Genomic DNA, 288,358 nt, shown 5'->3' with positions numbered 1-288,358 from the left:
CCGGGGCACGGTGGCATTTTCCGAGGGGTCCCCTCGCCTGTCACCGCGCCTCCCTGACACCACTCTGTCCGTCTGGCCGCGATGCGCTCTGTCATTTTAAGGAGGGCCACTGTCAGCGGGCATCGGGCTGGTGTGTCTACATGCTCTGGCATTTTCAGCGGCGCTGCCTCTAACGGAGCATCGAGCCACCCTCCAGAGAGTCGGCGGTGTCGCAGCCAGTGATTAATAGTTGGAGATGGGCTATAAAACGTCCAGAGTGGCCAGATGCTAGCCAGGGCTTTGCAGAACTGATATAATGGATAAAGTCTGCCAATTTGGCTCCCGTACAAAGCCTGGAAGTTCCCCAAGATTGATTCTGTTTCTGAGCAGCCGAGCCCCGGGGGCCAGCGTGGAGGATGCACTCTTGTGAAAAATGCTTCGCTGTATTATCTCCAGTTCAGAAAAGCACCAAGTGATCATGGATGTAACAAAACGGCCAATGCACTCGCTGACATTTGCATGCAACAGTGAAAAGTGAAGCTGATTTTTTCATTTGGTAAGTCGAGGGACGGCTGCGTGGCTGAGGGTGAGGAGGAGATTAGGGAGGGGGCGCTGGGATCATTTGCAGCAGGAGCCTTCTGAGACTGTTTTGCAAAACAAAACGAAGCAACCAGACCCTTATTGAAAAATATAGTGCAGTGAGACGGAAATTTATTAACTGGCAGCAGTTAATGTGTGCATTATTCATTTCTGGCGAGCATGAAAAATGATCTAAAGAGGTTTGAAATTGCAGACGCGCAGGCTGACTGCACAGTGGCTGGGCTCGCTGGTTCGTTTCATCCCTCTTGCAGGGGCGTTTGGGGCAGAGGAGGAGAAGATGGAGGGCTGGAGGAGCAGAGGGATGGAGGGATGGAGGGGAGGAGTGCGAGGCCCTTTCTGGACAGTAGGGCTTTCCAGTAACAGCTGTGCTTCTCTCACGAGGGGGCGGCAGCAGCACTGGGAGAGAGGCTGCTTGGGACAGATGGAGCAGCCCGGCACCACCTCCCATCTCACCTCCCACCAAGGCTCCTCTTATTAAAAATACATCTCCACCTCCATCAGTGTGTGGCTGACTCTATCTGTAAGTGCATGCACGCTGTATCTGCATGGTTGCAGCGTGAAACTTTAACCGCTTTTCTGCAGAATCCAACTTTTCCAGGAGGTAGGATTCTTATTTCCTCCACCTTTCCTTTCTCAGACACTCCTCTTCCTCTCCTCCCTCCTCTTCTCCTCTCCTGAGCTGCTAAAGTAGGAAGTTGTGGGCAGGAGTCGGTGCCAGTGGCATATGGCTTTCCACTGCGCTCAACATCCATAGCAGAGACAGGCCCATCAGTCATGGCCGTGTCCGGATGAGGGGAGAGAGCAGGTCTCTGATGAATGGAGTTTAGGACCAACCTGCTGTTAAAACATTACCTCCCAAACACACCGGCTCCCCGAAGCACACGCAACATTAAGATCTGTAAAATAGCCTGAAATGCGGCCCTTGTGTGCACACATCATGTACGCCAGGTTATAGCAAATAATAAATATGCTTCTTGCACAGAAACCCCAGGTCAGGCCTTCGTAGACCAATTACTGCAGAGCATCTGCTGTACGGAGGGAGCGCGCTAAAGAACTTCCTATTTAACAAGAAGGAGTGCTGCTTCCTGCTTGCTCCAATAGCTCGCAGTGCTGCGCGGACGCACGGAAAGGGTCTCCTCGATTAGACCAAATTAATCCATTCTTCAGGGATTCTTTTTCTGGGTCTATGGTGGAACCGGCGCCTTTGTTCCTTCTCGAGCCCCGGTGTTTTTTCTGCCAAATTTAACAGAAGGCTCGGAGGGTAACAGGGGTCCAGCCCGGTATCACCTTCTGGAGCAGAGCAACTAGCAGAGAAAGACAATCAGGCTGAACCCTGCTGTCTGCAGCACAAAGTGAAAAGACTCTAATTGGGCTTTTTTACGCTGCATTTTACCGCAGGATTGCTGGATCATGAAAAAGCAATTAAAGCTCAGAGCTGCAATTCATTCATTCTCATTTTTATCCTTTCATTGGAAAGAGGCAAATTTGAAATCACTTATGTGAGTCGAGACTTGTGCTTTCTCTGATTCCTTTTTTTTCTTTCTTTTATGTTACTAATGCAGAGGGAGAGGGGGAGAGCAGCTGCCTGCCTCAGGGATCCTATCAGGGATTTAGACGAGTGGAAAAGTAGTCACATTAACAGCAAATGAAGGAACTTTACTAAATATCTTCAAAGATGCCAGTTAAAATGCAAATTAGATTGTTGAACAGCAATCAGTTTGATAGAAAAAAAAAATTACACACAGAAAAAATGTTTGAAGAAACCTGGGGGGCTGCAGTTCTCCATGTGACCTCTAGGGGCAGCGCTGCCCACAAAACCATGACCTCAGGTCTGTGGGGACTGAAGACAGAAACAGTGGAGAGGAATAAGATTCAGAAAAACATCCTCAGAGAATAAGTCAGAGAGGAGGTCAGAGAGGAGGTCAGAGGTCAAAGGTCAAACATCAGTTTAAGAGCAGCAGGAGTGAAAAACATTAAGTTCAATAACGCAAGGAAGTTTGAGGGTTTAAATTAATTTCTGTAAACAGTATCAGTGTGATCACAGACTTTCTCCATATAGATACATAGATAAATAAATAAATAAATAAATAGATAAATAGATAACTAAATAAATAAATAGACAGATAAAAAGATAAATAAACAAAAGATAGATAAATAAAAAGATAAATAAAATAATGAATTAATTAAAAGATAGATAGACAAATAAATAGATAAATAAAAAGATAAAAGTATAGAAAAATAAATAGATAAATGAATAAGTAATTAAATAAATAAATAAATTAATTAATTAATAAAAAGTTAAATAGATAAATAAATAAAAAGATAAATAAATAAATAGAAAAATAAATAAATAAATAGAAAAATAAATAAATAAATAGATGGATAAATAAATAAAGTAGAGAATAAAACGTACAAACGTGCAGAGAAAGAAAATATCCCTTAAATTATGACCTATTTTTTTCCTGCCTGAATATATTTGAGGAACATTTACATATTTTCTTTCCTAAAACCAATAATCCACAGGAGCTTAATTAGAGTTTGTCTTGCTGCGGTGTAATTGATAAAAATAATGATCATAATTATTAAAATAACAAAAAAAACACTAATCATATGTCATCAAGCTGAAAAGCAACATTTAATTTACAGGAAGTGATTAATATTTTTCCTGAGACTCAGCTCAGATTGTTTCCTGATGAATGACTCCTTCAGATTTTAAATAAAAAAAAAAAAAAATCCTGTGATTTAATAAATGAATGATTTAGTCAAACAGGTTGTTTCTGAAAGCGTGGTCGCTCTGACTCGTGGTTAAAGACACGATGTGCGCCGCAGCCTCTGCTTTGTTAACCAAGCGCTTAACTGTCTCATAACTCCAAATGTTCCAGTCTGCAGAGTCCATAGACTGTAAATGAGGTCTGTTAATGTACTCCACTCTGCTCCGACACACTGCGAGGGACAGTGGAGGGTGTAACCACACACACACACACACACACATTTACACACTCGTAGTCTTTGCACCAGGGCTGGCTCTGCACACACTTCTGTTTTTTCCCACCCTGCACAAAGTGATCAGCTCTCACACCCCAGACGGTGAGATGTCAACATGAAATACCTTCATTTGCATCGGCTTTTTAAAGCGGCCTGACTTCTTGTTCTGCCAGCGACCCGCCAGCGTCTCCATAAAATTCACTTTAGCCGCGGGGGTCCTGAGACCTCGCTAAATACTGGCCCAATGCTGCTGTCAACAGTCCGTCAATCACAGGGCAAATCCTTGTGATTAAACAGTGTCGCTGGCTGCTTCACAATGGACACAAAACTAGTGAGTTTACGCCTCTTCTTCACAGCGAAGAGTCTTTGTGTGATCCCTGAGCGTCTCTTTAAAGAGGGGGCACCTTTGGTTTGAAACTTTTAAACGTTCTTTAAAAGTCACATTTTACACCAGAGTTTGAGACTTAGACTGAAAGAAAATCAGGAGCTTTTTACACATTTTGAAAGTGACACTTTCACAAGTTTTAAAGATTGTTTTTCTCTTGTTTTGGTGGAAAACATGAGAGAAAATTCACCCAGACAGGCTGAACACAGAGCTGTGGTTAGGATAAGAGGCAGCGTCTAATCTGAGGCGGTTCGCTGATACAGTCCCGCCTCGACTAAATCCTGGAGGTTTGGTCTGAAGAGGAAGGATTTAACTTAAAGCCCCTTTCAACCTGCTAAATGTGTTTTTGTAATTAAACCCATACAATTAACGCTGACAAGCACAGGTCACAGAGAGCACGGCGAAGAAAAGAGGGACGGACGGAGAGACGGAGAGGGGAGCAGGCAGAAAGTTACAAAAGCAGAAAGAGGAAGGAGCAGCGAGGGGGTGAATGGAGGGAGAGGTGGAGGCTGCCGTATGGATTTCAGCGCTCGGGCTGTACGCTGCTCTGAGGGTTAACCTCCAGACCACAGTGTTGACTCTGGGACCGTGCAGCTGATCTGGGGGGATATCCAGTGTCCCCACTTCAAAGACGCCGAGCTGCTGGAGCAAAGCTTTTAGCTGCTCCTCAAAGCTCCACGTTAAGTGAATCAGAGCAGCTGAGGCAACGTGTGACAATATTTTTACTCTAAATACAGCTCCACACGGATCAGCAGCTGCAGGACGGAGCTGCAGACACACTGAATGTTTGTAATGGGACGACAACAGAGAGGGAAACGCATGAATTCATCCACAAAGAGGGGAGACAGACGATGAATGCATGAAGGAAACATGAGAGAAAATTAAAAACAAGGATAAATCATTTTATCTGAAACAAAAGATTTTTACATGATGGATTAAACAATTAATGCATTTTTTATTTATTATTTAAAGATTAAAAAAGACACAAAAGGATCACTGAAAGGCTTAAAAAATGAATTAAGAAATATAGTTTTACACCTTTGGAGAAAAAAGTCAAAAATGCATTCAATAATTTTTTATAAAATTTCACAGTTTATTTAATTTTTCTTTTTTTTTCTCAAGCTCTGTTTCTGTTTTCTAAAAAAATAAAAAATTAAATAAATAAAAAATTAAATAAATTTTAAAAAAGATGAATATATAGTTGAGTTTGATGCTTGAAATAAAATGAAGATAAAAATATTTACCAAACAAAAGGAGATAAAATGTGTTTTTTTAAGAAATATTTAAGATAAAAAAAATTCAATGTGTCTCTTGTGTTGTTTCTGACGTCTTTAATCTCTTTTAAGATGCACTAATTGTTTAGTAAAACCTTGCAGCGTCACCTTTCCTCCATTTCTTTTTTTTTCTGTGTATCATAAAACACATTTCTAAAAAGCAGGTACCTCTAAGTGGAGCTGACAACACCTTTTCAGCGAGCGTGCAGTCAAACCTCTGCCCAACCAGCCGTGAAATCATAATAGATCTCATTCAGAGGCTCTGCGATGGGCCACTCATTATTTCTCAACCATTCAAATCATCGGCCCTTCTGCCGCCACCGCCGCCGCCACCTCCTGATGAAAGGCTTTAATGGAGGAAGTGAGGCCTGCTCACAGAAACGCTCTCTGCTCTGTGTGCGCCATAACTTCACTGTCTCTGGATAATCAGAGCTAACTCCGCGTTTTCATCTGCAGGAAACACAAACTGTCGTTATGTGTGAAATAAAATCAGTCACATGGTGGAAACAGGAAATGCTCAGAGAAATGTATTTTTTTCTGTAGGTTTAAAGCTGCAGATCGATGTTAACTCTCTGTCAGAGGGTCAGGAGCCTCCGAGCGTCTCCTCCCTGTACAAACAACACGACGAGCCGTGATCTTAGTGGGCTCTTAGCGTGTGACCCATGTCACGGACCCCACGGCCTGATGGACACAGCTGTCTTGCCGCAGGCCAGAAAAGGGAGGAAGGAGGGATAGTGGGAAAAAACAGACAGGAAAAAGGAGAAAGAGTGTGTGTGTGTGTGTGTGTGTGTGTGTGTGTGTGTGTGTGTGTGTGTGTGTGTGTGTGTGTGTGTGTGTGTGTGTGTGTGTGTGTGTGTGTGTGTGTGTGTGTGTCTGATTGTCCTCTGGCACTTTCTGGGGCATGTGCCCACTCAGCGTGGCATCCCGCTTATTCAGCACCCCACGCCGACCCCACCAAACCGCTACACAACGCACGTCAGAGAGACTCACAAAGTGGAGTCTGAGGGACACAGCGGCGTCTCGTGTTGCTGGTCGTTGCATCACACGAAGACGGGATGTCAGGTAACACCGGGACCAGCTCAGCCTGGACTTCAGACGGGTACAGGACGAAAGAGAGGAGGAGGAGGAGTCTCTGAACGCCATCGACGGACGTAAAAAGAAAACTCCAACATGAAGGATGTGTGAGCATTTCAGGACTCAGCATTTACTGAGGTAAAGAAGCAGAAAACTATGTGAAAATGCTAAAAACTGCAGTTCCTGAAGTGTCCACTAGAGGCTGTGTGCAGAAACAGCAGAAACCACATACACACCCATTCAAAAAGCTGATCTTCACAGCAGAAACAAACATGTTTTAAACACAGTTTCACACTGAAAATTTTCCAGGACGCTTTAAAATTTATCTCCAGATCCAAAGGATGACATCAAAGAGATGACAACAAAACTTTTACTTGCACTTCTGAGGATAGAAATTAATTTCACTCTGGTTTTTTTCTGGACGAACTCTGAATAGGCTCAACTTTTGAAGAAGGAGAGAAAAATCATTACTTTCTGATTATTTCAAAGTATTTACGTCTAAATCCAAAACCTTAAAGGTCAAGAAGTCAGGTCCAACCACTGTCTGTTAGGTTTAGTTTTTAATGGGACAGATTTCTGCTTTTGGGATAAATTTTCTTTGATTTTCAATCAACAAAAACTCAAATATGTAGAGGAGAAGTTCAAGCTCCAAAAGTGTAAAAATGTAAAAGTCAGAGTCACATATGATGCCGTCCTGGGGACGATCAGTGACCTCAGCTCTGGTTTTACTCCCACAGACTCTGATCCCCTGAGTGAGACCGTGTCTGTGGTGAACAGGACCTAACAGAGCCGGTCTGGGCCGGTCTGGGCCGGTCTGGGCCGGTCTGGGCCGTGGAGGCTCAGCGCTCATGTCAGACACAGAGGAGAGGGCCACTCAGACCGGAGCAGAGCCACATGCACCGGGGCCTGGGAGGGACACGGCGACACCGCTCACGCTGTCAACATGCTGACATATACATACACAAACACGTTAGAGCGGCGTACGGACACACACCGGCGCACACGCACACTGCAGGGCCAAGCCAATTAACACCCTGCCACAGCGCAGATCATTCTCCGAGCAGGGCGGGAACAGGAGGGCATGTGTGGATGATCATACATGCAAATGAGACCAACAAGGAAGGCGTCTGAGTCCAGACCACGACTTAGAGACCAGGATGGAGTTAGAGGAAAACAAGTGGAAGAGAGGGCACAGACTCGTCCTGACGTGTTATTCAGAGTCAGAAAAAACAAGACTGAAAACAAAAAAGTGAGGGAAACACTTCCTGTGTCTTTAATTCTTAAACCCAGGAGTCTAAAGGTTAAACTTCCTGCTTTAACGTCTCTAAAGGGAAGTTAAACTGGACCTTTATCCAACCCGGGAAGGTCTGAGAGCAGATTTCTTTCCCTCCCTGAAGTTTGACTCCAAAACCAGAAGATGGCAACATACCTCTGGCTGAGAGCCGGCCTGCAGCCTCTCCTCGGCGCCGTTTACTTATTTATGCATTCACATGTTCACCTAGTGCTTCATTTATTTATTTATTTATTTATTTATTTATTTATTTATTTATTCATCTGCCTGAGCTGCAACACAAACATTATCAGGCCTGAAGTGAGGAGCAGGTAAATACAGTGAATTATTCACCGCCTCTCTGGACGTCTGGGCCGGTCTTTACAGAGCAGATAAAAGCCGGACACACACAGGTCGGTCTGGAGTGAGTGTGTGAGGTTATATCCAGTAGTAGTAAATTTGTCTCCTCTGATTTTACTCTACTCTTCCTCATCTTCCTCCTCCTCACTGTATGATTGTGGTTACATAAGCTCACACACCACGACGGGGCTCCACCACCAGCACCCAAAGGGAAGAAATCAGCGTCATGTCCTGACTAATGCAGAGTGGGTGCCTCTGAGAGTGTGTGTCTGAGTGTGTGTGTGTGTGTGTGTGTGTGTGACACAACAGAGTGAATGGTAAATGAGTGTCTCAGCTACAGTAGTAGGTCCCGGCTCCTCGACGCGAGGCTGATCCTCTTCACCAGGACTCTGAGCCAGGACTGTCACTTCAAACAGACGGAGCAGAGAGACGTTATTCAGCATCGTAAACACTTTAATATTTGATGTACAGTAGAGCAGCGAGCCCGCCCTCCCCGCTCTGCCTCCCCCCTGCCTCCCCTCTGCCTCCCCCTGCTCTGTTTGTTTAGCGCTGTGTGTTTGCAGAGTGTGTGTGAGTGTGTGTGTGTTCAGTGAGGCTACGTGAGGCAATGAGAGCAGTTGAGATCATGCATAATAATGTCACCGAGGGATGACGATGAGGAAAACACTCAGATGGTGATAAAGACACTCACACATGACCAGGAGCTGATCCTAACGCCTAACGTTTTTTTTTTTCCACTTTATCTTTAAAATTATTATTTTTACCCTAATATCAGAGAAAGAGTCTGTTTTTATCTTTAAAATAATCTCTGACAGAAAACACACAAAGCCAGATTCAGCATTAAATATATGAAACGTTGTTTCTCTGTAATTTGAAATTATTGTCTTAATTTTACAGCCGTATTTAACATAATAGATGCTCCTGTGAAAACCTCGTCAACATTTTTTTCATTCAATTTGATGAATTTCCAATCCATGGATCCATCTTTTCTTTCATTTTAAATTAACAGAAATCTAAGCATGAGTTTTATCTTATTTATGGTTAATATATTAAAAAAATATACTCATATAAAATATTTAATCCTAGGAAACTTCACAGATACATTTTTCTAACCCCTTTGATAAATACTTTTGATATTTACAAGCATCACAACCTTATTTTTTTGCTTCTAATATCTTTAAATGAGGGTTTAATTTTTGGATTATTGATATGAATGTGACTCATTAAAGTCAAATTATGAAATTGTTATTTTTTAAACCAGAAATTAGACGAACACACTCGCTCAGTTTGAGTTTTTGCTGCATTTTTAGTATAAAAATAATCTTTTGTACAGCTGCACGTCACAAACTGAAGTAATTTTAAATATTTTTTTCATCCAGCTCTTGTTTATTATGGGACGCATGGATTTTTTGTGAAAAAGAAACTAGTGATATTAAAAAAATAAAAACTAGTGATTTAAAAAAAAGTAACTAGTGATTTAAAACAAACAAAAAAAATTAGTGATTTTCAGAAAAAAATCAAAACTAGTGATTTAAAAAACAAAAAAATTAAAAACCAGTGATTTTTCAAAAAAAAAACTAGTGATTTAAAAAAACATGAAAAAAAGGAAAACTAGTGATATTTTTGAAATAGTGATTCAAAAAACAAAGCAACAGTGATTTTCCTAAAAACAAAAAAAAAAACAAAAACTAGTGATTAAAATAAATAATAATAATAAAAAAAAAAAAAAACTAGTGATTTTTGAACTTACTCTGAGAATAAAATTGACTCATGATCTATCCTTAACCTTTATGTAAATAGACCATATCTTTGTTTGTATCCACCTCTCAGAGCTGAGGGCTTTAGATTCAGCTCAGCTGTGTATCAGGAGGAGGAGGAGGAGTTAAACACATTCAAACATATTTTTACTGTGAATCAGAAAATACAGATTTCTTTTATTCAGCACATCCAGGCTCCAGGAGGAGCGTGATGTAAGAGCCACGACCGCTGGTCACTCATCTGAAAGAAATCCCACATCAACATCAATCTGTACGGCTGTATCAGATCTCTGAGTCGAGGCAGGAGAGGGGGGGGGGGGGTTTCAGGAGGGGGTGGGTGGGTGTGGGTGTGGGTTTGTGCCAAGACGGCCCACGAGGGCAATGTGGCACGACCAGGAGGAAGGAGCCAGTTGGTTGGCTGAAGTGTCGGCGCTGGGAGCGGAACAATTACAGCAGTCACTTACCATCACAGTGTCTGGTTGAGGCAATGGCACAGCGGGACGCCGCGGGGCACCGATGAAGCTTTCATCCAGCTGGTATCACAAGATCACGCTGGTCAGGCCAGAAATGACAAAACAATATGCTGAGCCAAGGAAACACTTCTCCTCCTCTCCGTCTCTTTCTCCCTCCCTGTTCCTGCGACTGTGCATCAGACTCCATCACGGCTCAGATTATAATCCGTTAACTCATCACTCCTCAAACGGATCTGGTGTTTTCCTCCTCCGTGTTGTCATGTGGCAGCTGTTCCAGTTTTTGGAAGGCCCAGCAGCCGACGTGACAAACATTAAGAGGGAAACACGGATATTTTGTCAGCTTTCAAACTAAATATTTAACATCCTACGGCTAATGAAATACTTTGGGTCCAGATGGAGAGTGTGACTGGTGTGGAAATGTGAAAAAAACCTCAGCGTGTGCCAGAATCACCACCCACAGACACAGCGTTCAAATGTACGCTCAGATATCTGCACACACACACACATGCACACGTAGACGGACACACACTCACACACACAGCCACAGCAGCTGACCGCGTCCGCCCTCGTCCTCAGGTTCAGCGATGGCCGCTCCTGCAGCCTCACCTCCCCCCGTCATGTCGGATCCTCCTGGTAGGATCCATCATCCGGTTGGCAGTCTGGGTGCCAGTCAGCTGCTTCCCGGGGGATTCACAGACGACGGGAGCCGCGAGGCGCTGGGCTGAAGCCTCCCCAGCCTCGGCAGCAGCTGCGTGGGAGACAGAGAGAGGTGCGGCACAGATGTGGGCGTCTGGAGCCAACAGAAGGTACGGCTGATTTCAGCGTCGGCCATGTTTGTTATTCCACCTTTTCCTGGGAGGAAGAAGCCGGCCCTTGATCTGGCTCACAGCTAAACACTTAGCTTTTGTTCCCCGAGATGAAAAACTGCGAGGGGGAACCAGAGAGGAAAAAAGACCCAGGGGCTGGAGCTGAGATCTGTTGACCCGGAGCAGAGTGAGGCCTGTCCAAAACCTGAGCCGCGTTTCAAAATAAGAGCGAATGATCTGAGACTCCACACAAAAAAGCAACTGTGCCCTTTTTGTCCCAGAGGAGAGTCTGTAAAACCTGTTTCTGTGGATATAATCTCCTTACATTCGATGAAAACATTTTTCAGGATGAAAGAGGTGTTGAAACAGGACGACAAAATGTGGCTCAAAGTTATTAAAATGAAAAATGAGAAAAGCCCGTTTCCACCAAGTGGTTCAGTTCAGTTTGTCTCAGCACGGCACGCATTTCACGACATTTTTACTGACTGATCCAGGGACAGATCCTCAAATAACCAAGACGATTTGTCTCACTTCACACCATTACCTAACTGATGCTGCTATTGGCATCCAGGTTACACATCGTCCACCACCACACCACCAGGGGGCGCGGTTGACTGTGGAAACACAAGCAGAATCAGGATTAACTGATCTAACCTTTACTAAACTGACTAATCTGGTGGAAACGGGGCTAAAGTCTCATCAGGAACTTCATAAAACCAGTTTCTGGGGTCCAGATGGCGTAGCTGTCTGGTTCAATGGAGGTCGCCCCTGGGTGCTTGAGGCCCCAGTGCAAAAAAAACTAAAATCTAATCAAATGTTTTTGTCTTATTTCCAGTTAAAAATGTCTTTTCAGACTTAATCTGAGCTAAGGCTGCACGATTAATCGATTTTAAATCGTAACGGACTTTCTGAATTAAGACGATGTTAAAAACTTTGAAATCATACATGAACGATTTCGGCTTTTCACATGATCGCGCCCTTTTTGGTGTCTCTAAGCCACTGTAGTTTCTCCGGCCCGTGTCACTTCCTCTCTTGACGGATGTACTACATGCCTGCCTTCGCTCAGCGTCTGGTAACAACAACAACAAGCATGGCTGCTGCCGGAGAAGTAACATCTGCTCAGGGAAGTGAAGTTTTAGTTCCTAAAGTGGGGTCAACTAAATCTGTACACGGCGGACACGGACCAAAATAATCCCCGATGCAAACTGTGCATGAAATCAGTTGCAACGAAAGATTCAAGCACAAGCGGGACTGACTTCCTCTCCTCAGGTTTGATTCGTTTCAAATGAGAGATATTTTCTCAAGATGTAAGGTATTTTTCTTGTACAAAAAGTGATGGTGTGCACTTTATTTTTTTGTTTTTAGTAAGCACAGGGACCTGAAGTGTGTTAAGATAAGGTGCTTTTAATCCCAAGGGATTCTTGTGTCTATTTGTAAGAGTTAAACTCACTGTCTGGCTCTAAAGATGCATGTTTGACATTGATTGTTCACTTTGGATTTTATAACTGACAGTTTTGCACTTTTCAATCACTTACGTGATCGTAACTTTTGGATTCGGGATTTGTTGAATCCAAACAGAGAAAATAAGGTTTAATAAAACACATTCAAACTACTTTTTTCATCTTTTTTTATTGTTTTTTTTTTTTTTTTTTAATCGTAACCGTAATCAAAAAATCAGGTTTGAAAGGAAATAATCAGGATTTTATTTTTAGGCTAAATTGAGCAGCCCTAATCTGAGCAACATTCACCTGACCGGTCCAGAACAGTGTCTGATTTGAAGTTATTTACAAGAGAAACAAACAAGAGAAAAGTTTTTTGTTTTAAGACGTTATTCTAGTTTTAAGCTAATTTTGTAGCAAATTTTTCTTGCTCCATTTGCACATTTCTTTTAAACTTTTTTACAATTTAGACCTCATTTTAGCCTTTCAATAATTTGAAAAAAGACATTTTACTGGAGTTTTAAATTGGATGTGGCTCAAATTGCGTCTAGTCAAACAGTTTTTACTCAAAATAAGATAAAAACACTTGATAAAATTTAAGTTTTTTGTTGTACAAGTTTGAATCCAGCGTGCTCGATCCTCTGTCCTCTCTTCTCTGATAAAAGACATGAAAACACCACAAAAATAACTTTAAAAAATAAGAAAATCAGCTGCTAACACTTAGAGCTACACATCTGCATAAAAAGAGCACATTGCTGGACTGCTTCTGTTCATGGTTTTAAAATGTCTGATCTGTTTTAAAGATGTATGTAAGAACCTAATCACCGTAATGCTGCAGCTTCCATCGCAGTAAAATGCAGGATTTGCGCCTTTAGCTCCTGTTATTGACAGTTTCCTCACACCGTCTCCTAAAGGTGGGAAGAGATTCATCCCACCATAAACAAACCTGCTCTGCTAACTCTCCCAGGACCCATGTGATGAATAGTACCAGTCAAAATCCCAGCTAACGCTCCTAACCAGATTTTCACAGGGAATTTTGCACAACTTCATTTTGTAGTAACACTATCCACCTTGTAAAAATGAACACCCTCTCCTAACAGCACAAGTGAGAAATGGGATAGTTTTCCCACTGAGTTCCCAGATGTAGGATTGCCATTGTATTCACACACCCGGTGTTAGCCCACGACGGCACCCTCAAATACAGCTCTGTCTTTGCTCTGCAGAAAAAACAAGGCTGTGATATGGAAGAGGTGGCGGTGTGAAGCCGGCGCTACAAAATGCTTGTTTATACTAGAATAACCCCGAAAGCAAGATTCCTCTTGAAATCTGACAGCCGCGGCTCGCATTGCATCGGAAACTGTTGTCCTAATAAATATTTGAGTTCCCATGATGTGCCTGAAAAACGCTGCACATGTGTGTGTGTGAATGTGTGTGTGTGTGTGTGTGTGTGTGCAGTACAGCGGAGCAGAGTACATCTGCAGTGCTAAGGAAACAGGCTGTTAGCATACAGCTTTGACAACTCCATCAGGCCAGTCTCAAGGTAGCTGTCAATCACAACCAATCATCTCATCCCTCAGCGCTGCGAGGACCTTCTCTCCACGACTACACACATGACAGGCCCCTACAGCTCTATTTACCCGTGCACACCCTCCCCGTGCCAACAGGCTCGTAATTAGAAAACAGGAAAGAGAGAAAGAGACGGGGGCAGGGTGGTAAAAGTGAGCCGGTAACAAGTTTGGATACAAAGCAAGTGAATGCTGCCTTTTCAGCAGCCATGTTGGCATTTGAGGAGTGGGTTGGCACTTGTGTGGTGGCATTGAAAAGCAAAGGCATTCAGTCTGCTATTTAGAGGGCAATTTGTGTGTGTGTGTGTGCGCGTGTGTGTGTGCTGAGGGGGAAGGGGTGTTACACACACTCCTGATTTGCAAGACTCATTTTCAGCTATCTATAATTAGATTAATGTGGCAAAGCCAAGCACAAAGCCAAACCACTCACTTCCTTTCCAGAGCAGATGAATTAGAGACTAAACACTTTATTTTCCAGACACAGAAAGTGTGTGTGAGTGTTTAGCATCCCCTTTATGACGGGGAGAGATGTTAATTGTGCCATTACCTCGGAAACTGTTTGCTTGTTGTATTAATCACTGTGCTAATTGATGCAGAAATGAAATTGTTGCCACAGGCGAGGAAAGGGAATGAACCAGAGTCAGGATGGCGGATAAAAGATTATCATTGTGAACATATGGAGATGGCACCGCTTTGAAAGCCTGCTCTATATGCCCACCAGCGCCACATGGGACGGCGCGTGGCGTGCCAGTGGAGGGAGCGTCTCCTAATGTAAGGTTTGTGCAGAATGAAACAAAGCATGTTGGAGGAGCCGTCTGCATATTTCTCAGCAGAGAACAAATAACTTTGGACAGAGCGGCTTTTAGAAAATGCTAATGTGGACCTGCTCTGTGCCGGATGAATAAAACATTTGCAGATCTTACATTAGACACCATATGATTCAGGAGGACTCTGCTCACTTTCAGTCACATTACAGGAGCCCGGCCAACGCGCGCTCAAACAGGAGACACAAAAACATGGAATTAGTATCCTGCTGGATTTCCTCTGGTCCACAGACAAAGTGATGTATAACTGGCACAAAGGGAGCAGGGTGGGCTGTGTTTGAGTGATAGGAAGCTGGGAACATGATGTACTCGGAGTTTAAGTGGCTCAAATTGGTGGAACAGACTCAGTCCCTGAGTGACAGGAAGAAACACCTCTTATTTTTCTCTTTTCAGGATGTTTCTGGGTTTGTTTTTGGTTTGTTGTCTTTCATTCTCTGTTTATCTTAAGTGAAATGATAAGAGAGTCAAAAGACGGTACAGATATTTTTTGTGTTTCCACAGCCAACCGTATCCTTCTTGGATGGCAGCGTGTAAAGGCTGATTTATGCTTGACACGTCTGCAGGATCCACGCAGCTTCACGTGGACAAATGGCGTCATTTTCACACCCACGCCCCCTTTGCTCGGTCCCTGTCATGCAGAAAATTTTCGTACACACTTGAAATTTTCTAACCTGCTGGACGAAGCCGGACAAGAAGGCGGTAGTACAGGATCTCCTAGTGGTTGAAGTGCAGAAATGCAGGCATGAAATTGCGGCCACCCTCGGCAGAGAAGAGGAAACGGTTAAAAGATCCTGGAAAAAATCTCTGGGACAGAAATGTAAACGAGTTATAAACAAAGACAAACTTCTTCAACTCTCGTTTAGCAATGACAATGTTTGTGATACATCGCCCCCTGCAGTTAAGGAGTGGACACCAATGGACACCGTGCTTAAAAAGCATAAAAGCCTCATGTATTGTCTCGCATGGAAAGGATAACACAGCCTTAAGTCAGATGCTGATAGCTGCGTCAGCTCGGTGGAACAAATACAAACACAAAAGTTGATTCTCAAATCAATACTTTGTTCATAAAAAGCAAATTTCATGTTAAAATAAATGTACACACGAACAAATGTAAAGAAACGACAAACAGACTAACCACTTTACCTGCTTACAACCAATGGGAGGGAGTTAGCATAAATGAAGAATCTGAAGCTCTGAACACAATAAAGACAAATTTTATTAATAAGGGCTACATTGTGCACAATCTTCTGCTTTTTAACATAATTTTCATTTAACTTCTCTATTTACTTCCTTGAAGCACGAATAACCCTCTTAATAAAACCCTTTGATTGCTTCTTGATGGAAAAACCAGAGGCTGCTGAAGTCTCAAGATAGAATCCAAACTCACAAAAGTCGCTAGAGCGCCACCAGAAAAGTGGTCATATGCTGTAACTACAACAAAAAGCCAACAGTTTTGTGTTCCAAATAAAGTGTATGGGTGCAGAGCAAACATAAAACAACCCCTTTAACTCATGAAAGCACCGTCCAACTTGTACACAAAAATACAGAACATGAAATGATCAAAGTTATTCTCTGCATTTGCAAAGCCATAGCAGCGCGACACAGTCTACCCCGCTAATAAAACCAACAAAGAAGAAAAAGGCGACACAGTAAACAAAGAGCAATGATGAAGACATTCAGTCAAGACATCTTTGTGATTAGCATGTGGCTCTTGTAGCTTTGTCTCTTTATTACCACTGTCGCACAGGAAGTGACGACTCTTTCCACCAATCACAGACTTCCCAGTCCCATCAAAACGGTCTACACGCACCCAGATCTGGGACGGTGGGTGGACACCTCAGGGTATGAATGAAACACAGCTGAGGATCATCACACATCTGCATTTTCAACAGAGCGGTGAAACCAAATCAAGCAGCAACCACACGTCCTAAAATGTGAAGATGCAGGAGTGTTAGAAACTGCAGTTCCTTAAGTGTCCACTTGAGGCAGGCTGCAGAAACCACATAAGCACCGTTTCCAACGAGTGGTCCGATACAGATCGGATCAGTAAAGCCTGATCCTGTTTGTGTTTCCACAGCCAACCGTGCCCTTCTTGGTAGACGGCGTATTAGCTGGATGCTGAAAGCGCTGTCACAGAGGAAGTGACCATTCTTTCCACCAATCAGCAGACAGCAGTGTTTCTAGCTCCACCTTCTGGGGTTGGATTAGTTTAGTCTCGCACCCCAACAGAAGGGAACCAAAAAGTGGTACAGGTCGGATATTTGGGGGAACGTTTGGTGGAAACAGCGCTCAGACTCCGGGTGCCAAGCACGAGTTAACGACTGAGCTTTGACGATTGTCAATAAAGTTTTCTGTAAAAACTCCTTCACATGAACACAGAAGTCCAAAGATAAGACTTGACCTGCAAAATCAGGACAAAGAGCCTGATAAGTGACATCAACCCAAAATGTAACAACCAACACATTTTTAGGGGAAAAAAATGTAATCAAACCCAAAATACAACAACACTTTTTACATTTTGAGTTTTATGATGTTTTTTTTTTTCCCCAGGTTGTTGTTATAAACGAAGCAGAGGAAAGCAGAGGGAGCAATCAGCTGACCAAAACATGCCAAACAATCACGACCGTGATCTGCTTCACAGCAAACGACATGTATCCGTGCTGAAATTCTTCCCGACAACAAAATCAGTCATGCAACAAAAAACTGTGTCAGAACTGGCCTCGATTGACTCAGTGTGAGCTCGGCCCAAAAGGTACAATTATATTTATTTGGTCTGAGAGGTCTGACGCCGAGGTCAAAGACTCAGAGATAATCTCATCATTAAGCTGGTTAAAGAAAAACCTGCTCCAAACACGGAGAGAGGAAAACGTGGATACAGAGATGAATCAGTGTGAGTAAGGAGAGCTCTGATGAATGAAGCTTCTTTGATTTTAGGAAAGTCCCACAGAGACGGCTGCTGCAGGTCTCTGAACAACACGGCTTCAATATAAAGATCTTAATAAGCATAAAGGAAGTCAGGGCCTGTGGTATTCACTGTCTGATATTCTTATATCAGCTCTGTAATGTGTTGGAGCATCATGAAGCTACGTATGGTGAGTTAAAGAGCAACAAAAAGCTGATCCCAGTCCCTGCAGCCTGAATCTGCTCTGTGAGGATTTTCTCTGACTGATGCCTCCACAGCAAAACGAGATTATCAGCAGCCAGACTTGTCATTTCTTCATGCTGAACGTTAGCGCCTGTGCTCGTGTTGAAAGTGGGTTTTCAGAGTCGATATTCAGCACGGGAAGTGTTTAGATCCCTGCTGCTAAAGTTTGACAGGAAGAAGTGAGTTATTAAGCAGGGGGAGGTTTTTTTTTTCTTCAGATAATTCTTATTTGCTTCATGTTTAGTCCTCATGGCTGATGGCAGAGCAGAATGAGACAGAGACAAAGAGATTTCTGTGAAGGGTTGGTCCAGACAGAGAAACTGAAACAAGGTTTGATGTTAAAGAGTTAAATTGTTAGCTTAGCTGCATTATTCTGGACATTTATTGTGATAATGGAGCTCACATCAAGACAGGAACTATGGAAATATTTAGGATTGGATCAGAACATCATCTAATTACTCTTTTTTTTTTTTTAGCAACACATCATTGATTAGGAAAGCAGTGCTAAAACAAAGATCTGTGTTTAATTTATTAGCATTAGCAATAGCCACATTACTACGGTGTGCATGGGTAATGTACACTGCAAAAACTGAAATCTTATCAAGTGTTTTTCTCTTATTTAAAGAGAAACTTGTCTAATTATACTTGATATGAGCCACATTCACCAGATCAGTCCAGAAAAATGTTTTGTTTAAAATTATTTAAAAACGAAATTAGGTCTGAATTGCTGTAACAAATTACAATAATAATAATAATAATAATAATAATAATAATAATAATAATAATAAAAATAATAATGAAAATAAAAATAATCCAATAGAAAAAAAAAACAAATTTTTCTTCATTGGCAATTTTTTTTTTTACTTGTTACAGTAATTCAGACCTAATTTTATCTCAAAATAACTTGTAATCAGACGTTTTTCTGGACTAATCTGGTGAATGTGGCTCAGATTAAGTCTAAAAAGACATTTTTTACTAAAAATTAGACAAAAAAATAGATAAGTTTTAATGTTTTGCAGTGTGGTCTTTATTAAGGGCGGGTGAAAAAAATCAAGTCACATAAGTATCAGGATTTTTTGTTTTAAGATTTTTCAAATGCGCTATTTTGGAAAAAAAAAAAGTAAAAATATTTATTAATTAATTCATTAATTAATTTATTTTTAGTTTTGTCTATAAAAAGTTTTTTTTTATGCTAATCATTCATTTTAAAAGTGAAGGAAAAATTTACCGCTTTTCTCCAGCAGAGGGCGAAATGTTTGTCTTTGACTATGTCTTAACGTGATGACATGACCCCCTGAGTAAATCCTAAAACCTGACTTACATGTGACTCACATTTATCCATGTAAAAGTATTGCTCCTGATTAGGATTGGGTACAGAGTGAGGTACTTTTATAGGTACTGACCGATTTCTGTCAAAGGTACCGGGTACTGATTCACGTAAAATCAAAAGGTACCATGTTTAGGTACCTAAATGCATCTTTGTGACTGTGACGGAGTGGAAGAGTGGAAGATTGCTGGACATGAACACAGCATTGAGAGATTATTTAGTGAAGAATAAATATGTTGAATTGAAAAAAAAGTAAACTTTATTATCAAACTAATTGGTATTTTTTACCACATAAACACAGAAAAGTACCAAAAACTGGTACCGTTGAGTACCGGTACTGATTGCCAGGTACTGCGTCTTGGTACCGTATCATTTCAAATGTGAAAGGTTTCCATCCCTACTCCTGATATAGTCTGTGGACATCATCATTCAACTTTTTAAAAATCAGAAAAATACTCAATAACAAAGAAGTGCAATTCAAACCAAATCGGCACCCCAATAACTGTAAAAAAAAAAAAAAAAAAGGGATACAAATTTTAAAAAAAGAGAGAGAGAGAGAAAAGCATATGGCTCCAGCTCTCGTCTTCAAACTGTAAAAATGATTTCAGGGCAAAGAGGTCAACAGAAGCTCTCTAAGACCAATGACCCCAAATATGTGTCCTTATTTATGGCTCTTATCAAAAAAGAGTCCTCAGAGGGATTTGGGGTTGGCGGGGTCACACTTATTTCTTCAGAAACTTTCCTTACAAAGCCTTCGACACGTAGCATCTAAATGACAGAGAGTATAAATCTTTCTCTTTCCACACTGAGGCCGTCTGGAGCATCTTTAGAGCTCGTGTCTGATTGGTTGGGTACAGCGTGTGCAGGTGCCGGGCGCTAACACAGAGGGTTTAATGTGCAGCGGTACGCCTCGCTGCCTCTCCAGCCTCCGACCTGAAAAGGGGAGAAACAGAGGCGGCCATTTAAAGACGCAGAGGTCCAGGAGGAGCAGGCCGTGAATGCAGAGATTGAGCGCGGGCTGCGGAGGCCTCGCTGGAGGAGCGGCGCTCGCTGCCTGACCTGCTGTGTTTTTGTATGCAGATTCCCCTTGTCAGAACTCATTTGATTCAGAGCGCGGTATCTGAGAGGGCGGGTTACGGGACCAAAATAGTCGCATTCACATTCATCCTGGAAGATTTGGAATGCTAATGCTATGAGACGATGCTGTTGATGTGCTGGTGTTTGCGTAAGAACCCGATCCGGCGCTGCCCGCCTCGCTGGCAGAGAGGCTCAGTTCAGGCGAACAGGAGAGCTCTGATACCGCTTACAGGGTTCAATAGTCTAAATCTGCTCTCAGGGAACACTTTCTGTGTTGCCAGGAACATTTGCCATTGGCGCGCTCTGTATGAAGCAGCTTGAGCCCAAAAAATCCATATTTTCTTGAAGGGTTATTAGATCATTCTGCTCACAGCCAATCGTCATACAATCGCATCTTTGTTTATCAAAATAGATGTCCTCGGTGATGATGACAAAATTGCTCCACCTAAACGAAGAAACGATAAATCTTCTGGCCTGAGCGCGGCCGTCCTCGTCTCTCTGTCTGTTTGTCTCTGTGTTCCTCCGGCTCCCCCGCTTTCTCCTGCTCGGCACAGGTGGTAGAAGCTTCCTGCCTGACTCTTTCTCATTCCTTTTTGTTCCCCTTCAATTGCTCTGATCGGGAGCTGTTGATGATGATGATAGTGCTAGCTGTCCATTGATTTGCTGTGGCCCCTGGTCGTGAGGTTCACAGCAGATGACACTCTTCCTTTGGCTTTAATTAGAGCTGTCCCCATCTTCTCTTTTCTGCTGCCCTGGATGTGGCTCCACACACGGACACAAAGAGCTTCTACACACACAGCTCCCCGCCTGGAAAGAGCCACGGCTGACGACTGCAGCTAGCATCCAGCTCCTCGGCTCTGAACCTGCTCAGGGAGACGTTTTTGTCTCTCGTACTCTGAATCAGACCAAACTGTGAGCAGAGGCGTGTCATTGTTTTCAGCCAGCGTCCTTTAAAATCCTTTTGTGTTTCTCTGACTGAAACCTGCAGAGCTGACGCTACAAACCATCACAGATCCTCCAGAACCTGCAGTTCCTCTGTCGGCCACTTGAGGCTGGCTCCAAAGGGATTGTCGGCTGTGACCTTAAATAGTCACACCGTGAAAAACAGAAATCTTATCAAGTGTTTTTGTCTTATTTTCAGTAGAAAATGTCTTTTTAGACTAAATATGAGCCACATTCAAATGACCATTCCAGAAAAATGTCTGATTTCAAGTTATTTAGAGACAAAATGAGCTCTGAATTACTGTAACAAGTTAAAAAAAAAAATCTGCAAATAGAATAAAAAACATTTGTTTGAAAATTTGCTTTAAGCTAGAATAATGTCTTAATAAAAGTATTTTTTTCAATTAATTTTAATTTTTTAAAATTGTTTTTATTATAATAATAATAATAATAATAATAATAATAATAATAATAATAATAATAATAATAATAATAATTTTTTTATTCATTTATCTATTTTTTAATTCAACAGATCAGTCCAGAAAAAAATTTTGTTTTAAATTATTTAAAGACAAAATGAAGTCTGAATTGTTTGTAAGGAGTAAAAAAAAAAAAAAAAAATCTGCTGATAAAACAAAAGAAAAGCTTTTTGTATTAAGACATTTTTCTAGTTTCAAGCAAATTTCCCAGCATTTTTTTCTTAATTTTTTTAATGTGCAACAACAAATCAGACCTCATTTGTCTTTAGGTAACTTTAAAATCAGACATTTTTCTGGACTGCTCAGGTGAATGTGGCACAGATTGAGTCTAAAAAAACATTTTCTATTAAAAATAAGACAAAAACACTTGATAAGGTTTCAGTTTTTTGCAGTGCAGACCTCATGAGGTCAACATCTTGAAAAGAAATGAGTTTTACATAAATTTACTTCCTGTTCATTGTGCACAGATAGGTTCAGGAAAATGAGCTAACGGCTAAGTTTGTGCTAAAGCTGTGAGAGAAACAGACTATTTTCCAATAAAAGACGGAAAAATAAATATAATTTTAAATTCTTATATCAGTAAAACTCTTTCTAAATCCAATCTCTGCCTGTTTTTAAATCCTTTTCTCCCTGGCCTTTGATGCACAGTAGCTGGCGATTGTTTTATTATTATTATTATTATTATTATTATTATTATTATTATTATTATTATTATTATTATTATTATTATTATTATTTATTTTTATTTTATTTTATTTTGATTGCTTCTTCATCATTTTTTGTTCATTTTAATTTGTTTTATGTCTTTTAAATTGTTCCTTGTTTTTGAAAAATCATTTTACTTGTGTTTTATGTCTTTTCTTTTATCTTGTATTTTATTTATTCTCCTGTACAGCACTTTGTCTCAACTATGGTTGTTTTTCAAATAAAGTTGGAAATGGAAATATTGATCTTGAATCTCCTCTAGAATAAGAAGCGGGATTATCTAGATCTCTCCACCTGAAGATCTGCGACCTCCTTCCTCTGTACACAGAAACCCCAGTCCCACAGTTAGCCTTTAACAGAGTAAAGATCCACTCTCATCTAAACCCTCTTCAGTGCTTTGTAAGCTGCAGCACTCACATGAATTTTATCTCTGAGTCTTTAAAACTGTTTGTTTGAACATCCCTCGTGAGGCGTCATCCTCCCCCTGCTCCACCAGGAGATCCAGGGGCCTCATCTCACCATCTGTCCCAGACAGGAGCCTCTCCAAACCTGGGCGGGAGAGGAGGAGAGTGGAGGAGAAAGGAGGAGAGTGGAGGAGAGTGGAGGAGAGTCCAGAGAGAGTCCACAGTCTGGGCAGAGACTATTATCTCCGTGGTCATGGGTGCTTGCACATATTTCATGGTTGCTCCGAGGGTGTCTGCTCTCAGCGTTTAACAGACTGAAGTCTTTTCAGACTCTTTCCCTCCTGGTTCCTGTGACACTTTTTTTACACTTAGAAAAAAAATAAATGATAGTTGTTCTAATGAAACATGACTTAAACACAAAGATCTTTGCTGATTTCTTCTTTCTTTGTTTAGATATTTTGATCCTTCTGCTTTACTTTTATTCATTTATTTTAAATACTTACGTCAGGTTGTCTAGTTTTGCTGAACATAAATTTAGTGACACACAGGAACTGGAATATCTGACACTTAATTTATCTATTTATTTAATTCTTTTATGAATAAAAAGCAATACAAAAAAATAAAATAAAATAAATAAAAGATCCAAAAACTGAATGAAAAGGAGCAGAAAGAAGAAAAACTCGTGTTGTATCTGCCCCTTCTTTCACAAGATACAAATCAAACAATCACACAACAGTGATATAAGAAAATAACAAAACTAATAAGATATTTCACACTGAGAATTAAACAATCAAAAGAAAAAGAACAGAGAAAAATCAGACATTTAGTAAAAGTCTGACCCTCCTCTATGGAGCGCTGCAGGTAAAATGTTGGATTTCTCAGGACACCGCTCTCTGAGTCGCCTTCCTGACCTTGTTTTAATGAAAATCAAAGATTTTCTTCTTAATTTTTGCTCAAACACTTATTTTTGACTCACACCAGCACCAAACAACGCGCTAACACACCTGAGCAGACCAAACAGAGCAAACGTTGCAGCTCGTGTTGCAACTTTTGAGCAGACTTGTCTTCATTTGTATTCAGGGCATGACGAGGCTGTTAATTAGGTTCACTGTAGCAGAAAAACACTCGGCTGGTAGCTTTTCTTTGTTTTCTCAGACAATATTTGGGTAAAAATATGTTTTAGTGGCTGATTACTCTCACACACGGTCACATCAGGGGTCAGCTGACTGTTCGCTGTTACAGGTTTTCATGAAGCCTCTGTGTGACGGCTGAAGATGATCCAAACTGGACATGAGACATGATGAAGATAATATTTGGCTCCAAGTTTTGGATAAATCTGATTTTTCACACAAAGGAAATCAAAAAATCAGGATGAAAATAAGAATATTGATGTGCACACACACACTGACACACACACACACACACACACACACACACACACACACACACACACACACACACACACACACACACACACACACAGAGCTGAGAAACATATGCCCACATAGAGTAAGAGCTGATGCTAAGAGGCGCATGCTTCACTGCAAGCTTGCAGACAAGCACATAATCAATGCAGCCGTACAGCAGGGCTGACCAGTGGGGGGGCATGACCTGCCAGGTGACCCATGTATGTCTCCACTAGTGCCAGTCCATGCCCTTGTGTGTGTGTGTGTGTGTGTGTGTGTGTGTGTGTGTGTGTGTGTGTGTGTGTGTGTGTGTGTGTGTGTGTGTGTGTGTGTGTGTGTGTGTGTCTACTGGAGTGAAAGTCAGCTGCTCATCCATGCGAGTGCTCTGCGTTTCAGTTTACAAGTTTAGAAGTCGACAAAACATGAAGCAGGAGTGCAAACACGATGCTGCAAACACGGCGCTGCAAACACGGCGCTGCAAACACGGCGCTGCAAACGCGGCGCTGCAAACATGGTGCTGCAAACACGACGCTGCACACACGACGCTGCACACACGACGCTGCACACACGACGCTGCACACACGACGCTGCAAACACGACGCTGCAAACACGACGCTGCAAACACGACGCTGCAAACACTGATACACACAACGCTGCAAACACGACGCTGCAAACACGACGCTGCAAACACGACGCTGCAAACACTGATACACACGACGCTGCAAACACGACGCTGCAAACACGACGCTGCAAACACGACGCTGCAAACACGACGCTGCAAACACGACGCTGCAAAAAGGATGCTGCAAACATGACGCTGCAAAAAGGATGCTGCAAACATGACGCTGCAAACACTGATCCACATGTCGCTTTAAACACAACGCTGCAAACACCACGCTGCAACCATCAACGCTGCAAACACGAAGCTGCAAACACCACGCTGCAAACACCACGCTGCAAACACGAAGCTGCAAACACGAAGCTGCAAACACCATACTGCAAACACTGATCAACATGGCGTTTACCATCCCCTCACCCCCAGCGTCTTTGAGCTTCATTATCTCTCGTATCACTCCGTACAGAGACGCCAAAGTCTTTAGTCCCTGATCGTCAGCGATGGTCCAGCCCAGACTGGAAGTCCTGTCATTAAGCCAATCAGAGTCCTAGTAAATCTCCCACATGGCAGGGTTACTGGGAGGTCTGGGAAGTGAAGGTTTCCCACTCATTATTCTCAGGAAACACCAGACAACCTCCCCATGAACTCCGGTCACGCAAGGTCACAACCTTGGGACGATCGTCATTGTTGTTTGGGTTGCTATGGTCACTGAGGGCCTGGGCGCTGAGAGAGTCGCAGATCTGCTTTCAACAGATCTAGATTTCACACACACTAAGTTTCTAACTCAAATAAAAGACGACCAGCTGATGAGGTGTTTCATTTTGATGCCCCTGATGTTTGTGACAGTTTGTACTTTGTTGATGTTAATCCCAATCCCACGACGTTGTGATGCTTCAGAAGTCTGATCTAGGATCAACCATTCTTACTTTGATAAATGGGTGATAAGGCTAATTAATTATGCTACTTGTGCAGCACATAGACCAATAGACAGAAATAAAAACCTACTTCTCAGTCTCATGAGTCGATACTGAACACCATGCATATCCGTCTGACACATCATCTCCATACGCTCCTCGTCATCAGGGTCAGAGCGATCTGGACTTCTGTCAGAGTCTCTGCCCCGTACCCGTCTCTCTGCCTGAGTGTCTGTGAACCAGAGTCTCAGACCCGTCTCCGTGCCAGCGTTCCTGCAGACACCTTAACAGGCATGAGACACATTTCCAGTGAGACATCGACCATCTCTCCCCGTCTCAGCGGAGAGCAGAGCTGTGGTGCCAGCGCAGTGCCATCAGCTCAGGGATAAGCTTCCTGGCAGAACATTGACAGGCTTTCAGAGTCTCCTGAGGCCAATCCAGACCCCAGAGGATCAGCAGGCTCCCAACAAGTGGTCTTCAGGGCAGTGCAGGCTTTCCCACTGAGAGGGTCTCTGACAAATGAACCTGAAGAGAGTAAGTGACAGGAGCTGGGGGCCGATTACAGACCGTATCACGGGGGCCATGAGTCTTTGTGTGCATGCAGCCCTGCAGTCTGTCCATGCATTTCTTTGATAATACACCAGTTAGGAAAAAACACACAGAGACAAAAACACCTTTCCTTTTTTTTTTCTTTGCACCTGCACGACGGAGGAGGGGGTGCTGCATAACCTCAACACCTCACGCTGAGCATCATGACCTGTTTTTCTACAATTAACAGGAGTTAAGGAGCAGAAGTGTCTCTCCTTTACCTGCAGCACTTAAAAAAGTTTCCCTTAAAAAATCAAAATGTCTTTTTATGACTTCTGTTCCACTTCCCGTCCCTGTAACAGCCATATAGGCCATGCCAAATGTGCCCAGAAATAAGCCGGGCCTCCCCACTGTCTCTGAGATTGCCCACCCAGGAGTCTGGCACACGCCACAGCGAGCAGGAGGCCCTCTGGATTACAGTAATACACACTATCTCATAATGGAAAGCTGCCTTGCACATTTCCCTCTCTCCGCCCTCATTGTCCACACTACCAACTGCACAATCAGGATATGAGGCTGTGATTGCACCGCTAGCATCTGGGAGTTTGTCGCTGCGCTGCTCCCCTGCCTCAATTTTCTTGGCTGGGCACTGCTTGGCTGCTAACAAGGTAAAAAAAAAAAAAACAGACTATTTCCCATTTACTGCTCAGAGAAATGTCAAAGCATGTTAATAAAAAACTGAAACTGGGTCCTTTTTGCTTGCGATGCAAAACAAACCACCATGTCAGTGAGCTTGGCTGCAACAAGGTCGAATGTGTTTGCAAAGAAAAGGCCCCATAGAAATTTAGATATATTACTATTACAGCTGTGACTTTAACGTGTTAATTGGATTAATTAATTACGCCGCAAATTAACGCGTTATTAAAATTAATGCAAGATTTAACTCATTGGCTGCCGGCCATTTTCAGAGCATCTTGAACGACCTTTAAGACCCAAATAATAATGTTTTCTCTGACTATATAAACACCAAAGTTACTTAAGAAGAGTGGACTCTCTTCTTTTATGTCTCCCTTCCTGTTTTTGATCCTCACGATGGCGCCGCTCTTTCTCTCTGAGCTACCGCGACACATCCTCAGTTGGAGCGTGAGCTGCCTGAACTTTTCTGACTTGCAGCGTCTCTCTATGTCTCTGTCATCTTACATCTTCTCCTCATATCCATGCTGAGCTCTCGTCTAAAGAGAGCACCGCTCTCACCCACAATAGTTTACGAGCAGGATTTTGATTGACAAGCTCCGTCAGACTCCGCCTCCCTCTGCTGAAAAATATATTTGACTTCTATAGACGCAGTAATCAAATGTCAATGGCAGGGAACACAGACATTTTAATTAATATTGTCCAGTTAAAAAAAAAAAAGGATTTACAAATCTTCTCTTTTGATTATTCGTGCACTATTAATTTGTAATGCCCTAAAATTCAAATTCTTTATGTGGGGACCTTAAGCAGATATAAGATTAAAATGTGATTAATTTGATCAATTAATTACAAATCCTGCAATTAATTTGATTATTTTTTTAATCTCCTGACAGCACTATTTACCACATAACGGCTGATGAATGTACTTAAAAGTAGTATCCACAAAAAACATCTTCTGAACAAAACAAACAGGATTTTGTTGTTTAAACTTGTGTATGAGAATATTCAATGATTTAGTCTTCTACCAAAATCTGTTTGAATTGAAAAGTGTTGCTTCTGATGTTGAATATTGATGTGATTAAAATGCGATTAATTACGATTGATTAATTACAAATGGCATGATTAATTTGATTAATTTTTTTAATCAAGTCCCACCACTAATTATTATATAACATTAAAATCAATGTGGGAACGTGACAATTAACCTCAACCAGCTGAGATCAATCAATCACTCATCTCTGATTGGCTGCAGCAAAATTAAAACTGAGTAAAAGAAAATGTACATTGAATTAGCATGCCGAGCTAATAAGCTAAGAAAGTTAGTTCTGAGATTAAAAAACAGGAGAGGGTTAAAATTGGGCTAAATGCAACCGTTAACTATGCTTTAAGCTTTGGAATATAACGGGATTAACAGATTAACAGTGAGCAAACTATGCAAAGACACTCTTTTCTCAGCAACGGTGAAAAACTTTCTGTAATCTCTGTATAATATAATTTATGACCTGTTTTATCATCCAAATGAACCATAAGCATCGATGGTATCTCCCTGAGAGAGGTGAGGAGCGTTATGATGTATTTCAGACAGCAGAGGTCAAAGGTCACAGGGAAACAATGGCCTAAATATGTAACCTGAGACACTAACAGGGTTAAATAAACAGTCAGAGCTGCCCCGTCTGGACCCGCCACACGCGAAGCTAACTCCGCCACTTTCCCTCTCACCCCGTAATCACCAGGCGCTGTAATTAACGGGGCGGCTGACCCCGGCTCAGGGCAGCGCAGAGGAAAGCCAAACAAAGTTGAAAGCCATTAAGAGCAGAAGAGGAAGAGAGGGACACAAACATGTGACCAGCCGTCCCTCGGTGGCTCAGACGGGGCCAGGTGGGCCAGGGGGGGGCAGGGGGGCAGAGTTTGGACCACCAGGTTACCACAGGCTGGATGTAATTACACCACAGAGGTCATTTACACCGCTAAGTGGCTTCTCTACCCACCCTACTGGTGAGAGCACGCTAATCAGGCTGCTGCCCCAAACAATGGAGCATGTGTGCCTGAGAGTGCAGTGGGCGGAGCAGAGGATACCTGCAAACCGCGGCGGATCAACACCGAGCGCCGCTTTCAAAAGGACACAAAAGCTTCAAGACGAGGGAGAGCGTGAGGCGAGGCCAGAGGCAGACAGACGGACGGGGACGGCCGCTGAAGTTGCAGACTGGCACGTCTTCAAACCGGTATTTATCCAGGAGGTCCTGGAGGATCAAGGCGGATACAGTGACACTTAGGACAGGCGTGCAGCAGATGCTGGCTCACTCAAGGACAAAGAGGATTTGGGGACATTAACAAAACACGAGGATCAGATTTCCTCTTTATTAAAACTGGTTATAGGTCTGTGCTGTCTCAGAAAGGTGTGCTGTGTGACAGAGACGTGTCCTAAACAATAAAACTTCAACATGTTCAAACTTCCGCATCAGGGGTCAAAGGGTTAAAACAAAGGAAGAGGTCAGAAACTCAAATATCTCACTTTCTTAATATTTCTATTAAGTAACATTTTCCAGAAAACGGTGCAACAAAAATCAGAACCAAGTACGACTAAAGGAGTTGACATGTAATAACAGAGAGGAAGTTTGCAGGAAGGGGAATTTTTTGTGATACCTGAGGTCAGATTCTGGACAGAGAACGACGGTGGCCTCCGAACACAAGAAGCTTGACACAGATCAACAAAAACACATCAACTCGTAGCTTTAAGATTTATTTATCAGTAGTAGCCCCCTGATTGTCTGTTTTTAAAACACGTCTTAAACCATTTTTGTTCCTTGGATTTTAACCCAGCTGAAGTCTCTGTTCCTGTTTTACTGTTTCATGGTTTGTTTTTGTTTTTACTGTTCTCAAATTGTTCACAAGAACAACGAAACTATTATTTTAGTGCCTGAACTTTTGTTTTTTATCTACTTATTTAATACTAATATTATTGATCCATAAAAGCTAAATATAGGATGACATATTTTTCTGGTAAAAACAAAAATATAAGTATTATGTAGGTTTAACAAGGTGAAATACTACAAAGCTTTATTTATCATAGAAGAAGTTAAACGAGAAAATCATTTTTTTACTTTTACAATTTTTCACAGCGTTTGCATTTGTGGTTTCACTCCTGCATTTGTGTAGAAGCTTTTGCATGTGTAGTTTTGCTCTTTCATTAATGTTTTAGCTTTTGCATACTTGTTTTTTGCTTTTCTTTTTGTTGTAGCTTTTGCGTTGGGGTTTTTGCTCTTTCATTTGTGCTGTTGCTGTTGCATTCGTTTTGTAGTTTTTGCATTGATGTTTTTGCTCTTTCATTTATGTTGAAGTTGTTACATTTGTGTTGTTAACATCAGGATTTTTTTGCTTTTATTTGTGTTGTAGCTTTTGCATTCATGTTTTTTGCTTTTTCATTTTAATTTTGTCTTTTATAATTTGTGTTGTTGCTTTTGAATTCGTGTTGTAGTTTTTGCATTGATGTTTTTGTTTTAACATTTATGTTGAAGTTGTTACATTCGTGTTGTTTACATCAGGATTTTTTTCTCTTTTATTTGTGTTGTAACTTTTGCATTCATGCTGTAGTTTTTGCATTCTCTTTTTTTGCTTTTGCATAAGGGTTTTTGTCTTTTATCATTTGTGTTGTTGCTTTTCATTTCATATTTTGTTTTTTGCATTTTTGTTTTTAGCTTTTGCATTTGAGTTGTTGCTTTTGCTTTTGGCTGTGGCTTTTGCAATTTGTCTGACCCCAACTGGCCACCGTATTTAATAAATTAAGATGAGTTTGTTGATTTGATGAGCAGCAGAAACAGGACGTCCTCTGTACAGGGAAACGGCTCCTATGCTGAAACAAACAGAGTGATTTTTACATACTGAGATGATTATTGACTAATTCAAACAAACTCATGAATATAATTTTCCATTTGTAGAAATCTGCTCTGTTAAACACACGTACTGCACCTTTAAAGGACTCATTAAAATGTAAATATGAATCCACATCACGCTGTTATTACGGCTCTGGCCTCTCTGATGGTGTGACTGTGAAACTCCGGCCATCATTAAATCTGATGCATCCTAACTATAAAGGTATGTGTCCTACTTAGCGCCGCTCTGACCCTGCTAAGCTAACCGAGCGCGGGCTTTGGCAGAATGATATATGTGTACGTTGCTAACAAGCCAATCAGGCCTGCCAGCAACAGCAGTGGAAGCACAGAGAAAGCACAGAGAGCCATTAAAGGCCTGGCTGCAGCTACAAAAACAAAACCTTTCCACCTGAGACCACAGAGGGACAGGATGCAGGCTACTTATAGCAGCCCAAAACCAGCCCACAAGAATAGCAGGAAAAACCAGCCGGTACGGGAGCCGCAGCGAGCCTTTTGAAGTGCGCCACCTCTAAACTATCCCGATAGGCCACCCCAGCATCTTTGAAGGCAGGTTATCCTCCGCGGCCGCGTGTCCTGTTGTGGACGAATTGTTTCCTGGTCCACTTTGTCTGGATTTCCCTGCAGAAACTGACACTGTTTTATTGTTCTCCTGGGCCAAACTGACCGGACCGCTCGCTGTTCTCCTGCCGGAGCCCGCGCGGGCCCGGCGAGGAGACGGACAGTACGCTGGCCACAGGTGACGCGGGAGTTCATCGCCCAAAGAATCAGCAGAAGGATGACCCCCTGCTTATCCAAACCATTTCCTCTATCCTCAAGGTTGTGACCCGACAATGCCCTCGCTCCGAGAAGGGGCCATCGCCGTCATTAATCAGTCAGCGGGGAGTGATGTCACCGCACAAACACGACACAAGAATAGGAGAGCGCTGACATATTCTGTTGTTTTTGGTGAGGTGCTGAAGGCTCTGCTCGTAAATATCAGCGATTTATGTCGAGGAGACGCGCACCTGCCACTTTGTAGAGAAAACAACAACAACAAAAAACACCAAAAACACCAAAAACACAAACACTCGAAGTCGGAAGCTGTCTGACAGTTTAGATCCTCGGCCTCAACCTCAAGGTACAAGAACGGATTTCCTGCAGACTCATTCCTGTATACTAACAGACATCTACGGTGGCCAGTAGGTGTCAGACGATTTGCAAACGCCACAACATGGAAGAAGCACAAGAGAGGTCGGTTTGACCAGTGGACACAGAAAAGTTTGGTTTAGTTTTTTATCTATGATCAGTGTGGTTTCAATGGGATCTCCTTCCTGTTTCTTATATTTCTATATTCACCAGTAATGAGTCATCTCGTTAGCATCACAGCTATATGTCTCACAGCCGAAGTTAAAAAAAACAATCATTTCCTTATTTTTTGTTTGCAAATCGTCTGACACCAAGCAGCCACCGTAGATACTCAAATGCACATACAACAACACGGATCGTTTTCACCCCGTCCTCATGTAAACGCGGTGGCTTTTTGAAACGCAAAGGAAGAATCTTTGCGGGAGTCTCTGTGTAAACGTGGCCTGAGACTCAGCTCTAAAACATCACTTTTTCTGCAGATTTAAAGAAATATTTTTGAAATATATTTGTCAAATATTATATATAAATGTTATAAATGAATGTCCTGATTCTAAATATTTAGCTACGTTTCCAAACAATTAGTTTCATTCTAATTTAGCTAAGAATAAATATTCATCAACAATTTATAACTCTTATGCAAAGATTTCAAGATATTTACCAAGATTTCTAAATATGAAGTGAAGATTTCTAAATCTTGTGGTACTATTTCTAAATATTTAGCTAACATGCAAATTAACACTCCCGCCCGCCAGGTCGGGCCAAAATAAAAGTTAGAGGAAGTGATTTTGAGAAAGTCCAGCTGGACTTGTACGATGTTGTCCACATGATCTTCAACAGCGCCATCACAGCTCTTGGTACGTTTTTTTTTTTTTCAAACGGCTGATTTAACTGTGTTTGACTTTCTCAACATCCACTTGTCTGGATCGCTTCCTCCAACTTTTATTTTGGTTCTTCCTGTGGGAGTGAGTGAGAATTAGCATGTTAGCTAAATATTTGGAAATCATACCTCAAGATTTATAAATACTAGCAAATATTTAGAAATCTTTGCTCAGGATTTATAAATCTTTGATAAATATTTAGTCTTAGCTAAATATTTAGAATGAAACTTTATGTTTAGAAACGTAGTTAAAGAATCAAGACATTCATTTAATAACAGTTATAAAAAAACATTTAAATAAAACATTCAACATTTATATATAAAATTTGACAAACAAATTTCACAAATATTTTTCTCTTAATCTGCTGAAAAAGTGATGTTTTAGAGCTAAATATGGAGAAATGTTATTTGCAGCGTGTGCAACTTTACAATCGGCGCCCAATACAAGGCGTGATGACCTTTACCTACAGATGCAAAATTTGCTTGAAGTTTGACATGAACAAACTTTTCTGAAGTTTCCATCAGGATTATTAACAAAAAATGGAAAAAAATAAACACTTTAAGTATTAGCTGCAGAAATCTTCACTCACAGAGCGTCTGGTCGTCAGCGATTGGACCCGTCAGACATCGTGTCGTCGTGAACCACTTCTCCTCAGATCGCTGCAGGATAATGGAGCTGGAGCTGGATGTTTAACAGAAATGCGTCTGTAAATATGAGAAAAACCTGAACCTGTGCTGCTGTAGCATTGTGTAACCGAGTATTATCTGTGTAATCTGAGACGGAGGAACAGAACATGTGCTTCCTCTGACCCCCGCAGAGACGGAGAGCTCTTTTTAACACTCGATATCAGGGAATCTAATTGCACTCGCGAAGCGTCGGCCGCGGCTCCTGTCTCTGGAATAAGTGTGCAGCAAATGGTGTCACATCACAGCCCGATCAGACTTATTACAGGCACATTTCAGAGGCTCAGGAATACATCATGGACTGTGTGATATGCAATCTGATAACCTGTGAAAGAGGTTAATTTGAGATGTCCTGGATGATCAGAAATAGAAGAATGAAGACGTGTTATTTGTTCAAGAAGAGAGACTGAAATTAAAGAAGTGAAATTACAATTTAATCAAGTTTTTCTTTCAATCCTGAAGTTGGTTATTTGTTTTTATTCTAATATTAACATCAGTATAATGTTTGTTAGCTGTTAGCATGCTGCTAATGTTTCTTCAGCATCAGCCCATGCACGATGGAGCCCAGTTGTTTTAAAGGCGTTGAACTACCAACCTGTAGCTGCTGTGACCCCGAGCTGCCCTCCTCTCTTTATTTTCTCAGTTTGTCGGACCGTGCACTATGACCAGAGAGTCTCTGGTATTTCCTACGAGCCGTCCTCTGAGCGTGAACGTGCAGATCAGCACCGGCCTTCTCCGTGAACAGGCACTGGACCAGAGTTCAGCCCGAGCGCCGGCTAAAGTTAGAAACACCTGGAGTCTGATCCAGGGGAAAGTTGGTGCGTCTCACCTCTGGCAGCCTCTTAGTTTACATTTTACCCTCGCTCTGATTGGTCGGTTTGATTAGTTTCCCTTTGCTTCTCTGTGAAGCCGCTTCCACTCAGCTACAATAATACAGGTTTCTCCATTGTTTGAGATGAAGAGCTGACAATCAGCTTCTATCATGTTCTCAATCTGTGTGAGCAAAAATATCAACGACATTAATCCCTGAGAAAATAATCCACGCTGGGATTTTTGAATCTGGGGACTGAATCTTTTCATGAGGAATAAAAATCTAACTGAGATGACGAGGCAATAAAATGTTTTTAAAATCTGAATGAGATGTAAAGTGATCTGGTGAATGAAGCTCTAATTTAAAGGAGTCAAACCTGCAGTTTATCTGATGAACGACAGCTCGGGTGATTCTTACCAGTCACTTTGACGCAACAGCAAAACAAAAAACTTTGAGATAGTGACGGTTTTGGCAAAATGATAAAGGTCATTGTTTAAGCTTTTCTTCCTTTAAATACAGTCCAAGAAAATAAAAAAAAAATAAAATAAAAAAAGAATTGGGCCGAGGAATGTGTCCTAGCAGTTACATCTTGTTAGCCATGACGTTAGCGCTCGAGAGGGTAGCCATGGCTCAAAGCTAGCTCTTTCCTGCATGTCACTCCAAACTATGGCCCTGTTTCCTGATCTTTCCACCATCTTTTTTGATGTAAAGCATAAAAAAAATAAATAAATAATTTTAAATTATAAAAAAAAAGTGTTAAGTTCACCTCTATCACACGTCTTGATTGGGGAAAAACAAATAGAGAGGACGCCTATGCTAACAAACTCATATATGTATTAAAAAACCCAAATGCTAACAAACTCAAAAAGCTAAAAAAAAAAATCCCAAAACAAAAAACAAAAACCACTGAAGCACAAGAAGAAGATGATATGAGGATCTGAAACAACACACTTCTGAAACACAGAGATTAAGGCCTCGTTCACACGTAGCTGGGTATTTAAAAAACAAATATCCGCCCTTACCTGGTAAATCCGTTGATAAGTGCTGCTCCAAGCACGCCAAACCCATACGTGTCACTGGTTTCCAGGTGTGAAATCCATGCCAGCCAATCACACATGAACTGTGAAACCAGACACAGGTGAAACTCATGAGAGCAATCAAAGAGGGAAACACAGGGACAAGAGGAGAATCTAAGGTGGGCTCTACACGAGTACGAATTTCTACGACTTCGGTAAAATAAACTATCGATCCGGTGATATTGACACACGGAGACGCGTATTTGTCCATGACTCTGCATCTTTTTTGAAAACAGGTCTGCAGGTGGATATCTGCGTATTTGTCTTCATGACGCATTTGGTATAAACAGATAAGTCCGCAAAAGACGGTGACCTCATAGCACCCCTCCTACTCCCCTCCCCCCAACCCACGTTGTCACACACAACAACAACAACAACAACAACAACAACAACTGGCAGCAGGTGGACTGATTCTGATATTGTTCCAGCAGCTACAAATATTGCTTCGACTTTTATACCAACATTTTCTCACAGAACAACACCAACAACACCAACCACAAGTGCTCATGCAGAGGCGCAGCATGTTACGCGTGCATGAGCACTTGTTGACGTGGAATCCACCTCGGAGCAGAACCGGACGGGCTTCAGCTCTCTCCGTGTTTTTGACAGATGCTCACTCCGCTATAAATCCGCTAAATCCGCTATAGAACCTATGCACCCCGATGTTAGGAAAGAGAGACGTAGTGAGCCATCTTCTCATTCAGCCTCTTTGGTCCAAAGAAAGGAGGAAAACAAACATGCACGTGTCAGTTTATCCAGGCTGGCAAACTTACCAAGGACGTTTTTATTTATCGTTCTGTTAATTGATTTATTGATTATCGTGTAAGACACATAGCCGGGAATTTTCATAAACGGATAACCCCACTTGTTTGTTTTTAAGAATACTTTTGGGGGCAAATCCACTGATTAATGGGGCTTGTCTCACGCTAATATTTATCAGTGTTTCCCAGATGTAAAACCCATACCAGCCAATCAGAATGAGCCTCCGTCATTCAGCTGTGAGACCTGAGAACTGAAAACTCTGATTACGCGTGTCTACATGAAACCATGAAACCAGTGTAGTTTTCCTAAATCCTCACTTTGGCCGAAGTTTTCAGAAAACATCATTTTTAGTGACGTAAAGCTGCAGTTTCATGTGGACGACAGACGTAAAGTTATAACAATACATGTGGTTTCCTAAATACCAGATACACATGGAGCAAGAACTACAACACAAAAGAGGAAACACCGAATACCTGCCATAGAAAGAAAACAGAGACAATAAAAGAGAAGATCACACAGAATTAAAAAGAAACATGAGGAAAACACACAACAAACGAGCAAGACAGGACAACATGTCTTTATATGACATGAAGAGGCATCATAATTATATTAACTGCTTCTATAACCACTAAAAAAATCTCTACCTGAGGCTTTAAAGAGGAGGATTTCCTGTTTATGGAGCAGAAACCGTCTGTTTTCAGAAATCTTTCTAAGGGACCAGGATTCATAACGTCTCCTTCACTGTTTCCTTTGTTTTAACACATGATTGAGTGATTTTATACGAGACGCTTTAAGAAAACATGATGATATTAAAGACGCTCTGACTCACAGGCTTTAAACAGTCTGTGTCAGCGCTCGCAGGACGACAATTTAGCATCATCTAAATGAAGAGAGCTAAACAAGAGCTGGGGACTGATGGGGAATTGCTCACAGTAATGACAAAAGATGAGAATAATGGATTGTTAGTTGGCTTCATAATGACGTTAGATATCCGGGGACGTGGAGATGGGCACATTAGAAGTCAATACTGTTCCAGAATAATAGGAAGGCTCAGAGATAATGTACTCGCACGAGGGGGCCTCGACATTAGCAACAGCCCAGCAGGACTCGGCTCGCACGTGTGCCAATGACGCATTAAATCCCTCAATGACAAAAGATAAAAGAAAGGTAAACGTGGCGGCACATTGTTTGGCCACTGTCGTACAGCAGACGCCACACTGTACACATGCTAGGGACACACGGGGACGCTGAGGGGGTCAGTAATCGATTGTAATTGCAGGAAAAAGAGAAGGAGGGAGGACGTAATTGGTGGAAATATGGAAATGAAGACGAGCAGCCTCAGGATCGCCAAAATTACAACGCGGCTCCTCGCTGTCTGAAAACCCAAACAGGAGCAGTGAAAGGAGCTCCCTGTCCTCCACTTTAGAGGAGTTACTTTAGAGACAGAGTCAGAAATCTTTAATCAGCACACACTGTGATGAAAGCGCCGCTCCAGCTTCACGCTCGCCAGATGAAAATAAAAATAAGACAAGAGAAGAAAAGTACAGAAGACATTAACTTCTGCTCAAATGAGCCCTGCAGGAGAGCAGGAGGAGCATTTAGCACCACTCTGTCTGCCTTTTGATGTTGTTTGTCAATTCCCAGCATCCAGCGCAGTATTTAGCGTCGTCAGCCTCCGTCTTCTCTGATGGCATGAGAGCGGGGTGAGTGGAGCCGCGGCCCTCTCCTTCATTAGATATTAATTTATTCATTACATGTTAACTCTGCGAGACCTTGGAAGGAGACGCCAGGTGACTCTTCTTCATTTGGTCCCCAGCGCTCTCCACTGGGCCCGGGAACGCCGCAGTAATGCCACGCAGTCGGGGGAGAGGAGAGCAAATTATTCAGCTCCATGGAGAGGGACTCTTTGTGGTAAACACACGGTGGGACGCTCGTGCTGTCATAATTAAATCTGCAAATCCATAAGAGCAGGGTGCTTCCATCTCTCAACACAAACACGTCGTGGGGTAAACACGGTGAATGAGACCAGCACATACATGTGTCATACAGCAGCACACGTCAGGAGCATGTGTGATATCAAGTTTACACACAGAAGATCCAGAAACACAGGTTTATAAAACATCAAGCAGCATCTTTATTCTTCCTCTCTCTTTGACAACTTTAGGTTAAAGCTACGGTCAGGAGCTCTGACTCTGCTCAGGATGAACTATTATCCTCTGATCCTAACAGATATTCAGTTTTATTTTAACAAACACATTTCCTTCAGTCTTCTGTGAACCATCTTGTCCAACAGTCTTTAAAAGAAATGTTCGGTCTGGCCGCTGATAGTTCATCAAGAAACATCAACATTTAATCTCCTCACAGGAGCTTTAATGTTAATTGGCAATAACAGCACTAATAATGTTATTTATTATCTTTAAAATTAATTTACTCTGATGAACCTGGACAAACTTTTAACTTGATGTTAGTTTAGAAACTATTGTTGAAACTTCACCTTAAAGTTTTCTAAAGTTTGGATGAACAGTGCTCACCTTTATACAGACTTTAGACTTTAATAAAATACAAAAAATGACAATTTAAGAGATTTTTTTTTGTTTGGATCAGTGCAGAGACAGGAAGTGACTTCAGGTACCAAATCAACATCATAAAATCAAACTGTGTGGACAATGATTTAGATTAAATCAAATCTAAAGATATCAGGGACCATTCTCTTAAAAATGTGTTTTTTCACTTTGGTTAAACTTTCTTTGGTTTAATTCTATGAATTCAATATTTAGGTCCTATTTGTTCTTTTCATAAATCCTTTCTTTTGTTGAGTTTTTCAGCACAGTTGAATATTTTACTTTAACTTTAATATAATCAAGTACACTGGCTTTTATTGCCAGGTAAGAAGGTGCATTGATGCTTTTAATGAATACTAAAGAAAATAACTAAATAAATAAAGAATAAAAAATAAATAAATCAAGGAATAAATTCATAAAAATGAAAATATTTATATAATAATAATAATAAATAAATAATAATAATAATAAATAAATAAATAAAGATAAATAAATATATTAAACAAATTTATAAATACATTAATAAAAATAAAATAAATATATAAATAAATAAAAATAAATAAATTTATAAATAGATTAAATAGATATTTAAATACACAAATAAAAAAATGAATACATAAAAAGTGAATAAATAAATAAATAAAAACTAAATAAATAAAAGAATATTTACATCCCAACCTTAACTTTTAACATTAAGCATGCAGGAATGTTTCCTGATAATAAAAATGATTTTAAATGTGTTATTTATTTATCTTTATTTATTTATTTATTTATTTATTTATTTATTTATTACCAGATCAGACCATTTTATGTGATGTTGTTGAACTCAAAAATACAAAAAATAAAAGAAAAAAAGGAAAAAAGACTTCTTACTAACAAAGCAACAAACATATTGCACAATCTTTCGCATTTATTAGAGTATAAATGATTACCCTGACGTCTATTTTTGCTTTTCTTGAAGTTGTTTCATCTCCCTGTGACTCAAAATCTGCTTATTTGAGACTTTAAATGACTTTCTTGGTCGTTAATGTTAGAAAAGCTAAAGAGACACACTGAGGAATGTGAGGAGGAGAGGTGAGGACTTAACGGGGGCTCAGTTACTTCCTCACACCAGCCCAAAAGAGTTTTCAATCTTTGCCCGGACCGTGTCAGATCAGAGAAAGACGCCAGAGAGCATCAATCCCTGCTTCTCTGAGTCGCCATCAATGGAGGGAAAATCCCCAGTGAACGGGCAGCCGGGCTAATCCGCGGCTAAATGACACCTCCAGACGCTAATGCCCAGACTGACCACAGAAGCAACCCTGGAAGACTCCTCCACACACACCACGTACCCGCTGACGCTCTCCAGCCGAGGGGGGGACATGAAAGGGAGCGGGGGCCGTCTCTGTCTCTCTGTGTGCCACCTGCTTAGCATCCCCGCGCTGCAAGCTGCTATAGAGAGACATCTCCGGCAGAGGAGAAAGGCCCATTGTGTCCAGACGCCTTTGAGGGCATTGTTCTGCTTCAGTGAGGCCGGGCCGACATCTGCACCATTCACACTGAAGGAAGTTGTAATCACTCCCCTGCTCTTAGCTCGCCGGCTCCAGCTCCATACCAGGACGGCCTGTGAAGCTGGGCCTGGGGTAAACAAGCAGGAGAAAGGGGGACAGGGTGGGCTGGGGGTCTGGGGGGCTGTTTTTGTTGAGAGGCATCAGTTTAAATAGAAACTCTTACACAGCCCCTCTCAGGCCCCTGATCCCCCCCACTCTCCTTTCAACCCCCGACTCTCCAAGTGCTCTCAGTCTGCAGCACAAAGCTGGCCGGCCTTTCCCAGAGTTACCTCTCCATCACAAGCACTCATTAATTGCTTGTCTTTGACGAGGAGGGTGCAGATTTCAAACGGGTCTGTGGAAAGTCTAAAAACGTCCGGAGGAGCTGCTGCGGCGCTCTCCTTTCATTCGTCCAAACGGAGGAGGAGAAAGGAGGGAGGCGCTGAAAGAAAGGGTTGTTTCAGTGGTCAACTCCAGAAGAGGTTTTTATGTAGTTTTCATTTACATATAATTACTCTTTAATGGAAGTCTGGCTGCTGTGGGGTAAGAGGTTGTGCGTGCAGGCTGCTGTGGAGACCCCCTCTGATACGGGATGACAGGCTGTAGCGCTAGCTCCATCTCCGGCTAATTAAACGAATCAATTAAGAGACTGTTGTCGTAGCTGTGTAACTGATGTTCTGCAGTGGCGAAAACGCTCCCTTGGGGAGGCCTTCCAACCATATTAAAAGCGCTATCCTCTACATCTCCATCTGATACCAATATAGACACTTATTTGCGCCGTGCTGTCATGTCATTGGAGGCGGGCGCATTATGGAAATTGAAATGGAGGGGTTGAGGGGAGCAGGGCTGCGCTCAGTGTGAAGCGGCGGGGTTCACTTCCCATCACCCTCCAAGGAGAACGCGCCTCAGCAAACTCCAAAGTCCCTCAAAGTTCCCCTAATAGCAGAGCCAGCGCCGGCACACCCAGCTGTGTGCATCCAGTCACTAGGTAAGGGTCGCGTAATTAGCATACTCCTCCCTGCCAGGCGAGTCGCGTTGATGCAGATAAATTATCATATTAGATTTACCCTCCTCAGTTCAACTGATTGGCTCCCAAATTGTTTTAGATGGCCGTCATTAATCCTTAGCATAGGCTAAGTGCTTTGGCTTCGGATCTGATTGCATAGAGGCGCCTTGGGTCAAATTAACAGAATACTAATGTCTGAACTCCATCTCATTTGCAGTGTCAGGATGCTGCTCCTATTATAGGAAACAGAAGAGAGTCAATTGCCATTTATCTAATGCAAGCTTTAGAAACTCTCAGGATGATAATTGAGGTCTAAGGTAAGAGCAGGCCGCGTTATCCAGACACCGTCTCTCAGTAAGTGTTTTTTAAATACGAGCGTATAGGAGGAGAAGTTTCTCTGAGTGTCTAGTGACGACGTGCAGACACCTTTCTCCTCTTTGGAAGACGAACTCTCGCCTGCTACGGACACAACGAGATTCCAGAGGATCCGTGTCACTGCTTTGTCTTTGTGAGCTGACCCTGTTTGTTCAAGGCCCGCGGTGCTGGCAGCACATGAGTGGACCTGGGGCCCGCCTCGGCGCCGCCGCCGGCCAAAGTCAGCATCGGCATGTCGCTGAGAGCTTCTGGTGGAGATGAAGGTATTATCCACAGCTCTCACACAGACTCAGGATGCTTCATACACGTATGTAAAGATACGTGCGTTAAAGAGGCATCAGATTCCCAAAGAGACACGGACAGACATGTAACATGACTCGGATATCAGATATCAGATATCAGAGCTGCAGACTGCAGACAAGACTACAGCTGGGTGAGGAGCTCTGTCGGATCATTAAAGGTCCCATATTCTGCAAAAATCTCTTTATTAAGTCTTCCAGTGAAATTTGTGGGTCTTTGTCTTTCCTCCCAGCCCACAAAATGTGATATTTAATGACCAAACCTGTTCTTAGTAGAGCTTGTTAATGTAAAATCCTGAATGCCAAAGTTGAAGAGCCATCACTGCTCTGTTTTTGGCTGTAAACAGCCACATAGCTCCATGCTCAAGCTTCCCATCTCAGAAGAAGACAGACTAAGTGTCTAGAGTTCATTTATCAGGAAATGTTCCAGCTACACTCAGTAAAACTGTGCATGTGTGTGCTAGTCACTTCACGGCCGACTGCTTTTCCAACTTTGGACAGTCCAACAGAGGGCTAGCCAATAGACTGGTCCTGAATCCAGGCGCATTACCAACCATCCTCCAACAAACCTGGGACCCTGGAAATGTGAGTATTTTAAATGCTGTGTGCTGTGGAGCAGATGGAAGAGCTTTTCCTCAGTGTCCCCCCTGTCTCTGTGTTAGCTTCAGGATGCTAACTTTAGCTGCAGTTAGCCTGTTGTTTTAGCCTGTAATGTTACGGTAAAGGAGCTTCTCTGTTTTCTAAACATTGTGCACTCGGAGCTCGTGGCGCCGCTCTCAGTGACGTGGAAGAGCGGGGCGGTATCAGCGGTGGCTCATTTACATATGAAGGCCACGCCCACTAAATCAGAGCGTTCTGAACAGAGGGGCTATGAGAGCCTGGAAACAATGCTGCTGTGCTTGATTTATTGGCTTTTTGGACCAAAACATGTTACTACCATTTCATGAAGACATCGATGATCCAGATTAAACTGCAGGAAAGGAGCAGAGTATGGGAGATTTAAGGGATCATATCATCGGCACCAGGACGGCTCGTGAGCGATGCAAGCAGATTAAAGTTATGAAATTGAGCATTAAAAATATCTCAGATTGCAGGATCAGAAACATTTGGGTCTGAAAAATTGTTTGAGGTCAAAGCCAGATCCTCATCCTGTCACAAAAACACCCGGACCCATTTCCTCCATGTCGCCCCCTAATGGAGAACATGTTCCTTGGTGAGATACAGAGTTTGCCAATGTCCACACAGCAGAAAACTGAGTACTGATGATCTGGGATCACCTGAGGGACAGGTGAAGTCCTGAAAACCAGGACTCTGGATGAAACTTTGTCCTCGTCAAACTCTTCCTCGTGTTGTTTCACACTTTGTCCACTGTTTTCTTTCCTCTGTGATTAAAACACTCCTCCCCCGAGGCTCTTTATTTCCAGCTGTGTAGCTGAGGTCTGGGACCCTCGTTGTCCTTCAGCTGGCCATGTGTGTGTGTGTGTGTGTGTGTGGTGTGTGTGTGTGTGTTTAGGTGTGTCGACGCGTCCAGCCCTGTGTTTCTTTCCTCTTACCTCCCGAGTCTCTCTCCCCGCCTCCCTCATACCTGTCATCTGGCAAGGCTAACCCCTGGTAGCTCCCCGCCAAACGCACACACGTACACACACATACACACATACACACACTTTGTATATCCCCGCCAAATGCCCGCCCTTCCAGCCCCCGCACACGCCAGCCGGTGTCAGCGAATCAGCTGAACCGTCTCCGCCCCGAGAATAACCCCATGACAGACAGCCCTAGTGGCCTCCCCTTGTCAACGCAGCCGGCCTGGAAAGCTGACAGCCGGGGCACAGGGTGGACAGGCTACTGTAGGCAGGAGTGTACGGCGGGCTGGGCCTGGAGAGGACGGGCCCGGGGCTGCACATCGACCAGGGAAAGGAGGAGAAGAGGAGAAGAGGAGAGCGGGCTTTGGATAGGGGTTACACGAGTACAAAGGCAGGACCAGGAGAGACCAGGGGCTTATTATAAAGCTGAGGATATGAGCAGGGAAGAGATGGGAGCAGGGAGCCAGGCCCGCTGCAGAAACTTGTTAAAGCTGGCTAACTTTCCACTCTTCACTGTGAAATAAGGTGGAAAAAAAGAGCAGCAATACATCAGAAAATAGGGATTATAATTGCAGAGGTCAGCTTCTGTCAAGGTGACTGCAGCATTCGGCGTAGAGCGCTTGGCTGGCAGAGCTGAGTGGTCAGTCCCTGCAGAGCAAAGATTGAAAGGTTGGGTTTGGCTCGCGGCCGGGAGACTGTCATTCTTCTATCCTCTCAACAACAATCCAGATCAGAGCGAGAGGAGCACGGAGACGTCTGAAACACCTTCACCAGGAAACCTCGCTAACACATCCACTGCAGTGATTACACGACTAACTCTGATTTTATTGTGTTTAAATGAAGCAGGAGTTAAAAAAGAAGAAGCTAAGAGGTAAAAGAAGCTGCAGGCTCTGAAGTCGCCACTGGAATACAGAGGGATTTGTTTTTATGCACTGTTATCTCATGATAACGACTTGTTAGCTTGTTAACTCAAAATAACTAAGATTTTTTAAATGAATTAATAAAAGGTAAACAAACTAAGGTAAAGTGCAACTTACCAGTAGGCTAAAGCCACAACCAGTGGTTTGAAGCCGTTTTCTCGTAGGTTGAAATCAGAAAAAATAAATAATGAAAAAAGCTGTGAACCCTGAACAAGACATGTGTTTGTTTTGGAAATGTATGCAGATCAGATCTTCTTTTAACTCTGCTTTTCTTTGTTTAAAACTTTCACCCAGATCCAGCTCCACCAGGTAAGGTATTTATCAACAGTTAGGTAGAGCTGCGCTTTGTCAGTTTGTACCGTAGTTAAGTAGCTGGCTATATTTAGCTCTACTCACAGCCTGGTGCTCCAAGCTCGTACTTAGCCTTTAGCATGAGTTTTAGCCTTAAGCTTATGTTGTGGCCTTTAGTCTGTATTTAAGCCATTAGCTCGTGTTCTACCCTTGAGCCTGAGCTTTAGCCTTTAGCTCGTGCACTGTCCTTTAGCTTGTGTTTTTGCCTTAAGCTTGTGTCTTAGCCGTCAGCCTGTGGTTTAGCCTTTAGCTCATGTTTTAGCCTTAAGCCTGCATCTAAGCCTTTAGCTTGTGTTCTAGTCTTCAGCCTGTGCTTCAGCTTGTGCTTTAGCCTTTCACCTGTGTTGTTGCTTTAAGCTCCCATTTTAGCCTTAAGATTGTGTTGTAGCCTTTAGCCTGTGTATTAGCCTTTAGCTTGTGCTCTGACCTTTAGCTCTTTTTTAAGCCTTCAGCTTGGGTTTTAGCCTTCAGTCTGTTTTTAAGCCTTTAGCTCGTGTTTTAGCCTTCAGCTTGTGCTTTTGCCTTTAGCTTGTGCTCTGTCCTTTAGCTCGTGTTTTAGTCTTCAGCCTGTGCTTTATCCTTTAGCCCATGTCATTTCCTTTAGCCTGTATTTTAGCCTTTAGCTTGTGCTTTAGCTTTAAGCTCCTGTTTTAGCCTTTTGCCCATGTTGTAGCCTTTAGCCCTGTGTATTAGCCTTTAGCCTGTGTTTTTTAGCCTTTAGCTTGTGCTCTATCTCTCTCCTGTTTCTCTTTCTTCTTCTCTTCTGTCCTTTTTCTGTCTGACAGTTAGGCTCCAGTGTCCACCATCACTACAACATTAATCACAGAAATCGTTTTCAGCAGAGAAAAACACAGATCTCTCTTCTCTCTGATAAACTTTATCAGCCGGTGTGGTGTTGTCAGGCAGATATCTAGAGGAGAGATCTTCAGAAAATGTATTAAAAAAGAAAACGTAAAAACATTATTGTGCAAAAATACAAAGAAACGACCACAGACTCCGTGCACGCCTCTCTGTGGTTTGCATCATGATTCCCCTTAAACTGTGTGCACTGAAACACATGCTCCAACATAAAGCTGATGAATCCTGGTTGCTGATTTCTCAGGTGAGCAAAGACTCCAGGTGATGAAGGGAAATAAAAGAGGATGATTCCTCTTTTTAAAAATATCTCACATGATAAACAGAGCAGGAAACCACGTGCAGCCCTGAGGTGACAGGAGCAGCTGTGGTCGACATATAGGAACATCTCTCCTCTATAAGATCAGTCAGTGCGCTGTTAAAGATCAGCCTCTATCTCAAGCTATCACTGCAAAGAAGCAACAATGATGAAACCACCTCGGTGCCCTTTGAGCTTCTCCTCTCACCGACTGTGCCAACAGCTGCACTTTGCATTTAGAAACCACTGATTCAAAGCCTCCTCTGCGATCAGGGCCCAGAGCTACGTTTCTCCACCAAGTCCTGTTTGTTGGGAGGTGTGAACGGTTTCTGAGAAACGTCAGAGAACACAAACACCTGCTCTGTCTCAGCCTAATCACAGCGTCAGAGCAGAAAAAGGGCAGGGGCGTAAATGAAAGAGCAGCCTGACGACGAGGAGCTTCAGATAGAGATGTAAAATCAAAGAGAAAATCAATTATTGAGGAGGCTGACATGGTTTTTAACCGCAGATTATGGGTACGCACGCTCGCACTAAGCTGAGAGCAAATGTACGAGCTGGGAAACACAAAGATGGATGAGAGCGGGAGGGATGGTTATTCAGGGCTTGATGTGAAGACACACACACACACACACACACACTTCCAAATGCTTACTCACACTCACACACACGCCACAGATAAAAAGAGATGTCACATGACACGTTCCCAGCAGATTGAACATGCAGAGATCTTAGGCCTGCGCCTTTTGACTTGAAGCGCATACAGAACGAGAGCAACCCTCAGAAATCACCAGCCGCAGCCTAAATAAGAATTCAGGATCAGGATTATGTGCTCAGTCGGACATTTCTCCATTTTCAAGGTGGAGAAATGAATATTTGAAGGATGATTTGAGTTATTTTTAAGCAGGGGGATCGGCTCAGAGGAAGTGTGGCTTTAATGAAGCTGTCAGAGATGGATTGATAGACAGAAAAAGGAAACAGAGTACAGTATGTGCATCTTCTAAGTCTGACACAAATCTTTTAATCCCTCAGAAGTTGATGTTGCATCACTGCCAAGGAAACGGTGCAGCAGCAGCAGCAGAGAGATCCAACGACTCTTTCTCTCCGTCTGTATCTGAGGAGTTTTCCTACAACGATAGCATTTACCTGGATGTTATCTCCACACACCTGAGTGACCCTCCAACCAGCCCGCAGAAAAATCCCAGCAGAGCGCTAACCTGTGACAGAAGCAACATTCAGGCATCAATCATGACTTTGTTGGTCTTTTCAGGAGCGTGCCCCGGGAAGGAGCTGGGCTAACTCACAAAGCGCTGATGATAGAGAGGAGCAGAAGGTTTGGGTGAGCCCGGCAGAGCGCAGAGCAGTGGGACTACACGGCTTAAGCCAAATACATATTTATGAGGAGCATCCACCCACAAGCCTGACTTTTCAAACCTAGCCAAGCTCAGGAAGGCATGCAGGCACACAAGCTGGGCCAAAACAGGGGCAGGCTGATTGGGCCAGAACCAGCAGGGGGTCGGGTCTCTCCTCAACTTTATTTATATACTATTGTGTCCTCTCCTTTTAACGCTGCTTTAAGAAACGCTACATTCGGAGAAACAGGCGTCTGGCTGCAGATTAAAGCAGAAATCTCGTGGCCTTTATGTAATTGCTGCAAGGTCAGAGGAGGAGGAGGAGGAAGGAGTCGGAGGAGAGGAGGTTCAGCATCCCCAGGAGTTTCAGAGGTGTACCAGAGAGTATCTTCCTCCTTCTGTTGATGCTCCTCTTCGCTTTGCTTCCTCCTGGAGGTCAGTGTGGGAGCCTGTGAGGGTCATTACGAGAAGAGGGAGGCAAAGTGTGCCTGGATAACTCATGGGAGAAGGGGTCAGGGGTCCACGGGGCAGATATGGACTGAACCATCCAGTGTTCAAACAATACTTTGGTGTGTGGAGTGAAAAAGGACAACCTGGGCTTTTGTTAGAGTGTCTGATAACACACAGTCTGACCATCTGTTCATCTATTAAAAAAAAAGAAAAAACGCACCAGATCTGAAATGATGAGGTCATCACTCAAGGATTTCCCAACTGGCCTCAATCACCAAGGTCTGCCCATAGCTCCGCCCCCAACAGGCCTCCAAAGAGCTGGTCAATAGGAGGGAAGGGGTTTGTGAAGTGGGGAGCCTTAAAGTGACAGCAGCAGATACGAGACTTTTCAAATAGTTTTCTAAAACACCTGAGAGTACAAAAAAACATTTGTTTTGAGGTTTGAATCATGTGAGGATATTACAGGAGCACCACAGGGACAGAATTAAGACTTAAAAAAGCACAATACCCCCTCTTTAAGTTAAGGTTAATTTTTTTTAAATTCTATTTAATTTTATAGATTTAATTTTTATAATTAATTTTTTTCCATTTATTTATTTAATTTTTATTATATTTTTTTATTCAAAAAAAACATTAAATACTATTTTCCATTTATTTATTTATGTATTTTTAACATAAATCTTATATTTTAAATTCATTTTATTTAGGTTTAATTGAGGTTCCTGGAGAGTTCCGTTTTACATTTGTTTGATTTTAATTTTATAAATTTGATTTTGGTATCTATTTTTTTTCTATTTATTTTTTTGTTTTTTTTTCCCATTTACTTTTCTATTTTTTTTACTTTTTTTAATGAAATGAGTCTTTAAAGAATTTTTTTTATATATATACACATATATACAATTTCATATTTTAAATTAATTTCATAAAGGTTTATTTGAGGTTTCTGGAGAGTTCCAGGGGTTTAGATACGTCCACTTCTTGTATAACGTCTCTCTAAAATACCACACCTTTCCGTCTCTCTTGCTTTTGCTCTCATGACCCGTTCCTCCTCAAGGTCGCAGCACAAGTCCATAAGCTCTGCAGCCTCTGGAAGGAGAAAAAGGAGCTGGGCGCTGGAAGAGGAGCTTCAGGAGGAGAAGTGCAGTGGGTCGACTATCGACTGGCCCAGCCAGCGTAGCTACAACCACCACAGTTTGGTCTCCTTCACCCACTTCTTCAAGGCTGCCTTTAATCTCTCCCTGTGCCTCCCAATCCATGCCTTTGATGTGGTGATGCCCTTCCTTCACTTACTCAATATTTGATCTATCTCACTTCATACGGCTAAATCCAGTTGAAGTGGATTCACAGAGTCGGGGTTCTCCCTCTTTTCCACCACTTCTCTCTGGTGTTGAGCAAAATGACCACCGCACCGACTACAGGAAATCACTTTCTCCTCGCCGTGTAACACTGCGCTGAAGTAAGTGTTAATTGATAGATCAGTCAATTTAGTCTGCGTCAGTGTTTGGAGCGTACACCACAGACGGATGTGGAAAAAGGCTTTTCTTGGGCTCACAAACACACACACACACTCCACAGCGTGTTGATGAAAGCCATCCAGCTGCCGTGCACCCACCCACCATGTCAAACCAGAGGTGTAAGTATCAAGTCCCCCACAGACGAGCCTACGGAGCTGAAACAGGATCCAGAATTACTGCCTCTTTGTTTCAGCTGGAGACGTGTTGTGTAGGAAGACGGACTCATCGTCAGCCTCGGCTGTTTCTCCATAAAGATAACAGATGTTTCTCCGTCGCGCCCTCAGATCAGTGTTGGGTGGTTCGTACGGTCTGCAGGCTTCTGCTGACTGCCTGTGTGTATATAATTGCTGTCTCTTTACGGTGCACGGTGCTCGGTGTCAGAGAGTGACCCTGCAGCCCGTTCCTGAGCCTCCTCTCCGTCAGGCTGGGCGAGGAGACAACCACCATATGGCCTGGCCTTCTGCATCCTTGTCCCTGCATAATCACAAGACCGATACAGTATGCAGGCGAACAGCTCAGCTGAAACCGCAGAAACAATAGGAGAAGAGACCCAGCGTGAGCAAGGTGAATGAAGCTCCACTCTGAGCTTAGAGCGCCGATTGTTGAGCCGTTAAGAGGACGAGGAGCCAAAACAAACTGACAACCTCAGAAAACAACAACAACAAACAAACAAAGCCTGTTTGTTCCAGTCACGACTCAGATCAGTGAAGCACTCTTCCTCCTTTACGCCTCTAAGAGCACAGGGTTTGTGTAACACTGAACTCAAACCCTCCACTATTCTGCCCCACATTAGTTCCACTTAGTTGGGCCTCAATGACCTATTCAATGTAAATGTACAGAGCAGTAATGAGTGGCGGACCGCAGCGACTCTTTAATGGGTGAGAGGGAAACGACAGGCCAGAGGAGGAGGAGGAGGAGGAGGAGGAGGAGGAGGAGGAGGAGGAGGAGGAGGAGAGGGTTCATGGCCCGACAGGGTGAGGGTGTTGAGGTGCAGATGAAAGTGAAGCCTTCATAAACATGTTGGATCAGAGTGAGGGATGACGTGGAGGAAACGGGGAGTTATGCAAATCCACATCCTGACAGGGTGAGCAGAGCCCAACACTCTAATCTGCACAACCACCTGTTCACTATGCACCACCCCACCTTTAGACTAAAGGCTCAAAAAAGGCTTTTGAAGGTGTTTTTGGAGGACATGCAGCAAATAATTGTGCCTGCACTGGAAAAATCGTAATCTTATAAAAGAAAAAGTTACTTTTATTGACATTTTTCTAGTTTGAAACATTTTTCTCTTGTTTTATTGGCAAATTTTCAAGCAATTCAGACCTCATTTTGTCTTTAAATAACTTAAAACAAGACATTTTTTCTGGACTGATCAGTTGAATGTGGCTTATACTGTGCATGAATATTGAGTTTAAGACAATTTTTACTTAAAATAAAACAAAAACATTTGAGATTTCTGATTTTTGCTGTGTGAAAGTCAAACCAGCAACCACCACGATGAGGACTACTGCCTCCATACATGGGGTGCATACTTGAACCCCAAGGCTAACACCTCTCAGACTTAAGCTGATGCAAAATATGAATTTATTAAACTTTAAAATGATTAATTAATACAGAAAACAAGTCCCTCTGATTGCATGGCCTCAGATTTTTCTGCATCCTTGCAGAAAATAAGTTAAGCGTTGAACAAGACGTCTGGATTTAGTTCAGTAAAAAGTTAGCCTGTTATTTGTGTTAATGTTAAACTGACATTAAACTGAACATTTCCAGTAAAGGCAAAAAAAAAAAGGTTTAACTCACTTTGCAGGGACCAGCAGCTTGGAGATGCTCTGCTGTCTGTGTCTGGATTGCAGGACGTTGTGGTGGATGTTGTTTGCCTGAAGGAGGGGCTAAAGAAGATGGTTTAAAGAAGAGTAGAGACACACTTCCAACTGTAAAATCTAAAACAATATGTATTATAGTAAAAGAAATAAAAAATACTGCCCTTATCTGTCCATCTTCCCCTCAGAAAAACCTGCTAACTGTGTTTTACTGCTTCATGATGAGCCGTGTTAATCTGGCAGTGAGAGTAAAAGCTCGTCTGATATTTTCAAACTCAGGTTTCATTGAAAAAAAAGACCAAAGAGGAAAAAAAGTGCATCTGTGATTCTGTAACGACGAGGAGATCTCCGAGGTAACAGACCTGCAAATCAGTCCGAGTCACACCTCAAAGCGTCTGTTTTGATCGGATTAGCGTTAAAGCTGGAGAGGACTCCCATTAACGAGGAGGTGAACAAATGAGCGCATCAGAGACACATTAATGACTTATGTGTTAAGAGGAGTGCGACAGCCTCGTCTCCTCTTTGGCAGGAGGAGGTGTTGAGGGAGGGAGGCTTTTGACACGGCGCCGTGACGGCAGCCAGAAGTGTTGGAGAACTTGACTCCGTCTGTCACGCTCGGGGACGCCGCGTTTAATTCTGCTTTGGCTTAACGACCTGAGGTGTTTGTGTGTGAGGAAGAGTGTGTGTGTTTCTCTCCCATGTTTGTGTGTGGCTGGTGATGGGGTGTACCTGGAGGTCCTCAGGGTGCTGTTTGATGCTAGCTCGCTCTCACAGATGCCAAGTTCAACTCATCGGACTCCTTTTTTTTTTTTTTTTCTCACTTCCTCTCATCTGCCTCCCGTCCCTCTCCCCGTCAGCTTCCCCCTCGGAGCGGCCGGGAGACAGGACAGTTACCTCTGAGACAGACACCGAGCAGCTCTCAGGTTGAGCTCCCTGTTACCATGCGGCAGCCATTGGAAACAGATGGTCTCCAAACAGCCTGTCATGTTTACTGCTGCTGCCATAAAAGACAAGAGTCCAACAACACGCTCCCTCAGGAGCCCCACGGGAGCGCACAGGGGCCTGCAAACAGCTGCCTGGGGGGCCCGTTGGCCCCGCACACTCACTCATACACACACACACACACACACACACACCTTGAACTGACTCCTACCTTAACTACTGTCCAAATACCTCTATTACCAATCACACACACAGTCACACACACTCCCGCTCCGTGCATACCGACAGAAAACGCTCCGGCACGCACTCCAAATGTCCTCCGCCAACCTGTCCGGACATGCTACATTTACTGCAATTAAACAAGCATGCCATTTGAATATCTGATGACACCTTGCAACCTGCTCCGTGGGCTCTGAATATAATGGCGTCCCCGCGGAGCCCAGGAGAAATTGTCCATGTCACAGTTAATGAAGGGAATTTGCATTGTTATCTCAATTAAGGGCGCAGGAATAATGAAGCTCACTTCTGAATTAGTTAATCGACAAAAACTTGTACAAATGTGTTTGCATGGCCCATAGGTACGGCCCCGCGGCTAATGTATATTCTTCGGGGTTAGCGGGGTTACGTCAGGCGGAGGGGGGGCGGACGGTAATGAGGCAGGTGCTCGTGGACACTTCCCTTCCTCTCCGAGGGAGTCGAGGTGCTGCTTTGACCTCCCAACGCCTCGTCCGCCGTCTCTTCCTCCCTGTCTCGCTCACGCCGTGTCTCCTCCCAGGTGCCCCACGTCTCACCTGCTCACAGACCCAAACCACAAACCCAGGTTCAACCCTCTGCGCCCCGTCAGGAGACGACGGCGGGCGATGAAAGCGAGGAAACAGAAATATCTATCTGCTGTCAGCCAAAAGCCCTGAGCTCTGCTTTAAAGGGATAATGCTAAGTTTTTCCTCCTATTGATCCGCTGTGACAGTTTAAGTGGCTGCTTTGCCGCTCTATGAGAGGAGTGTATTCTTGTTCAAGTGGCTGTTTTGTAAGAAGTGACTAAAGACCGTCACTAAAGGCTCGCACAAGTGCTCTTCTGCTCCGGGGGCCTCAAATGGCCGATGAATTATTTATAACAACCACGACATGAGTTGATGTTAGGGTAGAGGAGGGGTGGCACACACACACACTGACACTCATTCACAAACAAACACAGTTACACACACACACACACAATGTGGCCTCTTAAGGGGGTCAGTGTGCCAGACAGCCACAGGCGAAGCAGACAGAGAGCACGGTGGGACGGAGAGCCAACAGCAGCGGTCAGAGGGGAGATGGAGGGTTTCACCGCTGTTTTCTGCTCAATCTATTTATCAGTGAAGCTCGAGGAGAGCAGGAAAAGACACGCGAGGATGTTAAAAAGATACAGCACACTGAAGAAACCTGAAATCTTATCAAGTGTTTTTTTTTTTTAAACAGAAAATGTCTTTTTTAGATTCAATATGAGCCACATTCACCTGAGCAGTCCAGAAAAATGACTGATTTCAAGTTATTTGAAGACTAAATGAGGTCAGAATTGCTGCAACTAGCTAAAAAAAAATTCTGCAAATGGAACAAGAGAAAAGTTTCTTGTTTTTAAACATTAATCTAGTTTTTAGAAATGTTTTCTTGTTCAATTGTCAGATTTTATTTGACTTGTTACAACAATTCAGACCTCAATTTTTCGTCTTTAAATACCTGAAACAAGACATTTTTTTGGACTACTCAGTTTAATGTGTCTCAAACTACATATATCAAACTGTTTTTTTACTTAACATAAGACAAAAACACTTGATAAGATTTCAGGGTTTTTTTTTTTGAAGTGCAGGACTCGGCTCAACACTGCCCCCTATGGTCTCTGGTGGAAGTGCATCATTTGGTTCACAGACTCTGACAGTCTTGCAGAGTCCTGGTCTAACGCTGACTCACAGGCAGGGCTTGACATTAACACCCCACAATAGGAGCTGCGCGCGCAGCCAGGGGGCAAAACACTGCTTCGATATAAACTGAGATCTATTGTAGATGCTCTATTGATCGTAAGTTTCCCCTGACGCAATAAATGTCATTTCAATGAAATTCACGTTCTCTTTCATTGTAGCACAAAGTAGAAAAAACACGTTCTGAAAGGTCCATAAATATCACGAAATTTACCAGATTGTGATGGTTATTTTTGCTGGAAACATCAGTGACAGCTAACAAAGTTAACAGCTGATCAAAGTAAGATGTTTACGGCAATGCTTTACTTAACGGCCTGCCGAAAAAATAAAATTATTATTACTGTATTACTATTATGATTATGATGACTACGACAGTTATGTGTGTGAGTTTGTTAGCACGGCACATCTATGATTAGCACAGACATGGCTCAGGCAACTTACATCAATAGCTTAAACAGATCGGACTTTATAGATTATCATAAACTCTTTCTCAGTGATGGTGGGAAATTACCAGACCCTTATGGTATCCCCAGCGACGAGTGGATCTCTGATATGTCCAAACGGCTTGTTATTACTTGGCCCGACATATATAATTACTTTATAGAGAAACCCAGTGTGTACACTAAAGAAAATCTGCGTGCCTATAAATCTTTGGACGTGTATAATTATGTACTTTGTGGTCACGTACAAAACCTCAAGATTTATGACACTGGGTCCGGTTTTTGCACATTGAGAGCAGGTGTCCTGCCCAGCCAGAGGCTGGGACTAAAGGTAAAACCGTATGATGCCTGGGTGTACGTGCTCAGGGATCTAGGGTACATCCTAACCCTTTTTATGGCCTGAAGCCACAATCTCCTCCGGTTCTTCGCAAAAGGATGAGATCCTCTTGGAATATTGAACAACTTCCACCCATCCTTTTGCCGGTTGGTGCAGTTAACCGCGCAGCAACTCTTTGTCATTTTTGCTCCTCTAATGCTACTGTCAACGAAGTGCCTCACTTTCTGCCCCTGGCTGCGCGCGCACATCGGTGATGACGTTGCACAGAAACCTGTCTATACTAAAGCAATATGAGACTATGGCACTACAACTCCCATGAGCACTGCCTGCACACAGTGCTTGCTCATTGGTCCATTCGCCAAGTCTTTTGCTGACGTAACTGCTGAGATGCGCTCATTAATCCCCAGACTCCTGCTTGGACACCGTGACAGCTCCTGGTGTTTAGCTCCCTGTGTTTAGCGCCTGGTAACGTGATTTAAAACTTCACTCACGTCTTTTTTCACTCTCCATTCCAAACTGATTCCAGGCTCTGAGTCACAAACTAGCGCCAAAACTCCTGTAACTTTTTAAAAGTGAGGACGTCTATCAGATGGAGCTCATTTGAGGTCACACTGCACCAATCTCACCAGCAACACTCACCCAGAGCAGAGGAGGGGAGGAGGAGAGGAGAGGAGCGCATGGAGAGAAACTGGTCACAGATATGAGGAGCTGTAGGAACAATATTTTAAAGCTCCAAATGTGAAAATACTGTAAACAAACCAAATCATTCTAAATAAATAAGACTTATAGTCCAGTGTGACTTATATATGTTGTATATGTAAACATACATATTTAATCTCCAACGTTCTCAACTTTTATCAAATGCAACAATAAACTACTCCTTTCATGACTTTGTCTTAATGGACGGCATACTTTCACATTAAAGAAGCACAACCCTCCACACGACTGCTTCAAAAGTGGCATTAAACATTTCTGTAGTCTTTATCTGAGTGTAAACAGAGGTCATTTACATTTAAAAAGGTTGTAAATTTAGTTCAAGTAAACTTTAGCATTTCATTATTGGCTTTAATCACATTAAACATAATTATCCAACAACAAAATTGTGGCTAGTGAAAATGCTGAGTGGCTAATAATTTTGGGTAACCACTAGCCACAGTGGCTGGTGGGCAAAAAAGTAAATGTCAAGCCCTGCTCACAGGTATTTGGTCTGAATCATTGCTCATGTGACTAATAATGGATGTCTGTTGTTATGGTCTGGTAGACACTTTTCCACTAACTTAGCATAGCGTAGCATAGCATAGCATGCCACAGTATGTAATAGATTTAAAATGTGCAGACTTCCTCCCTCTGACACTTCCTACATGCAGCAGCTTTAACAGATCTGCATTATTAACAGGCTCTAAGCTCCACGCAGAAAGAGATAAAGACATGTGTGTGCATAATGAAGAGGAGGATGTGAGATGAAGAAAGACTTCCTCCAGAATTAGCACAGATTGAGATTTCCTCTTTATATTCCTGTTAGACTAAATCCCTGCGCCTCAGCTCAGGTCTGTAAAGTCTGAATATGACTGCAGGGATTAAACTGAACCTCTGCTCAGTCCAATAAAGGACACACACACACACACACACAGGTGACACACACACACACACACAGGTGACACACACATACATGCGCTGAATCATAATAGAAATCTTTGAAATCACATGATATTCCTCACACCTGGATTAGAGCTGTGAGTTATGACTTGTGCAAACAGAACGATGATTTTTTCCTTTGAGGAAATATTGATTTTGAAATCAAAGAGGCGTCGATATCCCGCGCGCACTCAAGGTCCACGCGCTGAGTGATGTCGGCCTCTGTCAGGTTTCTGTTTGATTCTGTATCAGCGTGGAGCGTTGCTGTTTTTCCCCTGTAGCTTTTTGGATCTCTGAATCAACGGTAAAGAGTTCCCTCTGCATGATTTCCTCATGACACTCACATGTTGGTGCTGTGATGGAGCTGACATGAGGAAACCTGCAGACATGAGAACATGCAAACTGAACATGGAGGACAGGAAGGATTTAAACCAGCAACCTTAGAGCTGTGAAGCCTTCATGCAGCTTACAAACATTTTTATTTCACAAGTTTAAAACTGAACATTGATGCTCTATTGTTAATCCTAATGGGCTTAAAGTAAAAGATGATAAAATAATAAAAATTATGAGCTGTTTATTTGTTTTTATCTAAGCTCTATCAGCTCTTTTAAATATGCTTCACACTGGAGAGTTCATCTCCCATTTACTGCTGCTACTCAGAACATGAGCATAGGACCAACATGCATTCATAACAGGAATTATAAACCAAGATTGGAAAGCAATTCTACTCTGAAATTACTCCTCTTATTTCTGGCCTTTTAGTGAAGGTTTATGGTCTCCAGGATGAGAGTACCAGTTTTTTTTTAATTTTGAAAATACATGTGTGATATATTAGTTGTTTGTTTTCAATAAATTGAAAAAAATAAATGAAATTGAAGTTTAAATGCCAAATAGTTTCAGACAAAGTAAGAGTTCCACCAGAGGAAAGAAAAAGTCCCAAAGAAATGAAAGTGAAATCAAGGGTGATACCTTAGTTTTTTTTTGTTTGTTTGTTTTTGTTTTTTGATAAATTGAAAAAAAACATTTGAAAAAAAAAATTGAGAAATTTAAGAAATGTAAAAAAAAAAAAAAAAAAATGTATTAAATTTGAAAAAAAAAAAACAATTAGAAAAATTCAAAGATAAATGATCTAAAATTTCAAATATTTCAAAAAACAAAACAAAACTTAAATTTAAAAAATTTTGATTAAAAAAATTGCTTAGTCCCAAGGAGGGTGTATTCAAAGGTGATTTCCTAGTTTTTTATTTTTTATAAATTGAAAGAAAAATGATATAAAAAAAGAAAATTTAATAAAATTGAAAACTTTAAAAAAATGAAATGAAATGTAATAAATTTTAAAAAAGGTATTTTAAAATTTTGCAAAAAAAAAAAAAAAACACATTAAAAAAATCTAAAATTTTGACAATTTTAAAAGAAAAATCTGGAATTTTGAACATTTGCTTAATAATTACTAGATAAGAAAATCTGAAAAACAAAATAAAAAAAATAGAACTTTAAAAATTCTAATTGAAAAATTGCTTAGTAAATATTAATGCAAATGTAAAACTTGAGATTAGCCACAGGTGCACGGAGAGTTGCTGGGCTGTGGGCAGCCAGACTCTCCTGGTTTGGATAAACAATACACTCTTCTATCTCCCACCACTCCTCACTATCCATCTACAGATCACATTTTCTCTACCTCAGAGGACTGTAAAGCTCAAACTCTGCACTCTGAGCTGTATTTGAGTTTTTTGCACATGTATTACGTGGAAAACACAATCGTCGTCCTTAATACTTTGTTTCCATGCAGAGAAAGATGAAGGAGGACAGACTGAGGTGAGGGAAGAGGGGAATAAGTCCTGGATTAGAGGACAGGAAGGAGTGAGAGGGCAGATGAGGGGGAATAACGTGGTCTCTGGGTTCAATGAGGATTAAGTTAAAAACCAAACAAAGAGAACGTGGATGTCAGTAATAAAAGCTTCATTAAAAGGTCAGAGGTAGCAGAGGTCACTCAGACAGATCCTCCCCACCTCTGAACTGTCTCCCTCATTCCCCCCAACACCACAGCCGCATCCCAGCAGCCTCTCTGCTCTGATGCAAGGTGGCATCTTAAAACAAGCACTTTACATTCAAAGGTCAGCTGGGGGAGGGCAGCGCGCTGACTCTGAGGCTGCAGACGAAGAGGGCATCCTCCAAACAGCAGCAGCAACACACACGGAGACAGAGACACTCCTGTCTGTCTGTCTCCTCGCTTTGTTTCATTGTCTCATGCTCCAAACACACACAAACCCACAAACCGCTCTCCGTCTCCCCCAACCACAAACCCAAACACGTGTCCAAATACCAGAGACGCGGCGACTCGCCTCGGAAAGGTTAGTGAATCCAAAAAATCAACAAGAGCAGAGTTTAAATGCCAAACAGTTTCAGAGAAAGTTAGATTTCCATCAGAGGAAAGAAAAAGTCCCAGAGAGGGTGAAATCAAAGGTGAGGATTAAAAAAACAGATTTTTAGTCTTTGATGAAAAGCACAACGACGCCTTTTACTAATCAGTGAAGTTTTAATGAATTTTATAATGAGATGTATAAAACAGACGCAGTTGCAAGGTTAAATATCTATATGTCTTTTAATTATGTGTGTGTGTGTGTGTGTGTGTTTGCAGGGTGCTAACTACTGCCGCCTCTGACACACGCAGCCCCAGTCAACGGCTGCTTGATTAATTCTGATCCACTTAATTAGAAAGCTGACGATTTCCCGCGTGAATACCGATAACGGGGAGAAAGTGCCGTCATTGACTGTTATTGACTGATGAGTTCATTAAGGCGCAGGAAGACGAGCGTCAAACTTTCAGGAGGGGAGGAAGAAGACAAACAACAAAAAGGTGAAAGTGACAAGTGTTTGGTGCCACGTGGAGCGCTTCACACACACGCCTTTAGATGCAACGTGATAAAACAATAAAGCTTTGACACGTTAACGCCGTGATGGAGGCTGTCACCTTCAGAGGTTACGCGATGGATCTGACGGGGTGCCAGAGTTCACCGCCAAAGCTGGAGGTGTGTGCACACACACACACATGCAGCACGCAGGGTGTTTAAGTGTGACTGTACGTTGTGTCTTATACTAATCACAGTGTATGTTTCTGAGCGTGCAGGTGTAACCTCTCTGTTCCCGTTAGCGCTGAGACGCTTTCTCCGCTAATGAGTGAGAAAAATGCCTCCAAATACTTTCGGGTGCTGCAAATTTGAAAGCAACATGCACAAACTGCGTGATCCCACGAGTTCAGAGCAAGAAACGTGAGTCCTGATTAGTTTTGTTCACTTTCAGGCTCATTTACACCTCACACTCAGAGTAGACGCAGAAACAGAGGCCGTGGAAAAGTTTCAGGAGACGTGGAGCTGCTCAGAGAGATGGACAGGCTAACAGTGAGAGTATGAGAGGAATGTGTGTGAGGAGGTGTGAGAGCTGAGGATGTGTAAGGGGTGTGTGTTGGGGGCAGAGGCCACTCTCTGCCCCCTGTGGAGATCTCTCCAGTGGGGCAGACAGTGATAGCATGGACCCCAGATCTCCATCCCTGCAAACAAGCTCTGCAGGTCCAGCTCCTGCTGCTGAGCGGCGACTCTGCTGAACAAAGCCAGAATTCACCGTGCACGCTCTGTCTCTGAGTGTCTGTCAGTCAGTCCTTTCCTACAGTAATGTTTTACTGCTCTTCAACCTGTGACGTGCTCATGCTTCTTTTCTCTGTAACATCAGAACTCTGCTCTGGGTAACTCGCCATGCAAACACGCTGCAAACAGAGCGAATTCAAAAAGTCCAAAACAGTTAGAGTGAGCAGCGAAAACAAAAACCTGCTCGAATGAAGCAATGCCGTTTGCATCATTTGAGCAGGGGCAACACCTTTCTTTAAAGATCATCTGTGCTTATCAGCTGCCGTAGAGAGCAATATGTCTCTCACGTCACTTAATGTCAACATTGGCATCAGGATGCCAAATAACATGAGTGAAAGTTCAGAAAACAGTCATAAAAAGGTTTGTTCCCACTGTGCCTGCATTTTACTGCACTATTCAGATGCATAAAGAGGCAAATTACATTCACGCTGATTGTTCAGTTTACCTGTAGAAAACCTTTGGCAGGACACAGGAAGTTGTTCCTGTTTAACAATCATACTTCACAAAGACGAGGAACAAAAGCTGAGGTCAGTGGGTTTATTTGCAGTTTTTCATTACGAGAATAATAAACATGTTGAGACAGATCCTCCATCCATCAAGGCCATTTCTGAGCTGCCGGATGATGGAGAAGACGACCGCCACATGTAGGATGGATCAATGCTGCAGGACTGCAGACACGGGTCGATCTGAATCAAAGAAATTTCTCATCAGCCATTTGAGGTTTGCTTTTTAAAAACCAAATCTCTCTAAAAATGAGATATTTTTGAAGTAAATTTTGCCAGGAATTCATCCATGTCATTTCTAAAGCTGTATCAATTTGACTTTTTGTGAGGAGGCCTAACTGCCGCAGCTCATGTGGAGCTGGATCCTCCTCTCCCATTCATTCTGATAGGGGGAGCTGAAAGGGCTTCTTTGGGGTTCACCGACTTTGAGGGCTCGTCATTCGAAAACTGTTTAAGAAACAACAAATTCACGCAGAGGTTTTGTAAAACATGGCCCACTCTGTCATCTGAGCAAATTTCAAGCTGACACCATTTATGGCCAAGGAGTTGATCATTTTTGAAGAGGGTCCAAAAACGTGGCCTAATTTTACTTTGAAGGCAAATTGCCGGCTTCCTGTTCGAGATAGGTCAGGGGTGTCTGTGTATGATTTCTGCGTCTCAGTGAGACGAACATTTTGACGTTGGTTTGATCTCTCTACAACATTCCTACTGCCATTGAGAGCCATTTTAGTGTTCCTAGGTGGCGCTAGAGAGCACATTTCAGTATGTTAGGGGTCAGTTTTGGGACAAAATCAAAGGTGTGTGCTGATTTTTGAGAGTTTTTGAGCATGTTGAGGTGGTCAAATTAGCTTGCCAGAAGGTTTCCTCTCCCTTGGTGCGAAAGCTAAAAAATCCTAATCGCACTGTCGACTGTGTGCCTATTTTTCTTTCCCTCAAAATAAATTCTTTAATTAGGGCTTTGTGTTTTTGTTGGTTGTGTGGTCTCCACCTGTGCGTCATGAATGTTCAGACTTCATTTTTTGTTTACAGCCACTCTGCTCTCCCAAACTCTCCATGGTGACGGCCGCAGCATGCCGTTTGCACCTGTTATCATTTGGGCATGCAGTTTTAGTAAATCACCCACAACACGCCCACTGATAACACATGATGCTTTAGTTTGCACATGCAATTTAGGGCTCATTATTTGGCATCTTAGCAGTTCAGGCCTTTTAAATTGAAGGTTGTTTAGGGAGAGTTACATCGGCTAAATCTGCACACTGCAGCTTCTTCCACATGCAACCTTGAGCATCCATCCCAGCACAGATCTCCACATGCTCATGCAGAGGCTGAAGTCCTTAAACCCAAACAGCATACAATGAGACGAGCGAATGATTGATAAGATTACTAAAACTTGCAGCTGAAGCTGAAAAAAGATAAATCCTGATCAGAAAAATCCATCAGTCTAATCTGAGGGCTGATCTGCTTCACTATAGGGGCCTTAATGCATACATACTCCCTAAGTGGATTGGTTACAGCCCTCTAGTCTCCTACACACCTCTCACACAAATCCACTTAGCCAATATTGAAAAATCCTGATTATGCCTAATTCTGATATATTGCTTTGGTTTATTAGCGAAAAAACAGAGAAACCAGAAATCTGATCTATTTCTGTGCTGCTCCCTTTGCCATTTTGGTGGCTCCCACTCGCGTCTACAAAAACCCATTAAAGAGGAATCGCTCATAAACACACACACACACACACACCTTCAAGTTAAACCACTTACACACATTTACACAAAAAATGAAGCATGCAAAAACTTTGGGGAGGTCCAGTTTGGCATCGGGTTCCCGGCTTGATGAGGTTTTTATTCGAGCCATATTTGGGTCACGAATCAATCTGAAGGAAAGCAAAAAGTGGGAACAAACTATCTCCACCAGAGACGAGCTGAGGGCTCCCTTCTGAGAGGTCGTTTGCGTTGTTGGACATTCACAGCGCCTCCCACAAGCCAACAGTGGAACGCCAGCCTCCTTTGAAGTCAGCTAGAATTACTCATGACACAATAAGCCGCAACAATGAAGCAAGAGACGAGAGGGGGATTTAAAGGGCATTCCACTTTACCAAACTCCACCCAAAACAAGACCAGAAAGGCTCCAGCACGCTCCGCTCACCGGGCCAGGCAGCGCTCCAAGCCTGCGCGCAGGTGGCCCATCCTCCACCGCCCAGACCTGCCTCCGTTTGGAAAGTGAAAGTATATGATTGTGATTTTAATATGCTCTCCGATGAGTTACATCTCGTTGTAATCCAGACTTGGCAGAGCGGCTTCACCAGAGCTTCCACGCTGGCCCCGAGCCAGGCTGGCGCTGAGGCTTGTCTTCCCACAGACAGAGGGATGAGCCTGGGACAGGATGGGAGATGCGGGGGCCTGGATGGACTCGCTGCAGACACAATACTGGCAACGTGACAACAGACGCCGATCATGACTAATCTCACACCACCAAACACAACACACACCCAGGCATACACACGTATGCACACGTACTCTTATAGTATCTGTACAGACTGTGCTAAATGCTAACAACCAAACTTCTCCAAGCTGAGGATCTGAAATCAACACGCTCAACATTGAAATCCAGTGATTGCTTAAACCAAACATTCATGATTGGATACGACACTGATGATATTTCAGACATATTCATGTGATACAGATATTGTATGATTTTTGTTTTTAAAATTAAAACATGACACAAAAAGATGACTTACAAGACAATTACTGCTCAATTAACAACTCAAATTTCCATGACCTTTGGTAGCCTTTTTTTCTTTCAAAATAACAAACAAAATTGTAGAAAAACACAAAAATAACATAAAATAAGCATGAATATTAATTAAAGTATAAAAATAAATCACAATGACGTAGCAATGCTGGCTGTTTTTGAAAGTTAGTGTTTTAGGTCGGCTTAAACGCTGTTTCCGTGTAAACAGAGGGGCCAAAATGCGATTCATCCTAAATTTGCTAGGCGCCGCCCTTTTGGCTATGGCTGCCTTTTGCAGCAGCTCTCTCTTTTTTGTCTGTTTCTTGTAAAATTTTTGTCTCTTTTATCGTCACCTTTGTATTTGGAGTGGATCATTACTTTGTTCAGCTCATTTGTTGGTCATGGACACCAAACTTTTTGTGTCTTCAGTGATATTTTTACTATTTTTTCTCCTGTGTTTGTCTGGAGATCCTACATGTAACCATGGCTGCATTGTTTACATGTGAACTCAGCTGTTAGCAGCCTGTAGCATGTCAATGCTAACTGGTGTAAGGCCAGATGTTTCCCACAAGGTGAGGAGAAGGAGGTGAGGACGACGTGCTGGTTCTCAGGTGTGAGCTAAGAAGTGACGACATGGACCTGTCCTTCCATCCATCGTTATTGGGAACGTAAGATCTATCTCCAATAAGATGGATGAGCTAGCTGTGCTAACCCAGCAACAGAGGGAATACCAGAGGGCAGAGTAGCATCATGCTATTTACAGACATGGCTAACAGAGCTAACAGCAGACACCAAGGCCACATGTGAAGAGCTTCACCTGCTGTGAGCAGACAGGATCCAGCAGCAAAGACAACGGATGGAGAGTTTCTGTACTTTCTAGCGATGCACATCTGTTTATTTGAATCTACGCTCTGCAGCTCTTATTTTGTAAACTTGAGGAATGAGACGTGAAAGGAAGACTTCCTGTAAACAGAAAGCAGAATTTAAGGAAGGAGAAACGCTGCGAGCACAGAGCGCCGTGTGAAATCTCCTCTGAATCCAGGCTCAGTCAGTCCTCCTTAAGAAACACTTGAACCCCCTGTAATCAGACTGTGCACTTCACTCCACAATTACCGCCATAATCAAACAGGCCCATGTATGTTTTACCAAAATCACGCCGGCCCAGATTCCCGGCTCCTTCTTTCTATATTTGACCGCTCGGTTAGGAGAAGGAGGGAGACATTTGGACATAAAACACTGTTAATAGTCCGAGCATCATTAAGGGATCTTTCCTCATAACTGGCTTCACGGGGGGCAGAGGAATGATCAAGAATAATGTGCGGTGCTTTGTAGCCACCCAGGTCACAGCCTGCATACAAATCCGCAATAAGGAGGAGAGGAGGGGAAGGAGGGGAAGGCCGGGGCCGAGGCGGGGGGTCTCCAGCACTGAATGGCTTGGAGAGGGAAAGAGGGAGAGACAGAGGGTGAGGATAAGCGATCTCAATAAGACGGGTCATTTCTGTGTAGCAGGTTCAGAGATTCTGCTCCTCGTGGGGAGGAGGTGGAGGGAGGAAGAGGGGGAGACGGAGAAAGAGGGAGGCTTCTCTTTTTTAGGATGGGGGGTAAAGATGGGGGAGTCTTGAGCGAGGCGGAGGCCCTGAGCTGTATTCAGTGGGGGTAGGCTGCTCCGGCTCCAGCTCCACTACAAAGCTGGACTCCTAGGGTTCATGAATAAGGCGAGGAAATGATCAGAAAAAAAGGGAAAGGACCCTGAGAGATGTTTAGACAGATGGCCCACTTGAAACGACGCGAGGACACAGAGTGAGAGGAAAGTGATTTTAATGAAACTTCAGATTCGGCAAATAATTGATCTTTATTCCCTCCTCCCCCCTCCCTCCTCCAAATCCCAGCAGAAAGGTGAGCGTAAATTCAGTGTGTTACAAGTGCCTTTCCAACAGACATGAAAAGATGGCGCCTGCTTTAAATGCTTTAGATTGAATTAAAGTGACATCATGAGAAGAGGCTGGAGGAGAGAGGCAGGGAATCAAATGGAAGACGTTCAGAAAGGAGCCGCGCAGCCAAAGAAAATAGATAGCAGGGGACTTCTCTGCTCCTCCAGCCGTTCTTACAGGGCCACTGAGCGCCTTTGAGGGGGAACATGCTACTCAGTATTTTTAGAAATCTCATTTGATGGGATCCTGGCAAACATCTCTGCTCTGGGCCTTAGATGTAATATCAAATGTTACTTGCTGGGGAATAGATGATGTTTTATGAATTTAGCAGCCATGAATTATTAATGTCCAAACTGGTATCAAATATCTCAAATCTGCAACTAATTATTTGATGGAGCGGGAAAAAAAAAAGGTAGCGTTGCTTTTGTGATTCGACCAAATTAATGCTGATTATCTGACCATGTCAAACCTTCACACTCCACTTCTCTCATAAGAGCAGGGAGAGCCAGAGGAGGTTTACAGGTTCAGGCTGCAGAGCCAGGCTTTATTGGAGCTCTGAATCACAACGATGATGAAATTATTTTGTTGAGGCTCCTTCTTTTCACGACGATATCGAGAGGCTGACGAGCTAAACACGGCTCCTTGATGACTGAAACGTGACGAGATGTTTGTGAGTTTTTGTTGATGAGCTGAAAAGTATCATCCTATCCTTGTCTGATCACACCCATCACCTGACATGCAGGGCACTCTGGGCCCTCTTTAACTTTTGTCATCGCAAATATGCATTTTAGCAACAGAAGCAGTGTTTAGCTCCATTCATTCAGACTATTATTGATCTTTAAACGGTAAATTAAAGCTGTAAGCAGCATAAAAGTGTCTGGTTGTTTTGTGGTCAGCTGTCAGAAATGCTACGACACCATGGAGTCTAACAAAAGCTCTGTTACAGAGCTACAGGTGTTATGGAGCAAAGAACGACCATGCTAACTGGTGACTCTCAGCTGAACGTGTCAGTCACGCTCCACACTGAAACACCAGCGACGTCTGCAGCTGTGTTATCACACGCGTCTTCTTTATCCAACCTCAGGTAACTAGGTTTGACTGTAAATAAGCAAAATTAAAAGCTGATTTTCTAAATCCAGTTTTTATTTTGTGTATTTAATGGAAAAGTTGGTTTGGGGCCGATGTTATGACCAAACATGGACTCGATATAGAGAGTAAACGAGAAGTGAACGTTCAAGTTATGACTGACAGAAACAGAATTTAAGTTTATCATAAAACTACAGTTTATTATCAAACTATTAGCTTGTTTTATTATCAATCTCAAAATAGAAAATCATTAATGTTCTGATCTATCTGATGATTCAAAAAAAAAAAATGTTGTAACCCTAGCCCTGGATTTTATTTATTTATTTATTTAATTATTTATTTATTCATTCATTCATTTATTTATTTATTTATTTATTTATTTATTTATTTATTTATTTATTCATATTTTTTATGTTTGTTTTTATTTTTTATATATGTTTATTTATTATTTTTATTATTTTATTTTATTTTATTTTAACAGGCTCAAGACCCATCTTTTTAGCTTACCTTATTTTATTTTCAGAAACTTAAGTTTCTCATTTCATATCTATTTTATATCTACTTTCATTATTTTATAGTCTGAGTCTAACTCATATTTCAGTTTTTAAATGTTTTATCCTTTTATCATTTTTATGACCCCAGAGTTTCCTCTAGGTGGTTGATTGTGGTTGCAGGGGCCCGTCACGTTGGTTGGTTTTGTATTAAAAGTGCTTTATAAATAAAGATTTGATTGACTGATTGATTGATAAAAGGTTTCTGCCAAACAGCTCTGACCTATAGCACTGTAGATGTTAGATAGACAGGTAGATGCTAGGCTAGAGCGATCAATCTGCTAATGGATTTGGTTGTTATGCTAAAGCGCTAAGGTTAACACTTGATAAAACCTCTCTGAGAGTTTGTTGACTAAAATTATCACACCAAGAAATGACTGAATGTGTTTTAAACTGATACAGCTGTCAGCACCTGCTCTGGGTGGAGGGGAATAAGGTGGAAGGTGTAGCGCTCAGAGCAGGTATCACAGTACAGGATGTACAGAGAATCGACATAAAGAAAGTCACCAAGCCTACAGCTCGGGCACAAAGGACCAGGAGGCCTCCTGCTGGGAGCTTCACCATATTAATTTGGCACAGCGTAGGTACACTGCCAACCCACTACCTATCCTTTATAATCATAATCCATTTCCACTGCTATTGTCCTCCATGGAAAGGCTCGCTCCATGAGCCCAGCAAATGAGAGCAGGAGAAAGAGCCGTGAGGAATATCAGTGTGTGTGTGTGTGTGTGTGTGTGTGTGTGTGTGTGTGTGTGTGTGTGTGTGTGTGTGTGTGTGTGTGTGAGTGTGTGTGTGTGTGTGAAGGGGGCAGCTCTCACTAACTGAACGCCTGTTAGAAAGTCCCACAGAAACCAGTCTGCCCAACCCTCCCACAGCCTCACCAAAAGCCGCCGAGGCCCTAATCATACGCTTGGATTTCTCTCAGATGACGGGACCATGGCATCGTGGCGGCAGCAGTTAACCACTCGGCTCCTCCAGTATGGAATTAGATTTAGGACGGCGATAAAACCCACAACAGTCTGATTTGGAGGCTGGTGTTGCAGTCGTCGCCCGACGTTTGAGCTGCTTTTATTAACCCCTCTTACCAACTCTCTGAGGTGGGAGCGTGCTGGCCCAAAGGCCCGTCTGCCCCGCTCAGGGTCTCATTACGGAGCCGGTGAGTGATAGCTGTTCTGCTTGGGCGGCGACGAGAGCAAAGAGGTACGCCTCAGAAAATGGGTTTTCTGGATTTTGATTAATCAGATTTTGTTTTTCTCGGTGAGAGGAATCAAATCAAGAGCGGAGGACGGACTTTAAACATTCAGAATATTTGGATTCAGACTCGCAACGTTTGTTTGTGTGGTCTCTGTCAGGAGATGGTCGACTCTGTGGCTATTTGGGAGATTTTTCCTGAATAGATTTCTCTTTCTCTTCAGTGAAATGTTAAACCCAGTCCAGCTTTGGGTCTGAATGTAGACGAACCGTGAATCAAACTACAAAATTAAGAAACAGAAAGAGATGCCGATGCTCTGACTTGTGTTGGTGTTGGAGTCGGGGATGTTGCTGATGTTGCTCACGGTGACCTCTGGAAGTGTCCTGTCATTATAGTGGCCTGTCATTACACACACAAACACACACACACACACACACTGTGGCCTCACACCTCACCAGCATTGATTTTCACTTAAGTCCTCCAGGTCCAGCACACACCTCTAACCCCGAGCATCCACAGCGTTCCCCTAGCTGCCGCTGACGGGGGCGTGCTGGGCCGGCGTGGTGACAGATAGGTGCGCCGAGCGGCTGAGAGGCCTCTCCTCTGACACCTGTGCTGGATCCATTCTTCCAGACTCCACGGGGGAGCCGGGTATGAGATGCCCTCTTCATTTGTTCCTTCCTGCTCCGTCTCCATCCACTTGTCCACCTAACTGCTCTATTTGTCCCGTCCTTGTTCTTCGTCCCCATTGTCCTCGTCTGCAGAGTGCGGTCTTTATGTTGGCAGTAATCGCTGCCTTTCATAATGAACTGAGGTCTGTTAGCGGCTGTGACCTCAGCGTCCACACACTGAATTACCATCATGAGGAGAACTGGGACAACACGTCTTATGGTGGAGTCTCTCAGATTGCTTCAGATGGAGACAGAATCCGGTTGGTGTTGGATGAAAAAGGCAGAAAAGATGAAAAACAGACGCACTTAGAGTTGGTTCAAGTCGTAAATGCATTCAGCCCTACTCTTTATGAAAAAATCTGCATGCTGCTCGCTAAAATATGACTTCAGTTTATTTTAAACAGAGGTCTATGTGGTTACAGGCGATTCTGCAACCAGCCCCAAGTGGACACTAGAGGAACTGCAGCGTAACTCCTCTGCTTCATTTCTCGTATCTAATCATTGATGCTTCGTGTGCATCTTTTCATTGAGATTAGATTTATGAGGAGGCTACACATCTGCATAAAAACTGCACATCGCGGCACTTCCGGTTGCAACATCACCATGATGGTTGCATAGGAGAAGAGCTCCCGACTGAACCAGAGTAATTAGAGCAATACTCTCATGTAAACAGAGAAGAATAATCTAGAAATAAGCTTCAGAGAGGGAGTGAAACATCTACCAAGACACAGAGTAGAAACAAGACGCAACAACCTAAGCTAAAAGTAGCTAGCTAACAGTACGAGGAGTTAAGCAAGCTACGTGGAGAAATGGCCGACATGGATCTGCTACTTATTTACTAACTTATTTACCAGTGAAGGTGGTAACACTTTATTTTAGAGGTATGCAAATTTCATCACCCTTAGGTAATGATTAGACAAAGTTTTTTCTTATTTTTTGAAATTTGCACATAAATTCTTTAAGATAATGTCCAAATTTATTGTCACAAGTCAAAGTTGGTAGTTTACTGTTTTTTTTCAGTTTCTTTGAAATTTACTCCAAATTACAAGGTAAGAAAGTGACGATTAGCAAATAATTTGTTAGAAATTAAATCCCAACCCACCACCAAATGTTTTTTTGAAGTATCCCAACGTTTCTGCTTTTTCCAGAGATCAGGTGATAAATAGCTGCTTAGTTCTTGAAAACAGAAGTTAGCTTCATTGTTTCCTCTGATTTCCCAATAAGCAGTTGATAGTTAGCTACTTGTTATTTCATTTCACCCACTTCTTTAGTACCCAGTTTGTTGATCTGCAGAATTGAGATCAGATGTAAAATGATAAACTTTATGATCAGGCCTTTAATGTTTGACATGATCCAACTGAGGCTTCAGATGTGATATTCACCAGAGTGGGGTTGGAAATCGTCCGTACCTGATTGTGATAGACACTGCGAGTACAGGCGCACTGCAAAACACAACCTGGACAGAAGTTATGAGCTCATTTTCTCCAGATTCTCCCGAAATTTCAAAGAAATAAGAAAAAACTTTGTCTGATTATTACCTAAGTGTGATGAAATTTGCGGACCTCTAAAGTAAAGTGTTGCCGTGAAGGTTTTTGTTCACTGAGTTGTTGTTTTTTTATTTATATCTATCATGTATGCACACTCACGCTGAAACTTTCATTTCTCCTTTCTTTTTAGGAAAATTTCAAGTTTTGTGGGGTTTTTTTTGCATCTGTCCAGCTTGTTTCCAGGGTAGTTTGACCATTCAGAGACACCGTAGGCTTGTGTGTGACTTGTGTGTGTGTGCATACCTCAAACATACTGACAGCTTGCTTGATGATTCCATTTTTGTCGTCCTGCAAATTTTCTGTAATTGATAGAAAAATAAACTCATCAGATTCAGTGTGTGAGGTGTCTTTGCACTTTGGATCCAAAAATAATCCAAAAATGTCTAAGAGGAGCGGCGCTGTATCACACACGCCATCATTAAAAGATCTGGACCGTGTGTTCGATGTGTTAAACATCAGGATCTGATTAAACCCGATGAACCGGGTGAAAATAATTCCACTTCCTTTTTGTTTTAACAGTTTCCACTGAAACCTTTTCTAGAAACACGTATGAAACATTTGATAACAGAGATTACTTACTAACACAGCTGTACAGTTTGCTCCTGGATGATGGATGCTGCTAGAAGCTAAATGAAGGCCTCTGATTGGTCCCTCTCCAGGAAGTCTACCATGAAGGAGCTCAGACCCCATGCTGGATTTCTGGGGTCAGATGTGAACCTGCAAGGATCAGGAAAGGTGATCTCAGACTTTAGGATCCTGCATGTCAAACTCAAACAGAGAGGTTTCAGAGTCTTCTCCTCCACCTGTGTGTGCAGGATGACTCACTTCTTTCTCCGTGTTGCAGCAGGTAATGTTCGATATTACAGCAAGCCCCGTACCTGAATATTTATGGATGGCACATTTCCAAGTCCAGCGGTGAAGGAGAAATACAGAGCAGATTAAAAGCACGAGTCAGAGTCCTGGGGAGGACGGTGGAGGGCTGTGCGGGGTGTGTAGATTTTAATGCATGGTCAGAAGCAGGCATCATTGATTTCAACACTAAGTGAAGGACAAGGAGTGCAGAGCTCGTTTCCAAATCAATGACACAGTCCGAAATGTCTGCCGTGCCGAGAGCTCGGCTCTAAGATCGCTGTGCATGACACAAATTCTGTCCTACACACATGACGAAGCCTGAGGACAGACGGACAGCGGGACAGACGGACAGACGCTCCCTCATGACGTATATGTTTGTTTTCCACCATCTCTCCAGAAGAAAAACACACTCCTTTATGGAAAGCACAGCATATGCAAAGGAGAAGCACTTACGGGATCCTATGGAGACCAAAGCAGTGGGTGTGATGGACTAATTAAGCAGGGCCTGTGTACCCAGACATCAATAGGTTCCATCAGACTGCACATAGCTTCCATAATGGCGAACGCACGCCCAATCATAGAGGGAATTCTGCTGATTACACACCTGCATATATGCACAAACACCGAGAAGACGCAGCAGCCAAACCCTTCCTCTTAATTCATGCAGTATTGAATGTCTCCTCATAGAGAGGCTGCTTTACTGCCTGTAAACTTAATTTAAATCAATAAACCTGCCAAAAAAGGGAACCCAAAGAGACAAATGTAAATCAATTTACCCTGACTGGTTAAAGAGTCGGACAAAAAGAGATGTTGGATGAAAGGGAGAAAAGAAACCTCCGACTGTTGTACGAGGGAAGGCGGGAGCAGAAATTAAAATGTTTCATATCGAGCTCTCTGAAATGAATTGGGCGAGGCTTGAGGACAGAGCAGGGAGAAAATCAATGGCTCTCTGGCTGCGGTGAAAGGGACGGCATCACGAATGGGATTTGCCAGTGGGGCACAGCAGCTGCCAAATAACCTGGAGCTACAGAATTACAATAATACTGATGAAGAGAGGGAGCTTCTCCAAGCAACGCTGGAAAATTGCTCTGATGGAGGCATAACAATGCTTTCTGATTCAGCTCCCCTCTCCGCGCCTCTGAAAGGCACAACAACAGACGCAACGCTACGTCTGCGAGCGCCACGTCCGCGTTGACACAGACAGGAAGGGTTTGATTAGTCTCATGTACGACGTATGGATGAAAGACTGGGAGCAAATCCAGACCAGCTTCAGGATTCGACCTGTTCCCCACCCTGAATCAAACAGCCCAAGATTACCCATCAGGCATTTCACAGACTGAGTATGGAGTCAGTATGGTTCATGACAAGCAACCGTAAACATGTGCAAGAAAGAGCACTGACTGACAGAGGTCGAGAAGATCATCATCGACACCCTCCACAAGGACGGTAAGCCAAGAGGGTCATTCCTCAAAGAGCTGCATCAATGCAGGTTAACAGGAAGTTGACTGGAAGAGAAGAGAAAATCACAACAACAGGAACGACTGCATCCTCGAGAAGCAGTCTGGACCGGACAGAGTCTCAGTGTTCCCAGGTACACATCATGCTGATTAAAGTAAAGTTGGCATTTCAATGGGAAAGCTAAGTCTTAGAGTCCAGAGGAGGAGAGGAGAGGCACGAAATCTGAGCTGTTTATGGGGTACCATGTCAACATGCTCGGTTTGTTCCCCCAGACTGTATAAGACATGGACGTAGCCTCAACAACATCACCCGTCTGTTCCTGAAACCGTAAAATGAAGCCAATCTGTGGACGTAGCCACAGTGGTTCTGAGTGGAGCTGGGTGACAAAAATAATTATTTCTTTCTTTAGAGGGTCTAATCACTTCCTGACTCTACCTCCTGACATATTTTTTCAATCCCCGAAAAAAATAAATGAGAACATCAGCTGTCAATCATCGTTAAACGTTACGTAAAGCCTCGTTTTTAACCTCGTATAACTAATGAAAACAAAACTTTTCAGAAAAAAGAGGACTTGGATACAAGACAGCCAAATGATATCTTCAAATCACCACAACAATCAGACGTGAGAAACATTTCTACCAGGTGGATTAATTTTTTAAAGTTTGACCACAGCCCATCTGGAATGACTGGGGAGATGGATTTTTTAACCTATACTGCAGCCAGCCACCAGGGGGAGCAGTTTTTGTGGCGACCTCACTTTGAGGTGAGCTAAATGAGGTCCATTTTCTTTACAGTCTATGTTTCCAGCTGCTAGGGCGCCCATCAGTCACATGAGCTGAGCTGTGTCTCCGATTGGACAATTAAATGATCCTAATAACTTATAAACCGCTGAGAAAAAATCTACACCCCGTTGAGTGTGTGCCCATTAAATCAGCGTTTTAGACCCGAACCGTTTCTTGAACCAGGCAGTAAATATGTTTTTAATGCCGTAGAAGTCCGTCTGTGTACGTGACAGCAACATAAAGCACTTCTTCATAAGCTACATTTTTACTAACCGGATGTTGCCCCTTGGTTGATCCACTGAGTTTTATCAAATTTTAACATCAACATGGCTGTTTACTGCTACAATCTGCAGACAAGCTTAGTTGTCATGTTTCCATTACACTTTGAATTGTTAAAAATTGAAATGTACCAATAGTAATCGTAAGAATAGTAACGGAAACATTAAAATAATAAAAAAAATAAAAAAAACGGATGAAAAGTTTTGACGTTCTCATGAGGTGGTTTTCAGGAGTTTCCATAATGAAGTTCATCTCAAAATGCAACATGTCACCAGCTCTGCTGTAAGTTCTGTGTTCAGTGAAGATGTTGGTGTTTCCGAGCATCAGTGAAAGCATCACGATTTTATCCAAACTTCCGAAACATGACTTTGATTTAGGAAAAAAAGTGTGATGGAAACACAGCTAGCTATGATAATGATTGATTCTTTTCTAATGCTAGGCTCCTGCCCACAGCGCCAAAACTTCTCCAAAACACTTCACCGACTACGATGATCCTTTGCTTTATCGACCAAACGACTTCTGACGTAATCCTGGAGAATCTGAGGGTGATGGGTCAAGAGGAAGATGATAAAAGAAACCAAGCGTTGAGTGGGTTTAAATGAACTTTACAAGAGTCCGACTTTTCTCTGAGTAAAATCCTTTTTTAACAATCAGAGAAATTTTCTTGCAAAATAAAAATCCAGGTTTTCCTGAGATTAAATCCACAAAAAGCAGCTCTAAACATTTCACTTCACAGTCAGTGGATATTATTTTTTTAACACGCGCCTGTTTGTAGGAGGAAGATAAACAGAGCAGTGAGTCTCTCCCTCGCTGCATTTCAAGCATCCAGAAAAAAAAGAAAGCGTGAATAAAAGAGAGTAAGACGAGATGAGGTGAATAAAAGGATGAGAGGAAACAAGCTCCCATCATCTATTTTTATGCTGCCTTTAATTTACATTTTCTTTTTGCTGCCGATAAAAGCGGACAGGGAACACAAGGACGGTGACACCCGGAGAGCTCGCGGGGTCAGAGGGCGGCAGTTAACCTGTCAGAAGCAGAGTACTGATTAGAATAAATCTACACACACACTAGAGGTCAGCTTCGGCCTCTGCTACCGCTCTGACCCACCGCTGTCTCAGTGTGTGTGTGTGAGTGTGTGTGTTGGGATGAGCTCACAGGCCTGATGGCGTTTAGTTTGTGTCTGAATCTGAATTAAATATCCCTTACACACACAGGAAATCATTTTTATTTCATTTGATTTCAGCATTTTTTTTTAAACAAACCAAGAAGAATCTGACTTTTATTGATTTTAATAATAAAACCTGTAAAAAGAGGAGCAATAATGGAGTCTGAGGTCTGTCTGCAGCTGTTTACTCTGGTCCTCGCCGCCTGCAGAACCTGACATCTCTAAAAATGTAAACCAGCGAGCTGTTGTCCACATCTTTTCTTTAATGTGCGCAGAGAGGGAGGGCCGCTCCGTGGGAGGGAAATCTAACGCACATAAACACTGGACTTCATCTCTGGGGCTCAGAGGCCAGGACCCTGCGGCCCTCTTACAGAGGATGAAAGAGCCATCCCTGAATAAAAGAGTGAGGCTGCCAGAGCACACACACACACACACACTCACACACACACTCAGAGCTCCTCGTATGTGAAGAGCTGGAGGCGATCGCAGTGTGAGCCACCGTGTGGGATGTTTCAGGGGCCCACACCTATGGAGGGCGTAAAGCTGCGTCTGAACGTGCAGGGTGAGCCGAGGTGAGCCGAGGTGACCCTCAGAGGCCCGACAGGCTGGATCTGAGCGTTTCACAAACACTTCCTGAACATCTCCTCGTCTCGTCCTCCTGAGAAGTTTCCGTTCATTGAGGGATTTCCAGCAACAATCGAAGAGGACGATTTTCCTTAATTACCAACGTTGCGAGCAACCAATGCTAATGAGAACAAGTCATCGTCTGCATCCAGGAACAAATGCCTCTGTGTGCTTTGAATTCTCATTCCTCAGAGCTCTAACGAGGCAGCCGCACAGATTTGCATGTCATCTGTTTGCAGAGACTCTACTGTACGTGGAGGGTCCTCTTCGGCCTGCATACTGACACTTTCATAACCTCTTAAGTATTAGTGAAGGGTGTGGACACTTCAACCCACATCCCTGAGACTGTAGAGACTCAGACCCAGCGCCCTGAGCTTACAGCGTCTGAGTCTGTCACTCGTCTCTCTGACGGCAGATGTCATTTCCGAACAACGAGTAACAACAAAAACTGAAAAGACCCAGAGCGGATCAGGGAGAGCAGTGAAGCAAACAATGAAGCCATCATCAATCATCTCTGCTGGTTTCCTGAAGGAAGCGACGTGTGGCGGTGTAAGAGACAAGGTAAACACACACTCGCACAGGTGGCTGTCACACACACCCCGGTGGATCCGTGTGGCGCTGTCTTTGATACCGTCAAACGTGCTATTGATCCCTTCAGTCATGTGTTTTCTTCCTCTGAAATCCATTTTAACAATATAAGAAAAGTTTTATATACCTGATTGAGACTAAACATTGATATTGTAAAACAGGGGTGGCCAACAAGTCAGCGACCAAGAGCTACAAAAATTTCTGTGGTACTACAAAGAGCCACATCAAAAACGCACTTCCTCTCACACGTAAACAAAATGACGTAAAATTCCAAAGCGAAATTTACTGTGTTTGTGTGTTTCAATTCGTACTCGGAGCCGTGTCAAAGACAAATTTCTGTTTTTACCACAGAAGACATAAAGTTCCATTTGTCTAGATAGCTATGAGCACATTAGCGAGTAGAGAAAAGAAACTGAAACTTAAGTATCAATCTCATCACCCAAGTATTGATCAATACTGACAACAACGTTAGCATCAATTTAACAATATTTTAGATTGATTGGCACACCACTGCTCATAACAATATAATATTTTTTTAATGAATGGATCAAAGAGGCGCATGTGGCTCGCAAGCCTCATGTTGGCAGCAGATTAGCTTCTGGTTTAGCTTTCTCCTGTGCTTGTTTCACACCGTGCAGTGTTTCTAGCTTGATGCTGCAAAGCTATCACAGATTGTGTCTGTATTTCTGTCTCATGGCGTGCAATTTAAAGCTCCCATGTTCTGCTCCTTTCCTGCAGTTTAATCTGGATCATTGGTGTCTTCATGAAATGGTAGTAACATGTTTTGGTCCAAAAAGCCAATAAATCCAGCACAGCAGCATTGTTTCCAGGCTCTCATAGCCCCTCTGTTCAGAACGCTCTGATTTAGTGGGCGTGGCCTTCATATGTAAATGAGCCACCGCTGATACCGCCCCGCTCTTCCACGTCACTGAGAGCGGCGCCACGAGCTCCGAGTGCACAATGTTTAGAAAACAGAGAAGCTCGTTTACCGTAACATTACAGGCTAAAACAACAGGCTAACTGCAGCTAAAGTTAGCATCCTGAAGCTAACACAGAGACAGGGGGGACACTGAGGAAAAGCTCTTCCATCTGCTCCACAGCACACAGCATTTAAAATACTCACATTTCCAGGGTCCCAGGTTTGTTGGAGGATGGTTGGTAATGCGCCTGGATTCAGGACCAGTCTATTGGCTAGCCCTCTGTTGGACTGTCCAAAGTTGGAAAAGCAGTCGGCCGTGAAGTGACTAGCACACACATGCTCAGTTTTACTGAGTGTAGCTGGAACATTTCCTGATAAATGAACTCTAGACACTTAGTCTGTCTTCTTCAGAGATGGGAAGCTTGAGCATGGAGCTATGTGGCTGTTTACAGACAAAAACAGAGCAGTGATGGCTCTTCAGCTTTGGTATTCTCCTCCCTGTGAGAGGAGTGGGCGGGGGTATCTGCTCTGGTGGACCAATCAGGTCAGACTTGCTCCTGATTGGTCAAAAAAGGGAATCACTGACGTCGGCAAATCCCCAAAATCCAAACAGCTGGTTTTAGGTCAGGATTTTACATTCACAAGCTCTACTAAGAACAGGTTTGGTCATTAAATATCACATTTTGTGGGCTGGGAGGAAAGACAAAGACCCACAAATTTCACTAAAATCTCATGCTAACATATCTACACTTGCTAGTGAGTGTGGTTAGCCGAGCTAAATCCTCTCTGTAGATCCTAAACTGCTTCCTCTTTGCTAAATAAAAACCAACTGTTTTGTATCTTCCCTCTCCAAACAGGAAATGAACGAACCCTTTCTCTTAGCGCCGTCTGGAAACCGTGCAGGACACGTGTTTTTCACTCAGGTAAATCATATTTGGCACCATTAAAAATGACGTTTTACTCCTTTAAACCCTCAAACCTCATTTTGCTTTAATTCTGTGATTGCTGTTGCTCTAATGTTTAACAATGACTGAGGTGAAACGTGTCATTACCCTGAATTATCATATCTGAAACCCTTGTGGATGAACATGAGCTACTGTACCTCTTTCATCTCTGTGGCGTTGAGTCTTAATAAGGGAAATTTGTGCTGAAATCCCTAAATGAGGCAGGTGCCCGTGCAGCAGCGGCCCACGGCGCCCACAGGTACGTGGAGCGCTCTCTTTGTGTGAGTCAGCCGCAGAGATCAGTGGTGTCAGAGCTATCAGGGCCCAGCCTCCACAGAAGGGGGGTCAGGTCAGGGGAACTCTTTCTTCCTCTGACCTATTGTTCTTCCTCGGTTTGAAAACACGCCGCGGCGCTTTCATCCGCGGCTCTGCGCCCAGAGAAACAGGAAGTGTCTGCATCACAGACTCCATCCATCATCTGCAGCAAAGGAGCTGTCACATTTATAGACTTTTGACTCTCATTGTTATCCGCTCCCAACATGACTGACTCACATCGTTACTCATGGCAGTATGAACATTGTCATGATAATCTCTCTCCTACGCGGCGCTCTGTCTCTCCAAAAGACCCAAACCTTTCCACTGATGCCAGAGTTTGAGATCCAAATGAAGGAAGAGTGTTTCTATCACCTGTTTATTTATGTAAAGTTAAGTCTGTGAGCAGATAATAAACCCAGTGACTCCTCAGACTCCAGTCCGACCCCTGTGTGCAGCTCACTGCAGATGAGTTAGCGTGTTAGCATTACCTTTAGCTGTGGAGCAGAGACGGGTCGTTCTCACCTGGAAGCAGAGAAAGGTAAACACAAGGAGCAAACTGAGCATCTTTATCAAACTGTGACATTAAGACAGAAATCTGACAGGTTTAACATAAAATAAGGTTTTAACTGATCAGTGCGAGTGGTTAAGTTTGGTTTACGCTTGACTGCAAGGTCTGCAAAGCTTCGTGCTGATGAATGATGCAATTTTAGCAACCCCTTGCACGGTCCTTTCCAAGCAGAAAATTTCTGAGTCATGCATCTCAGAAAATTTCAACTTCTGCACAAAGACACGTGGACGACAGGAGCTCTAAGTGCCCAAAGTACAAAAAATACAGATGAACAGTAAAAACCATGTGATGAATAATTCCTGGCATGAAATAGCGGCTAAACTCTGCAGAAGAACTGGCAAAAAAAAAGAAAAAAAAAATGTAAACAGTGGAAATAACTTCTTCTGCTCTAGTTAAGAACAGTAGTAGACATGTGTTTGCAACACAGCTCCCCCCGCAGTTTAGGAAGAGACACTGCATGTGTTGAGTTCGCTCAGCCTTAACGTACAGACTGGTGGTACTGAAGGACTTCAGACAGCTGGGGAAGCTAAAACATAAAGTCTAAGTTCACAGAAACAGTTCATTTATCGTCTTTAGCTACGTTACAGAGAGAAAAACTCAACCTGTAACGTGGAAACATGATCCATGTGCTCATTTTACAGCTCACTTCATTCTTGTTTCTTTTGGGATTCAGAGGAGAGTGAAACACACGGTGACTTGGTGAAACTGATCGATGTCCTTTGGTATGAACATGTTTCTCATAAAAATCTGATAGTGCTCAAAAAAAAAATATTTATTTGATTTTATCAGTCTTCTACACTGTAAAAAAATGACTTTTGAAAAGATTTTAAACCAACTTCTTCAGGACATCAAAACCATATCATCAAGTTTAGAAATGAATTCATTGGTACACTCTCATAACTTCCAGTGAGATTAATTATTATTACACATATTTTATTATTCAAAAACAACCTAAAACCTGGTTTGAATATGTATTTTTTGCTTGAAGACATATTTTGGGGGCAAAGTTCTACAAAATCTGAGCGCACTTTCAGAGCTTCTTTACATAAATCTCCTTTATCAGTGACTCACATTGTGCTCACATCGATACAGAAATGTTTGTGATAGTGATGGATCCATGGTCACTAGTGAGGAAATTAGAGAAAGGTAACAGCAACAGCTTTCTGGTTTCGGTCTTCTCTGGCTCCATGAGGCTTCAGTAGCTGAGCAGTTAGCTGACGTGAGAGGGGTAGTGGGGAAGGACGAGGTGGGACCATGGGCATGACGGTGCAAAGCGAGGGAGATGGATTGGATGGACTCACGTCATGCATGATTCGGATTGGCAGCTTTGCAGTGGATATACTGAATGGATTTTTTCGTTCTTTTTGGTCTTTATATTGTGTAGATTGGACCATAGGACCATAACAGCTCTATAAACGGTGTTATTAAGATGTACAAAGCTTCCAAATCATAGACCATAGCTTCAATCTGAGCCACATTCACCTGAACAGTCCAGAAAAAATGTCTGATTTCAAGTTATTAAAAGACAAAAATGAGGTCTGAATTATTGTAACAAGCAAATTTTCTTTTTCCATTGGCAGATTTTTTTGTTCTTGTTTCAAACAATTCAGACCTCTTTTTTTTTTTCCTTAAATAACTTGATATAAGACATTTTTCTGGACTGGTCAGGTGGATGTGGGTCATGTCGAGTATAATAAGACAATTTTTCTCAAAAGAAGACAAAAATACTTGATAAGATCTCAGTTTTTTGCTGGGGTGACAATTTTAAGTTTTACCGTCGCCGAAAAGAAATGTTTAAACTGACTTTTGACACCACTAACAGCATCCGGTTAGCAGTGAGTGTGTTGAAATGTTTAACTCCATGATTGCAGCAAAGGTTAAAGGGTCAGCTAGACGTGGCTGAATCCTCAGACCAGCAGTTAATTGGTCCAAGTTAAGTCCAGCTCCTCCAAGAGTCCAAGTGGAGCAGTCCACTCAGACCGGCTTAGCTCTCCCCGTCTCCCCCTCAGCCGGCTCCAGGCCAACTCTAATAGCAATCAATGAAGTCCCAGACACAATAGCTAATTCAATTTCCCTGGACCAGTTTTCTCATCAGGGCTCAAGGTCCTGTCCCCAGCTGATAGGGCCCCAGAACAGGTCTGGAAGAGGGAGGATTTACCCCGACCGTCAGCCGCCCTCCTGTAATAGACACAGATAACCGGATTGTTGGGGAGGAGGAGGAGCAGGCTGAGGAGAGGAGCAGCTCACCTGCCTGCGTGCCCAAAGTGAGGCCCTCACACCCAGCCGCGAGACACATCCCTCTGCCCTATCTGCCCCCCGCCTCCTCTGCCTCCCCATTAAAGGAGAAACTCAATCAGGAGACTCAGCGCTCAGTTTGCTCTCTCCGATGAGATTTCAGAGACTTAGGGCCAGAGGAGAAGCCAAGGGAGCGTCCTGAAAGAGGAGGAGGAGGAGCGCGGTGCGTGTCTGAGGGGGGCCGAGGGGAGATTAACATCTGTGTGGCTCCGGTTCACTTACCTGGGGTTCCCAAATGATCCCCTGGGCGCAAAAACGCATCTCAGCTGGCGCAAAAAGTGAGAGAAGAGAGGATAAGAGGAGAGGCGGCACCCTCCTCTGGCTGTCTGACAGCTGGTGACCCATGGGGGCAGAGGTTTGAGGAGCAGGGATCAAAGAGGAGCTCAGAGAGGAGCAGAACCAGAACAAATAAAAGGAGGGAAAGGTAAAGTCAATGATGTCTTTCTGTCTCCTTCGATCTCTGCCTCTTTTATTCATCGTCTGTCTGCCCGGCCCGGCGCTCTCCTGGACAGTAACCCGCCGTCCGCAGCAGTCAGAGCGAATAACACGAGGCTGGACTGAGGCCTGAGCGCGCAACAATCTCCTACATGCACTGGGACAACAGAGTAAACAATAGCAACATCAGAGACACAACAGCCCTCAGGCTCTGCATCCCGGCTCGCACACAGCCTGTGTGAAGTCTGCCAGTGTGTGTGTGTGTGTGTGTGTGTGTGTGTGTGTGTGTGTGTGTGTGAGCGTGCACGTGAGCAGCTCTCCCTTTTTTCTCTCACATGCACGTTCAAATGTCATGTTCAGCAGTGTGAAAGCAGAAATACTCCCGTCTCCAGCGCCATTCGGGATCCCCGGTGAGAAGACACCTGATGACAGATGCTGCCGTCTGATGGCAACTCCAAATCAGCCGAACACGCCAACCATTACCTCCACCTCGCTCTGCACATCCTTACCAAACATGTACAGGAACACGCGTGCTTCACCAACGAGGGTAGAAACCTGATTTCATCCCCGAAGCGTCGACGTGCAGAGGAGACGGGTTGTCATCTGGCTGCAGAACGTACAATGAGCTGGATGAGAGCCAAACGTCTCTCCTCTCCAAACATCACACACTCTGCAGACGCCTTTCAACTCGGGACGGATGGAGGGAAGGCCCAGCGCAGGAAGACAGGAGATAATTCAGCTCAGAGCATGAAATAAGAGACAGAGACGTGTCTGTGATTTCCAAAACGAGCTGAAATTAAGTGATAAATAAAAACGTGGGGCAACTGTTTTCCTCTCTGCGTTTCATCCATCCTGTTCCTCGTGCTGAAGCCTGAACCACAGAAGAAGAATTCATCAAATATGTAACGCAGCACTGACCTTTGGCAGAGTTCAGCAGGTCCCCATCTGTGTGCGAGGAGCCGCGCGAGAGGGAAGAATGATGACCCCTTTAACAGCTTGCCTGCGACTACCTGCTGATCCAAAAACACTGGCCAGACATGAAGCCCTGCATAGTCAAAGGATCAAACAGGGCCAGAGAATACTGCTTATTTCAGAGAAACAGGGAGAGGGGGCTCGGGTGGACGTGGAGGGGGCTCCAGCGGTACGTTTTGTGCTACTTTGGCCACCAGGGAAAGACGAGGAGGAGGAGGAGGAGGAGGAGAAGGGGTGGAAAAAAGGAGGATGTGAGAGATGAAGACAGTGAGGAGGACAGGAAAGACGGCGCTCAGGAAAATAACAGAAGAGAAGGATAATGGGCGACATTAGAGCTAACCCGTACCTCGACTGCTGGGCCAGAGACGGAAACGGGGAAAACTGTGCCGTTTGAAGCCTAATCCCCTTTTTACATTCTTAATTAGGAAACAACAAGCAATAAGCCTCTTTGTTGTGCTGACCCACACATGCTACACGCCTTTTGTGTGTGTGTGTGTGTGTGTGTGTGTGTGTGTGTGTGTGTGTGTGTGTGTGTGGGTGTGTTCACGTCTCTGCTGCAGGAAAACAGAAACACTTCATCGTATGAAGTCATGTTCCTCTTCAGCCAGTTTGGCTCTTTGACTGGCTGAGATGAATCTGTATTCTCTGATCAGTTAATTATTCAAATTAATCGACCGACTGACCGACTGGAAAGGAGACGTGAGCTGACGGATGTTTGTGTAAATTTAGCCGTACGTAGGTTTGCAGAAAGTGTGTATCAGTCTGCTGTTAAAGAGCCAATCAATGTACGAACACAGGAGATGATCACAGGCACAGGCAGAGGCCAGCCGTCACTCAGGCTGCTACACCCACAACAACGGGATGAAGTAAAACAGGTTAATACAGAAACAAAGTTTATGAATTTCTTTCTTTTTTTTTTCTTTTTTTGTCATGCTTTTAAGATTTGCAATTATACCAGGGGCAGCATTATGGGTGGGCCCAAGGGTCCCAGGCCCACACTTAACTTTATATATATATTTATAATATTATTTTTTATATTTATATTCATTTTATATCTATATTATATTATATATTATTCTATATTTTTATATTTTTTTCTTATAGTTTATTATTCACATTATATTTTATTAATTCATATTTATTTAAAATGTATTTTCTTTTATCATACTTATTTACATTTAATCTTCTTATATCATATTTATTTCCATTAATTTTCTTATAATATTTTTTCATATATATAGTTTTAAAAAAGCATGGTAAAATTTTGACACTTCATGTTTTTATTATTATTAGAATTAGATGCTCTGTCTTTGTAAAATAAGCCATAGTTTTTAACCGTAAAAAAATAAAATAAAATAAATAAAAATGAAACATTCAGCTTCATGTGGGCCGGATCAGAACATTATTCTGGGAAAGACTATGTTTTTATTTATTTTATTCAAGCGCAGTTAATGTCCTTGCTTTGATAGCTTATAATGCAAAAATGCCAAATAAAGTGAAAAAAAGCAACCAAATCTGCTTTAAAGTTAGTTTTTTAAATTAGTTAATAATCTTCAAACTTTCTGTCACGTAAGGCTCTGACAAAATTTGTCCGTCCCCCTCACAAAACTGAAACCCTGGCTCCGTCCCTGGAAAACTCAACAACAAACACACAGGTCAGGACTCAAACACACACAAACAAGATTCAGTGACATGTTAACAACAAATCAGAGCGTAGTCGCACTAAAATATTCAGTTCCTCATCAAAAAGTTCAAGTTAATCTCTTTAAGGATAAGTCTGGTTTCTCAAACAAGACAGAAACAAACACATTTTTTGTCATATAGACTGATTAAACAGTCCGTCAACTCAAATTCTCTTAGATTAATACAGCGCACGATGATATATGCATGTCCCATACCTGCTCCCAAATGGTTTGACCTTAACTCAGTGTCATTTAGTGTACCTGTTATTTACAACAGAGGATCAGGGCCACATTAGCAAAAAATAAGAAATAGAAAAATAAAAATAAAAAAGTTAATTTGTGAGATTAATTTCATAATTTCACGGGGAAAGTCACCAATTCAACTCTAAAGCTCTTCTCTATGACTCTCTATTTTGTGAAGTTATACTTTGGTAAAGGTTTCAATAATAAGGAATAATTTCATCCCTCGGCACATCAGCTTAATTATAGTAAGTAAAATTAAACTTATGGCATTGTTCTGCTGATGTGGTGAAACTGAGCCTTTGTTAAAAACTCAGGTAGAGATAAAAAGATATTCACAGATTCAGCTTTTCCTCATCACAAATCAACACCTCTCACCTAAATTTACCACATTTTCCTTGAAAATTTTCCTTTTTTTTCCTGAAACATTGACCTAGAGGATTAAAAGTCTGTGGTTTGTGAATTTCTTTGGTTGAACTAACCATCTTCCTTTGTTTTTGTGTTTTTAGTTGTACAGCCACAGGAGCAATAATTTGTGCATCCCGCTGCAACCCAATTTGCCCCCTGGGGACACTAATAAAATTGAATCTCGAATCGATTACTGATCACCAATATCAACTCACAAACTTCTGTCCAGAATAACTCGACTGCAGGGCAGAACCACAACATCCGAACTAAACGTCCGACTGCTCCACGTTCACGCCAACAAAGACTGGAAACACTCGGGTCCATTCTGTGAAGAAACTTCTGCTGTATCTTCACCTCTGACTGATTCGGAGGTTGTTTTAACCTCTCATCAAATGTTTTCCCACTCTCTATATTGAATATCTCTGATTCTGAGTTTGGGTGAAGATTTCACTGTGAACTCTTGGAAATAAAAATCCAGATCTGCTCCTGCTCCCAGCGTCAAACACGCTGACGTCATGACGGACCAGAAAAGCAGGAAGCATCCTCACATCACCTGATTTCTTCAGACATTAAATATTTACTTAATTTCCTCATTATTCTAATGTCACCGTGTTTCCACCGTGCACGTTTCCTCTCAGTGTGGGCCGTGCACATCACACACAGGCCACACACACACACACAGCCCCAAATTTACGTCCTCACACACCCACGTGCACACAGAAGCAGCTGGGGAGCACGGTGGCGGGTGACGTGAAATGCCCACGATTGCTCCAGAGGGATTAATTTCTTCCACTTTATTTGTTTATTACTGCGTGGAGAGCAACTGGGGCGGCAGCGGCACAACAACCGGCGATGTAATAGCGAGTGGCTTCCTCCTGCGGTTCCTGATGCCTCATGCTGATCCCTGTATTAAGATGACTCAATCTGCTGTGATGTACAGTGTGCTGCATTGTTCTTCTGCAACATACAGTACAGAGAGGGGGATGCTCCTTACCGAACACTTAGTGGGGTTAAGACGGCTCCCTGAACAGGTGGAGCAGTTATTCAAACAAAGAAACTGCATGCTTCATATTTAATACTCTGAAAATTCATCTTACAACATCAGCAGCTGCAAGAAAATTAAGAAAAAGAAAATTTAGAGCTGCAAACTAAAGATGGACTAATGCAACAGCTCAGAGTTTGTATTAAAGATGATTTATACCATCATTCAGACGTGGTGCATAAGTCAGCTGGACTTGTGCAAAACCTGGTTTTGTTGCAGCCCCTCCTCACTGCACTGTGTCAGTGTCACAGATCACAGCGATCCAAATCCCACCCCCCTTTGTTCTTCAAGAGTCGCACTTATGCAAAATAAAGCAAGAATATAAAGAAGCAACGATAAAATAAGGATCGAATAAAACAGGATGAGTCCAGAACAGACGGAATAATCTGGAACAAAAGTGCAGAGAAAGACAGTTATAAGGATAATAAAGCAGAAAAGATGTTGTGAAGGAGAGGTGTGATATTCAGACAAATTACTTTCTGTGGTGTTGATATAAATGTGTTAATCTAATCCTGTCTGAGGACATTTCCCGTGACCCTGACATGAGTCTCCATCAGAACTTCCTGTTTTACATAAAAGACAAAGTAGTTTGAGGACTTCAAAACTTTTTATGAAATGGGCTGTAAACATGTTTATTTCTGCTGTGAGGATCAGATTTTTGAATGGGTGTGTGTGTGGTTTCTGGCGTTTCTGCAGAGAGCCTCTGGTGGACACTTGAGGAACTGCAGTTTAAAACACTTTGGCACAGACTTCGTGTTTTAAGACCAGAGAAATCTGCTTGGTTTAACAATGGGGCTGAGGAATCAAGCCTTAATCAGAATAAAATGAATGAATGAATGAATGAATGAATAAATAAATAAATAAATAAATAGATAGATAAATAAAACATTGGTTAAAAAAAAGAACAAAAAAAAACAATATAAATACATTGAATAATTAAATTAAATGAAGAAAATAAATACACAAATAAATAAAAAAACATTGGTAAAAACTGACCAAATATTAATATATAAATAAATAAATAAATGAATAAAACACTGGTAAAAATGACCAAATATAAATAAATAAATAAACACATAAATAAATAAAATTAATTAAATTAATTAGTCATTAAAAAAACATTGGTAAAAGAATGACCAAATATAAATTAATAAATAAATAAATAAATTAATTAATTAATTAATTAAATGAATTTAATGAATGAATAAATTAATAAATAAATAAAATAATTTAAAAAAATAAGTAAATAATGAGGCTTCTTCATGTGAAACAAAATGTCCCGTTGGGGATGAAGAGTCTGAAATCAGTGGGACTTAATCTAGTTTCCAGTGTCACCCAGGATGAGCTTGACCTCCTTAAGAGAGATATTTTTATACCTTCTTAAGCCATATTCCTGCTCCTCACAGCCAGACACTCCACTGGATGTCTCATATGGGGTTTTAAAAGTCACACTAACACACACACTGCAGTACACACACACATGCACTTATACAACTCACCACAGACCCATGAGGCGATAAGGAATCAGATCAATCCATGGGTTTGCACAGACTCATGAAGAGGGGAGATGAAAAGTGATGATGAAAAACGAGCATCGAGTAATGAAAAGTGCTAATTATGCATAATGGAATAAAAATCAACCCTCATCATCAGACCATTAGCTTTTACAAGAAAAAGGCGTTCTTTCAAATCCATTTCATGATGTCCATTTAGCGCCGTGTTTGTCCGTGTTTTAATATCCAGCTAATTCCCAGCTAACTGGCAAAATGATATTCAATTAGTTAATTAAGTCTGATCCAGCTGCGTGCCATCCCTCCACACTGGGGGCTGTCTCCCTGTGGGCCGCTGGTTTAAGCCTCTCTGCACTAATTATCACACTGACATTATCAGGCTGTACCTGGCACTCTCACTTACCTCCAGCTCTGCAGCGGTACTGCGTCACATTAAAGGACGGTTAGCCAGTCATGGAAAGTCATGCTATATTAAAACATAATAAGCACCGAGGCTTTCCTGCAGCTGACGGGAGAAATGTCACTGTGTGTCACTCCTTCAGCTGAGCGTGGGTCAACACTCTGCAGAGGAAGGACTTACAGGTCCATGTAGTCCCATTAAAACGGTCTACGCACACCCAGATCTGAGACGGTGGGCGGAAACTTCAGGGTGAGGATCACTGCACATCTGCGTTTTCAACAGAGCGGTGAAACCAAACCAAGCAGCAACCTCACGTCTTACAATGAGAAGAAGATGCAGAAGTGTTAGAAACTGCAGTTCCTCATGTGTCCACTTGAGGCAGGCTGAAGAAACCTCATAAGCCCCGTTTTCAAAGAGTGGTCCCGTATGAGTCGGATCAGTAAAACCTGATCCTGTTTGTGTTTCCACAGCCAACCATGCCCTTCTTGGTAAACGGCTGGATGCTGATACCGCTGTCACACAGGAAGTGACGACTCTTTCCACCAATCAGCAGACTGCAGTGTTTCTAGCTCCACCTTCTGGGGTCATATCAGTTCAGTCTGTCACCCCAACAGAAGGGAACCAAAAAGTGGGACGGGACGAGTCGGTAATTTGGGGATCAGTCTCGGTTTTAGTCAAAGGAAACGCCACAAAATGCGTGACGTACTGAGACGAACTGAACTGGCTCCCATTCAAAAATCTGATCTTTACAGCCCGGGTAAAAACATGATTTTAATCTAAATAGATCATTCCTCTATTGGCACACACTGAACAGGTTTAACTGACAAGTTTTAACCATAGACTGTAAAAAAATGGACGTCGTCTTGCTCAGCTTGAAGTGAGGTCTCCACAAAAACTGCTCCCCCTGGTGGCTGGCTGCAGTATAGGTTAAAAAAATCCAGCTCCCCAGTCATTCCAGGTGGGCTGTGGTCAAAGTTTAAAAAATTAATCCACCTGGTAGAAATGTTTCTCTCGTCTGATTGTTGTGGTGATTTGAAGATATCATTTGGCTGTCTTGTATCCAAGTCCTCTTTTTTTCTGAAAAGTTTTGTTTTCATTATTTATACGAGGTTAAAAACAAGGCTTTACGTAACATTTAACGATGATTGACAGCTGACGTTCCCGTGTATTTTTTTCGGGGATTGTAAAATATGTCTGGAGGTAGAGTCAAGAAGTGATTAGACTCTTGAAAGAAGAAAATATTTGTTATTTTTGTCACCCAGCTCCACTCAGATTCTCCCAGAATCCCTCACAGTCTCTACTGCACAGACTCTGGCTGTCAATGGCGTAAAATGATAAATGGCGGAGCCACGCTGTCCACTCTGTATACAGACTATGGTTTTAACCCTTTAAAGAGCATGGCTGACTGGACTTAACCTTTATTTTGAAATTCAAGGCCCAAAACTTTAAGATCCTTCCTGTACAGAAGCTGCAAAAAGCTTCAGGATCCAACATGTTTGGATCCATCTCCATGTGTTTTTTACATGTTGTGTTGTTGTGGCTCATATACCTTGAAGCAGAAATTAAATATATCACTGACACGTCCAAACAAACAGACAGGAGCAGGACAATGACCGTGTTTGCTGTTACACTCAGAGACAAAGAGATGCTATAGATAACCACAAAGAGACTTCCTGTGAGCTGTAATAATAAGGCCTATGAATGAACAAATACACACGGTCCTCCTACGCTGGGCGTCTCTGAGCGCACGTAGGCGTCCCTGCGTCCCCGCGGCTCGGCTCGCTCGTGGCGTGTTTGTGTGTTTCCTCCATGCTTTGGAGCGTCGGCGCTTTGCATGAAAACAGCTAATTAAAAACACTTATGTGCCCAAGACAGTCGTCCGGCCCACCCGTGTCTACCTGACAACTGACAGCCCAATCTGATTAAACGCTGTCTGGAGGAGGGGCCTCCACCGGCCATCCACGGCGGGCCAAAAGTGATCACCATGGCGATGGGTAATTACAGCTGTCAACGCATCATCCGTCCTGCTGGCGCCGGTTTGATTGCACCCAGCAACAATGATGGACAAGCTTAGCGTGCTCTCTCTGAACCGCCAATCACATCGTCCCACTCTTTGCTCCATTTAACTGTCACGCAACGCTCACATGGCCGCAGAGCGCGCGCCCATCACGGCGGCGCAGCCATGTTTTTAATTGTTTCTCTCCTCTTCCTCCTCTCCTGAACTTCCTCCTCCTCCTCCTCCTCTGTGCTCCTGTCTGCCTCTCTTCTCCCGCTCTCATGCGGACAGCTCAGAAGTGCAAGTGTTATTACATGAAACTCCCGCTGTAGCATTAATTGAAGGGAGATATGGTGGGACAAAAGCGGCGGGGGGTAGAGCGTGCCCATTATCACTCCTCTTTTCAACAGGTCTCACATTTGGAAACTGCAAATTGCAAAAACTTGCAAGGGCAAAATGTTTGACATTATTTGATCTGCAACCATATGGTGTGAGCAGGAAGGGGGGGCGGGCGGGGTAAACACAAAAATAGATAAATAAAGTAAACAAGAGCAGAGAGAGGTGCAGGCAGCACAATGGGAACGCGAGCAGAGAGAGCCAACAAATCAAGAAATAATTATCTTTAAGGTCTAATTAATGTGGGGGGGGACGTCCGGGGCACCCCTCGGCCGTGCCCTTGCCTCCCATCCTATGGGCTGACAGTGACAATAGCCATACTGTGGATGCTAAACAGCCCACGGTGAAGGCAGGAGGCAGGACTACAAGTTCACATTGAGAAAAACACAGCCTTCCTGCTAGCACGCTGACGCTTGATCCAAGCTAGCTGCTTTAATGAAGTCAAGTGTAGCTGGACAGGGTCTGACTCCTGCGTCCAGATCCTCCCTTAATTACCTGGCTCTGTCTCCGCATGCTTGTCCTTAATCTGACCTAATGTGGCTAATAACCAAACTGGGAAACAATCAAAACAGCAATTAGCAACAGCAGCTCAGAAATGTTCAAATCTTAAACCAACGCAGCAGAATCTGTTTTGGTCTTCTCTGTCCGGAGGATTTAAAGCAGCTCCTGGTTTCTGAGCGAGGTCAGGAGGAGCAGAAAGGTTTTAAAGGAGCGGAGCAGTTGGAGGAGATGTGGAGCCGAGCAGGAAGCAGAAATATCACATCAAAGGTCATGTTTGAATACAGATCCTAATCTCCCTCCTTCTCTGAATATCATGGCAGCTCTTTAAAACTCTGACCCAGCCTCCCCCTTTCTTTTCTCCCTGTTTTACACAAATATGTCTTCAAGGAGGTCTGACTGGAGCTGTAAATTCCTTGAAAGTGGATGACTGATACAGTCCCGGCATGGTACTGACGAAAACAGATGAGTGTTTTTCCTGAGGGAGAGGATTGTGGGTATGGAAGGAGTTAGCGCTGCCTGTTGTTACAGCTGATCATAAAAGGCTGCGTGCATGGGAATTCCACCTTAAGACGAGGGAAATGTTTGTCTCTATAAAAACATGTTAATGCAGAACAGTTAGGAGAAAGAATAAACCTTAATACGAGCAGTAAGGTCTGAAAGCAGCAGCATTTTATCATTTACGGTGTGTTGATCTGGGAAATTAAACCCTGAACATGAGCAAACAGAGGATTGTTCACAGAGCCAGCTCAGACTGTGGGATTAAGACTTTGACACTTTGTTAAAATACTCTTTTTCAACTCTATCTTTGTTTTTCTTTTTTATTTTTCATTAAAGTAAACTAAATCTGAAATATCTGATCTGATATACAGAAACATAAACATTCATACAGGTTGTGAACAATTCAGAAAAGGTAGAAACAAGAAGCTTTTAGTAAATTAAAAACAGAGTCAGCAGCAAAAGTAACATCGAAAACACTGAAACAAAGGGGATAAATAGAATAGAATAGAATAGAATAGAATAGAACTTTATTTGTCATTGCAACAAGTACAACAAAATTGCAAAAGCCCTTCAGTCAGTGCAAAACAGTGTAAGGTGCAAACTAAGGTAAAGTGAGTGAAATATATATATATATATATTTTAAATTATAATAAGATATGAAATAAACTAAAAAATAAAATTATATATATATATATATATATATATATATATATATATATATATATATATATATATATATATATATATATATATATATATATAAATATCTTTATACACAAAAAATATATACAAAAAAGAACGAAGCAAAATAGCTGCCAAGTTCAGGTGCACTGATGACATGAGGTAATTGCTATATTGTGATTATTATGACGACAATGAGGTAGTGATTTTAACCTTTGTTCAGGAAATAGCACAGAGAGGTGGAAAAGAAAAATTAAATATTCTAAAAAAAAATCAACAAAACTTTAAAAACTACAGAAAGCACTCATACAAGTTAGTGTTTAGCTTTTCTAACATTAAATTTAGCTGTTTACAAACCAAAAATTTAAAGCTCAGCAAGTTTTTCTATCAAAGAAGTTTGAGAATAAATATGGTTTTAAGAAATTAAAAAAAAACTTTTTTGAAAAGTTTCCTTTGATTTTACTGAATAATTTGAAGTTCGGAGGATGCATTGATTGTTACCTGACCTGTTGTGTGGAACACTGATAAAACAAACTTTGTGAGTTTTAGTAGCAAAGGCAAAAATATGAACGCTATATTAAACATTCAAGATTTTGAAATTAGCAGAGTAAAAGAAATACATTTTCTTTGTGTTATTATAGATGGAAATTTGAACTGGAAACCACATATAAATGGAATAAAAACAAAGATAGCAAAAGTCATAGCAATGATACACAAAGTAAAGAGTTTTCTAAAACGTGTTGATTGGGCCGTACCTGACCTATTGTGTCCAAGTATGACCTATAACTGGAACTCCATACAGACATCCCTGAAATCCACTTTTTGTAAAACTACAGTTGTGAAAACTTAGTGACTCAATAGATTACCAAATGCTGCAAGTTATGTACAAAGCTCACAAAACTCTCCTACCTGCCAACATTCGGTGTCATTTTGTCAAAAGGAAAAGTAGTTACATTAAAAAAATATATTTTTCAAACCGAGATTTGGAACTTCACTGAAGGAAAGAAATATTAAAGTCAAAGGTAGATCTTTAAGGAACAACTTGGACAGACAGCTCAAAGAAGCTAAAGCTTTCATTATCTTCAAAAAACTTATCAAAACCAACACATTAGACAGATGCAGGGAATCACAGACATTTTAAACCCGGTCTGGATGTGGAGTTTTTGTTGCTTTTTTTTATTCGGGTGAAACCGAGTTTTATGTTGGTGAATCATTTTGCTTTAAGTTTTTCTCCAAGAATAATCTGATAGGAGGTTAATATGGCACACTGCGTTTCGACAAGTGTTCAGTTAACATTTTGTGAGAGTAAGTGCAGATACAATCAGATTTTTCTTTTTTCTGCTCCTTTATGAATGAAATAAAAATAAACTTTAAACTATCAGTTCATGAGTAAAACATCTTAAAACATTTTTAAAACAATATTTAAAAAACACTAATGCCTTACTTTCAGCTTTCAGTGTCTCTGATTAAATATATTTTAGTATGAAAAGATATTTGGAGGATAAACTCGATCCAGGTTTGTAGTTTTTGTGGTTTACATGTTTTTAAAGTTTGACTAAAGTTTTCAGAAAGTTTAAAAAGTGAACTTTGTGTTGGCACAGATCCTCACCACCGTCTGATTGAAGTCCCCTCTCTGTGGCCCCCGACGCGGCCCCCGTCCACCAATGGGGCGTGAGCAGGCGGATTAGCAGGAATCCTGAGAGGAAGTTTAGACAAGAGGAAACATTAAGTTTGAAATAAAACACAGGAAACAGGGCGAGCTGCTGCTCCTCCCAGTCGCTGCCAGTGGCTGGGCTATTTTTTGACCAATTATCCCTGGTTAACGGGATTAATTACTCTAACTTCTCCTTCTTTTCTTCCCCTCCGAGCAAACGGGCAATAAATCCTTCTGCCTGCAACTCAGCCTGAGAGGGCCGCGCTCATTAGCATAACAAGTTACAAAATCATTACGGCCTTAAAAGTGCTTACAGAGAAAACAACATGAGACGGCACAGGATGCAGGCTGGGTTTAGGAGGGCTATCCAACTGAATGTACATGTTAGAGGAGGTGGGAGGAGGGGGAGGACAGGGACTCCCACAGCAAACGAAGGGTTAAGGGCTGAGCAGGATTCACGACAGGAGCTACCGTCCATGTTTTCTGGATTTCTCGGGAAGCAGAGCCAGAAAAATCCTCAGCAGTTACGAAACTGTTTGCTCACCCTCCGCCGCGTCTGAGCGCAAAAACAGCCGTTTTCCAGCCAACCTGTTTAGCATGAGTCCCACCCAGCCGCCTGCTTTCACTAACCTGTCCTGACAAGTACCCAGATTAACGTAATCTTATATCAGTGCAGAGGAGCAGAAGAGAGCAGATGGACCCCCTGTGCACCCCCCTCTACCCGACACTGGCACACACACACACACACACACCGTACACACACAGAAATAAGCAAGAGCACAAGCAAACACAAACCCTCTCACACAGGCGTGTTACAGACGTGGCTGCAGAGAGTGCTTAGCATGCACAACCTGGGCCCCAGCCACAGCAATTAATGTTCACGCTGCAAACGGCCACAGCTTCAGATGATGCTGATCTGGGAACGAAACCTGCACCTTCATCTGCTCACCGAACACTGCCGTCCTACCTCTGAGTGTGTGAGCGTGTGTGTGTGAGAGAGGGAGCCAACTCTAAAAAATCATTTACAGATTTCTAAATAAAGAGAGCGTAATTGAAAAAAGAGTCTCAACCAGAGAGCGCAGCCTGGGGAATTGAATTTTGGGATTTCTAACACTTGTCATCTGCCGTGTGGAAGCGAGCTTGTCTTTTTACAGTTTCCGTGGTAAATCTCAACAACTTTGCTAAAGTGAACAGATGGGCTTGCTAATTAGCAGCGCTCAGGCTGTAAGTTTGTTTATAAAGAGAGAAAGGGTTCCAGACATCTTGACACATTTTATTAACATATCATACCTTAAAGCTACGTTTCCTCATACCCACCAGGCTCTTTAGCTAAATGCACACACACAGGGAGGAACACACACACACACACTTTCACACATGCACTAATGCTCTTATATAAACATGCTCATGTGCGTCAGTGCACACACACACACACACACACACACACTGTACACACCAGGGAAACAATAAAAGTCAGCCTTGCGAAACGGAACACCCTGTATGTATGCTCATGAATATGCACAATTAACTCCGTGTGTGTGTGAGTGTGTGTGTGTGTGTGAGGGAGCACATGTCTTCACAGAACTGTAGCACCACATTTTGCACCTTGAGTGTGTGTGCAGTGTAAGAATACGTGCGCATGTGAGCGGTGGCGTTTGTTTACGGGGGTGTCACGGCGTGTCACGGCGTGTCATGCGTCCCTGTCCTTGTGAGAGCGGTGGCATGCGTCCCTCTCGCCTCCTAAACGCGGCCCCCTGTGGTTTTGTCAGCTTTCACTATTGTGTGTCAGGACAGCGACACTCGATGATGTCCCGAGCAGACGGGGACGGCGAGCTCCCCGAGGGGCCCCAGAGTATCCAGAACGGCGGCTCCTCCAGGGCTGTTTGAGCCTCCTGCAGGGCCCCCGTCGAGGACAGGGGGCGCCACACTGAAGCAGCGAGATGTGGAAAAGCGAGAAACACACGTTCATGGCCGGACGCTGCAGCTGGTGTCATGCTCGCTCCTCTCTGGGCACGCTCAGACCGACCAGCACGCCGCTCTGCGTCTGCGGCAGCCACATTGCCATGGTGATCCTGGTTAAGAGGCTTACATTCGGCCCATGCTGATGGTTGCTGGGGGACACTCCCATTGCCATGGTGATGGCTACCAGGAGGACACTCACATTGCCATGGTGATGATGGCAGGAGCCAGGCATGCCAACCAATGAGATGATGGATGGATGCCATGCAGGAGGCGAGGGGGGAACGTGACTAGAATGCCCGCTTGTCATGTCTACCGTCAAGGAGACTTTTCATAAACGGCATCTTCACACACACACACACACACACACCCCTCACACACCTCACACACACACAGGTTTCTGCTTTTTGTGAGGAATAAAAAGTGATATTATGTTTTAATCAGGTTCAGGGGCTGCGGCTCAGATCAGCGCAGAAAACACGTCAGATTACACGTTTAAGACTCCAGATGACATGAATTATGGATAAGACACATGCAAAAGAGCAGCTTCACATTCAAAGCATGGAGGAATGCAAAATACATCAGAGCAAAACACAGATCCAGTCATTGATGCCTATTATGCTCGCTGTGTGTGTGTGTGTGTGTGTGTGTGTGTGTGTGTGTGTGTGTGTGTGTGTTTGTGTGTGAGAGTGTGTGAGAGATGTGCTAATTCCACATTCCATCAGTTATTGTAATAAAAACACAAACGCTGCTGATTTAGCTCCAGATAAAAGCCCCATAGCCGTCACTCCCGCCCCCCCCCAGGTCCAGGGAGGCTGGGACTGGGTTTCAGGACCAGCGGGACCAGACTGGGAACCAAGGGACTGGAGCTGCCTGAAGGCATGGCCCGGGTCCAGACCAGGCCCAGAGTAAACCACCAACCAAGAGATGCTGAACGTGTGTTTGTGAGAGGAGCAGAGGAGGCAGGGGCTGTGCTGGACTGGATCCACACACACACACACACACACACACACACACACACACACACACACACACACACACACACACAGAGCCGGTTTCACCTGCCTGTGCTCTCCCGCTGCGCCAGCTTTCTCCAAGATGGACGCCTAAAAATACTGATCCCCCACAAAGAAACAGGCCAACACCCTAAAGGTCAGAGAAACATCTCATCCAGCTTTGTGGCTAAGACTCTAAACCAGCTCAAAAACATACACACACACCCACACACACCCACACACCCACACACACTCACACACACCACATGTTGCTCGTCTTCTCTGTGTCATGAGCGGCTGTGAGTCTGTCAGCCAATCAGAATCAGCTCAGTCTTATCACTGACCCTCAGGCTACGGGACTTTAAAAACACACACTGACCAGACAAACCAAGAGTGTGTGTGTGTGTTAGTGTGTATTCATGTGTGTTTACTAATGCATGAGCAGCGTGTTTGCCAGGGGGAATGCACCTTTAACCGCCTTCATTTTGCTTGAGCTGACAGTTCAGTGCAGATAACAGATCCAGCGTTCCTCCTGACAGAGAGAAAACAATAAACCAGATAAAGGATGTGTGTATCACTCCTGCAGGTGTGTGTATGACTCCTGCAGGTGTGTGTATGACTCCTGCAGGTGTGTGTGCACGCTTCGCTCTGCGTGCACTGTTTCTGGGTTCAGAGACACATCCTGCACACCTGCACGCCGACGCACAGGAAGCAGAAACACGTCTACAGACGTTTCTAAAATGATCCGTGCATTCACTAAAACATCCGCTCGTGACTCCTCAGCAGCTCAAACTCTCTGCTCTGACTCTGCGTTTGGCGACCTGCGCTCCAGGTGGAGCCAGGTGCTCTATAACAAGGGTGTTCAACCTGCGGCTCTGGAGCCTCATGCGGCCCTTTGACTCCTTTGCAGTGGCCCCTTGTAGCTTGAAAAATATCATTAAAATAAAGAATTTTAATTTTTCTTATAGCAGGTATTTATGATTAAAGACTTAATAAATTTATACATCAACATTTTGTTGAACTTAATATTTATCACATATTGCATAAATACAGTAGGGTTTTTTTTTTCTTCAAATTTTTTTAAAAACTTTTTGGGTTTAAATTTTTAGGCATTTTTTCATATTTAAAAAAAATCAATTTTTAAAAGTGATTTGAAATTTTTGCACATTCTGTTTTTTTTTTCTTTTTTGAACATCCAAAAATAATTTAAAATCCTTTTTGGGAAATTTTTGCGTTTTTTTCTGATTTTTTTTTTTTTTTAATTTAGCACATTTTTAGACTTTTTCTTTTTTTTTTTTTTTTTTGCAAATCCATGAAATTTTGGTAAATTCTTAAAATTCTAAAATTTAATACGCAAAAATTATTTAAAATCCTTTTTGGGATAATTTTTGCCAATTTTTTTCACATTTTTCATTTAGCACATTTTTACATTACATAACATTTTTTTGCAAATTTATAAAATTTTGGTAAATTCTTGAAATTTCACAAACACACGTCTACCACAGCACTAAACCAGAGGAGAAGAAGTTGTTCAGACTGTTTACTTTTTTTTTTTTTTTTTGCCAATTCCTCTTCTCTGACGAGTTTGGCCATGACTTCACACCAGGAATTGCTCATCACACTGCATGTTTTGAACTTCTGTTCGGGATGATAGACCTACAGAAGAATTCCTCTTAGTGTTTTCAAACTTATATGAATTTCTTCTAAACAATAAATACTTTACAGACTAGTTTCTTAAGAGAAATAAAGTGTCTGGATAAGTGACATAGGAGAGTTGCTGTGTTGTCTTACGTCCTTGAATGCATCATTCCTGGAGCTCAGTTCCCTGAAAGACAAAATCTAGAAAAGTGGCTTCAGCCGTGACCTCCAAGACTCAGCAGACGACACACTTTGGATTGGTGGTGTGAAACCACTTGGAATATTTTTGGTTAAGACTCAACTATTTTTGATAAAATCTGAGTCTGCTTCTCTCAACGCCACCTGTCATCGGACTCTGGAGCCCAGGTGAGATTATCTTTGCTGTATTTCTTGTTTATGAGCTCACTCCTTAATACTGTACATGTTAGGGTTAGCTTCCCGGGTTTATGTGTTTCCTTAAACTTTATCAAACCCTAACACTTTGGACACGAGGAGCTCCTGATCATCTGTGTGTCTCCCTACGAGAGCCAGAAACTTTCCACTTGGAAAATACAGTTTGAGGAGGCAGGCTGCTCAGATGACGTTTGTTTTTTTTTTTGTTTTTTTGTTTAAAGCCGCGCAGAACCAAGTTTGATGTCTGCCAAAAAGGTCTTAATAGGTAACAAAGTTTGATTTTGTTTCATCATCAAAATGAACAAAGTTAGCTAGAAGCTAACTACAAAATGACCCCAGGTCAGATTCAAGAATACTTCAACAAAACCATCAAATTAAACTTTGGCTTCTGGAGCTGGAAAAAAAAGAACTGAAACTCTTTGAATATGAATTCAAACATGGAGGAAACCAAATGTGAAGGTAGTGTTTGTGAAGGTTTGGTCTCAAAGTGTGAGATGCTGCCGACTTGTGAGTGGATGAAAAGGTAAATTTAAGACTGCGAATAAACGTGTCTGTAATGTAGTGTAAGTTAAGGAGCTGAGAGTAATCTCACTTTGAGATAAATTCAGATGAATCCATCAGAGGAAATTCACTCATTGTGTGTGGCTGTGGTTTGAATATGATGGATAAACAGAGCGATGATGAAGAGACGGGTCTGAGTCTGTGCTGTGGGTACAAACATGTAAAAACAGGCCATAATGCAGGATTTGTAATTCTTTTGTGACTTTTAGTGTTTGTTTTAGATTTCCATATACAGAGCCTTAGGGAAGGGAATATGTGTGGATTACACCTTGAAAGACACCCCCAAAACCAGCCCAGCCCCTTAGGAGACCAATCGAGAGCCGAGTTACCAAAGTCCCCGCAGAGACAACAAACCATGTGAAGTGTGAAACCCCGCGCCAACCACAGCTTTAAGATTTCTGCAAAGGTACATCAGTAAGAGCGGGGAGAAAGAGGAGAAGCCAGGCAGGGGGAGAGAATGGACAGACTGCTGTTTGACAAATATTGTGAGACGTGGTCGAGGGCTGGTGGTGTTTTCATTGCTGACATCAACATAAATTTTCCTGGCGTGGCTCTCCTCGCCCAGCGTGGGCTCAGCACTGGGAAACTGGAGAGGAAATTCTCAGAGCCGCAAGGGAGAGGAATCAAAGAGCCGGGGCTGCGAGACCTCTGACACACTGAACTCCTCGCTGACCCCACAACTCTCACACACACACACACACACAAAGGCAGAGCCACAATCCCACACACACTCACACACACACACACTCTGAGATCGACAGTAAGACGTGCACAAACAAAACTCCACTTTCAAGAGCACCGGGGATCAATGCTCCTGGCTCTGCGCCTCCGGTGTGTGATCTGGAGAACAGTGCGTCTGTTTGTGCCATCTGATAAGCGGACCTGGTCCCTGTGTGGCTCCTGATGGGGGGCACACTCTGGTCCACATCAGAACTGTGAGGCGTTCCACGCTGGACCAAAGGGTTCAACGAGCCCTGTGTGAGGAGCCTCATTAAAACCTGACGGACACACGCAGCTTCGTGCATGTCACACTGAGCATGTATGCACACACGCACACACACACATGCGGCCTGAGTTAATGATGATGTAATTAGCCCTGATATCCTTGAAATGTCGGGAGCCAGGAAGTGAGGATACGCTTCATGACATCTGCAGGGTGAATGTGTGCATGTGTGAGCGCTCAGAGTTCCCTCAAACTGTACAATGACGACCACGGTCGCTCCATTCTGCGCCGCGGCGAGCAGGCTTTCCACCCCAGCTCCTCAGAAAAGAAACACACACACACACACACATACACACAATAACTGCCATAATGAGGGACTCTTCCACACCAGCGCACAAACGCACAATTTGACAATTTGAGCAGGTGTGTGAAAACCGCTGCAGATACTGACGGCGTTTTTCCAGGAGCGGATTGTTGTGAGTGGATCTTTGCTCTGACTCAGGAGCGGCTCCTGATTGGACGCCAGGTGAAAGAAGCTGCAGCTGGCTGACATGAATGGATGCTCTTCTCTCTGACCTCTCTGTGTATCTGTGTGTGTGTGTGTGTGTGTGTGGAGAGTCCGGGGCGTGGGAGGGCATGATGAGTGGACAAAGCGACTTTCAGATGCCACCACAAAAACACCTAATCAGACGGAGAGGAAGGGCCACGAGGTGAAGGGGAAGAGGGTTTACAACACTGCTCAAGCATGGCAACTTGTTCAGACCTCCTTTTATTTTGTAGGGAGCTGTCTCACCCCATCACCCTCTGTTTGTCACCCCAGCACGCTCACACTGCGCCCACTCCCCCCTGACATCATGCTCAGGGAGCGAGGCTGCGGCGCCGCTACCATGTGCTACAGACACTTCCTGAAAGCCTGAAATCATTCCTGGATATTTTTACAGAGAAACATTCTCAGGAGCTGGTTTAACTTTTAGCTACGTGACAGTAACGGAGCTGAAAAACAGCTGTTAGCTCAGGAACAGTTGAGAGCTACGCTAGCAGGTGGCTAACAGGAAGTAGTGAGTTACAGAAGATGTTGTTCAACATCTTTTTGTATTCTTCCTCCTCAAATGTTTGACCAATCAGTGTCAGATAAAAATGACCACGGTTCAGTTCAGTTCATTTCTGTACATCACACAGTTTGTGGCGTTTTACTTTGGCTAAAACTCGGACAGATCCCCAAATTACCGACACGTACCGTACCACTTTTTGGTCCTCTTCTGTTGGGGGCCAGACATAAGCCCCGTTCGTCTCGGTACGGCACGCTTCTTGCGGCGATTCCACTGACTTATCCCGGGACAGATCCCCAAAACTAAGACGAGCTGGCCTACTTTTTTGGGACCCCTTCGTATGGGTGCCAGACTGAACCGATCCGCTCTCAAAAGGCGGAGCTACAACACTGCAGACTGTGATTGATTGGTACAATCGTGTTGTTCCTTAGGGCCCACTCCGTCGAAGGACATCTCTACTCTGATTGGTTGCCACCGTTTGCCGCTGAACTGCGTCATAGCTAATTAGCATAAAGTTGACCGAGGCTCAACTCCTCAACTGGTGACGCTTTTGACGCTTTTGGTGTGAACGCACAGTTACATTTGTGCTCTGCTCATTGGTCGATTGTTTGTTGTGTTGTGTTGTTTGGTAACAAGTGCCACAGACGTAAACATAGCCTTTGGTTTGTCTGCTAGCAAGGTAGCTAATGCTAACTAGCAAGATGCTAGCTCCAGTTACCATACTGATCAACCCCAGAAGGTGGAGCTAGAAACACTGCAGTCTGTCGGTTGATTGGTGGAAAGAATTGTCACTTCCTGTGATGTCAAATTGGCGTGAAACTGCTTTAAAAATGAAACTATGTCGCGTTTTTCTTCTTCGTTGGATTTATTAGTGTGTCAGGCTGGTGTACTGTCACTACACCCACCAAGAAGGGCACGATTGGCAGTGGAAATGCAAACAAGATCAGGCTGAACTGATCCGATCCGTACCAGACCACTTGGCGGAAACGGGCTTATTTAACTTTGATGAAATGTTAATTAACAGGACGGAGCAGCAGAGGTGTTGGTGGTTTCTTTTTGTGCGTCACCAACCAGAGAAGCAACAAGGTCCTCAGTCTGAGCTGGGAGCAGACCCAGGGGCCCACCGAGGTCTGTCAGAGTGTGCAGGCTGTTTTAATCCACTCTGCTGGAAGTCTCCTCTGTAGGCGTGTGTGTGTGTGTGTGTGTGTGTGTGTGTGTGTGTGTGTGTGTGTGTGTGTGTGTGTGTGTGTGTGAATGTCTGGAACAGTGGGCATGATAAGCCACAACAAGATAAAAGCCGCCTCCAACAATGATGTCATAGATTGCAGAGATTTTCTGGGAGGTCGGTGGAGTCGGGCCCTGAATGAAGCTGAGGCCCCGTTATGCTCCAGCCTCCTTTCTCCCTGCGTCGTCGTAATAAGCGATAGCTGCAGGATTAGCCGGCGCGATGGCTCCGAAGCGTTCACTTATCCATCAATATCATACTCAGAGCTGCGAGTGCTCGCCGGCTCCCGCTCCCTCGGCGGATCTTTTTGATCCTGGGTTCTCGGTATCAGTAAACACTTGTTCTCCCCTTCCATCAAGGAGGAGAAAGGAGGGTGACTAGAGGACTCCAAATAATGCAATTAAACACTGACCGCAGGGTTCAGTGCTGCTTATCAATACACCCAGCAGGGGGGCAGAGACCAGCTCAAACCAGGGCTTCAGCTGTCTCCTCTGTGGAGCCTGGCTCTTTATTAGAGCGCCGCTCCATCCTCTCTGCTCGCCGTCTGGAAACGAGGCGGCTTGTAAAACGACAGCTCAAACGGTTTAAAGCAGACAGAGGAGGCGCTGAGAGCTGGCTGCACAAAGGTGTGCTTCAGGGGACGGACTCCCCGCTCGGAGAGGACAGGTGTGCCGTTCAACACGTTTCTTCCCTCTCTGCGTCGTCTCACTGTAGGCACAGCTGACCTCCACGGGAGGCTCGTCTGAAGCAGAGCCAGGCTGAGCGTTAGCAAGCTAGCCTGGGAGCCCACAGAGCGCATGAACCAGGCCTGAGCCGTGCTGGAGCCTCTGGCCACGCCCACCTCTGACACCCCTCTGTAAGCGCCAACAAACGCCGCTGAGCCTCCCCCAGCCTGGACACCGGGCACCCAGAGAATAAACCCACTCATACATAATAAACAGCGGCCCCGGGGCCCGGTGTGTGATCTCATCATGCATGTGTCCTCTGTAGACAGAAATGTGACAGACCGCAGAGAGGAAGTTTGTGTCGGGGAGGGTGGCGTGTGTGGAGAGCTGCGAGGGTGCCAAACGGAGAGGTACACAACAGCAGCAGCAGCAGCAGCAGCAGCAGCGTGCATCCAGGTGCACGCCCTGCCGCTCCTCTCATCTGCATCATGAAAACGTGCGCTGGTTAAAGTGACACGAAGCTTAATCAGGAGTAATGAGTCCGGGCCACCAGGATTCACTTTAGGAATGAGGCGTAGAGCCGAGGGAGGAAGACCAGGAGAGCTTCAGAGCTCTGTGAGGTGGTCTGACTGTTTCATGGCTCCACAGACGGAGAACCAGACTGACTCAGATCAACCTTTCTGTGATGCAGACTCTTCTCCTCGTGCTTTGAAAGGTCTTTGTGTGACAAAGCGTCCCAGGCTGCAGCAGGGTGGGCCTCTGAAGGGAAAATAAGCAGCAGTTTAACAGCAGACCTCTCCTGTCTGCAGCTGGAGGAGCGGGCTATTGAGACAGGTGGACGGGCTCTGACGCTGATGGAGTGACAGCCTAATCCAAACACCAGAGCACAGGGAGGACACAGATGTGGCTCAGCAGACTGCTCTAAGAGCGACCTTAAAGGGACAGTTCAGAGTTTCTTTACAGGGGTCTGAGTCACAAATCAAAGAGTCAGAAAGCTCTGCAGTGAGGAGATGTAAGCGTCTTCATTCTCTGCTGTGTAGATTTCTGCTGCACGCTCTCATCCTGACACCAACAGAAAGGATAAATATCAGTTTACACACTTCCTGTAGCACGTTAGCAAAGAGCAACTCATCCAGTGGGGGAGCAGCAGATCAGTTAAACCCTCATGATTAGTTTCTCGTCACCCTGAGATGGAAACGTGGTGATCACAAAAAGGTTTCATACCTCAAAGAAACCAGAGCTCGATTAGCGGTGACTCTCAGCAGAGGTTTGACGGTGGATGGCTGTTAGCAAGGATGTGTGTGGAGACACTTTGAGGAGTAGTGAAGTAAAATCTTGACTATTTAAGTCAGTGATGGAGCAAAATTCATCTATGAAACATTTTAAAAGAAAACACTATTAGCCTCTTGTAGTAGCAGCCTGTAGCAGCTCATTCGTTGGCCACAGACATCAAACTTGTGTTTGCTGAGGGGTTTTTGCTTTTTTATTCTCGTGTGTGCCTGAGTATCCTACATGGGAACGTGGTTGAATTGTTTGCAATCAAGAATTCATTTATTACGGCCTGTAGCATGTTGATGCTAATCGGTGCTAGGCCCAATGTTCCCTATGATCTGAGGATAAGGAGGTGAGGATGACATGATGGTGCTGCGGTGTGAGCTAAGAGGAGACAGCATCGACCATGTCCCTCTATGAATTGTTTACACACAAGATTTAATCTGTTTGCAGCCTATAGCATGTCAATGCTAACCAGTGCTAGGCCCAATGTTTCCTGTGAGCTGGGGATAATGATATAAGGATGATGTGCTAGTGCTGTGGTGTGATCTAAGAGGAGACGACATCGACAGTGTTCTTTTATGAATTGTTTATACACAAGGTTTCATCTGTTAGCAGCCTGAAGCATGTCGATGCTTACCAGTGCTAGACCCAATGTTCACTGTGAGCTGAGAAGAAGGAGGAGAGGACGACATGCCGGTGCTGAGGTGTGAGCTAAGAGGAGACAGCATCGACTATGTCCTTTCATGAATTGTTTACACATAAGATTTCATCTGTGAGCAGCTTGTAGCATGTCAATGCTAACCAGTGTTAGGTCCAATGTTCCGTGTGATCTGGGGATAAGGAGGTGAGGATGACGTACTGGTGCAGTGTGAGCTAAGAGGAGGTGGCATAGACAATGTCCTTCCATGAATTGTTTGCACACAAGATTTCATTTGTTAGCAGCTGGTAGTTTGTCGATGCTAACCAGTGCTAGACCCAATGTTCCCTATGAGCTTGGGATAAGGATGTGAGGATGACGTGCTGGCGCTGTAGTGTGAGCTTAGAGAGGACAACACTGACCTGTCCTTCCATCCATGGTTAAAGGGAATGTAAGAACTGTCTCCAGTAATGTGAACAAGCTTGCCGTGCTAAGCTAACAGCAGAGGGGATACCAGAGGTCAGACATTTTTTATGGTATTCAGTTTGTATATTCTTGAATTTTGGCACGATACACTTTGTTTGCTGCTGTATCTTTGAATTTCCTTTCAGAGATAAATGAAGTACATTCTGTTCTTTTCTGTTTTTAAGCATTTTTCTGTTGTTTGTCGCAGCAAACATCCCTCAGAGTTGGTCCAAGGGTCCAGTTTCACAAGTTTAACCGTTTCATTTAGCAGAGCATTATCCGCTGTCAGCAATGAACCAAATACTGGTTTAAAAAACAAACCCTCAGAGGATCTAACCCACAGGAATCCTACTTTAAGTTGAACGTAAACACTTTTTAACAAACCAAACACAAATGAAGCTTCTTCAGATCAGCTGAGCGCGTGGCCACACATGCTAATATCTGCTTTGTAAACCTTTCTACAGAGCGAGCGTACAGTAGAGGACAAAGTCCAGAATGTTCTGTATATGAGCCAAAGCAATTAGCCAAACAGGGGCTCAGTGAGGTGGCTTTGATCACAGACGGTGAAATATTTATGAAGAGATGAGGAAGATGAAATGAGCTCAGAGAATGAGGATCTGTGGGGGTCCATAGGAGCTCCACCTCAGAGGGACCTTCAGGGGAGGACGGCGGCTCGGACACAGAGGGGATTTCTCTGGGCCCCGTTCAAAATGAAGGCAGGAGGGACGGCGGGCGGACGGGCGGGCCTAAGATGGCGGCCTAGTTTCAGCAAGGAACACGGGGAGTTAATCCAGGGTTTGGAAAACAGAGCAGAGGGAGACGAGGAGCTGCTGGGACGTTGTGTGTGAGTGTGTGTGAGTGTGTGTGTGTGTGTGTGTGTTCTCGGCTGACGTGCTCAGTTCCACTTGGTTCCACTCAGACAGAGCGCAGGAGTTTTAACACACTCAAGCATGCACTAATTAAAAATCCACACTCTGCGTCAGCGCAGAGCGATCAATACGCCTGATGAACTCATCTTTACATCAACGCGGCTCCACACGGACGCTGAAATGATCTGATTCATCTTTAATCCACAAACTGAGCCCACGCTCAGATGTTTTCCTCCATCTCTGAACCAGGACTTCCTCCTCCGTCACACCCTGATCATTACAGCGACTGACGGTGTTGGAGCTGATGGTTCAGGCCATATTTCACCTGTGATTAATGTTAACCAGGTTTGGAGATAAGTGCAAGTCTCCCTGCTCGTCCTCCTAATTAATTCACCCTGAGAGGCTGGAGCAGGGGAACGGTTTCATCCTCCAGCTCTGCAATAATCAAACTGCCCCCTGGAATAATTTCACACTTCAGCGTGGGCGGGAACCTGGGATTCTTAATGCGGCCCCGCTTTCTTTAGGAAGTGCTAATTTGATAACGCTGGAGTATCAGAGGGGGAATAAAGCCCATTAATAAGTCCTGAGAGCCTTAAAACAAAGGGGAATTAAATCCACAGCCCAGACAGATATTTACACAGCCTCTCAGAGAGACGCTGCTTCAGCTCCGTTTGGGACCAAGATGCTCTGACGGGAGAGGACGAAACAAGAAAACACGAGTGACTTCAGCAGAATCCAACACTTCACAGGAGTTTTATAACTTAAATATGAGCTGAAGCCAAAACTTATTGTGTTATCAGTGAGTTAAAACCTCAACAAGTGTTCCTCAAACACAAAAATCACCCTCACACTGCACAAACAGAAATCTGACAAAGTGTTTTTGTCTTATCTTTAGTGAAAATGCTTTTCTTAGATTTAATCTGAGCCACATTCACCTGAACAGTCCAGAAAAATGTCTGATTTCAAGTTATTTAAAGACAAAAATGAGGAATGAAATGCTGTAAAAAGTAAATTTAAAAAAATCTTTCAATTGGGTAAAAGAAAAGTTTCAGCAAAGCAAATTTTTCTTACCTGACTAGCAGATTGTTTTTACAAGTTACAAACAATTCAGGCTTCATTTTTGTCTTGAAATATCAAAAAATTAGACGTTTTTCTGGACTTCTCAGTTGAATATGGCTCAAATCAATAATCATAACACATTTTTTAAATAAAATAAGACAAAAACAAGCTAAGATTTCAGTTTTTTGCAGTAAAGTTTCATCCATCTAACGTCACGTCACAGATCAGAAGATTAAAAAGTGTTTGAGCCCCAGAATGAGTCATTAAAGCATGTTTATGTGCTGAAGATGAACTTCCTCCTCCGTCGTTTTCTGGAGCAGGATCCAAACGTCTGATTTTAGAAATGCATCATAAATAAAGTTTAGTTTGTCTCCAGCCGATCACACAGAGAGCAGACAGAAACGACCTGATCTGGGACAAAAACTTGTGTTTTCCCTCCGTCCCTGCTCCTCCTCCTCCTCCTCCTCCTCCTCCTCCTCCTCCCTAATCTCTCCTTGAAGCCTGCAGCATTTCTCCGCTGCCTGTGAGCCGGAGCAGAGCGCAGGGCCTTGAACGTGACCCTCTGAAGGGCTTTTATTGTCAGTTCACGCAACACGGTCCACGTGAACCCCTCCTTTATGTCCCCTCTTTACTTAACCCTGACTATTTGCAGAGTTTCTGCTAAAAATCCAATTAGGTTAATGTGAAACAGGCCCGGTGTGAGAACTCTATCCTTTGGGCGCATAGATAAGTAACCTAATTAAGACGGGCCCTCTACCTCTGTCCTCTTTGAGCCGCAAATTAAGGAGAGAAAAGGAAAACTTGTCAGAGATTAGGCTGAGATTAGATTGCTTAGGTAAACACTGGAGGGGAGAGCACATCTGCAAATGGCTTCAAACTGTTTGGAGCTCTCAACACCAGGTTTCCACGGCCGCCGACGCCTCCCGGGGCAGATGAGACGAGCGGTTTGATGTGACGGAGAAGAAAAACAACGACAGATGCAGAGAAAGGGTTAAAAGACGAGCGGAGAGAGGAGAGGTGTGTTCACAGCACCTGAGAAAGTAAAAGTTGATGGATTGTGTTTTTACAGAGACCAGTCAGAGGTGCTGGGACATGTGATGTAATACACACACACACACACACACACACTCACACACACACACACACACTCAGAGTAAACACAAACAACAGGCCTGCTGAGCTGAGTTTACTCCTATCAGCTGGCTCAGACCGGCCCTGCAGACCACCCCGACTCCTCCACTCCTCCACTCCTCTCCTCCTCTGATCGGGACAGGAAGGGGGGGTTGGATGGATGGATGGATGGATGGATGGAGGAGGGATGGTTGGATGGAGGGGGGATGGGTGCAGCAGTTGAAGTGGGTCCTTCACCAAATTAAAACCCAATCAATGTGACTCTCTCAGTCCGGTCAAAGCCCCTTTCCAGCTAAAGCCCTCTTCCCCCAGTCCCCCTCCCTCATCATCATCACCCCCCCTTCCCAGTCAGCCTGTATGCACCCCCCTCCACCAACCCACACACAGCACATCCCACCCACCCCAAACCCTCCCCCTCTGTGACCCACACTCCCACAGTGAGCCCTGAGCACTGACGGTCTCTGCTCCAAACCGGGCACAGACTCCAGACCTGACCTGAGCAGGGGCAGGCTGAGGGAAGTCCAGAAAACAGACTAAAAGGAGATCATAATCCAAAGATTAGTTTGAGTATCCAAAGATCAGAGTGAGGGTGTGAGGGATGCTCCTCTGGAGTCGCTGCATCACGAGCGTTAAGATAAAATGTTCAATCTCTGAGTCAATGAGGATGAAAATCTGAGTTTTATCCTCAACGAAGAAACGAAAAACCACAAACAGAAAAAATGAGACACTAAAAAATGGAAGAAAGAAGAAAAGTTTCTTACACTGTGCTAACTTCAGTTTAAACAGGAGCTCTTTAATATTTCAGCTCTGTCAAAAAACAAACTGGAGAAAATGTTCAACACCCACAAACCTGTCACTGCAGGCAGAAAAAAACAGATAATCCATAATGATCCATTTTTAAAAAGCAGATTTTAAGCTACTTGAAAATAAAATAAATTCAAGTAGGCTAAGAAATATCAGCAGACTGATTCTGTAAAAGAGTTTTATGTGAAACAAGTCCTAAAATCCATTTTTATTCTTTAACTTTAACCTCAGTGAGAATCAGTTACTTTCTTTGATCATATTTGCTTTTTATTTATTTTTTAATATTTTTTCAATAAATGTGTCTGTTAATGAAGTCTGTTTAATGAAATGATTAATTGATTTATTTTTTATTTATTTTATTTATTCTATTTATTTATTTATTCTTATTTATTTAATTCATTTTATTCCTAATTTTTTTTTTTTACTTTCGCTATCTACACAGCACTTTGTTTCCAGCTGTGTTTGTGTTTGAGCGCTTTATAAATAAAGTTGTTTTGTTAGTTGGTGACAGTGAAGGGTCAGACTTTTAACCACTCATCAGTAAATGAATGTTTTTCACGGTGTCTACGTTCAGGTTTAGAGATGGTAACGACTCTCTGGGATTAAATAAAATAAGTCAAAACAGTTAATTAAAGCCAACATGATCAATTCAGATAGAAGTGTTGATTCGATTTATTACAAATTAAAATAAAACTGACTTTTTAGACTTAAATGATCGAGTCAAAACGCAAGAAATCAAATTATTTTAGTCATGGGAAGAAATACCTAAGCCATGGACTGCATTGATTTTTAAAAATAGAAGTGTTAAAAGCAGCAAAATTAAAATAAATATATTAAATTTTGATCTGGTAATATGGCTGGATCATAGAGTCTCTTAATACAACAAATATCTGTTTATTTATCCTGTTTCCTTCAATAATCTTACAAGTTATTTAAAATTCTTTGTTGTAATTTCTTGCAGCAGAATTGAAACCTGGATTTTCCCGCTCAGTGAGGCTTACATTAAGAGATTATTTGAGCAGGAAATATTTAGCTTTTTGCAGAATGCATGAAAAATAAAAACTCCATCTGCACAGCCTCAGTCTGACTCGTTGATAAAATCCTAAAAACAAAGATCAGAGTCGGTTTCTCCCACTTTAAAACAGAATATTTCTGTTTCCTGCTCCAGAGCCTGGAGACAAATCTCTGCCCTATTATCTGCAAAATGCATTTTATTCAAACAGCAACAAAGCTGCATGCACACATGACACACACACACACACACACACTCACACACACACACCACCTGCTGAAGCAGAGCTGCAGAGCCCTTCCTGGCTGAAGCCGAACAGTGGGGTACAATTAAACCAAAGAGGAGCCTTTGATCACTTGGTCATGTGAACATGACAGCTGACCATATGGCTGAAAAATGTAAATCCCAATCAGAGAGGAGAAACAGGAAGCTGATATTCTTCCTAACGACTTTTATAAAGCAGCATCCTCCTGCACGCTGGGTTCCCATGCCCTGAGTGTTCAATGAGCTCAGTTTATGTAGTGACAATGTCTGTTTGTGTTTCTCAGTCTGTTTTCTGCTTCCTTCTGTGGACAGTGGGAACCGTCCGAAAACACACACACTCCTGTAAAACCAGGAGAGACACGCAGGATGATTAGAGGTTTACAGCAGGAGAGGAAGGCAGGCAGAGTCACAGTCAGCAGCCACAAACAATCGCTTGCAGATGCCGGAGCTGTTGTTCCTCGGAGGAGCAGGGTGAGAGCATGGAAGGTGAGGTCAGCGGCATATTTGTGGCAGGATGCAGCAGAAAAGACCCACTGCGTGACGGGATGGGCTGCAGAGCCGTGCACGCCGGCTGCCACATGCATACGAGCACCCACAGTAACCTTCCTTTGCATGCACGGGCTCTCACATGCAGAGCCGAGGGAGGGATCCAGGCCCAGAGGCAGTTTCCCTCACGGGGCAGCAGGGGGAGCAGCTCCACTGTCGTTCTGACTGGATCCAGGCCCAGGGCTCAGGGCTGGGGGAGTGTGTGCACGAGAGTGTGCAGGTTTCTCTGCGTTTCCATGCAAGTTTACACTAAAGGAGAGTTACAGCAACACGTCCTCTCTGTGTTTGACTCTTTAAAACTGCTGCACTCTGCAGAGGAGCTGCACAGTCCACAGTCTGAGGAGGATAGCTTCCTGTTGGCTGAAGGAGAGCATGTTAGACTCACAGAGGAAGGAGCTGACATGGTAACAGACAAAAAGGAAAAAAGAGTTGCAGGGTTTCACCGCAATAAACCTGCAGACTCGTGAAGGAGTATATTCTGAATAAATGACAACCTGATGCTGAGAGGTGTCACTGAGCATGCTCCGAGCGTGCAGGAGTCTGCACACACTCAGAGTGAAGTGATGCAGAGAGTGGACGAGTCTGACTGTTTTTAATTTCTCTGCATGTTTGAAATCATTTCTACATGTTTGGAGCTGGACGTGAAAATTAAACAGATTCTGTTTTTCTTTCTTTTCCTTCACACTCAGTCGATTTCCTCAGTTTAGAGGATTTCTAGGAAACAATCCCTCTCTGCTTTGTTCGAACAGTTTATGAGATGAAATTAAACTGGCTCCATGAAAAGTTTTCTTTCATTCTCGATAAATAAATCCTCTTTCTGTTCCCCTCTGATTCAGTTTATCTGGGGCTTTAGAGAAAGTTGAATCTTGTTTTTACGTGTGTCTGTAAAGTCCAGGTCCTGTTGGTGTCTCTCAGCCTCTGGTCTGCTCCCTGTCTTTTGTCTCTCCTTCACAGTTGTGTGAGGACTCTCACCGTTAACGGCCGCTAACAGCACGAGTGTCGAAGCGTCAAAATGCGAACGATTAAAGAAAAGAGGGATGAGTGCTGTTGGTTCAGAGAGGAGCTGTTATTCAGCGGCTCACACCTTTCCTTTCTGAGGCAAAGTCCGGCTTTAACAGGCCACTTCACCCTGAGCACCGTCGTTCACACACACACACACACACACACTGTATGCACACACACACATTTACTGTTAGGGAAAACTCAATTTAAGGTTTGAAAAAGTCCTCTGTTATTTATTTTGACAGGAAATGTTCAAATTAAGCTTTATTTTCAACCCAACGCTTTTTTCTGTGCTTTGTTTCAAACATGGTCAAAAGGTCACGACCTTTCAAAATTAAATACATTTAATTGCTGTAGTTTAAAAGCATATGCACTATATTTCAAAATAAGACAATTAACAACACTTAAAAAAGAATCTTTAAAAGTTCTCAATTTTTTACAGACTCATTCAAATTTTCAAAATAAAACTTTGTAAAAAAAATTTCTAAAGGCAGTTGCAAAGAGTTTTAATATTCAATTAAAAGTCCATTGCTCTAATTTATTTATTTTTATTGAATACATTTTAAAAATTTATTCTGATGAGAATTTATTTATTTATTAAGAAAATAAAAATCGTTTTTTTTTTTACTTTTTTTGTATTCTGGCCTTTTTTTGGTGAAGATACTGAATCTGTTGCAGCAGGATTTTCAATATAAACTCATTTTATTGCACTAAATTAAAAGTTTGTATCATGTTTCCTGTTCTGTCTTTGTCAGATATGTTCACAGTTTTCATTCAGTTTTCAAATATTTTCTGCATTTTGAATATTTTTCTGAAATTTCATAGAGAACTTTAAGACGTCGTGCCTCTGAATTTTACAAACAGGGTTATTCACAGAGAGACGTCACAGTGGGTGATCTTCCTCTTTCAAAGCAGAGTGTGTAAGTGTGTGTGTGTGTGTGTGTGTGTGTGTGTGTGTGAGGAGGCTGGACATGAAGTAAAGAGGACTCTGCAGGAATCAGATTGTAATGTTTACATCATCTGACTCCACGATGTCCAGTTTGTGTCTTTAAAGCTCTGATCCATTTTTTTTTCATGGTGTAAAGAAATGATTCAAAGAGGACGTGAAGGCAACTTGCACCAAAATCACCCAGAGAGGTGTTGGATTTCCTGCACAGGTCACACACGAGTCCACTCTGAGCTCTGAGGATGTTTTCCCGGTTGTTTTCAGGAAAAGTCTTGACACCGTCAGGATGTTTACATCGTACGTGCAGCTCAGCTCGAGGTTTTCTGGAGCATGGAGCGTGTGTCCAGCTCCAGATCCTGACCGGTCTCATCCTTCACTTCCCATCCTCCCTGCTGTCCCACACACCTGAGTCATTTGGCCTTCTGTGCATGTGTGTGTGTTTACGTGTGTTTACGTGTGTGTGTCCCTTTGCCTCCAGCGGGACCCGTCACCTTGACCACAACAAACCTGAGCCACTCTGACCTTGTCTTTCCCATCGAGCATTTATTCTGGGTCTGTCTGTCCGTCTCCTCCTCTCAGCTTCGTCTCCTATGGTTTGAGTTGTGCATCTGCACAAACCTGTGTTTATACGTGTGTGTGTGTGTGTGTGGTCTCCCATGGTTAGGGGAGCGTGTGTGTGTCAGGTCGAGTGAAGGTGACACCTTATGCCTCGTGCCGAGATAATGAAGGCTTTAACTTTACAACTCAAGCATATCAGATTGCAGCAGCACAGTGGTGGAGACACGCGTCCACAACATGAGTGATCTGAACGGGTCGCCACCCTCCATTTCCTGTGCACCGAGGAGTGTGCGCTGTAAAATTCGCCAAAAGGCCTCATCATCATAAGCGTTGCTTATTTCCGAGTGGGTTTAGTGAGACATATCAGAGCACACGCGCTCCTGCAGAAACACACACCCTCAGAGGAGGAGACAGGGGGTTGCACACTGTTTACCAACTGTTACGGCAGCCGGAGGCGCCGAAAAAAAGCATCTCTGTGTGCATAACCTCTGAACATGTGAGAGTCAAGATGTCAGGAATCATCCACCGAGCTCACGACTGGCTACGCTGCAAACACATCCCTCCTCAGCTCCCCTTTCTCCTCCACTCACCTTTTCCTCCCCCTTTCATTCAGGAAGGGCTCTTTCCATAATAAAAGGAACCTGTGGAACTAATCCTTGCAAATCTCCTGTGCTTTCTGTCCTATACCTCCAGGCAACACAGCACACTGAAATCCTCCATTTGCATGCCTAAACTGCACTAACTGTGAATAAACCCTTTTAGCTGCTAATGTAATAACATCTCCATTTCAGGAAAAGGAGCAGGGGGTTAGCCAGCCCTCAGAGATTCAAGCAAACTCTCCCCCTTTCCCTCCTCTTTCTCTCTCTCACACACACACACACACACACACACACACACACACTCCCCTCCCCAGCCTGCTCCTCTGCAGCACAATAGGCCCGGCATACAGATGCATCCAGCGGCCCGCCTTATCTGCCCCCGTCTAGTTAGGGTTAGCTTTGGAGATGGAAGTGGAGTCCTGATTACAAGAAGATAAGCAGGAACACACACACACACACACTCACACTCACACACACACAGGCTGCCTGCTCCTCACCTTGGCTGAGGATTAAAAGTGAAGTTGAACATGATGTTTAATCAGATTTCCTCTTTTTATCAGGAGTTTGCACCTCAATCCAAACCTCACTTTCCTTCACTGAAACCTGAACTCTCCAAAAGCTAAAACATAAATATCTTATATCCTCATTTTAGAATTTTACCATAAATTATCCACCTTCTTTTTTTATTTTCAAAGAAAAACTGCACATTGACTCGTTTCCTGTTTATTTTTTGACCAGGGGTGCACCCAAGAGATTAAATCAAGGTGCCCCAGCACAAAAGAAACCAGGGGTGCCCCTTCAAATCTGCTTAAGAAAAAACTTACAATGTCAATAAATTGATCTAGGATCCAAATTGACTTAATATTGTTATTATTATCATTTCTCCTACGACTTCAATTCTATTTTTCTACTTTTTTATTTTAATTAAGTGTTTTTTCAGTGTTTTTTCAATCCACATTTGTACCGAGAGAATGCAGTTTAAACTGAAATTCCTTGTATTCTTGGAAATACTTGGGGAATAAAGCTGATTCTGATTCTGGTTTAACCCAAAGTCACTGCTCTTTAAAAACAAACATTTGAGTTCACCAGCTCCTCGTCAGGAGTCCTGGATTAACCCCGAAACCTTTAGTGCAACTCAAACTGGGAAACTTTGATATAAGTGGCGAAAAATGGAACAAAAAACAAAAAGGTAACACTTTATTTTGATAGTCCGTCTGTTGACATTCAAAAAGCTATCAGCTGTTGCAGTAAGTCATTGCATCCAAGGATATAAAGTATTTGGATTTGTCATTATAGTTTAGTTTAAGTTTGTTTTGACTTTTTTTTTTCCATCACAGTTTAGTTTTAATTCGTTTTAGAGCGGGCATTCTAGTTTTTATTTAGTTTTGATTTTTGCGACAAGGCTTAGTTTTAGTTTAGTTTTAGTTTTTTCATACCTTATTAACCAGGTGCAGGATTCAGAAAGGTCAGAGTAAATATTTTTTCATACTGTTTATTTTCCAGTCCAACATAGAGCTCACTGCTCAGTCAATGCTGATACTGAACTGTTGGCTGCTGCCTTAAACACAAGAAAATAATATAAACTTAATATAAAAATATAAACATGAACTTTAAATATTATTATAAAAATCACTTAAATTTAAATTATATAAAACAATATAAAATGAGCTTAAATAATGAGAAACTAGGACTCTGTAACATTAAAGTCAGACTCACATGAAATTAAACTATTACAGATGCTCTGAGTCGTTGCTCCTCTACGTTTGGTCGCAGCACAGCGCACAGCCAGTCAGTGCAGTAAACAAGCACGACCCAGTACGTCGCTATGATGGTGCCGTACGGCGCTGACAACTGCCGAAAACTGTCGTAAAATTGGTTGGGGAAATGTGTCGGATTAATTTAAATCCTAAAGGCGATTAATATTGTCAGAAACGATAACTAAGGACATTTTGTCTTTAATTTTGGTTATTTTCAGTTGGTTTTGTGAACACAAGATACAGTTTTAGTTTACTGATAATTTTTGTTTTCTTTTCTTGATTTTATTAGTTTGAGTTAACTGCAATGTATGTTAAATTTTAGTTTTCATTTTTAGCTTCGTTTTAGTTGACTATTATAACCTTGGTTGCATTTCGACTGATTGTCAGTTTCTATATCACAAGACGAGTCAACAGACGAGTAACACACACACATATGGTGCATTATCAGTAGATATGTAGTTTCATATCAACAGTTTATCAGTTTATATTTTACAGACTCATTAACCTGTTAGCTGAAATGCTAACCACAGATAGGACAAAGTCAAACAGCCTCTTGTTTCCCTCATGGGCTCTTTTTTTCAGAGAACAATTGTACAGCTGTTTTTGTGAAAAAATAAGTTTTAGTTCACTGAAATGTTACAGTAATTTTGTTTTGTAGTTCAGATAAATGATCTTTCCTTCTGCAAAGCTCTGTAAATAGTTTATAAAGTTTGAACTGTTGTCAACTGTTTTTCACTTTAACAGGAAAGTCTCAACCCCGGTCTATAAACGCTTAGTCGAGAAAGCCAAGTGACAGTCTGTTGATCGTTGTCTATATATATGTTGACAATCAACAGATAGTCAACTACTAATTAACTAATATATCATCTATTGATTGTCAGTTGATCTAATCAGTAGTTGACAACCAACAAAACATTAACAGTCGGTCATTTGATGGGTAAGAAATGTTCGACATGTTGACATTTTACTGTTGACTTTCCACCGACAGATCGAGTCAACGTAGTAGAGTCTGAACTTACAGATAATGGTATGTCAATTAATAGCCTGTTAAAAAAATAAGATTCAGGAGACAATTTATTTATCTTTTTATTTTTTTTCAACCTTAAAATGCACCTTACTGTCTACTCAAAGTGAGCTGAATGAATGTTACCTGTCTGCTGAAAAATTGTGCTGAACATCTTCTGATAGTTGTTGAGTGTCAACAGACTATCAAAGTAAAGTGTTACCCCAAAAAAATATTTAAATACTAAAATTTCGAACTATTCTTGGGCTGCCAGAGAAATATAAAAAAATAAGGAGCGCCAGGACAAGTAAGAAGAAACGGTGCGCCCATCTGAGGTTTTCAAAAGGAGATCAAACTTTTTCAGTCGTGAAGCTAAAGCCAAAGAGGAACGCCCTACAAGTAAAAAAAGAAAAAGAGAGAGATGCCACATTATCATAAATATGAGATAAAAACATTGAGCAGAGTCTGATCTCTGGGATGAAATGGGACTGTTTTGATCCAGGTCGTAAGGATCCACTTACACTGAGCCTGTTTCCCAAAGGGTGGCAAAAAAAGTGACTCCAAACTTTGTCAGATTTAGGTATGCTGGTGTATTTGGGGGAAAAAACCCTCTCAGAGTATTTTACTCGGTGTTGGAGCGTCTAATTGGACACTCTCCTGTTTCCTGCAGAAATAACCCAGCGAACCCTCCTCTGTCTTTCATCTGTAGCTGAATTTCATTAACACTGCCAGCGAACACGGGGGCCAAAAAACAAACCGGCTTCCTCCAACCACACACAGACAAACTCCACCAGACACGTAGAGTTACGTTGCATTATTTTTGTCAGTCATGTGAAGATGAGGGTCAGAATACATTATCCTCCCTCTTCCTCCGAGCGTTCAGCGAGAGATGCCAGGATAGCGCTCTAATTGTCCAATTACACGGGATGAAGCTGTTCCAGCACGCCCTGAACGAGCTGCTCCTCCCCAACTCGCTGTTTTTGGGAGATCCGAGCGGTTGTTGCAGTGATTTTTCTCCTCGTCTGTGAATTAGGGGATTGAACGGAGCAGATAACTGAGACATCTCTGGTGTTTCCCCCTGTGAGCGCGGCGTTCACCACCTCACAGAGTTCACAGGAATATTATTAACATCAAAGAGAATTTCTAGGAAAGCATCTGATCAAGCTGTATCATACAAGGCTGTGACACGCCGGGAACACATCCCCCCTCACACACACACACACACACACACACGTGTACTGTATGTGCCGACACGCCTCACATACATTGGTATTCTCCCAGAGTAAGAGGGAGATCCAGTTACTTCAAAGAACCCATTTCCACCACCACTACTACAACTACTACTACTAACTGATACAATAAGACGTGAAGTGGAGCTGCGGCGCTGCCCTCGGAGCCAAACGCGCTCCGCTGAAGGAAAGTGGAGAGCGATTACGTGTACGATGAAGCGTTTGTCACACAAATTGTTTGCAGCAGATGTTTTTCTGCTGACCCATTTTCTTTCCATTCATGCCTCTGAGTGTGTGTGTGCTGCGTCTTACTACCAGGCCCTGCACCCTGCACCCACACACACACACTACACACACACACACACACACACACACACCTGCTCCTGCAACAATTTCATTCGCAAACACGGATTGTGAAAATGCAGAACAGTTCAGCGAAACGGAGACGTGCTACTCTCGGCGTGTGACGACTAAATAAATCAACACAGGAGAAGAAGCTGCAGAGAGGAGGAACACAGAGAGGAGGAACACAGAGAGGAGGAACACAGAGAGGAGGAACACAGAGAGGAGGAACACAGAGAGGAGGAACACAGAGAGGAGGAACACAGAGAGGAGGAACACAGAGAGGAGGAACACAGAGAGGAGGAACAGCTTGCAGCTTCGCCACTCATCCAAACCAACCAACCAACCAACCAAATGCCAAGCGAGCCCCTCCGAAAACACACACACATGAAAAAGATGAACTTATTGAGGTCTCTATTTCCATGGCAACACAGAATAGTTTTGATGATGTTCCTTCCCAGTCGGCAGGCAGGGTTTGGCCGAATCACGGCACAGATTGGTGCTCCGTGGCTTGTTACTATGGGCGGGTTTAAAGCGGGAGACGGGGAGAGGGAGAGGCGCAGATGGTTGGAAGAATTGCCACTTTGAAGAAAAACCCCAACCCACACTCACAACTGGGTTCTGCAATATTGATTTGAATGGATAGAGGGGAAGAAAAACCTAGTGGCCTATGAATAAGTAAGTAATGGATAATATGGGCTAAATCAAAAGCCATTCAAACTGAATAGGATATGTGCTCTCAATGATGCAGAGGTCCAGTGCGTCTTTCTCTCTACATGAGGGCTCAGCAAAGTGCGGCGCTGAACCGCTCTGTCAAGCCTCCTCATGTCACGGCTCTGATTCACGCCACGCACAAAGCTCCCAATAAAGAGGAACCTTCGCCGGATTAATCTGCGCTCAAAGAGCCGGGGCCGTTTGCTGTCATATGTGAAGTATTCATGACTGTTTAACGTCAGAGGCGTCAGAGACGTGGCGCTGACGGGCGCGTCGACCGCGCAAAGCGAGTGTCTGAGTGATCGCGCCATCGCCGCAGAGACTCTGTTCCATGACTTTTAAAATCTTAATTGCACGTTTCCTCAGTTCTTTTTGAATAAACAACACAATCATCAGGGGTTTTAATTTACCCAGCAGGAGGAGTTGTGCTAAATACCATCTATTTGAAAGAAGAGCCCCCCTCCACACACACACACACACACACACTCACACACACACAAACTTCTCCTTGTTTCCTTTTTTCTGGATTCTCCTCCTCCTCCTCCTCTTCGTCCTCTGCAGGGAGCGGCTCTGGAGCGCGGGGCCCTGCCAGGCCGCAGCTCGCTGTGATGCGTGTTCAACACGACAACACTGCTGTTCAGACAGACACGGCTGAAGACGCCAGGTTGATATCGTGGCATCATTTACACACACACACACACACACACACACACACACACACTGTCCCTCTGTCGTCCCCCGTTCTGCACCTCCTCCTCTTTTCCACGGCGACCCCACAACCCTAAATCCCCGCAGCACGCGCAGACATGGCAGACAGGCCGCCACGCAGACAGGTGACCGTAAACAATTAATCAACATGGTGACACCTCTACATCTGCCAGGCCCAACACGGGGAGGGGAGCTGTCAGCCAGCAAAACAAAGCAGCCCCGTGACACACACACTCTAAACACACACCCCGACACGTACACACACTCCTGTTGGCTCACCGGCTCATAAGAAATGTCACTCACTGACTGCCGTAGCTCCTGGATATGAAATATTTACTCAACACGCTGGAGGGGCAGTGACACGACACGCAGCGTTTAACCACCGACTTCTTTCTTCGCCGCTTTGACGCCGGTTGTGGTGAAATGAGTCAGAATAAGACATGAACCTGCTCACGGCGCAGGAAACGTTATAGATTTTTACCGTTTCTCAGTTTTCTCCACGACGACGACGAGCGGCAGCTGAACTTTTCTTTTCCTGTGGAGTTTCCAGCTTCTCCAAACAGCTCCCACACAAAGCGCTCACTGTTCCTCTGCCATGATACTGCAACTGACAGGACGCCAACACAGGTGTTTTCAGCTGTTACCAGGTAACAGGAAGTCAGGAAAAAAAAAAACAGCAGCTTTAAAGCAGCTAACAGGAAAAAAAGGTGGTGATAATGTTGGAAATGTTTTAACTTGAGAGAAAGAAACACAAATTAATTTTACTCAGTCTCTGAATCAGACATCCAACACAGAGCCAGGACAGGAAGTCAGGCACTACAATGACTGCAAGACTTTCAAAATAAAATACACTGAGTCAAAGCCAGATGGTGTTTCACTTTACGGTAACATCAAACCAACAGAATCTGCAGAATCAGATCAGGATCCGACACGTTTGAGGTTTTCAGAGCACATTAGAGGCTACGTGAACAAGGAGAGGCTAACCATGGCGTGGAGGTGCAGGAAGCCTTTGGGGCTGAGCTGACAGAAAGGAGAACGGCGCCAAACTGCAGCAGGGCTTCGTATGCATGTGTGTTTATGTTTGGTTGACGAAGACCTTTAGCGTGTGATGCTCTTCGGAGTTGTTTCAACACAAGCTAATCCCTAACCTCGCTAACTACCAGCCAACCCTGGTCTGACACGTTCACTGCAGTGTTGAATGGAGGTGTTTCTAAAAATGAGAATTTAAAAAAAAGATATGTATATGAAATCTTGAAAACAGGACGCCTGAAATGTTCTTCAGTGGTTTGGCCGAGTCAGAACCAAACACGGAGAGGCAGCGTTCAGCTTCTATGCTCCAAATATCTGGATCAAACTGCCAGAAAGCATCAGGTCTGCTGAAACTCTGAGGCCGTGTTCACACGACAACGTTTCATCAGAAAACACTAAAACGCAGTGAAAAAAAATCTGTGTTTACTCGGAAACACTGAGGGACTGAAAAAGCTGTCGTAAGCATGCCAGGCCTGTAGGTGGAGCTATAACTGCCTTGTCCAGAAGCCGCTTTTGGCAGTAACAGATGCAGGACGATCGCAACAACTGTACTGCTGTCGTGTTGTATGCGCTTGCGCGAAGTGGAGTGTGACGTCAGCATTTCCACCAAAAACACCGGCTTACTGTTTACACAGCAACGGTGTCGGCAGCGTTTCAGAAAAATCTCACTCTGGAGGTCGTTTTCAAAAGTTTGCATTTAGGGTCGGCTAAAACGCTGTTTCCGTGTAAACGCGAGGCTGAAACACAAGAAAACTTTAAACCGTTGTCATGTAAACGGCCCCTGAACTCCTTTAAATCCAGGTTGAAGACTCACCTTTTTACAGCTGCCTTTATAAGAGTATTTAACAATTCATTTTAATCACTTTTCTTTAAAGGAATAAAAAAATTAAAAAAAAAAACAATTTTGCAACTCTGCACTGTGGCTCTTGTCTTAAAATCTATTTCAACTCTTTTTCTTTTCTTTTTTAAATCTAATTATTTTACTGCACATGATTCATTTTAATCTGCTTTTTAACCCGTTAAGACCCAGTGTCCACATATGTGGACATCACATTTCTGCCTCTCAGACCCATGAAACTAGGGCTGGGCGATTATGTAAAAAATAAGAATCCCAATTATTTTAAGTGATACTGAAATCACGATTAATATACACAATGATTTATTTGTTCAAAAACTTCAGTACTGATTTAAACACAACTTTAAAGAACCAGCAAGTGGCACATACAGTATTATTGATACACATAAGTCACACTCACTCGCTGTGGCTGCACATGAAACACAGAAGAGCTATGAAGCACAGGAACTTGCATACATCTACACTGTGTGGCATATTCATTGTTTTTCTTCGATTATATTGTTTTTATGATTGTCAGATGGCAAAATTGAAATCACGATTAAAATCCAATTAATTGTCCAGCCCTACATGATACTATATTTTTTTAAACTTTGACTGATGAGCCACATTTAGGGTCACTGCCCACATCATCTTTTGGTGAAATTACAACATTACACCAATTTTAGTGGAAAAACAATGTATTTAAGTACAATAACACTACTAACAAACACCTAATAGAGAAGTCATAACACAAATAATCAAACTTCTCGTACAAAGACCAAGTTTAGTTATCGCACTTATTAGGGCTTACTTACTCAGAATAGGAAGGTGAACAAAAAAATGTACATCAGACAAAAGTTTGGGTCTTAAGAGGTTAATTGAATTTTAATTGTTTTCTTTTAATTTGTACAGTCTGAATCGCCTTGCTAAAATGTGCTTTATACATAAACTTGCCTTGGTTAAAGCTTGTTAAGTGGATGGAAACAAACAGGAACTGATTGATAGTAGCTCTGTGTTAATGGAGCTAATAAGGAGTCAGTTAACTGAGCTTTCCAAAAACATGCTTCTGCTGGATTTGGTGCAATGCATGTCAAGATTTTTGCTGCTAACGCCTCTTTTTTATTTATTTTTGCAAACAACTTTTCATGCAACAAGATATGCATTTCCAAATACAGTTTATAATCGCTTGATGAGCCGTATTCAGAGAGCGATGTGTGCAGCAGGAGTTATCGCATCAAACCCTCCACTTCAGGTTGAGTAAAGATAAATTTCTGAGCCTCTTCAGTTGATGTGAAATGTGGATATTGTCCGTTAGCTTCCCCGCGTTAAGGATGTTTTTCTTAATTCGCCTCCTTTGTTTGAACCCCCCATGCCCTGAAACCCTCCTGCAGGCCGGAGAACGGCGCTCAGAGCTAGATTCATATGGATGACTGTCGCTAACAGGTGATGAATGTCAGAGCCGCTGGGGGCCCATTGTCACGGAGGACGGGGACAATACGGGGGGAGATGGAGAGGTCACTGTTGGGATTTCTGCGGACAAAGTTTAACCAGAGCTGGCTGCTGTCGTCCGTCAAAGCAGACACTTTAAAACAGAGCAGCAGCTCCCCAGGCTAGGATAAACGTACTCACTCCTGCATGTCAAAGTCGCTCCTCTGAGCCACCACATATTCTGCTGAGGCTGTAAATCACTGAACCACCATCAGACTTTAAGTAAAGAAGCTGCAGGAACACGGCTTCAAAGAAATCAGCTCAATGGAAACAGGTCGTTGTAGATTTGGCTGCAGAGGGACGCAGGACGGACTGTGAATAGTTAATCCATCAGTCGTATTCAGGGCTAATAAGTCGCCTCTCTTTGAAACAGATGTCACATTTCTAACCCTGGATCACAGGAAATTTGAAGAAATATTTCATCTTGGCGCTTGGACACAGATCAGGCTGCAGGATTAAAACATGTTGGACCATTTGAAGATAAAACAGTTCAAAGATATTCTGTAAAACCAGAACTAGGAGCACACTAATTGCTCATATCTTCACAGAGAGACGACGGTTTACAACATAAATCGCTCTGTTCTCACCAAGTTTACAGATTTAAAGCACAAAAGATGGAGTTAGGAAACATTTGCTGTCGTGTTGCTCTTGTTCTGCTGAATTAAAAAGATGGGGATGATTTTTACTTTAGAGGATTTCTGTTTCCACGTCTTTCAAGCCTGTTTGTGCAGAAAATAAGGTGTTTGCATGAAGCAATAATCCACTCTGGTTGTTATCAGTGACAGATGATTGCGTTGCATTCGTTTCTTGTTGACATAAAGATGTGAAAAGGCAGAGTGTGTCGCTGCACACACACTCCTGGGGAATCTAATAACAATGCCGCAGTCCCGGGGAGTCACGGAGCAGCTCGAGCTGTCAGAGCTTTTGTTTCAAAGAGGCCACTCATTACATTACAATCCCACAGATAAGGCTCCTTTAGGGGGTGCAGAGGGCCACAGAGGAGGAGCCATTGTTCCTCTCTACATGCTCACATCTCGCCTTTTTCACACCTACAGGAAACGGTCCTGTGAGAAGAAGCCTTCACAAAGGACGGATGCTGACAAAGAGGAGATGGAGGGGAAAGGCGCAGCTCACCTGATGTTTTGGAGGAGAAAAGAAGAGGAGGGGAATCAAACTTGGGTTTAGATTAACCTGCCATTTTCATGAAGGTGATCATTAAGCTGTCAGTGGGGCGACCTGTGGGACGGGAACAACACGCCGCTCTCCTCGGGTTTGGAGGGTCGGGTGCAGAGCGGCGAGCGCTTTGAGGAGGAGGTGGATGGTTCGGTTTGTGGGGGAGATGTTTACGCTGCTTTTGGCTTTTTTAGGAGCGAGGTGGAGCAGGGGGGCAGGGTGTGTGTGTGTGTGTGTGTGTTCAGGTTTGACTACAGCTCACACATCAAACTGAAGCAAAGTAAAATGTGAATGTTGTGACAAATGAGACGCACGCGACAGAGAGCTGGAGGAGGTGAAGGGAAGGCTCCCCTGGGGAATACATGTGTGTGTGTGAGAGTGTGTGTGTGTGTGCTTCTAAATCATATATGTATAAATGAAAGTGTGCAACATGTGTAAATCCTGCACATATGTATGTTGACGGATGTCAGCTGTAAAGACTTCTGAAAGCAGCCTGACTCCTGAGGAAGCATTTCAATCCTGATTTTTAAAATGTTTTATACCTCAACTAAATCCCTGGTTTAAGAAAATTCAAGGTTTGTATTTTTAAAACAATAAAAACATTTTTATAAACCTCAAGAGAAATACCACCATCTTGTAAGATAGCCACTGTGACGCCCGTTTTTAAATCAGGGGATAAAACATCAGTCGGCAACTATCGTCCAATCAGTATTCTCCCGGTGTTTTCCAAAGGGCTTGAAAAATGGGTTTTGAAACTACTAATCGAGCATTTAGATAAGGGATTTAACCCACTCCACCCGATGCATTTTGGTTTTTGTCCCCATCATTCCACTGAGTCAGCTAACTGTGTGTTTTTAGAAAAGGTAAAATGTATGCTGGATAAGACATCGCATGTGGGCGCTGTGTTCCTAGACCTCAGAAAGGCCTTTGACACAGTAGACCACCAAGTCCTCCTGAGAAAGCTCACATATTTCAACTTTTCAGCTGAAACATTGGAATGGTTTCACTCATATTTTGTCGAACAGGGAACAGTGTGTCTTGGTAAATGATGTAAAATCCGTTGGTGTCCCACAAGGATCGATCCTTGGACCGTTGTTATTCTCACTGTATATTAATGATTTGCCTGATGTATGCACTGATTTTAATGCACATACGCAGACGACGTGGTCATTTTTACTCATGGAAATGATGCAAAGACATCTCTCTAAGGCTCACGGATGCGCTGCACAATATACAACCTTGGCTGGAAAACACCTGCCTGCTCTTAAACACCAAAGAAAACAGTTTGCATGATGTTCAACAAACGCCCTGCTGACATCAAAAGGTCTGATGTGTTTCTTGACGGTGAGGAATTAGAGCTGGTTTCCCACTTCACATAACTCGGAGTCATCCTGGACTCAAACCTGACTTTCAAGAAACACATTAAAAAAGTCAGAAACACAGTAAACTTTAATTTATCAAATTTCAGACAAATTCGGCCCTTCCTAACAGATTGCATTGCAATTTATCCGTCTGTATATTATGGTTTGTGTTTTTATTCGTTTTCTTTTGGTGTCTTTCACTGTCAATGCTTGTTTTATCTTAACACTGCTCCTTTTTTTCTTTTATTCTTACTATGAAATGTTGTACTGTCTCAATATGTCTCTATGTAAATGGGACTAGGGATGGAAATTAGCGTCAAACTACAATCCGGCATTTTTACACGTTTTAACATGCTCATCAATGTGCACTGATCAAAAATCAGGCTACAAACTAAGTCTTACATTCTCCAAAGAGATAAGGTGAAAAATGTTCGGAGTGAAAAGCTTTTAACAGCGTCTTGTGAAATCACCTGACGACAAAAATAACAAAAAGAAAAGTTTGTTTCTCTTCTTTTTCATAAATTTGCTGATAAATAAAAGCAAACTACTTTTGATTAACTCATGACAGAGATGGAGGAAGTATTTAGAGCACAAGCCGTAACCTATGATCTTCACATGTAGGAGTTTTAAAACCTGCAGTTCCTTGAGTGTCCACTTGAGGCTGTCTGTAGAAACAGCAGAAACCACACACACTCATTCAGAAAGCTGATCTTCACATCAGAGCATGTTTAGTTACGATGAAGTCAGCGTTTCAAATATGGCCGCTGTCTACGACCGGCTTCAAAAGCCCCCATTAGAAACAGATGGGTGATGTCACCCAGCAGAAGAAATGAAACAAACTCGTCTCCCATTTCCTTGACTGATCCATCTGCATCTGAAGTGAGAAATGTTGTGTTTATTTTCTGCTTTGTGATTTGTTTAATGTGGAGGTCGTTACGATCAGAAAGCGCAGCAGGAAGTGAGAACAGGAGGAGAAAACAGCTCGGTCAGTGATCCTCCTCGCATGGAGGAAACCCTGACTCCACTTTCATCACCTCCACGTCTGGTTCGCTTCTCTGCGCTTTAATGTTCCTGAAAAATGCCCAGACCTTCCTCATCGCAAAGATTAAAGGAGGATCAAGATATTCAGAGATGTTTGATGCTCTGCTCCGTCTGCTTTGCATGTTTCTATAAGCGTTGATCTAAAGCGCTCAGTGTGTGACCTCAGAAAACCACCACCTGTAATATAATACACTAAACTATTATTATAACTGATGATAATGTTTGTGCATTGATAAAATGTGATGCTATTGAAGTCTTTCTCTTAAAAACATCATCATAAAGGATTTAAACTCTCAGTCTGATATTGAGGACGTCAGACGTGGTGGCGCCTCTGTCCTCAGACTAAATACGTGCAGCTGTTATGATGGCATGTGAATATAAATCCTCACACCAGAGGAAGTTAAAGTTAAGGTGTCTGTCTGTTTCCTAAGACGGGAACGCTGATCCAAGCTCCGAGCCTTGAGGCTGTTTCTGCCTCGGAGAAAAGCTTGAGGGTGTCCGCCTGAAGAGAAGCTGAATAAAGAAAGTCTGTCACTCATCGGTGAAACCTCGGCCCCGCTCTTTTCCAGTCTCCCTGCACGGCGTGGACGGGCGTTTAAGTTGTCTAATTATCCATGCAGAAATAATTGACCCTTCTCCGGGTACAATGACCCCGATGTTTGGTGCATGTGCGTAGGAGAGAGCGCGCACGTGAAGGAGCGTGTGTGTGTGCAAATGGAGTTTTCAGCCTGACGATTGCAGCTCTAATTAAATTAAAGCAAAGGTGTTAAAGCTGTTGATTGTCAGAGCGAGTGGGTGAAGAGCTCATAATACAATGCATATCAATGCAGCCGTGAGTGCCAGCAGTCCCCCAGGTGTCAGCCAAATGAGTGTGAATATTCAGCTTTTTCCCCTCCACTTAACTCTCATTTCACTCTGATGACATTTTATTAGCCTTCCCTTGGCAGAGCTGCCGGGAAGTGATCCACAGGAAACAGCTTCTTTGTGCTGAAATCCTGCAAAATATGAAACGGTTCAAAGACGAGAAAACAAGGTGAGGATCCTCCTTTTGTCCTGCTTCAGAGCCGCCACGTCTACGTTTCTGTTTCTGGTTATTTATTCATTTATTTATTTGTTTTTTATGTTTCTCTGATCGCTCAAAGGAGAATTAACGAAGCACATTCACAACAGTTTGTCTTCACCACCTTAAGTCTGATTTACACAGGATTAGCATCATCCGGGAACCTCTGATAACGTTTGAATCCAGTACAAATTGATGGTTTTTGTAATTTGTGAAGTAAAATTTCCTGCCACATAAGCCTTCTGTACGTACCGGTCCAGTTTGGATCAGTACAGTTTGGTACGGGTTGGATCAGTGAGACAGTGTACCGCGCTAATAAATCCAACGAAGAAGCAAAAAGACAACACAGTTTTGTTTCGTGACGCAAATTTCAGCAAATCGCCTCTTCTAATGGACCGGGTTTGACTATGAACTCCAAGGATCTCAACACAGCAGTGAAGATCTTTACTAAATTATCCCCAAAAGAGAGTTTTCTATTCAGTCTTTAAGATCCCCGACAGTCAAAGTACAACAAGCTTTCCATCTCCACGCTCAGACTAAGTGTTCCCGGCTCCTGACAGGAACTCGGCTCCTCGTTCCACCTCCTTTCCCCAAGTGCCTCCTATCGATTCAACAAAAACAAGTTGCCAATCCAAATAAACACCATGTCAAGGAGTCATCCAAGCAGACAGGAATATCAGCCCAGCATGACACCAGAGGGCAGGAAACAACAGGGGCCCCGGTGCTCCTGACCTCACAGGGGGTCCACGGAGACCGCCAAGGTGTACACATGTGTGTGGACACATGCGTACCCTCAAATGTGCATGGGTGCACATCTGAGTGGCTAATCATGTGTGGGCTTGTGACTCCATTCAGGACATGTATCTGGTCAATACCAGCTATCAGTGTGATTGTGGAGATGCTCTGAGCCGTACGCCGGCCTCGACGCGCTCTGATATAGATCTGCTCGTGCAGGAACGCTGGCTGATGGCGTCCTGCTCCTAACATCATATACGAGACGCCTGTAATGATTTTCCACTTGTCCTGAGTGCTACGTGCTGCAGACATGTGCGTTTGGGGTCTTTTGTTGCAGAAAATAACTTTAACAGGGGGAAAATGCTAAATGCATCGATCAAAACGCAGGCACGAAGTTAGAAGACGTCCACTCCAGCACAGATCATCAACTCTCAACTCAATCTGCCGCTCTTTGAGTTATGTCCTGATCATTTCTTACAGGGAAATAACTTTTATATTTCAAGGGTCTTCAACCTGGTTAAAGACACTGACACTAAATAAAATCCTGTGTTAACATTTAGTTGAACTAAATCTTCATCCCATCTGTCAATAAAGCCTGCCACCGCTCTACTTCACCTCCTACAACATCAACAGCCCACCAACTTTCCATGCACCTGTGGCTAACCTCAAGTTTTACAGCCCTGGGAAGATAACTACATCTACAAAAAGACTCATCTGGAAGAAAATACAGATTTTAATTCTGTGTGGATGGATTCATTTAACTGACAACGTGACGGATTAATATTCATGATTGATAAGTGACAAGACATTAGCGAACAACAAAAAATGATAGGTCAAGTGCTATCATAAAATTTAAGAATTCTTTCAAAAATTTGGAAATTTTTGAAAATTAAATTTATTTCATTTTATTTTGCAATTTGTAAATTTCAAAATATTTGATTTTTTTTAATTTCATAAATTTTAGTTTATATTTTGCAATTTTAGCAAACAAAAAATTTGATGAGTTTAGCAAAATTATCAATATATGGAATCAAATTAAAATATTACAATAATTCTGTTTTTTTTTGCAAATTTTTTTACAATTCAAATTTTACTGAAATCTTTGAAAAAATTTAATTCTTACATTTTTTTTCAATGTTTGAAAATTTTTAAGGTTAAAAATGTTTTTTTTTACCTGAAATTTTTGCAATCTCTAATAAATTTTATTTTAATTTTTTCTAATTTTTTTGCTTATTTATCAAAATACATATATTAAAAAAACTAAGAAATCACATTTTAAAAAATGTAAATAACAAAACAAATCCTGTTTTTATAATTTTTCCACCAGATTTCAACTATATATAGATTTTTATACACTTAATAGTTTTTATGGTGAAGATAAAGTAGATTTTGTGGCTCCTGAATGACTTTAATCCAGGTGAGCTGATGCTGAGTGGCTCCTATGAAAGTAACGGTTGCAGATCCCTGGTCTTGAGGTTTTATTTTACAGAAGGTTTGATAGAAAAGAAAAAGTAATGTTCATGAGGTTTTGGCTCTATGTAAATAAATAAAAGGTGTGATTCAGTTTTTCATGGCACTGTTGGTCTCTGCTCCGTCCCTCACAGTTTAACGAATTGGTTACTTTTTATTTCCTGTTTTACCAAACACAATCTGATCATGACCACAGAGAGAATCAGCATCCTTCTTTTGGACTGAACGTCATGTTTGAAGTATCGTCAGAAATCTGTGACAAACTTTGTAAAGTTTTATAACAAGCTTTTCAGCTGAAAGCTTCAATTAATCTGTAGAGTTTAAAGAGCTGCAGGCCTAAATTGAAAACAAGTGAAACAAGAGGTTTTGGAGCGATTTTAGGGAACCGTTTTGGTGCCTTGAAAAAAAGGACTCAGACTGTCTCAGCAGGCCTCAAAGCGAGCTCTCCCTCTGAGGGAACCATTCAAACCGGGCAGCAGCCCCTCTCTGCTCAGCCCATTTGGGTAATGATGATTTGGGGTTAGACAGAAGGAAACTCCCTGAAGGAACCTGTCAGGACCCTCTGACCTGTTCCTGTGCCCTGATGTGGTCTCCCGGGGCCCGGTGGAGCCGAGGGGCCACGATAATCGGTTGGACCCCACTGAGTCTGAACATCGCCACGGCCCACCGGGGTCAGAGCGAAGGACGGGCAGAGCGAGCGGTCCACAGGGCAAAGGGGGATGTGCGGGGGGTAACGGACGAGGCTCGCCTGGTGTTTCTAAGGTCATGCTAATTGCCACGGATGTACAGCGCGCCTTCAGTTAGCCCTCAGTCTGCAGCGAGGAGGAGGAAGAAGAGGAAGAGGAGGAGGGGGCTGAGGAGGTGATACAGGTGTGGACCTTTAATTAAATACCACTGCAAAGGTTAATGCACAGAACCAGGAACTGCAGCCGCTGTTAAGTGTTGGACATTTAAACATGGCCAAGAATACACTTCACACTGTGTGTGTGTGTGTGTGTGTGTGTGTGTGTGTGTGTGTGTGTGTGTGTGTCATTGTGAGAGTAAAAACAGAGATAAAAATGAGCACGATTCAGTATTTCTGTTCTTGGAGGTGCAGAAATGTAAGTGGCTGATATTTGAATTTAATGAAGCTGAACAACCTGTGAAAAGAAATCGAAACTTCATCCAAACAGAGCAGATAATCTGATTATTAATGACCAAAAATGTAAAACCTGCACCGTGCACGGTCTCATCAATACTCCCGCCCTCTTTAGCGTGACCTCCTCTTTCATGAAACACGTCAGGAGCTATATTAAGAGGTACTGTCACTCCGTGAATCACCTTAAACACATTTGTGTGTGTGACCCCTGATAATGAGAACCATCTGCCACATTAGACACCTCTGGAGAGACAGGTTGTCTACACAGATGCAAGAAGGACAGGCTGATATTAATTTCTCAGCTAGAGATGCAGACGAAACACAACACAGGTTCATCTTAGATGGTGTTTGAAATGTGTGTTAGAGTCAGGACGGGTCAGGGAGCGGAGGGGAACACGTTTTCAAGGCCAACCTGTTTCCACCGAGTGGTCCAGTACGGATCAGTTCAGTTTGGTCCGGGTTGGATCAGTAAAGCCTGATCCTGTTTGTGTTTCCACAGCCAACCATGCCCTTCTTGACAGGCGGCGAGTAAGCTGGATGCTGATAGCTACATCAGCTATGTCAGTCATTCCCAAAGTCTGGGTCCTGACCCAAAGGTGGGTCACCAAATTAGTTTTCAAAATGTTTACACCAAATTCATGCTTTCCTTAACCAGAAGAAGTCTCCCCTCACCAATTTGTTTACCGATGATTGGCTCCTCACGCTGTCATAGCTGGTTATGTTTTCATTGTGAAAGATCATCAGGATGTTTACTGTAACTGGAAACGTGTAACTGTTTTTCAAAAGTCTGAAGCCACAAGCTGGAGCTTCTCAAACAACCAAAGCCAAACCACCGTATGATTCCTACTGTTTCACAGCACTCAGAGGAAATCACTGTCACTGTGTCACCATCACACAAAGAGCTGACCCACTGATTACTCTGATCATTAGTTCCCAAAAGAAAACTTTAAAGTCAGATTCAAAACCTCAAAAAAAAAAACCAAGTATTTTCAGAGCGTAAGCCTTACACAGCTGTAATGCATTTGTCAAATATGTTAGGCCTGTTAGCTGGAACAAAAGATGTAAGATGATGCAGAAACATAGTTAAAGAGCCCTTTTCTGTCTTTGCACAGTTATTCTGTCAGTTAGTTTACAGATTGGATATATTTTGGATTGAGTCGCCGTGACTTGTTCCCCTCAAAAAGTGGGTCACCTGAAAAATAGTTTGGGAAACACTGAGCTATGTGATAGCGTGATATAGCGTACCCCGCTAATAAATCATCAAGGTCATGACACCATTTTTCAAACCTAAAGAAAATTCTCTTCAGGAAGTTGAAAGGAAATCTGAACATGGCTGTCAGACAGGAAGTGACAATTCTGCGTTTACCTTTTGGGGTCGGATCAGTTTAGTCTGGCACCACAAAGAAAATGCCACCTTACCGATACCGAGATTTAAACTGTGGGTCATAAAGACTAAAACTAGCATTTTGTTCACATCTGATCTTGCCTTCTTTGTTCTACCAGCGCCACCTTCGCAGAGCTCACGTCATTGCACTCAAAGAAAAGTTTAAATAAAGATCTGCTCTCCAAAACAAATGCAAACCTTGGTAAGAGCCAATTCTGTAACACAACGGGTGATGGTGCTCATGGGAAATGAAGTCTTTGTCCTGGATTCGCACTACCAATCTTGACCAGAGGTGTCACTGCGATGCAAACCAAACAGATGTTCCTCACAGAGACTTTAATCTGAAAGTTGCAGATTACACCAACAATGGAGCTGGATTTAAAAACCCTGACGTTTTAGTTTAAAGTTGTAGATTGAGTAAAGGTTTAAGTTGTTAAAGATGGTTTACATGACACAATACTCCTTTAATCTGAAGCCTTTTATCTTTGTTTAATCATATTTTAATCCAGGATCTCAGCGTTTATTCTCCTCTTCACTCACGGCTCAGTCATGTTGCAGAGCTAGCGCGCAGCAAACGCACGGCTACAAAGACGACACAAGAGACTACTCGAGTTCACAGCTGCAAGTGGATGTTAAAATCACTCACAGAAATAAAAGACGTCTGACCCCCATTATAATTTTGGCTCAAGCTCAGCTCTGAAAATTAAGAGCACTCGCCCACACACGAGCGCCGCCACACAAAACGAGATCCTCAGAGTCACCGCCAGGAAACTGCAGCCTGGAAAAAGAGCTCAGGGACCGATTCAGCACAACAAAGATATCCACCAAGCCAAAGACTCCACCAGCCCAGATCCACCAACTCCACCACGTCGTCCTCGGAGGGAAGACACTTTTATCTCGCATCACAAATTAAACAAAACACACGCCTTATTGTCTTGGCACGGAAACAGCGAGCTTGTATGAAAAGTGAACACGCAAAACTTCGGTGTGAGCGCTCATCTCGGATGTCTGCAGCGCTTAGCGTGTGGTGAACTGCGACGAGGCCGTGGAGGGAGGCCAAGCAGAGGTTTCTGGTTCCCCAAACCAACCCAAACATGCCATTAGGCCTTCCCTCAGAGCACTAATTGGGTATTCATGTGGTGTTTTGTTTGTTTATCACCGTGTTACCGCTGCAAGTCGTGGTTCCACACATCTCATTTTCATCCTCCACATGAAAGACGGAGACAGTGGAATTTCGCACTGTATTTTAGCCACGGAGCATAATCTCTGTTAACACAAGCTGGTCCCGCTCTCTTTGGCTTTGAATCGCCCCCCGCAGAGGTTTTGTTGTCCCCCCTCCCACTCCCGCCTCCCCTGGCTTTGTTAAATTATTTATCCTGCCTTTAAAATTCACTCATAATATATACTTTGTGTATGCAGAGGAGTGAAGAGGAGGATCTTTGGTAATGAGGAGGTGGAAGCTGAACAGAAGCCTCGACGCCGGCCTGATGATGAGGATTCGCGTGTGACCGGTTTGATTATCGTCTCCGTATCGTTTCCTGCTCCTCCTCAGAGCTCAGGCGGATTCCTGAGAGATTTTATTGTTTCTCTCCTCGGACCGACTCCACCTGAAGCTGAAAAGCTCGAGTGATGAAAACGAAACTGTGTGTTAGCTCCATTCTGTCTTTTCTGTTCAGCAGTTATTTTAAGAGCTTTAGTCCAACTCCCCTCGGTGTGATTTGACTTTTTGGCCTCACAGGGACTTGAGCTCCTACTATTTTTCCCCAGACATTCATATTAAAAGCTACATTACCCAGGGTGCACTGTGTGACACTCAAAGCTTACTTTTCTGGTTTTGTCGAAGAGGTAACTCCAGAGAAATGAGGACTCAGAAGTCTACAGGTGTAAGGAGCAGAGGAGGACAGGACGTTGGTCTGGCTCCAAAACGGCACAAAGAGGAAACAAGCAGAGCCGGATGATGACACAGATCTAGATTCTCTACGTCCCTGCTTTAGAAACTGTTTTTTGGTTGCAGCTCTGGTCTTCGTAGCTGTTTTCAGACACAGTTCCTGACGTGATCTACCACCTGCATCAAAACGATACGAGCCACAAGCCCTGTGATTGGTCCGCTGAGACATTTCCTCTCATCCGCCGTGTGATAAACATCAACATGTGTCAGCATCAACATAAATAAATTGCTTACGCAGACAATCTGACCACCACACGGATGAAACCGCCCTCGTGTGTTTCGGAGGGGAACTGCAGAGCAATGCCGACACATCGACCCAGAAATAGAGCTCAGGACTGCGTCAGCGCCAGGGTTTCCACCCGCACTTAAATGTCCTGTTTTAAATCAGTACGGGATGCAATTCGTATTTTCAGTTTGCCTTGAACGCAGCACTACTCTGCCTCAATTCAACATGCGTTCAAGTCCGCCAACTACAAACGACAGTTGGTTGGTTGACTTTAAGCGTGGAATAAGTGCTCATCATTAATTGGGTGAGAGAAAGTCACAGGAACTCAGAAGTAAACAGCCCCCATTGAAAAGCAAAGCAAACACAGACATGAGTGAAACAGTGTCAAAGGACAAGATACGATCAAGCAGCAACCGGTCTGAGAATATGAGACGATGCTAAAGTGTTAAAATCTGCTGTTTCTCCAGCGTTCGCTTGAGGCTGGCTCCAGAAGTACAGGAAGTCACAAACACACCAAGCCACAAAAAGCTGTTTTCACAGCAGAAATTAACCTATTTACAGACTGGTTCAAAAAACGTCTCCTGTCTGAGTCAATAATTTTACTACCAGCTCCCTCTGTACGGGGGTGAATTATTTTCTAACTCGGCCGTTCAGAGGATATTAAGGTCGAGAGCTCCGCCAATAAGAGGCACAGCTCGGGTCATGTGACAACAGGCGCCCTATAGCTGTACGCGAAGCCCTTGCCACAACCAATATGGCCTCTAAAGCCGATCTGCTTCATTTTCTGTTTCAGAAACAGAGAGGACACGTCGAGGAGACTACGTCCATGTTTTATACAGTCTATGGGTATGATCTGTCGCCGAGTGCTTTCTGTGCTACATGGTCCCCTGTCGGACATTTGACAGTATGCGGCTAGAGAGCAATGATACTGCAACATCAGGACAAACAAATGTCAGACTCACAGTTCTTCAAACCTGAAGCAACTCCAGATACAGGAATTTGGAAAAGTTAATCCTACTAAAAAAAATCAACAGAATGAATATGTTCTCTCTCAGATTGGTTATTTCTTGTCAATCCATCAAAAACTCTGACATTTTATTAATACAACGTGAAAAATGTTCAATACAGTATTAATAAACAATAGCATTGATGATTGAAACAATGTTTTAAAATTCTTACATATTGACCTGAAACTTAAACTAATACATTACCACAAATGTGAAATGATTCGGGGGCTGTTTACATGACAACGGTTTTAGGATGAAATGCAAATGTATTGTTGCATTTTGGCTGCTCATTTACACGGAAACAGTATTTCAGCCAACCTTATACACAAACTTTTGAAAACGGCCCCCAGAGTGAACGTCCTCTGAAAAACGCTGCAGCCACGGTTGCCATGTAAACAGCAAGCTTCATTCACCAACACTACAGATGATCGACCCAACTCTACTTCAGGGGAGATCTACCAAAATCTGCGTCTGGACAAGACAGTTATAGCGCCACCTACAGGCCTGGCATGCTTACATTTCTGTGTAAACGCAGATTTTTTTTCCCCCTGTGTTTTAGCGTTTTGTGGTGAAGCGTTTTCGTGTAAACGTGGCCTCAGGTAAGAGTAACCAGGTGAGGAGGACTCCAGAGGATCATCCTGACAGTAAATGTCTGATTATCAAACCTTCAGATCAGCATATGATCTGTCATCAGGTGAAGCTAAAGAAAAAGAGGACGTAAGAAACTTACAGCATCATTTTCCTAACCCTGACTGAATGAGTGGATGAGGAGGAAGGAGGAGGAGGAGGTTTCTGAACTTCAGCGCAGTAAAAGAACAGTTTTTAATTGAAATGTAAAATATTTCTCAGACTCTCTCATTTTCACTTATTTAACCTCCTCAGCTCCTTCATCCAGCGCTGAGGATGCTGCTACCTGTTTGGAAATAACTGTCATGACTTATTACTGAGCTGATTTCCTCTTCCTCTGATTTAATTTGACATCCACATGAACACGTGTGAACTCAGCTGAACAGCGGGAACAGACAGATGTGCGACAGAGTCTACAGAGGAAGAGGAGGAGGAGGAGGAGGAGGAGGACTCTATGATCTCACATATGTCACAAAAGATGCTAACAGGAAAAATCTTGTCACTGATAGGTGTGAAAGCAATGTGTTTTAGTACATCTAAAGAGACCAGGGGGGAGCTTTTTAATGGTTACACGCTCGTCTTCTCTCCACACTCATCCCAACGGCTGCTTCCTCCCAATTAACAGAGTCTGTGACGCTGAGGAGGCTCTGAACACCGGCTCCTCTCACAGATCAGGACTCCCAGGACCTTCATGTGGCTTTTAGGAGCCAGGAGGAGTCAGGAGGAGTCAGAGGGGAGGTGTCCTAAAATCCCAGGTACGACACAGAACTCTGAACTGGCATTATGAGAAAACAGCAACTATTCTCAGATTCAGGCGTTTATCTGACCCCCTGCTGGTGGATTCTGGGAGAGCAGGAAGTGAGACCGCCATGATACGAAGCAGAAGAAGATTAAAAAAACTGCAGCGTGCTCATCAGACCAGTAGTTGGTGGTGTAAGTTTGTAAAAAGCCAACACAAGCCTGTGCACGGAGCGAGCTGCAGGCGCCACAAACTGCAGTTCCTCAAGTGCCCACTAGAGGCTGGCTGCAGAAGTAGCAGAAATAAACATGTCTACAGCCCAAAGCTGGACTTTAAAAGAGCTGTAAGGACCAAGAAACTGGTGAAAGCTCAAAAACCGTCAGCTCTGTCTAACTTTAGACGCCTTTATGATGAGTTCAATTTGGATTAACCACGTAGAATTGCTGTGAACGTTATTTAGAAGACAGAAACTGTCAGAAATGCTTGAATGTGGCGTCAAAGTTGAAATCTGTGGAAACGTGCTTAAGTTTAAACACTTTCCTTAAAGTTTGCCTTTGTGTTGTGTCTTATTTGTGCTTTAAATGTGGCCTCTATGGTTATTCTTTGTTGTCTCAGACTTGCCTTTAATGCATGAATTTCTTTCATGTGCTTTGTTTGTGTCTGTTCTAACTTTGTGTGACATGTTATATGTCTTCTTCTTCTGTTCCAGGCCTGTTATAATATATGTTGTGTATTTTCTGTTGTATTTTATTGTATTTTAAAACTTGATGATAACATTTTAGGCTGCTTGTTTGACTACAGCTGGAAGTTAGCACAAAGGCTAAAGCTGCCTCTTTTGCTGTATCGTGAATTAAAAGAGACTGTCCACATAACAATAATAAAAAAAATAAACTAACGGTTTCTCCAGACCAGAAGTGAAGCCAAAGTTAAAACATAATCTTACAAAAACACGTCACATGCTTCTGAAAAAACTAAGGGAGATAAACTTCATCAGCTGTTAAATTTGTACAAAGCTCATTAAGACATACTCTTCTTCTACCATCCAACATTAAATGCAGATTGATTAAAGGGAGTAGTAACTACAACTTAAAAGGATTCGCAGTCTTTTAAAAGCCCAAACTTAGAACCACATTCAGGGAACACAGTGTAATAGTTAAAAGTGTCTCTCTATGAAACACCCTGCACAAAGACTCAAAAGAATTAAAATCATTCAGTATTTTCACAAAAAAAAACAAGCATATCAAAAACAAAATACTTAGCAAAAACAGGGATGAAATATGCATCCTAAAGGGACAAAGCTAAATAAAAGAGCAAAATAATACTACTTAATTTATAAAAAGGGTTTTCTTTTGTTTGTTTTGTCTTTTGTTGATGTTCTTCTGCTCTTAAGTTGCACTTTTCATTTTGCGATTAAGGGTTGCTTTGGTTGCTTATCATCATTCTGTACAAATGTATATTATTATTATTATTATTATTATTATTATTATTATTATTATTATTATTATTATTATTATTATTATCAATGTTGTTAGTATTATTTCACTTTTTTTTGCAAAGCTAAATTTTGTTTGTCTGTATAACTGTCTGTTTAACACTTGTGTGAGTGAAGGGACAGTAACTGTCAGATTTTTCTTCTTTCTGCTCCTTTTCATTTATTTTGGGACTTATTTTGTTTTGTATTGTACTTTTATTTTTATGATATCAAGAATGAAATAAAGAAAAAATAAACAAAACTTAAACAAATGACTATTTTTGACATGTAATCAATAACTGAAGTTAATAAAATCCAAAGAAAAAAGTCTAAAACTCAGCGGGAGTTTTCAGAGAGCACTAAAGTCAAGTTTTAGAAGTCGAAAATCTCTACATGCTTTGTCAACTTTGATGATTCTCTTTAAAAATACTGAAATTATTCTTTAATTTACAAACGAAGTGTCAAATAAATATCCTTTTTTTTACTTCCAGGAGAAAAACTTTGTCTCAAACTCTGTCAGCAGCACTCACACCAATCTGTACTCCTTCTTTGTTGTTGCTGTTAAAACACTTCAGCTCCTGCTGACCCTCAGCCTGAGACGCTGACACGCAGTTTATGATTTCCTAACTTTTACGTTTCCATGACAATAAACGGCTTAAACACTAAGAAAGCATTAATGTTGTCACCTGAATGATTCCTTTAAACATGAGCTGGAGGAGAGCACCAAGCCATACATTTCCTGCTTATATACCTGTGATTCTGACTTTTTGATCTTGTTTTCAAAGAAACTACTCTGAGATGTTTGTGTTTCTAACCTGATGCACACATAGAGCCTGTGTTAAAATGGCGTGCGTGTCTCCTCTTCCAGAAAGGGTTTATTGGTCATCCAGGCTCTTCTTGGCTGCTAACATTGTTTATACATGCAGATTGAAGAAGCAACTTTGAGATGCTGCTCTGTGCCGGCACCCTGGGTGGACTTGCATAATTAAATGAATTGACTAAAAGGGATGCGATGAATATCCCCACACAGTGTCAGGTCAGGCTCGCATTCAAATGAAAGCCAGGAGCCAACGAGGGTAAACATTAATTTATCTGAAGAGGGAAAACAGAGGAAGCTTCAGGCCCACGTTCTGTCCATGGATCAGCTTCAGTTATCATTAAAAGAGCTTCACAGGTGTGAGGATGTGCTTCATATAAACAAATATCAACACAACACTTTGTTTACCAAACAAACAACTCTTCCTTTTGCTCGTTTTCAGCTGCTCCTGCACGACAAACACAAACAGAGCTACCTGAGGAGCATGTGGTGATAAACTGGAGGCTAATTAAGTGACAGACAACAGCTCGCGGGGGAGGCATTCTGGGAATTATTTCACCAACTGCATCACAACAGCAGCAAACAGCAACAGCAGCAAACAAACACCATCCCAGGAAAGTTAGAGCCCTGGACGACGGAGAGGAAATCACCTGAAGTTTAACTTTAAAAAACAACTTAAAAAAATAAACGTTGGAACGGACGAAGATGTTGGTTTGTTTTCAAATGCAGTGATTTCCACTACAGAGTCATGTCTGATTTTAATGCAATGCAGACTGAGCGCATAGGGAAAGGATTTCTTGCACTTCAGATTATTCGATATTTTATGTTGCCGTGTCTCCTGATGACACAGAGCCACTCGATGCCCCTTTAAATTATATTTGAGATATTAAAATATGCATGGCAGAAAACTTTTCACAACTCAACCAGGACAAAACTCAGGTTTTAGTCATTGGTTCAGGGGTTAAGAGAGAGAAACTAGTCAGCAAACTACAAACAGGCTAAAAATTTAGGGGTTTTATTCGACTCAGACTCAGTTTTGAGCCACATTTCCGGGAGGACACCAGAAAAGCTTTTTATCATTTAAAGAACAAAGCCAGTGTGCAACAGTTTCTCTCTCAAGCCAATGCAGAGACATTAATCCATGCTTTTATCACCTGGAGAATAGATTATTGTAATGCTCTTCTTTCTGGTCTTCCACAAACTCAAAACCTACCTTTTTAGTCGAGCTTTTACCTGAATTACCTTTTAGTGTTTTATTTATTTAAAGTAAAGACCATTTTTTATTATCTTATCTTGTCTTATTTATTTATTTTTATTTTGTTATCTTTTCTTTTTAAAATCTTTTATTTTTTCTGTATTTTATTCTCTAGTTTTCCTGTTTTATTCCTTATTTATTTGTTTGTTTATTTATCTGTTATTTATTTATTTATTTATTTTTCATTTCTTTATTATTACTACTTATTTTATTTATTTTTTATTTTTTGTTTTTTTATTTACCATCATATATACATGAGTATATTTTAACTTAATTTCAAGTATTTTTTATTCCTAATTCTTAAAAATCATTTTCTTATTTTATATTATGATATATTTAATTTTATACTTTTTACCTAACCTCCAGTGTTTTCTCATTTTTAAACCTTTAAGATGGCGTCTCCTCAGCACATACTGGGTACAGCAGTGTGCTTTATTACTGTATTTTATCTGTGTTGCTTTTTATTAACACTGTGTATGGGTTGCTCTGTGGGTTTGGGGTATGATTATTTTATTTAATTCATGTGTCTGTTTGTAAAGCGCTTTGTGCTACATTTTATTTGTCTGAAAAGTGCTATATAAATACATTTTGACTGATTGATTGATTGAATCAGCTGTTTGTTAATCTCAGATAGCACAGAGAGCGATCTGCAGTCCACTGAGACAAAGACAGAGACCAGGAGCAGAGCCGGACAGGACAAACTGCTCCTCGGTTGCCTGACTAATTCTCCTGCTATCTGAAGAGTTCCTCGACTCACTCCGCTCTAATTTATTCCCTTCATTAAATCAAACGTGGTCCAGTCAATACGAGGCGGTTTGCATAAAAAACGTGATTAACTTGCAGATGACACCTTGCGCCTTGACACCATGCCAGCTACACGTTTCAGCCTGTGTGTTAGTGTATCTAAAATGACCCAAAGCTGCAGCGTGTCCCGCGCCGGGCTCGGTAATGACCCCTTCTGCGTGGGGAACATGGCGATCCATCTGTAGCTGCGAGCAGCAGCAGCAAACACGGCCTGAAAGGCTGTTCCTCCGAGTTCTACAGGAAGGTACATTTGCATTGTTGGCAAAGGATGTCTGTCTGTGTATTGTCATGTAAATGATCCTCTGTAAAGGTGTAAATCTGAATGCAGCAACAGGAAAATCACCTCCATCCAGAGCTGGGAGCTGCTGGCTCTGGAGCATCTGCATAAGAAACGCGTGGAGGCTAAGAAAACTTCTGGAGCACCATCCATTGTTCCAGTCACACCCTATATTCACCGACACCAGAGAGGTGTCGAACTTGCTATAGCGCATCTCCGTCTTTGATTTCCAAGCCCCCATACTGTAAGTGTCCCATTAACAGTCACTCTAGGAGATTGGTGAGATTGACTCTCTAAAGCTTCCCCCTTTGTGTTTCTAATGCATGGTGCCATTGTTGGCTTAGCAAGACGCTACGGAAAAAACAGCAATTCAAGCCATTCAGCGTGCACGGGAAATTAGGAAGAAGCAAATGCATCATCAGAAGTCAGGTTCAATCAGAGAGTGAAAATAATGAAAGTGCAGCAACAGTCTGAGCAGAAGCTCGTTGTTTATGACGGGGAGGTGAGGAGCACGGTAACTGCTCTATTGTGCAGGAGGCATGCCTCTTATTGCTGAGCAGAGCCCCTGCGTGTCAGGCAGAGGTGGGGCACGGTCCCTAGAGTCCACTATCACAGCAGGTTAACCGGGCACTGCTTTTCTAAGGACTGATTGCTCGGCCCCCCACGGCTCGAGGTAAACTGACAATTTTCCATCAGCAGGGAACACGGCTTTATTAGTGAAATCAGGGGGAGGGAGGGAGGAAAGTGAAATCAAGTTTACAGAAAGTGCACCTGGAAGGTGGAGGAGAAATGTACGGAGGTGGATTATAATCCTGGAGATGATGAACAGTCATTAATGAATTAACTGATCAGGATGTTATCATGGAAAAACTGAAAATCATTCGTGCTTCACAAGCTCCAAAACAAGAAGTGGTGTTCAGCTCTAACTGAAGAAACAGTTTATTCAGGGTCAGAAATGTTGGATTATTGTAAAAAAGTAACGATGAGGCCTCTTCATGTGTCCAGTCTCTCCTTCCTGATCGAGGAAGTATCAGTCCACCAAAAGAGAGACGTTTGTGGAATTTGAAAACCTTTAAAAGTTCAACAAAACTGAAGTTTTCCAACAGTTGTTTGTTTCTCATCTGATTCTTTTTTATCTAAAATCTACGGTAGCCAACGAGGGTCAATAATCTCCAATTGCCTGAGGCAACAAGTTAGCCTGGTAGATTTTGGACCCCCTCCAGCTGAAGTAAGCAAAACCCAAACACCCTGAAACTTGGACTATGCGTACGTCCATGCGGCTTCGTGCGTACAAATGGCGTCAGCATTTAAAAAAGTATAAAGTATAAAAGTTGCACGCCGTGGGAGGAAGCTAGAGCATTAACCACGCAAAACTTTGAATAACTGTCTGTGGATTCAAACCAGGAAACTTCTTGCTACCACTTTGCCACTGTGCAGCCATATGAAAATATATGAAAAGTCTTAAATTTTGGCGTTGTCGGTAGGATACAATGAGCTCATAGAAGACAAATCTTCATGAAACCAATTTATAGTGGCCAGTTAACATCATTTAACAAAGATCGAATGCTTGGTCACTTTCATTTATTATCTTTAGATACCAAACAAGATTTATCAATTACTCAGTGCTAACCAGGACAAAGAACAAAGAGCGGTTATAAAAGATCAGAGTTTGCGTAGAGACTGTATTTACTGAGCAAACTTATTGTTGTGTTTTGGTTTGTCTTTTTATAACAGGCAAAAGACACAAATCTGTGAGTAGCTACGTCTTTAGGTCGACTGTGGCTAAGGGGAAAATGAGCTAACTAGGAGACAAGCTGAGCAGAGAGGGAGGCTCAATAACCAGCCATGGTGACAGCAGTAAACACAGAACATCACGTCAGAGATGGACAACCAACTTTTTTGACTTTTAGCAGCGAGTGTTTGTGAAACAGCACAGTCAGAGAGACGAGGAGCGGAGCTGAACGGGAAATACTGCTGCAGATTGTGTGAGACTTGAATAAAAGTAGAATGACTTGGTCACTGTTTATATGACAAAGTTTCATCCAAAAACTCAGTGAAAAAATCTGTGTTTACACAGAAAACGCTAAGAAACTGAAAATGCTCCACTTCAAACATCGGACGTCGCAGAGACATGCAGATCACGTCAGTGTTGGATCGGTCCGTCGAAGACCATATCTAGACGTCAGAGCAACATGCAAAAAGGGTACACATTTTGTCAGCTAAATCTGACCATTTTTGGACGTTGTTTTGGATGTCATTTTCAGACCAAACCTAGATGTCAATGAGACGTTCAAAATGGATCCAAATATTCAGACCTCACTTCCAAACAACGTCCGAAAGAGATGTAGTAGAAACTTTCATTCTGCACCTTCAGGAGACCTGATTTGGACGTCAAAAATGACGTTAAACATCCATCATTTCAGCATCACACTGTGCAGTGGGAGTTTCTTGTTGATCTCTTAAAGCCAACCCAACAAAGTAGAGCTGAGCTGATCATGTGGTTTATGTGAGATGTGTTTTCATTGGTTGGAGAAGTGGAGCAACAGATGCAGCACAAGTGCAACATGCTAGTTAGCAACAACAACAACAACAACAACAACCCCAGCTTGCTGCGTTTCAGAATTAATCCAGTCCGGACGCTGTTTACAAGTTTCTGTTTTAGGTCAGCTAAGACGTTGTTTCTGTGTTTTCTCAGAGGTTGAAATGCAGCAATACTTTTGTGTTTCACCATAAAACGCTGTCGTGTAAACATCTCCTTGAAATTTAAAGAACACTTGAACAAAAAAGTTAAGTCTCGTCACTGTGTGTGTTTTTGTCAGTTTGTGTCAAGCTTCAGAGAAACATGTTGCAATGACTTAAATCCTGTAAATTACAAGTCTGTGAATGTTTCGAAATGTGCTGCGAACAAAATGCATGACACCAAATCATCAGCATAAGAGTCTGAAAAACAGAAATCAACTGAAAAAAGAAAACGCTGCAGATTCATTTTCACATTAGGACCTCTCAGAGGTCAGACGGAGGTTTCTGGAAGTCTTTCAGACGTCTCTCCCTCAGAAACTCCTGGGTCTCTTCCAGACTATCCAGACGAGCCTCTAATAGACATGTTTGTGTCTGAGCCGTGCTCGGGTGTCACACAGGAGCAGAGTTTCTGACAGGTGGGAAAAACATCCACCTGAATAAAAAGCACAGCCCTTAGTTTATCAGAGATGAGACAAACTCTCCAAACAGCAAATCAATATCATCCCAGGGCTGCATTTGAATTTCCAATGGCCGGCTCCTCCAGATATATTACACCTCTGAAGCTCAACAACAAGCAGGGGGAGAAACTTAGAGGGCAAACAAGCAGCACCTTATGGTTTTCAAGGTCTCCATTTGTTTTTCCGTGTTCCTCTGTCAGGCCGGGGGAGAGCAGAGCAGCCCAGAGGACGGCGAGCTGCAGAGGGTTAAAAGGCCGTCGCTGGGATTACAGCACGAGTAAAGACCCCATACTGCGGCCTGACACGCCGACCAGCTTACTGTGCACTTTTCTCGGACGACGCAGGGTCACACGCGGTCAGGAAGCATGACATGTTTTCACACGCGTGTTGAAAGACAGGCGAGATGCATGGTGTCAAACTGTCTGTTTAGTGAGGTTATTTAATGATACGCTGCAAGGTCACGGTCTGGATGAGGAAAAGGTGGGTTTACCTGAGCCAAGCTTCGAACATGTGACCTCAAAGGGACAGATCCACAATCTCACAAACTCCTGGAAAGTTAAGATCTCACTCTGTACGACTGTGTCCAATAAAAATATCAACTCAGTGTGTTCATGAGGTGTTCAGTGATGACGTTACGCCTCTGATACGAGCTTCCTGGCACCATCACGTCTTCCTGTTGTAACTAAATTAAAGAAAGGGACCATGTGAGGTAGTGTCATGCCCCGCCTCTGCCAGTTTCTCTTTTTTCTTCTCAAACCACAAATGACGACACACAAAGCTCTGCTCTACGTGACATTATAAGAACAGCCGATCGACACGTGCATGAAACTGAAAGACTTCACTCTGTACCTCTAGACTCATTGCCACCAAGTGGTCAAGTTCGAGTGGAGCTGGGTGACAAAAATGATATCTTTTTTTTCTTTCGAGAGTCTAATCACTTCCTGACTCTACCTCCAGACATATTTTACAATCCCCGAAAAAAATACACAAGAACGTCAGCTGACAATCATCGTTAAACGTGACATAAAACCTCGTTTTAACTTCGTATAACTAATGAAAACAAAACTTTTCAGAATACAAGACAGCCAAATGATATCTTCAAATCACCACAACAATCAGACGTGAGAAACATTTCTACCAGGTGGATTAATTTTTTAAAGTTTGACCACAGCCCATCTGGAATGACTGGGGAGATAGATTTTTTGACCTATACTGCAGCCAGCCACCAGGGGGAGCAGTTTTTGTGGAGACCTCACTTTGAGTGGAGCAAGATGACGTCCATTTTTCTTTTTACAGTCTACGGTGTAAGCTGGATACTGATAGCTGCGTCAGCTAGGTAGTAACGTGATGGCGTAGTAGTGTTACGCAGTGTATCCCGAAGAAGAAAAATGTGGTTTGCGACGGCATTTTCTGAAAAAACCCAGGAAGTTCTCATCAGGAAGTCTTTATTTAAGACCACTTAGGTCTTCTGGATCAGGTCTGCTTTCAGTCCCCAGAGTCAGAACTAAACATGGAGGGGCAGCATTCAGCTTCTATGCTCCAAATATCTGGAACAAGCTGCCAGAAAGTATCAGGTCTGCTGAAACTCTGAGCTCTGAGCTACAGCTGCCTTTATTAGAGCATTCAAACAATTCATTTTATCATCTTGTTTTTAATTCTGCACTGCAAATTTAATCTTAAAATCTGTTTTATATAGATTTTTTTTTTCTTATTGTTTTTTGTATCTTTTTAATTAATCTCCTTTTTAATTGAATTTTAATTGTTTTCTATAATTTGTTCTGCCTGTAAAGCACTTTAAATTGCCATGCTGAAATGTGCTATAAAAATAAACTTGCCATGCCTTTATTCTTCATTACCCCTGTCAAACAGGAAGTGACCATTTTTTCCACCAATAGAGGGACTGGGGTTGTAACAGTATGACTGTCACCCCAACAGAGGGGAACCAAAAGGTGGGACGGTACGGGTCAGTAACTTGGGGATCTGTCCCAGTTTTAGTCAAAGGAAACGCCACAAAATGCGTGACGTACTGAGACAAACCAAACTGAACCGCCTGGTGGTAACGTGGCTTTAGATTGCTCAGATTTTCAGACCTGAGGAGAGTGATGATGGTCACAGATCGTCTGATATGCCTCGTATAAACAGATCATAACAATTTATACTTCTGACCCAGAACTAGGAGGAAGGTTTCTCTGGATTTTCTCTGGATTGCCCTGTGCTCTTTCCTTCCTTCAACCAGCAAACCCTCCAAAGAGGACACATCCGTCACGTAAAGAGCTGAATATGATGGATGCAGCGTTTACCATCCATCCCTCAGCGTCTCTAACGTGATCCTCTGGTGTACAGTGAGCCTGACACCCCCCCCTCTCTGTTAATGAGAGGCCACTGAGCGGGAAGTGAGGACATAGCAAGGGCCGGGTGGTAGTTAGCGATCAGCAAGGGAGCCAGCTAATCCTGCCGCTGATGAACTCATCTGTCTGTCTGTCCACTCCACGCTCAGACGTGTGCTAACACGCCATAATCGTCATAATTCTGCTCGGGCCTCAGCCACCTGATTAGGGCCCCGGTCCCCGAGGTATCAGTGTTAAAGCTTTGGTAATCCCAGCCTCAGCTTCACACCCGCCCGTCGATAGACTCTCCATTAGGAGGGTGGAGCTGAGGCGGTGATGGAGGAGAGCAGGCGGAGGGGAGAGGGCGCTGGTACAAACATGTCATCTACATTTCTCCAACACGCAGCGTACGATTGTCTTTCAACAACAGCCAGAAATGACACTTTCCAAATATTGAGCTCACGGGGATTTCTCTTTCAATCTGACTGAGCGGCGTCCCCGTAAAGAAAAGTCTGTTTTTTTCACCAGGCGTGAAAATATCGGTCATGAAAACCGCTCTCTTCATGTAATTCCCCGTCCTCCAGTCGCTGTAATCGCCTGTCAGCAGCACGTCTGATTTATTTCTCAGGAGCTGCTGGGACAGGAGCTCCCGCGCGGCGCTCCTGGACCCGTGGAGAGGGTGTTCCAGAGGGGAGCGCCGAGCCGCAGCTCCCCCAGCTCCCCCAGCTCAGGGGACCGTAGGTGGGAAACAAACTTCGCCAACAGCGTGGAAACAGGGCGCCGTGCACCCATCAACGCCTTCTTCTCAGGTGAGCGCCGCAGAACAGGAGACAGGAGGGGATGTCAGCCCGCCGCGGAGCCACGTGTGAGGCGCTTTTTGGAGTCATGTTTATATTCATGTTGAGCGAGACAAATATGGATCCCTCAGAAATATATGCAGGAGCCTGACACGGCGAGGAGAGGAAACACGCTGACAAACGTGTCACGTTTCTACGCTCAGCTTCAGTGACAGACGAGAGACACACGATGTGTCAGAGTTACAGTCTGCGCATTGTTCACTCAGAGTTAGTCTGTCCTTCCTGATGCTACACAGACACAGGCCTTTACACTCCTGCTCAATAAATTTACATTCATCCATGAGCTGAACACTGCTCCGAAATCTGTGAGCGAAATTGGAAAACACGGTTTCAACAGATTTCTACTTTTTTTTCTTAGTGAGTTAAATTTCTGTATCAGCCTCAAACAATCTCAAATTTCAACGGGAAAACATGTAAATCCAAAGCAACAGCTCTGTTATTGTAAAGTGGTATTGGCCACAAGGGGCGCCAGTGAGCTCACATTCTCAAAGAAACCAGCTGCGGGACCCGCTGGAAGCTAGGTGTGTTGATAAACAATCGATCTAACCCCACAAATTCATATTTCTGTTGAGACCAGGATGTTGCGTTGACTTCCATCACAGCTACAAAGGGTCTTGGGTCTTCAAACTCTAGAGCAGGAAATGTTATTTAATGATGGGGCCCCGTGTTGGGACTGGACCTTAAAGATATGAAGGACTAAAAAGGAATATTCCCCCTCATTAAAAAAAAAAAAAATCACCTACACGTAAACAGGCATATCCACCGATTAGAGCAGCTCAAAGTACACTTAACCCGTACGTGTCAGTGTTTTCCAACCTAAAACCTGTGCCAGCCAATCAGAATGAACCTCCATCATTCATCTGTGACATTTGGGAACTAGAAACTCTTGTTGCGTTCAAGGAAACCAGGAAATTTCCCAGCTAAAATCTTCAAGTTCTGACCTAAAAGCATTCAAGACAAATTACGACTCTGGTTTGAGCCCAAGGAATTCTGGTACGTAAACAAACCAACATGGCCGACATTATCAGCATAAGTCTTAATCATTTCAATCACTGAAGGAGCCTGAAACTTGCTCATTTGAGTGAAACAGAGGAGGGGAACGGCGCATAAGGTAACAGAAGCTTGTATTTTGTATTTAACGGTATTTGTCGTTATATACTGAAATGTATTTTGTATTGATTATTGAAAAGTAGCTAACGTCAGAGCAGCTGCCGTTGATGCGTTAGCATTAGCAGTGAAACATTTAAGCAGTGATGCGATGTCACGGGTCAGAGTACATGGATGTGGTACGAGTTCAACTGCTGTTCAGTCGACTTTCACGAGTTAAGGGTTGCCTGGAACGTACAACACATAAGCTCATATACAAGAAACAAGATCTCCCAGACACCTTTCAGGATTTGTTCATCCCCACCACACAGGTGCACACATATCAAACTAGGCACAGCAGCAACAGTCTTCTCTAACCCCACACACGGACTTCACCACACCAGTTCAACATCACATTTAGAGGTCCTACGCTCTGGAGTGAATTGAGCGCACCACTGCAATCCATGTCCTGCTTTCCTGCTTTTAAAAAGCTGAATAGTTGAATTTCCTTTTGGGGTTAATAAAGCACTTATCTATCTATCTATCTATCTATCTATCTATCTATCTATCTATCTATCTATCTATCTATCTATCTATCTATCTGTCTATCTATCTGTCTATCTGTCTATCTATCTATCTATCTATCTATCTATCTATCTATCTATCTATCTATCTATCTATCTGTCTATCTATCTATCTATCTAAAGAAACTTCTGATGCCAGCCTGATCCCTGGTCCTCGTCCTGCCAGTTGTGTGTTTCTTGCTTTTGCTGCGTCTTTCCTGAGTTTTATGTGTGCTTTGTTATTGCTTCTTTGGTTTGTAGTGTTTGTCGCTTGTTTTTCTCTTCTTCTGTTTTTTGTTTTTTTGCTTTTTGCTAAGTGTTTGGCCTGCATGTCATGAGATTGTTATTGGCAGGTGTGGAACTCTGTACAAGCTTGCAGAAGCTCAGTTTTGTACTTGTGCTAAACTTGAGCTAAACAAATAAACTAAACCAAACCAGAACGCAGGATCAGTTTCCTGGCGTCTACAGGAAACCATGAAACCAGAGTTTTCAGTAAACATTTGAAGCAAAGCAAACTGTGGTTTTTGTGGGTGACAAGACTAAACTTCTAAAAATGTGGTTTGCCAGATATCCAGCTACATGTGGACATGGCCTCAACCACCACCAGGCCAAACCAGCGCCCTGAGCTCACCTTGACTTCTTCTGGAAATCTTACTTCTGAGTTGTCCGAAATTTTCCTGGACTTTATCCACATGAAAGCTCTGATGATACTAGTGCAAATTTGCAAGACAAAGGTTGGGAATTTATGAGATTACAAGGGTTCAAATTTGTCAGTGTAAAACAAGAAATAATCGACTTATTTTCCAGCCTGAGTTTCATGTTGAATATCTCACAGGCTAAGAAAAAAGACTCAATCAGAAACTTCTAAATGTCATCTGCAAGAAAACTTGAGATCATCAGGCTTTGCTCTCCTGGACTCAGAGAAGAGGTCGTTGTCTGGTCTAAAGTATCAGGGCCAAACGATTAAAGTGACAGGTTTTTTTTAAGAAACCACCTCATGAAACATTAAACCCAACAAACACCTCCTCATGTCCTTGTTCTTTAATCTTCTGCAGTTTTTCACGCTCTCTGTTAAACAGGTGGAGGATCTCTGAGAGCAACTTACACCATGTGTCATATTCCTGTCAGAGCAATCGATGCAGAGAAAAACCAGACACACTGTGAACCTGACGCTATAGACCGGACCGGGCATTGACATGTCAAGTGCTAACTGACTGCCTGCCAATACACGCACTGACCAGAAAGGTCTGAGAGCGTCGGGGGACTGCGAGGTATGAGGAGCGGAGGAAAGATGGAAGTGAAAGTCAATCAAATTAGCTCCTGCCAGTCCACTCCAGTGAAGAGGAGGAGGAGGAGGAGGAGGAGGAGGAGATACAGAGCTGAGGATGTCTATGGGGTGCAATCTGAGCGGCCCCCTGCTGAGAGGCGAGCAATGATAAACCTGGAACAACTGCATGACCTCTCCAGGTTTCTCCGGCTGCTGGAGTCCAAACCCCGGCTCTGATGGAGAGAGGAGATCCAGAGTTTGTCGGCGCTGATTTGCATGTGACAAAGCCAACACGGAGCGGTATTTGTTTGTCTCCCCCGGTGAAGGATCCCTCTGGAGAGACGCAGACGGAGAAACGCTGTTAAGATCAGAGTGATAATGACTTACAGAAGGAGAGTCTGCATCACGGGGACCGCGACTGGTTTTGATCCCTGTCCTCTTTCATTTCTGTCTCATTAGACGAAACCTGTGGAAGTCAGACAGCCTTTTACCACCGATGTGCTTTAAGACATTAAACATTCAACACCGTCACGTCACAACACATCACAAATTAAATCATCTCAAAGTGACGGCGGAGCTGAAGGCTCCTGGCTCCTCCTTTAGACGGAGCTGGTGTCAAAGGGCCGTCTCTAAGATTTGAGGAGAAAATCAATAAACAGGGAAAAGAGGAGAAAACAGAGCAGGTGACAGATGGCTGGGAGGCTAGTGTGTGTGTGTGTGTGTGTGTGTGTGTGTGTGTGTGTGTGTGTGTGTCAGCAGTGGTAGGGGACATATTCTACTCATTCCTGTGTCATGTCACATAAATCTTTGTGAATATGAGCGCTGACTCGTCTCGTCTGATCACTCCTGAAGTGAGTGTGAGTGACAGCTGAGGGGGCGGGGCCACGGCGCCAACGCTGAGGTTCACCAGCACCAGCAGCTAAAAAAACAAAAGGTACTTCTGGAAGTTTCTCATGTGTCACCATGAATATTCAGCCTCAAACATCAATGAGTGAGAGCTGATTTACTGTGATCACGCTCTTTCATCTCCATCACTCCCAAACAGACTCTGAAGTTCGTCCTCTCCGTCAGAAGTGACTCAGAAACACACAGAGGAGCACAAACGGGGATTTTAACTGGCTGTCAGGGTGTCTGTTTAAATAAGGAGGTGGTTAGTCCAACATGGCCGCTCTGAGGAAGACAGAAAGAAAGAAAAGCCCATTTCCACCAAGCGGTCCGCTACGGATCAGCTCAGTTTGGTACGGGTTGGATCAGTCTGATTCAGCCAACCGTGTCCTTCTTGGTAGGCAGCGTGTAAGCTGGATGCTGACCAATCAAGCTTTGTTTCAGAGAAGGAGAAATACAGCAGACACTGTCACACAGGAAGTGACCATTCTTTCCACCAATCAGCAGACTACAGGGTTTCTAGCTCCACCTTCTTGTGTCAGATCAGTTTATGACCCATTTCTCCACCCTTCAAGTACGAAAACATATCCGTCTGTTTCAAACCATGTTTCCATCACTGCTCTCATACTTTCAAGCATCCTATACCTTGGCACTGCAGTTAACTAATACATCCACCAGGGGGCACAGCCTGGAGTTCAAAGCAACTGTGAAGGAGTTATTAATAATGTTCCTTTTGCAGAAAAGACAAAAACAGAGGCAGCATTATACGAGGTGGTGGTCGGTGAGGCCGTTAAATACTTCACGAAAGTTTCTCCATCGTTATTTCTTCTTTGTGTCTCGCTAAGGCTTTGGATCAGGTAGTAACAGCAACACTGCCCCCATGGTTGTCAGTGGTACTGCTCCATTTGGTCTGTATTCGTGAGCTTTGTGGAAACGTGCAGAAATTCAGACGAAATGACCGCATAGCACGGACAGAAGACTCCGTTCGGATCTGTATTTAACGTTGAGCATAAATGGGCCTTAAAACTGGCACCCCAACAGAGGAGACCTAAAAAGATGGACGGCTCGGTTGTTTGGGGATCTGTCCCGGGATTAGTCTATGGAAATGCTGTAAAATGATACAAACTGAACTGAACCGCCTGGAGGAAGCGGACTCACAAATTTGCGTGCATGATGTCCGCCAACCCAACGTTTTTTCAAATTTCAATCCAATCTAGCAACGAATCATAAAATCATCCTAATCTAACAATTTTATTAGCTCCACTTAATGCCAGTGTTTAAAATGATGCCATGTTTCCTGCTGTTACTCCTCATCACTTCCTGTACACATGGCAGCCTGTTCACCGGCTGTGTTGGTCAAACCAGGACGTACACACTCACTTTGTCTGGGTATAATCCAACGATCATCAGGTATTTGCTGTTACTACCTGCCTGTGTTATAAACTTGATCCTCAAACATTTCCTGAGCAGCGTGTGCCCCTCCTCCCTCTGCCTGTTAACACTGTGGCTAAACATCAGCTTCTGTTTGAGTCTTCACAGTCAGTGGATAACGACACTTAGCCAAACTGATGAGAAACAACAAACATGAAGAAAATGAGCAACAATACTGAGAGCTGAAAGTTTGACTCATTTCTGTGTAAGATGAGTCAGAGTCAGAGCTCTGACACCAGGCAGAAATATCCCCAAAGACGTCTTCTCTTTTCTTTTAAGCTGCAAAAATAAACTGTAAATGGACTTTTTTCCATAATTTTCCAATCTTTCCAAACACTACTCATCACATTCACACAGCACTGACTCTGTCCTAAGAGCAGCTCAGGGTTCAGGGTCTTGCCCAGGGGCATGTTGGTGTGTTACTGTGGGGGCTGATTAAACTGCTGACCTTACGATCCAGTGACGACCCACTCCACCACTGATTTATAAAACATGAAGATCATCTTTAAATGATTACTTCAGGTTGTTTAAGTGTGAAACTCTCAGGTTTGGAGTCAGATAATGAGGATCAGTGTGTGTTTGTGCAGTGTCTGTGATCACTGCTTATGTTTTAGCTTCTTCTGTAAAGAAAGGGACAAAGCTGCTCTGGTGGAGTAAGGTAAAGAGTGATAATTATAAATAAAAAGTTTTTCTGAAGGTCTGAGGTGTTTCTCTGGTTTCTCTGGTTGATCAGATCCTTCCTGACCTCCTGCTCTGGACCACGTCTCCTAACAGGAAGTGCTCTTAGCGAGGCTGAACACAGCCTTGATGCTTTATTTTGCAACATTAGCTAAAAACATATGAAACACGAAATAACCATGAGGAATGTTCCAGGACCTGCCGGTGTTTCTATAAAAGCAGGAACACACAGCAGCCGGTCACCTCTCTGTGCTGAAGGTGTCCCTCAGGGCACGGTGCTGCTCTGTTTGAAGATCAAAGCACGCTGAGGTAAAACAGCGTGTTTACAGGTGTCAGGAAATTGAAAATTTCCTCGGCTGAGTGTGGTTTTCAATGCAGGAGGAAGTCAGGCTGCTCATGTGTGTGGATGTGTCTGCAGTATCTGCCTGTATCTGCCTGTATCTGACTGTATCTATCTGTATCTACCTCTATCTGCCTTTATCTGCATGCATCTGCCTGTATCTGCCTGTATTTGCCTGTATCTATCTGTATCTATCTGTATCTACCTCTATCTGCCTTTATCTGCATGCATCTGCCTGTATGTGCCTGTATGTGCCTGTATCTACCTGTTTCTACCTGTATCTGCCTGTATCTACCTGTTTCTGCATGTATCTGCCTGTATCTGCCTGTTTCTGCATGTATCTGCCTGTATCTACCTGTATCTGCCTGTATCTACCTGTATTTGCCTGTATCTATCTGAATCTATCTGTATCTACCTGTATCTGCCTTTATATGCCTGTATCTACCTGTATCTGCCTGTATCTGCCTGTAACTACCTCTATCTGCCTTTATCTGCATGCATCTGCCTGTATCTGCCTGAATCTGCCTGTATCTACCTCTATCTGCCTTTATCTGCATGCTTCTGCCTGTATGTGCCTGTATCTACTTGTATTTGCCTGTATCTACGTGTATCTACCTGTTTCTACCTGTATCTGAATGTATCTGCCTGTATCTGCCTGTATCTACTTGTATCTGCCTGTATCTGCCTGTATCTACTTGTATCTGCCTGTATCTACATGTATCTGCCTGTATCTGCCTGTATCTACTTGTATCTGCCTGTATCTACTTGTATCTGCCTGTATCTGCCTGTATCTACTTGTATCTGCCTGTATCTGCCTGTATCTACTTGTATCTGCCTGTATCTACTTGTATCTGCCTGTATCTGCCTGTATCTACGTGTATCTGCCTGTATCTGCCTGTATCTACTTGTATCTGCCTGTATCTACGTGTATCTGCCTTTATCTGCCTGTATCTACTTGTATCTACCTGTATCTACCTGTATCTACGTGTATCTGCCTGTATCTGCCTGTATCTACTTGTATCTACCTGTATCTACCTGTATCTACCTGTTTCTACCTGTATCTGCCTGTATCTACCTGTATCTACCTGTATCTGCCTGTATCTACCTGTATCTTCCTGCAGCCTGATGTAAACGAGTCAAACGCTGCAGACGCTGGATGCACAGACAGCCTAAGTGCAGGAATCTCCACATTTTAAAGTAAAACATTTGATGATTTGTGTAAACATCCTCCAGTGTTGTGCCTGCACACAGTGAGCGTGTACTGCTTCACCTGCACCTGCCTGTAAAAGCAGAAGCAGCTCACCTGAAAGCACCTTTTGTTGAGGGAAAATTACCTTTTGTGACAATAAACAAAATTTGGCGTGCTGTTGTTGAGGAGCCATGATGAGAACCTCCCTGCGAAGGCTCAAACACAGGCGGACGCTGGGTCTGAGGGACTATTTGAACACTAACAGGGAGGAGACGACAACAACAATGAGCACACCTCAGTCAAACTGGAGGATGTCATTTACTCTGCACCTCTCCACTTTTGTGTTTCTCTGAGAGCATGAGACGAGCAGCCATGCCAAGCTTTTCTGCATGAAAGGGAGAGTGTTTGGCTTTTGAGGCTATTTGTGCGTCTGACTCTGTGGTGTTTGTGTCCGATGGGAGGTGCCTGAGCCAGCTTCCTTAAAGGAGTAGGGGGTTTTGTTTGTTTCTGCGCCGTGCCAGGAGAAGTGACAGCCATTCCGGCTTCTTTCACAGAAAACACATTCATCTGTGGGAGAAAGGCGGCCGCTCGGCTCACATGAAAGGCCAACAGGGGCTGCTCTGCACAGGAAGGCAGACTGTACATGGACTTCAGTGCAAACACAACACAAGGCAGGTCACAGACGGACAGACAGACACAGACAGGGAGGGAGAGAAGGCACAAAGAAAACTGGGTTTTTAACAGAAAGCTGCAGATAAAACATTAAAATAAGATTCATGTGTTTACTTTTTAATTCATATAATTTCCTCTTATTACAAATTTTAACCAAGTAGATTGTCTTAACCTGTGCCTGTGTTTACCTCTGTGTGCGTAAAAGCTCTGCTACAATCAGCGTGTGTGCATGCGTAAATACGCACAATAATCACGTGACTTACTGCTGCATTATAAACAATATTAAAGTTGAAAATATTGCATTTTTCTTTATTTGTAGTCTAATAATATCATTTTTCTTCACTAAAATAAAGAATAATCTGCATTTTTTTGTGTGTTTTCTTCTGGTTTATTGATTTGACTTCATGAAATATGTATTTTCAGGGAGGAGCGGACAGCAGGACCTGTGGTTTGAGGTGACGCCGTGTTTCTATTAATACCACAGGGCGGTGAAGGGCCTCATTCATGTCATTAGGGCAGCTCCAATTCAATTAGAGGATGTGGCGTTTGTTTTAAAAGTTTTCTCTGCAAACATGGCCTCCGACAAACTCTTAAAGAGGGGGACTCTGTTATTTCTGATCCTGTGGAGGAGGTCCGTTTGGGAAGTATCACAGACACAGAATGAGCTCAAAGGAAAAAGTTTCACATTCTGAAATAAAGTGAAATATCTTTAAACATCAGTGGTTAAATTTCAAGTTGAAAATAAGTGAATAAAAATGTTCATCTATTTCTTTTTCTCCGCTTCAGGAGTCAGTGAAACAAACACATTAATAAAGTCGTTTAAATTTGCGCAAAAAACAACAGAGGAATAAATAATTTTGCTTTTTAATTCTTATTTTTTTTCTTAATAATTGTTTATATTTTTAAGCTCATAAGGATTTATTTTATTTATTCCAGTTAATTTCAGGAAGGTTTGTCTGTATTTTTTATTTGGAGATTTGAATTTGACAAATTTGTTCGCGTAAAAATGAAAAATACAAAACTTTTCACATGATCTCGGCGCGTTTCCGTTTTAAATTATTTATTTATGCTCTCATTTTATTTTCCCATGCTGTTATAATTATTTTCCTCTGTGTAGTTTCTCTTTTCTCTGTTTCTGTTGACGTGTTTCATTTAGCAACTCAGTGGGCCACCTGTCACCTGTTTCTGCTCACATGCGGCCTACGTCATTTCAACCCTCGCTTTATGCTGTATGATCCGTGACGTAACGGCGTAGAAAGCGTGAAAAGGGTGAAGCTGTCACCTGGTTTTCATAAAAATAATAATGATAAATTATAATAATAATAAATAAATTGATTATTGTTTGCGTTTGAGGTCTGAGCCGAGCTGAGAGGGACCGTGGGCCCGATGCTGCTGCTCTAAACCTCCGTTTGAACAGGAAGAGCATGAAAATACAATTTACAAAAAAAGAAAAAACATGATGTCAAGATTTTTCATGTGTCAGGAAATAGTTGTGCACATTTCGTGCATGCGCAGAGAGACAGAGGTGTGTGTGTGTGTGTGAGGAAATGAATTATGAATCGATACAAATCCAAACACAATCAAACCGCACTGATCACACACTGATCTGACTCCACACACAACCTCAGTTCACCTCAGATGATTGACAGCTCTCCTGTTGCTGCGGCTACACACACACACACACCCCTCACACACACACACACACACACACACAGATCCCATCCCCCTGGAGGCCTCCGATCATCTCTGTTTCTCCACTTCAGCCTAAACTCATCAACACAGACAAATACCCGCGCGCAAAGAAAACTATGACGCAGCTTTATTTACACATTTCTCCAAATATGGACACGCCGGAAGCTGTCAAGTGGTGTTGATCAAAAATGTGTCCCCCTCCTCCCCCTCTTTTTATACTTATACTCACATACACACCCAAGCGGGGGCGCAGCACTCATCTGTCCTGACTCAGAGGTAAATATAGTTTGGTGCCATAACACATCCAGTCACCCAGCAGAGCTGCACAAAGACAGAGCGGTCACTTTCTGCTTCCGTGAAGTTTCAGGGAGCAGACAAACAAGCATCCAGGTTGGAGTTAGGAGCTGTGAGGAGCTGTTGTTTCCTTGGTGATCTGCTCCAGGAAAGGAGCGGTGAGCAGAAAGATGTGTGCGTGTCGTGTAGAGCCCACAGACTCTGATGTGGTCGCGTAGAGGAAATTAAAAACACTCATTTCTGCACAAACCGTGTTTTGGGATTTACGCGCGTGATCTCCCAGAAATCCGCGCGCGAAACGTCACTCATATGGAGCAGGAGTCAACCTGCGCAGTGCATGACCTCTAAGGTGCGTTCAGGGACCCAGAGTGGCCCCTGCACCCTGCGTCACGGGCCCTCGGAGGCGCACTGAAGCCTCCTCTGGGCGCACACAGCAGAGCAGCCAACGAGGAGCTGGAAGGAGAAAAAAGAAGCAGAAAAAAAGCTCTTCCTCCTTCTCCTCCTTCTTCTTCACCGATCAATATCAGCGCAGCTGGAGCCGAACAGGAACCGGCATCGACGCTCCGTGGAGCTGACCTTTCCCACTCCCCACAACTCGTCCCTTCCTCCGCCGGAGAGGTCAGCGGGCCGGCCGGCGCAGGGGCCTCGGGACGCGGGGGCTCATGTGCGAAAAGGTGCAAACAAAACATTTTTCATAAATAGATTTCTGACAACAAAAAACACACTCTTTAGATTATTTTTCTATTTTCTTTTTCTATAAAATGAGACGGTGTGAGTGTGAGGAGACAAACAGAGCTTCATCTCTCTGCCTGCTCATCATCACATTCACATTTATTTACAACATCAGATTCAAGAGCAGAAAAACACACTCATACACACACACTTGCTAATGTACAGTAGAGACAAAGCTCGGCCTCCTGCAGAAACCATCCCTCTCCATGATTTCTGATTATTAACAACACCTTACTGATGCAGTGTGTTCCTGCACACATCACAAAGTTGCATTTCCAGTTTGCCTCCATTTCTCCTTTGACTGACTCAGATATTCACTCTCAAAGCTGCAGTTTAAGGTTCTGCTCCATCTCCTCCAACAAGGTGCAAATAAAATCACCCAAAATAAAAACACAAACACCTCCAGCGTCTGCACAACAACCAACACCAAGAACCCAAACCCGAGGCCTCCTCCCAGAGAGGATCCCAGAGTTTAAACCGGTCAAGTTCAAGTTCACCAACTCCTCAGCTCTGGAGTGTCCAGCCTGTGTGTGTGTGTGTGTGTGTGTGTGTGTGTGTGTTTGAGTGTGTGTGTGTGAAGGGGGAGGGGTTGTTCACGGGCTGCAGATACACTCAGCTCTGAGCTGTGCAAATATAAAGTGACAGGATACGATAAAGAGGAGGAAGGTTGCTGTTTTCAGAGAGAAAACAGACTCACAGGTGTGTGGAGCCAAGATTTACACCAAACCTGACGAGATCAACTCTAAAAAAAATGATATTAAGATTTTATTTTTCCCTCTGAGCTGATCTTCACTGTAAAAATAAATTCCTTTTTTATTTTTATTGTTGATTTTACTCCCTAAATGTCTCATTTTTCAGCACTAAAGCTGCTGAATTTCTTCACCCAGATCATCCTTCAGGGAGGAGACGTAAAGCTTCCACTAAAATTCCCCGAGACCTTCAGACAACAGCAGCCGAGCTGCAGCGAAACCCACGGAAAGAAGAGCAGGAGAGGAGGAATCTGTAGCACTTGCAACACCTTTTATTATATTTGTATGCAGTAAAATTCTTATCACAATAAGGAAGAAAACACCTCTGAAAACTTTGAACAAAAGCACAGAACGAAACAACTGCCCATGTTTAGCTCGTCATTGTACATATTTATAGTAAAGAAACATTCTTTATAAATACTGTTTCATCTGTAGCAAGTAAATACCATAATTTAATTACAAATGGATAAATATGGCAGTTGATATTTACAAAAAAAGGAAGGAAGGGTGTAGTTACAGGAAAAAAAAATCCAACGGCACAATGTTTATTTCCTCACAATCTTCCAGATAGTATTTCACAAACTTGCAAAGCACAAAAACATCACAAGTTAAGCCCAGCAAACTAAAAATATACATTCACAAGCATAATATCGTGGTGTGTTGGAGTTAAATGTTAACTTTGGCACTCTTTCCAGTTTATAGATGTTTAGTATAGTACAATCAGTTTGCCTTAGGATCACAATATTCAACTTTATAGTACAATTTTTATGGTAATATGTGCACTAAGAGTCCAGTTAGAGAAATAGCTACCATTGAAGGAACATCTATACACCAAAGACTGACAAACTAGCACGACCAATGGGAATGTGGGCTGTTAGGAATTATTTACAGTATGAAACACTCCTCTCTATTTTACAAACGCTCCTTCCCCGACGAGCAGAAAAAGAAAAAGGATGAAATGTTTGTGTCTCCTGCCCCCCTCCCCACCCAGAGAAACATCTCCTGCTGGACGGTCCAGTGCTGTGAAGTGAGTGTGTGTGGCTTGGTCAGCTCAGTCCTACACATACCATTCACTGAAATTGGAAGATAGGCCACTGTGGCTGGTGGTGTTGTGCACAGCTGAGGCGGGGGACAGGGTGGTGTTGCTTTGGGTCTCCGCGGTGGGAGAGACCAGGCCCGGAGGTGTGGAGGACTCGTAGCCGGAGCTGGCTGCTGGTGAAGAGTCTGATGCTGATGGAGAGGCTTCGTGCACCTGAGGAGGAAATGAGGAGGATTAAAAATCAGCTGAAATAAATCTGAAACATTTTAAAATCTCAGCCCAGAGGCCTCCTCACAGAAAAATCACAGCCCTGAATATTTACCTTCATGTGTTTCCGTAGGGAGCTGGGGTGTGTGTAGGACTTGTCACACATTTTGCACAGATAGGGCTTATCCGACGTGTGCACATGCATGTGTTTCTTTCGGTCGCTGCTGTTTGCAAACCTCCTGTCACAGCCTTCAAACTCGCACTGGAACGGCTTCTCTCCTGCAAGAATCCGGGAAGAATGAGAATCAGTCAGATTGAGTGTGTGTGTGAGTGTGTGTGTGTGCAGAGAAACGCTGCCTCAGGCTGTCAGAACAAAGATCTCTGCCTCTTTCTCAGCGCGTAAAATCTAAAACTAAAAGTTGAGCGTGGAGCTGCGTTTCCTGAAAATCACAGCAGTGATTTTAAAATAAAACGAGGCCTGATTTCTCCTGAATGAGCCAAACTTTGAGGCTGTTTTGGAGCAGAGCTGGGGGGGCTGCGTCCTCTTCAGCCTATATAAATAATGCGCATAGTGATTTGGAGGGGGCAGGGACGCAGGGGCGCAGGCCGGCCTCCGTAGGCCCACAGAAGGCGAGCCATTTGCTGGGAGACAATAAAAATCTAATTAGCACCTGACCAATTTCATGGCACGGCACCAGAATGTATCTCCCAAGAAAGCAGGTCCAAATGTGAGAGGCTGCTGATGGCCCTGTCTGGCACCTTGGATCCTATCAAAGGGACGCATCAGATAACAAAAGGCATTCTTTACGCGTAAACACGGAGCTGGAGAGGGCGATTTGCTGCAACCTAAGCACACGACTGCAAAACAAAGTGGGATTACAAATCGATCAGAAAATAAGGCGAGAGGCCACAGGAGGAGAAATATGAATGGGAATAAAACGGCTGTAAAAACGCTGCATCCATCAACATCACGTCTGATCACAGCCTGAGCAGATTTACTCCCAGCCTGCTGCTCCACGCTGCACGCTGCGCGCTCTCTCTGCTCTCTGCACATTTTTAAAGTTTAATCTGAAAAATAAAAATCACCAACAGGCCTCGGGAAATTGTTTAGGGAGAATTACGCAAAAGGAATTCAGCAAATGTTTCCAGTGTGGGCGAAATAATTCCGCCTCTCCAAACTGGTTTCCTGTCCGTGCTGGGTGTTATCCTAAATCTACTTTGTTTCCACAAATACTCGACTTTAGCAGCCTGAAATAGCCTCTGATAATTAGATCCTTATTTGTGTTTGCTCTTGGCACCGCGCGTGTTTACAGCAGCGAAATAAACGGACATGTAGGCTTAGCAGCTCCACCGCCAGCGCTCGGACTATTCAAGGAAAATTAATCAAAGGTCACAGAGAGGTTTATAATTACCTGTGTGTGTTCTTTTGTGGATCTTCAAGTTTTCTGAGCGAGCGAAGACCTTCCCGCAGCCCGGGAACGGGCACGGGAACGGCTTCTCCCCGGTGTGCACCCGGATGTGGTTGACCAGTTTGTATTTCGCCTTGAACGGTTTGCTCTCTCTGGGGCAGTCCTCCCAGAAGCAGACGTGGTTGGTCTGCTCCGGTCCGCCGACGTGCTCCACGGAGACGTGCGTGACCAGCTCGTGCATGGTGCTAAAAGTTTTGTTGCAGCACTTCTTGGGGTTGCTGAGCTGCTCGGGGTCGATCCACTTGCAGATGAGCTCCTGCTTGATGCACTGTTGCCTCATGTAGCGGAAGAAGGCACCGGGGTGGTGGTGGGCTGCCATATTCATCCCCATGTTCATATTCATGGAGCCGTACTGGTTGTGCAGCTGCGCGGCCGAGTAGGGGTCGGTCCTCGGGCTGGAGACCTGGTGGTACTGGTCGGAGCGTCCGAAAACTTCTCCTGGTAGTCCGAGCCTCATTTGTCCGTTCAGGACGTTGGGGGAGCCGTGGGAGCCGTGCTGGTCGTGGATCCCCGGGAACAAAATGTGGCCTTGCGTGTCTGTGTGGGAGTGATGAAGGGATCCCGCCGTGGGGCCAAAAATAGTGTGTTGGCCGCTCGCCGGAGAGGATTCTCCGAAGCCTCGGCTGCGAAAGAGAAAGTCCCTGGTGGAGTTAAAAGGAGAGCTCGCATACGACGTGACATGGGCGGCGTGAGCCCCCAGAGCCGCAGCGGGGTAGCCCGGCGCCTGGGTGCTGAAGGCAGAGCTCTGTCCCGGGGACAGATCGTGGTTGAGCTTAAACGCGCCCATGTGTGCGGAGTCCACAAAGCTGTTCTGTGCCAAACTCAAGTCTCTGTCCTGCATCTCGCTCGCTGAGTGATGCCTGGCGAAGGAGCCCACTCCCAGTCCGGGGAACTGGTGACCAGCATCCAGTAACATAGTGTCAGTCAGAGGAAAAGCTTTGCTTCAAATCAGCTGCACAGAGCAAGTTGAAGAGAGGAGAAAAAAATCAAATGTGGAGTGTGGTGGGCAGCGGTTCAACTTCCAGCCTTGGAAACACCATATCAGACAGGAGTCACAGCGCAGCCCCGCTCATCAGGAGGAAAATCAGCTCGAAGGCTCGGACCGACTTCTGTCAAGTTGTGCGTAAAAAAAATCCAAATGTGCTGAAGAACAGAGTTTCCTGTGCTCTCCTCTCTCAGGCTCCTTTCAGCGCACCCAAAGAATTAAATGATTATCTGACTGGGTGTCCTCTGCGCGCACAGAGCGAGAGTGAGTTGGAGCATCTCAGAAATCGCTGCTCCGATTGGGTATGTATTTATGTCTCTGGCTCGCCTGTGTTTATCGCGGAGGGTCCCTGTTTCTCCGTGGACTGGCTCTACCTCCTCTTCCGCCCCCTTTAACTGGAGCCCGTGCATTCAGGGCGCGCAGCCTCATTGGCCACTGCGCCTCATCAATCCCAGGTGCCCCTCCAATAGCAGGTAGCGCTCGGCCGACTTAATAGTCCAACGCCATTTTCCACTAATAATTACCGCCTACTTTTAGGAGAAGATTTAGGGGGGGAGCAGGAGCGAGAGGATCACGACGAGAGAGGAGAGGACGTGGTTTTGTTGTTTATGTTCCGTGGGTGCCAAGTTGTAGTGGGTATGAAAGATAAATGTGTGGAATTTGATGCAAAGTTCTGAGGTTTTTTAAACCAGGAGGGAAAGAAAGATGAGATCAGGGAGGATTGGAGGAGATGTGTTTACGTAACTCAGTCATAAAACAACACTTTGAGTGTTTTTAAAAATAAAAAATCTCCTTCCACAAACACAGAGACACGTTTTCACAAATGAACCAACACGGAGTCAAACATGGCCCAAAATGATCTTTACGCACAACAAGAAGGAGGACGAGTTTAGATTATTTCCTCTAAATCAAAAGGTTTTACGTTTGTTTTACAGAGAGGAACATTTTCAACACATAATGTTTTAAATTTTGATTATTTGTGGTGAAAATATTTTGAAAAATTTGGACACACTCTGCAAAACAAAGCGTTTCACTCCCAGGACAAAATGTCCTGCAGGCACACACACACAACTCCAACATGTTGGGTTATATTTTATAAAATAAAAAAATCTGCCTGCATCTTAAATGTTGATCAGTGTGAGAATCTGTGAATGCGTGAATTAATGAATGAATGAATTAAAATCATCAGATCTGTTTAAACTGGTTCCTGCAGCTGAAGCAGCGTCTGTGGCTCCATATGGACTCCAGCGGTTTGTTCACTGCAGTGTAGAGACACAACTGGGCCTTTAGGGGCACACACACACACACACACACACACACACACACACACACACACACACACACACTCACAGCTAACCGCTGCTGTTGCTGCTCATGGTTCCTTTAATGGTTCCATATGTTCCTGGTTCTCGGTGGTTCTCACGTTCACCACAGAAAATTAGGCGACATGTTCTGGTGGTGGAGTTAACCATGAGTGACCTGTGAGGTCGAGCCTCGCCTCAGCTGAGCATTATGGGATGTTTTAGCCCTCTAACTGGCTTTCTGAGGCTGAACTCACGCGTCACGCTGCTGTCTCTGACTAACCCCGTGTGGAGGTTTCAGCTCAGAGGGAAAGAAAATGACGGGACTAGATTTTTACACACTTCCTGTTTTCAAATAATTTGTGCAAAACGCGTAAAACTGCAACAGGGAACCAGCTCTTAACAAAGATTTGCCTCTAACTGGAGATTTTCCACGACAAGCATGCTCAATCTGCTCAATCTGCTCAATCTGCGTCTCGAATGGGGACATCAGGCCACACTCCACAGCTGCTCACTCACACTCAAGTCAGAAGAAGTTTACTCACATTTCCCCCAAAAGTCCTGCTCCACAGCCCGGTCCAGGCTCAGTCCCTGCTCCGCGGTGCCCACTCTCTTCGGGAAACACTCAAACTAACTTTTTTCTGTCCTGTAATAACGCGTCTCTGCGCACAGAGTGGGACAGGCTGTGCGTTGTGTGTGCCATTCTTCCAAGTCCTATTTCAACCCGCGCCACAGGAAACTGCAGGAGCTGATCCAAGTTCAAAGTCACGTCTGCCGACCCCTATAAGAAGTTCTTTATTTCTGTGGAAAAGCACAAAACCTTCCCCAGATAGGCAGGAAGGAGAAAGAAAATTAAAAAGAGGGAAAATCTAGCGAGGAAAGAAGCACATGGCTGCGAGGTTTTTCCTCCTGAAAGGGGGTCCAGGCTTTTCAAAATCCCCCAAAGAGCCCTATTTCAACAGGTTCCAGGAGCAGACGCGCACAGGGGGACAAAGCCAACAGATGTTTAATATAAATCAGAGAAAATCAGGAAATAAAAGCTGAGCTGTGACGCAGAGATGAGCAGTGAGGGGCCCACAGGCGTCTCCTCTGTTATCTGACAGTATCAATATGTTGACACACTGGACGGTTCCTTGTGTGGCTCCCGTGACCTTGTGTTTCATGGATGTTTGACCTGTGACCCGTTAAGACCACATATGTTGGCCCCTGACTCCTTGTGGTAAAATAACCCTGTTTATGACAAAGACTCTTTGTTTTAAGGAGAGACAGAGGGAGCTTTAAGATGTCTCCTCTTCCGCTGCTTTCAGCTCGTTTGGAAGAAATAAGTCAATAAAAATTCACTCTCTCCTCTCAGAAAGTCCAACTCAGGAAGATTTCACCAAAATAAAAAAATGCGTAAATTCATCAGGAGCTGAAACTTTAAATCTGTGAATTTCTCACCAACACAAACACGACACATCCTTTAAAAAAGCAACACTGACAGTGAAACAGCTCCTCTGCTTGTAGCGTGTGTGTGATTTAACGTGTTTGAATCAGGGGCCCCTGAACAAATCATAAACAATGCTCCCACTGCTGCTCTGAGCTGCTCTGAGCTGCTTTATGGCTCCACAGAAGCTTCGAGCACAGAACAATTTATTGAACCAAAGCCCGAGACTATAAACGCCACACACACGTGGCCAAAGGTGCTTTTCCCTCCTTTTCCCACTTTTAAGGAACTTTGAATTTCTTATGAAGATCATAAAATGAGTTTTTGTGCCGAGGAGGAAAAAGAAGCTGGTGGTGTTCCTGAAAATCCAAACACAGCTCAAATAAAAAATTATAGCAGAGTGTTTTAAAATGTGTTTTTATATTTTACATTTTCATATTTTAATTTGTATTATTTTCAGAGATGGTGCTGATGGAGACCTGCTCATAAATCATCTGAGGACGAGCAACAGGCCTGACCTGCTCAGCTCTGCTCTGGATCAGGCTGGGAGTGAATCTCTGACCTGTTCAGGACTTACTGTGAATTATTTCATGTCCCTGAATCCAGCTCCTGGTGGAGTCTAACTCTAACTTTACGCACAGGTTTTTTTTTTTTCTCGTGGTGTGGTGAAGCTCTGCTGTCAGATCGATTGTGGAGGTGGCTGAATGAAGACATATCAGTGACAGATTCACGTCCTGCTGTCAACAGGAGGGACTCCTCAGATGGCGTGATCCGTCACACTGAACTTACACACACTTTGACGAGCAGAGGTTAGAGAAAGGTGGGAAGAAAAACCCTCCTCACTTTTTACTGAAGCTGGGAAAATATTTTTATTAAAATCATTTTTGGACGCTTCGCTTTTACGCACGACCCTGAACTCTGACTCTGCTGGAGCAGCGTCCACTTTATTTCATTTAATCTGAGGGAAAATATTGAAAGAGGATTTTTTTATTATTGGGGCAAAATTAATCTCTGAGTAAAAACATTTACAGATATTTTTTTTATTGATTTTCCCAAACTTCAGCATCAGACTGTCAGAGTCTGCAGCTAAAACATGTTTTTGGGTCAAATTAAATTCAAAAAACAAGAAATGTGGTTTTAAAATTGTGAAAGAAAAAATATTACATCTCAACATAAAGTGTTTTTAAATGTGAAAAAGAAAAAATGATAAAATTTAGGAAATCCACTTAAACATTAAAAACGCAAATTAGCTTTGCTTGTTTTATTTCTTTATGATTGCTTTAAATATTTTTTATTTTTTAGAAAAATATTTTTTGTGATTGAGGAGTGTCGCTTTTAAAATGTGGATTTTTTAAAATTTTATTTGAATTTATTTATTTATCATTTATTTATTTATTTGTAGAAATTCTTGATTTATTTTGGAGCTGCATGTTTTCCAGAAAATTCACAGGAATAAAAATGTTTCCACCACCAGACAAACAAACAGTTTTTGTGTCCTGGATCAAACCCACACCGTCCAAATCTCTGAGCCACATCCTCCCTCCAGCAGCAGCCGCTTTCATTCCCTTTGCTCAGAGTCTACATCACATCAGCGGCGCGACACCAGGACGAATCAAAGCCCTCTGACTCAGTTTCTGCGTCCGTCTCTCGCACCGACACGCCGGCCATCCGCACGGACCCGCACCGGTCAGCGCAGAGCCGCACAAACAGATCCGCCGCTAACTTTGTGAGTACAACTTTTTGGAGTCAACAGCGATAAAGAGAGTGAGGGGGCGGAACCCTGCTGAGCCCCTGCGCTGAACGACAGCCAATCGCTTCGTTCTCCTAACTGCCAGTCACCGAAATCCGTCCAATACCCGCAGTGCCATTTCTAAACTGTATTCCCCACTGTGTCCTCCAACTGTTGTATGTTCTGCCAATCGCTTGAGGACAGAGTGGGAAAAGGAGCAAGCAGAGTTAGAAGCCGGACAAAAGAACTTATAGAGCCCTTATATCCATATTTTCCTCATGTTTTAGAGCGCGTGGTGTGGTGAAAAAGTGGTGCGCAGAGCGCGGATGGACTTGTCAGTGTAGTTATGGAGCCCCCTTTAAGCAAGAGGAACCCGGCGATAAGATTAGCGGATTTGGCAGCGACTCAACCCCTTCCTCATCAGAATATGACAGGCTTCCCGGGGCTAGGGGGGCATCACCCTCTCTCCCACCATGCCCACCTCCACCCTGGGGAGCTGGGCAACGACCCCGGAGTGGCACTCACTCCATTTGGACCCGAGCACATGGCACAGACAAATGCTCTCAAACTTAGCCCATCTCAGCACATTCAGAGCCATCCCGAAGCCCAGACCGCGGCATCTTTCACTTCTGCTCAGACCACAGTTGGTTTCCCCGTGGCTCACCCCCACTCAGGCTACTCAAGCAGCAGGGACTTCATCCTCAGGAGAGAACTCTCAGCCTCTGCTATGCATGCACTTGGCGACCAGCATAGTTCCGCCTCCTCCCCTCATCACCATGGCATGTTCATCTCCCCAACAGGTGCTTATGGGCACGCGGAAAGTGGGGCCCATTCACTTTTCACTGGACTTCACGACCAAGCGTCCCCTGGTGCCCACCACCACCACCATGCCCTCAACGGGCAGATGCGCCTGGGTATACCGGGGGACATCTACGGCAGGCCGGAGCACTTCGGGCACAGGCCGGACCACTATGGACCCTCTTCTCTCCACAGCTACAACTCCATGAACCTCAATGTGAACATCGCTTCTGCTCCTCACGGAGCGGCGGGGGCGTTTTTGAGGTACATGCGGCAGCCCATAAAGCAAGAGCTAATCTGCAAATGGATCGACCAGGAGCAGAGTCAGAAGAAGCCCTGCTCCAAAACTTACAGCACCATGCACGAGCTGGTCAACCACGTCACGGTGGAGCACGTCGGGGGACCGGAGCAGAGCACCCATGTCTGTTTTTGGGAGGAATGTCCGCGGGAAGGGAAGGCTTTCAAAGCGAAGTACAAACTGATCAACCACATCCGAGTTCACACGGGAGAAAAGCCCTTCCCGTGTCCTTTCCCGGGCTGTGGAAAAGTCTTCGCTCGCTCGGAGAATTTAAAGATTCACAAGAGGACTCACACAGGTCAGTGCTTCGATTTGTGCCAAACTCTTACAAGCCTTAAAAAAATACCAGCCCTGCAATCACGCAGCGTTATTATCTCTCTGAGTAGATCTTTGTTTGTTATCAAACAGACGGAGCGATCGTGCGTAATTGCGCACACGAGCTGGCGAAAAAAGTTTTATTCAGTGACGCATTGGCACAGTGTGGAAACGTGTTTCATTTCCTTTCTGAAATTCAAACTCTTTACTCGCTGAGACGGCTGCAGTAGGCGTGAGAGGATTAAGGCATATGATTTGTAAAACGTGCTTACGTACGTGCAGGACAGCGCTGGCACACGCGTAAATGTAATTATCCCCAGACGGAGAAGCCGAGGATCAGTTTTTGTGACGGTGAGGTAAAAAGTTAACAGTCCTGTGTCGATTTGTACGACACAAAACATCCAGGGGTGAGATTTAGACCAAAATTTGTCCGTAGAGGAAGAAAAACTGGACAGAAAATAGCGAGAACCACAGCTCGAGCTGCAGAGTTAAAGAGTTTTAACCAGAAACTTTCCAACATCCTCAGAGCGGGTTTGTGCTGCTTTGCATAGATTAAGAGACGCGTTTTGGCTGAGAGAGGGTTTCATTTTGGCCTCATGCCATTTGTATCAATAGGCCTCAGCACCTCAGCGAAGATGTAAAATCCCCGAGGAAATAAACAAACTGCTGAACTTTAGCTCCACCTGTTCATTATTCATCATTTATCACACTCTACACGGACTCTGATTAAATTTTAATGCTTCACTTTAATTTTTAAAAATCTGTTTTCTTCATGTAACATGACAAAAAGTGTGTGTGTGTGTGTGTGTGTGTGTGTGTGTGTGTGTGTGTGTGTGTGTGTGTGTGTGTGTGTGTGTGTGTGTGTGTGTGTGTGTGTGTGTGTGTGTGTGTGTGTATAAACTGCTCCTGGTGGTCTCCGGAGAGCCTCCCCTCCTCCCTCCCAACATACACACATACATGTAGCCATAAGGCCTTAAGGCATGTTACACGTGTTCACACAGGAACATGCTTTGGACAAGTGTGTGTGTGTGTGAGAGAGTGTGTGTGTGAGTGTGTGTGGTGCATGTTTGGTGGAGAGGAAGCCCCAGAGGAGAGGTGCAGGCTGCAGGAAGTTGTTTCAGGAGCAGAACTTGTTAAAGGGTTTTTGGGGAGGTGGTGGTTTAATTCCAGGGCTTTTATTTTGAAAGGCTGCAGGTTTTAATGGCATCTGCGCGAGGAGGTGACATTTTTGCACGTGACACTGACTGCATCTGTTTCTCATTTCTTCAAAGGGGAGAAACCTTTCAAGTGCGAGTTTGACGGATGCGACAGAAAATTCGCCAACAGCAGCGACCGGAAGAAGCACTCCCACGTGCACACCAGCGACAAGCCTTATTACTGCAAAGTGCGCGGCTGCGACAAGTCCTACACACACCCCAGCTCCCTGCGGAAGCACATGAAGGTGCACTGCAAGTCCCCGCCGCCCCCGTCCACCAACGTCACCTACATCTCCTCCAACAACCCCCTCGGGGACCCCCTCTCGCCCGGCTCGGAGCCGCACCGGAACCGCTCCTCCAACCTGTCCCCCCAGGTCACCAACCTGAACGAGTGGTACGTGTGCCAGGGCAGCGGGGGCCCCAACCACCTCCACACCCCCTCCAGCGATGTGCCAACGTCAGAGTCAGACGACGAGGACTCTTTCAGGAACTCAGACCCGAGGACGATGCTCTGATGACCCTGTTTACAACCACGTGACTGTCAGACTTGTAGCTGACCCGGTGACGCGCAGACCCGCTCCGGGCCCAGCGCCTGGGGCTCCGATCGGTTCCGTTCACTGTAACAATCCTCAATGACTCTGCTAAACGCGTCCATCCGCTCTGCAGTCGGTGCAAAGCAGGCCTAATCACAGCAGCAGGAATTTTGACGAGCTGACCCCTGACCCCCTAAAACTGAGGCTGAAAACCTCCAAAATAAAAGCCCTTTCTGAGAGGAAACTTTCAAAGTAAAATCACGTTAGATTATCTTTTTTTAAGGGTGTGATTCAGGCCTCGGTGAGGGAGGAAGAGTTTTTAAGAGGTGACCCCTGACCTCCTGAAACTGCCCGAAAACCACCAAAATAAACTTTCAAAGTAAATCTCAAATAAATACGGAAGCTCTGAGCGGACAAACATATGAAAATTTAAATTTCTCTGTTTCCGCTGATTAAAAAAAGTTTTCCAAACATCTAAATTTCCAGTGTTGACAAATCAGACAGCATATTTATTTTTTTTTTAATCTCTGAATCGAGATGGCGCGTTTATTTTATTTTGAAATTAATAAAAACTTTTCAGGCAATTTAGGGAAATTAAAATAAAGTGCTGTGACAGGTCAGAGTGTGACTGTTCTGCCTGTTTCAGCTTGTTTCAGTCTTAAAGTTTAGTAAGAATCCAGGAAATTTGCTGAAATGTCTCATTATAACAGGAAACAGAGTAAATTTAAAATAAGGATTATTTTCCTCTCAGGGCTTCCGTAGATTTCACCAAAATGAGTAAATTCACAGCTCTAGTGGCCTAATTACAGGAAGGCATTTTTTCAGGTTGACACCTGTCCTTTAATAATCAGTGTTAAAATCTCTCCACAAAAACAGCGTCCTCTAAACGTTTCCGAGAAGTGTCAAAATAAAAACCACAGAGAGCGAAAATCACATCGTTCTGCTTTTTTTTCCGGTGAATGCAGGCCTGATTTATGGGAGGAGGGGGGATTTATTAAAAGTGACACATTTTTCTTTCTTAAAATGTGAAATTACACTGCCCAAAAAAAGAAACAAAACAAAAACACCCACTTTAGCAAAATATGTCTGAAAACCGTCAAAATAAAACTCACGTTTGGGTGAAATAGGAGATTAGTTTTTCCTGTTGGTAAAAATCAGGCCTGGTTTTAAAGAGGAGAAACACACAAAGTGACCCCTGACCTTTTTAAATTTAGAGCAGAACAAATAATGCAGAGAAAAAAACTGTAAACTTTCAAAATAAAAGTCATATTAGTAGAAAAATAAATAACTCTTCCTGTGGGCTCAGTGAAGGCCTGAGAAGTTTTTAGAGGCTTCGTGAAATGTGGAGGAGAGATGAAATTCAAAGGCCTTTTTATTTGAGCTGAAAATGTCAAAATAAAAGCCCCATCAGATTAGATTTTTTAATTTTTAGAGTAAAGTCATGAAATCTAGGAGCGCTGACCCCTGACCTTTACGAAATCTGTGAACTCTCAGGAAGTGTGACTATCAGAATAAAACACCTTTCTTTAAAATGTGGCCAAAAAAAGTCCAAATAAAACTCAAATTAAAGGAAGAAAAAAATCTAAAAGACCAAAAATTCTTGAAAGTTGATGAATTCCTGAACCAACACCCTGACGATGAAAAATGTTTGGAGCTGGAGAAATCTGCAGAGTTTAATTACCTGCGTGACTTAAAGCTGAAATGACATCTTTCATGTGACCCCTCTGCAGCCTGACATACGCCTGCCATCCATCTCTGTCATACTCCAGACATTTAGGAAACTAATGGTACCGCTTTCACCTGCGAACGGCAACAAATGTCAGAGAAAGTGGATTTTTTTTCTTTAATTACTTCAATGAGATTTTTTTTGTGTGTTGAGCTGTGGTACAAACTTTGCTAACAGAAAAAAAAGGAGGAGGCAAACATTTTAGTGTCTTAAGGGATCTCTTTAACCTTTTCAGATTTATACAACACATGTGTTGGGATGGAATTTTGTAATATTTAAGAACTATTTAAGACTATATTTTATGCAAAATACACAAGTGTAATGCTCGTTACAGAGTACGAGTTTGTCCCCGAGACCCTAAATGTCTACACTGACAGGCTTTGGCCCTGGACCATTTGTATATATGTACTCGTGCTGATGCTCGTGAATGTTGTGTAGTTTTAATTACGAGGAAAAAATGTTGTTTTGTACATTGTAATTTATTTGCTGGTATCAGTGTTGTACTGGAATTACAGGAACACCAAAGAATAATAATGATATCAGTTTTGGTGAAGCATAATACCCTGCTGATGTTTTTTTTTCTAATTAATGTTAATTTTTTTCACTTTTTTATTTTGTAATGTGGTCTGTAAAAGAAGCAAGCAGTGACTTGAATAGGCTGTGTAATGTGAAGTCCTTTCTCGCATGCCTTTCTGTAGTGATCTGTCTTTCTGTTCCTGAGCTGCATGGTGCCGTGACATGATGGAGGAAGAAAAAAAGGAGACTCAGCTATGATTGTGCAGACCCTTGATGTTCAGATTTAAATTTGCAATATAAATTTCATGCTAAAATTAATAAAAAAAACACCAGGACTTACATGGTTAATAACTCAGAGTCGTGTTTGATGCTTTAAATGAGATGTTTTTGCTCATGTTTTGAGGTGAAATGCAACAAAACAGCAGAGTCACTGTCTCCACAGATGAGGCAGCAGATCGTCCACTTCAGAGCAGAAAATATCAGCCTGTTAGCTCAGAAATAGGAGGCTGCTATAAACTAATCAGCGAGCTAATGGGAAAACTTATAGCCCCCTGATGGCGCAGCCTCTGAAAGGCTCCACAGCACAAAGCAGCCGAGGCATGAATCATTCATGGGAAAAATAAAAGATAAAAAGCTGTGTGACAATGCGCAGGGCCGTGTATGGAGTGGAGAAAACAAGTTCCCCCTCTTATTTCCTCCATTAAAACGCACAATCTCACTTTCAAAGAGGTGCCTGTCCAGCCTATAGAATTAAAATTGACCAACGCGAGTCCTGCATCACTTCAAAGGCTGCAGCTTCACAGAGGAAGGCCGGCCGCTGCCACAGGCTTCATGGTGCGTTAGGGTCTCTATGGCGAGGGGAGCGGGACGCGCAGCTCTCAGTGTGTCTGTTTGGAGGGTCCCTAAATGAAGCCCAATCAAAGATGAGGATGCAGCTTCTGCTGGGAGAAGTGAGCAGGTAAAGGTGGATGCACCTGTGCTGGAAAGAGAGCGCACATCCAAGTCTGACAGAGACAAAAAAAGAGGAGGAACAATGTGAGGCAGGATGTTAAACACTGCTCATAAAATCCAGAAATCACAACAAGAGAGTAAAAAAAGAGAATCTGATTTTTAAAGATAATTTACAGCCCAGAAAAAAAAGCTTCATGGGGCTTTAAAAAAAGAGGAACAAGCGTCCGTTTGTTCTGCTGCGCTTTATGGGTTTGATCAATTTAACAGCTGTCCTTTAACCCTCTCTAAAAACACTTTCTGCTTCATCTGGAGAGGCCTCCTCTCCCCGAGCGCGCAGACTTTTACAGGAGAAGGAGCTGAAGGAGCTGTTTGCTCCTGTTTGGCAACAAGAGCTCAATGAATGTTACAAAATAAACACGATGAAAAATCACCACAGACAGTTGCTCGGGTATTAAAGGGAGGGAGACTTAATAAAAAGGAGTGAAGCAGTCACCCTTCAGTGAGAAACGCTTTGAAGTCCAACTTATTATCTGAGAAATACTTCGGGGTTGTCCTAACGACGCTGCTGAATGGGAAAGGCGCTCCTTTGTCAGCGATTTGTTCTCCTTTAGTGGGATGCCCGTGGAAATCACTTACATGGGCCACCTTAACACACTGCCTGCAAATCAGTAACCGGCGGAGTCAGACATGCAGACGCCACTTTGCAGAGGACAAAGCCAGAAGTCGCAGTGAAAACGCTGCAGCTTCTCAATTGCGCCCTTTAAAGGGGTTGAAAGATAATTTCTCAGACGAGCGTAGAGGCAAAACAAACGCACCCTTGTCAGACTTTACAAGCATTATCCATCTCCTGAATGCTGCGCGCACAATGCGCACGGAGATGCCTTGTGAAGTGATCATTCTGGGCACAAAAGTTAAGAGGCTCTGGGAGAAATGCAGGTCAGCGGCTCCGAGCACCTGCGCCCGGACGCGGAGCAGCGGAGCGCACGGCTCCACGGAGGAAAAACACGTCATGAGAAATGTGACATTTCTCCAACACTTTCTCTTTGCTCTGAGGTGTGTGTGTGTGGGAGAGGAAGCAGGTGTGTGTTCCCTCCAGATATGAAATGTAGCAGAACAGCAGCACCTTGTGACAGCTCCTCTCTCAGGTCCAACATTTCTCAGACTTTCTTTTTCTGAAACAGGAAGAGTGAGAAGCAGAAAACACACTTGGTGTTTTTTCCTCTCAGTGAAATCATGTCCCAGTTTGAAGAGAAGGAAAATAAGTCATTTTTATTATTTATTATTCGATTTAATGAGGCTGAATTTCACATTTTTGTTGAGATGTTTGCTGCATTTTTCTGTCTCCATCCTCCAAATGAAAAATTAAAAAACGCCAGAGAAAGGAAGTTTCTGATTTGCAGAAAACGGATCCGTCAGACTCTGCTCTCTGAGGAGCTGGATGTTCAGGAGACTTTCACAGAATCCTGAGAGCAGTAAGTTGGATGTGTACACACCTGTTTCTAAACTTTGTCTCAGTGTGAAGTCTCTGTTCTCCACATTCCTGCTCGTCTTACAAACACACTCGGGCCCGGCTCTGTGCCAGCCTCTCCCTCCATCCGCAGACCTGACTCCTGCCTTAAGTTCAGGACCGGGAGAGGAGGCTACAGTCCGGGTCTTGGTGCAGCTAGCTCGGGTCTGTGCTCCAGGAAAATCAGCTTCCTGAGCTGTTTTTCTTTTTCTGCTCCTGTGAGAGAAACGCGCCCACACTCTGCGCTTTGATTCTGTTTTTGCTTCATGCTCCGCAGGAGAAAAGTTTCAGAGAAGCAAAACTTTTTTTGTAGTTATTATTTCTTTTTGTGTCCACGGACGGGCTTTTTCTCGCCGGTGCGTGGACTGTGGGGCTGAGAGGGGGCAGCTGAGCACTCCCTCCCCGGGTGAGGGGCTCGGACTCTCGGACATGAGCCGGGGAAGCCGCTCCTCTCTCCTCCTCTGCCGCGCAGCTTCAGCAGCTGCGCTCTCACCTATTAGCCCCGGTGTCTCTCCCAGAGGAGCGCCAGGGTTCAACATCTGACAGTCCGCTCGCTGGGGGTTCATCCACTGACCTGTGCTCGCTTTTACTTTCATAGCAACTTCATTAAATCAATTACCTCCTGGGCACGTCAGGCTTTTTGTGTTTTTAATGACAAAATGTGTTTTTTAATCCACATTCCAGCCTCTCCTCCAGAGGAAGACGCAGACATGATGGTGTCTTGCTGCTTTGGATGCTTCTGTGATTAAATATAATCATAACCTGAGCAGCTCGCTGTGGGAAAGGCTTTATTTCTGCTCTGACATTTGGACTGTGTTGTTTCTCACCTTCTATTTCAAGCTAAGTGGCATTAAGACAGAATGTCAGCTCACACCTCACCACTGCTGCACCCTCTGCTTTAAACTTCCCCTTCTCAGCTTTAATGCAGCAAAACTATAAAACATATTTTTATAAGTTAAAGCAAAACTACAGCATGCTCCTGCTAAAAGATCTGGACTAGTCTGGAGTAAATCTACATTTTATTTATGCTTTTAATTTGAAAAGAAGACAGGACGGGGACAGGAGAGGAGGGAAATGAAGTCAAACTGATGAAAGCCAGAATTTTTCATATAAGCAGAATAAAATAAAAAATAATAAAACTTGAACCCTGCAGTGAAGTGTTTCCTAAATCTAAATGTGATTAAAGGAACAGTTTGTGATTTCCTCTTGAAGAAAACCAGGATGCTAAAGAAGCGCACTCTCACGTTCCCCGTCACGAGGCTCGGGCTCTGCAGAGGAGCAGCCTGATACATCACTCAGAACCTGACATAATATCTGGTGGCTCAGTAACATCTGTGGGGGTAGAGACTTGGTGCCGGTCCAAAAAGCCCCATCCCAGGACTGGGAGCCACTCCAAGGCAGTAGGTGAGGAGAGCAAGGTCGTCCACGGACAACCGCATGAGCCGGGCCCCGCTCGCCGGCCCTGGCTCAGCCCGGCGGCCGCAGCAGCAGAAAGCAGAAAAGGCAGATCAGCGTGCAGAGCATGAGTCTGTGAGCGAGCGACAGGGCTTTCCTAAAAGGCTCTAAATGCAGGATGTAGGCTTCAGCGTACCTGGAAAGTGGAGGTGGAGGGGTGGAGCAGATGGACGTTAGTGGAGGATGTTTCTGAGCGTGCCCAGGGATGAGGCTGCTTACACGGTGTTTTAGGACGGACTAACAGAAACAGAGTCATCTCTGGCACGTGAACGTCTTCCAGCACCACTCTGGATCAGCTGGTCCAGAAGAGCGGTTTACAGAGTGCTCCAACAACCAGCACCACCTCTGAACGCCCTGTTTAACCCCATCCCCACCGCCTGCTGAAGATTAACACCAACCTGAGATTAAAACACTTTATCTGCTGCACAAATTCAAATCCACGTATCTCTCTAACATTTCAGCCCAACCTATCAACAAACCATCAACGCTTGGTCAACACGGTTCAAAGCGCCGTCCCAACCCTCGGCTTTAATCCACTACCACAAGGCCGGGCCGCGCGGTCCCACCTCCTCCTCCATCCTGGGCTCAGATCGCTATCAGCGCCAGAACCATCACGCCTCCAACATCAGAGGGGAGGGCCCTGAACGGATCTGGTTTTACTGTGGAAAAGGTCAGCGTTAAGAGAGGAGCGAATCACTCCATCACAGCGGGGGAGGAGGGGGAGGAGGACAGGAAGGTGTCCAGGTGAGGGGAGACGGGGCTCCAGAGTCATTCTGGGTAATAAAACCCTCACGACGTGCCAACCAGAGATAAAGAGTGGACGGCGCTCGGCCGGCTCCTCCTGGTTTGGCGCTCAGGCCCGTCTTGGCGGACTGGTGGAGCTGGTTACCAATCATCTGGAGCTCCCGGCTCCCTGCAGGAGCTCTAATCCAGTGATAAGCCAACGCACAGCAGAAGCCTCCAACATGGAGGCCTCCACTGCCTCCTCAACCACGCGGCGCCGGGACCTCCCTCTGACTTCATGGAGGTGTCCGCAGACATCACAGGCCCCACGGCCACTCTCGTTAACCGTCCTGGGTTTGGAGGCAGCAGATAGGGCTGTGGATGGGCAGCAGAAAATGTGGCGTCTTGATGTTTTCCAGCTGACCGTGGATAAGCCAGAGCGGATCTCTGGCTGGATAGGCAGAGAGACCAGATATGGGGTCTCCATCGGACCCGGCTTCAAAGAGCTGAGGTGTGGGGCCGGCCGCGGCCTGCGTCAGGCTTAGAGCGGCAGTGATTGAACGGGAAGATGACCTATGCTTTCAGTGATACCCACTAACGCGCTCTCGGCCCTCGCTCCTCTCCTGACCTTGCTTTGTGCTCGCAGGAAGCAGACGCGTGTTGAATCAGAGAAATGGCGCCTTCCGCCTCGTTGAAGGACATAAGCAGCACGATTATTAGCCCCGGCTCTTCCTCGTGCTGTGAAGATACTGATGACAGCCATAATGTGTCTGCGCGTCCCACAGGACACTTAGCTCTGGACTGTCCCAATCACAAGACTAATTGTATAATTAGGCCGGCTCCGCTGGGGACGCGGCACCTTTTGGCCCTCCGCAGACATTTGCCGTGCTAAATGACAGAATATCGCACAAAACCATCAACGCTGATCCATCTTTGTGACACTAAACCTTGAGAGATGGCAACATTTTATTAACGTGACGGATAGTTTGGTGGGAAGCTGAAAACATAGGATGGAGCTCACAGGAAGGCCGGGTCGTCACGTACTGAGGCTCCATCATGGCGGCCTCACGGCGTCTTTGTTTATATCAGAGTTAAACCACGGCGGTGTGTGATCTGTCTCATTAAACTCCTCTGTCTCTGTGTGTTTGTGTCTCTACCTGGCTTTACTCTTCAGCTCACAGCAGATGGTCGTCCATCGTCGACTCTGGGTCTGCCCGAGGTTTCTGCCTGTTCAGAGAAAGTTTTCTAAGCTGCAAATCTCGAGTGGATATACGACACGTTGGAGTCTAATAGAGTCTAAAACGTCTAAAACCTGCAGCTGAGACAACTTTCAGTATAATTTACAACCTCTCTTAAAAGAAGTGTCTCTTACGGTGGCTGAGAAGTCCAAACCAAAAGTATTAAGGCTTTGAGCACATTTATATTTTTTTAAACATCCTGCTTAAAAAAAACTAAATTTAAGAAGCAAAACACTTTAACAAAGGACAAAACCAATTTAAGAGACACAAAATGCTTTTGCAAGCATTGAGACAAATTTACAGTCAGAGTTTCAATGGAAAGGGAATGATTTAAATGTCAAACATTACCTAAAGAAGTTACCGGAGGGGTCTGTCAGTTAGTGTTGAGGAAAGGCGTGAGATTTATGGAGTTTATAAGAGTTTACAAAAAGTTTATGGTGAGTGTATCATGGTTTGTCCATTCTTTAGCCAACAAGCATAATTTTGATTTTCCAATTTTCAAACTACAAGGAGGAAACAGAAGGACTAGACTCTGAATGTGGATATTTTTGTATTAATAAAAAATCATTTTCTAACAGAGTTAGAGGTACAATATGTCTTCTGCACCTCCACTGCAGTAGATGGCGCTGGAGAGCTTCTCTGCTGTATGTTTCCCATAAACTGTATCATAAATATAATCTCAAAGTTTATTTTAAATATTTTATTCCTAAACTTGATGATGTGGGTTTGATGCTGTAAACTTTAATGTTTTCTCTCTGTTCTTTGGTCAGTTTGTTTAAAGTAATTTGAAGTTTTATTTTTACAGTGTAGTCGGTAGGGATGGGTATCGAATTAGGTTCTTTTATAGGTACCGACCAAATTCGGTCAAAAGTATCGAGTACAGATTCATTTAAAATCAAAAGGCACCATGTTTAGGTACCTAAATTCATCCTTGTGACTGGGATGGAGAAGAAGAGTAGACATTTTTCCATGCTGGACATATACACAGCAGATTAAATATTGACAAATAATTGTTAGGTTGAAAAAAAAATATTTTGTCATCAAAACAAATTGATATTTTTTACCACAGAAACACAAAAAAGTACCGAAAATTGGTGCCGTCGAGCACCGGTATGGATTGCCAAGCACCGGGTACCATATCGTTTCAAATGTGAAAGGTACCCATCCCTAGTAGTCTGCTGTTAAAATCAAAATTAAAGTCATTTTTTGTGCAATATTAGATTTTTTCTGAGTAACATCAGTTACACCAAGTGACATTTATCATTTTCACCAACTGACCACATCTTTCACCCAATCACTTCTTTACAACATCAGCTTAAAGTCACAGAAGTTTAAGAGACAAACTTGATGAACTTTATGTTTTTCGGTTCAGTGTTTGTATGAAACTCTGCATCTGACTTTTAATATTTTAACCTCTTAAGACCTGAGCTTTTGTCTGGTGTGCATTTTTTAATTCACCTTGCTCTTTGGGATAAGTTAGATCTAATAAGTGTAATAACTAAACTCAGTCATTTTACAGAAAGTTTGATTATTTGTGTCATGACTTCTCGTTATCAGTGTTATTGTTCTTAAATACGATGGTTTTTTTTCTCTAAAAGGGTTGTAATGTTGTGATTTTTAAAAAAATGAAGGATCATGGGTTTGAGAGGCAGAAATGTCGTGTTCACATATGTGGACGCTGCGTCTTCAGAGGTTAAACACGATAAAACAGAAAAGTTGGTTTCAATCAAAGAGTTAACTGTAGAATATCACGATATAATCGTATCGTGACCTAAGTATTGTGATGCGTATCGTATTGTGTCCCCTAACAAGGACAGGTTTTGATGAGCCGATGTGCAAAATGTTGCACCTTTCCAGTTTGTTTCCATGTCCCCTGGTTGCTTGGTCCTTTTGTTTACGTCACATAGTTTAAAAATTGTAAAATGTGAAAATTCTGAATTCTTAAAATTGTGTTTTAATTCTTCTAAAAGTGTTTTGCTTATTAAAATCAGTTTTAATTGTTAAAATGTTTTGTAAAATGTAAATTTGCAGAAATACATCTTTGTATTTATGGTTTGCACTTCTCAGCCACCGTAGTTTCTGACCTAGAAATCTCCATTGGTGTTTCTTTCTATTGAACATGTTGAGGTGAACTTTTCTGATTTTTTTGGATTATCTCACACAAAAATAACAAAGTTGATGTAAGAAGAAACATCTGGTTTGACTCAGAGCTTTTCGTCTTATTTCCTCTCTCAGCTCACCTTCAGTCAATCTGCTGTGACTCCTCTCTGCTTCCTGCAGCTGCTCTGGAAAATAAAGAAACTTCACTTTAACACATTTAGGAGTCACTTCAGCCAAACAGAGAAAATATGAGCAGAGCTCTCAGAGTCTGAGCTAAAGCTAAGAGCTAAGAGCTAAGAGCTAAGAGCTAAGCATACAGGTGCAGCTAATCAGACTGAAGTCAGCAGGAAGCCGCTTCACAAAAGCTAACAGAGCTCCATTCAGGAGCTGACTCCAGGTCAGTGAAAACTGAGGAAGACTCGGATCTGAAGGACAAGAGAAACACCTTTCTATTCTGTGTTTTCACTCTCATCATTCTCCTCTCTGTTTCACTGAAGCCTGTGTTTTATATTCTCCATGAGAAGCCGAGCCGAGCAGAGCAGCTCGTCCTGGGCCTGAGGAGGAGCAGCCTGCAGATGAAGTATTCATCAGGTCAGTGGGAGGCTGCAGAGTGGTGCTTTTCCATCACGAGTGAAATGGTCCTGAGGAGAAATGGAAGCGCCCCTCCTCTGCACGGACACCGAGCCTCCTGATTTCCCTACCCCGGCCCCTCCTCACATGTTCAGCATCGCCGTGCACATCATTATCGTTGTCAAAAGTTGGGCGCAGAGTCTGAACTCTCGGTGACGGGGGCTGCCCGGAGGGGGGCGGGGAGGAGAGGAGGGAGGGAGGGTGACGCGCAGGTGTCGGCTGCTTCATTTCTGACCGGCCGTGGTGAGGTTAGGACACCTCTCCATCCAGGAGGCCCCGTAGGTGCCCTCATTACGCGGGCTCCTGAAGCAGCGAGCCGCGGCTCCTCAGCCTCTCCCACCTGGCCTCCGCCTGCCTGTCACAGCCCCTATAGGGAGCGCTCCCCCCACCAATTATAATAAGCATAATAAGAACAACCCCGCGGATGCAGGAGGACTGAGGAGGCGCCGTAATGACGAATTAGGAGAGCATCATTTCCACAGCAGCTCTGACATGTCAGCTAAACTGAGTCATCACTTCACAAGTTAGACTTTCACGCGTTCATCCTGCTCCCTAATGACTCCACCCGCTCCTGGAGGAGGTGAAATAATCGGGTTGTTCAAACCTTCGTGGCGCAATCAGCGCCTCAGACCCTCCTCTCTGCGTTTCATGACGCACGCCCAGGAAGGATGAAGTTTCTCCAAACTTCCCGCTGCACACTGTGACCGAGATTCAAAGGGCAAGTGGTGCTTCATTAACCGTATCCCCATTTACTTTAGATCCCCCCTGAGTCTGAGCGCGGCGGATTAATGTCAATTACCTGTCATTTTGCAACACCTTCATATGTCATGGCGGCTCGGGCTGAGAGCAATAAATGTCGTTGTTCCACTTTGAGGAAAAAAAAAAAGCTGCTGCGCTGATTTTATTACTCTGCTTATTGAGTTTGTCACAAAGCGTGATTTAATTCCCTGATATTCTGATAATTACGGTATTTGTTTCGGTTTTGGAGCGAAGGATGAAGATGAATTCAAAGTGTTTTTATTTCACTCTGAGCTGGAGGATGTGGGATTAAAAAAATAAAGACTGAACATCTTCTTTAAAATGTTTAATCTGCTTAAATCATTTCAACACTTCTGACTAATTCAACTTTAATTAACCCAAAACTGCGCGTAATTATTTCTTAAACCTTCATTAGCTGGGTTTTTGGATTGGTCTGCTTGTTTTTATTCCTGAAGTTTTAATGGACACACTCTCATAACTGTCACAGCTCTCTAAAGACGGGCTCTCCCTCTGATAATGGAGCTGCTGTGCGTGAAGCGCGCACCAAACAAGAAGCCAGAGTCCCGCACAAAGAAAACACCATCAAGCTGGAGGACCAATGAGGGGTTTCTTTCACTTTTCAATCACTGCTCGTCGTGGCCCGGGATTAAGAGAGGGCTCTTGACTCTCTCTTTCACACAAAACCAAGAGTGCTTGTCAGCAACTCGAGGCAGAAAAGGAAGAGAAGAATACGTGAGTCCAGGGTTATCGTGTTTAATTGGATTAGGTGGTGTCATGTTGAAGTCTGGAGCAGGACAAACAGACAGAGAGGCTGCTGTGAGCACAGGCCCTGATTGGAGAAAATAAACACATTTTAATAAAAGAGAGGTTTTATTTCCCTCCATCCAGAGAGAGAATTAATTCTAAACGTCCCAAATCATTCATAAAAACACAGCGCGTCGTGGAGAGCCTCCACAAAAAGAAGTGCAGCACGCTGCGGCGCAGGAGAGCGGCTGTATATTGTTAGGGTTGTGTTGTTGTTGGCTCTGTGCTGCGCTCATCTGTGCGTCAAGCAGCGGCAGCAATAACAAGGTGCGCGCAGCTGTGCGTGCAGGTGCGCGGCCTCCACCTGCTCAACAGCACAGAGAGAGGCAGAGGAGAAAGGAGCAGAGAAAGGAGGAGGTGGAGCAGATCAAAAGAGCGGGTTTGGATTGTGTGGAGGAGAGGGAAGCTGCTCCAAGAGATGTTAAAATAAGAGTCTGAGGAACAGGATTAATTATGTTTGGGTTTAAACTTTTTTACGCACAAACCTTTTACTGCTCCAATAATTTCCTCCTTTGTTTTGCACCAACTCTGAACCACTAAAGGAGCATTTAACTAAATAAAACTCATAATCCGGAACAGTTCAGCTCCAAACTCTCAGACTTGGGACACAGAACAATTTTTTTTCAGTTTCCTGCAGATTTCTGCTCCTGTCTGACTTTGTTCTGATGTTTTAACCGCACTTGGATCATCCCTGACTCCACGTTCCTCTGAATAATTTGCCTCAGACACGAACAGAAACCAGATCTCAGACCTGCCCCTGTTTGGCTGCAGAGCTGTCTGTTTTATGAGCTGCTGTCTCCCTTCTCTCTCCTCTTTAAGCTGTCTGCGCCGCCGCGTAAACTTTCTATTGGTCTGTGTTGTCTGGTGCGTTCAGGGACATCAGAGGACAAACAAACACATAAACAGGACAGTGAAAAGTGGGTGTGGCTGCTCCTTTCATCAAAGAGGCTGAATTATCAGGATGGTTGAAATATGGCACACCTGAGAGTGTAACCCTGGTCCTCCAGGAGGAGGCTGTGCTGAGGAGAGGAAACTCCAGAGAGCGACAGATGGACGCTTGATTTCAGGAAATGAAAAAAGTTGCAGAGACTTTTTGCCGCTCTGTAACGACTCTCATTACCATGTCACCCTCCTCCTCCTCCTCCTCCCCGACACCCTTCCTCACTCCTGGCAACAGCAGACAAAGCAGGCGGGTTTTAGTGGTCTCCGCCGGGGCCGAGCAGCCTTTGATCTGAGCCCGTTAAGGAGAAGGAGTCTGGGGGGAGTGGGACCCGGAGGAGGAGGTAAAGTCACCTTAAAATCATTTTACCTTCATGCTTTAAAACAGCTTCACTAAACTCTAACGTCTTCCTGCTCCACCTCAGGTTTGCATGAAGGATCCTCCTGGAAGAGGAGCGTCATCCCTCCTCATGAGCTGCTCGTCTCCACAGGTCAGGTCCAGGGCCCCGGCAGCCTGGACTCACAGGAAGAGGGACCTGACTGAGAGCCAGTCTGCAGGGAGGCATGGAGGGGCCTTCAGACGCACAGAGGCCTGCAGGTTTGGTGTTGAATTAAAAGAGAAAGAAGCTTCAGTGAGATTTAACTCAGAGGGCTGCTGATTCGTGCGCGCTGATTTTACGCGCCTAAAAAAAAAAATCCAAATTTTTATTTACAAAAAAACTTCCCCAAAAAGAGCCAAATTAATTTTTAGAAAATATATTTCTGCAGCTAAAATTCACATTAACATTTGTAAGAACTGGATGCACGCAGAGCAAAAAGCTACAAAATAAAAGCTGAAAGAAAAAAAAAATCTTAATTTGAAATTCTGCATCTCTGCTCCTGATTCTCGCCTCGCCGCGCGTCCTGCCTCTCTGACAGGTTCAATCACACTCAGACAAAAGCTCTGCTCTTAAATGAAGTTAGTGATGGTCCACATGTGCCTGATCAGTCAGGCAGTGCAGACAGGCCGACCGGCTCTTTTTCAAATCATGCAAAAAGCAGCAGAAGAGGAGGCAGAGGGGGCTGCACATGCGCCTCTCTGCAGCGCGGAGTGAAGGGGAAAAACAAAGAGTGCTGCTCAGAGCTCCACGGAAAAATACAGCTCTAAAATACAGGAGTGTGTCCTGTGAGGGGACGTGAACGCACCACTGTCTCTGCAGAAGATGTGCAAATAAAGAAAAATGCATTGGGAGAGATTTCCATGATGAGATCGTGCTTTGAATTAATGAGAGTGTTAAAGGCCCTGGCGAGAAATTAGGAAGAATATTCCTCTTATTTTACAATTTCGTTTATTAGTGCACTGTTTTTACAGGTTATTGTTTTATATTTGAATTATAAGCGTGAAAAATGTTCGATTAAAAACAGATTATTATTATTTTAAAAAGCAAAATTATAAAAAAGGAAAAATAATTTGTTTTTCTGTTTTATTCTGGAAATTTCTCAGCAGACCTCCCTCTTTAAAATGTCCTAATTTATTTATTGATGAAAACAAACAGTTATAAATATTACAGAGGGGCTAATTGTCTGCAGCTGGATGTTTGAACACGTTTTATTTTGGAGCCTCAGAGCTTAATCGGTTTCCTCTCCTCAAACTGTGCAGCAGCTCCATAACGAGCCGTTTTATTGCTCCAGAATCATCTTCTTTTTGCTGCAATTACTTGGCCATATATTGTCATTAGAAGTCTATTAAAACATCAAGTCATTATTTGGGCATCCCCGGGAGGAGGGAATTAGAATAAACCCGTCTCTGCCACGCGTGTCCCATTGAGATGAATGGAAAAATATGTAAAGCGTTTGGTTTTAATTTTGCTCCGCCGGTGTTTTGCATACACGCGCTGTCCCTCATCATTTATGAAGCAATCTGCAGCAGCACATCAGGGCCTGTGAAACTCCGCTCGCAGCCTAATTGATTCCCGTCACTAGTTTTGTGAGGTTATAATCGTGTTAATTGTAATTTAGCCTCTCAGGGAATTGAAGGAGATGTGTTTAAAGAAGACGAGGCGCGTGCGCAGGAGGAGGAGATGATACCAGGTGAAACTACACAACAGAAGAAGAAGAAGAAGAAGAAGAAGAAGAGGTCAGCGGATCCAGGGGCGTATTTAGTGGTTTGGGGGCCCAAGGCAAACCCAGTCCATGGGGCCCTCCATGTCCTTGTAACTCCTCTTCCTCAGAGCTAGACTGGCCTTCCCTGGGTCCACTGTCTCTTTCCCAGAATCAAGGCATGACACAGTGCTAATCTTGTTCATGCTAACTTAACACAACTAAATGCATTTCCTCAAGTTCTGTACTTTAGTTTGATTTAGAAAAAAGTGAATCCATCATTTAGTCCACTTTGTCCTGGATTTGAAATCTTTTATGGTCCATTGAAGCTTATTTGTCCCACAGTGGGGAATTTACAGAGTAACAGGAACAAACAAGAAAGGATGAAGTGAAAAACATTACAATAGGTAAATATTGAAAAAATAATTTAGTAAAGAAAAAATATGTAAATATCAAGCACAACATCAAACTGGAAAACAATCTACTGAAAGAGGTGATATTTACAGTTACCATACTTTTTGGTCCTATTATTTTAAAGTGAATGTATTTTTATTTGACCCCCTGTCCAGTGAGTTATGTTTCTAAAAAAGAGATTTATACAATAATGTTTATCACCAACTCCAAAAGTTTGATTTAGAGAAAATGATCCTGTTTCCTGGGCTAGATAAAGTCCTTAAAATCCTAAAAGTCTGATATGTTTATCTCAGATCTCAGAGCAACATTGGTTTGATTTCACACTTGGTTGGAAATAAGAAAAAAATGTGAAAAAGTGTTTTTACCACTTTCTTCCTGAATCAAATGTTCAGATGTGTTGTAACATGGAATAGCCCATTGAATAAGAAGGGAGGGGGAGGAGCCAAAACCATCATTACAGATTAAGACTTTGATGGATTTTGAAGCATGTGAAGTAAGATTTAGAAAAAAGAAATGCTTTCAGTTGAAGAGAACTTCATAAATCAGTTTTTAAGAGATGCTTTGGGGGCCCCTGCGAATCTTGGAGCCTAATTGTAGCTCCGGCCCTGAGTGGATCCTTAGCTCAAAGGTGACAGACAGACTGCTGCACATCACTTCCAGGACCAGAGACTGGACCGGAGAACCCGGAGGATGTTTGTGGATCTGAATCCCTCAGAGGTGTTTTTTTGTTTTGCTAAATAAATTCCTCACGATCCTCTGAAGAGCTGCCCTTTCTGCTTCATCCCTGCGTGATGCTTCCCTGCTTCCTCCTTTCCTTTCCTCCTTCCTTCTTCCTCACTCCATGAGTGTGTGTGAGTGTGTGAGTGTGTGTGTGGGACACCTGTTGGTGCAGAGCAGACAGGAGAAGCTGAGTTGTCCCCTCAGACCGGCCTCCTTCAGTCACCTGGGGAGCCTGGACTCTCTGAGGCCTGTGGGTCTGATTTCCTGCAGTCTGGATCTGAATTTAATTCTCATTTTCTCATTTTTATTTTCCTCTGATTTAACTTCTACTTTTATGAAGCCTGAACTTTTTTTTATTTTTGAGTGAATTATTTTTTTTATTTTTTATTCTTTTTTTTTAGGGAAGGTGGGCTTTTATTTTGAAAGGTTTTTCTATTTTCTGTAATTCATACTAAAACTCTAATTTAAAAAGCACGCTGAAAGCTGCAAAGTTTGCCTGTAAAATATATAACATTCAGTTAAATTTAAGTCCCTTTGACCCTATCAATCAAAACTGAATAATAATTGTTTCTGAAAAGCAGATTAAACTTTACTTTCAGGACGATAAATGTGCTTAAAATGACCGAGGTGTGTTTTAAACTTCCTTTTTATTTGCATTTAATTCTGTTAATTATCAAAGATTTTCAGCTAAAGCTTCATGAAAGAAAGAGAGTGCATTCCTGCATCTTTTTCTGCACATTCAGATTTAATTTCATCAAAACAAAAACATTTTAAAGTCACAAAGTCAGACACACAGCACAAACCCAGAAACATTTCCAGAGAGAAACAGCCAGCATCGATTTTAAAGATCCACAGCAGCTCCACCCAAACCCTGAGCGTGGGTTTATTTCATGAAAGTCAAACCTAATGGCAGTTTTGTCGGGGATAATAGTAGTAGTTGTTGAAAACAAACAAACACGCTGAATGTGAATCAGCGACACAGACGCAGAGTGAGCCAGGGGTGAGGGGAGAGCGTGGCGCGCTGCCAGCGAGACGGCTTACTGTTGGGGTCTTTGGCTGGGCGCAGGAGTGCTTTCCATCTTTTTTGTCTGGCCTGGCCCTGGCACCGAGCGCCGTCCGGCCCCAGACACAATAGCTCCTACAGTAGGAGAGGGGGAGAGGACGAGTGGACGAGGAGGGGCAGGGAGGTGCAGGGAGGTGCGCTGCCTTTCATTACCATGGTCACCAATGGCACTATTAACCATTCAACACCCCCCCAATTATCCTCCCATCCGCAGTCAGAGAGACAAAGCCCCGGTCCTGGTCTGCTGGAGCAACATGGCCACTAATCTGTCTCACTCCAACATCACACCCACTTCACCCACTTCACTCCACGCTCTGTGGAAGGCCCGGGCCGCTTTGTCCTCACCTCCACCTCCTCACCGTCCGCTGGGATCCACGTTTGACTCCAGGGAGGGAGGAGGTCAGGAGGATCCTCTGGGGACTGGATCCAAACCCTGAAACTTCTGTCAGAGCTCGTCATGAGGCGGATAAAAACACTCGTCTGTGTTTGGGCAGACACAGGGAGCAGGCTGTGGGGAGGGGAGGCGTTCGAAGCATCGATCTGACACAGGAAGAGTACATTTCTCAACTTTCTGCTGGGTCACAAAAAATGTGCATTCCTGTGTTTGTAACATTCGTGCATGTGCAGGTTTTCCTGCATTAAAAAGAACAATTTAAAGAGTAAATAAACAGATGTGTGTGTGTGTTTTATGTGGATTAAAAACACAGCTCGATGTTTTCTTTCCAACATTAGAGAAACAAGCGGACGCTGAGGAACAGGAGGCGTTGGAGAAATGTTAAAGAAATTAAATCCTGGGTTATTTCAGAGAGCTTTGAGATGTTTTGTTGACGTGTTGGAGGATTGTTTGACTCTTAGAGGAGGAGTTGTTACAGACACACACGCTGAAGTGCAGGAATGTGGTGTGTTTATGGACTTTAATGTCTCATGTCAGTGTTTTTTCCTAACACTATAGTTAAATATGTCTTTCTTTGTTGATAGTGTGTGTGTTTCCTGCAGCCCTGTGTGTGTGTGTGTGTGTGTGTGTGTGTGTGGATGATGAAAGCAGGAGCAGGTGAGAGCAGGAGCAGAAAGCTGACGTGGAGTCAGAGCTGAATGGTGGAGCAGCGGAGGAGCCGCGCCGCAGCGTGTGCATGTATGCACTGTTTATTTTCCGCGCAGGTCATGGTGAGTCAGACGCCGCACGCCGTCTCCATCAAGACCACAGGCCCCGCAGCCGCCGCAGAGCGAGCTGCACGTCTTTACTAAGCAGACTGACACACACAGAACGCTAAACGGAGAGTTTACGCTCCTCCATCGGGCTGGTTTGATTCTTTAAAGCCAGCGACACTTTGATGTTTGGGAGTCGGGGCCCGGGCGGGGGGGCGAGGCCTGACTGGAGGACCGGGGCCTAATGAATAGATCCTCCAACAGGGGCTTGTTGTGTTTGTTTACCCTCTACGCCCAGCTGCCTGGACCGGGAGGTGGGGGGGCATTCATCATGACCTGGGACACACTGAAGAGTCACACACTCACACACACACACACACACACGATGAAGAGTGTGCCAAGAAAGTGCCCACACAGGGACATAAACCTCACACACTCTGAGACGCGGCGCTCTGCTGCTTCCCTGAAGGAGTTGGCGCTCATCACATCCCCTCAGGACGCGTCATGACAACCACGCAAAGTCAACAACAACAACAACAACAGCTCCACACACTCACATCAAACCCCAAACCCCACCACGGTGACAGACTCTCAGAGTGCTCGTTCTGTTCATGAACCTGAAGCAAATCCAGAGTCCGTAGACCTCTTCTGTCGGGGCGGGGTCCGGGGCGTCCGGCGGCGGTCGTGTCATTTCTGCGGCACCACGTCGGACAGCGAGAGGATGTTGCGAGCCTGCTTCACAGAGGGCATGTCGATCATGCTGCCGCGGAAGGTGAACGCTCCCTGTAGGAGGAGGAGGAGGAGGAGGAGGAGGAGAGCATCATTAGTTCCTCCTCTAACTCACATCATTAATTTATCAATTAGAGAAAACACATTTCTAATGACCTGGAGAAAAGCTGTCATCACACCAATCTTAAAAATAATGACTATGATTTGGTCAAAAATCACCGCCCTGTCTCTATTCTCTCTGTTTTGTCAAAGGTGCTTGAGGAAGTTGTGGCAGAGCAGGAACCAATCAGCTTCTTCAACCTAAACTGTTTGGTTTTAGACCAAAGTATCCAACAGAAACTGCAAATACTTGTTTTGTTGAAAACATAAAACAGTCTCTTGACTGTGGTGATGTTGTGGGGGCCGTGTTTCCTGACCACAACAATCTACTTTCCAAGTTTTCATCTTTTAATTTCTCTAAAAACTCAGTTAACTGGTTCAAGTCTTACCTTCTAAAAAGAGAGCAGTGTGTAAAAGTTGACGGACAAACATCCTTTTTAAAAACCACAATGGGAATCCCCCAAGGGTCACTTCTTGGCCCTCTGCTTTTTAGGCCTGAACCACACGTATGTGGGTATTGTTTTGATCGGATATCTTTGTCCTTGTTTTAAAAAAAACCTCCATCCACTGCAAAAAAGGATTTCTAAGAAAGACAAAAAAGTTTGTTTCTAGAAATTTGTTCTTAAATTTTACCTAAAAAGAAAAATTATCTTGACAAGCAAGATGTGTGTTAGAAAAAAAAACCTTATTTCAAGAGAAAATATCTGATAAAATCTTCATAAGAAAGTTCAGCTAAAATGAAGCAAGTATTGCTGGTAACGAGCCACAACAGAGGTTTGGATGAAGTCCCAACAGAAAAACAAGATTATTTGACTTATTTTAAGATTAAGATCAGTTACACAATTTCTCAGTTTAAGAAATCACACAAACATAAGTTGAATCGATCTGACCGTCAACAGTTATCTGAGGTAAGACAGAAAACAATGAAAATGTTGCAATATTCCTTTTAAAAAGCACAAACACAGTATTTTCTGAAGATGATGGCTGAGTTGTTGAGGATTGTGCTTTTGGAGCTGTTGGTCAGCTGATTTGACTTTTTAATAAATGGAAAGAAAACAGGATTGCCTCTGGTTTCCTGATTTTAGATAAAAACACGTCTGTGTTTCATTTTAAAGAAATTATGTCTTATTCTAAGTTGATTTTGCTTATTATTTTTCTTGGAGTTGGAGGATAATTTCTTTAAACCAGCTAGATCAGAAAGGCGATGTCTTATTTTAAGAAAATCTGTCATATTCCAAGACTTTTTTTGCTAAATGAAAAACATGTTAAATCTTAAATTAAGTAAAAACATTCTTGAAATAAGCTAAATCAAACAGCACAACACAAAATTGAAGTGAACTTTTCTTAAAAATAACTTTTTTATGCTTGTAATGAGCAAACTTTTCTCAAATTCAAGGACATTTGATCGAGTTTCAAGACAGGCTCCGTCTAGAGTTATAAGCTAGTTTTAAGAATTCTAGCCAAGCAAATTTTTTTTTACCCTATTGGCAGATTTGTTTTGCTCAAACTAAGGAAATTGTAACAAATTTGAGGATATTTTGCTTATTTTTAGTAGGGCTGTTTTTGCAGTGTCCACACCACAGAAATATCTCTGTCCATACGAAGAGGCCAAACTGGAAACGATCGCCTTTGAAGCCTGCAACGCCACGCCTGGCCGATAAGTAGCAGTTTAGCAAAATGTGAAAACCATAGAAGAAGAACGTTATGAGCATGTGCAGTCAAACACAGTAACTTGTTGCTAGGCGCTTGACGTCATCGCGTCAACACCAGCTCCGTTTGACACCGCTACACGGATCCACTCAACCGGATATTATTTTATTTCCTCACTTTTTTATCCGTTTTTAAAAATCTCCGTGTTGGTGTGGTTGAGAGGCCCAATCAGACAGAAAAATGTGCGTTTAGGAAGATATCCATATAGGTGTGGTTCAGGCATTAGTCTTTTTATAAATGATGTGCCCAAAACGTGCCCAGACAACAGCATCCAGCTTTACGCTGATGATGCAGTCATTTATGCTCCTGCTAAGTCCCCGAGCAAGGAACCCAATCATCTCGTTTTAAACCTAAATAAGACGGTGTCCATGTGCTTCTCCGAGAGGAAACGGAGCCAACTTGGAAGGCTCAAGAAATACAAGAAGTCAATGAATTCAAATTCTTGGGAATCATTTTAGATCCACAGCTCAGGTTTGATGAACACGAGAAGAAAATAGCTAAATCAGTCAAAACCAATCTAAACTGTTTCAAATTAATGAGGCAGTACATACCAATTCAGGCAGCTCAGATATTCATGCACGTCTGTCATCCTGATATAATAAAACCCTTAAAGTAATGGACAACAAACCTATCTGTTGGCACCACTGCCACATTTTGGAAAAATACAATCTGTTGAGCTTTGAAAGCTTCATGCAGTTTTCTTTCCTTGAATTAGTTTTTAACAGCAGCAGAGTTACAAGAAGCAAGGTGAATGGAAACTGTAGCATAAAAACTGTAAGTCAGCATTTGGACAGTCAGCTTTCTCTTTTAAAGGCTCGAAACTCTGGAAATCAAATTAATCACAGACTTAAAACTCTTCTCTACAAAGGTCAAGCGTTGGCTAAAAGCAAATCAAAACTGTGATCATTCTTTTTTTATTTATTCATCTATTTATTTTGAACTGGTTTGTGTAATTACTTGTTTTGATGTGAGCGTGTATTTTATAGGGATGCACGATATTGGATTTTTGCTGATATCCGATATGCAATATATCGAAACCCTTTTGGGTGATACCGATACCAATAATCACAAGTTTGTTTGTTTTTTTCACTGTAAAGAAAGCTAAGTCTATCCTGTACTGGAATTTATATGTTACTCTTATTGTGACGGTCTTATTTGTTTAAGAAACACACATAAAACAAGACAAAAAACATTTGATTTTACCATAAATAAGAAATATATTATTTTTTCAAACTCAGGACATTCAGTATTGAAATACAGAAAATACCAGCCAATTCCGATATTGTGCCGATAATATCGTACATACCTAGTATTTTATTGTTGTTTTGTAAACTTTTTTATTATTCTATGCTGTTAAATGTTGTACATTTTCTGACTTTTAAAGGCCCAACTAGGGACAAGAGTTGGAAATTAGCATTTGCTATAAACTCTCTGTGCAGCACATCAGATTCATACTTAGTGATGGAGCTCTGTTAAACTGCATTGTCCTTATTAAATAAATAAATTCACTTCAAATCACTGAGATACAACAGTTTAAAGATGGGACTTTCATTCAGAACACCTCAGATGTTTACTGTAACAGACACGGTGTAGCGGAGGAAAACGTGACCCCTGAAAAACGCTTCAGAGCTGCAGAGAGCAACACACAGCTGAAGACGAGTTATGAAAACAAGCACCTGTCATGTTGAAAGACAAAGACGCTGACCCTGCTCGCTGCTCACACACACACTCACACACACTCACACACACAGGGAGGAGTGGAGAGGAGAGGAGAGGAGTCCCTCGGGCGATGCTCTGCAGGAGCGGCCCTGGCAGTGGCTGAGGTGTGGGCAGATTGTGTATTACCTCAGCAGACAGCCCACAGAGCTGCACACACAGGATCCAACCATGCACTAAATTAGGAACAATAATATTGTACACTTAATTGGCCCGACCCCCCCGCCCCTGCTCCCACACCGGGGGTGTACTGTATGTATTCTGTGGGAGCACAGAGGTGTGTCAGAGGGGACACAAAGGATCCAGACTCAGGGAAATGTGCAGACCCCAAACTCTCTGCTCTGACTCTTCCTCCTGTTTCATCTGAGTTTTTATCCAGTTTCAGGAGGAAGGAGACGTCGAGCGGAGGTTTGAGTTGGAGCAGAAATATCTGAAATGCACGTGCATGAAACCGACGCTCCTCTCAGCTCTGAATCTTTCCCCTAACCTGTGAAAAAAGGAGGTTTAGCGTCGATCAGGATGCTAACGTTACCTTCCCCTCCGCTTGGTGCTGGTCAAACGCAGCGATGAGCTCTTTGGCCCACTCCACCCTCTGCGGACTGGGCGAGAACTCCTCCTGCACAGCCTGGATCTGCCCTGGGTGGATCACCTGCTTACCTGCACACACACATTAACACACAGAAACACACACACACACAGCAAGAGAAAGAAAAGCAGAAATATGCTAATGTTAACAGCGGGCTAGCTTTGGCTCCAAATGAAATTAAACTGGAGAGCTCCTCCAGTTCAGAAACAATACTTCTACTTATTGGCACGGAGCGTTCAGTTAACGAGTTTGTGCCAATTACCTGCCCTGATTTTACCAACACCTCTCTGTTTTCTCCTCCGCTTTATTCTTTTATTATTTCTTATTGAAGCTGTCGGAAAAACAGTTGAAGGGAAACAGGAGGAGAGCTCTGACAGCGGGCTGAGAGGAGGAAATACAGGAGGAGGAAGTGTGTGTGTGTGTGTGTGTGTGTGTTATGGTCAGAAACACACAGCAGAGGAAATAAAAAGAAATAGAAACTTAAATTCCTCTTTCACGCGTCTGAAAGTTGGATTTTCTGTTTTTAAAACGAGGAAATCGTGGTCGAACGTGGTGTTTACTGTCAGCGCTGCAGTGGCTGAAACACAAGCTTAACATGGAGTTAAAGCTGTCTGACACAGTCCACACCCACCCACCCACCCACCCACCCACCCACCCTCATGGAGCCCACTCCCGCTCTGTAAATGTGGGCTAACGCCGCAGACATAATCCCGTGTACATTTGCAGATCAAACTTGTAGCGATAAGTTAAGGTTATGAAGCGTCTGCTGAGAACAGGACTCAGCTGCAGACAGCAGGAACTCCTCACTTCAGGGCTTAGCCGTGTCGCCGACAACAAATCCTTCAAGGTGGCCGAGCAGGCGGGCTGCACGGGCAGGAAAAAAACATTTTAGGGGAGAGGAGGAGAGGAAAAGGAGGACAGGAGAGGAGAGGAGAGGAGAGGGGGAGGAGAAACCCACTCACCCCAGTTAACCTCCCAGAGACTCACACTGCAGCCACACAATCAGTGAGCCGGACTGTACACCAAGGCCGGGGCGACGCCGCGTCATCAGACACGACAAGTCGGTGATCAAATGTTTGTTCATCAGAAAATCATCGTTAACATTTTCAGACTGTTGAAGAAAAACTCCTGAGTGTGTCTTTAACACAAACGCTGCTTTAACCTGCGTTAGGCGACGTCTGGAAGAAAAATAGTTTTAAAGCTAACTTTGTTTTGCAAAATAAACCAAGACGCTGCGTTTGCAAAGAGCGTGAAAACAGCAGATGTTTGGATTTAAGAAGCTAAAAATAAAAATATAAGAAAAAAAAAAGATTTTGGATAAATTAGGAGAGTCAGTTTCTGCAGAGATGCACGGAGAAAGAAGCAAATCTAAGATGAGATGTGGTGTTTTCTGTGTCCCTGCAAAGGCACGGCTGCCTGCCTGAGTGCGTGCGTGTGTGTGTGCATGTGTGTGTGTGTGTGTGTGTGAATCTCAGAGATTGAGTTATTCTCTGGGAGCCTGCAGACTGCCCACGGCAAAGCTGGAGTTGTGTTTGAATGTGTGTGAAAAAGTGTGTATTTGTCTTCTTTTCGTCCACAATCACAAGAGGATTTGAGTTCTTCTTCTTTTCCTTTGCTCATATTATGAATCTGTTTGATGCAGTGTGTGTGTAAGTGTGTGTGTGTGTAAGTGTGTGTGTGTGTTTTTGCCTGTGTTTGTTTTCCTTTGAGCAGCAGACTCTGCAGTCCCCGCTCTGCCACCTGTTTACCTCTGGTCTGAAGACAGAGCAGCGTGTTTCTGTGCTGAAATCTGCAGCCTCAAAGAAAGTGTGTGTGTTTCTGCGTCTGTGTGTGTGTGTGTGTGTGTAGGATACAGCAGAATGACAGCACAGACAGACAGGGTGACTCAGGTGCCCTCAGTAACAACCCATTGGTTCCCCCAAAATGCATCACTCGTGCCCTCCAGCCAATGGCGGCCTGCCATGTGGTGCTGCCGTCTCATTGGAGGATAGCTGTTTAGCAAAGTGCTCTCAGGCGAATGATCGGCAGGGTCCCGGGGCTGCGAGTGAAACGTGGACCCTGGAAGCAGAGAATTTTCAGGAAGCGTTTCTCCATTTGTGTGAGCAGACGTTTGTTCAGAGAGATGATTGAGACGCAGCAGCAGCAGCAGCAGCAGCAGCAGCAGCAGCAGCAGCACGTCACACGTCGTTTACGGCTCAGAAACCAAAGAACGCCGCCGCTCCGTTAAATCCCTAAATTAACGACCTTCCCACTGAACAGATCAGATCCTAAACTCTGCTCCACACTGACCTGTTCTCCATTAGCAGCACTGGGAGGCTGTGTTTGACCGGCCTGCTCTGTGCTAATGGGTGCTGGTTGCAGCTTAGGCGCTGCCAAGGTCAATTACTGCACAGGTAGAGGCTTTTGGCTGCGCCGCATTATTGCTTAAGTCCACTCGGGCCAGTAATAGCTACTCGCTAAGATTATACAGAGTGCCCACGGCCTGTAAGCCACTAATCCAGAGCTTCTGGTTCTGCTCCATATCAAATCAAACCATTTATTTCATCAAGCAGCTGCTCCCGACCTTTAATCTCTCGCCTCACCTGTCTGACGCTACATCATCGCTGCAAAACGCCAAAACACTAAACCAGAGACGCAAACACTCAGCAATTCATCAGGACATCCAAATCAACCGAATGCTCCCAGAAGCAGGGGCGTAGCTACAATTAGGCCCCAAGATTCCCAGGGGCCCCCAAAGCATCTCTTAAAAACTGATTTATGAAGTTCTCTTCAACTGAAAGCATTTCTTTTTTCTAAATCTTACTTCACATGCTTCAAAATCCATCAAAGTCTTAATCTGTGATGATGGTTTTGGCTCCTCCCCCTCCCTTCTTATTCAATGGGCTATTCCATGTTACAACACATCTGAACATTTGATTCAGGAAGAAAGTGGTAAAAACACTTTTTCACATTTTTTTCTTATTTTCAACCAAGTGTGAAATAAAACCAATGTTGCTCTGAGATCTGAGATAAACATATCAGACTTTTAGGATTTTAAGGACTTTATCTAGCCCAGGAAACAGGATCATTTTCTCTAAATCAAACTTTTGGAGTTGGTGATAAACATTATTGTATAAATCTCTTTTTTGGAAACATAACTCACTGGACAGGGGGTCAAATAAAAATACATTCACTTTAAAATAATAGTACCAAAAAGTATGGTAACTGTAAATATCACCTCTTTCAGTAGAGTTTTCTCCAGTTTGATGTTGTGCTTGATATTTACATATTTTTTCTTTACTAAATTATTTTTTCAATATTTACCTATTGTAATGTTTTTCACTTCATCCTTTCTTGTTTGTTCCTGTTACTCTGTAAATTCCCCACTGTGGGACAAATAAGCTTCAATGGACCATAAAAGATTTCAAATCCAGGACAAAGTGGACTAAATGATGGATTCACTTTTTTCTAAATCAAACTAAAGTACAGAACTTGAGGAAATGCATTTAGTTGTGTTAAGTTAGCATGAACAAGATTAGCACTGTGTCATGCCTTGATTCTGGGAAAGAGACAGTGGACCCAGGGAAGGCCAGTCTAGCTCTGAGGAAGAGGAGTTACAAGGACATGGAGGGCCCCATGGACTGGGTTTGCCTTGGGCCCCCAAACCACTAAATACGCCCCTGCACAGACGTGGCGAACGAGGTCACCTGGAAAACAAGACACGGAGAGCGTGCTCAGGGTCTGCAGGAACTAAACGTCTTTGTGGTGTGAGAGCTGATTTATTCTATTTACAGGAAACAACGTTTGGAGGGAGAAATATTTAAACGTCAGAGTAAAGAGGAGTAAATACTTCATGTCAGGCTCTGAAATAATCAGGCGTCATGGGAGGAAAATACCAGAGCAAATCAACCTGCAGCAGCCGAGGAATAATGAATGAATTTGGGGAAAAAAGACTCCTGCTTTCTGTGATTCTGTGGTCTGCAGGGCACACACACACACACTCACACACACACACACACATTCTGACAGCGAGCGTTGCCTGGCTACAGACACACACTGAGGGCTTTTAAAGTAGAGGCTACCACTCTCTGCTAAATTTAATCACACTCTCAGGTACACACACACACACACACACATGGACAAAATGCCATTCAGCACTGGATCGACACACACGTCAGAAAAGTCTTTTTTCAGTCGGGGTGATCAGGAGTCAGAGGAACGGACTCTGAGATGACGTGAAAGTAAAGAAGAGAGTTTAAATCTTTATTTTAGAATGAGATTAATCACTTTGAGCCATAAAAATCCAGTTTATGTTCAGTTTTTGTTCAGAAACCACGATGGAGGAGTAAAAGCAGCCTCTGAGGTCTTTGAGGAGCAGATTCGAGACCCAGATAGTCCCTGACTGTACCTGTGAATCCCATGAGAGCGCCCTCTCTGGCCTGCCGCCTCAGCCCCTCCACGTCTTTGTAGTCGATGTGCACCAAGTCGATGGCCTGCAGCCCGAACGCTTTGCTGGTCACCACCACCTTCTGCCGGGCGTAGAGGAGCTCCGTGGCCTCGGTGGTGCGCGTGGCTCCTGGGGGCACAGGAAGGGTCTTTCAGCACGATGGAGCTAAAGCCTCAGAGTAAAGAAAGAGTAAAACTAGAAGCATTATTTCCAAATCACTGAAGTATTTCCTCCTTCATCAGCGGGCGGATAAACTTCCTGACTCCTCTGATTGAGAGAATAATGGAGGTGTTACATGAAACAGATCATCTCCTGTTTCAATATCTCCTCAGACATTAAAGAGCAGCTCCCTCTGCACACACGTCTCTGCTCAGGTATGCAATCAAACAGTGAGAGGTGATTTAGGAAACAATAAAGCTCAGTATCAGCCGCAGAAGCAGAAACAATCAGACACAAAACGTCCAGAGAGCAGAGGAGGAAATGAAGGAGCAGCTCAGAGGGTTACCGATGCTGGCACAGAAGTCATCAGAGCCGAACACCACGCCGTCATGGTGGAGCCCCGCCGCTGGAGCCAGACGACGGAGGTCCTCACACACCGCCTGCAGAAAACACACACACACACACACACACACACACAAACACACACACACACACACACACACACACACACACACACACACACACACACACACACACACACACACACACACGCACACACACAGAGGCTGAAGTTACAAAGAAGTGAGAAAAGTTTCCTCCTCTTTCTGTTTCCACCAAATGAATCTGAGTTTAATTTCTTCAGCTTAAAGCGTCAAATGTGCAAAATCAATTCCTTTTCCAAAAAGTTAAAATCACAAAACAGGAAAACACAGACTGGATCAAGTGTTTTTGTTTTATTTTCAGCATAAAATGTCTTTTTAGACTCAATCTGAGCCTCATCCACCTGAGCAGTCCAAAAAAATGTCTGATTTCAAGTTATTTAAAGACAAAATGAGCTCTGAATTAGACATGCAGCGATCGATCAGTGCAGACTTCCTTAATTTTCATTGGTTGTTAAAGTTAAGACATAAAGATTTTATTGTTTCACAGGTATTGTTTAATGATTCTCAGTAAAATAAGATTAGAAAGTCGAAGGTATCTGCTGTCAGTTATTAAAAACAGAAAATAAAAATCTATATCAGCAGGTCAGGCTTTTTAAAAATCAGTGATCGGCCAGAAAATTTCTTTTTTTCCATTGTCAGATTTTTGTTTAGCTTGTTACATCAATTCAGATCTCATATTGTCTTTAAAGTACTTGAAACAAGACATTTCTCTGGACTGCTCAGGTGAATGTGGCTCATATCAAGTGTGCTAATCCCATTTTGACTTAAAATGAGACAAAAACACTTGATAAGATTTCACTTTTATGTGACGCAGCTGTTCCTTTGAGAAGTTAATCACAAGAAATCTGCAATAAAAACGGTGAAAATGTTTAAAGTTATCACAATAAATGATGATGAATTAAAAAAAATCGTGCAGCTCTTTCTCCTCACTGTGCACATTCAGCCTGTTTCAGTAGCCACGTTTACATCGACTCAAATATTCCACTTTCATTTGGTTTATTTGCTCAAACAGAAAGAATTTAACCTTTATATTCACCTCATTCTGAAAGAAAAGAGCCAATGGAAATATAATGGAGTCGAATATTCCTTTCCCCAAACCGATTGAGGTTTCATGTATCCACTCAAACAGAAAGTTGTCAGGGTGCGTTCTTTCAGAGCATGCTCAGATATGACGTAAGACGCAACTAGAGACGTTCCTCAACTTTAAAAATGGCGGCGAGCCGTCAGCACTGGAGGAAAGTTTGTTTTTGATCCAAACTTTGAAAGAAATGAACATAGTTTTAAGACTGGACGGACGACAAACTGACAACACAGAGTTATTCAAATAAGTGAAAGAAAAACTCTGTGATAAATCTCGTGATGTTTATGTTTTTCTGCGCATGCCCCATTGACTATTCTGTTTGATTACAGCGGCGCATGTAGACCAGAGACTGGAATATTCCTTTTTATGTATACTATTGTTTTCAAAAAAATTATTCAGAAAGAGGAAAAACTGCTCATGTAACCGTGGCATCTGAGTGAGTATCTCCCAGGTGTCCTCAGATTAACTGGGTGAGCTGAAACGATGCCTTTAGCTGCTGGTGGATGCAGATCTGTTTCTTTAACCTCTTGTTAAAGCTCCCCTCAGAAACTTTGGCATGTGGTGGATTTGGCGCCCCCTGTGGACAAAGCTTTAACTCTTTTTTCTGCTCTATCTGGTGTAAGTTGTTAATTTTTATTTATCTTTGCAGCGAGGAATGTGAGCGCAGACATGTTGATCAGGGTGTTGTGAGACACTCAAACTCTGTCGGGGATTTTTAAATCAAATATTTACAGGATTAATTCATTAATGGATAAAAACTCCTCACAGCAGCTTTAATCAATGTGTATAGGGACGGGAACCTTTCACATTTGGATTGATACGGTACCGGTGCCTGGTACCTGGCTATTGGTACCGGTACTCAACGGTAACAGTTTTCCCTACTGTTTTGTGTTTGTGTGTGGTAAAAAAATATTTGTTTAATAATATTTTTTTTTTTCAACTTAACATATTTATTCTTCAATATATAACCTTGCAATGCTGTGTTCATGTTCAGCGTGGAAAATCTCCTACTCTTCTACTCGCTCACAGTCACAAGGATGCATTTAGGTACCAAACATGGTATCTTTTAACTTTTACGCAAATTGGTACCTGGTACTTTTGACAGAAATTGGTACCTAGTTTAGTACCAATCCCTAACTTCCTCCAGCTCAGCTCCTGTGTCTTTAAGAGTCAGGCTCAGATCTGACCTCTTATAAACACACATCTTAATCTAAAATCTTTTCTCATCATCGTCTTTATATTCAAACTAAACTTATCTGTGTCAGAGTTCGCTCAGTTATCGAAGCATCAGGTGTTAAAGTTTGTTTTCTCAGACATGTCTCTCATGTGTGTGTGTGTGTGTGTGTGTGTGTGTGCAGACAGATCCAGCTATAGCTGCATGACTGTACTTTAAATGTGTGTGTGATTGTCTGAGGAAGAAAAAGTGAAACAATAAGAACATGTCTTCTGCTTTTGTCGGCCTCCAAATTAATTTCACCACTAGCTGTGCCTCAGAGTCGTTTTTCCTCCTCCTGCCTGAAGCCGGGGGTTCAGTCTGGGCACAGATACAGGGTGTTCTTAAGAAAAGCACACAGAGGCACCCCCTGCCACCACAAAACACACACACACACACACTCACACACACTAACAACCAGAAAACACAGACACAGAATCAGAGCAGGACCAGAAACAGACAAATCAAAAGGAGGACGGACAGCTTGTTTCTCCCCAAACGCCCAAACCGTGCCCCTTTTCCCCGTGAAGCTGAAGGTCGTGCTGCACTCAAACAGGAAGTGCTTTGATGCTTGCCAAAATATCATTAAGAACTTTCCCACTATGATGATATTAAAACAGTTCTAATTAAAAAATGTCAGCATGTCTGGAGAGGGAAGGAGAGACACAGACGAGCAGAAAAAAAAAGAGAAAGAGGAAAAAAGGTTTGGAGAGTCTGTCCCGAAGCTTTCAGCCCCTTTCATTCTGGACGTGTGGAGCACCCGGCTTTAATCTGAAGTGAGCAACCAACAAAACAGAGAAATGTCTTACGCAGGCACTTTTTAGGAGCTGTTTGTTTGTCATTTACCTTAAAATTGAGCAGGCCCACAGCGGTTTCCACAAAGGTGACCAGGCGCAGGGGCTCTGTCAGCGGCCGTCCTTTCAAGTGGCGCTGAAACCTGTCAACAAACTAAACACAGGGACGCTCTCATTAACAGGACACAACACAGCTCACACACTCAGAGTAAACTCCTCTGTGTCTCTGCAAATGCATTAACTGCAGGAGAAAAAAGAGGAAAACCCACACAGAGAAACAGCGAATTCAAAACTGCAAGAAATGAATTTAAGCTGCAAAACCACATAAATGATATGTCACATCCTTCAAAATCCACTGTGGGTGAGACAGACAGGCAGGCAGGCAGGAGAAAGAAAGGAATCTCATCGCGCAAAAACTCACTTTTGATAGGAATCTTGACACCTTTATTACCTGCACCGTTCCCATCTGAGTCCTTATTCAGAAACACATCTGTGAGGGTTCAAACAGCGGAGGCAGCCGGCGCAGGAGAGCAGCAACAAAAGCAGGTGAAATGAAATATTTTACATTATCACCAGGGTTCCCCCCTCCGTCTGAAGTCTTCCTCCTCTACCTCCTCTAACAGGCTCTGCACTACTACAGCATGTGTTCCCCTGAGAGCGTGCACACATGAAAACCTGCACACGCACGCACGGCACATGCATACACACGGCCAGGCGCAGAAGAAACAAAATCGTGAAAAAAGGGAGAAGAAACAAGATTTGGGATGTCTTTGAGTGTGTTTTACTGCGACATTATTCTGCTCTGCAGCCCGTCCTTCCTTCCATGGCGGGGAACAGGCGGGCTGCAGCAACAATCAGAGAGTGATGTGACACTTTGCTGAGGCCTTTATTCTGCACGACTCCTGCTAATATGCAAGCTCACCTAAGTAGGGCTTTAAAACCAAGTTTAATTCTTTGAAGACCAAAGCGCTTCAATTTTTTCCAACAGACCAGTTCACAGCGAGCCCTGGACTGCCAGTGGGGTAGCCCAAATTCCAAAATCTATCATCTGGAAACACACAAAAGCCCCCTCCGTCAGATATTTCCTTTCAAAGCCAGTCAAAAAAAAAAAAAAAAAGGGAGGAGAGGGCGCAAAAGCTGCGAGTAGAAATCTGTCTAACCTCGTGTCCCCCCTTCCTCTCCTCTGTCTCACTCCCTCTTTGACACACCAGGGGAAAGACAGATATAAATAACCTCAGGTACAGCTTCGCTATTTCCCCAAATGAAGAGCAAAATAACCCCGGTGCTCGCACTCACCACTCTTGTTCTCCCCCCCTGACAAAAAGTGAAAGAGAGGGCCTCCATTGAAGGATTTCAGAAAAAATAGGGGCAATTTTAATCATCTCTCCATTCAATCTCAGTTGGATAAATCATATCTGAGAGATTTGCATAAATACAAACCATCAAAGACTTTTCATCTTCAAAGAGGTTTTCAAGACCCAATAGGCTTTGTACTGTAATCATCTGAGGTCACAACCCTGTGGGAGCAGGGCTGCTATGGCAACATAAAAACTAACGCTGGGGGCTTAGCATAATATCCCCCCTCCCTCGCAAACACAGGAAGGGGTGGGGCTGGGGGGTCCGAGAGGGAAGTGTGAAAAGAGGGTGTAGATAAACCTGTTTTGGTGACAGAGGAAACCAGATAGCTGATATTACAAACACAGATTACAAACGCCGACACGGCTACGGCAAGCGGGAAGCTGTTTGGATCCATCTGACAGAGAACACGGCCGCTCTGATGACACGTTTCTGTCCGTCTCCTGCTTTTCTGCTCCTGGAGGGCCCGATTCAGCCGCCGTCCAGATCCCGCATTGTTCCTCCGGCGCGTACAGCAGCCATTAGCCCTCAATGGCTCTCCAAACTAGCACTCTCTAAGATGTTTGAATTGGAAAAAAAGAAGAAATAACACCTCTTCTTGCCATTCAAAGCCACGCTACAAACAAGCCCTCTGACAATTTTCACCACCCAATCATGAAAAGAGAAGGAGGGCGAGATGGAGCCGGAGAAAGGAGGCTATAGTGGGACAAGTTTCAATTAATTTTCTTCAAAAGGGGGCCAGATTAAATGTTTCCGGCCTGCTGAAGTGTTCATTTCACAGAGGGGAAGCGGAGAAAGGGATGAGGGGAGGGGACGGGAGGAGGAGTAGAGGAGGAGGAGCGGGACAGGGTGCGATTCTTTCAGTCCCACTGCACACCAAATAGTGCGGTGGGCAAAGAATGCACACGGCTCCGAATCTGTGTGAGAATTGTCCCCGAACAAAAGGAGGGAGTTACGCCTGTTAAAGCCCAATAAGGCCTGTCAGTCACACAAGAGCCGGGGGAGAGGAGGAAGGCAGAGCTAAAGGTTTCCACACAAAGGGGAACAAGCAAGTCCATCTTTTAGCCACAAATCAGTCTGCACAATCCACAGCTCTTATCAATAAAAGGAGGAAAATAAACAAGTGAGGGATTTACTGCGCCGTCCTACGAGAGGGGAGAGACGCAGGCTCACAGCGCAGAGACGTGTGAGGGAGACAGGAAGAGGACGGCGCTGGGATTAGAGCAGCAAACACCAGAGAGACACGGTCCAATCCAGATCTGGAGAGTCCTCCACGACTAAGGCCGTAAACCCAGAGAGCAAACAGTCACAGAGCACTCAGAGCGCTTTACGGCAGAGCGGCTGAAGATGGAGCTCAGAGTGACAACAGGTCCACAACACAGGGGGCGCTGTGGACGAGTGATGATAACAGAATCACATGATTTACACATGATTTAATCCAAACAGGCCTTATGCACAAGCTAGCATGACGTATATCTGGTTAAAAACAGGTGGCATGTAAACTTCCTGTTAGCGTAGAGCGACGCGCTACAGAAGATAATTATTAAATGTTAGTTGTCGAATCATCCAAAACAGTGACTAATCCTCGTTGCTGTGTGGTTGATATTAATTTTAATGTTTATGGTTTTAATTGTGGCTTGATTTTTAACACACTACGTATGATTGTACATATTTGTCCTTTTAAAGACAGGATGACAGCTCTTTCAGCGTCTCCAAACCGCTGCTGTGAGCTGTAGCAGAGATAAAACACGTTGGATGGACTGAAAATGAATCTCTTGTGAGGAAGTTATGAACACTTGTTTGTGTTTTCAGTGATTAAAGTTGATTTTCTACTGGAAAAAGTTTTATCGATGTATGCTAACGGCTAGCATATTAATAGAATTCCCAATGTATGTTAGCATTGAGCTAGCACCAAGTGCTCTATATCGTTTTTACAGCTCCACAGTTTCATTTAGCAGACGCTTTTGTCCAAAGCAACTTCCAACACAAGCAAGAATTTAGATTTAGCTCGTCAGTGCTAATTTTTTGTGTTTTCTTTGGGTTAAATGTTAAAGTATCCATTGATAACCCTTTATGAGTGGAGTAGACAAGGATTCTCAACTGCTCCAGGTATCTTTGACCAATCAGAAGAGCCCCTGAGGCTTTATCCTGATTGGTTGAGGGGCGGCGCTTCGTCCTTCATCGCGATTGGTTGTAAAGCTCTTCGTTCTCGTGAACGCGCATGAGGAAGTCCTGGCTCGCATTTTTACCTGCCTTGTTGGACTTCCAACCACAAAAACACCAAGGAGTTAAACGAGGACAGCACGAAGAAGAGTGTTTCGAAGAGCAGAGTGTTTTGATATTGTGATGTGTGTGTTCTTGTGGGAGGGGCTAAACTTGCGTAAGGGTGTGATGTCAGGGGCTGTGCTGGTTTTCAAACCGCCATCATACCTGGGTAATCCTGCCTACGGCACCTTTAAGTGCAGGATTTTTAAATAAAAAAATAATAATTAAACTTTAATTTTTTTTTTTTAAGGTAGTGTAGAATAATCTGGTCAACAAACCACATTAATTGCTACAACAATTTACTTCAACCTTCAGCAACATTCAGTAAAATCACCAAGAGCTGAGTCTCAGACCTCCTGACTCCTCCTCCTCCCCCTGAGGACAAAGAGGAGAAGGCTCAGATTAAGGTCTAAGTGTTCCCTGAACAGATGAGTCTTCAGACATCTCTTAAAGTAGAAAGGGACTCTGTGGATCATATAGAGTTAGGGAATTCATTCACCATTCAGGAACAACAGAGGAGAAGAGTCTGGCTAGAGATTTGGAGCAAGCACGCAAGCAGAGCGTAGAGGATCAGAAGTGTGGACCTGGATCAGGGACCGTAGACATTTTTGTTGGATTCAGAGCTATTTCACACGTTGAATGGATTAAAAATGAATCTCTTGTGTGAGACTATTAAACTTGTTTGTGTGTTTATTGATGAAAGTTTCCATTTTACTGAGAGACTGCTGAACTACTTGCTCACACAGTCTCTCACAGAGCAGCGAGAGTCTCCGCCTCTCTGAAGGTCATGTGACCAACCTGGTTTGTTATTAATTCTTTAACATTATTCAACCATTTCAGTGTTTTATCCTTCCTGTATCCATAAGTTTTAACCCTGTTGCTGCCATTAGAGTTAAAATTAGCACATTTAACTCAGGTATAACTTTGACATGACGTCTTTGCAGTATTTCAAATCAAACACGGAGCTCAAACGATTTGGAAACCATTAAAATCTGTTGTAATTAAACCTTAACTCAGAGTTTAAACGCCTGTGCAGTCGGTTTTTGTATTCCGGGTTAATTTTTTAAAGCCTGCAGAGCTTTACAGACTTTTCCCCGCCTCTTATTTTTGGGAAGCGGTGGAGGTAGAAGTTGCTCCACTGGGGAAGAAATTCAGAGAACACCTGTCACCAATTACAGCTGGAAGAAAGAAAGGCCAGCAGGAAGTATATGTGTTCTAATTAAAAGCACTAGTTAAAAACTTCCTGCCCTTTTCCAAAGAATGTGTGTGTGAGAGTGTGTGTGTGTGTGTGTGTGAGAGTGTGTGTGGGAGTGTGTGTACGTACAGAAACAATCAGTAAATCAGCCAATTAAACACGTCTCAGTCAGCTGCTCAGACGTGGAGCAGGAACGGGTCAGAAACGACGGATTGGAGCAGAGATGGGTTCGGATCTGGAGGTGGATGAATCACCTTTGGAGCGTTTGAGGACAGAGCGCGCTCAGAAAGCAGACGCTAACCTGTTTCCTCTGGCTAACTGAGCTAGCTGAGCTAACCGCAGCATATGGAGCTGATCAGAAAGGCCCACATTAATGATGTCACTGTCTCCTGACCTTTGAGGACCTGACATCCGTACAGCGCCTCTTTATAGAGAGCCAGAGGGATGGAAGAGCCCAGAGGACCGGCTCTGGACCAGGACACAGGTCCAGCTTTTGGGGACAAACTGCTCATTCCACAAAAACTACAAACGTAGTTTATGCAAATTTATTTCCTCAGAGCAATCGCCAACGACACATTCAAACCTGAGCAGCTGGGAGGTTTTAACTCACTGTACCTGCGTATTTCAGTCTGATTAAATCAGGTCCCACAGACCTCATAGACCAGTCTGCAGAGGAGGTCTAAGTGAGTCCAGTTTGGGAGAAGGCCCCGTTGTGTTGTTACAGAGAGCTATCAGGCTTCTGAAGCTAATCCGAAGAAATGTCATCCGTTTCTTGAGCAGCAGCCAAGAAAAACAGGCGGCCTGTCCCTGAGTCCTGCGCAGGGATCGATTCCCTCTTCTCTGGGATGTGGGGAAGCTTGTTTTGATTGCTTTGAAGGTTCCTGCGGTTTCTCCTTACCGCCTGACTCTGAGCAGGATCGGCAGAGTGTTTTTAAAAGACACCCGGAGGTAAGGAGAGAAATCTGAGGGTTTACTGAGTGCCGTTTGGATCTTTCATGTGAAGAAACTTTGAGTTTTGTTGACATCAAACATGACGATCACATGACTCTGACTCAAACACAGTCTGATGTGTGTCACCTACCCACTGCACCTCCTGCGTGTCCTCCACTTTGGGCAGCATGATGGCAGGAGGCAGGACCTCGGCTTGCAGGATGACCTGGAGGTCGGCTTCAGCCAGTCCACTGGACACAGAGTTCACCCTCACACACTTCTCCGTCCGGCCCAGGTCCAGCTCCGCCAGCATCCTGGGTATGGTCTCCCTGGCTTCAGTCTGCACCCATCCAACACAGAGACAGAAATAAAGCTTTGAATCAGAAACAGAGACACGGCTAACCTGGCTCAGCTCCTCTGAGTGATCACTTCCTGAAGATTGACCAGAAAAATAAAGAGAATAGAAATGAGTTGTTTTCAACAAATGCATGGATATAAATCACTTCCATTCACTAAAGAAAGACTAAACTGTCAGACAGAGCAATAAAAGTCTGATTTCCCTGAAGGAAATGTTCCTCTTTAAATGATATTGGACGTTAAACATGACCACAGGAACAAATGTCGCATTAAGAAGACAAATTATAGGAGATCAGAACAGGTGATGGATAAATTATCCCTCAGTCTGAAGAAATAACGTGGATATGAGGCGTTTACATGAACATGGCTCCTGTCAGAGCCTGATGCATACAGTACAGACGTAATGAGCTGAACTCAGGCCCTGCGCTCCTTCAATGCCGGCTTTGTGTGAGGAGTCGAGGAGGAAGAGACACGAGGAGGATGGGAAAATCAAAGGCCAAACTTCTATCAGTAACACAGTAGCACACGCCGCCGTATTCAAACCAGATGCTGGGCCACGAGGACGGACGGGAAGAGGAGGTAGAGGAGGGAGAGGAGTCCGGCCGGGGAGAGCAGCCAGAGGCTCTCTGGGAGAAATGTGGTCCGAGTTAGAGCGGCGAGAGGAAACGGTAGCTTAGGAGACGTCAGGTCAGATCAGAGGCTGGAGACTGTGAGTGCTCCTGTGTGTGTGTGTGTGTGTGTGTGTGTTTGTGTGTGTGTGTGTGTGTGTGTGTGAGAGTCATATAGACGTTTAAATCATGATCCTTTACCTGCTGCTACTTTAAAAACTCAGAAATGGTCCTTTAAGGAAAATATCTACTGCTCCTACTCTTTGATAAGCGACTGATGAGTTTGTTTTTACAGGGATCAAAGTTTCAAAAAAAACTTTTTTAAGACTTTAAGCTGTTGTTAGCATCTCATGTTTAACAGCTGTAGTTTACATTTTAAGAGAAATCTATTGACGGTTTATTGGCGTCCACATTCCCACAAGTAACAGCAGTTATTCTAGGCCAACCGGCAGAAATAAACATGAACTTTTTCATCATTATCAAAATTTAGGACGTGTGCCTGAGATTGTGTGATTTCCACATCACAACACATGGTGCCTTTTAATTTACTTTGCAGAGCAGATGAACTTGCATGATTCATCATCTAAAATCCTGCATGTCAATCTCACCAAGCTCCAATAGCTGAAAACTTCAGCGGCTGAATGCTCAACGGCCCAATCAGGGGACAGAGGTGGGAGCTGCAGACGTGACGACAGCAGGAAGCGACTGCACATTTGAAAACAGCGATGGGTTGGTTAACTTTGAAGGTTCAGTCCCTGATAACATTTCTGAACAGCTCTTACCCACATGGACCATTTCTGTGGCGGATACATGGAGCTGTCCGCATGTCAGGTTAGTTTGTGATGGTCGCGAAAATAAATATTCATGGATACTGTCGGAGTCAGAGCTTCAATACCAAATTTAACAACTCATAAAATCATAATTAAGACTTTTTAATACTTTTTCAAGACTCTGCAGACTCCCTGTTAAAGTAAAAATGGAGTCTGTTTTATAACAGTTTTAGGCCCCCTTTACACAACGTTTCATCCAAAAACACTAAAACGCAGTGAAAAAAATCTATTTACACAGAAACGCTGATGGACTGAAAACACTGTAGTGAGCATGCCAGGCCTGTAGGTGGCGCTGTAACTGTCTTGTCCAGAGGCAGCTTTTGGTAGATCTCCTCTGAAGTAGAGTTGATCATCTGGTGTGTTGGTGAATGCTAAGTTAAAAGTGGAGCAACAGATGCTCATTTAGTTCAAGACAGTCACAGATTCAGCAGATTGAGCAGCACAAGCTCAACACGGGAGATCACCACCATCCTAACAACGGGATTGTTGGACTCATGGTTTGACTGTTGTATGCGCTTGCGCGAAGCTGCATGTGACGTCAGCGTTTCCACTGAAAAGCTGGCTCACTGTTAACACGGCAACGGTGTCGGGAGAGTTTCAGAAAAATCCCACTCTGGAGGCTGTATTCAAAAGTTTACGTTTAAGATCGGCTGAATCGCAACAAAAATTTTGTGTTTCACCCTTAAACCGTTGTTGTGTAAACGGCCCCTAAAGCTCCAGTAAGGAACTTTTGGTTTGTGTTGATTCTGGCGCCCCTTGTGGGAATACAAACAACCTTTTATTACCTTACAGATTCTGTCCTGTACTTGTAAAATCTCATCACCAGGGGTGGTGCTATGGGTGGGCCCAGAGGTCCAAGGCCCACCCAAAACTTTTCTTTGATTTTTTTTTTTTATTTATTAGGGTCCTCAGCCTGAGGAGAGGGCACCTTCTAGCAAGAGCTGGAAAGTGCCCTCTGCGGAAGAAAGCAACGCCAAAATGTTTGTCTCATTTTGTTGGACACAGTGGAGGTAAAACCTTGACAGTGGAGTGGAAACCAGCAGGACCCGTATATAATTATTTTTTAATAGATTTAAAAGAAGAATTGTGGATTTTTTTTTTCATTTCTCGATTGTTTTATTAGTGTTAGATGTCTCTGTGAAACGAACAGAGTAATGACATTAAGCCCCATGTTATACAGGAAGGAATTGAGAATAGTTTCAGGAAAGGCTGAAGAGTTTGTTTCTTCTTATTTAACCCCAATCTTTCAGCCAATAATAAACACACCCAAAAAAAACAAAAAACAAATATCAAATGTTAAAGGTGCAAAAAGCAGCTAAATTTGCTTTGAAACGACAAATCGTGACAGTGGTTTATCGGTCAGTCATTTTTATTAATTCAGTTAGTGATCCACTGACTTTCGAAATCTAAGGCCCAGCCAAACCTAAACTCCTGTTTCTTTATGAGAGATACGGAGATATCAGATATTGATTATGTCGTCTGATTCAGTTTGATACTTGATGACTGCTGTAAACAAACATCTGAGCTGAATCTCTCGTCAATCACTCAGAGACATCAGCGAAGTGACGAGCACGAAGGAGAAACCAGAGACAGATCTAACACGCAGAGCCCATACATCACAGCGTCTTGTAAAAAGCAGAGTAAAGCCAGCTTATGGGGATCCTCAGGGGTCAGGGGACGGCTTCAGAGACAGAGCGCGCCTCGCTCTGATCTCCAGGAATGCAGAACTGTACTTGATAGTCCCAACACCCCTCCAGTATCAATAAAATCTGGTATCAGAGTACATATCAAAGATTGGCTCCTGTTTAACGGGGGTCAGGAGCGGGCTGGGGTGCTGCGTGTAATCTGTGTCTGTCTTTGCTTCACTCAATGAGACTAGAGGGATTGTGGCCGCGTATGATGAGTGCGCTGTGATCTTTGCCTCGTACTCAGGTTTTGCTGTAACCTCTCAGTAACTCTCTGTAACAGGCCGCTTTCATAAGCCCCGGTCCGGCCCTGACTGTACGCGGTAACTTAAAACGGATGGAGCGATTTACGCAGCCATAACTCAGAGTTCATAAACCTGCTACTTGGTGGATAAATTTCTGCCGTGGTCGTCGGCGTGCTCCATGAGGAGTGGAGGGAAATCGATCTGTGAGAACCGTTAGCCGCCTCAAACACCAGGAGTCACATGGATCCTTGACCAAAGAGAGTAAACAGCGGCGCAGAGATGATCAAAAAGCAGTTGGTGACACTCACAGAGCAAGTAGGCGGCGGAGGGCTCAGGGTCTAAAAATGAAACCAGACACGGCTCATTGTGAGGACTGTCTCCTCCTGAAAGCAGACACCAGGAATAGCTCAGAGGATGGCCAGGTCAGCGCGCTCCACCCTTTCTTTTATCCACATCACTCTACAGTGGAAGAGATTATTCTGCAGACACCTTGACCCCCGTGGGCTCGGCTACTCGGAGCGTGAATAAAGCCCTTTGAAAAGCAGATATTTTACATTAATGGACGGCCATCCAACAAGTTGCTTCAAAGCTCCCTCCCCAATCACCTGGTGTCCCACAGAGCGCCCGCTCCCACGTCAGCTCCATCTCCTCTTTGATTCCCTCCATCATTAGACACCGACACACAGGCGGGCGGCGGCGAGCGGGCGGCCCGAGCAGGCACGGCCGCCCAACGCACAGACGCTCACAAGAAGCTTTTTCAAGTGCAGAGAGGCTGACCTTCCTGGGAGCGGGGTCAGCTCCTTAACACACAGCCTGAGCCCGGACGCTGAGGATCCTACAGAGTGCCGTGTGTACGTGACGCAGCGTGGAGGCTGCCTTGTAGACGCCACATCAGACCAGAGCGTCCAAACTGATGAGTGTACAGTCCACAGTAGATCAGGGACGTCCTGCCACGCCGCCACGCAGCTACACACAAACAACGCCAAACAAGGCCTGTGGAGGACCTCTGGAGTTTCACGGACTGTCCCTTTATTCAGTCTCAATTAGAGCCTAGTGTGGGTTCAACAATCCCACTGTAGCACTGAGGCAGAAAGAGGAGGATATAGTAACAGTTCCAGGTGTCAGCGGTGCATTCTGACCCCAGGAACTTTCCTCAGGAACTGGGGACTTTCCTCAGGAACTGGGGACTTTCCTCAGGAACTGGGGACTTTTGGAGGAACTGGGGACTTTTGGAGGAACTGGGGACTTTTGGAGGAACTGGGGACTTTTGGAGGAACTGGGGAAACTGATCTCTACTCACTGAAAAGCTCCAGGGGATGGGAACTACTTTCCTACAAGCTGGATGTTTCTGAGGCCCCGTTTACAAGCAACGTTTCATTTGAAAACGCTAAAATGCAGTGAGAAAAATCTGCGTTTACACGGAAACACTGAGGGGTTGAAAACGCTGTAGTAAGCATGCCAGGCCTATAGGTGGCACTATAACTGTCCTGTCTAGAAGCAGCATTTGGTAGTTCTCCTCCAAAGAAGATTTGAGGCAATCATCTGATAATTTGGTGAATGCTAAGAGCAGAAGTGGATCAACAGACGACAACAAGGCCGTTTTCAAAAGTTTGGCTAAAACGCCGTTTCCGTGTAAACACGAGGCCAAAACGCAACAAAACTTTTCCGTTACATTCTAAAACTGTTGTCATGTGAACAACCCCTTCCTCTCTGTCATCACACACATCTGTGATTGACGTGGTTTCATTTTCCTTGAAAAGCCTTCGCCGTTGTCTTACTGCCCTCTACTGGTCTGCCAGTGCAGTGCAATTCATTTTATTTTCCTAGATACTTCACTGACTTGATTGGGTCGTCACCCTACAGTGGAAAACACTGGGCCATGTAAACAATTTAGTTCCTGGGAACATTTGACCAGGAACTAAATGTTTGAGAAAAACTGCAGTTCCTCGAGTGTCCACTTGAAGCTAACTCCAAAAACCGGGGTAGACCAGTGAGATCTCCGAGTTATGCCCCGTTTACATGACAACGTTTCATCAGAAAACACTAAAACGCAGTGAAAAAAATCTGTGTTTACACGGAAACGCTGAGGGACTGAAAACGCTGTAGTGAGCATGCCAGGCCTATAGGTGGCGCTACAACTGTCTCATAACTGAAGCAAAGCATGACGTCAACTGAAAACGCCGGCTCACCGTTTACACCACAATGGTATCGACAGCGTTTCAGAAAAATCCCACTCTGGAGGCCGTTTTCAAAAGTTTGTGTTTCAGGTCAGCTTGATTATGCCAAAAGACTACATCAGGAGCCATATTTTCCCATATTATGCACATCAAGTGAGTCAGAGAAACATTTCACCCTCTGCTGGAGAAAAGTGGAATTTTTTTACAATCCTGTTTATAAACAAAGAATTTGAAAAAAAAAGTTGTTGTTTTTTTTTTTTTTTTTTTTAAAGAATCTTGATTTCGGTATTGCCAAACAAAAAAAACAGATATTTTGTATTTTGTTTTCGTCTCCTATTTGTTTGTGTTTTCAGGCTTAGCTTTAGGCGCCGTTTGCACAACATTTTACCCAAAAACACAAAAAAACACAATGAAAAAATATCTTTGTAACTGAAAGGTAGTATTCATGCCTGGCCTGTAGTTGGCGCTATAACTGGCCTGCTGGCTCAGTAGTTTCATTTTTCTCGATACTTCACTGACTTGATTGGGTCTCCAGCCCAAACAAGGGGCCATGGAAACAAATTAGTTCCTGGGGACATTCGACCAGGAACTAAATGCTTGAGAAGCACGTGATGCATAAGAGGAACTGCAGTTCCTTGAGTGTCCACTAGAAGCTGACACCAAAAACCAGGGCAGACCAGTCAGTCTGAGTTAGACTCAATTGTATCTTGGAAATCATTTTAAAAAACGATGCAGTGCAAAAAAGAAGAAGCATGTACATTAAGCGACCGTACGTTCAGGTGTTAGAGCTGAGTTCCTCTTGTTTTAGAGCAGATCTGGTGAATTAGGCTGAAAATGGAGGGAAATCACGAGACTTCTTGTTTTTCTGTCTTTTTTTTTCTACCTTTGAGAGCTGGCGTTTTGCTCCCTGCTGTGCAGCTCGTGCTGCCATTTAAAATGAGCTGCAGAGTATCTCAGGTGAAGGCTGCCTGAAGTCTGACTGTGTACACATTTGTTCCTGCCTTTGTGTGTGTGTAAGTGTGTGTGTGTAAGTGTGTAAGTGTGTGTGTTGGCAGGTTTCAAGTCATCCTGGATGAGGTTTGACAAGTGACACGCTGCACTCCAGAAAGCAGGAGTGAGATGACTGACTAATTCAGGCTGCTCTGATAACTGAGACGTAGCCGCGGCAGATCCGGGCCCTTCAGTCCTGTCAGTCGGAGGCGCTCCGTGTTATCCGCTTCCCTGTCAGGGCGTTCAACAAGACGTAACTAGCAGGATAGAAGAGGGGGATTTGTAGACGCTGTAACCTGCTTGTCACTGCTGGTCAGAGCTGACAGGCTGAAGTGGAGGAGCAGCGAGTTATTACACAGTGTTTGTTCACTTTAATTGGCCATGAAAGACTCTCATTACAGCTCTTTGGTTACAGTTCATTACAAGTTGCATCGCCGTGTTTGTGGGGAATTAATTCCCAAGGCTACCGAGTCGTTTTGAAGGTAAGGTTTGGAAACATAGCGAGAATTATCTTAATTAAAATGATTTACTTAATTAGCTTCATTAGCGATTATGCATCAGTTTGTTTCCTAATGATTTACGTCTCATTTGCAACTCCCAGTACAGCTGTCTGCAGCAACCAAGTCAGACCAATTTACCGTAGGTCCAACTAGCACAGGGCTAATTATGACAGACATTATGTCTCTCTTTAACCAACTAATGATTGATTTATTTACGCAACTTACTTTGGGCTTCATTAGCGAGCTGCGGGGCGCGCTCCAGTCAGATTTAGTCCCTGATTGTTTCATCTAAGCAGCGTAAAAAACAACGGTGGTCTACTGACGTCTCCAGAACCTGTTCTCAGCTTGGCGTCATTATCACCTCTCGTGTCTGAGGTGATAATCAGGTGGCGTCGGTGTCAAACCCCAACAGTAAACTGTAAAAACATGTTTTGATGCGACGTGAAAAGCCAAACTCATGTTGCTTTCAGAGCGATAACAAACCCTCTGAGCCTTTTCTGGTGTTTTCCACCAGTCGACGGTCTCTGCTCAGCGCCGCTCGTTTCTCCTCTCCAGCACCAACATCTGCACCATCCCTCTCCACCTCCGCCCATCCTTTCATGTTTTCCTCCCCTCGTCGCCTTCTCCATCATCACTCCTCCAACTCTCAAAGTGTTACGTTGCGAAGCCCACGTAGCGCCGAGCGGTGCGGGCTGCGGCCGGGCCAGTGAAAACACAGGAGTGAAACAGGATAAAGAGAGAAGAAGAGAGGGCCTCTCTGTTCTCCGTGGCTCAGCACTTTCCGATCCTTCACCCGACCTCGGTGCACGCCTAACCCGGGGTATCTTGGGAAGCTTGGATGTAACCTCTGACTTGTTCAGAGATCTAGAAAAACAGTTTCACTTCTTTTGGATCCCTCCATCCTCTCTGTTCTCTGACAGCAGACGAAGCTTTCCAGCGCAGAGCCGTCATCACCCTGCTCTGCACCCTGACCTCACCGTGGCCTATCATGGCCTCCCGGAGGACTGCGATCGATACCTGACACAGCGACGCACACACACAGCGACGCAGCGACAGTCAGCTCGGTCTGGAATCCAGGGACTTTCTGATCTGGCGGGGACAGGGTCTATTTTCTGGCTGAGCGGCTCACATCCCATTTGTGAGTCTTGGCAGCCAGACTGGGAGTTTCTCCGAAGTCTCCTGGGTCCCACAAGTATACAAACACACACACAGGAACATGCATCTACACGGCGACACACACTAAATACAAATGTTCAGTATTCATAATTCAAGGGGCTAACATTATTTCCCAGGAGCTCTTTCTGTCAGGACTTGAGTCATTTGAATCCACTTAAAGGCGGCGCAGATCTCTCCGTGTCCTCTGGAGCAGCACACTGAGCATTGAGCAGAGGTCATGTATCCGTTGGCAGTTGGCTGCATAATTTATGTAAAGTTGAAAATCTCTGGTGTCAGACACAGTTCATGCATAGAGCAGAGCTCGTACACAGAATGTGGCGCTAACAGGAAACGGGTAATAGAGCGTAATGATGGCCTCCGCTCGCACCGTGGGCCGTCTCTCCTCCACTGAGCTGCTCTGACGGACGCCACGCGGGCCTGATGCAGGAAGGAAGTGAGTTCATATCCAGAACGTGAGAATTAAAGCAAAAAAAGTTAAACTTGTGATTAAAGAAGAAACATCAGTTAGGATTAAAAAAAGAGCCGAGGATCAGAAAGATGGAGATCTACTGAGCGCGTGCAGAGTGGTAAAACTTCCTTTTTTAGGCTGGGACGATACGCTATTCTCACAATTCCATTCTGTTACGAGTTTTGGGAGCTGATTTGATTTAGATTGCGAGTCTTTGATTTTGACGATTTTTGCAATTTTCAGTTTTCTTTTTTAAAGCCAGACCACAGGAAAAAGTTAAATGATGATAATAATGCCGACAGACTATATCAGGAGCCATATTTTTCCCTTAAAATGCACATCATTTAAGTCAAGGAAAAAACATTTCGCCCTCTGCTGGAGAAAAGTGGGAACTTTTTTTCCAATTTACAAAGAATTTGAATTTGAAAAAATTTTTTTTTTTTTTTTAACAAAGAATCCTGATTTTGATATTGTCACACAAAAAAAGTGATTTTTTTGTGTTTTTATTTTCTCCACCACTAAGATTTGTTCGTGTCTTTCAGGTTAAGCTTTAGGCACCGTTAGCACAACGTCTCACCACAGACTGTATAAAACATGGACGTAGTCTCGCTGACGTCACCTGTCTGTTTATGAAAAGGAAAATGAAGCAGATCGGCTATAGTGGCCATATTGGTAGTGGCAAGAGCTTGGTGTACAGTTATAGGGTGCCTGTCGGTCACGTGACCCTCAGCTGTGCCTCTTATTGGGCGAGCTCACAATCTTAATATCCTCTGAACGGCCGAGTTAGAAAAAAATTCACTCCCCGTACAGTGGGAGCTGGTAGTGAAATTAGCGACTCAGACAGGAGACGTTTTTTGAACCAGGCTGTAAATAGGTTAATTTCTGCTTTGAAAATGTTTTTTTTTTGTGGCTTGGTGTGTCTGTGACTTCCTGTACTTCAGGAGCCAGCCTCAAGCGAACACTCGAGAGACATCAGATTTTAGCTCTTCAGCATCGTCTCATATTCTTAGACTGGAGGTTGCCGCTTGGGTCCACTATTGTTGCTGTAGTTGTTGTCCGGTTTGCACATGGCAATTTAAGTTGCCACAATGAAAGTGTAATTTGCAAAGACGTCAGGATTTCCACCAAAAACTCTGGCTCGCTGTTCCATTCTGGAGGACGTTTTCGAAAGTTGAGTTTTAGCTCAGCTAAAATGCTGTTTCCCTGTACATGAGAGGCTGAACAGCAACAACACCTCCAAGTTTCATCCTAAAACTGTTGCTGTGTAAACAAACTCTCAGCTTCAGGTTTTAAAAACATCTGTGTGGTGTCGGCTCAAGCGACTGCACAGTTTCATCGTACTGCTGTTGCAACACTGATCTGCTCTACTTCTTTTCAAGTTTAACATCTGAATCCAAACTGAGTCCAAGCATCAGCGTGTAAAAGTGTTAACGTGACAATACTTATAACCACTGTTGTTACTGTGGGTCTCTGTACAAAGCCAATCACAGCGTGAAGCCACCAACAGCAGAAGAGCAGTTACCAGTTTGATGCTGAATTAGGAAGAAAATCTGATAAATCAACCTTATATTCAGTGCTATTTTGAAAATGTGATTGTTTTTTGCAGCAGTTAAAATGCTAACAGTGTCTGATAGAGGAAGTGAATCATCCTGGAGACAGTCTACATTTTCACGTTGATGTAGCAGCACATTAGTTTCCTCATAAAGCGGAGTCAGGGGCTCGTGCTGCAGCCGGGCTCTGATGAACAGCTTCAGAGGGCGATGATATCAGAGGAAGATCTGAGCCTGTTTATAGTAAATAAATTAATCTGCAGCTCTGAGAGGAGCTCCATCTCTGCTCCAACCACACTGAGAGCAGGACAGTGGAGCTCTGTCACGCCTGACTGACGTACAGTGAGCTGCTGACTGTAACACTGTGTGTGTGTGTGAGTGTGTGTGAGCTTCCTGTGTGTGTGTGTGGCTGTGTCTTCACTTCCCTGTGTGCATGTTTGTGTTCTGCACTCGGTGTCTACCCGTGTGTGTTTGCAGGCGCGTGCTGGTGCGCGAGAGGCGCTCCCCGTCGAGCCGGCCGCGCCACCGTGCCATCTGGAGAGGAAATCGAGTGTGAAGTACAGTATAGTTTGGGACCAAGCTCCGTGGCAGCGGCTCAGCAGTTAGTTCATTAGTTCCAAACTTCCAGGGATTAGGAGAGAGTCTCTGCGGCAGGGAGGCAGGGCGGTCAGGGAGGATGGAGGGACCCATGTGGGGAGAGGGGAGGAGGGGAGGAGGGGGGAGGAACACCAGGAGGAAAACTGGACCATAGGGCACGGAGAGAAGGAGAACATGAGAGATAAACAATCGTAACCCCGAGGACCCTGGCAAAGGGGAGAGGGGGACAATGAAGGAACAAGACAGCCAGGGAGGAAGAGGAGGAGGAGGAAGAGGAGGAGGGAGGAAGAGGAGGAGAGAGGACAGGTGTAGCCGTCAGTTCCGCTCCAGGGTTTCAACCTGCCCTCCCTCTTCCTCCACCCCACTGATCATACAGATATGATGATATGTGTAAGAGTGTTAGAGCAGTCAGCCTTGTCTTCCCCCCTCCTCCTCCTCCTCCTCCTCCTCCTCCTCCTCCTCCTCCTCCTCCCCTCTGGGTCTGTGGTGACAGTTAGCGAGCTCTGGGAGGCTCCTACCCTTTACTCCTTCTCTCATCTCCCTGCCTCTTCAGCAGCCAGTGTTTCTGCCAAGATGGAGCGCAGACATTTTCAGGAGTCAAAGCGGCAGGCAATTAAAGCCGGCGCTCCTGGATCGGGGTTTTCAGGGGGAGGGGGCCGGACTGACCTTCAGAGCTCACCTTTTTGTCATGAATATCTTTCTTTGTTTTAAGGTGAAGGTGACAGATAATGAAAAGAATACATTAATGAACACATAATGGGAGGGTGGAGGTGGGCAGCAGCTCCATTTAAGGCCTATCCAAGCAGACCCGCTAACTAACCCCACATTTCACCTCAAACCCCACGGTGGAGAGCTCCAACAGGCTGCGGAGGATATTCAGCTCAGGCTCAGATAAACTCCCAGAAGAAAAGAGAGACGAGTGTTTAGAGGATTGCTGACACCTGGCTGCTCTTGGCTCACAGAGCTGACGTTTGTTGGTGAATATAATCACAGCAGAAGTGATCAGGGAACATAAAACGTAGTGTCTGACTGTTTGATTCAGTTGGTTTTTAACTTTAAATCTTAATTTCACAAAATGAAAAGGTCAGGTTAGACGAGGGGTCTGCAAGCTTTACTTTCATAGGAGCCATTTTTCCTCAGCTCAGCTGGATTAAAGTCATTCAGGAGCCACAAAATCTACTTTATCTTCAAAATAAAAAGACAATAAAGTTTATAAAACTCTACACATGGTTAAAATCTAGAAAATAATTATCTTAGCAAGATTCTTTTAATTTACAAAATTTTAATTTGATGTCTTTATTTTTATTTTATTTTTAATAAATTTTCCACAATTTCTAAAAAATGATTGCATTGCATAAATTTGGGAAATTTTGAAATTTGCAAAAAAATCTATGTTATCTTTTAAGTTTGCAAAAATTGCAAAAATTTATGAAATCTAATTTAAAAAAAAATAAAAATATTTTGAAATCTAAAAATTGTAAAATTATTATTATTTTTTTAATTTCAAAATTTTTGAAAGAGTACTTGAATTTATTAATAGCACTCAACCTATCATTTTTAGTTGCTCTTCATGTTGTGTTTTAGTTTAAAGATGAAGCAAATTTAAATAAACATAAAGAGACAAGATGGTGCGGATGCAAGACAAGACGAAACAAATAGACACAGGGGTCATTTGTACATCGACAACAGCAGATTGGAGTGCAACTGTTCCTTATAATTTTTCATTGTTTGTTGAGCAACATGAAGAAGCTAACGACCAAAAAGTGACTTTTTTTAACTTAATATCACTCTTACGGATGGTAAGTGTCTCAGCTTTGTGAAACAGCATCAGTGAATGAAAGGGATCAGGGATGGAGGTACAGAGGAGGACTGAGGTAACACAGAGAGGAGTTTAGACACAACTGTCAGTTGATACTGAGACCACAGAGTCTGAGACCCGGTTCATAATAAAGGAACCAGAAAGCTACGTCCAGACAGAGAGCTGCTCCAAATCTATCAGAATATCAATGTTTATTTCAGAGTTACTAATGAAACCAATTAATATTTTAATCATATACTCTAATTTTACTTTGAACTTAAAATCTGTTTCTAGTTATCATGATGTCCATGTTTGGTCCTAACCTCGGCCCCAAACCAAATTTTTTCATGAAATAAGGAAAGTAAAACCTGGATTTAGAATATCAGCAGTTATTATTATTTATTTACAGACAAACCTGGTGACCTGAGGTGGATAAAGACGACACATTTAATGATACAACTGCTAAAGTCGCTGGTGTTTCAGTGTAAAGTGTGACCCTGTTAACTCGTGACTCTCAGCTGTTAATCACTGATTGGTTTAGCCGATTGCCAACAGTTAGCATGGTTGCTATTAGCTCTGAAACACCTGTAGCTCTGTAACAGTCAACACATGATAGATGTTAACTCTGTGGTTTAATATTGTTTCTGACAACTGACAGGATTAAACAGTACAAGTACGTAATGAGATAAGACAAGATGAGTTGGTACGACATGATACAACACAGACAGTCTTTTTTTGTGAGCATTTCTGGTTGGTAAGATGACGTCTGGGTGAATTTAATAGGGATGTCCCAATAGAACATTTTCACTTCTGATACGATACCGATACTGCAGCATTGAGTATTGGCCAATACCGATATTAATCGGATACGATATCAGCATTAAACATGCATACTTTTATTACTTATTCTGTAGTATGTCTGTCATGTTAGAAAAGGCTTGATTAAGCGATATTATTCAAACAAAGAACAGTAGTCAGCAACAGTAGGTATGAGGAAAAACTGACCCATTTATTATTAACCAACGGGAAACAGAAACTACTGATATCGGAGATTTTAGATGCATTCTGATACGATATCGATACTTGTTTTTTTGCTGATATCGGATCGATATCTGATATCAATATCGGACTGGGACACCTCTACATTTTAATTAAAAAAATCTGTGTTCACACACCAACTTTAGGAAGACTTGAGGAGATCTGTGCGTGTGAATAAAACTGTTCCTGTTTTAACTTTCTCTTCATCAGCATAAACTAGGGCCTGACGCTGAAACCTACAGGTGGAATCAACGAGCCGACTGCTATCATAGAAAAAGGCATTTTAAAGAAGGAAAATGAAATAACACTGGGTGCATAGAGTTGATTCCTGATTCCTGGAGAGCTGCTGATGTCTGCTGATCTCAGGGAGCTGAAGGAGGAAACTTTTAGGACCAGGATAGAGACACGAGGCCGTCACGCTGACAGCTGAGGAGTCCAGCGTCTGACCCTGCAGAGGTCTGAAAGGAGGCATCAGTGCTGCATTCCTCTCCACATAATAAAGACAGGAGCTCTGACATCCAGCCACTGCATCACGGGGTCACATTTTGAGCCTGTCAGTCACACGGGCCGCCGGCTCATTGTCTCCTACAGGAACAGCCTCCAGCTAAATCAATCATCTTTATTATCATGACTTAAAAACCTTTGTTTGTTAACTTCTTACCCGGGCCCCTTCTTTAGCGCGCTCTCCAATCACGATTTCATGGGCACTTCAGCTGGGCCAATGGGGAGGCAGCGTGGGCGGGAAGAGAATGCTTTTAACCTGCTGCATCTGGCGCTTTCCCGCTGCTCGCCCAGCGGGACGTGGTCACCTTGTTTTAAAGGACTCCCATAGGGGGCCACCGCTGCCTTTATCCCGTCATAATGGGCTGAAATGTGCTTGTTTTAAACATCTCACTTAGGTAGTTTTCCTTTCAGTGATTAAGACCGAGCACCTGTCTGGAGGAGGGGGACGGGATAAAACCCTGAACAGCTGTGCAGGAGCGTTAGCGACCCACCAAGGTGCATTTCATCCTACATCTGTGGGTTTGTGTACCTTTTTGCTGAGGGCTACGCCGTCCTCGCAGTCCAAGACGGCGCAGTCGACATCCAGTGAGGCCAGCTTCCTCAATTTTCGCTCATCATTGCCAGGGCAGTAGAGAACGGCCCTGCGGGGTACGTAGCGCAGCGAGGGGCCTGCAGAGTGATGGTGATGACGCCATGCTTCGGTACACAACTGCCAGGCTGCGGGCAGGAGCCAGCCGCTCTCCCTGTCAACACAGATATATACAAACATAAGCACACACACTCACACACACACATCAGATACACACACAGCGCACAGACAGAGCTAGCATGAATCCACAAACACATGTCTGCGGTGCATACATTACTCATGAGCACACACAGCATCCATACAGGCCTGAGGTCACTGAATAATTAAAAGGTTGTTTCTGCATTCATCCTCAGATTATCCACACTGCTCCTGCTCCAGGTGAGGAGGAGGAGGAGGAGGAGGAAGGAGGAAGGAGGCCTCCTCTTCCTCACGTAGAGCAGAGAGAGTGGGGAAGCGTTTCATTTCAGGGAGCTGTGTTTGCCCTTCAGCTGTCTGTTGAAGAGTCTGAGAGACGTTGACCTGAGCTGTGGCGCTCTTTGTCACCAACAAACTCACCCAAACACTGAGCCACTCATATGCTAATGTCACCACAGCGCTGAATGTGTGGGCAGGCCAGGAAGTGGATGAGGAGGGGGGGCAGTGAAGCTGGAGCTGAGTCATGGAGAGGGTTAAGAGGACAACTGAAAACTGACTGACTCAGCCTCTCAGATTAAAATATTCCAGATTAGATTACATCTCTGGATCTCACACTTTGGGATATCAACAAAACAAGACATCATAGCAGGTTCAAGACACTATCGTTCACTTTTTCACCTTTTTCCTACAGTGAAGGGACCAAACAACAAATCAGTTCCTCAAAAATCCTAACAACCACTATGAAATTAAACCATAGTGACATTTGTTTTAGTCTCTGATGGAGAAAAGAGGATTTTCAACATATTTACTGTGTCAATCATAGATTGCTAAACTGCAACTCCAAGCAGTGAAATGATGATAAATGCGTCTTAAAGGGACAGTTCTGAGAAAAAAAGTCTTTTCAAAGATTAATCTTTTCCCAAAATTAGACAATATTTTTTTACAGTCTGATCAAAGTGGGACAAGTTATTAATCTGGGAGCATCGTGTAAATTTTGTGTAGATTTTTGCTCTCGTTAAGTGAAACTTAGTGAGTTTTTAAGTACCAACGCTTTAAATCCCTAAAGCACCTTAATGTCAGTTTGCAATGGTGATGATCTGAAACCGTTCTGATCTGAATCTGTTTAAAGGCTTATAATCTTTATCTTTTAGCATTAAATATATATTAATTTATCCCTTTTATCTGTTTTAACTTAATCATTTATATTTTTATTTACTTAACTGCTTAGGGATGAGAATTGATAAGACTTTGTCTAACCGATGCCCTTATCGATTCTGCTTATCGATCTGATTCTTTATCGATCCCCTTATCAATTCCTGTTGTGAATTTTCTTGGTACAAAAAGTAGTTTTACAGGTTTTCTGTGTCAACAACATTTAATTGAGTTTATACTGTAAGTGAATAAAATGTAACTGGTCCCCGAGTCTGGATATTTCTGGGCATAATTAAACAGAAACAGGTCAAAATTTCACACAATGTGACGTTGATGTACTGTGTAATTCAAGTCGGCCATCTAGTGTCTCAAAGTGGTTATATCAATAGTTTAAGCTGTTTGGAACCTTTCCGTAGTTATGGGGTCAGCCATTAGCCTTTCATTAGCCTGTTAGCTTTTGACATATGAAATTCTCAGTATTTTTTACAAAGAGTTGATGTGATATGTTTCTGTGATGAAAGTTGAAATTCTATCCTGAAGCTGAAGTTATACTGATGTATGCTAACTGCTAGCATATCAATGCAGTTTCCCATATACGTTAGCATCAAGCTTGTGCTAATTTGTTATTTTGGTAAATAAGGTGATTTATACCATGTTGAATGTACTGAATATGAATCTCCTGAGAGAGAGTGATGAACATTTCTTTATGAAGTCAGTTCTTCAGGAAAACTTCAAGCTGAAAATCCTGAATCAGAGTTTTCTTGGGAAACGTTAGCTAACTGCTAAGCTAAGACAGCTGCAGCAGACGAGTCGACGTAAACAATGTAAAGAATTGATAAGGGAATCGTTAAGCACAAAGGCTAACGATACTGATGGATTGAAACATTTCTTATCGATTCTCAACAGGAACTGGTTTTTAATTCTCATCCCTATCACTGCTTCTATCAGCTTTAATTCTGTACTTTTAAGTCTTGGTTTAACGTTTTTTTCTGCTTCGCTCTCTTAGTATTTTTTATCTTGTTTGTTTCTTTGAATTCTGATGTTTTATTTTCATATCTTGAGTTTTAAAATCTTAGTTTACCTTCAGTTTTTCCTCATTAAGGTCTCCAGAGAGCACTGGAGGTGTGGGTTGGTGAGTGTGTTTCTTGGGGGTTGTGTGGTCACTTTGTTTTGATTTAATCCATTTTCTGTATGTCCATCACTTTGTGCATGAAAAGTATCTCTTAAATAAAGTCTGATTGATTGCATTCTGCAGAAAAGTCATAAACAAACACACTCATGCACACAGCGGTTTCCACTCTGTTTCACCAACAGTTGGTCCTCTGAGGGACCATCATGCCTTGCAGCAGTCAAACGAAGCTAAAAACACAGCTAAACCATCGCATCTCCCTCTAAAACATCCACTTCCTCCTATCTGTGTCACCAGTTCACACACACAGTCACAGAAACAGAGGTAAATGTGTTTGTCTTCCTCCTCAAACCCAAACCCAGGCGTGCACACACTCACACACTCACACACACTCACGTCCAGGAATAATCCCTTTCCTTACACACTTCACACCATCATTTGTTCCAGTGCTCTCTGAAACAATTAGCGGCGATGAACAGCGAAGTGCTGAGGATCAGATATATCTAATTACAGCGTCTTTCTCCACCAACTCTCGCTGCGAGCCCTCGGAGGGATCACATGTGTAGATAGTGTCCTGCTTTGCCTGAGGAAACAAGAGGAAGAAAGGAGGAGGAGGGGGCTCCTCATGCTGCTGGAAGCGGGGGCTGAATTATTCTCTTTTCTTGTCTTTCGCTCTCTAAAGGAGCTAAAGTCACTTCAATAGCCACTTAATCCCGTCTACTACGCTTCCACACGCCCTCCAGTCCCAATCAGGACTAATCTGCTCGGATGGAGCGGTCTGAGGCGGCTGCACCGAGTCAGGTTGCCTCCAGAGTTTCAGGGCTTCAAGGTAAAGACTGGAGAGGTTTCTCACACGGGGATTCACCGCGAAGCAAAGGTCTGGAAGGAGCTGTAGATGGAGAAACAGAAATCAGGGAGGAGGTGAGTTTAGGTTTTTCCTGGGTAACCAACGCTGTGACTTTCATCAAACGAACCAGCTCCCTAAAAGGTGACCTAATGAAGTCTGACACTGCAGGACTCATTTTTCCCACCGTGTCAGCATTGTTTCTATGTTTCTACAGAAACCACAGATCCTCAGGTTTGGCTCAGCGCTGCGTTCCTTTCGTCAATCACCACCCTGTTTGAAACATGATCTAAATTACAGAGCTGAATCATTCTGCTCAGACTCGCTCCAACCGAGCCTTTCCTTCGTTTTTCCACATTGATTTCATTAACGACACAATGACTGTGTTTCACTGTTGTGAAATGCTTTTGAACATTGGTAAACCCAACGCTCTTTAGTCCCTGACGGCTGCAAAGCCTTAGAAAGTATTTACTTTGTTTTCACCTCTGTACTCTGTCCAAGTCGGCTTACAACACAAGTTTGACCACAACAAGACAGCGGGTTAATGTTTCAGGCTATTTTAGGGGCATTCACTAAAACATGGAGGGTAGAGAGTCTGGGAAAACCAGCACCAGACTCTGATATCTCCCAAAATGACCTATCAATAAATCAGAAAGTACGTCAGTCAACGCATGACAAAAACAAACATCTATGTTTTGTTTTGTCTGATATTAGGGGGGCATTGGGGGGGATAGCCAGGAGTTTCTTCTTCGTTGGTGTCTTGTATTTTTTATGTGATTTGCCCCCTGCCCTCTCCCCTATCTGTGTCGTCCCTGTGGAGATGATCAGCTTTGTCTCTTTTTACATCTTTTTCTTTATTTTTCAGTCTATGATGTGTTAAAGGTCCCATATTGTGCAAAAATCTCTTTATTATGTCTTTTAGTGAAATTTGTGAGTCTTTGTCTTTCCTCCCAGCCCACAAAATGTGATATTTAATGACCAAACCTGTTCTTAGTAGAGCTTGTGAATGTAAAATCCTGACCTAAAACCAGCTGTTTGGATTTTGGGGATTTGCCAACGTCAGCAATTCCCTTTTTGACCAATCAGGAGCAAGTCTGACCTGATTGGTCCACCAGAGCAGATACCCCCAACCCCCTCCCCGCTAATCCTCGGGAAAGGGAAGAGAATGCAAAAGTTGAAGATCCATCACTGCTCTGTTTTTGGCTGTAAACAGCCACATAGCTCCATGCTCAAGCTTCCCATCTCAGAAGAAGACAGACTAAGTGTCTAGAGTTCATTTATCAGGAAATGTTCCAGCTACACTCAGTAAAACTGAGCATGTGTGTGCTAGTCACTTCACGGCCGACTGCTTTTCCAACTTTGGACAGTCCAACAGAGGGCTAGCCAATAGACTGGTCCTGAATCCAGGCGCATTACCAACCATCCTCCAACAAACCTGGGACCCTGGAAATGTGAGTATTTTAAATGCTGTGTGCTGTGGAGCAGATGGAAGAGCTTTTCCTCAGTGTCCCCCCTGTCTCTGTGTTAGCTTCAGGATGCTAACTTTAGCTGCAGTGAGCCTGTTGTTTTAGCCTGTAATGTTACGGTAAACGAGCTTCTCTGTTTTCTAAACATTGTGCACTCGGAGCTCGTGGCGCCGCTCTCAGTGACATGGAAGAGCGGGGCGGTATCAGCGGTGGCTCATTTACATATGAAGGCCACGCCCACTAAATCAGAGCGTTCTGAACAGAGGGGCTATGAGAGCCTGGAAACAATGCTGCTGTGCTTGATTTATTGGCTTTTTGGACCAAAACATGTTACTACCATTTCATGAAGACATCAATGATCCAGATTAAACTGCAGGAAAGGAGCAGGAGATGGGACCTTTAAATGTTTTTATTGTCTAGATTTCATTTTTATTTAGTTGCTCTGTTGTGTCCTAAATGTTATTTTGAATCACGTTTGATTTCCATGTACAGTGTAAGCTAGTTAAGATGTTCATTTCTCTGTGCAGGAGTAGAGACAGGCTGCATCTGTTTCTATGGAAGTTAAAGAGACTCTTTCTGTGTTGTGCAGATATTAAATCCTCAAACTTTTGCTGTTTTTATTTTACAGTCCCAAAGTGCCGTACGCACCCACACCAGCAGCTCCTTCCCCGTTCGTTTCAGCATGAAAGGTTATGCTAACACTGAGCTGTGTGGCTACATTAGCAGCTGTAAAGTGGTGGGATCTGGCCGCAGAGAAGTTTTACTGGTCTGAGATCAGAGGTAAGTGTGTGTAAGAGGGTTTATATGGTGCTGGATGGGACTGGTTCTCATTAGCAGGGGGGGCAGAGGAGGACCGAGGCCCAGTGGCGCTGAAGGGGGGGGGATGAGGAGGGAGGAGAGGAGGAGGAATGTGGTGTGAAGCTGGTGAAATCCCTCTAAAGAGTCCCAGTTTGTCATGTTTGGACCTTCTTTAAAATGAGTAATTATCACTTTCAGCCAACAGAAACGTTCTCCGGGGTTTATTTAAGTCGACGGCGTGTGGCACCTCGCCCCGCTGGCTGCTGGTATGCAGATTCATGTCTGTCTTCCTCCGACACCAGAGAGAGTCTTGGACAAAGCAGTTCACTGCTACAGAAGAACGAACTGATCTTCAATCCAACAGGAGCGCGTGTGATGATCTGACGCTGACTGTCGGCGTCTGACTACAATAAACCCACCTTGAACCAGGTATCCTTGAACCACACATCTTATCTTCAGCACTTTCAGACAACACTGATGTACACTTCTGCACATATTCAGCTCCTGTTTGACGCCCTGGTTTCATCTGCTTATCTCTGAAACACCCTCTCATGTAATCCAGACGGGTCCAGCACTTCGTGTCAAAGTAACGGGCAAAAACACGACATTAGGAAACGTCAGAGGAGGAGGAAGGATCCAGGAGATCACACTCATAAACAGACATGTAGAAATCAGTTCTGCTCTGTTCACTCATTTTATGGATTTCATGATGAAACAAAGAACTTAAAACATCAGACGTATGCGTGCTTAGGGACCAGAAGTACCAGGAACTTCTCCTCAAGGAACTTCCCATTGCCCAGTACCCACTGTTTTCCACAGAGACCTGAAGTCCCATGAAGATTATTCCATCAGGTACCTGAACTACACCTGCCAGACCAGTAGAGGGCATTAACAAAAGGATGAAGAGCTTACAACAAACATGAGGCCACAGAAGAAGACAGAAATATTTCCCCCAAAGTTCCTAAAGAGCGGGAACTTTTCAAGATGACAATTAACTACCCAGGAACTAGGGATGGGTAGAAATAGAATAGAATAGAAAATACTTTATTTATCCCCGAGGGAAAATTCAGGAGTCACAGCAGCAATCAAGAAAACAAAAGCAAAAAAGTGCAAAAAAGTCCACAAGAAAATAGACGACGACAGCCCATCCACCACTCTCCAGTCAGCCAGCCTCCACCTCCACAGGGTCCAGGACTGAGCTTCTTCAGCAGTCTGTTCAGTCTCTGTCTCCTGGATCCTGTCTGCTCACAGCAGGTGAAGCTCTTCACATGTGGCCTTGGTGTCTGCTGTTAGCTCTGTTAGCCATGTCTGTGAATAGCATGATGCTACTCTGCCCTCTGGTATTCCCTCTGTTGCTGGGTTAGCACAGCTAGCTCGTCCATCTTATTGGAGATAGATCTTACGTTCCCAATAACGATGGATGGAAGGACAGGTCCATGTCGTCACTTCTTAGCTCACACCTGAGAACCAGCACGTCGTCCTCACCTCCTTCTCCTCATCTTGAGGGAAACATCTGGCCTAGCACCAGTTAGCACTGACATGCTACAGGCTGCTAACAGCTGATTTCACATGCAAACAATGCAGCCATGGTTACATGTAGGATCTCCAGACAAACACAGGAGAAAAGTAGTAAAAATATCACTGAAGACACAAAAAGTTTGGTGTCCATGACCAACAAATGAGCCGTACAAAATAATGACCCACTCCAAATACAAAGGTGATGAAAAAGAGACAAAAAATTACAAGAAACGGACAAAGAAGAGAGAGCTGCTGCATCAGGCAGCTACTTGGACAGCGCCTAGCAAACCAGCGAACCACATTCCACATTTGAACTGATTCAGTACCGGTACCTGGCAATCAGTACTGGTACTCAGCGGTACCAGTTTTCAGTTCTTTTATGTGTTTATGTGGTGATAAATATTCATTTGTGTAATCTCAATATATGTATCATGTCCAGTTTGGAAAATCTCCTACTCCTCCACTCCCTCACTGTCACAAGGATGCTTTTAGGTGTAGAATGTAGTAGGTACCTATAAAAGTACCTCATTCTGTACCCATCCCTACCAGGAACTAAATTTAGACCCAGGTTCCTGCTAAAAAGCCCGTCAAGTCAGACACTACAGAAACACAGACGTACAAAGAAAACCAACTTGTGTTTCCAAAGTTGTTGGTGATAGTTGGTTGTAGCCGCTCCACCTCTACCACATTATTTCCTTAAACTCTGCCGGCCTCCACCTGGCAGCACCACAGAGGGAAACATTCATCCATCGATATGAGAAACAGACCCTCGCTCTCCATAGTTGAATTTTACAATCATCTCCAGCCGGGCGGTGCAGACAGAAGCTGTGTCTAAAATGCACAAAATTAAAGATCTGTGTTGCGAGTCGGTGATAATCAGCTGCTTCTTAGTATGCTAACTACATCTGAGGTCTGAGGGTCTCCATATTCCAGATTAAAACTGGTGAAAATGAGGATGAATCCAGACCAGGGAAGGAAGCATTAACAGGCTCTGAACCTGGAAAGGTGTCATCAGGATTTACTCTGAGTCCACCTGCCCGTCTGACACTTCCTGTTTGTCAGAATGAAGCAGAGAGCTGAGCACTCTCCACACGCTCCTCCACCCAGCGTGATGCTGTACGGGTTTGTTTGTGGTCTGCAGACACAATCTTATGGCAGAGGAATGCTGAAAATGAACCAGAGACACCAAAGATGAGGAAAGGAGGAATCAAAGAGTTTTCCTCCTCTCCTCTGCCCCCTGCTTCCTGGCTCTGCCCTGCAGCAAACTGGAGCTCAGGGCGAGCAGCGAGCTCCCTCTGAATGAGACCAGCCGGGGGTGACCGGGTTTACGGGACGCTCTCACAGAAGTTTCCGGGTCCAGGAACAGATTGAGGATGATGGCTGAATTGACCATCACTGAATCAACTCTCTACTTTGATTTCCTCCGTGTCAGACGTCTTTAACCAAACCGAGCATGACAGGTCTGGTCCGGAGAGTGGAGAATCCATTTTTTAAAGCTTCCTTCCTCTGATTCTATCACCAGCGGACCCACGTCTTCCTCTCCTCGCTTTTAGAAGCTAATTCAATGTCCCTCCTCTATCAACAATACCCCTCACTCCTCCTCCTCCCATCCATGCCTTCTCCCCCTTTCCGCTCTCATTAGTTTGGGTTTTATGCCTTAATCTACACAATGAGGATGAAGTCATGGCGGTTATCTTCAGCAGCCAATGTCTGCCTACCTGTAATCCTTCCCAAAGTCCCCGGCTTTCTGCCGGCTCACAAATCGGCACACAATGCTTTTATGCAAGGCCTCGGCGGTAATGCACGGGAACGACACAGACTTCCTTCTCCTCTTTTCTCATCCCTTCATATAAAACTGGTTAAACCCCACTTCTGCTGGGAGGAACGGACGTCTTCATCACGGACAGCAGAGCAGTTTGTAATCGTTGCCTCTGGCTTTGATGGCGGTTGTATTTTTGCGTTTTATAGACGTGCAGATTGATGCCTGTTGTTATGAGTGTGAAGCTTGTACCAAAGCTACAGTAAAGGCTAATTTAATTAGAAATAACCGAATCAATTTTACAGGCAAGTAAAATGTGGAGGGATTAATAAATAACAGAGGAAATCAATGAATTTATCATTAAAAGTTAATTGAGAGGGGGGCTTGAAAAGGTCAAACAAGTCAGTCCATTGGAGGAGGGCGTAAGGGGGTTAGCTTTTAACTTAGCATTTTTATTGACTCTGGCAAAACAAAATGAGCGGGCTCTGTAGGATTGTGCGCTCTGCATTGGCCATTCAGGCCTTCAGAGCCCCATTGTAGCGCTTTGAAGAGAATGAAAGGAAACCCCACTGGTGGAAATGCAGTGGAACAGCCCCACAACAGGCCACAACTGTTCCCTTATGCATGAAAGGCAGGGACATAAAAGACAAGATGGACTTCTGAGGTAGGGCCAAAAACAAAGGCAACAAAAGTGCTGATCACGAGGGGATGACACGACTCGTCTCGGCAGAAGGAGCAGGGAGAAAGGAGCGGCGGACAATAGCACTCCCGGCCAAATGACACGTTGAAGAATTGAAAAATCCACACAAGAAGTGTCTTCTCAATTCACTAAACCCACAAGAGCTGGGTGACTGTCGGCTGGCCTTGGTCAGCCCGAGGGGGGTGGACTTTAACAGCCCACGGCTTTTCTTTCCTAACTTTCTTTCCCAAATCTTTCCCCGTTTTGGCAAACAACTTGGCAAAGGCAGGGACTGACTGGGGCGATGGCTTTAGTGTACACACACCAAACCGAAACCAAACCAAACCTAATCAAAGCGTGGTGGGTTCCGCTCCCGCAGCTTCCGTTTTGATCTGTTGGCTGTCTGCGCGTCTGATCTGTTTCTGTTTGTGCTCTAAACACAATTATACGACTGCCTAACCTCCATGGAAACAGTCAGACGGACAAAAACATGTTTGCTCTCACAAAAAGCGTCCTTGTTTTTAGGGACACAGTGTAATGACAGCTGATATTTGCGCCAGTGGTTTAGAAGTCAAACCAGATCATGTTTGTTAATAAGAGCACTTCCTGCTGATTTTTTTACCCTGTTGGGTTGTAGGCTGGGAACCAGAGGAGCTTTTTTATTCCCCTCAAAGACGGAGATTTTTCATAGCAGCAAGGAAACGTCTGTTTGGGGGCTGTGATACCTCCAAAAATATCCCAAAAATCCCTTTTGCTTATTTTTTATTCAGGAAATTCTGGAGTTGTTCACAAAACAGGAAGGAAGACCTAATGGAGAAGTTAAAGCTAGAGATGCCAGTCCAACAGCATTCACAGAATTATATAATCTACAGATACTCATACTGTAGCCAGAGTTAAAGCCAGGCTAAATCTTCCAGGTCGTTAAAAGATCAGACCGTCAGAAATGTCTCTGTCAATATTTTCAGTGATGCACACCCAGCATCCTCTTGCTAGCTCCACGTGGCTCTTTACCGAAGCTAGAAAATGTAGCATCAGGTCAAAACGTTGCAAACTGCCAGCTTCACAGTTAGTCTGCAGGTAGCGCCATGTGTCTGGATCCACATTCAGCAGCATCTCCTCATTTTTCTTCTTTGCAATAAATGCTGCTCAGCATTTATCAGCTCCAGCTACAGAATAATCTGAATCCCTCAGATCCATTTTAACTTGACGTAACTTTTGTGTGTATGTTGGTTGTAATTTTGACTGGCTCCTTTTAAATCTGTTTTGTCCAGAAAGGAACTTTTAAAATAAAATGTTTTTATTATTATTATCAATCGCCACAGTCTCCTGTGCACGGAGCAGAAAATGAGACCAGGGTGATGCTACTATAAGGAGCTGTTTACACGACAACGGTTTTAGGGTAAAACGTAAAAGTTTTGTTGCGTTTCAGCCTCGCGTTTTGTTAGAATACTAGCTTGTGTATGTGTGCTTTGCTAAAATATTATCTCATATTATCTGCTCATATGCTGTCATAAATAAACATGTTTCTTTACAGATGGTCTTAAGCTCCTGAGAGGCTACAGATCACTCAGAATTAAGAAGAAAAAATAATAATAATATGAGGAATTTAGCTTTGAGCTGCGACAAAAAAGTATTCTTGTATGATTTGTGTTTTTCATATGAAATGATGCTTTTTCAGTTTTAAAATGAGGAAGACTGAGATGTGGAAAAGTGATTTTTATAATCTGCAAGTGAAAGGGATAAATGACAGGAAGTTCAACTGAATAAGAAAACGAAGTTAAAGGCCTGTCGTTACAAAGGCCATGAGCGTATACGTCTGCACAGTTTTTGTACCTTTAAGTCTTTTCTAGGAAATCTATGGTTGTGCTGCGCCCCAAGAGAACAGCAACGTGAACGAGCACAGAGGAGGTGATGTGACGCATACCAGACGACAACGTCTCAGACGAGGAAATGACATGTCTAACTAAGGTGGAGCAAGAGAGTACAAAGTGGTTCAAGGGACGAGAGAGGGTTTTTTTTACCCAGTGAATGTCTGTGAAGAGGGAAAGGTAAAAACAACCACAGATCTGTCGCACATTTTTCGGCTTGTAATCAATAAATCTCAGTATCAAATTGAGAACTGAGTCGTTTTTCGTCGTCTCTTATCATCATACACAAACACCAGGAAACAAGGTCAGGGAAAAAGCACCTCATTTCCAACAGTTTACACGGAAACAGCGTTTCAGCCGACCTAAAACACAAACTTTTGAAAACGGCCTCCAGAGTGGGATTTTTCTGAAACGCTGCCGACACCGTTGCTGTGTAAACAGTAAGCCGGTCAGTGGAAACAATGCTGTCACACATTTCGCTTCGCACTAGCGCATAAAACAGTCCAACAGTCCCGTTGTTAGGATGGTGGTGATCTACCGTGTTGAGCTTGTGCTGCTCAATCTGCTGAATCTGTGACTGTCTTTAACTAAATAAGCATCTGTTGCTCCACTTCTGCTCATAGCATTCACCAACACACCAGGGGGGTATTCCACGAAGCTGGCTTAGCTCAAAGCCTGGCTTATTTGGGTTAGCCGCGCTAACTTTAGCGAGAGTTGGGTTCCACAAACGAGGCTTAGGGCTAGCGTGGCTTGGTAACCATGGTAAATTAGCCAGTGCGACTAGCCTGGTCCCGGGCAGGCTAAACGTCAGGCTTACCTTAGCTGCGTCTCAGAGAAGGTCCGACCGGCTTCTAAAAGACGCCTTGTGAACTGCAGGTGTCACATTAAATTAATCTATATCTGTAATAGATGATGTTCTTGTTCAGAAACATAAACTGAGACCTTTTGGTAACTTTTCTGACACCTGCTAAAAACCAAAAAGTCAGAAGGATCGTGAGGCTCCGCTTTCACGGTCCGTATTCATACTGAAAATCAAGATCAAGTGAGCTTTTGTCCTTCAGCTCCACCGGAGGTTTCCGTCCTCCCTGAGCTCGCTTTAGGACACCTGCGTGATCCTTTGACAGGTGAACCGCCCCAGTTATACTAGACTGGAATAACCGTGAGTCAAGACATGTCAGATACTAGACTGTCTGTCCACACGGCAGGAAAGTTGGTGGCTGAGAGATTAGAGAGTAGGGCACAGACGCACGGTGATCCATGTTTTATTTGCGGCGTGGGTTCGATCCCACTTGTGGTAACTATTTGAAATAACTAATTTTCTTTCTTCTGTCTCCCTCAAAGTACAGTCAACATATAACAGAATAAAGGCACAAATTGTCTTATGATATAAAAGGTGACAACAGCCACAATTTTCCATATAAATACCCTCCTTTACCGGCGGTCCGTTCTGATCATGATGATAATGTAAAGGTGATTCCACATGGTGACATAACTTTGTGTCTTCCTCCTTATTTAAATACAGGGCACTGTATCACTGACACATCTCATCTGACAGCTGAATCATCTCTAATAAAAAAAAAAAAGAAGACATCTCATCTACATGTCTTTTTCTGCTGTTTTAGTCAGTGTTTGATGAAACATCACCCCATGAAGTATATAGGCCTATATATATAAACAGCTTTAATTTAATCAAGACCAATCTCCTCTGGGTCACAGCAGTGTGAGGAGCTTCAGAGTGAGAAGAAAAAGGGTAATCAAACTCAGCAGAAACAGTCAGTGTTGATTTGACACATAAGCATGATATTCTTGAACCAGCAGCGTCTCTGGCTTTAATTATTGCCACCGTGTCACCCTTTTATGTGATTTTCACTTTGTAGTCATCATACGACTCCATGAGGGTGTTTTCTCCGCTGAGGGAAACGTCTCCGCTCTCGGTTTTGACATGATTTGGTCATTTCGACAATCGACACGTCGGGGCTTTTTATCTACCGCGGACGCGCGCTTAGCCGCAGCTTAGATCAGCCTGGCTTGAATAAGCGTCTCTGAAAATCAGCTGAGCCTCGTTAGTGGAACGACTTGCAGCTAAGATTAAAGTGGCCGCTTATTCAAGCCACGCTTACCGGCGATATCCCAGCCTTCTTTAGCCAGCTTCGTGGAATACCCCCCTGATGATCGGCCCAACTCTACTCTACGGTTTCTGGACAAGACAGCTATAGCACCACCTGCAGGCCTGGCATGCTTACTGCAGCGTTTTCAGTGTGTAAACGCTGATTTTTTTCACTGTGTTTTAGCGTTTTCAGATGAAACGTTGTCGTGTAAACGGGGCCTAAGTTTTAGTCAATGCACAGAAGCAAACCAGGCTTTAACCTGTAGTTTCACTGCTCTGTTACCTTTTGTGCAACTATTATATTATATTATTATATTATATTATATTATATTGTTTATTATATCATATTATTATCCTGAATTTCCTTTTGGGATAAATAAAGTATTTTTTATTTCATTTCATTTCATTGTCTCTACAAACTCAAACATCAGATCAGGACATGATCAGACCTGGGGCCAAAATGCAAAATGTGGACATCCCTAATTTTTAATGAAAGCTCCCTGAGGACTTTACACTGAAAACAATCATTTAACATCACAGATTTTAGAAAAACAGATCTGTAAATACTTTATTCCAGGTGACAGAAATGGAAATATGGAGTCAGACCATCTCTAAAGCTGGGTTTTCAAGAATATCTACAAGATTTTATCTGCAAAGCTAGAGGAAAAGGCAAAGTGTGTTGTTTACTGCTGAGCTGAGAAAAGATCAACTTTTTAAATGTGATGAATTTATGTTTTGTAAAACACTCAAACTGTATTTCACTTTCAGTGCATGACATGTAAATAAAATGACTCAAACTCTGCTTTACACTGATAAACCGTTTCTGCTCAGAGAGTTGGTTTCTGCTGCAGAGGCTTCAGGAGTCAGCACTTGTTGAAAGGCACAGGCCAAACAGTGCGCTCCACAGGTGATGCCCTCCTCCACTCTGGCCTGAGGCCGATCCCACACTTCTTCACACGCACCCACAGGCCCTTTCACTGGCCATCAGGCCGTCTGATTAATGGATCGATGTGGTAATTGATTAGTGAGGAGGAGGTGGGGATAAGAACATAGGTCAAACGTCAATAATGTCCCCGCGACAAAAGGTGGAAGACGTAAAATGTACCAGTGATAGCCTGCAGCCAGACCTGGGCCCATCAAAGCCCTGGCAGGGCCCACATAAAGGCCCCGGCCCATTCCCCGGCCTGCCCTGCCCTCCCTCCCCAGCGCTCCTTTTCTCTTGGTAATGCTGTCTGTTAAAGTGACAGGAACCATTCTGGGAGCTGCTTGTCAGCTCACCTTCATAAAACAAGCCATAAAGGAGCAAATAACAGGCTTATACGGCTTCATTATTCTGGCCGAGCGGGATCACAGCCCTGGGCTCGGGGTTTGGGGGAGCAGCGCTGGACGTGGAGAGGCGGAGAGACTCTTGGCAGGACGGCCTGGTTCTCGTGGAGGTTTGTTGTCCCAACGGCTGTCACCGTGTCCATGTTTGCTCTGGATAGAGGACCACTTAACCCCCTTCAACCCTGTATTCTCCTGAAATCTAAAGCAGAAAGACTCACTCTGGAGATCTCTCAGCTCTGATTTCTTCATCTGTTTCTCTCCGTCTTCATTTATAAAAACACACTCCATACTCTTCAAAACAGAGACCAATAATAAACCATAATAACCTTAGTCTGAGTCCAATATCCTCCAAAATCCAGCACAAACCCGGATGGTGTGTCGGACAAGTTAAGGGTCTGGAGACGAGGCGGGCACGGCCAGATGGAGCATGCATCTGCGACAGTAAACCTTTGGCCGAGGCAGGGCTGGACGTGAGAGAGATTCTCATTTATTTCATGCAAATATCTTTGGGCTGTTTCACAACCTGACAGTGGGGGCTGAGAGGTGGTCAATATCTGAGGGTTGTGTCTCCAAAACAGTTCCCCTGTTTTCCAGGGAGAGCCGCGGGAGCCTGGCAGAGAGTGTGTACGAGTGTGAGTGTGCTTCCCCGCTCGTGGCAGAAATAAGAAACTCATCACCGCTGCAGAAACTCACCCACGTCTCAGACCGACCGTGAACATGCTGGATTCAAAGAGCAAAACGTGAAGAAGAGACCCATCCAGGTTTGAGATAACCTCAGATAGACGAGGAATCAGGAACGGTTTGAAAATCTACAAAAATAGCTTTCAGGAAACAGGAAACAACAACAACCTGTTGATCCAGAGTTTTTCTACATATTAAGTAAATTGAGAAAAAGAAAAAGGAGAAAAAGGATGCTTGAGTGACGCAAAGTGTCAAAAAGAGTAAAACTGAATGGACGATGGTGGTAGCTCAGCTCGCAGCCCTCACGCCAGATTTATTCCTGTTAATCTGCTTCTCTTCATGCCTGAACTGGTTTTAATCTCACAAATATCAGAAGACATCAAATAAAATTCAACGACCAGTAATCTAGCTCCTTACACTAACTGAAGTGGCAGCTCAGTGCGCAGCCTCCCAGGATGATACTCATTAAACAGCAACAAAAAGAGGTGATTATATGTGAAACTGCTTTTCTGAAATGTTGTATTTAGCATTTTCAAGGAGTCAGAGTCTAGACTGAAATGTGCATGTTTCCACAAAGCTCAAAGATTTGGGCCAGATGGAGCAGTACCACCAGAAGCCATAGGGGGCAGTGTTGCTGTTACTACCTGATACTTATCTCCAGTGAGACAAGAAGAAGTAATAACAACGGCAAAGTATTTAATGGCTTCCAACAACACTGCCTCTGTTTTTGTCTTTTTTGCTTAAGGTAAATTAGCGATACCTCCTCCAGAGTCGCCATGTTTGTTTTTTAAATTTTGTTGTTGTCATAAACTTTTGACTCCGAGCTGTGCCCCCTAGTGGATGTACTGGTTAGCAGCAAATCCAACGTAAAGGTGCATGAGCAGTGATGCTAACATTGTTTAGAACAGGACATTTTCACACATAAAAGGAGGACAAATGGAGCTATGGTGGCCTTAGAGGACATAAAGCTTAACGCATAATAGGGATGGGTACCATTTACATTCAAACCGATACGGTACCAATGCTCGGTACCTGGCAATTGGTATCGGTACTCAACGGTACTAATTTTTCGATACTTTTTAGTGTTTATGTGGTAAAAAATAAACCTTTCTTCATTACAAAATCTCTGTTTTTTTCAATTTAACATATGTATTATTAATATATAAGCTTGCAATGCTGCGTTCATGTCCAGCATGGAAAATCACCTACTCTTCCACTCCCTCACAGTCATCAGAATGTGTTTTGGTACCTAAACATGGTACCCTTTGATTTTACATGAATGGGTTCTCGGTACTTTTGACAGAATTCAGTCGGTGCCTATAAAAGTACCTAATTCGGTACCCATCCCTAATGCATAATAAATGTGATCCTCCATTTGACACAGCCCCCTCTTCTCCTCTGTTTGGCCTGGTCTTGTTTGTCCTTTCTGTGTTGCTGTAGAAACTTTGCGATGCAACACACCGTAATCCAAAATAAAACTAAATGATACACAAATCTTTTTTGAAGTTGGGAAAAAATATGTTTTTTCAGGTTGTTAAACACTGCGAACTGCTACGTAAGACTCCTTAATGTAACCTAAGAAAAAAATGGGTCTGACCCTGAATCCTCAGAGGAATCAGTTTAAAGTTGTGATAAAAGGACAAATTTAAAGATATAGGTAAGATGCATCATGATGGTTTCTTCCCCGTGCTCCTGCCCTCGTTGGGCCTCTGTTTGGGTTTGAAACAGTCACAGAAACTATAAATAGCTTTCTGACATTAGCAAGTCAAATCCACAGCATAGAAAGCTTCAACAACATCTGGTGTGCACTCTCCCAAAGTAAAGATCCTTTCTCTGCTGATCTGTCACCCACTCAGGCCCGATTGTGTCTGAGATCAGTCACTTATCTCTTTAGCAGAGCGTCGAGGCGGCGGCACCAGCGCCATCTCTGTGATCATTGTATCGTTAATTGTCACCTCCATCAACATTAGCACTCTCTTACATGCTAACCAGAGGGGGAGGAGGAGGGGGAGGAGAGGGGAGAGGGGTGAGGCGGGCTGCACGCTCCATTCTGAGGCTGACACTTGTTCTGTGAGGGGCGGGTTCTGGTGTCAGGATTACAGTGCACAGGAGAAAGGTGGGCGGAGGAGGGGTGGGGAGCTTTCTTCACAACTCATGTCACTGACGTCTGTGTGTGCGAGGGACAGGGAGACGGGGAGGAGGAGAGACAGAGGATGGATTGGTGTTTACTTTTAAGCAGCGTCTCCACCAATGGGACCATCTTCTCCCTGTGAAGTCACATGACCACACACAGGTCACATGGACAGAAACACACACTCACAAATATATCCGTTACATACATTTGGCTCTGGTCCAGATTGATTCAAATGTGTCACCATTGAACCATATGGATACACACATCCACGGCTAATCTAACACACACACACACACACACACACACACACACACACACACACACACACACACACACACACACACACACAGAGAAATATCCGGACTGTAAACAGCGCTGCCATCCCGAAACCCCATGGATCAGCGGGGCCATCTGACGCTACAGAGCCTGAACGCATTAAAAGCGGCGAGGTGGTCGCACTTTCCAGTTACATAACCATGTACGATACGAAGGTGTTAACAGCATTAGTTCTGCAGGTGACAACACATGCATAATAGATAATGTTAGTCCTGGATGTCTAACAAGCTTATTTAGTTCATTAGATAAAGTGGAACAGCTGAGACGTGCAGAGCCAACTGAGCATGAGCAGGAAGCTGGAAGAGGACGAGCTCACTCCAGCTTCAATTATTTACATTTCAACAGAAAAAAAAAAAAATTAAAATATCTGACTGAATTATTTTGATGAGATTTTTGGATGTTTGTTTGTTATTGTTGGTATTATTATGATTTATAATCTGCAATAGACTCAACATTTACTCAGTTTACTCAAAAATACAGAGCGTCAGAGAGCGATGTTTGGCTCTACAGGTGTCAGAGGAAGAGAAACGATCAGAAACAGGAGCGGACAGCGATGGCGGTTAGGTTGAGGATGAATAAGCAGATGTAACAGTCGAGGAAGCAAACACCGAGCAGACACGGTTTCAGGCACAAGCTACAAATCGTGTGTGTTAACCCGCGCTGGGTGGGACAGTCTGGGCCCTGCTTGGACCAGCCCTGGATCTGGATGTGACTGGGACAGTAGATCAGATGGTACATCAGACTATTTGGATATTTGGCCTTCGATGTGATATGTCCTGCGTCTGATCTCTCGCCCCCACCCGTCCGCCCGCACCGGGCCCAGACACAAACACGCCCCCGTACCCCTCCTCGGACCGCGCTGAAAAGTCTGACAGATGGGTGTACTGGAAAGATCCACTCAGGAGACCAAAACATACTAAGGCGCTGTCTGTCTGACGTTTGGATTTGGAGAGGAGCGGCGACCAGAGAAAAACACGTGCCCGAGAAAAAGGGACATCTGTGGCGTTTGTCTTCTTCCTCTCTGGTGGGACGTGATGTGTCATGAGTGAGCTCTGAGTCTTTTGGATCATATTTCCTTTAATTAATGAACCCACTCCAAACACACACAAACACACTCACACATGCGTTCAGATTCCAGCTCTCAGGTCCTCAGCGCTGCCCTGTAAGATGCCTGCGCCCCCAAGTGGCTGGAAGTGAAAACTGCAAGGAGAGACCAAAAATAATCCCAATCTGAGACCAAATTTGACTTTTTAGCTTTAACATCAAACATCCATGAGCCTTTTCAGAATTCACAACAATTCAGGAAGAGCTTTTTAAAACCAGTACTCATCGTTTCTGAGCATTAAAAATCAAAATAAAACAACACTCCTCATAAGGTTTGAGTAATATTCTTCTACATGACGACAAAATGAGATTTCAGCAGAGAAATAATGCAACAAAAATTAAAAATCAAGCTAAAAACACCCAGACAGACCTCCTCTGATCATCTTTTCCATCTCTTTGGTTTTAAATACATGAGAATAAAACAGGAGTTTTGAGTCCAGACCGTGGTGCCACGTCTCTCCTTTGTTCCTGAGCACACAAAGGTGCGTCCAAACCTTCATTTGTGTCTGCCGTCAGTTTGACGCTCAGTCTCCTTCAGGAGGAATTTGCAGTAATAAAGCTGATGCTCCCTATAGTGTTGTAATGACACACTCCTCATTCTTCCGACCAACAGGGATGCCTTTTGCCCTCGACTTCTGCCCAGCCCCGAGCCTTTAATTAAGACTGGCTTAGGCCCGATTGATCCTGACACACCAGGAAGTTTCTTGAAAATCTGACTGCCAAAACCATGGAAGTATTATATAGGCCACAGCCCCCCATAGCAGCCCACAGCCCCTCCCCACAGCCCTCATAAAAAGGATTGTAGGCTGAAAGCCCCTCCACTCAGTCCATGAGACCTTACATGATGGAGGTATGCCCACACATTCCCCGTTAACCCTTCACTCCTCCTGTTTCCACACCGTTACTCCTCGTCCCCCTCTCAGAGAGTGGTCTTTAAACACCTTTTCATTTCAGCCAAATATGCGGCATACACCTTTAATCCTCACATCTGCACAAAAAACGATGATGATGAAATGTGGAGCCAGGGCTGTCCCCACATGGAGCCAGATCTTCAACTCTCCACAGCCACTGATGAGTCAGACAGCCTCGCCAGCGTGCAAGACCACGCCGTCATGTCATCACACACGAGTTTCTGAAGGAACCAGGACTAAATCACAGCTCGTTGACCTGCTTTTCAAAAATACCCTGATTACTGTTTTATTTTATTAACATTTATGGGTCTAGACCTGTGAATGTTTCTGTAAAGTGTCTTGAGATAACGTTTGTTATGATTTGGCGCTATACAAATAAAGACTGATTGATTGATTGTTGCACAAGTGTGGGTTTAGGAAAGAAAATATATCTATAGGGGAGAGACCCTGGTCTACGAGACGAGCCTGAAACATCCAGCATGGACTGAACACAGGTGATAGACTCTAAGACGATAAGTCAGAACATCCTGAAGGCGCACACACCTCTTCTGATGGCTCCATTAAAAAAACTTTTTCCAGTTTTAACAGATTTAACGTCCAGGAACAAACACTGATCCAAAGAGAAAGTGGAAAGTGACGGGGCCAAAGCGGGGCCCGGCCCTTGGCCTATTCCTCTATTAAGGGAGTGGTGTGGGAGGGTGTGGGCGATCACCAGTGCCCCTTCCTTCCTTTACTGGGAGGATCATGGAAACTCGATTCGACCTGTTTGGCACAAACGCATTCCAGGACCGGACGGAGATCATGAACTAACCATCCTGATACCAAAGCTACGTCTGACACACCAGACGCTTCAGATCAGCAGAGACACTCTGACAGGACTGAGTCTGCTCACAGGAATAACCACCAGCTCATGTAAACACGGGCCCATTCAGTCAACTTTAAAGGGATGTCTCTGATACTGTCACAGGGAGTTTTGATCAGTTAGGAAAAGGAATGAAAGCTGCTAAAAGTAGTTATTCTCTTTAGGTGTCAGTGATACAGAATCTCCTTTGTCTCAAGCAGATCAGCTCATACAGATTTCTACCAAAAAAGAGTTAAAGAACGAAGGACTTCCACCAGATTTTCAGGTCTCTTCATGAAGCTGTGCTAATGAATTTAACCAAACAGGAAATTGAGCTTTTAACTGGTGTGCATTTTTTAAATTCACCGTGCTATTTGGGATAAGTAAGACCTGAAAAGTAAATACATTTGGTCATCGTCCAGTAAGTTTGATTATTTGTGTTTTGAGTTTTCTATTGGTTGTTTGTTGTTAGGGTTATTGTGCTTAAATATGTCGGTTTTTTTGCACTAAAATGGGTGAATATTGTCATTTCACCAAAAGATGATGTGGGAAGTGTCTCTAAAAGTGGCTAAGAGGTCAAAGTTTTTAAAAATGAAGCACCATGGGTCCGAGAGGCAGAAATGTGAGGTCCACGTTTGTGAATGTAAGGTCTTCAGATGCTTGAAAGACAATGAAGAACATCGACGCCAACTTTTGTTGTTGTATGAAACACAGTATGAGAAGGTTCAAAGAAACTTATCTTTTAGTTGTTAAACTAGAAACTTAATCTCCAACAGGTCTAAAGATTAAAAGAAGTAGAAAGGACTCATATAACAGCCAAAACTGAGAAAACTATCTGTAAGTAAATAACGTCAAAGCAGTTTGCAGGGTGGGGCCTTAACTCTTGAGTAATTTTGGTGCAAAAGGGCAAAGATTTATCATTACATCTCTATAGATGTGGAAAAGAGCCGACCGATGTGGGATTTTTGGGGCTGATGCTGTTACTGGGGGCAAAAAAAAAGCTGATATCCAATATATCGGCTGATATATAGAACAAATTCATTGATAAACACAGGATATATACTGTAAATGAACATAAATTATTACCAGCTATTGAAAAGTTCCATTTTCCATTTAATGCATGGGACTGAACTAGATTTTAACTAACGATGTAGCTGCTTCAACAACATGTAATAAATACAGTTACAACAAAATACATTGAAACATTTTCAAAAATCATTTTAATGAAGACCATAACTTGTGAATTTATGAGCCCAGGTTAATCCTGGCATTATGAAGTCGCTGTGTAGCAGCCCTATATTAATGGTGCACATGGAGGGTAACAGTTGCATAATTTATACATCGTTGTTTCTCAAAGATGCAACTTACACAACGTTAAAACGCTGTACAATACTCTTATATTAGATAATGGTGGATGTGTGAATAAACAGTTGCATTCGTTTATTTAAAAAAATGCAACTTTCGGGATGTTTAAACGCCTTATTAGTCTTATATCAGATAATAGTGGAAAGGTGAATTAACAGTAGCATTTATCTTTGTTCATCACACAAAAGAAACAACTAACACAACATTAAAACTCCATATTTAGTTTTAGAATAATGGTGGGCATGTGAAATGTTGATTAATTGGTGACAGGATTAATCAGACTGATTAATCGGCCTGCCGATCAATCAGGCTCTACTGTGGAATAAAAATACATTAGTCAAGTGGAGCTGGGGTTGTAAGAAGTAAATATTGCTCATGTTGGGCTGAGATCATAGACTGTGTATATAAAATAAACAGCATGGCTCCACCTTTTACCATTACCATAGTGATAACTTGAGCAAAAAGGAACTTTCCAGAAAAAAAGGCTTTGAACACAACACAGCCCAATAATACCTTCATATCCCCACAGCAGACGGAGCTGAAAAACATTTCTACCAGGTGTTTTTATTTTTCAACTTTGAGCACAGCCCATCTGGAATGACTGGGGAGACAGAGTGTTTGACCTATACTGCAGCCAACCACCAGGGGGAGCAGTTTTTGCGGCAACAACATACATTTTTTTTACGGTCAATAGTAGAGACCGAGGCCAGTTTGAAAGAGTTGATCTGGTACTGGCACCAGTATCTGATGCAGTATCACACGTTGCGAGTAGAAACAGAGAGGTCTGAGCAGAGGGTTTCACGTCAAAGACCTCATTTAAAGTTTCATCAGAACCAGAACCATGGGGGAAAAATGGAGCTAAAGGGTCGCACCGACTGTTTTTATTCTGAATGAAGATTCCTGTAAACAGCAGCTACGTCAAAGTCAGGAGCACGGTCACTCTGGGCTGGTCCAGGAACCCAGGTATCAATAGGAGGCATCAGGTACAGGAAGTCATTAAGAAGAGTCCACACAGAGGTTTCCTGAGCTCACAGCAGAGTGGGTGTTGGCATATTGTTCCTGGAAATGTCTGCTGACTGACACGGGCCTGACGGGTGAGAGGCTGCAGAGTGTTTGGACTGGACCAGAGCCTAATGACTGATAGTTTCTACAACGTGAGGATCTATTTTTATGATAATAAACCACGCTTAAGACACCTGAGAGTCTGTGGAGGAGTAAAGACTGTAACACAGATCTGAAGGTCAGGAGGGGAACGTACCCAGCTCCCTCCAGTTTAGCTGCTTCCAGCTGGCTCTCAGTCCCTCTTTAGAGGTCCAGCAGTAAAGCCGGACTTCAAAAGGACCTTATCACTGTCACATTCTCTTGGAGGAGATCACAGTAATGGAGACCGGATGCACAAGCTTACACTGGGTTAGGCTAACACAAGGAGGAGAGGAGGAACGCTTTGAATGTTGGCTTGTAAAGGGAAGAGCTCCTGAATAGGCCTCCCGACCTTCCCACTACACTTCCTTCCCGAGGAGTAAAAGGAATGCTGTGTCAGGGTTTAGAAATGAGTTGGGACGTGCTTTTTAGCTTTCCTTTAGGAGCTCCAAGTCCAATCCAAGCCTTTCATGTGAAGCCATAAAGATATCACCGTTAGCAAAACTCCTTTTTGCATCAGGAAATCTGCAAAGCAATGAGAGACATTCGTGATGCAAACCTGCTCTGCTGTTAGTGTGACAGCTACAGCACAGGAAACGTGCTTTAAGCATGAACACAACTAGGGATGCGAATTGATAAGATTTTGTCAACAAAAATGCCCTTATCGATCCCCTTATCAACTCCTGATGTGAATTTTCTTGGTACAAAAAGTATCTTTACAGGTTTTCTGTGTCAACAACATTTAATTGAGTTTATACTGTAAGTGAATAAAATGTAATTGGTCCCTGAGTCTGGATATTTCTGGACATAGTTAAACAGAAACAGGTCAAAATTTCACACAATGTGACGTTGATGTACTGTGTTGTGATGTATTAATAATTCAAGTAGGCCATCTAGTGTCTCAAAGTTGTTATAGCAATAGTTTAAGCTGTTTGGAACCTTTCCGTCAGCCATTAGCCTTTCATTAGCCTGCATTTAAAATTCTCTGTATTTTTACAAAGAGTTGATGTGATATGTTTCTGTGATTAAATTCTATTCTGAAGCTGAAGTTATACTGATTTATGCTAACTGCTAGCATATCAATGCAGTTTCCCATATACGTTAGCATCAAGCTAGCTCTATTTTGTTATTTTGGTAAATAAGGTGATTTATACCAAGTTGAATGTACAGAATATGAATCTCCTGAGAGAGAGTGATGTACATTTCTTTATGAAGTCAGTTCTTCAAGAAAACTTCAACCTGAAAATCCTGAATCAGAGTTTTCTTGGGAAACGTTAGCTAACTGCTAAGCTAAGATAGCTGCAGCAGACTAGTCGACGTAAGGTTCAGCAGCTCTGGCACAATGTAAAGAATTGATAAGGGAATCATTAAGCACAAAGGCTAACGATATCAATGGATTGAAACTAGAGCCCGACTGATTAATCGGCCCAATTAATCGGTCAGGCCGATTAATCAATTAATCAAAAATTCAAGTTTTGCCCCGTGGAGATTCTGTCGCTGTTCCTGTGTGTCTGTGTGTTGGGCTGCGCGCTGCCCGAGAGCCCGCCCCCTCCATCCACCGTTAGCTAATGTAAGACTATAGAACGACGTTTTAACGTAGCAAAAGTTGCTTTTTTGAGAGATAAACAGAAATAAATGCTACTGTTAATTCACACGTCCACCATTACCTAATGTTAGACTTTAATACAGCATTTTAACATCGTGTAAGTTGCTCATTGTGTGTTTACAGTTAAACTTTTTTTTCTACCTACTGTGTTTAATGTTTGACTTCTTTATTTGTTATTGTGTTTACAGCTTGTTCTTATTTATCATTGGTTTACACTACAGTTCTTATGTTGACAGTTTTCTAATTGAAGTTCTTTGTTTTGATTTAAAAGTGCTCTGTCTCTGTCTTGAATCATATGGGTATTATAATAATTAGTGTTCATAAACAGTATATATCCTGTGTATATCAATGAATTTATTATATATATCAGCCAATATGTCAGATATCGGCTTTTTTTTCGCCCCCAGTATCGGTATCGGTATCGGTGCCAAAAATCCCATATCGGTCGGACTCTAATTGAAACATTTCTTATCGATTCTCAACAGGAAACAATTTTTGAATCCCATCCCTAAACACAACCTCTGTATTTACAATCACAGCTCAGATATTCAACACCATCCCTGCAGACATCTTTCCAAAGCTCAAAATGAAATGCTGATTAAAATGATCCTCCATCACCTGAAAAACAAACCTACGTGTGCTGAAACTGCGTGTGTCGCTGCATCCTTTCTGCAGCTACCTCCGTCTAACGCAAGGTCCCCACTTTGACTGTGGCTTCATCCTGTATTTTCCAATTATCACCTTTTAAAGGCCAGCTGGGTGCATTCCAAACCATCGGGGGGCAATTCCATTTGCATTGCTCTGAGACAAAGTCATGCCCAAGTACTTTCATGCTAAAGTTCATCACAGACTAAAAGGCACGCTGAAAAACTCTCAGATAGCTCGGGAATCAGGCGGAGAGACGTCGTCTGCGATGGAGAGCGCTCTGAGTGAGACGGTGAAGCGTGGACTCAAAGTTTGCTTCCTGGACTCCAAACTTTCTGATTCAGGCTGATCAATGTGAGGCTCCTGTGAGTGTTGGCCTCTGTTTACAATTAGAGCTCATTATGATAATTTTATTCTTCTTCTTCCATTAACTTGATTTTTCAGCAGCTGCAGGAATATTTTACATCTGTTTTACTTCACCAAGTTTTATTTTATGCCCGTTCTCATTCACTGCTTTCTCTCGTTGAAATGACCAATGCATATATGTGTGTGTGAGTGTGTGTGTGTGTTGTTTGGGAGGGATGTAACTGTGCCGTTTGCTTTGCACATTAATGAACGCCGTGTCTGCCTCTGGGCGCTCTCCTCCTTAATGCTGGATCTGTTGGCTGGTGCAAACCTGTGTTTGATTTCTCCTCTCCGCTCCTCTCAGGCTGCATATAGCAGCATTTAGCTGTGAATTAATTTTCATGTTTGGATAAACCCTGCTGAGGTGTGATGCTGGTGGCGCATAATCAAAATCTGCAACACTACATATGGGTGGGAAGGCCATGTGGGTATTTTTTCACTGTGCAGATCTGGAGCGGGGCGGGGACTGAGAGAGAAAGCGGGGTCAACGGGAAATAGACAAAACGGGAGTCAGCGGCAGGACAATGGGACGTAAAACACAAAAGAATAAATGCATTGTCTTAAAGGAGCAGGGATAACTTTGTGTGTGCAGCTGTGTGTGTGTGATAATGTGCATGGCCGTGGCTACGGGTGGAGACACGCACCCACAGCCACAGCTCCAGCACCAGCAGCCCCTAACACGGTGTGTCTAATGCTCCTATTTAGTGTTTGGGGTGCAGCGGCGCGTGGCCTGAGGTTTTTGGGAGGGGAGCGTGGATCGCACCTAGCCTGACAGCTGTGGCCCAAACTGGAGACAAAAGCCTGAGGAAGTACCGCATCATCGAAGATGGGACAAAAAACGCCATGCCAATTTGCTCGTGGTCTGCTCCAGCCCTGCCGTCTGCGTCAGCGCATGAAGGCCACTTTTCATGCTCGACATGGCAAAAAAATACAGATTTAGACCAGGACGAGTTTGATGTGGTCCGTGCGGATCAAAGACAGACTACAAATCCCAAACAGACTTCATTTCAAACAAACAAACAGGGGGAACATAGGCTACCTTTGTGCAGCAGGCGTTTCTTTGCAGTTTATTTGTAATCCTTTGATAGGAGGGAGTCTCTTTGTCAATCGGGACACATCAAAGACGGACCAACTTCGCACGCTGCTCCTGTTTGTGTGTCTGTGCGTGCACGTCTGTATCCAGCCTTTAACATCACAGCCAGGCATGCTTTTAATCTATTGATTTAATAAGCTTAGGTAGCAGGCTGTTGGCTAAACAAATGAACCAGCGGTGAGGTGACACACATTAAAAAAAGCCGGTATGCGTGCGGCGAATATCTGATGGCGTTTACAGTAGACGATGAGCTTCCTTCCTGTGGAAAACAATGCATTTCTCAAACATTGGAGTTTCACCCACAGGGACACACACACACACACACACACACACACACACACACACACACGGCTCGAAATAGGAGATAAAACAAACAATGCGGAGCAACACTTCTCCAGTTCTGGGAGGGTTAAAGCCAAATTAAAGCTACATGTGTTGAACTCCTGGGGTAGATTTCATAAACACTCGCCCTGATTATCATCAGCCGAGGTGTCGCCATTCAGAGCTGCGGCTAATAGAAGCAAAAGAGATAATAATTAGTTGTTTGTTGCCAAATCAGCTATTAGGTGATAATTAGGCCTCAGTGAGAGTTCGAACTCTTTCAAAGTGTTTCTTTGATCTGAACATGTGTTCCCAGATGGATGTCTGAATATTCTGCATTCATTATGGTTGGAAATAAAAGCCGCTGCGAAGCTGGATTCAGGAGCTAAACGTGCCTTTTCCCACTTTCTGACTGGAAACAACAGCTCTCCAGAAATCCTGCGATTGTGTTGGACCTGAGCTCTTCACTCAGCGAGGCAGACGAGACGCCGCGAGCTGTGACCTGCTGCTCGTTGGCTCCTCACAAAGCCTGCTGCAGCCAGTCCTGGTGCCCCCTTCACTGATGAGTCCGCTGTGAAATGGAAAACCAAACATCGAGGACACATTTTCACAGCAAAATAGGAAAAGCATCCAACCCTCACATGAGAAGGACTTCCTCTATCACGCCTAGAGACGTCAGGGGATTGACGAGCTCAGAAATATCCACTGCTTTAAAATAGAGCGTCAAACAGCCAGCTGCTGATGTGTTTCCTGTGTGTGTGTTTCTGTGTGTGTTTCTGTGTGTGTTTCTGTGTGTGTGTGTTTCTGTGTGTGTGTAGGGCCGAGCAGGTTTCTGACCTCCCCTGGGTGAAGCAGAGTGAGTGCAGCGGTGTCAGTTCACTAAAACAACACTGTGGGTAACACCGGGTGTTTCACTGCAGAGAGGAGGACCACAAACAGGCCGCAGTAAATAACCTCACTGCTCTGTTACCAAAAATCACATCTCACCAAAATCTCAGCTGAAAATGTCAGGGAAAGAACAATGAACGCTTTTCCTACTCATCCTTTTAGATTCCTAATTTGTATAAGACTCCAACACAAAGCAAAGTTCACATTGTACCCAAGTGGAAACAATACCTTGAGCGTCCACTAGAGGCTTTGTGCAGAAACAGCATAGACCACAAACACTCCCATTCAAAGAGCTGCAGAAACAAGTTTCAAACCTGGATCAGAAAACTGTCTGAACACAACATTTCTCTTTCAGAACCACATACTGTAAAATAAATGGACGTCATCTCAGCAAAACTGCTCCCCCTGGTGGCTGGCTGCAGTATAGGTCACAAACTCTGTCTCCCCAGTCATTCCAGATGGGCTGTGGTCAAACTTAAAAATAAAAACTCCTGGTAGAAATATTTCTCAGCTCCGTCTGCTGTGGGGATATGAAGATGTTTTGGGCTGTTTTGTGTTCCAGTCGTACGTTTAACAATGATTGACAGCTGACATTTTTGTGAGGTTTCTTCAGGAACTACCAGACACATCAGGAAGGAGAGCCAGGAAAGGGTATCTGCTAAAATCCTGAGGTTGATTTCAAAACCTTTTTAAGACTTTTTCAAAAACCTTTCAAAAGGTTTTAAGACTTTATCGCAACTTTGAGTTGTTGTTGGCATCCACCCGGAGGAATAAAGCTTGAAAGAACAAATGAAACTAAAGGCAGGTTTATCCACACTCCCACAACAAGAAACAGCAGAAATTCGAGGCCAACTTGCTGAAAAAAATTCAGAAAATTATTTAATCATTTTTAAAATTTAGGACATGTCCAATTGAGATTGAGTGATTTGCTTTATTGTTGTATTTAATTTCTCTTTATGAAACTAGAAATTACATTAATCTATAGCTGGTGTTTATACCGCTCACAATCCTTATGGTATTGTAACTAGAGTCTTTATTTTTTTATTTTTATTTGATTCTTTTTTATTTTTGTATTTTTCTTCTGACTCCATCGATTTCTGATGTTAACACAACAATTTCCCAGTTTGGGATCAATAAAGTAACTCTATTCTTGTCTATTGTTTTCTATTTTATAACTTTATTGGCCGAGCGTTTAACATCCCACTCAGGGGACAGTCGCAAGGAGGAAAATAAATATTTATGGATATTTTTTGAGTCAAAACTTGAATACCTTTGAAACTTAATACCTCATAAAACCACAATTAAGACTTTCTAATAGTTTTTAAGGGCTGCAATTTTCCCAAAATTGATTTATCAACTTTTAATACTTTTTAAGACCCTGTGGACACCCTGCAAGAAGAGATTAAGGAAGAAATAAAAAACTCATTTGTGTCACCTGGCACCTGTGATGGAGGTATGGCTTCAAAACCAAACAAAGGTGTTTTGCCGATATATGGGCGTGGCTGGTTTGACTGACAGGTGAACACCTGTAGGTCTAGACGAGGAGGCTAAAGGCCCCGCCTCTTTACCTCATTTAAACTTGAAACAAAGCCAGAATGGAGTCAGCATTTCACTGCGCCATCAACAATCGGCTCCAAAACTGTGAATCAGAAAGAAACTGGTGACATCACATGACGCCATTTTTCCTGTCAGGGGATGGAAATGGATCGCTGTTATCAGCAGATCATGGAAAAGTTAAAACCATATCACTCAGTTATTATTAGCAATCATTAACTTAGATGTGCTCGCACCAGCTCTGCTGTCTGTGTCTGGATTGCAGGACAGGACGTAGATGTTTCCTGATCAGAGATGATTCCCAGGAATCGATTTGTGTCTGATCAGATCGTCTGAGGTTTTTTTTTAATTTTTTAGCTGTTGAGGATGAATCGCCACTGCTGGGTGATGAAATACAGATTCCATCAGGATTTCAGCGTGTGTGTGGTGCATGATGGGAAAGGATTGCTAGTGTATGAGTGAAGCGCCAACTAGCCAACCCAGCCTCCCCTCCATCATTACTCCACAATATCATGGTGCAGCTGCAAAGAGCCTGGCATGAGGAAAATGAGCAGACCCTGGGCAGTGAGAGTGTCCGTGTCCTTAGAGGACATTACAGCAGGCTTTATCTTGTTGTGCCAGACAGTTCAGTAGTAAACACCCTGGCAGAGGGCCTCGTAGTAAACTCTGATGGAGCCTCAGTGCTGCAGCCGTCCTGGCACGCAGATATGGGTCATTCTAGGCTGTCCTCTCCCTCACCCCGGCACCAGAGCCCAAACCCTGATGAGATTAGCCGGCCGGCCAGGCGCTCAGTGCTGGTAAAACACAAACACCACTGATTACGTGGACATTAAAGTCAGATCCCCTCACACTTCAGCTTGGATCCCCTTGTGCAGGGTCACAAGCGGGTTAGTGTGGTAACTGTGCCGCCAGTCCCAACACGGCTGCAGCCTCCGTCGGCGCGCTCACCACGAAACCAGCTTACAGTGACGCAATCTGAGACACTCTGACTCTCAGTGCGTGGAAACACAGCCACGTGTCCCACAATCCTTCATCAGAGGAGAAAATCCACCATCTGACTGATCATTAGCTGAGGTATGGAGTCAAACAGGCAGAGTGACCAGTTCTGCGGCTCAGTAACTGACGGCGAGCGCTGGCCGCCGCTCCTCTGTGTTAAATCACTGCTAAAAATGGGATTAGTCAGGTTGGGATGCCCGGGTAATCACTCATTCAGCAGCAGCCAGAGGAAAAGGCCTCCTTAAGAAGAAGAAGAAGGGCTGGCTTTTATATAACCCAGAGCTTTGATTACTGCGCCGTCTTAAAAACCGCATCCGATGAGTAAAAGACATGCACTGGTCCTCCCCCACGTTTACTGGGTAAGTCGCCCTCCTGGGTTCCTGTAAATACGTGATGTCACAGCGCTTAATGATGCCCAGACCAGGCTGCGAGGGGGAACAGCACAAACTACAGCTTCAGCAAACTCTGGACGTCAACAAAGAGATAGTTTCCTTCAGCTGATGATGCAACTGAAGTTTGGAGGAGAGAAGACAACGCCTCTGGCTCTGAGCGACAAACTGCGTCCTCGCCCGTCTCTGCTCTGTCCGCTCTGACTGCTCTGTCACTGATGAAGAGGAGTAGATGTTCAGAGAAAAGAGAGGCTTCCTCCAGCTTCCTCCTGCTCTCCCTGACGCAGACTGCTAGTGACAGTTGTTTCCAGTTGCTACGTATAAAAAGGCCCATCATAAAGTCCCGGCTAGAGGAAACAGGATAAGCGCTTGAGCCAAGGCAGTAAAAAGCTCTCTGGGAACTTGAAAGCCACACAAATGAAGTCTGCGTCTGCCATCTGGAAACAATAAACAAACAAAACCCAGCAGCCAAACAAACACCATGAAGGGCTGAGCGTGAGGAGAGGAGGAGAGGAGGAGAGGAGGAGAGGAGCAGAGCTTGAGAGTGTGAATGAGTGATGGGAGAGGAGGGTGTCAACGTTAAAAACGTGTGCGGCATGCATCATTAGCAGACACTGATGGGAAGACAGACACAGAGACGAGCCTTTGTATAAACCCTGCTTTGATGGCGGGGAGATGGCCCCGCTGTTGGAGTGTGTGTGGTACCACTGAAACCTGGTTCTAATGAAGTACAGCGCTAACAGGAGGGCCGCCTGTCTGCAACGTGTGCCAATGATGTGATGGGAAGCTCTAAGGCCGCTTCCAAACAGGAACAACACCAAAAAGGAGCCAGCCAACTCTTCTCTTTGTGCCTGATTTACTCAGAAATATGCCTGTTCATCTCACTCTCTGAAATCACAGACATGAGCTGGTACGAGGGACGACTTCTGAACGCACAGACGCTCAGAAACACTCAGGGTCACTGCAGAAAACAGGAGAAAAACATACATGACATAATGTTTCTGTGGCAGTGAGTAAAGTCACGATCCTCTCATGACTCAGTCACTTAATGGAGGGAAATCCTTCCTTCATACTCTGGGATTAGGGGTGGGTACCTTTCACATTTGAAACAACATGATACTCATGCCCAGTACCTGGCAACCAGTATCACTTTTTGGTGCTGTTTGTGTCTATGTGGTTAAAAAATACCAGTTTGTTTAATATTAAAATCTCAGTTATTTTCAATTTAACATTTTTATTCTTCAGGATATAACCTTGCAATGCTGTGTTCATGGTTCGTATGGAAATTCACCTCCTCTTCCACTCCCTCACAGTCACAAAGATGCGTTTCGGCGCCTCAACATGGTACTTTTGATTTTGTGTGAATTGGTACCTGGTACTTTTGACAGAATTTGGTCGGTACCTTTAAAAGTATCTAATTCGGTATCTATCCCTATCTGGGATTGTCCCAGACTGAGTTGCGCGAAACATAAAGTTTGGTATTTAAGATCAGATCCTCAATGAGGGTCTTGAGTCTAGGGATGGGTACTGAATTAGGTACTTTTACAGGTACCAACTAAATTCTGTCCAAAGTACCTGGTACTGATTCACATACAATCAAAAGGTACCATGTTTAGGTACCTAAACGCATCTTTGTGACTGTGAGAGAGTGAAAGAGTAGGCGGTTTTCCATGCTGGACATAAACACAGCATTGCAAGGTTAAATATTGAAGAATAAATATGTTAAATTGATTTTTTTTAATATTTTATTATGAAACAAATCAATATTTTTTTACCACATTAACACAAAAAGTACCAAAAATTGGTACACACCAACTGCCAGGTACCGTATCGTTTCAAATGTGAAAGGTTCCCATCTCTAGATGCCTGCTACCTGGCAGTTGGTATCGGTACTCAACGGTATCAGTTTTAAGTGTTGGCTGAGGAACTAAAACCCTTGTGTGTACTGTTTGTGTCTGTGTGGTAGAAAACTACTAATTTGTTTAATAATAAAATCTCAATTTTTTTTTATCACATTCATTCTCCAATATATAACCTTGAAATTCTGTGTTCATGTCCGGCGTGGAAAATCTCTTCCTCTTCCACTCCTTCACAGTCACATAGATACGTTTAGGTGTCTCAACATGATACCTTTTGGTTTTATGTGAATCAGTACTTTTACCTAATTTGGTATCCATTCATATCAGGGATTGTCCCAGACTGCGTTACTAAATATAAAGTTTGGTGTTAAAGATCAGATCCTAATTAAGGGTCTTGAGTCATTCTATGATCAATGAACGTTGCAAGCTTCTTCGGCACAAAGTAAAAATTCAGTTGCTACAAAGTGTCTAAATCAAGATTTGATGACTGGTTTGAAATATTTTGAGGGAAATTAAAATATAAATAAATTAACTCACTCTTAGAACATCTTAAAATGTGTCATGTCATTTTTGCAATCAACTTAATTTAATTTATAATCCTAAAATCCTTAAACTTTGTATCAATTGTTTTGTTGTTTCAAATTATTTTTAGAGAAATGTAACAATTATTTTACTATGTGCACCTTTGTTTTAATGATTTATTTTGTTTTATTTACGTATTTATTCCTGCACTACTTTTATGTACAGCACTGTTTTAAAGTGCTTTATAAATAAAGTTGAGTTGAATCCTGAAATGAGCAGATTTTTATAAATTTCCTGAAACCATCCATGCTCCTTTCCCCACTTTGATGAGAAAGTGCAGCTGCAAACTTCACAACTTTTCATGCAAAAGTTTTCTTAATGTGTGTAAGCGACATATGTGCAGGGAAACTGATGTTTAAAATGTAAACAGTAGAGCAGAAAGCAGGTGATTTTAGGCATGTTCAAGACTGAGAGAGCACACACAAATTTCTTATGAAATAACATCAGAATCAGGTTTTAGCTCAGTAAGCTGTTAATTGATTAGTTTCCAATTAACTTATCAACTATTAACTTATTGACCTATTAAGTTCTGATGCTACATCAGACTTTACATTACTATCCTGTTTACATTTGATTTCCCTCACAGATCTCAAATCTTATTTTACAGATTTTCAGCATCAGAAAAAATTGTTTTGTAAAGTGAATCATGATTTTTGCGTCTTCTTTTTTTCACTGCTCGTGCCACCAAAGCCCCGTCCTCTGTCTGGAAAAAAGGTCACCTTTCACAGGAAGCTGCTCTAACACCAGACAAACCTACGAGATGAAACTTCACAGAGCAGAAATCAGTCTTCATCTCAGAGCACGCTGTCAACACTGACACCTAGAGGTTACTGTGAGAACTGCAGCCAGGAGGCCTCAGCACTGACCCATGCACTGTAACACAAAGTCCCAGCTATAGGTGTACAAGCTTAAACAAACATGTCAGAGTGGAGGGAAAGACAACCACACACACACACTCTCTCACACACACACACACACACACACACTCTCACACACAAACAGGCATCCTGCTGTGCCCTGTTAACAAACACTCTGCTATAAAAGCAGGGCTCTAACTCATTAGAGTGCTGTGGATCAGACAGGAAATGCTGGGTAAATTACACCTCATCGCCCTGGAACTACCTGACTATCACCATGGCAACGGGCCAACCTCAGCGCCGTGAGAAGACCGCCACAGCCTCCCCCAAGCAGAGGAGAGAGGGGACGGGACAGGACACGAATCACCCAAAGTATGATACGGCGTCATACGTCCTCCTGCAGGTTCCTGAGGTGTAAGCTGATCCTGAATCTGTATCTTTTTAACGGACAAAACAAAACCCCTTTGGCCTTTTGACGGCCGAGCTAACTCCAGGTCTGGAAGCAATATCCTGCCCACACACACACACACACACACACACCTCTGACGGCTGGCCAATTAATGCTAAACGGGCTAAACTGTACCAGCCCAACACACACTTCCTTCATTACCAATCTGAGTCATCACAGTACAGTAAATGCTCTAATACAGGTCAATAAATGGATCAACGCTGAAGGCAGCTTATCAGGACGTCTGAGAGGAGGCTGGGTGGTCTGAGGAGGTCTGAGATCCATGTCCTAAAAAACCTCACTCCATATTATCACATGCTTTATCACCGTTGCATTTTAGATTTCGCTGTATTTTGATTTAAAAAGCACAACTGAATGAGCTGCACATCGAACTGAATGAGCGTCCCAGAGCTGTCACACTTTCTGACACCCTGCCTTTAACACAGGATCATTTCATCACATCTGTAAAAAGCAAAAACACAAGTTTCCTCTGGTGTTATCATTAAAAACAGCCAATATTTCTCCAGCCTCTCATTGGATCCCACCACCACGCTCAAACCCGAAACCACACAAAACCACACAAACCACCCGTTAGCCAAATCCACCCCACGTTTCTCCAACAGGATTCTTTTGTTGCATTGTTCACACATTCCTCCCGGGCCGTGTTTTCACAGATGCGGGTCCATGTGCGCTCTGGGGTCCAGAGGAGTCCCTCTCTGCAGCCAGAGATGTGCTGCGGATCAAAGGCTTCGGCGCTGAAGCAGAGACACTTGTTTTGGTTGTGTGGAGTTTTTTCTCTTAGGGGGATACAGGGTTACAGATCCATCTGTGGGCCGCATGGATCCACCTGGGTCAGCGCTGCCTGGGACAAGTGTAGGCCTCTCCTCTCTGCCTTCACACACACACACACACGGCTCCCTCAAGCACGTTTACTCAGCTGGTCGCCACGCCGGCCACCAGAGCTTTGTTTTCACACAGCAACATGTGTTACTTAACGCTCTGTAACACTTTTCAAAGGGAAGACTAGCTGGGTCAACAACAGGTAATAGAGCGATTTATTGATTTACTGGCTCCAAAAAGGCAAAGTGCAGAAAAGGCCTGAGTCAAGCTGCTGAATGCATCCACAGGCGGAGGCGTCGGAGCACAGAGATGGAGTTTTTCATCACATTAACCTAAAGCAGAGCTGACAAAACACTTTGACAACTTTTTTAAAAAACGTGACAATTTATGGAAACTTTGACACCACTGAGAGCGACTCGAGCCTGAAACAGACGAGATAAAGTGTCCAAAAAAAGGGTTTTAGTTCCTTGGCCAACCTGCTCGGCCTCCCTGGCTTAAGGACTTGGGAACACAGCCCCCTCGGTTGTTTTCCTGCCTGATTGGATTATGGCCACACACCTCCAGCTCAGCTCCCACCACCAATCAATGAGGAAATGAGGTGTCAACACACGGCTGTTTATCCAGCACTCATTTATTTTCCTAGCGGAAGCCAAAGCTAGCTGCAGCACAGGAGACAGCAGATGATTGAAGGGATTTTCTTCTCAGCTTTGAGAATTAGCGCTTGTTTTTAATAGCTTTACAAACACGGGGGTCGCCCTGCACATGAGTCAATTACACTAACTAATAATAATCTCCTTGGTTGTATTTTCTTTTCTTTAATCGCAGCTTCTCTTTTATTGTAGCAAGCTTCTAAATGAGCTCATTTGCTCAGTAATGACTGATGCATTTATAACGGCGCTTTAAACTAATATTAAGAGAGTACAGTTTTACACAATGCTGCCTTTTCTTCTTCCTAATCTCTTTTACAGCTGAGAAGACGGGGCTTTTAAACTTCAGGCTGTGCGTCCATATGACCAAGCTAAAAGAGCCGGTAATGAAAAGACACCAGGACGTCGGTAATGCTTCCAGTCAGCATGAAGCGCCATCAAAATAAAAATCTGCACAGTAGCTGCTGCTTTAAAACAACTGGGGCAATTGAAAACTCCCCCTCTCCATTTATGCCAAATGCCACTTTATAAACATTCTCGCACGGCTGCCAAGTGTCTGCACGGCTTTATGCCCTTTCTCTTAATTGAAAACGTTATGGGGGTGCATTACACTTGGGGTTTTTATAAGCTGTTCTATAAAGCCCTAGCAGGCCCTGAGAGGGGAAACTGCCCATTAACTTATAAGGTCCAGGCCTTGGCTCTCTTAATTGACAACCTGGAGGCTACTTTCATCACTTGTCGACTTCATAGCGGCAGCCAATGCTTCCTCCAGGATGCTGTTGCATCTTTGACACGAGGGTGTTTGTGACAAAGAGCAGTCTGCCGCCAATGCCAGGGCGAGGGCTCTAGGCTGTCCATAAAAACCAGCACACACATTCCTCTCCTGGTCCCAGCCTCCTGAGAGGGCTGCGTTTAACCGTGTAGGTGCTGCTTCCCAGCAACAACAGCCCAAACTCAATGTGAAGCCCACTAACAAGGAGCTGGACTCCTTTACTTCACTATACACAACAACCACTTCCTGAAAAAACTGGACTTTTCATTTAGTCAAAACAAGAACGGTTTATTTCTAATCAGCTCAGGCTATCATTATCCATGATAAAGATACACACACACACACACACACACACACACACACACACACACACTCACAGCAGACTGGCGTGACAGTCACTTCACACTCTGCTTTGGCAGCATCATCAGCTTTGTGCCTCTGGAAATTCATGAGCCCTGAATTAGAGGGACATGTCACCGTGTTTGACATGTGGAGACACATTAGGAGCTGACTAAACCGTCTCAGGTCAGTTTAAACTGAACTTCCTCAGTGAACCGTGTGTGTGTGTGTGTGTGTGTGTGTGTGTGTGTGTGTGTGTGTGTGTGACATGTGGAAGTTTACTAAGAGAAGAACTAAGGGTAAGTTGGACTAATATCATTAGACTCACTGAATCTCATGGTGTATTTTAGGGCTTGGATGTATTTCTTGGTATTTTCAAACATATCTTAGTGATTTAAGAAAGCTGTGTGTTCACACTGAGCATGTGCAGATTTTAAAACCTCTACATGTTCAGATGTTGCAGAAATCCAGGTCTTCATCTGCTGAAATGATGGGTTATCACAGAAGGATCTCCTAACTGGTTCATGACACGTTGGAGGGACAACAGTTTAAAAACTAGAGATCTGGTTCTGGACCCTGGGCTTTGGGTTTCAACCAATACTGATCCTGTCCCAATGTTAAATAATAACCTGCGTGCTCTACTGTGGGATAAGACTGGTCATGTTTTGACTAAAGGCAAAAAATGAGTATATGGAATTACTGAACTTAAAATCTATTTTAAAGATAAAATATTTAGATGTTTACCAGCAAAACAAAGTTTCCAAAAGGTACAGAAATTCTATTTAATTGTAAACTTTTACACTCTGTAGACTGGAAATGCAGCTAAAAACAAAGAAAGTGCATCAGAGGTAAAATTTCAAATAAAGGAGGAGCCAAGAGCGCTGATTCAAAGAGCCTGGGTCAGCACCACGGATCAGCCCATTCCCACCAACACAGATCCACACTTGAGGGGCACCGATACACCAGTACCTGATACTTGAATACCAAAAACAAAAATAAACATATCCCTCTGTGTAAAGTTCTAGTCACCCATTTCACCATTCTTTAAACTCAAAATCTCAGAAAAACCTTGTTAAACTGAATGAAAACAGACTTTGTGCCTTGCATTTCAACGGCCGCCCAGGCAGAGAATGCTGAGTGTATAGGAATGGCTTTACACACTGTGATTGGCTCATCACATTTGGGGGCGGGACTTAGCCATAGGCCAACTACAGTTTAAGGCCAAAGAAATATGCAAAAGCCTGTTTACGAAACATCAACAAAATCACACATTTGAAACATATTTTAACTTAAACAAAGAAGTCCGAAATTTCATGTGATTTTCTGAATTTCCCGAAGGAACATTCCCAAGGGATGAAGCTTCTCTCTATCTATGAAGAACACGTGGAAAAAAAAAAAAAGCTATAGAATCGTAGAAGAAAACAAAAGCAGTTTCTATCTGTAACAAGATACTTCTCATACAGGGAATCACCATTCTCCAGAGCAGGATCATGTTTGTGAGGTTATAAAAATACTTGCTGTGGTGCTCTCCTCCAGTGAGGGCAGAGCTTTTACATTTTCTTTTAGTGTAGGAGGTTAAGAAACTGAATAAAACTTATGACCTAAAGCACAATGAGCTTTAAAATATTGGTTTAAATGCCATGGACCAACAAGCAAAGAAAGGAAAGCTCCAGTCCTCTTTATCTATCTGATAGGAAGGGAGGAAGCAGGTGAATACTTAGTAAAATGTGGACTCTTTACCCCTAAATGTTTTAAATCAACACTGCAGGATCATCAGCTTTATTTACAGCCCCTTCAGTGAGAAAACCCCAGTACAGCGGACTTTCTGACAAAGAAACTGCGCTCAAAGTAAGATACAAACTTTGCAAAAGCAAATGGATCACTGACATTAGTCCACAGAGTGCAGAGGGTTATAAGAGACACAGCTGCACGGCAGCAACTTGAAATGTGTCCGTTTTACAGATGAAATGTTCAACAAGCTTTTCATGCGTTTCACTGTGATGTTTTTCTCTGCAGCAAGACCTGAACCTTCCTCAAACAGCAACGCACCTGGTCTGTCTCTGTAATCAGGGGAACCAAGCTTTGTCTCTTTATTCACAGCGAAGCAGCAACTTCACATTTTACGCTCATTTCAGGACATGGATAAAGAAACTACAGGGCAGCCTTCGTTTCGGCTCATGAAAAAGTGGATTTACACGAATAAATCTGTGTAAAACCGTCGCTAATTACTGGAGTTTACCCAGAAAACAAACCAACCTTCCATGTAACACTCACTAACAGACGCTTCGGGGACTTTCAGGGACACTTTTAGACCCAGACTGATGCCGGGGGACACAGCAGGTCGAGTTTTTCCACATGTGACTCAGCAAAGTGAGCAGAAAGAGAAATAAACCACAAAAACTGACTCACTTTGAGACGAGTCTGTTCACTGCTCTGCTCATGGGCGCCGCCATGTTTCTTCTGAGGCGCGCGCTCGTGATTGGCTGCACAAGAAGCGCCCCCCGCGCACAGCGAGCTCTGTGATTGGCTGACGGGTGGAGAGGGGTGTGCCTTGGAGGACTGAGAGCACATGTGGAAAATAACCAGAGAAGAAGAAGGAGAACCTTTAGTAGAATGACAAAACCTAAAAAATAAATACATAAAATGATAAAATAAACCTTCAAATAGATAATAAAACCTCATACGTCAGAAAAAAAGATTTTAAAATGAAAATAAATCTGGACAGTGTTTTATTATTGTAATTTATTTGTTAGTTATTGCCATCCTTACCTTAAAGACTCACAGATGGTCTCTGTCTTGTGTAACTTTAGTGTTTTTCCTCTATGAGACAGGAGGGACAGAGGCAGGTTGATGTGTGAAGGAGGGAGAGAGAGAAATAAAAGGGAAAGAGAGATTTGAGTACAAGGCCCATCACCCCAGGAGTCCTCCCTCACAGCAGTGGTGAATTACGACTACTACCATCAGCCAGGTCCAAGTGTGGAGCACTACTGACACGCAATATTTGCCATGATTAAGTCAGCAGGGGATTTGCTCCAAATGTCAGCATTCAGAGGGCGGTAATTGGGTCGTGGGTGTGTTTAAATCTGAATATGCTGGACATATTTTACTTTACAAAGGTTATAGGGCTAAATAAACTGAGCATTAGGTCCTGAGTTTATGAACAAGAGCATCATTTATTGCTCTAAAAGTCATGGTTTGACATCAGCCATCATAGCAAAGCAAAAGATATTTATTTTATATTATGTTATATTATATTATATTATATTATATTATATTATATTATATTATATTATATTATATTATATTATATTAAATTGTATTATATTATATTATATTATATTATATTATATTATATTATATTATATTATATTATATTATATTCTTGTGATAAAAGTGATTTGCCAGCTCTTGCACCACAAACTTCACATTCATAGCTTAATTATTTATTACCATTATTTATTTATTCATTTTAATTATTATATTTATCAAAATGTATATAATGTGGTGCCTTTCACTTGTAATAATTAGATGGAAAAAAATATATTTTGAAAATTAGCTTGCATTATTTGTAGGTTCACTAATCCTAAGAGATTTTATTTCAACATCATGAGAAGTAATCATCACTCTTTGGTTCAAGTATTCACCATTGATTGACACATTTAACCTGTAACGTGAGGTCACATGTGTTTGGTTACACTTTAAACTTAAAGTAATGTGACACAATCTGACTATCTTGGGTTCATGCATGTGTTTTTTCAGTGTGGTAAAGAATATCACGTTGACTGAGAACATCAGGATCTTATCTTGGAAAACGCTGATATACAGTAAAGCACAGTGTTTGTAGTTTCTCTGTTTCATCCATGGTCAGACGTGAAGACTTGGATTATTCCAGATAGATTTGATCCCCTAACAAAGGGGGCTTATATGCGCATCCATTCCTACATGGGATAAAAAAAATGCAATAGAGTTGGAAAATTCCATCCATGGGTTACTTGGAAACTACTTCTCTCCCTCCCCCCTCCGTTCATCGAACACAATTGTTGTCTACTAATCCAGTTTTGATAGCATTTGGCACACTTTCTTTGGATCACAGCAAGATGCTCAACTTCCATTCTGGTCTCCCCTAGGAACCTCTGAGCCCAAGAAAGCAGCCGACACCAGGTCGCGCCAGAGCAGGGGGGTTCTCTGTGTCCTCATAGAGCAGAGAAAATTATTTTTTGATTCAAGTCACCCCTTTGCCACATGCACACACACACACAGAGACTCACACACAGACACACACACACACACACACACAGCTTGTCAGGCTGGTTGTTAATTCCAGATATATGCCGAATATGTGTTTATTCTTGTCAATCTGTTATGTTGTTAAATGTTGCGATCACCTAATGACCCCCTGTAAGGCAGGAGAATATAAAATATTATGTCAAAGACAGGAGCTTTCTGCCTTTGTCCCCCCTCTGCATCCCTGATCCAAATGGACAATGCATCACTAGGCCTTGATGCCTCAGAAGTCTGGGTTCATTAAAATCTTGAATGAGTGCCAAAGCTGTAGTCATAGATAAAAGGAATATGAAAGGATAACGAAATTTATGGATGGCAAGTCACCACCTCACCCTGGCATTTATAATAAACAAATGGTTTCTCTTTCCAATTTAAATTTCTCATTATACTGTGACTTTTGGAAAATGTGTTTTGATTTACCAACATTTTATCTGAAAAACGGTATAATTGATTAGATTTACATGGCTCTGATTTTAATGCTGATCGCCTGCCTCGCCCGACAGCCCACCCCCCTCCACCCTGAGCCCGACACTCACCAAAAAGGAAGGATCTGAACAGCTCCTGAGGCACATTCAAATCATAGGAAACAAACCTACATATCAAACAGGTTTTCCCCTGATAAAATAATTGGCTTTAACCAGCATAGAAACCAATTCATCCCTTTGAAAGAAACTTCTGTGAGGCCACCAAACAAAAATGGGGAGATAGACTTCACAGCCCGGGTGAGATGGACATCAATGCGCTGTGCCAGCAACGGCTACATTAACCCATGGCTAAATCCCATCACACAAATGTCAGTGTATCCGTTCTGAAACCATGACATTTAGATCCAAGGTCTCCATTGTGGTTTTAGAGGGAGCTGATGTTTGTCCATTCTTTGCACCCATCACACACACACACTCTCACACACACACTCACACTCACACACTGCTTCACAAACAGCTGTACTCTACACACAGAAAGGTTACAGATCATACGGCTTAAAATTTCTTATTTTATTGCATAATACATTATGTAACTAAACACATTCTTCTTATTTAAGAATTTAGCTTCTGCATGTTTGTTTTGCTTGTTTAAAATGTTTTTATTTATTAATTTATTTGTATTTTTTAAGGATTTTGATTTATGAAAACAAAATAGTTCATTTAGAAATCACTGGATGTCGTGATATTTTTCAATTAAGTGACCAAATTTACCAAAGCACCTATTTTGCTCTTCATGTTTAAAATCAGTTAAAGCTACCATGGATAATTTTCCATTTGTTTTGTATTTGGCGCCCCCTGTGGATGTAATGGTACATACTTATTGCTGAGCTTCTCGTGTGCATATGAAAGATGTGATTCTGAAAGACAAATCTACGGTGGCCCTGAAGTGCAAACCACAACAGCAAATTATAAAACACAACAACTAAGGGGCTGTTTACACAACAACGGTTTCAGGGTGAAACGCAAAAGTTTTGTTGCGGAAACAGCGTTTCAGCCAACCTAAAAGGCAAACTCTGAAAACGGCCTCCAGAGTGGAGAAAGTTATAGCGCTGACTACAGGCCTGGCATACTTACTACAGGGTTTTCAGTCCCTCTGCGTTTCCGTGTAAACATTTTTTTTTTTTAATGCGTTTTAGCATTTTCAGATGAAATGTTATCGTGCAAACGGGGGCCTAAGTCCTGCCTCTCGTCCAATCAGCGATGACTCATGTCGCCCACCAGTAGCTTAATGTTGTTTTTTTATTTGTTGTTGTTGAGGTTTGCACTTCATGGCCTCTGTTAGAATCTCTACACTTTTTTTTTTTCAAAACAAAAAGGGCAAAAACACGAGATAATACACTAACGAGTCATTTCCTCTTGCACATCTTTAAATTTTAATTATATTTTTGCTGCACATCATTAATGAGTTAAAATTTGAAGCTTTAAGCTTCTTCACAGCTCAATAAATAAAATCTATTCAAGTGAGCTTTGTACCTCAATGTGCATCAGTCTACTTCTCTGTGTGTGCACGCACTCTCACATTGCTGCCAAAAAATATTTTTTTCTCATTCAAAAAAAAAAAAATCTCAATCTAAAAAAAAAAAAAAAATTTTCAATCAAAAAAAAAATGTTTTTTTCCCAGTCAAATTTTTTTTTCTCAATCTAAAAAAAATATTTTCTTTTCAATCTAAATAAAAAAAATTCTCATTCAAAAACAAAAAAAATTCTCAATCTAAAAAATTTTCTCAATTTAAAAAATATATATCTTTTTTCTCAATCTAAAAAAAAAAAATCTCTATTTAAAATTGAAAAAAATTTCTCAAACTAAAAAAAAAAATTTTTTTTCTCAATCTAAACTTTTTTTTTATCTTAATCCAAAAAAAATTCTCAATAAAAAAAAACATTTTTTAAAAAATGCATGGCTTTCCTCTTCTGAAAAAAATAATTGAAAACTGAAAAACTAATCTGCACCTTTACGTTCATATGCCGCTCTTATTTTGAAAGGACTTGAGTTAAAAGCACAATGCGCTGCTCTCATACCCAGCAGCTTTAATATGTCTCTTATCATTTGACTTACTCCCAAATTGCCCCCGTGCATCCTCCCCAAACATCAGCACCATCAGCCCAGCCCAGCAGGACAGGCCCACTCTGACACATCAGGCCCACTCAGGAGTCCTGAGGAGCACGTTCAGGAGCAGGACAACGTGTCAGAAAGCCCTCATGTTACGAGGGAAACACCTATAAGCCACTTGGCTGCGGATCAGGAGATGTTTAATTATTGCCTCCTTACATTAGCTCGTACAGATCTGCCCCCTCGGGCATCGGTTTGGGGGTCAGGCTGAGGGGCGGCGGGGCGGCGAGGGGGCCCAGGCTGGTGGAGACGGTGAGAGGAATAAAAACCTGTCATTACTAGATCTCTTTCTTTCTCTCTGCTCCCTCTTTCTCCGACTGCCGCGGCCCAGATCAGGAATTACAAATGATATCATGACAATTTTTCACGCTCTTCAAACCAGTGATGTTTTACCGACTCATTTGCTATGATACCTTGTTACAGATCCAGCTGTGAATCAGGGACGTGTCATGGGGCTGGAAGCTCGCCGCCTGCTGGGCCTGGCCAATGACCTGGAAGGCAATAGGGGATGCCAGTGCCTGCAGCATGTGCTGCACTGACAGAGCAGCAGGGCACCGTCAAAAACCCTCTCATACAAACTTTGCAGATCACTCCGCTTTTAACAGATGAGTAAGCACTGGTGCTGACTTTTTTTCTCTGCCCTTACACCAGGTTTATGGATTTCCCTTCACGAGTCTGTGGCTCAGGCTGACGTGAAGCAAACCTTTGCCCACGAGGGGAATGGTGCAGCGGAGGATCCTGGATGGAGGGATGCAGATCGCATGTGGCAGGGTCACTGCGCAGGTTAAGCAACAATTCAGTGGAGTGCCTGTAAAGGAAGTGGAGTATGTTAGGAAAAGACCAGCGCACCAGCTCAAGAGGCCACACAATCCAGATTAAACTCTGGCCTCTGACGCTACCTACAAAATCCACTCTACACTTTCTACAACATGTGAGCTCAGAGACCTGAAGGAGACGTAGTCCACATCCTGACTCTTCAAAAACACATCCATCCCAAACAATGCGCCGTAATCCTCTGAGACAAAGCTTAATCCAGTCATTAATTTTTGCATTCTTCAACAGGAATTCAATGAGGTTAAGGTTGTTTGGGTTTCCAGATGAGAGCCCTCACGCAATCCCAGGCCCCGATGACTTCTGCATTACTGGAATGATGCGGCCGGGACTGATGGAGCTGAGAGTGTCAGGAGGTATTAGCCTTCACAGCCCAAAGCTGGTGGACAAAACCCGACTGCGCCCCCTGACCCGATCCACCGGCGAGCTACTGACCCAGCAATCATGGAGGAACAGACGGAGAGCTGGAGGGTACAGGGAGACGTTAGGGGGACGTAAAGGGAGAGAAATGAAACGTACAGGCGATGATGTTGAGAGGACAGGAAGAGGAGAAGACGAATACGGAGGCTGTGACTTTTTCTGCATATTAGCCAAATCACAGGAAATGGTTTTAAGGGCTTTTTTCCCGTTGGGTTCACTCTGATTCCCCCTCTCACTTCATTTAACTGAATTAATGAGCAGGTCCAGCCAGGGCTCAGGAGACCAGCTCCTTGGGCTCCTGTGGGCGAGGGACGGAGCGCTTGTTGTTCAGGATTTTATGATTTATGGAGAGCTTTAAACTCTCAGAGGTAAACGTCACACCTATAAATCTGTGAGGAAGTTTATGAATGAATGTTGCCGTAGTACTCCTCTCAGCGCTGTGACGCAGAGCGCGCTCAGTGGGAAGGTGGCCTCGCAACACGACACTGGCGGGCCGAGAAACACCCACATCAGAGAGGACCCAAAGCTGCACACACACAGTTCACCTCAGGACAGACCTGCTCTCAGCACAATGTCAGGCTGGACTCCCTCTGCGCGCTGCTCCACGCCGCTCTGTGATGGTACAGTGGACGGGGGTGTTCCCAATGCATGCTGGGGGATGTATCATGCCCGTCCTCACTGTACGGCGCAGGAAGCAGCTTTAAAAGGAGCTGCTCGTGTCGAACAGTGAGACCCAGCGGCTGGAATACCCCGGCTTATTTCCATATGTTGCACATCCCGTCTGATTTATGAAATGATATGAGTTCATTCATTATTCATCCTGGTGCTGGAGTTATTACCATTTCCCCGTCAGGCCTGCCGCTGACACCATAAACATTATGAAATCACAGTTCGCCCAAGGCGCTGCTGCCGCCGCTGTGAAAAGTGGTCACAACTGCCTAGTTAGCACGGGCGCTCGGTGCACTGGAGACAGCCACTAAATGCCATACAAGTGACCCGTGAATTTTTAATACAGGCAAAGTGGCGACAATAAGACGAGTGACGGGAAACGACTGAGAGATGAATATTACTGAGGCGCTGCTATGAATTCTGGGTACTCCAGGTTACTTTGGAGCAGGTTATATGATGAAGCTTAGTGCAGGAAACTGCACTGCACTGGACGCTGCTTCTCTCTGAGTCAGACTGTCACAGCTTCATGTTAACATGCAGGAGATCCATCCAGATCCAGAACTTCATCAGACCCAAACTGGACCTGGTGTTCTGAGCATGCTCCACATTCTGCACTCCAGGAAGCTGAACCAAAACTCAACAGAAGAAGAAGAAAGAAAGTAAACAAGATGAACTCTCATATCCTACCATCACAAAGGTTACAGAGCTGTTCGTCTGTAGCAGCCAGTGGAAGAAATCTACAGTATGCCAAAAATCCCAGATGTCCGACTGATCCAGGAAATTTCTCAGTGTGCCACAGATCGGTCTACCTAGCATACTGTTTCCTACAATGCAGGGCGCTAACGCTGTTTTTATATGCAGGTGGCAGGTTTTAGTGAATTACTGCCCTCTACTGGCATGAGTCAGCATTACAACTACAATACAACAACACTTATGTCAAATGTCTGTGTGGTAGAAGTGAAGTGATGCAAAAGAAACACCAGTAAATCTTGTCACTTCTGGTTTTCCCATCCAGATTCATTTTAAATAAGAGATTTAACTTTTGGTGTGAGGTTAAAAAAAATATAATGATCTTGCTAAGATAAAATTAACATAATATCTAAAATGTTGGGATGATGTTTCTTGTGTACAATTATGATAAAGGCAAAAAAAGTTAAAAAAATAAATAAATAAATAAATAATAATAATAATAATAATAATAATAATAATAATAATAATAATAATAATAATAATAATAATAATAATAATAATAATAATGAAAATAAAAATAAAACAAAACTAAAATAAAAAAGAAAAAGTAAAATAAAAACCAAACAAAAATATAACAAAAAAGAAAAAAGTAAAATAAAAAACAAAACAAAAATATAACAAAAAAGGAAAAAGTAAAATAAAAAACAAAACAAAAAAACAAAGAACAAAACAAAAACAAAAAATAAATGTGCAACCAAATAAAGCAAAAAAATAAACAAAACCAAAACTATAAACAAAAGAGAAAAGCAAAAAAAAAAAAAAAAAAACATTAAAAAAAAATTATCATCAAAAAACAACAACAACAACAACAAAAAAAAAAGATCAACTATTGCTCCACTTTCTAAAACTAAACTATGAATTGCAAAACAGGCCCAACAGAACAGCAGTTGGTAGTACAGAATGCATACTACATTAACCATCCAACCATTAAACATCTTGTGTTTTCACTTCCTATCACAGGAACCAGTTCGCCTCTTTCTCATTTGTCACCCAGGTGTAGGTTCAACAGTTGAAGGGTGATCTATCGCCACCTACAGGTCAGGAGGTATCATCCTGTGCTCGTCAACTTAGAGGAAAAAGTTATTTGTTAATCGAGCCTCATGTGCAGCTCGACTCAATGTGAGCCTCGAAACTAGAACCAGCTCACTTTTGGTCTCCATGTATTCCAGGTCCAGGTCCAGGTCCAGACTGTCTTACACTGACCTGGTTCTGCTTCCTGCTTTGATCCTGAGGTAAATTCTTCTTCCATGAGTAATAATTTCCCAGCACGGCCGACGTGGTTTGAGCTAATTTGTCTCGGGCTTATCACGGCCTGTTCATCCCTGATCCAGTAATTACCAGAACGAGCTACAGGAAAAACCGCCCCCCTTCACTGCCTCACCCTCTCCCCCCAGCGATGGCCGGCCTGTAAAAGCAGGATGTGTTGGCACCTTTATGATATAAATACTCACACACCCTGGGCATAAGAAAGCTGTCAACAGAACATTTGTTTTTCATTTTTCACCACCCAGAGCACTTCCAGCTGAGGGGGAAAAGGAGACAAGGCGTTAAAAATGGAGCGCAACACTAACTATTTTGCCCCTCGGTGGATCTGGGTGCTTAAACAGATGGGGCTCCAATTGGTTCCTGCTTTTATGGAGCAACAGGACGGTCCGGGTTTCCGTTCAACAAGCTCTCACCTCTGCACATGCTCGCTCCGCGGCTGGCACATGCAGATTGGAGGTAAAACACGCACGCCGAGCGTTCACACATGCACACACGGCAGCTGCTCTCTGCTCCCTTCATGTGCATTCGTCAGCCAGCCCTGCGCTGATTGGAAAACACAAGTGCATGTCAAGTGAACTGAAAGACGAGGGCCGTGAGAGGTGCGTGAGCTGACCCAGGCATGGAAGTAAGCTGTTATGACCCCCCCGCCCAGCCTACCGTAAATAGATCAAAGCACATCTGTTTCTGCGTCCAGCAGCCACACATCTATAATTGCGGCGCGGCCCTAATGGCTCAGAGCGACCCATCAGACGCTAAGCCGTTTGGACACTGGAGGAGCTGGAGCAGCCAGCGCGGGGCGACCATCAGCCAGCGCCGCGCGGGCAATGCTCTGCAGCCACGGCGGCGGCGTCTGGTCTCTGGTGGACTGAAATAGATATCACAACTCCAGCCCAGGGACGGAGGCCCCCAGGGGCCCGAGCTGACCGCACAGCTGGGATTGTGGATCAGGGTGGACCAGTGGTCAGGGACCCCAGAGGGAGGAAAGGTGCTGCTCTGTGTGTGATGAAGAGGATGAAGAAGAGCAGCTTCTCCCCCTCCCACCTCCTCTCAGGCTGTGTTTAGGTAAAAGACAGAAGCCAGAACAGTTAATAGTTCACAATGAGGTCCAGGAGAGTCCAGGAGAGTCCAGGAGAGTCCAGGAGAGTGAGGAGAGTCCAGGAGAGTGAGGAGAGAAGCCTCAAGTTGTCACAGTGTGACGCTGATTCGGCCTAATGAGCGTGGCGCTGTCACCACACATCTGCCTCCCCTTCACTTGTAGGATCTGGCAGACTCAGGACCTGCTGGAGTCACCGCGAGAAGCTGGGACTCCAGAAACCAAGACTGGACCACATTAGACCAGCTGCTGGATTACAGGAGAGCTCAGACCCCAGAAAGACGGGTTTCTGCAAAACTCTGAGTGCTGAGACAAAAATCACTTCCTCACACCCTGATGTCACACACTGTGTCTTTATCATTTCAGTACCACTCTTCCCTTGTGTGTTCACTCTGTTTAACTCTCTGAGTGTGATGAACCACCAAAAAAGTTTAAATTATCCAAAAAACTCTGGATATCTGAACAATACAACAACACTAAGGTCCGATGGACAGTTTCTTTTGTACAATTATAATAAAGGCAAAAAAAACCAAAACTAAAAAAAAAACTAAAAAAAAAAAATTAAAAATTAAAAGACAAAACAAAAAACAAAATAAAAAATAAAATGAATAATAAAACTAAACTAAAACATAAAAAAGAAAAAGTAAAATACAAACAAACCAAAAATATAACAAATAAGGAAAAGTAAAATACAAACAAAACAAAAATTTAACAAAAAAAGAAAAAAGTAAAATGAAGACAAAACAAAAATATTACAAAAAAATAAAATAAAAACAAAAAAACAAAGAAAAAAAATACAAAACAAAAACAAAACTGTAAACAAAAGAGAAAAGAAAAGAAAAGAAGAACAAAAACATACAAAAATACCCCCCCTCCAAAAAACAAAACAAAACAAAAAACAAAATTAAAAATAAAACAAAACTAAAGCAAAAAAAAAGAAAAAGTAAAATAAAAACAAAACAAAAATATAACAAACAAAAAAAAGTAAAACAAAATACAAAACAAAAAAAAAGAAAAGAAAAAAACCAAAACCAAAATAAATGTGCAAACAAAAAAAGCAAAATAAAATAAAAAAAATAATTAAGTCAAATTATCAAAAAAAATCTGGAAAACCACCTGATCTGAGGGGAAATCTGTCTGTATCATCTCATCAGATCTTTTTTTTTTTACCAGACTTGCTTCTTAAACTGTCTTTGACACAGTTTGACTGTTATATATGACTTCTCTTGAAATGCAAACACCTTGTGCTCTCCTCTCTTGATTCATCATATTTTTAAGACCTGAAGCCAAAATGAAAACCAGCCCAAACTCTTGGTTATTGGAGTAAAATAATCTGAGGAACAGCTGATTTAATCCAGAAGATAAACACCAACTTTACAGCTTCACAACTTTACTTATTTCTGATCGTCCCTCGTGAGGATGAAATAATCTGACATATTTTGGTGTCAGAGGTTTTATTTAACAGTTATGTAACTGATGGTGTTCAGGTCACAGGGGGCGGGGCTTGATCCCAGCTGTCACAGGGTGAGAGGTGGGGTTGGCGTGGACAGGTTCAGCAGCTGGAGACTGAAACCTGGAGATTAACTTTAAGGATGAACAGTCTTACTTTGAACAGTTCTGATTTTAGCTCTCAGAGAGTCACCGTTTGGTTTTTGAATGTGTTTCTGTTTCTTAAACATTATTTTATTTTGAAAGTAAAACAACAGTTTCCTGTCTGTTCTTTCCTCTTGTTTGATTTGTTTTTCTAGCCTTAAAATGAAAATTAATCTATTTTTTATTTTTATTTCACCTCTTTTTTGCACAAATTTTGATTCAGTCAAACAAAAACTCTTTTATTGAGTTATAAAATACTAACTTATGGTGCTGTATTTGTCTTGCTTAGCTAACTCCTTTGACCTGACGCTGTGCGACCTTTCCGCACATTTAAATTGAATTATTTGATATTTTTCTTTAAATTGCTGCAGTAATTTCCCTCCTGGTGATTTCTTTGACCCAGATCCTCGTCAAACCTCATCGTTTGGCCTTCCTGGCGTTGACACGGCTCTGTGACGGCTGATCCCTACCATCACGTATCTGTAACGTGCTGGTGATAACTCCTGCCTCGTTGTTTGGTCCGGGGCTCAGAGAGACGTTACAGTAATGGGAGTGGAGTGTACGTGCTGGATATGAGCCTGTGGGCTGATCAGAAGAGACAGGGAGGAGGACTGTGCGTCCTGTGCGTCCTGTCTGTGTAACGATGATGAGGTGGTGGTGTCTCTGATCTGCAGAGGACAGCACTCCTCCCATCTGTCCTGACTCTGGAGGCGTCTGTGCAGCTCGAGCAGCTACTCAAGAATTCCTCATGGGCATCCTCCTGGAAAATAGCACAAAGGTTTACTAAACATCACCGCGGCGGTGGCACCAATTATTGTTAATATACATCAAAAAGGCTGAGCCGAGGCCCAGAAACACACTGATCACTCCGATGACGGCAACTGTCAGTCTGCTGCCGACGAGCAGAGCTGCTGGAATAATTAGTCCATGCCCTGTGAATAAAACAATAACACAACAGCCAGATGACATCCAAAATATGCACGTCGCCTCAGATGACCTGAAAACCTGCCACGGCACGGACCGGGGATCAAGGACACGTCTTCAAACGCGGCCTGAGACGCTGCTCGGACGTGAACACGGCTTTGTTTCAGGGTGTGTGTACATGTTTGGGTGGCAGCAGTGAAGAGGAAGGAATAAAGGAGGAGTTTGGAGCTTTTGTTTGACCGTATGTTGAGGAGTTTCAGTCTGACAGGAGACGTCTTTAAACTTGATTTTTAGTTTAAAATCAGAGTTTAACTCATGTTTGCTGAGCAGGAAGTGAGAAATCAAACCTGAGGAGACTCTGAGCGTTTGTTTCCTCCTGGTCCTGAAGATGGTGCTGCTCAGCCGCTCTGTGAAAGTCACTTCAGCAGAAGCACTCACCCGGCGCGCTGCATCGAAAGGACAGTTTTGTGAGACCTCCTGTCGACTGGCTTCAGATCCTGTATCGGGAAAGTATCCGTGCTTTTTAAAAGTCTCTGACCTAGTCACGAAACCTCCAGCAGCCACAGGGAGCTGCACCGGAGCTGACCTCTGACCTCTGATTCACCTGTGGAGAGGAGGGGGCGGACAGAGGAGCAGGGCGCCACTTTTCTGAGGATTAGAAAGAAGATTTAGTGAATAAGTGAAAAGAGGAGTTTGAGTGAGGGTCAGGACGTGTGACGTGGGTTAAAGCACATCAGGTGTTAAAGTCTGAAGACTCTTTCCTGCAGCGTCTCCTGACTAATGAAACCAAGATGAACTCAGCACTTTGTTGACAGCACCAGTAACTTCTGACGCTCTGCTCCTGATGAGACGTTAGTGCCACCAGTCTCTGCTAAATGTGGGAGAAAGGTGGACGCCAGGCCGGCGGCGGGTGTGAAGTCACGAGCAGTTCAGAAGGGACAGCCGGCAGTGAGCTGGTGTGTTTATCACGGGCAGATCCACTGGTGTCAACGCTGTGACAGGTTGGATTAAGAGCGCCGTAAACACGTCTCCTCAGACACGTCTGACAGCGTAACCGTGACGGCCTCAGCCGACCACGCTCAGGAGCAGAGCGTGCCGGCTGCAGCGTCTCCGTGAAGGCCGCGGTTTGGACGTGTCAGGGAAAAAACAACAAATAGTTACCGGGTGAAAAGGTGACAAGTGTGAGGCAGAGTGTGAACGAAGAGTCTTCACGCGAGGAGCGCGGCGTGGAGCGCGGTGCAGGGCCTGAGCTGGGAGGAGGAGGGGAGGGGGGCCGTGGCGTAACGAGGGGGTTAGTGGTGATGAGAACAGACACGAGCCACATGAGGCCCCCCTGACCACGCAGGAGTCCCCTGTGGTATGTCCAGCAGACCACTACACACACACACATGAAGTGATAACATGTGCAAACACACACGCGTGTTTGAATCTGATTTCTTACAGCGAGAGTTTCTACATGAGACAAAGAAAAGTTCATTAAAAAGGAAAAAATTAAACCAGAATCCTGTTTGTTTCTGTCTTTTTCTTCCTGAATGGAGCTGAAACTGTTTGTGCCTCTGATTTGTGAGGATAGCACGCCCTCCAGTGGCCATAAGTTGTACAGCAGCTCCTCCTCACTGCATGTGCTCAGATGTTCACATCAAACATGAACTTAAAGACAATGAAGAGCAACGAGGGAAGAAAAGGGCAAAGAGTGACGCAGAAAATTAACTAGAAGTTATTATACATAATTTTCTTCCACATGCAAGATAAAACGAAACCAAACTTCACAAAAGAAAAAAATCACGTCATATCTTTGCTTGATATCCTCATAATATGTGGATTAAATGGTAAACTTGTCCACAGTGGGAGTCAGCCAAAACAAAGACATGCCGTCAGAATAAAACCAAACGTTTGAAATATATTTAAAAAAAAACAAACGTTTGAAATCTTGAAATAAAAACTCCTCAGTTTCATGAAAAGTGAATAAGTTCATGTGCGGTTGTCCATCAGATCAAAACTGCACATTCTTTTTGGAAACCATGGACAAACAGCGGCAAAGTGAGAGATTGAGCTGCATATATAAAAACAGATTCAGGAGCAACATGCGCTGACATCCAGATCAAGACTTCTTCACTCTTAGCATGTAATGTGTTAACTGAAACATTTTCAGACTCGAAAACTATTTGCAAACGATTAAAAGTTTCTAAATACCGGCCCCACAAACTTTGAGTAAGGGTTGTAGATAAGAGCCAATCCTAACCTTCTCTTGATACCCTCCCTCTTCGTCTTGATTCCCTCTCTGTCGTAGTCAAAGCAAATATTTCTTCTTCCAAAGCGAACGCGTTTTTACAAACTGATGATAAACTGACGTCAGATCAGGGCAAAACATTCACAGCAAACAGACTTCACCACCATGGACTGAGAAATGAGACGGCTAAGCTAGGAGAAGCTAACGCTAAGCTGATGGTACCATAGACTGTAAAAACAATGGGCGTCCACTTGCTCAGCTCAAAGTGAGGTCTCCACAAAAACTGCTCCCCCTGGTGGCTGGCTGCAGTATAGGTTAAAAAATCCCTCTCCCCAGTCATTCCAGATGGGCTGTGGTCAAACTTTAAAAAATTAATCCACCTGGTAGAAATGTTTCTCACGTCTGATTGTTGTGGTGATTTGAAGATATCATTTGGCTGTCTTGTATCCAAGTCCTCTTTTTTCTGAAAAGCTTCGTTTTCATTAGTTATACGAGGTTAAAAACGAGGCTTTACGTCGCGTTTAACGATGATTGACAGCTGCTGTTCTCGTGTATTTTTTTCAGGGATTGTAAAATATGTCTGGAGGTAGAGTCAGGAAGTGATTAGACTCTCTAAAGATAAAAAATGATTATAATTTTTGTCACCCAGCTCCACTCAGATTCTCCCAGAATCCCTCACAGTCTCTACTGCACAGACTCTGGCTGCAAACTGCTACAATGTCTGCGCCTGTGACGGAGGAATTTTGGCTTCAAAACCGTACGATGATGAACGGTGGAGCCACGCTGTCCACTCTGTATACAGGCTATGAACGGTAAAGTATTCAGAAGCTATATTATGTGGCTTCTGACTACTGTAACATTAGCTTAATGTTAGCTTCTGTAGCTAATGCAGCTTATCTGTCTGCTCTGACATCGGTGTAGCTGTTATTAGCGGTAGCTGTAGCTAAAGCAGCGTTAGCTAGATTGAAATAGCGAGCAGAGAATTGGGATTAGTCCTTAATCTGTCTGTGATTTATGGAGAAAGTATGAGTAAACACAACATGTTTCTCCTCCTGAGCCGAGGTCACATGACCGTGTCAGAAACACACAGTTTGAGGGAATCACAGGATGGAAACAGGTGAATCTGGACGGTGAAGTTTCTCCTAAAGACCAGGGAAGAGAAACTGTGAACTTGTTGATTCCCCTGACTACAATCTGAACCATGTGGGGGAAGTTTCATACACAATTCATCCTGGCAGCAGAAAACATCCCAAATTCGGCGAGGCACCGTTTGTGGAACCACGCTGGCTGCTCCACACACGCTGCGGACACCAGAAGTCATTCCCAGTTTGCCTCAGCTCAGCTCCACCACCGGCCCCCTTCCTCCACCAGGAGCCTTTAAAACGATATGCCTTCTGGGGCGATCTTTTATGGAGCCATTGACGACTGAATAATTCTCTTCAGATCAGTTTGCCCCCCCAGCCCCGGCCCCTTCCTCCTCCTCCTCCTCCTCATCCCCCTTTTCAGCCCTCCCCTGACTGAACAACCAGAAAAAGGTCACATTTCTGAGAAGTGACTTCCATGCCTGTTCCATGCTGGGTCGTCACTTCCAATTTCCTAAGACCTTTCACGTCACCGAGCCGTCAACTTTACAAAACGGCACATACGACCACGTGCACCGCCTGTGATCCAGACTCCATCAGTTAGAGAGATTTTAAAACCTGAAGCTGCAGTTAAAACCTTCAGTCCGTGCAGCTCTTTCCTACGTTACACTTCCATCTCTTTGTCGTAGTGTCTCTAATTAAAGCTGCGTAAAGGTCACGCCTGATCAGAAGTGATCCCCTCCTTCTTCGCCCGTCCTCCTGCAGCATTCAGCGCTGATGGACCCTCAGGACACCCAGCCAGCGTTCAGCATACGACTGTCCCTTCCTCTTCCCCGCGCCTCCAGAAGATGCATCAGGATGTTAAACTCCAGGCGCTGAATTAATGGAGCGTGAAATCCAGGCCTGAAGTGCAGCGGGCCCTGGACCTGCAGGTCGACGTCGCCTACACGACGCGCTCATTGTGACCCCGGCGAGTTGTATTATAACCACATTTGACTGGTGACAATTAGTGACCTTTCCCTGATCCTGCAGCCTTCTGCTTCAATTACTCTGAGCTGGTGTAGCTGCACTGAGAGAGACTGTACTCTCCCTGTCAGATCGCTCGCTGCAGCGCTGAACTGAGTCTGTTTCACCACTTCTGCAGAAATGTTTGAATTAAAGGAAACTGAGTCTGTTTGTCAGAGTGAAGCTGCTGCAGAGCCTCATTTCTCCTCTTCTCAGAATCTCCAACCATGGTTTTCTCTTAGCTTGTTTGCATGTATTTAATCTTTAAGCAGTTCTCGGGGAGGTGGAGTTTGAGATGAACGCAGATGAGACTTTCTTCCACACATCACAGGACGGAGAGCGCCACACTTCAGCTTCCTCCAGTATCTCCCATCAGCTCCACCTCGGCCTGCCTTCACCTCAGCTTCACAGAGAGCAAACCTGAAAACCTCAGAGGCAGGAACATAATAAAAAACCTCAGGCTCTATCACTTCATCTAACCTTTCTGTCAGAAACAGGCTGCAACCGCCGCCAGCACAACTGCAGAAACACGATCTGAGATATTCAACCTCAGTGTGTGTTTGCTCCTCATTAGATTTAACTCCAGAGTCCGTGTGTTAAAGAGTCTCTGCTTTAAAATCCATCCAGTCTACTCTTTCTGTTTCTATGTGTAGGGCCCCTATAGATCAGGCTGACCCACGTTAAGCAGTGTTGTTGCCAGATCTTGGAAAGAAACAAGCTCTGAGGAATTAGACCCAAAACAAGCCCAACAGGTGACCTACCAATAGACCTCTTGATAAAAGTATAAATATTTGTTTTTGTTTGCACTAAATTTGCAGTAAAAGCACGAAATGTAAAAAAAACAAACAAAAAAAAAAACCTAATTTTCAAAACATTGATTCAAAGAAAATTCATGTGCATTATGCACAAATAACAGCAAACTGACAATAAACAGTCCACATAAACTTTAAATAGTATTTTTCTTTGTTTAATAAATAATAAATGAAATATATCAGAATTGAAAAATCAAATTAAATAAAAAAAGATAAATGTTTTTTCGTTGTTTTGAAGAGCTGAGATCATCAACAAATCAAGCCTGAAAACCCACAGCCCGTGACTGACAAGATTTGCAAGCAACTTTGCAGAAAAACAAGCCCAAAGTTGCCAATAATAGCCAGACTTAGCAACTATGGTGACGACAACAACAACTGGCGGTGACGCTTTTAAACAAATTGTTGCGTGTGGCCATGTGGGTACCTGTTGATTGGATAGATAGCATATTATCTGTAACTAACTGTGACATCATTTATTGTCCAGATTCTTTACTGATCATCTTGCTGAGTTAAACTGGATCCTGATTGGTTAAAACCTCTTGACAACAAGAGAGAAAGAAATCCCTTACACCAAATCAAAATGATCCAAATGTCCTTCTGCTTCTTGACTGTGAGGCCAAAGGATTCATTTCTGTTAATGTGTTAAACAGTTAGTTAGGCTAAAAATAAATAAACAGATAAATAAATTAATTAAACTAAGTAAAAACAAAAATAAATAAATAAAAACAAACAAATAAATCAATAAATAAATCAATAAAAATAAACAAATAAATAAATCAATAAAAATAAACAAATCAATAAATCAATAAATCAATCCATCAATAAATAAATCAATAAAATCTGTAATAAATAAATATAAATAAAAATATAAATAAAAAAATAATTAAATGAAAATATAAATAAATAAATAAAACCCATAAATAAAAAAATAATCAATAAATAAAATACACAAATAGATAAATAAATAAATAAATAAATAAATAAATAAATAAATAAATAAATAAATAAATAAATAAAAGACAAAAACAAACAGATATTTTAACATCGAATCTTGTCCTGCAATCCAGGCTGCTCCCTGCAGACTGAGTTTGTGTGATAAGCTGTCAGAGTGTGTTCTCTATGATCTGCTGTAGCTCTGACAGGTGTCAGTCACGTGTGTGTTTCAGGGGCTGTAGGAAAGCTCAGACTCTGTCACAGACTCATGATGTCAAAGAGGAGAGGTGGGATCTGGGTCAGACCGTCAGAGCTATGTAAAGAGTCAGAGCTCAGCGTGAAACCACAACTAGAGACTCCAAACACAGGGATCCTTCCTCCTGCTGTAAGTCCTACGCACACGTTCATGAGTTAAAACAAATTATTGTTACTCTCTGAGATCTTCCTCACTGTGGGGTCTTTACCTCAGGTACCATGGCTGCTGTGAACAGGACCCTGGACTCTGCAGAGACCTCAAACCAGAGCAGCTGTGATGTGTTTGTGTACCAGAGAGAGGCCGCCGTCCTCTTCCCCGTCTTCTACTCGCTGGTTTTCATCATCAGCGCGTGCGGGAACAGCCTGGTCCTCTACGTCATCTGCCAGAAGAAGCAGAAGTTCAACTCCACCTCGGTCTACCTGCTGAACCTGGCTCTGTCCGACGCGCTGTTCACGCTCACGCTGCCCGGCAGGATCACCTACTACATCCGACACTTCGACTGGCCCTTTGGAGACCTGCTGTGCAGACTGAGCACGCTGCTCTTCTTCGCCAACACCTACGCAGGTAAACCTCTACGCTGATGATACTCTGTTTCTCCGACTGAGTGTCTAACCTTCTTCTTCTCAATTTCTTAAGTTTGATTTCTGTTAGTTTGAGTTAGTTTTTCCAGAGTTTATCTGCCGATCCTCATTATACCAGACAAGAACGAATAGAAACAGAGGCATCGGGTCATGTGCTGCCACCTGCTGGAGTTAATCAGCTACAGCTTCAATCCGAAAGACGGATCAGAAACTTAAATCTCCCATCAACTGGTTTTCATCTTCATCTGGTTTTGGTTGATTTCAGTCAGCTGTTAGCCTTGTCTCTGTTTTCTATCAGTAAACTAACACACAGACTCACAGATCACTGCCCAAAACTCATTTTTATGTCCCTCACATGTTACCGTACCTGACGGCACATGATCAGACCCAGTCTAAGGTTATCTTCATACCAAACTCTAATCCCTGACCTCTCTAAAGTCTCCTCGTGCTGCGTCTTTATCATTTTTCCTCCAGGTATCGGCTTCATGACCTGCATCAGCCTGGACCGGTACCTGGCCATGGTGCACCCCCACAGCCTGCAGTGCCTGCGCAGCGTGAAGGTGGTCCGCAGGGTCTGCGTCCTGGTCTGGGCGCTGGTTTTCCTGCAGATAGCTCCTCTGATGTTTCGCAGCATGCTGCAGGAGCAGCAGAGCAGACGGACCTGCATGGAGTACCTGAGCTTCGAGGGCTCGCTCTTCACGCCGTACCTCCTGCTCCTCGCCTGCTCGCTGTCTTTCTGCGGCCCGCTCGCCGTCATCGTGGGCTGCTACGCTAAGATCAACCTGAAGCTGAGAGCTGCAGCCAAGCAGAGCTCTGTGAGCGGTCGCTCCAGGAGGAGTCACAGGGCCAACACCATCATCCTCCTCATCCTCCTCACCTTCATCGTCTGCTTCAGCCCCTATCACCTCAACGTGATGCAGTTCATGACCAGGACCATCCACCACAGGCCGAGCTGTGAGGAGCTGAGGGCGTTTAAGGTGTCTCTACAGGTGAGATCTCCTCTTCATTAAACTCTCAAACATCCCTCACTTCATCATCTTCATCACCTCCTCCTCTTCCTCCTCACAGATCACCGTCTCCCTCATGAACTTTAACTGCTGTTTGGACCCAGTCATCTACTTCTTTGCCATCAAGACCTACAAGAAGCGAGTGATGAGTCTGTTCAGGGACTATCTGTACGCGTCCTCCTCCAAAGCCACAGCCGAGCACAGCAGCAGCAACACCTGAGAGAAACCACGCTCAGCCTGCAGGGGTGAAACCAGAAACCAGCTCCACAGAGACCTGCTTCGCCCTGCTTCACCCTGCTTCACCCCAGACAGTCTCAGTTTCTCATGGTGAGACGCTTTTAAACATCTGTCAAACACTCTGACAGCTGTGCTTGTACATATTTCTGTTAAAGAGTTGGAAAGAAGAAAACTGCTCCCAGCGTGTTTTTGTTTTTCTTACTCTTGGTTTTCTCCTTTTTTTTAAAAAACTCTTGTATCAGAAGATCAGTGTTTGTGTATGATCAGGATCTGTGTTGAGTTGCGTAAGCGTGAAAAGATCAAACTGATGTCTTTATGCAAACATTGTGGTCATTAATGCAGCAGCAGCAGCTCCTGACTTCCTCTGCAAAGCATCATGGGTATAAACGCTGTAAACTGAACTTTTCTGAGGACTTGTTGCCAAAAAGAGAAATCATGCCACACACATCCAAGTTTCACGCCCACATCTGACTCTGTGCTCAGAAAAATCACCACTTCCTCGCCCACCTTTCCTGTTCTCCTGCTCCTGCCGGGCCCACACCTGGAGCGCGGCGTGGGCGTCCCACAGGCTGCAGCAGGTGCTCGTTCCCTTTTCTGGAGCTGAGCCCCACAGCTAAATATAACATGAAACACTTCCTGAGGTTTGAGGAGCTGCGCTGTGTTTATCTGAGAGGTAATTAACATGTTCACATCGATTCTTTGTTTTTAAGGTGCAGAAATAAAGCTGATAAAATGAAGCTAACTGTTGTTCATCAGGATCTCAGGAGTCAGAGCGAAACGATCTGATCTGGACCAGAGGAGATGATCATGAACTGAGTAAACTCTTTCCTGTTTTGTGTGTTTTGCTGTGCTGGAAGTAAAGTTAATTATAACCTAAAGTAAATAATCGAACGTGTTTCTGTGGTCAGAGGTGGAAGTCATTGAATCGTCTGCATACAGAATAAAAATCTGCAGGTGAAAAACTTGTTTTTAAGTCTTTTAGCCCAACTTGAAATCTAAAAATCTCTTTGTACAAATGTCTGTGAACTAAAACTTTAAATAAATGTCAAATTTCAACCAAACTGTTTATTTGAACCTGGTCTAAAGGAAGTGGTCTCCTGCAGAGAGGTCATGTTTGAGGACAAAGACCTGACTCGATGGCTGTGTCTCAATTCAGGGGCTGTAGCCTTTGAAAAACCTGGTCTTTGTAGCCTGTGTAGACCACAGAGGCCAAACTGAACTGAGACGGTCTGGTCTATGAAGCATTTCCTGTTTGTCACCCTCGATGTCACACAGCGCCGCCCTCACCTGTCAGGCTTACATCACTTTTTAATCACATGTACACCAAAACCTCACATTTCAAACAGGATGTTTTTTGATATTATTATTATTTTTTAATTTATTCATTTTTATTATTATTATTATTTTATTATTATTTTTTTGTTTATTTATTTTTTTCTTTATTGATAGAGTATAGAAGCACCATTTAAATGAGAGTAAGGCAACAATGAACGTTTTCAACATCTGATCAAGTGCTGGGGGATGGTAAATAATAATAATAAAAAAAACAGGCTGCTGAAATAATTTGATGTATTTTTTGAATTCCCTGTAAAAAAATAATAAATAAAAAAACACCAAGTAAGTTTTTTTTCCCCAGAGAATTTACATTTATGAACATATTTTTATTTAATAATGAGAAGATTTATAAAGATCTGTTTTCCCTCAGTATGTTACCCAAAAAGAGCCCAAACACATTTTTACACAGTAAATATTCTATGATGTTTTAGGGCGTATTCAGACCTGGACTGTGTGGTCCACTTTAAATGGACCAGGGTTCGTTTCCCACGCTGGTGCGGACTTTTCATGCAGGTGTGAATAGACACAAACGAACCCTGGTGCGGACCAAACAACCGGACCCAGACCCACTTTTTGAGGTGGTCTTGGTCCGCTTCCTAACGAACTCTGGTGCGGTTCGTGGTTCTCCGGTGCAGGTCTGGATACAAACCAAGGTCCATCTGAACTAACTACAGGATACATGCTCCTTTTGGGCCTATAGAGCCACCGTAACCTAACCGTCTTTGGTTCATACCTGATCCTCCGTCTTCTGTTTAGCCACGCTGTAGCTAGCATGTTGTGGGTCAGGACACGCAGAGCATAGCGCCTCCTTGCTGCGATCATTGGTCTTCCTGTTCCTAAATTGTAAACGGTGTTGTTAAGCTGCTTTGAAGGAGCTGCTCTTGAAACTGAAAATGATTTAGCAGCTCTAATAAGAGCACAAACACACATGTTTACCTCCATTTCCAGGTCTGTACTCTGTGTGCCGCCCTTTGTCAGTGCTGTCCAATGAGAGCACTGATCCTCACACACCTGGATGTGTTTACAGAATATAGTCCACTTGATAAAAGTACAATCTGAATACGAACCGCACCAAACGAAAAAAATCAAGTCTGCTTTTGGTCCGGACCACACAAGTGGACCAAAGGACTTTTCTGGTCTGGATACAGCATCAGAGAAACTAAAGAGAGGGGAAACCAAACGGCCCACACTGAGGAAACAGGTGGAGAGTCCCACACGCTGAGGGAAGAGGACACACCTGGCCCAGGTGCAGCTCACCACCCAATGACCACCTGGATCTGCAGCCAAAAGCATTACCACCAGCAAAGTGGGGACACCTGGTGGCGTGGAGGCGTCATCACACCACCAGATGTGTTTCTCTCAGGTTGAACAAACTGGGTGAAACTGGGAAATTACATCTAGAAATTTTAAAACCAAAGCTGTAAAATCACAACTGAAACATGAGACTGACAGGAGATCAGACCAAAGCTTAAACTCAAAACAGCACACGATGAGTGGTTACAGCTCCAGGTATCTTTGATGATATTTCCAGAGAAACTGTTTTCTTATCACACAGTGAAACCAGAGTTTCATTCTCTGAAACGTTCACAGAATCAGCCTCTGGATCAGAGTCAGAGTCAGAAATACCTTAATGATCCCTGAGGGGGAATCACATTTTAGTTTCATCCCTTCAAAGACACATAAAACACACAGAGAGATGAGGAGAACAGGGATAGGAGGATGTGGAAGCTGCCAGCGTGCCCAGCACCACGTTATAAAAGATATGAAATGAAAACAAGAGGAAAAAAGAAAGTCCAATAAAGAGGAACTTGTCAGCAGGTTTTTAGTTTGACAGACGTCGTAGATATCTTCACAGTGAAGTGTCAGACTCTCTGTTCCTGAACAGTCTCTGTTTACGCTCGCTGACTTCTACATCTGTCACGAGAAGTGTTAAAACATCGCCCTGATGTGTGTACGTTCAGTGGCCCAGGGTGGCTCTGCCTTTTGCTCTGACTCAACCCTGGTGTTGATCGTATCGGGTGGTTGCATGACAGATTGCAGCATTTTCACTTCCTCTCTCAGGGCATAATGTCAGTTTGTGGCTTCTTCTTACGTAATCTGCCTCAGGCTCAGTTTACTCTGACATTCAGCTGCGTGGCCCTTAATGCAACACCTCCAAACACCCTCTCATTGTTCTTCTTCATGACATTCAGAGACAAAGACGGATCTGTTTACCTCCATTCTCTCTGTTACACAAATTTAACAAACTTTAAACCTACACAGACATTAACTGACTTAATTTATATAAATTAACTTATAAACATGAATCATCTGTGTCATAAAAAAAAAAGATTTTTCTTTCATTCATTTATTTATCTATTTATAAACTGACTCATCCTCTATGATAAATGTTAGGCTGTTATTTTATATTTGTCCAGCAGAGGGAGGCATTGTGCAGCTTGTACTCTGTTAAAACAGAGGCCTGTGTGTCAGACAGGTGCAGATTAATGTTTTTAAATAATGATTTCATGCTTATGGAAAATTAATGTGCACAAAATAACACAGACAAAATAAATATCATGGTTCAGTTTAACTACCGCACCTTTCACCCGTAAACTTTCACTTTTTAAATGCCCAGGGTATGAAGTCTATCAAATTCTTAACTGTTAAATGTTAGAAAAATCACAATAATTACATATTTTTCAAAAAATAATTAAATACTGCTACTATGCTCCAAATATCTGGAACAAACTGCCAGAAAATATAAGGTCTGCTGAAACTCTGAGCTCCTTTAAATCCAGGTTGAAGAGTCACTTTTTAACAGCTGCCTTTTATTAGAGCATTTAAACAATTCATTTTAATATCTTTCTTAAAAAAAGAAATAATCTTACAATTTTGCTACTCAGCACTGCGACTCTTAACTGAAAATCTGTTATAGCTTTTTTTTCTTTTAATTACTTTTTGGGTTTTATTGTATTTAATTAATTTTAATCTGCTTTTTGATTATATTTATTTTTATTTATTCATCATTTGTATTTTATTATATTATAATATTTTTTTTTTAAATTTTTAATCTAATTTAATTAATTGTCAAATATTTACAATATAACAATTACCTCTATGTCATCAATGCACCTGAACATGGCAGCTTTTTTTTGCACTGATAACTGTTTTGCACTGACTGAAGGGCTCTTGCAATTTCGTTGCACTTGTTGCAATGACAAATAAAGTTCTATCTTATTCTATTGTATCTAATTAATTTTAATCTGCTTTTAAATTGAATTTTTATTGTTTTCTTTTCATTTGTTCTGACTGTAAAACACTTTGATTTGCCTTGCTGAGTGTGCTATATAAATAAA

General features: G+C 43.4%; 4 protein-coding genes across 4 annotated transcripts; 2 read left to right on the top strand and 2 right to left on the bottom strand.

Moving 5' to 3' along the window:
* Positions 1-68,582: 68,582 nt before the first annotated feature.
* Positions 68,583-263,656, bottom strand: clybl (citrate lyase beta like). Its single transcript, XM_074694315.1, is given in 14 exon segments — positions 68,583-69,017; positions 70,570-70,625; positions 70,906-71,043; positions 93,487-93,573; positions 179,055-179,124; positions 181,376-181,420; positions 190,407-190,572; positions 194,576-194,700; positions 199,017-199,184; positions 199,561-199,654; positions 202,798-202,899; positions 208,643-208,831; positions 223,524-223,737; positions 263,527-263,656. Coding segments are annotated over 12 exon segments (1,395 nt in total). The 5' UTR covers positions 263,571-263,656; the 3' UTR covers positions 68,583-69,017; positions 70,570-70,625; positions 70,906-70,952.
* On the bottom strand, positions 159,974-163,816 carry zic2a (zic family member 2 (odd-paired homolog, Drosophila), a). Its single transcript, XM_074694316.1, has 3 exons — positions 162,382-163,816; positions 161,085-161,248; positions 159,974-160,975 (listed from the first exon to the last, which is right to left on the bottom strand). The coding sequence occupies exons 1-3, from the start codon at positions 163,352-163,354 to the stop codon at positions 160,781-160,783; spliced, it is 1,332 nt and encodes a 443-aa protein (XP_074550417.1). The 5' UTR covers positions 163,355-163,816; the 3' UTR covers positions 159,974-160,780.
* On the top strand, positions 168,053-172,100 carry zic5 (zic family member 5 (odd-paired homolog, Drosophila)). The gene is made up of 2 exons (XM_074695216.1): positions 168,053-169,273; positions 170,562-172,100. The coding sequence occupies exons 1-2, from the start codon at positions 168,226-168,228 to the stop codon at positions 170,999-171,001; spliced, it is 1,488 nt and encodes a 495-aa protein (XP_074551317.1). The 5' UTR covers positions 168,053-168,225; the 3' UTR covers positions 171,002-172,100.
* A 14,878-nt stretch (positions 263,657-278,534) lies between the features above and the next one.
* On the top strand, positions 278,535-283,668 carry LOC141808604 (G-protein coupled receptor 183). The gene is made up of 5 exons (XM_074695271.1): positions 278,535-278,584; positions 281,838-281,902; positions 282,074-282,424; positions 282,916-283,430; positions 283,510-283,668. Exons 1-5 carry the CDS (start codon positions 278,535-278,537, stop codon positions 283,666-283,668), a joined length of 1,140 nt encoding a protein of 379 aa, XP_074551372.1.
* Positions 283,669-288,358: the final 4,690 nt, after the last annotated feature.

Source organism: Halichoeres trimaculatus, unplaced genomic scaffold (genome assembly GCF_033239565.1).
Source record: "Halichoeres trimaculatus isolate MK-OKI-2021-1 unplaced genomic scaffold, fHalTri1.1 fHalTri1_scaffold_19, whole genome shotgun sequence".
Taxonomy (NCBI): Eukaryota; Metazoa; Chordata; class Actinopteri; order Labriformes; family Labridae; genus Halichoeres; species Halichoeres trimaculatus.
The sequence above is the reverse complement of the archived record's forward strand: the minus strand, read 5'-3'. Positions and strand labels throughout refer to the sequence as shown.

Bases quoted from the DNA above. Each gene is read 5' to 3' on its own strand.
- LOC141808604 (XM_074695271.1), top strand. From the start codon at position 278,535: ATGATGAACGGTGGAGCCACGCTGTCCACTCTGTATACAGGCTATGAA. The intron at 281,903-282,073 runs GTCAGACCGTCA...TCTTTACCTCAG, and splicing joins AGAGGAGAGGTGGGATCTGG to GTACCATGGCTGCTGTGAAC. The intron at 283,431-283,509 runs GTGAGATCTCCT...TCCTCCTCACAG, and splicing joins CGTTTAAGGTGTCTCTACAG to ATCACCGTCTCCCTCATGAA.
- zic5 (XM_074695216.1), top strand. From the start codon at position 168,226: ATGGAGCCCCCTTTAAGCAAGAGGAACCCGGCGATAAGATTAGCGGAT. The intron at 169,274-170,561 runs GTCAGTGCTTCG...ATTTCTTCAAAG, and splicing joins TCACAAGAGGACTCACACAG to GGGAGAAACCTTTCAAGTGC.
- zic2a (XM_074694316.1), bottom strand. From the start codon at position 163,354: ATGTTACTGGATGCTGGTCACCAGTTCCCCGGACTGGGAGTGGGCTCC. The intron at 161,249-162,381 runs GTAATTATAAAC...GGATTCTTGCAG, and splicing joins CCACAAAAGAACACACACAG to GAGAGAAGCCGTTCCAGTGC. The intron at 160,976-161,084 runs GTAAATATTCAG...TTTCCTCCTCAG, and splicing joins CCCTACGGAAACACATGAAG to GTGCACGAAGCCTCTCCATC.